This window comes from Malus sylvestris, chromosome 12 (genome assembly GCF_916048215.2).
Source record: "Malus sylvestris chromosome 12, drMalSylv7.2, whole genome shotgun sequence".
Classification (NCBI taxonomy): domain Eukaryota; kingdom Viridiplantae; phylum Streptophyta; class Magnoliopsida; order Rosales; family Rosaceae; genus Malus; species Malus sylvestris.
This window is the reverse complement of record NC_062271.1, coordinates 30,447,646-30,677,022: the sequence shown is the minus strand read 5'-3', so window position 1 is coordinate 30,677,022 and position 229,377 is coordinate 30,447,646. Positions and strand designations below refer to the sequence as shown.

At 37.6% G+C, this 229,377-nt stretch overlaps 26 protein-coding genes, 2 long non-coding RNA genes, 3 other non-coding genes and 2 pseudogenes across 47 annotated transcripts; 21 read left to right on the top strand and 12 right to left on the bottom strand.

The window, feature by feature from the left end:
* The first annotated feature begins 4,196 nt into the window (after positions 1-4,196).
* Positions 4,197-7,654, top strand: LOC126593691 (calcium-transporting ATPase 12, plasma membrane-type-like). Its single transcript, XM_050259798.1, has one exon. The coding sequence runs from the start codon at positions 4,402-4,404 to the stop codon at positions 7,501-7,503; it is 3,102 nt and encodes a 1,033-aa protein (XP_050115755.1). The 5' UTR covers positions 4,197-4,401; the 3' UTR covers positions 7,504-7,654.
* Positions 7,655-18,255: 10,601 nt separating this feature from the next.
* On the top strand, positions 18,256-21,838 carry LOC126593700 (perakine reductase-like). Its single transcript, XM_050259807.1, has 7 exons — positions 18,256-18,422; positions 19,734-19,901; positions 20,068-20,271; positions 20,369-20,541; positions 20,969-21,065; positions 21,147-21,300; positions 21,434-21,838. The coding sequence occupies exons 1-7, from the start codon at positions 18,366-18,368 to the stop codon at positions 21,625-21,627; spliced, it is 1,047 nt and encodes a 348-aa protein (XP_050115764.1). The 5' UTR covers positions 18,256-18,365; the 3' UTR covers positions 21,628-21,838.
* Positions 21,839-28,409: 6,571 nt separating this feature from the next.
* LOC126592365 (uncharacterized) lies at positions 28,410-29,929 on the top strand. Its single transcript, XM_050258053.1, has 3 exons — positions 28,410-28,569; positions 28,711-29,223; positions 29,307-29,929. Exons 1-3 carry the CDS (start codon positions 28,410-28,412, stop codon positions 29,927-29,929), a joined length of 1,296 nt encoding a protein of 431 aa, XP_050114010.1.
* A 13,649-nt stretch (positions 29,930-43,578) lies between these two features.
* Positions 43,579-45,768, top strand: LOC126593694 (probable aldo-keto reductase 1). The gene is made up of 7 exons (XM_050259801.1): positions 43,579-43,721; positions 43,856-44,047; positions 44,331-44,534; positions 44,627-44,799; positions 44,888-44,984; positions 45,065-45,224; positions 45,312-45,768. Exons 1-7 carry the CDS (start codon positions 43,662-43,664, stop codon positions 45,488-45,490), a joined length of 1,065 nt encoding a protein of 354 aa, XP_050115758.1. The 5' UTR covers positions 43,579-43,661; the 3' UTR covers positions 45,491-45,768.
* A 9,286-nt stretch (positions 45,769-55,054) lies between these two features.
* On the top strand, positions 55,055-56,350 carry LOC126592364 (perakine reductase-like). Its single transcript, XM_050258052.1, has 5 exons — positions 55,055-55,198; positions 55,387-55,408; positions 55,555-55,601; positions 55,664-55,817; positions 55,951-56,350. Exons 1-5 carry the CDS (start codon positions 55,055-55,057, stop codon positions 56,142-56,144), a joined length of 561 nt encoding a protein of 186 aa, XP_050114009.1. The 3' UTR covers positions 56,145-56,350.
* A 562-nt stretch (positions 56,351-56,912) lies between these two features.
* Positions 56,913-57,595, top strand: LOC126593702 (uncharacterized). The gene is made up of 2 exons (XR_007613016.1): positions 56,913-57,035; positions 57,124-57,595. It is a non-coding gene; the product is annotated as an uncharacterized LOC126593702 (long non-coding RNA).
* A 576-nt stretch (positions 57,596-58,171) lies between these two features.
* Positions 58,172-64,741, top strand: LOC126593701 (perakine reductase-like). Its single transcript, XM_050259808.1, has 7 exons — positions 58,172-58,286; positions 63,025-63,192; positions 63,378-63,581; positions 63,674-63,846; positions 63,935-64,031; positions 64,112-64,271; positions 64,360-64,741. The coding sequence occupies exons 1-7, from the start codon at positions 58,227-58,229 to the stop codon at positions 64,536-64,538; spliced, it is 1,041 nt and encodes a 346-aa protein (XP_050115765.1). The 5' UTR covers positions 58,172-58,226; the 3' UTR covers positions 64,539-64,741.
* A 1,908-nt stretch (positions 64,742-66,649) lies between these two features.
* TRNAG-GCC (transfer RNA glycine (anticodon GCC)) lies at positions 66,650-66,720 on the top strand. Its single transcript has one exon. It is a non-coding gene; the product is annotated as a tRNA-Gly (tRNA).
* A 531-nt stretch (positions 66,721-67,251) lies between these two features.
* On the top strand, positions 67,252-70,242 carry LOC126593696 (probable aldo-keto reductase 1). Its single transcript, XM_050259805.1, has 7 exons — positions 67,252-67,419; positions 68,268-68,435; positions 68,605-68,811; positions 68,896-69,068; positions 69,230-69,326; positions 69,438-69,591; positions 69,830-70,242. The coding sequence occupies exons 1-7, from the start codon at positions 67,360-67,362 to the stop codon at positions 70,018-70,020; spliced, it is 1,050 nt and encodes a 349-aa protein (XP_050115762.1). The 5' UTR covers positions 67,252-67,359; the 3' UTR covers positions 70,021-70,242.
* Positions 70,243-70,672: 430 nt separating this feature from the next.
* Positions 70,673-70,743, top strand: TRNAG-GCC (transfer RNA glycine (anticodon GCC)). The gene has a single exon. It is a non-coding gene; the product is annotated as a tRNA-Gly (tRNA).
* Positions 70,744-71,945: 1,202 nt separating this feature from the next.
* LOC126593699 (probable aldo-keto reductase 1) lies at positions 71,946-75,337 on the top strand. The gene is made up of 7 exons (XM_050259806.1): positions 71,946-72,136; positions 73,144-73,311; positions 73,510-73,716; positions 73,855-74,027; positions 74,223-74,319; positions 74,422-74,575; positions 74,929-75,337. The coding sequence occupies exons 1-7, from the start codon at positions 72,077-72,079 to the stop codon at positions 75,117-75,119; spliced, it is 1,050 nt and encodes a 349-aa protein (XP_050115763.1). The 5' UTR covers positions 71,946-72,076; the 3' UTR covers positions 75,120-75,337.
* Positions 75,338-76,600: 1,263 nt separating this feature from the next.
* On the bottom strand, positions 76,601-77,520 carry LOC126592362 (ascorbate transporter, chloroplastic-like). The gene is given in 2 exon segments (XM_050258051.1): positions 76,601-77,124; positions 77,127-77,520. Coding segments are annotated over 2 exon segments (903 nt in total). The 5' UTR covers positions 77,506-77,520.
* Positions 77,521-79,351: 1,831 nt separating this feature from the next.
* On the top strand, positions 79,352-102,521 carry LOC126593695 (perakine reductase-like). 3 transcript variants are annotated; one of them, XM_050259802.1, is made up of 8 exons: positions 79,352-79,518; positions 79,687-79,854; positions 79,963-80,178; positions 80,320-80,492; positions 80,596-80,692; positions 80,826-80,979; positions 81,146-81,238; positions 102,111-102,521. In XM_050259802.1, exons 1-8 carry the CDS (start codon positions 79,459-79,461, stop codon positions 102,200-102,202), a joined length of 1,053 nt encoding a protein of 350 aa, XP_050115759.1. In that variant the 5' UTR covers positions 79,352-79,458; the 3' UTR covers positions 102,203-102,521. The 3 variants fall into 3 exon arrangements, with proteins under 3 accessions (XP_050115759.1, XP_050115761.1, XP_050115760.1); XM_050259804.1 differs by lacking the exons at positions 79,687-79,854; positions 79,963-80,178; positions 80,320-80,492; ... (1 more) ...; positions 80,826-80,979; positions 81,146-81,238 and adding exons at positions 100,588-100,755; positions 100,862-101,065; positions 101,208-101,380; positions 101,467-101,563; positions 101,698-101,851 and having other exon boundaries at positions 79,358-79,518; positions 102,018-102,521; XM_050259803.1 differs by lacking the exons at positions 79,352-79,518; positions 79,687-79,854; positions 79,963-80,178; ... (2 more) ...; positions 80,826-80,979; positions 81,146-81,238 and adding exons at positions 100,265-100,428; positions 100,588-100,755; positions 100,862-101,065; ... (1 more) ...; positions 101,467-101,563; positions 101,698-101,851 and having other exon boundaries at positions 102,018-102,521.
* Positions 81,893-96,491, top strand: LOC126593555 (uncharacterized). The gene is made up of 15 exons (XM_050259650.1): positions 81,893-82,346; positions 83,400-83,567; positions 83,769-83,975; positions 84,093-84,265; positions 89,464-89,560; positions 89,663-89,816; positions 90,048-90,226; positions 90,268-90,348; positions 94,248-94,397; positions 94,565-94,756; positions 94,860-95,075; positions 95,218-95,390; positions 95,493-95,589; positions 95,723-95,876; positions 96,043-96,491. The coding sequence occupies exons 1-15, from the start codon at positions 82,287-82,289 to the stop codon at positions 96,225-96,227; spliced, it is 2,286 nt and encodes a 761-aa protein (XP_050115607.1). The 5' UTR covers positions 81,893-82,286; the 3' UTR covers positions 96,228-96,491.
* Positions 102,522-102,671: 150 nt separating the features above from the next.
* LOC126593692 (protein ECERIFERUM 26-like) lies at positions 102,672-105,665 on the bottom strand. Its single transcript, XM_050259799.1, has 2 exons — positions 105,118-105,665; positions 102,672-103,719 (listed from the first exon to the last, which is right to left on the bottom strand). The coding sequence occupies exons 1-2, from the start codon at positions 105,544-105,546 to the stop codon at positions 102,778-102,780; spliced, it is 1,371 nt and encodes a 456-aa protein (XP_050115756.1). The 5' UTR covers positions 105,547-105,665; the 3' UTR covers positions 102,672-102,777.
* Positions 105,666-107,746: 2,081 nt separating this feature from the next.
* LOC126592685 (peptide-N(4)-(N-acetyl-beta-glucosaminyl)asparagine amidase) lies at positions 107,747-112,906 on the top strand. The gene is made up of 17 exons (XM_050258442.1): positions 107,747-107,922; positions 107,992-108,045; positions 108,141-108,311; positions 108,401-108,499; positions 108,743-108,829; positions 108,943-109,025; positions 109,182-109,295; positions 109,823-109,877; positions 109,971-110,057; positions 110,304-110,359; positions 110,461-110,520; positions 110,614-110,701; positions 110,817-111,578; positions 111,661-111,721; positions 111,808-111,910; positions 112,184-112,318; positions 112,395-112,906. The coding sequence occupies exons 1-17, from the start codon at positions 107,845-107,847 to the stop codon at positions 112,477-112,479; spliced, it is 2,178 nt and encodes a 725-aa protein (XP_050114399.1). The 5' UTR covers positions 107,747-107,844; the 3' UTR covers positions 112,480-112,906.
* A 1,183-nt stretch (positions 112,907-114,089) lies between these two features.
* LOC126592689 (PITH domain-containing protein At3g04780-like) lies at positions 114,090-117,065 on the bottom strand. The gene is made up of 8 exons (XM_050258445.1): positions 116,898-117,065; positions 116,563-116,649; positions 116,021-116,144; positions 114,912-114,960; positions 114,767-114,824; positions 114,601-114,647; positions 114,432-114,509; positions 114,090-114,283 (listed from the first exon to the last, which is right to left on the bottom strand). Exons 1-8 carry the CDS (start codon positions 116,934-116,936, stop codon positions 114,232-114,234), a joined length of 534 nt encoding a protein of 177 aa, XP_050114402.1. The 5' UTR covers positions 116,937-117,065; the 3' UTR covers positions 114,090-114,231.
* A 907-nt stretch (positions 117,066-117,972) lies between these two features.
* Positions 117,973-119,150, top strand: LOC126592686 (probable ribose-5-phosphate isomerase 3, chloroplastic). The gene has a single exon (XM_050258443.1). It carries the CDS (start codon positions 118,118-118,120, stop codon positions 118,958-118,960), a length of 843 nt encoding a protein of 280 aa, XP_050114400.1. The 5' UTR covers positions 117,973-118,117; the 3' UTR covers positions 118,961-119,150.
* A 1,057-nt stretch (positions 119,151-120,207) lies between these two features.
* LOC126592688 (uncharacterized) lies at positions 120,208-121,988 on the bottom strand. Its single transcript, XM_050258444.1, has 6 exons — positions 121,818-121,988; positions 121,505-121,657; positions 121,320-121,400; positions 121,087-121,218; positions 120,750-120,836; positions 120,208-120,497 (listed from the first exon to the last, which is right to left on the bottom strand). Exons 1-6 carry the CDS (start codon positions 121,921-121,923, stop codon positions 120,421-120,423), a joined length of 636 nt encoding a protein of 211 aa, XP_050114401.1. The 5' UTR covers positions 121,924-121,988; the 3' UTR covers positions 120,208-120,420.
* A 1,128-nt stretch (positions 121,989-123,116) lies between these two features.
* On the top strand, positions 123,117-128,567 carry LOC126592361 (uncharacterized; annotated as a pseudogene).
* A 1,467-nt stretch (positions 128,568-130,034) lies between these two features.
* LOC126594379 (protein IQ-DOMAIN 19-like) lies at positions 130,035-131,974 on the top strand. The gene is made up of 4 exons (XM_050260681.1): positions 130,035-130,367; positions 130,607-130,837; positions 131,096-131,683; positions 131,782-131,974. The coding sequence occupies exons 1-4, from the start codon at positions 130,035-130,037 to the stop codon at positions 131,800-131,802; spliced, it is 1,173 nt and encodes a 390-aa protein (XP_050116638.1). The 3' UTR covers positions 131,803-131,974.
* Positions 131,975-132,095: 121 nt separating this feature from the next.
* Positions 132,096-137,378, bottom strand: LOC126594377 (serine/threonine-protein kinase Nek3-like). 2 transcript variants are annotated; one of them, XM_050260680.1, is made up of 16 exons: positions 137,089-137,374; positions 136,191-136,301; positions 135,985-136,051; positions 135,707-135,772; positions 135,495-135,541; positions 135,348-135,393; positions 135,136-135,216; positions 134,986-135,028; positions 134,855-134,904; positions 134,691-134,772; positions 134,551-134,600; positions 134,315-134,388; positions 134,010-134,061; positions 133,384-133,612; positions 133,157-133,311; positions 132,096-132,993 (listed from the first exon to the last, which is right to left on the bottom strand). In XM_050260680.1, the coding sequence occupies exons 2-16, from the start codon at positions 136,274-136,276 to the stop codon at positions 132,301-132,303; spliced, it is 1,821 nt and encodes a 606-aa protein (XP_050116637.1). In that variant the 5' UTR covers positions 136,277-136,301; positions 137,089-137,374; the 3' UTR covers positions 132,096-132,300. The 2 variants fall into 2 exon arrangements, with proteins under 2 accessions (XP_050116637.1, XP_050116636.1); XM_050260679.1 differs by having other exon boundaries at positions 133,157-133,612; positions 137,089-137,378.
* A 10,034-nt stretch (positions 137,379-147,412) lies between these two features.
* On the bottom strand, positions 147,413-150,183 carry LOC126593649 (trihelix transcription factor GTL2-like). Its single transcript, XM_050259740.1, has 2 exons — positions 149,495-150,183; positions 147,413-149,037 (listed from the first exon to the last, which is right to left on the bottom strand). Exons 1-2 carry the CDS (start codon positions 150,013-150,015, stop codon positions 147,588-147,590), a joined length of 1,971 nt encoding a protein of 656 aa, XP_050115697.1. The 5' UTR covers positions 150,016-150,183; the 3' UTR covers positions 147,413-147,587.
* Positions 150,184-155,081: 4,898 nt separating this feature from the next.
* TRNAF-GAA (transfer RNA phenylalanine (anticodon GAA)) lies at positions 155,082-155,154 on the top strand. The gene has a single exon. It is a non-coding gene; the product is annotated as a tRNA-Phe (tRNA).
* A 169-nt stretch (positions 155,155-155,323) lies between these two features.
* Positions 155,324-161,882, bottom strand: LOC126591955 (multisubstrate pseudouridine synthase 7-like). Of its 5 annotated transcripts, none has more exons than XM_050257686.1 (20): positions 161,655-161,878; positions 161,274-161,352; positions 160,974-161,171; positions 160,491-160,705; positions 160,043-160,115; positions 159,401-159,457; positions 158,952-159,031; positions 158,805-158,867; positions 158,604-158,691; positions 158,174-158,276; positions 157,930-158,033; positions 157,583-157,656; positions 157,268-157,383; positions 156,937-157,115; positions 156,700-156,767; positions 156,549-156,609; positions 156,316-156,392; positions 156,189-156,281; positions 155,779-156,097; positions 155,324-155,651 (listed from the first exon to the last, which is right to left on the bottom strand). In XM_050257686.1, the coding sequence occupies exons 1-20, from the start codon at positions 161,837-161,839 to the stop codon at positions 155,625-155,627; spliced, it is 2,259 nt and encodes a 752-aa protein (XP_050113643.1). In that variant the 5' UTR covers positions 161,840-161,878; the 3' UTR covers positions 155,324-155,624. The 5 variants fall into 5 exon arrangements, with proteins under 5 accessions (XP_050113643.1, XP_050113645.1, XP_050113644.1 ...); XM_050257688.1 differs by having other exon boundaries at positions 156,189-156,257; positions 156,355-156,392; positions 161,655-161,877; XM_050257687.1 differs by having other exon boundaries at positions 157,319-157,383; positions 161,655-161,877.
* Positions 161,883-163,607: 1,725 nt separating this feature from the next.
* LOC126594009 (uncharacterized) lies at positions 163,608-166,871 on the top strand. The gene is made up of 9 exons (XM_050260207.1): positions 163,608-163,919; positions 164,327-164,391; positions 164,595-164,643; positions 164,830-164,924; positions 165,076-165,161; positions 165,247-165,306; positions 165,400-165,481; positions 166,089-166,202; positions 166,442-166,871. Exons 1-9 carry the CDS (start codon positions 163,733-163,735, stop codon positions 166,610-166,612), a joined length of 909 nt encoding a protein of 302 aa, XP_050116164.1. The 5' UTR covers positions 163,608-163,732; the 3' UTR covers positions 166,613-166,871.
* Positions 166,872-171,776: 4,905 nt separating this feature from the next.
* Positions 171,777-175,816, bottom strand: LOC126592005 (protein tesmin/TSO1-like CXC 3). The gene is made up of 10 exons (XM_050257752.1): positions 175,623-175,816; positions 175,126-175,292; positions 174,345-175,035; positions 173,807-174,249; positions 173,647-173,721; positions 173,285-173,465; positions 173,103-173,198; positions 172,922-172,988; positions 172,702-172,822; positions 171,777-172,617 (listed from the first exon to the last, which is right to left on the bottom strand). The coding sequence occupies exons 1-10, from the start codon at positions 175,680-175,682 to the stop codon at positions 172,326-172,328; spliced, it is 2,193 nt and encodes a 730-aa protein (XP_050113709.1). The 5' UTR covers positions 175,683-175,816; the 3' UTR covers positions 171,777-172,325.
* Positions 175,817-178,423: 2,607 nt separating this feature from the next.
* LOC126594368 (uncharacterized) lies at positions 178,424-181,892 on the bottom strand. Of its 10 annotated transcripts, none has more exons than XM_050260667.1 (4): positions 181,324-181,892; positions 180,987-181,082; positions 179,870-180,885; positions 178,424-179,158 (listed from the first exon to the last, which is right to left on the bottom strand). In XM_050260667.1, the coding sequence occupies exon 3, from the start codon at positions 180,812-180,814 to the stop codon at positions 179,915-179,917; it is 900 nt and encodes a 299-aa protein (XP_050116624.1). In that variant the 5' UTR covers positions 180,815-180,885; positions 180,987-181,082; positions 181,324-181,892; the 3' UTR covers positions 178,424-179,158; positions 179,870-179,914. The 10 variants fall into 10 exon arrangements, with proteins under 10 accessions (XP_050116624.1, XP_050116625.1, XP_050116622.1 ...); XM_050260668.1 differs by having other exon boundaries at positions 178,424-179,110; XM_050260665.1 differs by lacking the exon at positions 178,424-179,158 and having other exon boundaries at positions 179,641-180,853; positions 180,986-181,082; positions 181,220-181,891.
* Positions 181,893-198,353: 16,461 nt separating this feature from the next.
* Positions 198,354-202,492, top strand: LOC126593685 (zeta-carotene desaturase, chloroplastic/chromoplastic). Its single transcript, XM_050259789.1, has 14 exons — positions 198,354-198,687; positions 199,058-199,182; positions 199,393-199,527; positions 199,618-199,690; positions 199,783-199,856; positions 200,094-200,198; positions 200,342-200,586; positions 200,713-200,800; positions 200,962-201,004; positions 201,105-201,261; positions 201,392-201,520; positions 201,673-201,745; positions 201,853-202,017; positions 202,107-202,492. The coding sequence occupies exons 1-14, from the start codon at positions 198,552-198,554 to the stop codon at positions 202,272-202,274; spliced, it is 1,716 nt and encodes a 571-aa protein (XP_050115746.1). The 5' UTR covers positions 198,354-198,551; the 3' UTR covers positions 202,275-202,492.
* A 1,215-nt stretch (positions 202,493-203,707) lies between these two features.
* Positions 203,708-205,001, bottom strand: LOC126593775 (DNA damage-repair/toleration protein DRT102). The gene has a single exon (XM_050259888.1). The coding sequence runs from the start codon at positions 204,809-204,811 to the stop codon at positions 203,879-203,881; it is 933 nt and encodes a 310-aa protein (XP_050115845.1). The 5' UTR covers positions 204,812-205,001; the 3' UTR covers positions 203,708-203,878.
* Positions 205,002-207,404: 2,403 nt separating this feature from the next.
* On the top strand, positions 207,405-208,671 carry LOC126593776 (uncharacterized). Its single transcript, XR_007613025.1, has 2 exons — positions 207,405-208,008; positions 208,104-208,671. It is a non-coding gene; the product is annotated as an uncharacterized LOC126593776 (long non-coding RNA).
* Positions 208,672-210,847: 2,176 nt separating this feature from the next.
* On the bottom strand, positions 210,848-212,205 carry LOC126592644 (uncharacterized). Its single transcript, XM_050258400.1, has one exon. The coding sequence runs from the start codon at positions 211,960-211,962 to the stop codon at positions 210,970-210,972; it is 993 nt and encodes a 330-aa protein (XP_050114357.1). The 5' UTR covers positions 211,963-212,205; the 3' UTR covers positions 210,848-210,969.
* A 2,118-nt stretch (positions 212,206-214,323) lies between these two features.
* LOC126591895 (uncharacterized) lies at positions 214,324-214,871 on the bottom strand (annotated as a pseudogene).
* Between the last annotated feature and the right edge of the window lie 14,506 nt (positions 214,872-229,377).

Below are 229,377 nucleotides of genomic sequence, written 5' to 3'. Positions count from 1 at the left end.
CTCCACATTCTCAGGTAGTGCACTATTGTTGTCATCTCCTTCTCTTGGACCAACCTAAAAAATGAAAATGAGGTTTCAAGAGTCGTGGTCACCAAGGTGGAACTGCAGAATACTGATGGCAATTCAACAGAACGTTCTCATTTAAGGTAAGACAAGTGGAATGCCTTTGAAAATAACAGAAATCAAATTTGAAGGCAACTTCATATTTGACATCTCTTTGTCTATGTTAGCTTAGCCTTCTTTTCCATGCCATATTTGACATCTTGGTTGGAGTAAATGGTACGTCATTTATTATTGTTATATGTCCATGTGGCAGTTTTAAAATTTCCTTTGGAGATGGTCTTAAAAACAAAATATATGTCCATGTGGCTTTTTGACAAGGATGTAGATGGTACGTTTGATCTTCTTAATTATTCTGTATCTACACATAGCAAATGATTATAGAAACTCTGAGAGATTATTCTGTATTATCCGACTCATGCTTAAGTTGTAATACATGATGTACACATAATTATGTCTCTAAGCTACTTACTAGAGTCAGATTTTGTACTTAAAACAAAATTAAGGCAGGCTGTTTAGCGGCCTTGATTACAAATTGTTTCTGTCAGTTTTTGGATACCCTGCAGCTCCGCCATGCGCGATCTTTGATACGCTTGAATGCTTGGATGCCATGGCAGCTACTGCAGCTAAGCTTGATTAATAGTAGAGGTGGCAAATCAACCTATTCGGTTGTTAGAGTAACTTTTAAGACCCATTTAGTTTGATTTCACCATTGTATGGCGGTGAGATTGGTACTAGTGATAATGTGTAATAGTGAACTCTTTCAGTACTATCACCATTATATGGTGGCTGCTTTACTATTGAAGAACTCGCCACAGCTGCCAAATCGTTGGATCCAAACCCTACGGAAGAAGAACTGCAGAACATGATAAGCGAAGTTGACGTTGATGGGAACAGAACAATAGATTTGGGGAAGTTCTTGAATCTCATGGCAAGAAAAATGAAGCCTAACAATAATCTTCACCATTTCTGCAAACACCCAACCTTTAGCCCGAGAGCCTTCGCTCTTACCAATTCCGTTTCCCCAGCTAATCGAACCTCAAATCCTTACTTTCGAGCTCTCTGGGACGCTAGGATTCCTCTGGTGGTCTTGCATGCATCATCGAGACACTTGGTAGTGCTCTACCATTAGCACCCGAGAACCTTGAGTTCTAACTCGGAATTAGGTGAGGTTCCCCGGTTTAATCCTCAAATATCTTTTTGTTTCTTGCATCTGTGATGAATTTGATGTTGAGTTTTAGACTATTTATTCATGCATGTCTGTGTTCTGCAAATTCCAGCATCCGGCGAGGAAACCCGACGAGTTTCGTGACGAATCCCGGCCAACTCCGACACGGTCGATCCTGTTCGTGTTCTAAAATTGGTATAACCTTGTTCCAGCATCATTTTTAATGTTTGAATTGTGATTTTTCAGCAAGTTTAACTCCAAATCGGAGCTGGGAGAATTTCCGGCCAAAAAGCCGGTGTTCTCTTTCGATGGATCAGGTGACGCAGGAGGAACTCGGGTCGACCCGACCCGCATGCCAACTCAGTCCAGATTTCCCTACCCCAGAGCCCAAATGATTTAGCCCACAACGGGCTTAACACAGCCCTTTTATTTTATAGCTTAAGCCCAAAACCCTAAACCCAAAACCATTAATCCTAATCCGGCCCAAAGACCCTCGGCCCAACCCAACCAAACCGGTCCAACCCATTTGACCCGTTGACTCGTGGACCGTTAACTTTCTGATCAACGTTGACCGTTGACTTTTATGGGTTTTTCGACAAGGACCTTTCTAGACTAATATTGAAATTCTGATTCCAAATCTACACTTCGTTTTCACAAATTCAATCGCTTTAGTAGCGTTTTATTAAATAGTTTCTACTTGTGTATAGGTGCACCGGTGGAAGGTGATCCAGTCCTACGTAGTTTGAGCGGCTCCCCGAGAGCGGAGTACTTGTGAGTGGACCATTTCTCAAATGCATATTTTATAATTAACCATCTAGCATGTAATTTCATATTACTTTGCTTACGGATTTCTATATTGTGATTTATTTAAATTACGTTTTATGAAATGTTATAACTATTGATTTCACACTTAGAAAAGGTCTCGACTATTGCTTTATGCACATTGAGATATTTCGGATTTATGAAGATTACGGATTTGTGGTTTATGAGAATGATTGAGTTAGAATGCTTTCTCGGTTTTATATGATTTATGGGGCGAGGTTTTGATGCTTTTAAGCTCTAATGTTTTGGCATGATTTCGGAGATATGTTTTCATTGATATCTAGTGGGTTATCTTACGGCACATGCACACAATGCGGGTATAGTCTATGACCATAGGATACAGTTGATGAGGAGTGAGATACTTATGTCATACCCCCAGTTTCACTGGCGAAACCAGTGTCGGACAGCTTCACTAACCACGGCTAGTGTCAGTGTGTTTGCCATATATATAGAGATATGTTATCTTCTTCGGCGTAACCCTGAGTCATACAGTTTCATCTTGGGGTGACGGGGCCTACCTTATTTCTTCACTGGCGTAACCTAGTGTCGTATAGCTTCGCCTTCGGGAGATGGACATGTACTGCCTTCGGGCTACTATGATACCCCTAGAGAAAACAATTTTGATGGGATTTATGATTTTGCCTTCGGTCACTTCGAGATGCATGTTTTAGAGATGATTTTTCGGTTACGAACTTTTCTAGCATGCTAGAGTTTTAGAAATACTTATACGTAGTATTATACATGTTTTCAAAGTAGGGGTTATTATGTTAAAAAAGAATTCGGGTTTGAATATTATTAGTATAAATATAACTATGGTCCACTCACCCTTTCTGTTTTGCGCCTCTCTTAGGATCTAGTGACGAGGAGTACGACCCGAGTGTTGAGGCATTTCCCTACCAGTGACTCTGAGCTCTTCCATTTACGTATGATTTTCTTGATGAATTGTAATCTGAATTCTTATTTTCACTTGTAGTTCTGTGTAGTAGTATGTTCTGGACATATTTACGTTTCTTTTGTTTCGGATCTGTGATCATTGAACTTTCTGATACCCTTATGTTTAATTCAGGATCTTGTTGTTGTTTATGATTTTTGATATTCAGGTGCTGATATTTCTTGTGTATGTATGAAATTATAACTTTCGTCACTTCCGAGTGTCGGCCAGCACATACCATCCATGTATCATTAGGATATCTAGGTTGGGGCATGTCACCTTATCCTTGACCTCTGCTTCACATTTGAATTCAAATATATTTTAATCAAGCAAAGTGTCCTTCAAATATGAATTAAGAGCAGAAATCGATATCCGAGTTCACCAACTCGGACTTTTAGTATATGAACTCAATGAACAGATCGAGTACTATTACGTTATCTATTAGATGGTTCAAATTTTTGAACTAGATTCACAAAAGGTTCACATTTCTTGAAAGAAAAATGGATACCACTCTCCTGAAGCTACTTGTATGTCATGTATACATGTGTGTGTATCTTTATTAACTTATCTTTGTCAACCAAAAGATGGTGGAAAGACAACTTAGTCTTCTATACAAATATAAAAAAAGAAAACTAATGAAAATAACTTGAAAACTTTGAGTTTTAATGATAAGGACAAAATAAAGGGTAAAGTGAATAGAATCAGGTTTGATTTTTTAATGTAAAAATGTGGTTTTTCGTTAAAGTGAACAGTAGGCTTTTCGTTAAAACTCCAAAAAAAAAATGATGGGCAATAATGTAATTTCACAGGTCCAAATTTTGCTTTTTTTATTGAAACAAGTGATATTAAAATATTTCTAATATTTAAAATTAAAAATTTAAAAAAAAAACCTCCCCACCCCCCCCCCCACCCCCGGCGGTTCTCCCTCTCTCCCTCCTTTTCATTTTCTAAAAAAATGTGTTCATACATACAAAGTGTAGCAAATGCTAGCGTATATTTATATATACATATAATGTGTTTTTTCCCATTCTATTTAGTTTATTGTGACGATGGTTAACATTAACATTTTCCTGCAGTTGCGGCATGTGACGTCAAAATAGGAAACGGTTTTTTTTCTTTCTTCTTTAAAGCCAAGATTAATGTGTGAGTTAATTTTGACCAAAACGAAAAGATTGTGAATCAGATCTAGAATCCTTCATTCTCTACGGAAAGCAAGCCAGGAAGCTACAGTGAACTTTCATCCCTCTTTCCATGCATTTTCCTTGGAAAGATTCAGATCATATCCTATATAAACACTACTGTTACATTTATCTCCTCACTCGTGAAATCCTACTTATGTTTTGATATCTTGTTCCTGCGTTTATTTCTTCTTAATTCTCTGTGTTGTTGATCAACTTAATTGTTGTTCTTTTCGATTCTCATGTCACTGAGGTCTCGAAAACCTGCTGGACAACCAGCCATCGTCGATCAAGAAGATGTTCCAATCCCGAAACCCTACAAGCGGAGGTGGCGGTTGGCACTCACAGCCATATACTTCACCAGGGCTCTTGCTTCACTTGCCAAGAAACTACTACACGGTAACAATTCCCAGTTGCTACGCTCCCGCTCGTATGTAGCCATAGACGTGCCCAGGAATCAAGACGATCACGACAATGCACGTGACAAAAAGCACCTTCCTTTTCTCAACATTGATCAGAAGACGCTTGCTGACATGGTGAAGGAAAAAAACCTTGAGCTTCTGAGTCAATTTGGAGGGGTTCGAGAATTGGCTGCAGTTCTTGAGACTGACGTGAAAAGCGGCGTTAGAGGCGCTGAACCTGATCTGATGCATAGAAAGAATGTTTTCGGCACCAATGCGTACCAGAAACCGCCTGCGAAAGGGTTGCTGAGTTTCGTGCTTGAAGCTATCAAGGACACCACAATTATAATACTTTTGGTATGTGCATTACTTTCTCTAGGGTTTGGTATTAAACAGCATGGCTTGAAAGATGGGTGGTATGACGGTGGCAGCATTATCTTTGCTATATTTTTGGTTGTTATTGTGTCTGCACTTTCCAACTTTAAGCAGTCAAGACAATTCGAAAAGCTTTCTTCAAAGAGTGATGACATTCGTGTGGAAGTTGTGAGGGATGGACAGCGCCGTCCTACATCAATCTTTGATGTTGTGGTTGGTGATCTTGTGTGTTTGAAGATCGGTGATCAGGTTCCGACGGATGGTTTGTTCTTAGAAGGGCATTCGTTGAAGGTGGATGAGTCTAGTATGACCGGAGAAAGTGATCACATTGAGATCAATGATGGAAGCAACCCTTTTCTTCTATCCGGTACAAAGGTGACAGATGGGTTTGGCTTGATGATTGTGACTTCTGTGGGCATGAACACGGCGTGGGGAGAGATGATGAGCTCGATCAGCCGCTCTTTGGATGAGCAAACACCTTTGCAAGTGCGCCTCAACAAGCTGACTTCGTACATTGGGAAGGTTGGTTTGACAGTGGCTCTCCTTGTTCTTGTGGTTTCTCTAATTCGTTATTTCACAGGAAACACCGTAGATGTCAATGGAAATAGGGAATTCGGAGGCAGAAAGATGAAGTTTGATGATGTGATGAATGGTGTTGTGGGGATTGTAGCTGCAGCAATTACCATTGTTGTGGTGGCGATTCCCGAAGGCCTGCCTCTGGCTGTTACTTTGACCTTGGCTTATTCAATGAAGAAAATGATGAATGACAATGCTTTGGTACGGAAGCTCTCTGCTTGCGAGACAATGGGATCGGCAACAACAATCTGCACAGACAAAACGGGTACTCTTACTTTGAATGAAATGAACGTTTCAGAGTTCTGGCTTGGTACACAACCGATGACAGAAGAGAACATCACCGTGATAGCGCCTAATGTCCTACGTTTACTCCGAGAGGCTGTTGGTCTAAACACAACTGGAAGTATTTGTAAACCAAATTCTTCATCCCCTGCTGAGATTTCGGGTAGCCCTACTGAAAAAGCAATACTTTCATGGGCCTTGTTTGATTTGGGTATGAACATTGATGAAGTGAAACAAGGCTGTGAGATAATTCATGTAGAAACCTTCAATTCGCAGAAAAAGAGAAGCGGTGTTTTGATTAGGAGGAACAACGAAAAGAGTACTCAAACGCATTGGAAAGGAGCTGCTGAGATGATACTTGCAATGTGCGCAAACTATTATGATAAAACTGGGGCGCTAAGAGCCATGAATGACGAAGAAAGAAAGCGTGTTGGATCAGCCATTCAGAACATGGCATCCAAAAGCCTCCGGTGCATTGCCTTCGCGCATAGAATGCTTGAAGACGAGAACGGTCAGGTTCCTGAGAAGCTTGAAGAGGGTGGAATGACACTTTTAGGTCTTGTGGGTATAAAGGATCCGTGTAGACCGGGAGTCAGAACAGCAGTAGACGGTTGCAGAGCTGCAGGAGTGAACATTAAGATGATAACTGGCGACAATCTGCATACTGCAAGAGCTATTGCGGTTGAGTGTGGGATACTCAAAACAGATGAAGATTTGGAGACTGAGGCTGTAGTCGAAGGGGTACAATTCAGAGGTTACTCACCTGAAGAGAGGATGGAAAGGATCGACAAGATACGCGTGATGGCAAGATCCTCACCATTTGACAAGCTTCTGATGGTGCAATGCTTGAAGCAGAAAGGCCATGTGGTTGCTGTCACAGGAGATGGTACGAATGATGCACCGGCGCTAAAAGAAGCAGACATTGGGCTTTCAATGGGGATCCAAGGCACCGAAGTTGCAAAGGAGAGCTCGGATATCGTCATCTTAGATGACAACTTCGCATCTGTTGTGACAGTTTTGAGGTGGGGAAGGTGTGTGTACAACAATATTCAAAAGTTCCTCCAGTTCCAACTCACTGTCAATGTCGCTGCGCTTGTTATCAACATTGTTGCTGCTGTTACTTCTGGTAAAGTTCCACTAACTGCAGTGCAGATGCTATGGGTGAATCTCATCATGGACACCTTGGGGGCTTTAGCTTTGGCCACGGAAGAACCGACAGATGAACTTATGGAAAAGAAGCCCGTGGGACGAACGGAACCACTCATTATTAGAATCATGTGGAGAAACCTCATTGCTCAGGCCTTGTATCAAATCACAATCTTGTTAACCCTACAGTTTAAGGGAAGATCCATCTTCGGCGTGGATGAAAAGGTCAAGAACACCCTTATCTTCAACACATTTGTTCTCTGCCAAATCTTCAACGAGTTCAATGCAAGAAAACTTGAAAAGAAGAACATATTCAAGGGGTTACTCAAGAGCAAGCTGTTTCTGGCAATAGTCGGTAGTACCATAGTTCTTCAACTGCTGATGGTGGAATTTCTGAAGAAGTTTGCCAGCACTGAGAGGCTGGACTGGGGACAATGGGGTGCTTGCGTCGGAATCGCAGCGTTCTCTTGGCCGATTGGCTGGCTTGTTAAGTGCATTCCAGTTTCAGGATGGCAGGTTCCAGGGCTAAGAGCTCCTGCATTCTCAAACACAGAGAAATATTAAGTGCTCATATATACAGTCTTTTTTAGGTATTTTACTATTCAAGTTTTATGCTTGTCAGTAGTTTTTCTTTAGAGATTTTCTCAATCTAGGGTTCGGAATATTTGATTACTATGGGGATTTTCTCAAGCAGTTTCAGATATATATATTTTTATTTCCTTGGGTTACTGAACTTTAATCACATGCACAAAAACTAGTGCCTTTTCTTCTGATTTAAATCGAGAATATATATATATATATATATAACTGTACAAAGGGCTTACAGCTCAAGTGTTTTTCAATCAAGCAATTTTTTTAATACATTCAATACTAACTTCATGAGTGATGGAGTAGACTAAACCTCAAAATAGATTAGCCATAATAATTTAGATAAAATTCGTCTTTGATGGAAATTAAATCTAAAACTTTTCATTCATATGTGAAAAAAAAAAAATTACTAAACTGTGATATTAAGTGACTCTGATCAAACAATTTATTCATATCATGTTAACTAAAACCCAAACCCTATAAATCACTCCGTTCAGATGGGCCCCTATTCCTAGGTGACATTGTTTTGCAACATTCAAGACAATAGTAACAAAGGATTATTTCAATGCCACTCGTTTCTCAAAATTTGCCAGTAGTTAACCAAACCAAACAGAATATAAAAATGAATATATAATAATTGGTAAAGTTTTGAATCACATTAAGCAGCCCACTGGTAAGGGTGCGGACTGTGACTACCTAATAAATAAAAAAGTGGGAGGTTCTGAGTTTGATTCTCCGAGCTGATGAGTCTACTTGATTGTGGTCACAGATATGTTGAAATTTCCTCATAGCCTCTCCAGACCTAAAAGAGGTGGATAACCGTAGTTTACCATCAGTTGTCCTCATTAAAAAAAATAAAATTGGTAAAGTTTGCACATGCGTCAAATGAATATAAACAATGAACCCTTCATTCACTGTGTTATGGACGATTAAACAATTAAAACTCTAATCAGTTGATTAATTAGCTTCTCTTGGCCATTTGAAATTAATTTATAATGGTTTTTCTGCTTCCCTAAGTATACATGCATAGTATATAAGATTAACAGTCACAAGAAATAATGCAAAATCGAAACTTTTATGAGAGAGAGCTTCTCTCGGCCAATTGAAATTAATTTATAATGGTTTTTCTGCTTCCCTAAAGATACATGCATAGTATATAAGATTAATAGTGACAAGAAAGAATGCAAAATCGAAACTTTTATGAGAGAGAGTGTTGACTTGTATATAATTTCCTACAATTTAGGATTCCCTGGTTAGAGTGATTCCTTGTAATATGGGATCGTAATTATTGTATTTATCCCTTCCCTTTTATGTCTGCCCTAGGATTGTATATTATACCTCAGATTTGGAATGAAACATACAATTTCAACGCATTCTCTTCTGAGAGAACCTCGATTGCTTTGCCAATATAAATAGTTGTCCTCCCCGGACCCCTGGGCCCTTTTCTCCATGTTTTTTCACTGTTTTCTGATGGAAATTGTTATACGTAGTTCAAATGTTTGTATTTTGTGTTTTAGGGTGGGAGAGCTGGTGCAAAGTTGTTTCCCTGGAACACTTGACTTTCTGTGTGCGTTACGTAGAGTAATGTAATTTACGGTAATGGGTTAGTGAGTTTCCAGTAAAGAGTATTTATTTTACATTCGATGTTTTGTGTTCAGTTATGTCACCTATATTTTTTTCTGCTATACAATGACATTTTACATTTAAGCCTGAAGGATTTGGGGTTGAACTCCACAATGAGAAAATCATAATAATTTGGTAAAAAGTAATTTATATTAATGAAATTGTACGCAAACTGAGGCCTCAGGTGAAACTGCAATGAGGCCTTTCTAAGTTAGCAATTTAATATGATTTTTTTTTTCACAACAATATGAATTTGAGGTATATCAGATTAAATTTATGAAAATAAGAGTTTTTTTTTTTTCTTCTTTCTAGTCAAGAATACGATGAACAATGAAAATTTTAAGATATATAATAAGACTATAGAGAAAATACGAGGCCTAATTTAAAGTGAGACCCAAGGTGCATGCCTTGTTCGACTTGTGATCAAGTATTTTCTAGTAAAACTTAATTATAGTTTTTTTTTTTTTTTGGTCAAATGATAGATTTGTTAGATTAGAAAATTGACGGGGTTCGAACCCACACCGTGGTGTAACGGCAACACTCTTCTCCAGTGATTATGAGTTTCCCATCACTATATATGTAATCTTGGATTTGTGGGTGTAGTTAACTTAGGTAGTAATCTTGAGTTTAAAGAGATATTAATAGATAAGATAAATATAATATAGTGCAGAGAATAATTTTGGTATAGAGAGAGAATATGAGTATAAATAAAATTTTCCTATCTTTTAGTTTTGAAATACATCAATGCTTCACATATTTGAAGGACTTTGCTGCGACATATTCATGTGCTTTTTACCTATCAAGTCAAATCAAGTCTATATATTGTTTAGCTGTTATGCGCAATTGGATCGTTGAGTACCAAGTCAATTGTCCACAAGTTCTTTATGGCGAGGTGTAATGGCGGTGGTGGCAGCCACGGCTTAGGATTATGGCCGGTTATTGGGTCACTCTGAGTTGTATGGTTAATTTGGTTTTGAGTCTCGCTAAAATGTTATGATGTGGGTAGGTTTTTTTGGGTTTATTTCTTTATTGTATTGATGTTTTTAGACGTCTTGTATGTTTATAGTTTTTCTAGTGCAATATTCTAAAAAAAAAAAACTATAACTGTCGGAATCTCTTGAAGTATTTTTATATAAAACTTAATTATATTATATTCAAAATATAAGATAAAAAAAAGTTACAGCCATTGGGGTGTCTTTGCTATTGTACTAGGTAATATTCTTCCAATCTGACCATTTTTGTAAAGATTAAAAGAGATTAATTTTTTTACAACTAATATATCTTTTATCATCAATTTGGATAAAATTTAAAAGTTGGTTCTTTCTTCTTTCAACACATGTTGAAACTTAGCGAGTCATCTAATCATGTACACCATAACCTCTTATCTCATGTACGTTTTGAGCTTAAGCAACAAAACTATACTCGTGTATGGGCGAGTGACATTCAAAGTAAGAGTATCCCTTTATCGCTTGATGAGTGCTATATAATTGTGATGGTGGATATCCTCTTAGAGAATGTCCCCAGCTCATGGTCATCCCTAATTATAGCAGTTAACAGACTCTAGCAAGCAACCCACGCCAACCAGTTGTTGAGGCAAGCCCGCAAAGGTTTGTAAGCAACAAATGGGTGACGTGACGGTGCACTTAATCTCCATAAAGCTTATTTGGAGCGAAGGCAAATGGGCTTGCAAACAAAACGAAGTGTTCAGTGAGCTAGCACACATCTATCCAACAACCAAATTAAAAGTTACATGCCCATCAATCAAACTTGGTTTCATATCATGCACAGTCGCTAACATTATGTAAGTTTACACTAAGACATATGTTTGGTGTCAATAATACAAAGATACTTATAAGTTTTTTTTTCTATATGACTTTGTATCATGAGCACTGATGCCACAATAACAGCTAATTATCCATGCTATGTAAGTTGCTCAAAAGAGAAAAATGTTATATTGATGAAGAATTAGGTAGCAGCTTCTTATCCTCAAATTAAGATGCATGTTGTACATTCAATTCGTGGCATAATGAGATTGATCACTATTGAAAATACTAATGTCACACATTATACTTGCCTCTTGCCTCGAAATAGTTATCTTCGTTGAGAGAGAGAGAGAGATGTGTTCTCTTTCATGCATGTAGCGTACTGTGTACCTTCACCTTGAGAATGTAAAGTTTGGTCCACAAAATAATGTATTTAAAATTATGAAATCCTCATCCAATGAAGAGATGTTTGCCCAATTTCGGTTACACATGATTTATGGAATAGAAGAATAGGCATATACAACCACATGCGTTTCGGGGCACTGCAGAAGTCTTACATATTTATTTCTCCATGGTACATAAATTTATGCACTATCTATCTACCTATATATCTTTCTCTCTCTCTCTCGATAAAGATCAAGATTCAAAACCAAAAGAAAAATATGGGTTCTCTTCTCCTCTTCAGATCTGAAACTATGTTTAATTCATATCATGAAGCTTTACTACGGCTGTTAATAAGGGTCTTTGTCCATAGGATCATATCTAGCTATCAAATCTGCAACTACATTACTGTTGTCATGTTACTTAATTACTATGTTTATATAAGCCAGGCTAATTAGTCTCACGAGTTAACATTACCTTTGATTGATATTGTGAGAGAGAGAGAGAGAGAGTTCAGTATTTTATATACATACATATATATATATATATATATATATTACATACATAGAGGGCATATTCTTGAGAAAAATAGTTAATTATGCATCCCAAAGATTCTTAATCATATCAATTTGGGAGGAACCACACATTTGATTTGCATTCAGCTTTAAGTAGGTAATTTAGTTAAATTGACTAGAACAATGCGTTTTTCTTTCAGCATTCAAATTCGAATCCAGCTTCTTTTAATTTAAATAGATTTAATTAGATTATAATACCATTACTTTGAAAACAAAAATTAATAATATTGTTTGTTAAAAGAACACATTCAGTACTATGTATTATATGAATCGATCAGAATAGAATCTCATTAAGATAATAAACTAATACAATTTATAAATTAAAGGAACCTATTGATATGAACAGGTCAGAACAGATGTACAAAGGATTGCATATAGAAACATGAATCAGTACACATATAACTGTACATGAATTGAAGGAATTTAGAAAGAAAAAAAAAACACTTTTCCCGGTGAATGAGGATGGATCTCAAAAGCACCAAACTGCATTTACACAGAGAAATTCTGTCACTCCAACCCCAACATGTCTCATTTGCTAATGAGATTCTCCACTAGCTAGGTTTTCACTTTATCAACAACATGCACAACGTCCGAAACATCATACAAGAATTGCTCACAAAATCCAAATTGTTGAAAAAAAAGAAGAGTAAATTGTGACGAGATACCCAGATAAGTAAAACAGACATAGATCTAGTAATTGAATTCTGATAAGTAATTACACCAAATCATATTCATATATGTAAACAGACCTTTTCTAGGGTTTATCCGGGAAAAAAAAACCTAATGGGTTCTTGAGGAGATCGACCGCTGTGAATCTAGGGTTTTTCTCGTGCTTCATTCAACAGGTGAAGCTACCACATGATCTATAGCCTTTCCTGTATACAAAGATAGCTTAGATCATGCTGGCAGCTTCAACTGTTGGAGGTGCACGATAAGATAGCAAGCACTCTAGCTAGGTCATTCTTCTTTTCCTTCTTTCTGTTCTTTCATCTTGGAGGCTTCAGAGAGATAAGAAGAGATGAGAGGATATAAATAGAGCCTGAGGTCTTTGATTACTATTCTTCCAGGCAATTAATTTTGCATCTTCCACTCTGTCTCTCTTGTCTCACGTGAATAGGATATAGCGGTCTTTTCAATTCTTTGCTTCTTCCAACCAAAGTTTTGCACCTTCCACTCCATCTTTTGTTGTCTCTCTTGTACATGTCTTTTTTGGTCTAACTTAATTAGTAAGCATTGACAACCAATAAAAAAAAACTTAATTAGTAAACTAATAAACATATTAAATATAGCATTTAGAATTAAATACATTTTGATTTGATTAAAAAAAGCCATGTATGTGTATTCATGAAAGAAATACGCCAAAATAATAGGGTTAGGCCATTTGATTAGAATATTATGTTCGTCTTTCTAGTACATTCAAATTTGAAATTTTGATCCTGTAAACTAGAGTAGGTTAGCACATCGAAATTTGTCAAAAAGTTAAGAAATATGCTCCGATATTCTATGTCTAATTAAAGGAATTCAAATTTCATTCCACCATACATGTTAGGAACTTAGGATACATTCAAAATCCTCCTACACATAGCAATTAAACGTAAACCGAAACAACATAGTTTTAGTAGGCTTGTAGCTAGAGTAACTGTTTGTGTTATTATAGTTTTTGTAAACATTAACCTAATTGATTATATAAAACGCATGTTAATTAAAGAGTGATTAGGGGCTGGAAAGTGAGAAAATTAAGCACTAAGTTAGATTAGCTAGTAGATGAAATGTAAAACAAGGGAAAAGATGAAAGATGCATGTGGCCCCAAAAGAAAAATTGAAATTGAATATTGTCACGCCCCCCACGCCACCACATGCAGACCGGCCCTTTTGTGTGAGTTTCTATATTTCTATGAAGGTCTTTAGTTAACTTTAGCAGGAGGACTTTTCATGTTGTCTCTCTGGGCATCTCTCTCTCTCTCTCTCTCTCTCTCTCTCTGTGTCTGTGCCGGCCTGTGCTGTAAGGTAACATCACGCATAAACCCAAAAAAAGTATAAAATCACAGAGCGAATGGGGGACCATTATTTTTGCATGGCTCAACGGGGCTGCATAAGGTTCACACAAAAGAGGAAATTAAGCAGCTGGCACCAAAAAACTGAACATCTTCTCTCTCTCTCTCTCTCTCTCTCTCTCTCTCTCTAATTAGCTAGGTACCTTTTGCATTTTGAAGTGTTTTTTCCTTTTGTCCCTTTTATCTATGTTGACATAGTAATGTGCTACTATATATAGTCCTATTCATGTCATTGCCTGTGTGATGAACCATTTGATCTGAAGAAAAATTAAACTTCATTAGATTTCCGATGTGACATGTGAACTTTGTGTTGGTTTTAGGGTTTTTGTGTTCTTCTCTCTCATTAGTTCTTTTTTTTTAAAAAAAAAATGATCATGTGCTGACTGAATAAATAATTAAAAAAAAGTTTAACTGCTTTTTGATACAAAATTAACTATGAACAAATTCATTGATTCATCCACCAAAGATTTTTAAATGGTCAAGATCGATCCATGGTAAATTTGATTAACAAGAAATTTAGTAAGAATATAGTTTTTAATTTCCTTGTGCACCATCTGATGAAAACCAGTCTGCAACTCTCCAAAAACATATACATTTATAATTTTCTGCAGTTTGGTCATCAATAATATCACAGAGACTGAATAAGGAGTAAAATTTGGTGGTCCATCTCTGTTGCATGCATGCCTGCTCACTCTAGGTACCACTAATCTCCGGCATGCCACTGTGACCCCGCACCGCCGTGGTTATATTGGTTATCTTTTTGTTTTTATTTTCTTTTACATTGAGTTAATTGGTGAAATACAATTTCAAGGCATAAAGTACTTATTGATATTGCTCTCTTTCTCCTACATTAACTTTTTTTTTTTTAAATTTGTTTTGCATATGCCTCTATTTTAAGGACAGTTTGGATGAGATGTGAAGAAAATAGACTGTATATAAAAATTGGATAAAAAACTTGTTTGTGTTCTTAATTTTCTAAAGAGAAACTTCATGAGGGAAATTGGAAGTCAATTACAAGTTCAAAAGGAATTTCAGCGGTTTACTTTTACCATTTCATTATGGTGTCAGATTACAATGATACGTATCACTTACTGATACAAATTTTATGCAGATCTAGCCGTTAAAAAATACATTAAATTTTTATTTGCAATAATTAACTATTAATTTTTCGAATTACTCAATGATATGTATTATGGAATTTTTTTTTTCATAATGTCATTATCATAGACTTATGTTGCGCGGTTGATCTAGCAAATTTAAAAATTAGATTTTAGCTGTTAAATGGCTACAAGAATCAAATTCTTACAACATTACTCGAAAAAGTTATTCATGATTTCCGCTTAGCTTTGACTTTTAACTAAATTGCCTTGTACGAATAGAACTTGAATGTATATATAATTGTTCAAAATTCAAACAACTATACTCAATTTCACATAAATTGTTTGTGCTTAAAATCATATCTCATGTGCGTGTGAGTAACTATCAACTATAAATGTATGAGTCTCGTAATGAAACCAAGTAGCTCGTAGTCTAATGGTACATCTATAGTAAGGAACTTGGAGTTGGTATTGTTCCGTACTCAAGTTCTCAACCTGTATATGGAACAAAATATAAATGTTTACCGAAATCAAGTTCGAGTTACGGCAACTTAACTCAAGTTCGTGTTTAAATTTGATCACAGCAATCATATCCAAAATCAAAAGGCAAAAATATTGGCAAGAACAAAGTTTTGTACATTGATCAGAATACAAAATTTGGCCAAGAAGCATGGATTCACCACTGCTCAAACAGCCCTAGCTAGCATGGGTTCTCAATCAAGGGGATGATGTGGTGCCTATTCAAGGTGAGTTCTTCATACAAACTTACCAAAACGAGCTAATTTGCAGTAAGGTTTCATGATCTTCTCTTTGATAGACCTTTGCAGGGACGACAAAGATGATAAAGTTGGTGGACAAGAAAATGCCTCTGCCCAGCGGGAGGAGAAATTTTCCAGGCACCAGCTGACATGGGGTCCCAACTAATACGTAATTGACACCTGTAAATCTTGTTCTTTCAAAAGAAGAAAATATCATCTGTGTTATTTAGGTTAAATATGGTTTATCTTCAACATTCTGCCGTTTGATTGATCCAATCAGCCCACCGTGCTCAATACGACGACAAGACGCCATCTAGGGCCATAACAAGATGCCCTCGTACTGTCTGCCGTTTGATCGAGGGAAGTTTAACTAAAAGCTCCCGGTATTGTTTATCTTAACAAAAAATCATATTTTTATACTAAAAATCAATTCTGTTACTATTTATTTTATTCTTATTATTAAAATTCAAAATTTTCAAGTTATTTCCATTAATTTACCTTTTGATTTGATTCAATCAGTCCACCGTGCTTAATACGAAGACAAGTTATTTCTATTAATTTTCCTTTTGAATTGATCCAATCAGTCCACCGTGCTTAATACGAAGACAAGACACCATCTAGGGCCATAACAAGATGCCCTGTACTGTACTGTCGAGGTTTTTCAAATAAATATATATATATATATATATATATATATATATGAGGATCAAACTTTAGGATTATTTTCTGTGTGATCTGGTACCAACAATACTTTTTGGGGTCACAAACTTCATTAAAAAATTTTGGACAAAAATGCTCCTAAAGCAAAAAAATTCAAAAGCAACTCAGAATAATGCACCAAATAATGCATGGGTTTTTTGGTCATTTTAACAATGTTTTTTTAATAATTAATTATTTTTGTACAATTTTTTTAATTAGTATATCACAATAAACTAGCAATAATATGATTCAATCGGTTATTCATATTTTTAAACACGTTCAAAACATCTTAAGAAGCGTGTAATGCCGGTTATAAAAAATGTCTTTTGTATACGCATAATAATGTGATTAAATTAGTTGTCAAATGATTGTTTTTTTTTTAACAAATGATATTATCTACACTAAGGGGGAGGAGGGGGTGGACTTAGCCTCATAATGGACTAACAAAAATGTGATTCAATCAGTTGTTTATTAAATATTATTTTCTTTATTCTTAATATAAGTTCAATAGAATGTAGATGAAAATTGAAATACCGATTTTATTATATGAATTCAGCTGCTTTGATTAGTTTATAAGGAATTTCTTACAATTAAAATGTGTAAGTCGCGCATTGCAAACTATGTAAGCTCGTATGCTGCTGGGTGACGTTCCATTCTCCAAATAAACTGAGGTTCTCCATTTCAGCCTAAGAAAAATTTGGGGAAGAGCCGGCTGGATCAACCTAACAGTAAGAAAGATAGGTACCGTTGGATCAATCTTACGGTTCAAGTTAAAAAACATAAAAAAATTCAGCATTTATTTAATTTAGACTTAACCATAGTTAAAACTTGAATAAAAAATACCACGTGATATCATTTGAAAAAGACATAGGACATGTGTTGATCTTTTATTCGTGGAGAGCAACGCCTGGTCAATCTGGAGTTTTGAAATGGGAGTAATTTTGCTTACCATTATTTAGTAAGATGTATGCTGACTACCATATTACGTTAGATGAGTTTAAATTTCGAAATTTGTTCTTTTTTTTTCTTGTAACAAGAAGGCCAACTGATGATAAATCACGATTATTAATCTCTTTCAGACCTGAATAAACTATGGAGAATTTCATCATGCCCGTAGTCATAATCAAGTAAATTATGAGATGCCATTTCTAGGTAAGAGTTTGACTATGAAATGCCATTTCTAAGCAAGTGATTAACCATTTCTAGGTAAGTGATTAATGATAAATGACAATGACAATTACGGATTAGGAAGCAACAATAATGCAATCAACGATGACACAAAATATAGACTAGAAAAAATTGTAGAAATAGTTTCTCAATTTTAACTTAATTGGAATAATGGTTCTCAATTAAAAATCATGATCATTGATCCTTGAATTCATCAAAACAAGCCGTGATGGTCATTTTCGTCTAATCTGTCCGAATTTAGTGAAGATGATTCATATTGGAAGGACAATTGCCTATAAGTAGATTAAAGTTGAGGGATCATTGCTGTAATTAGATTAAAATTGAGGAACCATTGCTACAATTTTTCTCATTCGATCTTTCATATTTCCTTTGATTCAACTTCACGTGCGTGTCATGAGACTCATTTTGATGGAAGTTTTTATTGAGTTGGTGAAAAATATCATAATTACATGTTTTGATGAATTAATACCCTTAATAGATTAATGATCTTGAATTTTTAGCTAAATAACGATTAATTCAATTGAGTTAGAGTTAAAGTTAAAGTTAAAGGAGGGTTGTTACAATTTCCTCTACAGAATATAACAACTAATTGTGTCTGTCGTCCTCACAGTCCGACTTCGGAACTCTTAAAAAGTCCTCACCTCCTGCATCGGAAGCAAATAGGGAAGGAAAAAGAATTGGAGAAAAAAGCAGAAGCAGAATGGCTGAGGAGGAAGTCCAAATTCCGAGAGTGAAACTAGGAAATCAGGGATTTGAGGTAAAACCCCATTCACTTCCTTTCTTTTGACTTTCAATCAACACGACGAAATGAAAAAAATCTCGCTTAGATTGTGTTTCTGTAAGCTTTTTTCTTAGTAAATCGATAGTGTTAATAGGTTTATAGTTAGTCGTTAGAGTATGAGAATCGGTGGATCAATCCCGCGCATAAATATGATTGCTTTCTACCACTGTAGTAAAGCGCCATCTCCAAAATTTTATATGTTGTCGAGTAAATAGAGATACTTTCATGAACCCTTCGTGTTCGAAACGATCGATCATCGAGTATAAAGAGATCAATTTTCAGCAAGAAGAACTTGTTCTTTCACAGTTAATGGTTATAATACCAGAAAATAAATTGAATTTCACATAACTAGGTGGGCTACCTCATCATCCGCAAACAAACCATCAGAATTTTCACTCAAAACACAAAACTAGACGTTCGGAAGGATTACCGATCATCACTGCTGCTGCTGATTCTGAGGATTGGGCGGAGAGGAGGCATGCCGGATCGGGGAGGACCATATATTGGAACTCCACCCGGCAGAGGAGGCAATCCCTGGCGGGGAGGCGGAGGTCCCCTCATCATCTGCGGTGGAGGCGCCATCGACCTCTGTCGACGATGGATCGCGAAAGGTCCCGAAAAATCCTTACTGAGTGTGTGTCTAGCACTATTTTAATGTTTTGATGTGCCGGGAACAGGGCGGATGTCTGTCTAGCACTATTTTAATTTTTTGGTCCTGGTCTTTGTTTTCTTAAGAAACTTGGGCCGGTTTCTTACTCGGAAGACATATTTACTTGGATGTTGAAATCATGTACTCGGAAGACATATTTATTTGAAGTCCCAACTTTCATGTGTTTACTAAGACGTATGGCGTAAAAAAAATGTGAATATCACATTAAGATTTGTAATGCGTGCTTGAAAAATAAAGAATTATATCGATAAGGTGCTAGACTCCTAGTTAATATGATTTCATACTTTCACTTCACGAATTCACGACTTCCTCCATTTTAAGTAAGTAAACATACCATTAATTATTGGGAGTATTATTATTAATTTTTTGGTATTACGATCACATTGTCGAAGGTGGACTAGTAATGTACACGATTGTGTGACGATCACGCCATAAAGGATAGATTGGTAATAAGTTTAGTTGTGTGGCGGTCACATTATCAAGTGTCAAGGGTGGTTAGTAATAAACGTGGTTGTGTGACAGTAACGCTGTCCAGGGTGACTAGTCATATTGAAAAATTCCTTGAATTGCTGTAAATAGTAGTTTCTGTGTATTTCATTTCATTTGTTGTTGTGCAGGTTTCCCAGTTGGGATTTGGGTGCATGGGGCTTACTGGAATCTACAATGATCCAGTCCCTGAAGAGGTTGGCATATCAATCATCAAGTACGCATTCGACAAGGGAATCACATTCTTTGATACAGCAGATGTTTATGGATCCCATACTAATGAGGTTTTGATTGGAAAGGTAGAGTCTTCTTCTTCAAAATCCTAAAATTATAAGGTGAAAAATCATCAGTTCTTAGGATTTTGCTTCAACGAAATCTCATTCAAAACGTTATTAGCTCATTTTTCCTGTCTTTGTTAACTTTCCTTTCAAGTTTGCATGCTATTTACGATTTAAAGTTTTTCAGGCATTGAAGCAATTGCCTCGAGACCAGATTCAGTTGGCTACGAAATTTGGTATTGTAGGATTTGATTCTAATGGCGTTGTAGTAAATGGCACTCCTGAGTATGTCCGTTCATGTTGCGATGCTAGCCTGAAGCGCCTTGGTGTGGACTACATCGATCTTTACTATCAGCACCGTGTGGATACATCCATCCCCATTGAGGATACTGTAAGCGTTAACCCTTTTTCACTCAACAAAATATATTTGAAGTTGAAGATTTCTTATTTTATAACTATTAGTACTTGCTATTGTGGTATAAGGGTAGATGGAGGAACTGAAGAAGCTGGTGGAAGAGGGGAAAATAAAGTACATTGGATTGTCTGAAGCTAGTCCAGACACAATAAGGAGGGCAAATGCAGTTCATCCCATTGCTGCTATACAAATGGAGTGGTCGCTTTGGACTCGTGGAATCGAGGAAGAAATTGTCCCACTTTGCAGGTAACCCTCCTCATCTTACTATCCGATTTGAAAATCCTGTGCAAAAATCATAATTATGCACTGATAGGTGTGCAAAAATCATAATTATGCACTGATAGGTGTTTTCGGAAACCCTAGTACAGCAACAGCATATAGCATTGGTTGTGTTTAATGAAACTAAAACGATCAAATTATCACTCAAAACAGAGAAGAGGGGGAGAGAGAGAAAAGAAAGAGGGGGGGGGGTTTGAATTCGATGTTATATATACAATATGTGCATAATGGCTAGCATATTAGCTTGTTGGTGCATTACATTTTTCTTTCTGCATTAACTCGCCCTAGAACTAAGATGTTAGCATCTATTTTTACCATCTTTTCACACGCTACATGTATTCACTTCCCGCCTTGTATGTATGACAAGAATTGTGCTGTCCTTGCTGAACATTAGGGAACTAGGAATTGGGATAGTGCCATACGGCCCTCTCGGTTCTGGATTCTTCGGTGGCAAGGCAGTTATGGAGAGTCTACCTGCAAATAGTCTTCTGGTAATCTATGTCACAGAATTTATGTAAGAAGCTCTTTCGTTCTAATTATTAAATGATTTGATGAATCAATCTTGCTCTCAGTATGGGCATCCTCGTTTCCAAGGAGATAACCTTGAGAAGAACAAGATTATATATAGTAGAATACAAAAGTTGGCTGAAAAGCATAGATGCAGCACTGCGCAACTTTCCCTTGCCTGGATTCGTGGTCAAGGTGATGATGTGGTACCTATCCCCGGTGCGTGCCCCTTACCTTCCTGATCTAGCCTCTAGGGTTTAGGGTAATTGATGAGTTTTACTAATGCAATGAAGTAGAAACATTGCTGGATTTTTTTTTCCAGTTGCTGACATTCCCTTGTGTTTTCTTGTAGGGACAACTAAGGTGAAAAATCTTGATGATAATATTGGATCCTTTAAAGTGAGGCTCACAAAAGAAGATGTAAAAGAGATTTCAGATATGATACCAGTGGATGCAGCGGCGGGGAATAATGTACCTGAAATTTTCATCCCCTGCTCTTGGAAGTTCGCAGATACACCGCAAAGAGATGGAGGAAGACCATCTTAAATGTTCGTGTATGTGATCGGGTCTGCGCCTTTCCTGTAAGAACTGCTGAAATGATGTAAGGTGTTTATGTTTGTTTGGTTCTGATTGTTGTTAGAAAGTGCAACTAAAGTTCCAATTGCTGCACAGTTTGAGAACCTTTGGTGAATGCTGCCCCGTTCTGTTGGATGCTTAAGCCTATTTTTTTGGTACTAATAACAACTGTTCTCAGTTAGTTGTGTGCTGATTTAAGCCTAATTTCATACACTTCTTAATCAAATTTCATATTTCACGTATCAAATGATTTTCTACATCTTTTACATCTTTTATGAACCCGAAAAATGAACAACTTCCTTTTCTTAGGAACACTTACAAGATAAACAAGAAGGGAAAAATAGAGAAAAAAATGTCTAAATAAAAAATAAAACGAAATAAAACTAAAACTTGTAACTTACTAATAACGAAAGATAAGTCCGTGGAGTTGCCCTACTAGGACAACCGTGTGAAGTTGAGAGAATCAATACAGACAATATGAGAAATGCGTTGCATATGACGTGATTAGCGTGTCCCAGCCTCAATTTTTCTTTGATAGTTGTGGCGAGCCCGTTGAGTTAGTGGGTTAAAAATGATTTTTTAAGTTCTTGTGGTATATGGAGTGGTGCGGGGAGAGGGAGCTTATGAATATTCGAGGATAGAGAAAGAATGGTGACTTCTTTGCCTATTTGAGGTGTCAGATTTACCTGCAAATAGTTTTCAGGTAACACGTGAAATATATTGCAAAAATATATCAATTATTTATATGATCAAATATAACAAATCAAATGTATAATCATCATTAGATTTAAGAAATTTAAATTAAAAAAAAAAGGAATAAGAATATATGGCCTGTGAACCAAAGAGAGGCGCGATGTCGCTGCCCTAAAGCCATAGACGCCTCCCTACATGCAGGTCATGGCGGTGTTTACAACTCCAAGATACAACCCAAAGCCTCACAGGATGTCTGATCCGATATGCACGCCAACGGAAGACAGGATTGCTAAGCAGTGATCAATTGCCCAAGAATTATGAAGTAGGAATGTAAATAGATTGAGAGAGATGTAAGAATTGAGGGAGACAGAAGGGTTTAGCGTATTATGTTTTCTGTCTAAAGTTTCTTATTTAAAGAACTTCTCATACCCTTTTAAAAGGAATATGACTCTTCAAATAAAACACAACTCGTAAATATTATAAATAAATAAAATAAAATAATAATACGTTTTGAATCTTTAAAATAAAATATTATTAAAATATTTAAAATAACCAACAATCCCCCACAAGATTCAAAACTCTATGAGGAATAAAAAAGACACAATTGAAGAAACGAAAGTTTGGGCAATTTGTATACCATGCAATGGGTGTAGGTGTCTTTTGGACTTGAACCTACACTTTGTATTCTAGTTTTCATCTGAATGAATCATAGTGAACTAAGACTTGAACTAGATTCCTCTAATTTAGATTACAACATATGACACACAAAGTATTGATCAAAAACTTGGTGCGGGTTAACACTATTTATGGCCATGCACTTAATCTTGATTCTCATGAATGTTTTTAGAGAACAACCCAATTCTCACAGTCGCGGCCTTACGACTACTCTCACTTAGGTGAGTCGTCCAAGAGTACATGTGACTTGTACTTTGCGAGAGATTGCCCGCCTTGGAACTCATTCAAGACAATGTCTTTCCTTAACACCACTTATCATCAGCATAAATGTCATAGGGATGAGGAGGAGATTTTATTTCAAATCTCCTATTTTAGAGTGCTGGAATATAAGTCACGCAATATGGATTGTTTCTACCCGTTGAACCTTCTTCATAGGATCTCCAATCACAAAGGTAGGGTTTCTTCCCTAGGTGACTTCCTTATGGGTTTAAGCCCATCCCCCTCGACAAATCTAGGACTCCATTCCTAGATAGACCTTTGGTCAATTGATCAGCAATGTTCTTTTCTGACTTCACATAGTCCAAAGAAACAACTTCTTTATTTAACAAGCTTCTCACGGATTTGTATCTAACATTAATGTGTCTATTTAATTTCTTATTTGTATGTGTTTGCCTCACTAAATCTATCACGGCCTTATTATCACAATGTATGGAGATGGCATGTATAGGCTTGCTCACCAATGGGATATCAAGCAAAAAATTCTTAATCCATTCAGCCTCTATACATTCAGTATCAAGAGCTATGAGTTCAGATTCCATTGTACTTCTAGAAATTATTGTTTGTTTCTTAGATCCCCAAGATATAGCTGCTCCTCCCAATAAAAATACATATCCTAAAGTAGATTTCACTTCGGAGCTATCAGTGATCCAATTTGCATCACTATACCCTACTACTACATAAGGAAATCCTTTATAGTGTATATAATAATCTATAGTTCCTCTTAGATAATTAAATACTCGCCTTAAAGCATTCTAGTGTTCTTTACTTGGATTATGAGTGTATCTACTTGGCCTTCCAACCGCATAAGCTATATTAGGTCTAGTTTTATTTGCTGTATACATCAAGGACCCAATCATTTGAGAATACTGGAGTTGACACACGGGTTCACCACTATTTTGGGGTTCACCACTATTTTGAAGTAAGCACACACTTGGTTCATATGGTGTCGAGATAGGATTGCAATTGAAAAAATTGAACTTCTTAAGCATTTTCTCAATTGAACTAGCTTGGTTTATAATAAAACCTGCTGTTGTTCTTTCTACTTTCATTCCCAAAATAATATTGGCTTATCCTAGATCTTTCATATCAAATCTCTTTGATAGATAAGACTTAACATCTTTCACAATTTCCAAACTTGTTCCAAATAATAATATGTCATCAACGTAAAGACATAAAATTACACACTGTCCATTGCATTCCTTATAATAGACACACTTTTCATGCTCATTAATTTCATAATCATATTCTAAAATGACTTTATCAAATTTCTCATGCCATTGCTTAGGAGCTTGCTTGAGTCCATATAACGATTTAACCAACTTACACACTTTATGTTCTTGGCCTTTCACTATAAATCCTTCGGGTTGTTCCATGTAAATTTATTCATCTAAGTCTCCATTCAAAAATGTTGTTTTCACATCCATTTGATGAACTACTAAATTGTGTATAGAAGATAACGCTATAAGGATCCTAATTGTGGTAATCCTAAACACAGGAGAGTAAGTGTCAAAGTAATCAATTCCTTTCTTTTGATTGAATCCCTTGGCTACTAGCCTAGCTTTGTAATTGTCTATACTTCCATCAGGCTTCAGTTTCTTCCTAAATACCCACTTACAACCAATTGGTGTAGTACTGGGTGGTAAATCCGTTAACTCCCAAGTGTTGTTTTGTAAAATAGTCTCAACTTCATTGTTTATAGCTTCTTTCCAAAATGGAGCATCGACATAAATCATGGCTTCCTCATATGTTGTTGGATCATCTTCAATTAAAAAAGTATAAAAATCATCACCAAAGTTCTTCTCCACTCAAGGTCTCTTACTCATTCTAAGTTATGCTAGAGGTTCTTCTTCATTAGTAACTTGATGGCTAATACTTGTGGAGGCTTTGTCAGTACTAGTGCATGATCTGTCTATCACTTGCTTTTGCATTATAGTCTTGAAAGGAAATATGTCTTCAAAATATGTTGCATCCCTAGACTCCAATATAGTGTTATTCTAAATTTCATTTATTTCAGAATTGATGACTAGAAATCTATTGGCACTACTATTATGAGCATAACCTAAGAAAATAATATCCACAGTTTTAGGTCCTATCTTCTTTCTCTTAGGTTATGGGATTTCAACTTTAGCCAAACACCCCCACACTTTCGACTTGGAGATTTGGTGTTCTCTTTTTCCACATTTCATATGGAGTAGTAGTGTTGTCTTTAATTATTACTCTATTTATTATAAAACATGCAGTCAAAATTGCTTCCCCCCCCACAAATTTTCCGGTAATCTAGAACTCAAAAGCATTGCATTCACCATGTCCAATAAGGTCCTATTCTTCCTTTCTGCAACTCCATTTGATTGTGGAGAATAGGGTGTTGTTACTTCATGTATAATACCATGATCTTCACAAAAAATACTAAAGATCGGTAAGAGTGTACTCACCACCTCTATCAGACCTAAGTCTCTTTATCCTTTTCTCTAATTGATTTTCCACTTCTGTCTTGTAAATCTTGAATTTACCAAATACTTCATCCTTGGTCTTTATCAAATAAATATAATAATATTTCGAACAATCATCTATAAATGTGACAAAATACTTATTACCAACTCTAGTAGGTAATCTATTTGAGTCACAAACATCACTATGTATAAACTCTAAAATTTGGGTATTCCTTTCCACGGACTTAAACGGTTTCTTGGTTTGTTTTGCTTGTACACAAATTTCACACTTACGCTTAAGATTCATGTTTGACTTTGGGACTAGGTCCAAATCCATCATTTTCTTAATTTTGAACAAGTTTACATGTCCCAACTGTCCATGCCAAACATTACTAGATTCAACCTTAAGAACTTTTAGAAGAGTATTGAACTCTGAAGAAACACTTAACTTAAATAATCCTTCACTAATAAAACCTTTTCCAATAAATACATTATTCTTGGTTATTACAACCTTATTTGATTCCATTACAACTTTATAACCTTGCTTTAATAAACATGATCCACTAGTTAAATTTCTTCTAATATAAGGTACATGTCGCACATCCTTCAAAATTAAGACATTTCCTAATGTCATCTTTAGTTCTATGTCTCCTGTGGAGCCAAAAATAATCACAAGGCGACATGTGGATTTTTGAACAAAAAGGACAAAAATACCCTTGCGGTACAATGAGGTTCTTACGTGCGAGCAGCGAGCAACCCTCTTTCAACCAAGTTAGAAGTGCCCAAAATAGATAACAATTTAAAGCCTATTTCATTAAATCCTTTCTATAAGGTAATTCCCAAAACCTAATTTATTCCATTTCATTATTTAGCTAAATAATATATTCCTTTCATATTTCCTAAAATCTTCCTTTAAAAACATAATAATTGACTAATTAAGGGATTAATTGCCTAATCAATCCCCTAATTGTCAATTAAATCACTCATTCAACCCCAAAAACAACTCAAAGGCCGGCCATCCCCATTCAAAAAGGAGTCTAGCATACTTTCTACCTTTTTTATTTTTTTATTTTTTATCATTTCTCCCTTTTTATTACATTAATTAGCTAGTCAATTAATTTCATAACCACCAAAACATTCCCCTTATGATTAATTAGCCAATTAATCATAATACTAATTAAACCAAAATTAAACCTAAAAAACCCTACCTAATGGCCGCCCACTCATTCTCCAAAGGGGACTGGCCTATCCCTATAAATAGGCTCTCATTTTCACCAAAAAATCATTCCAACACTCTTGCAAAATTCCACAAACTCTCTAAACACTTTTTTCTCTCTAAATTCTAACTTTGGCATTGGAGTTTCTTCGGCCAAAGCCCTCCATTCATCATGGGCACGTGAGGCTCTTGGCCTTGACTCTAAGGTGTTAATTGTTTTGTAGGTGCAATTTTGTCCAAGAAGAAGGATGAAGAAATTTGCATCCACAAATTGGTGCTTTCATTGAGAGTTGAAATCCATACTCATAGAATACTCTCGCATAAAAATGTTTTTTCTCTATTTTCTAGTCCATTTGAATATTTTCCATACTCGTACAAGTGAAAATTCCAATACTCAAGAAATGGGATCGCGGAGATCCACGAGGCAAAATACGGTTGTAAACAGAGTGGCACCACCACTACGGGGTTCCACCATGGCCCAAGCCATGCCATCCAAGCTTGCACGGGCCCGAGCCCAAGCCTCGCACTCGCATGCACCATGCACTGAGCAGCCTGCTCCCGCGATCCAACTTGCTCCCGTGATCCAGCCTGCTCCTGCTCTCATGGCTTCTCAAGCAGCCCAAGTCGGCTCGAGACTATCTCAACCATCCAGACCAATCATCGAGCCGGGGGCATTTTCACCACATTTCTTTGTAGATTTGACATTCCGCAACTCAAATCTCGCGCTCGAAGTCTACCACCCTTTTATTGTTCAGCGTGCATTCCATCCGAGCTCTTCCAATCCGAATAGTGAACAACATTTATCTGGACAAGTCATAGAGTTGACGAGCACCCTTGCACAACAGATGACCTTGGTGAATCAACTCTTACAACGCACCGAGATCCAACGTGCCCCAAACGAGAAGTCTCAAAGTAAGACAAGGGTAGATGAACCTTTCCAGCAGCGTCCCGGCAAACAGTTACTTAACCAATCATAAAATGAACACTTAGGTAGCATACATTCTCGATTGGGCCCCCGAGATAGCGTATACTCCCGTCTTAACGCGTGGAGGAACGTGCACTCTTGATTAGGCCTGTGGGTAAATATTCGTTCATGGTTGAGGCCACGCTTCGATAATCAACATGAGCAACCTTCTAGGCAAAGCGTTCATTCGCGGTTAGGCCCTCAAGGAGCATCATCTGCATCACATCAGAGCAGGCAGCCTGACGAACGAAATGAAGCAGTCATTCAATCCGGCTTAAGTTCAACCGGCAGCCTGGAAAGAAATCCCTTGCCTGCTAGGAACTTATCTCATACACCACAGCCACGACATAGATGAGCCGAGCGTGTAGAATAGTAACCTAGACCAGCGGGTCAAGACCAGGGGCATCCGATAACTCCACTCTTCTAACAATGGCAAATCCAAGAGGAGGTAGAAAGACTTTTCAATGAACAGATGCTTGATTTTCGACGCAACGAAATGGCTGATGAAACACTAAGGCGGGATATGACTAACATAAGCAAGTCATATTTCACGGATGAGATCGGGCAGACAAAGCCTCCACACAAGTTTAGCATGCTGCACTTCACATCTTTCAAAGGAGATGAGGATCCAGAAAGACACTTGAAGCACTACATAAGTGCGATGGTCCTTTATCGGAACAATGACGTCCTTATGTGCAAAATATTCACTTTACAAGGCGAGGCACAAGATTGGTTTCATACCTTGTCAGCACGATCCATCCAGAATTTTGATGATCTTTCTTTGGTTTTCACCAAAGAATACTCATCTTATCGTTCAATCAAGAAAAAGTCCGATCACTTGTTCAATGTAAAGAAAAACCCAAATGAGTCACTTTGCGATTATGTGAAGAGATTCAAAGCAGAGAAGGCAAAGATCATCGGATGCGATAACTCGATAGCAAGTGCAGCCTTCCAAAAAGGACTCTCAGCAGACCACCCATTGTTCGGAGAAATGATCATGAAAGAAGACCTAACTCTAGCAGATTCCTTTGCTCTGATAGAGAAGCATGCACTTTGGGACGAGGCTCGACAAGTAGAAAAGGTGCCCGAACAGCCTCGAAAAGAGTCGACAGCTGCTCAAAGGAAGAAGGATGGAAAACAGCCCAACAAGGGCATGCCTGAGGTTAAGCGCATGGACCGACCTATGACCAAAGAAGGCCCGATAACTAAGAGCTATTCTAAGTTCTCTATTCTAATTCATCAAATCCTTCATGACATCAAGAACGAACCATGGTTCAAGTTGCCGAACAATCAAAATGAGATACTTCCAAGTTAGACCACACTAAGTATTGCGTATTCCACCGAGGTCCTGGTCACACAACCAACGACTGCTACACTTGGAAGAACTACCTAGAGAAGGTCGTGAAAGAAGGCAAAGTCGATAGATACTTGGACAAGCCAGCTGCGCAGCCAAGAAGGAATACAGACGGTGATGAGGAGCCGCCAACCAAGATGATTCAAATCAATGGCATTTTCGTTGAATCTGAGCACTTGGGGGCCATTAATAACTCCAAAAAGAGGAAGACCCATGAGGCTTTACTAATATCACAAGTTCAAGCAGTCGATACCCAACCTGGACCCATTATTGGCTTCACTGAGCAGGAAGCAGAAGGTGTCGATTTCCCACACGACGATGCATTAGTAGTATATGTCCAACTAGCCCATACTATAGTTGACAGGATGATGGTTGACAATGGAAGTGCAGTCATCTTGCTTCAACTCTCAGTCATTCAGAAAATGGGCCTGGAAAACACAATCATACGCCGAGCAGAGGTATTTACCGGATTCAATGGACACACCTCAACTGCCATCAGCCACATTACACTTAACGTGAAAGCACCGCCAGTTGTCTCAAAGCAAACGTTCACGATCGTAAGTGATCCATCTCCCTACAATGGGATTGTTGGGAGACCTTGGTTGATCAAGCTGGATGCCGTCACTTCCGTCAAGTATCAAAAAATTCGATTCCGCATCTAGGGAGGAGGAGTCGGAAAGATTAAGTCTGACCAGGTTTCATCTCGACGATGCACTGTGCAAATGTTGAAAGAATCAAAGAAGAAGATCTTTACCCCCATAGAGGCTACCGAATTCCAAAAGGACAAAGAGGCTACCAAATAGAAATTACAGCAAGTGGATCAAGAAGATAGAGCCCAAGCAGACGAGATAGGATGGAATCCCGAAAAGGACGCCGAAGACATCATTCTTGATCCCCATCAGCTGAAAAAGATGGCTAAAATTGGCTCACGACTAAGCCCAGACGAAAAGGAAGAACTCACAACTTTCCTTAGAGAAAACCGAGACGTCTTCATATGGTCACCATCTGACATGCCCCGCATTGACCCCAATGTGGCCTGCCATAAGCTGCATGTCGACCCTACCGCCAAATCGGTAATCCAAAAGAGAAGACATTTCGCACCCGAACGAGTAGCGATCATTGAGGCAGAAATTGACAACCTATTGGAGGCCGGATTCATAAAAGAGGTAGCACACTCGGCATGGGTTGCTAATGTCGTACTAGTCATGAAGAAAAAGGAGGGCAAATGGAGAGTTTGCATAGACTACACCGACCTCAACAAAGCATGTCCAAAAGACCCTTATCCAGTCCTCCAGATCGATCTATTAGTAGATTCAACTTCTGGGAACCAGTTGCTCAGCTTCTTAGACGTATACTCTGGCTACAACCAAATAGCCATGCACGAGCCCGACAAGGAGAAAACCGCATCCTAGAGCGGGGCACCTACTATTACAAGGTCATGCCCTTTGGCCTCAAGAACGAGGGAGCCACTTACCAAAGACTAGTAAATATGATGTTCAAAAAGCAAATTTGGGTAACCATGGAGGTCTATGTCGACGATATCATGGTAAAGGGCAAGCAGCAATCATATCACATTTGCAATTTGGCAGAAACTTTCAATATCTTTAGGAAATACAAGATGAAAGTCAACCCTACCAAATGCACATTTGGAATATCTTCAAGCCAATTCCTAGGGTACTTAGTAACTTAACGAGGAATTGAAGCACATCCCAAGCAAATTCGAGCAATCCTAGAGATGAAATATCCAACTACCTTGAAAGAGATCCAAAGCTTGACCGGACGAGCAGTTGCCTTCAACTACTTCCTCTCACGATCCACATATCGATGTAAGCCTTTTTTCAAATCTATCAAGAGGGCACAAAGAGACAAATGGGATGAAGAGTGCGAAAAAGCTTTCCAAGACTTGAAGAAGTATCTCTCATCACCTTCCTTACTATCCAAGCCGGAAGCAGCGGAGGATTTATACATTTACTTGGCAGGCTCCGAAGTAGCAGTGAGCTCTGCCCTCATGTGAGAAGAGCTGGAGGCCTAATTACCGGTATTCTACACTTCTAAAGCTCTTCTCGATGCGGAAACAAGATATCCGAAGATCAAAAAATTAATTTTGGCGTTAGTTGTTGCGGCTCGGAAGCTCAGACCATACTTTCAAGCTCATACAGTCATCGTTATGACTCAGTATCCTTTACGATCAATCTTACATGGTCCAGACACATCTTAACGAGTGATGAAATGGGTATTGGAACTTGGCCAATATGATTTAGTTTTTCGACCTCGCACAGCGATAAAGGCCAAGCCTAAGCAGATTTCATAGCAGAATTCACACCTAGCCTAGGCAATGCAATAGAGCAGCCTAGTAATACTCTAGAAGCCGAACACACCTTAGCCATGCTTACACCCCCAACTGAAGATTTCTGGCATTTGCACGTTGACGACGCATCTAACAACAAAGGTTCAGGAGCAGGCGTGGTTCTTGTTACCCCAGACGGCTCAATGCTCGAGCATATGATCACTCTATGCTTCAAAGCATCCAATAATGAAGTAGAGTACGAGGCCTTACTAGCAGGCCTTCGAATGGCAAAAGACTTGGCGGTAAGGAAGCTCGCAATTCATTCTGATTCCCAACTAATCACTAGCCAGGCTATTGGGGAATACACGGCAAAACACCCAAGGATGGCACAATACCTAGAGAAAGTACGCCAACAGCTTGAGACATTTTAGATATACACTCTCACTCAAGTTCCGCGGGCAGACAATGCCCATGCAGATACGCTAGCCGATTTAGGCTCCGCCCTCGACCACCAATTTAAACGCTCTATTCCGGTGGAATATCTAGACAAGCCAAGCATAGAGATGGAGCCGACATCCGAAGTGTCACAGGTTAGTGTAACTCCCAACTGGCAAAGTTCTATTATAGACTACTTGGTCAGCGGCACACTCCCTACCGAAAGATTAGAGTCAAGAAAGCTCCAAATCAAGGCGGCACGCTACTATACGTGGAATGGCATTCTTGTTCGAAGATCTTAGACCGGACCGCATCTCCGTTGCCTAACACCTCTCGATGACTTGAAGGTTCTAAGTTTAATCCATGAAGGCGTTTGTGGGAATCACTTTGGAGGCCGATCTTTAGCACAGAAGGCTCTTAACGCAGGCTACTACTGGCCTACCTTGCACCAAGATGCTAAGGAGTTAGTATAAAAGTGCGACCGCTGCCAATGCTACAAACCGGTACCAGCACTGCCTGCCAGCGAACTACACCCATAGACGAGTCCTTGGCCATTCATGCAGTGAGCGATTGACCTGGTAGGGCCTATGCCGCCTGCTACTGGGGGCAGATGCATAATGATTGTGTCAACCGACTACTTCACCAAATGGGTAAAAGCAGAACCCATGAGGACCACAACTCAGATGGACATAGAGCGTTTCATATGGAGGAACATCATTTGCCGAGTTGGCATCCCTCAGTCAATCGTCACCGACAACGACCCGTAATTTGTGGGAAAAGATTTAGCGAAGTTCTTCCAAAAGTACGACATCAAACAACACATGTCCATGCTAAGATATCCTCAAGAAATGAGCAGGACGAAGCATCCAACAAGACAATCCTCGATTGCCTTAAGAAATCCCTCATCGACAAAAAGGGAAAATGGCCAGATGAACTCCCCAGATGTTTATGGGCATATCGCACCACCAAAAGACGAGCGACTGGTGAGACTCATTTCTTTTTGGCATTTGGTTCGAAAGCAATCATTCCTCCCAACATCATTGTGCCAAGCATCAACACTCTACTGCCAAGCATTGAGCAGAACAGTGAAGAGATGGCTACAAACTTAGATCTGGCAGAAGAGAGTCGCGAACAAACCATCACCACAATCGCAGTTTACCAGCAACAGCTCATTTCTAGCTATAATAAAAGGGCAAAGATCCGGCAGTTCCAACCCGGAGATCTAGTCTTAAGAAAGGCTTTCATCACTGTCCGCAGAGAAGGCTCGAAAAAGATAGATCCTATCTGGGAAGGTCCGTACAAGATCAGAAAAGTAGGCAGTAAGGGTAACTACACCCTTACCACCATGAATGACAAAGAGATCGAGAAGCAATGGAACGCCTACAATTTAAGGAAATACCATGTGTGACTTCCCACTATATAAAGACCCGAAGACTCAAGCAGCTCAACGGGCACCATCTCGCAAGTCGAGGAATATCCAGTCGTCATGCAGTCTTTTACAACTAAGTTTCGTTCATTTTGTTCATTTTTCAATAAAAAATTAAGAAGTAATTTGCAACTTGGCTCGACTACATGTCTACAACAACTTATCTTTCTTGCAGTTCAAAAGAAGATCGCACCCCTTTCTGGGACTCACCGTAAGAATTGCATCCCCCGAAGGGCCAACCATGCTCTCTAAAACAGGAGGATAAACTCAACACTCTGAATATCCAGACGTGGATGAGCCTGGATGCCCTAGTATAACTAGATGCACGATGGCTTGCACCGGGATTCCTAGAAGTAGCCACAACGGTCTTTTTCAAGGCTTAGCTAGTTGAAGGATTTTGGGTCTTTTGGCCTAAATTCGCAGGGAACCGGGCCCTAGAGACGGAGGGGCACATTACGCAGTACACCCAACAGGCGGCTGCCCTGAAAACCTAAAGCTGCTACCGAGTGCACTAAGGTAGCCTACGGATTTCTGGAAGACTACCTTCGGCTTGCCATTCGAGCAGTAAAACCATGCTAGACTTATGCAACCGCACATTCTTGTGAAAGGTTAAACAAGCTAGCGTGCATACACGAAGATTTTATCCACTACCGACATGCTACGTAGTCAATAAGCTTCACCTCTGCCAAACACAGAATAACCTACACCAAGTCCTAAAGTGTTGTGATACTTGCTACACAACCTACGGAATTGGAAAGATCCAAGGTTAACAACCTAGTGGTTACGCGAATTCGTCTGCTTCTGTAAGTAAGGCATTCGGCTGCCAACCCTATAGTTAAATAACTTTGCAAAAGTTCTACACCAATACCTGCTTATAGAAAAGTAGCACGCTTGCCACTGGTCTATAAGGTCTAAAGGTTAAGGCATGGACAAAAAGAAGCGAAGATGGAGAAAAGCAAAAAAAGCAAGTTTATTAAATTTTCTAGCAAAATTGATAAACAATTAGCAAATACCGAAGGAGTTCAAGCAAAAGTAACAAAGGAAAACAAAGAAAATCCTAAAGGCTACCTAGAAGACTATTCTTCAATAGCTTGGACATTTCACGACTACTCGGTCGTCACACCTTCAGCAGCTTTGATGTTCTCAGTAGCAGCATCCTCCGGCTCTTTACCCTCGGCTGCCCTAGCCTGGACACCAACTTCTCCAACTACTTCACCGATAGAAGACTCAAAAATAAAAGTGAGCAAGTCTTCGGGAGAAATAAAGAAGGTTTCAAAGTCTTTACCAGAAAAATCAAACTCAGACGGCCGCCCATAGAGATGATCTACATAGCCCAGCTTGTAGAAATCGGCTTAACTTTGAGTAAGTGAAGCTTCGAACCCAGCCTTCTCACCCTTCAACTGCTCATTCTCCTCAAGCAGGGAATCACGAACCTGCTGCAATTCTCAATTTCTTTTTTCAGATTGTCGTTGTTCTTCAAAGCACTCTGAAGTTCCAACACTTGTGGCTCAAGCCTATCAACGACCTTTTTGAAATGGATCACTTGGTTGTAAGCAGCGATTAATTCTTCATCCTTTGCATAAGCAACGGAGCGGAATTCAGAGATGAAACGCTTAAGATCTTGAATTTGAGGTATGTAACCTTCGATTTCTTTCTCTGCACTTTCGTACTTCACTTGGATTGCATCAAGCCTAGTCTTCAAAACCATAATCTCTTGGTGAGTGGCCTCAAGCTGCAGAGAAGTGGGGGCAGAAATATTAGATCCCTTAAAAGCAGCAAGCTCAGATTCTAATTTCCTGATTTTTTTCGACCGATGAGTAAGCTTTGGTAGCCATAGTTCTTGCCATCTATTTAGCAGCCTTGGTTTTCTCTTGGTCAAGGAACATGGACTTGGCTGCCAAAATTGTTGTTTTCTACATCATGGCTAGCAAAGCAATCTTCCTATACTCGGATGTGTGCTTCGTGAAAAGACTCGGACCAATAACCTCATTGACCCCATCAACAAACTTGGCACATAAATCCATGTCTTCAAGTAAATCTGGCTTTAAAAGCGTGCAAATCTTAGCAACTTCCCAAGAAACAGCCTTGGTGGATTCTTCAAGCCTGCATGAACAAGCAGTTTCCTTCTTATCAGCAGACGAGTTGCTTGCAGCAACGGATGAAGCAGGTTTTGGCACCACTTTAGTAGGCAGGGGCACCTTGTCACTCTTCATAATAGCAAGCCTCTCCAAAGGTGAGCCAGACTTAGCTCTAGACGAACGCTTTGGCACAAACTTCGGCATTGGATGCACGAAGGAACTTCTGCGCTGGGTAATCCTTTCAGCAATCGAGGTAGCAGCCTTCGGAGCAATAGGCGTTACCGGCATAAATATAGCAGTTCTTTCTTTCTCGCCCTTAGAGGAAGTCAAGTCAATCACAATATTAGGAACAGTTGATGAACCATCGCGAACAGCAGAAGCAATCTTCGGTTTCTTCTCAACAGGTATTTCTTGAGCAGCCGAAAAATCCCCGCGATCAGTCTTCGGTTTCTTTTCAGCAAGCATCTCTTGAGTAGGCGAGGAATGTTTCTTTTTCCCACCTTTATTGATTGCAGGCTCCATCACAGTGATAGGACGAGCCATCGCATCTGCTTTGATCCGTTTTATCTCCTCTTTTGGAGGTAGCCCACTTTTTTCCCTACGAAGAGGACTAAGCAGACAACGCCACTCATGATATTCGGAAGGGATACCCCAGAACGACATGTACTTTCTTTATGTTCGGAAAAACCTTAGGTGTTAAGCTGAATTCCGAATCTACAAAAAAAAACAACGAAAGACAATCAGAAAATTGAAGTGTAACTTGGCACTACAACAAAGTAGCCGAGAAGATTAAGCAGCCTGTTTACTAGATATGAAGACCGTTGGTACACGCAACTCGGGGGAAGAATCAGACTCCCATTCTCCACTTATCTCCAAAGTCTCTTTGGCCCGGTCATGATCTATCTTGCTCGAGTTATCAAAAAGCTTATGGCGAGACCACAGTTGCCCAACTTTGTCAATGTGACCTATGTCAAAGAAATACCAAAATTCGTTAATGGTTAGATCTAAGTCAAAGAATTGGCTTAGATTATGGAATCCCACCATCACATGGACTGTGTTCGGGGAACATTGGGCGGGGGCACATCTTATGGAGCAAAGCACTTCTTGGAAGAAACGCTGCATAGGGAAAGTAAACCCTAACACAAAATAGTAGGGGTGGAACTTGATGGCTCTCCGAGTTCCACTGCATGGTTCCCGGCTGCTACCATCCTTAACTTGCTTCACACGTACTCCCGACGGAATGACATACCAGTATGCCTCGAGGAAGTCCTTGAACAAGTCGTCGAAGCTAATCTTGAAGTGAGCAGCCTTGAAGTCGCCAACCTTGCTTAAAGACCCGCCTTGACTGTACAACGGCAGCACACCATCATCATTCTTGTGGCTTGAGGAAGACATGCTTGAAAATTCTACAAAAGTACAAGGAATATTTGTTAAAGAGTTGTTAAAAAAAAAAAAAAAGAAAGGAAAAAAGCAGCTCTCGGCAAAAAAAAAAAAAAAATGGGGGGGGGGGGGGAAAGGCACAACACAGAGGCCCCCAAATCCAAGAGGGCATTCAATCCTTCATTCCTCCCTAGGGCAAGGGCCCAATAATTAAAAAAAAAAGAAAAAGGCAAAGCAGGGAGCCCTGCCTGTGCTGGCTCCCCAATTTCTTTCTTCTCGACCCAAATGCCCCGAGGCCCATATTTGACTGACAGGGGGCAGGCGCCCCACATCCTTTTCTCCCCCACGGCCCGAGCCGAACCCAGCCACCCTACTGCACTCCACAACCCATGGCTTTTAAAAAAAAAATTCAAAGTCTCCTCGACCCCTGGAGAGCCAATTTCAAGTCCTAAGACTTCTAAGAAAATTATGAAGACAGAAAAATTAAATTTTTCTTACCTAGAAACAACGAGAAGACGAAGCATGCAACGAAAGACGATCCTTTGCATGGGCAAGATGTAGAAGATGGCTAGAGGAGGAGGAATAAATATCCTCTAAGCTTTCTCTCGCTTGTAGGGTGAAATAAGTTTCTCTCAAAAAATTGATTTAATAATCCACTTAAGGTGGACTTAAATAAACTTTGAGAGGGATTTATTTTCTTTTCCTAGAAGGATCTAATTTCCCATTAAAAGAGAGAATCATCACAAAAAAAGGGAAACAATTCAAAGTTTCCTAAGGCAAGAAAATCTCTACACCTGTTACCCTTTTCTGCAAGCAGCCCAACAGGTGTGGGGGCATTTATGGAGCTAAAAATAATCACAAGGCGACACGTGGATTTTTGGACAAAAATGACAAAAATACCCTAGCGGTACAACGAGGTTCCTACGGGCAACCCTCTTTCAACCAAGTTAAAAGTGCCCAAAATAGGTAACAATTTAAAGCCTATTTCATTAAATCATTTCTATAAGGTAATTCCCAAAACCTAATTTATTCCATTTCATTATTTAGCTAATCAATTAGCTAAATAATATATTCCTTTCATATTTCCTAAATCTTCCTTTAAAAACATAATAATTGACTAATTAAGGGATTAATTGCCTAATCAATCCCCTAATTGTCAATTAAATCTAGCTAAATAATATATTCCTTTCATATTTCCTAAAATCTTCCTTTAAAAACATAATAATTGACTAATTAAGGGATTAATTGCCTAATCAATCCCCTAATTGTCAATTAAATCATTCATTCAACTCCAAAAACAACTCAAAGGCCGGCCATCCCCATTCAAAAAGGAGTCCACCATACTTTCTACCATTTTTTTTTTATCATTTCTCCCTTTTTATTACACTAATTAGCTAGCCAATTAATTTCATAACCACCAAAACATTCCCCTTATGATTAATTAGCCAATTAATCATAATAAGTTGGCTAATTAAACCAAAATTAAACCTAAAAAACCCTACCTAATGGCTGGCCACTCCCTATCTGAAGGGGACCGGCCTATCCCTATAAATAGGTTCCCATATTCACCAAAAAATCATTCCAACACTCTTGCAAAATTCCACAAACTCTCTAAACATTTTTTCTCTCTAAATTCTAACTTTGGCATAAGAGTTTCTTCAGCCAAAGCCCCCCCATTCATCGTGGGCGTGTGAGGCTCTTGGCATTGACTCTAAGGTGTTAATTGTTTTGTAGGTGCAATTTTGTCCAATAAGAAGGAGGAAGAAATTTGCATCCACATCTCCAATTCCAAGCACTTGAGACATTGAGTCATTTCCTAAAGTTACACGTCCTCCACCTGATTTCTGATAGGTTTTAAAAAATTCACGATCAAAACAGAGATGTACGTTAGCTCTAGAATCTACCCACCAATCCTTATTTTCATAAGTAAAATTGACAAAGGAATCATACTTAAAATGTGATTGAGAAGATTGTTGCTCTATCAGCATATTCACTTGGGCTTTTGGACCATTATGATTTGACCTAGACTTGTTCTCCTCAGTCTTCTTGTAGAAGCAATCCTTAGCTTTATGATTGGTTCTTCCGCAAACGAATCAAACCCCTTTCTCTCTCCCTTGATCCTTAGTCTTGTGAAAGTTCTTATTTTGGTTGGGTGATTTGAATTTAAAATTTGTTCTTCTAGGTTTGAAATTCCTCTTATTATTCATGGTAAACTTGGTTTTGTTTTTTTTCATATTTGTTGGTGTCATTCTGTTAACCCTAAAAACTACCAAGCCTACGTGGCGCGCAGGCCGAGTAACTAGTAAGCTAACTACGTCATTCGGTTGTATGCGGGCGTGCCAACTCGTCGGTCGAGCTCGACCGAGGAGTAAAATATGTTGATGTTACGTTGGGTGCGCTGTTGACTTCTGAATCTCAAGACTGCGGCCGAGGAATGAACACTCTCGGCCTTTAGGTTCTAGAGCCTGAAGATAAGGCTGCTAGTTCTGCGAAGTTCAATATCAAATTCGGTTTTCAATGTGCCGAATGTAATAACTTGTAACACCTCACTTCGCCAAAAAGGCTAATGAGATGGCCTTTGCCAATAAGAATTCGAAAATCCTTCTCGACCGAGACTTAGATAGATAACCAGTTGGCCTCGACACAGTGCTGTTTATCCAAACTGAAGATGTTCGCCGGTTGCCTTCACAGTGCTGTTTATCCAAACTGAAGGTATATCAGCGGAAAAAGAAAACAAAAGTCTCAAGGTTGATGAGAGGTTTCGCGTAGAGCGAGGGTTTACGCATGGCAGTTTTTGTGTTGAATTGGAAATGGGCTTGAATGCTGCACAGTCTTCATGTATTTATAACGTTGGATATCTATCTGGCACAACCTGATGGTGCTTGTAGAGTTCAACTGCAATTCTTTTCCGTGGAACTGAAATTAATCCGCATCAGAAACCAAGGCATATCCTTCAAATAGATGTTCACGATTTTCTAAACCTCACAAAAACCTATCCAAATAAAAGTTTTATCATCATAACCTAACCTACCTAGGCTTGTCATCATCATCCAAGACTATTAAATCTTAGACTTATCACATCACCACCAAAAGCCAAGCCTATCTAGGCTTTTCCATAATCCATCCGTGCATGCACCATGACTTTTCAAATCTCATCTACCAAGTTTCTCCAATCTGATAGCAGTAATCCTAAGTTCACTAGAACTGTACTTGTTCCAAGATATAATGCCAAGATAATCCAAATTGAAAAATAATTACTATGACAAAAGCCATAATATTATTTTTTAACAATAACAAAATTATCTCCACTTTTCCATCTGACGATTGAGAGCTATGCTTACTCAACGACCTTGATTGCACGGGCCGATGGTGTAACTTTGGGTCCAAACACATTCTCAACTAAGTTCATAGTTGTTTGTTTTTCGGTTTCCTTCTTTTGGCTTGACCTATGTTTCTCTTCAATTCTAATTGAATTTATGACTTGAACCAAAGTAAATTCTCCTTGTTTATGCCTTAAGGTTCTAGCAAAGTCATTCCAAGATTGAGGCAGTTTATCAATAAGGCAAGAGACTTTAAAGTCCTCACTGAACTTCGTTCCTTTCTTTTCAACACCTCTTAATAGCTCTTGATACTCATGTATTTGTTCCCCAACAGACTTATTGTTAACCATCTTATAATCATTAAAGTTTGAGACCGTGAACCTATCCATCCCAACATCTACAATTCCATATTTCGCTTCTAAAGTTTCTCAAAGTTCTTTGGCGGTGGATGTAGTAGCATGATACACATCATAGAGATGATCAGAAATGGCACTTAAGATTCTATTGTGACAATGGTATTCTATGAGTTCAGGGGTTAGTTTAGAAGATGACTCTTTAGAAGAGGAATCTTTGTTTGATTGAGTTTCTTCAAGTGCGGATACAAGTCCTAAGACAGTTAACCAATATTTCACTTGTTTTTGCCACCTACAGAAATTATGCCCACTAAATTTTTCAGGCTTAACACTATTTGTTTCTTCTAGGCTTGCCATTTGTTATGTAATTCTGACTAATAACAAGTGAGAGAGATATAAGATTGCTATAATACTGTAGAGATTAAAACAAATTGTCACTCAAAAATTTTAACAAGTATAGGATAAACTATACTGCTATATAATAACCACAGATCAATTAATAATGATAGTCATGCACAGATTTAATTAAAGCATAAAACAATTAACATATATGAGTATGCAATTGTAGTCAAATTGTAATAATCAAGCACATATTTAATTTAATTAAAGCATAAAAGATGCAAGTGCTTGGTACTGAATAATCACACACAAATTGTAATAATCACGCACTGATGCAATTGTAGTCAAATCACTTGACAGATAAACAATATTAAATAATTGCAGTTTACAAGTAATATTTAATAATTAATTGCAGTTTACGTATAATATTAGATAATTGCAGTTTACATGTATCAGTATGCAATATACAAGTAATATTTAATTATTAATTGTAGTTTATGAAGATTATCAACCCCAGACAATAGTTGACAGATATGCAATATTAAAATGTTTTGGTACTAAAAAGAATAAAGAGAATGCAAAGAGTAAAAAAAACAATGAATTAAAGGCAAAGTTTGCCTTCTCAGACAATTGAATGACATGATGCAATGAATGAAGGGTAAGGTTTGCCTTCTCACAAAATTCAATGACAATGACTTGAATAAAACAAATGCACAGAGTCAAAAAACAACGATAGGACCTGAATAAAAAAAAATTCAATGAACGACAGAATCCTAAAAATTCCACTTTCAACATAGGAAAAACTACAATTCTTAGGGCTTTCAAGGTACTGTAAAAATAGATTGTAAAATTTGCAATTATATTATCACACGTATACAGCTTTAGATTGTGAAATATATTGCAAAAATATATCAATTATTTATATGATCAAATATATCAAATCAAATGTATAATCACTATCAGACTTATGAAATTTAAATTAAAAAAAATATCTGGCCTGTGAACCAAAGAGAGGCGCGGTGTTGCTGCCCTAAAGCCGTAAACGCCTCCCTATGTGCATGTTATAGCGGTGCCCTACAACTCCAAGATACAACCCAAAGTCTCACAAGATGTCTGATTCGATATGCACGCCAACGGCAGACATGATTGCTAAGTAGTGATCAATTGCCCAAGAATTATGAAGTAGGAATGTAAATAGACTGAGAGAGATGTGAGAATTGAGGGAGACAGAAAAGTTTAGCGTATTATGTTTTCTGTCTAAACTTGGCCGAAAATCATGGATGCACATCGGCACGGCTTGCGCTGTTGTGGATTCTTAATCAAGGCGATGGCATGGTACCAATTCCTGGTATGTGGGTATTAGCTTACTAACTGGACCGCGTCGATTTTGAACAAAAAAAGGTTAAGCGAACTGATCTCTCATTGTGTCTTTGCAGGGACAACTAAGAAAAAAAAACATTGACGATAATATTGGTTCCTTGAGAGTGAAACTCACTAAAGACGATATGAAAGAGATTTCGGATATGATACCCATCAACGCGGCAGCAGGGGAGAGATTAACAGATAGTCTTATGCGCTGCTCGTGGAAGTTTGCAAACACACCAGCAAAACAATGAAACAGACCAACTTAAATGTTTGTATGCACAATCGAATCTGCACAGTTTCTGCGAGAAAGTTGCAATACAGTCGAAGTCTTTGAAGCAGTTACGGATATTTCAACATCGTATTAAGTTCTTTTCTAAGCGTAATTTCCATTCCAAAATTGTAACGCTCATGAACAGAACAAAGATCCGGGGACTACTTATCCCGGAAACTGTTGTTCTGAAAATTTCCGTTTCTTATAAAATGATACTGGACTCGTACACGGCAGGCACATTAATGGGAAATTATATGTAATAAGAGAGATTATTTACGCAACAGACTGTTGAGAATTAAGCTGCCTCCTAGCTTTAGAGTTATCCTGCAGAAGGTAATCCTGCAGATGAAGTCAAAAGGAAGCAGAAAAGTGTGAAGAAATGAAGACCTTACTAAAATTAGAAGGAGCTTTTTTTTTTTTTTTTATTTTTTTTTAATTTCAACGGCTAGTTTCTTCCCCTAGTTTTAGAAAGATTACAGCTGGTGTTTTATCTTTTAATTGTACTGAGCATTCTCATCTTCTTCCAAGTGGATGGATGATATCCTCTGATAACCATTTATGATCGGAGAGGAGTACTAGGCCTCTAGATGTAGGTTCTGGTTTTAGACCGGCTGTGAAAAGATATAGTCTTTGTAATTTGTCTTTTGGGAGATTAAGAAAAATATATACAAAGAAACTTTTGCTCTTCCGTTTTCTCTCGAGCCAAAACAAACACAAAAATCTCTTCAAACGATTATTCAAGTTTGAATCTATATCAACCAAAAACAACATGCCTGATACCATTTCAAACACAGACCATCTTAAATATCCTACTCCTTTTAAACTAATACCGGGGTATTTTGTGATAAAATCTCACACTTGACAGACAATGCAAGTGGTAGTTAACAAAGTGTTGTTGGAAGTGGGCTTTTGGACACTAACAAACTTCCAAATAATATTGGTTCTCACGAGTTTAGTATTGGATTTAGTTCCTTAATGACTAATGACACACGCAGTGATCTAAAAGATATGCTGATGTAATCAATGACGACATGAAGTTTAGTGCGTAAAACGCCTTTAAATTCGCTCTCACTTCACCAAACAGGAGACAAAAAAGAGTTCCAAGAGTGCAACAAGATCGAAGAAGATCGAAGAAGAAGAATGGCGGAGGAGCAGAAAGTTCAAATTCCAAGAGTGCAACTCGGAACTCAGGGATTTGAGGTGAAACCATTTCAGATTCTTTACTCTAGCTTTACATTTCTGCAACTCGGTTATGTTTTTTGCTTCCCTCCAAATAAAAATTAGAATTATTTCACATTGATTTTATGCAAATTGTGAATTCATTTGTGGTGCAGGTTTCCAAGTTGGGATTTGGGTGTCTGGGGCTCACTGGAATCTACAACGATCCAGTCCCCGAAGAGCTTGGCATATCGATCATCAAGCACGCATTCGATAAGGGAATTACATTCTTTGATACATCAGATGTTTATGGACCTCATATTAATGAAGTTTTGGTACCTCATATTAATGAAGTTTTGGTTGGAAAGGTAATGTGCTCTGAATTAGTCTTTCCATAATTCAAAGTTGTGATTTTCCTTGTGCATATCGATACATCAAATGTAGGATACCCGTCTTTCTGATATAAAATACTCAGGAGTGTCGTATAATATCGCCGTATTCGTATCCGTATCCATATCCATGCCTCATAGGCTTAGGATCTCTTTGACTCGAAATTGGAGCAGGTTCTGAAAAGAGTCTAAGAGTGTCTAGGGCTGTCGGTATGCATTTAATGTTGGTCATTTATGCCGTCTTCGATCGGTTTAACTTCAGGCATTGAAGCAATTTCCACGAGACAAAGTTCAGTTGGCTACGAAGTTTGGTATCGTAAAAATTGAACCTAATCAGATGCTAGTAAACGGCAGTCCTGAATATGTCCGCTCCTGCTGCGAGGCTAGCCTGAAGCGCCTTGGCGTGGACTACATTGATCTTTACTATCAGCACCGGATCGATACAACAGTCCCCATAGAGGACACTGTAAGTGTTAGATATTTCCCCCTACTTTTGAAGTGCATTGTGAAGCCTTTGTCCTTTTTTCTGTTACTCAGTTACTATTTTTGTAAGGACAGATGGAGGAGCTAAAGAAGCTGGTGAATGAGGGAAAAATTAAGTACATCGGATTATCGGAAGCTAGCCCGGACACAATAAGAAGGGCTCATGCAGTTCATCCCATAACTGCTATACAAATGGAGTGGTCCCTTTGGACTCGAGATATCGAGGAAGAAATTGTCCCGCTTTGCAGGTAACTACTTTGTGGCTGGTCGATTGTTCCCGCATCATAGTCAATTGATCAATGTGAGAAAATATTGTCGCTTTTGTTGGAACCACAGGGAGCTTGGAATCGGAATAGTGCCATACAGCCCACTGGGTCGCGGATTTTTCGGTGGCAAGGGTGTTGTCGAAAGTCTACCTGCAAATAATTTTCTGGTAAGGGAGTTCGGGGGTTGCGATATGCTAAATTATGTGAACAAGAACGGTTATTTGATGGCTATTCATTTTGTTATCAGGTATCAGGTTTCTGTCCTCGATTCACAGGGGACAACTTGGAGAAGAACAAGGTCATCTTTGGCAACGTACGAAAGTTGTCCGAGAAGCACGGATGCACCACTGCACAATTTGCCCTAGCTTGGATTCTTAGCCAAGGTGATGACGTGGTACCAATCCCTGGTAAGTTCGTATTAACTTGCTAACTGGACGAACCATTGTAATAAACTTGAAAACGAAGCATACTTACATCTCATTGTGTTCTTTTAGGGACGACAAAGATAAAAAATCTCGATGATAATATCGGATCGTTGAGAGTGAAACTCACTGAAGAAGATGTGAAGGAGGTTTCTGATGCGATACCCGTCAACGGTGCGGCAGGGGAAAGATATAGTGAAGGTCCCAATAGCTGCTCATGGAAGTTTGCAAATACACCAGCAAAAGCATAGCAAAATACCAACTTGTATCTGAAGTGCCTATAGTACTAACTAGTTGGCCAATACTGCTCATTTCTGTTGATATGCCTAGGGTTTTTTATTGATATAATAAAGGCACGTTTGTTGTAAACAGTGGGTATGTTTGCCCACATGTATACAGTAAAGATTCATATGCTAAATAGTGAAGTTTTTGTAAGTTTTCAAGGTAGTTGCTCTATAAATATAGCACCACGAGTGTTCAAAACACATGGATGCAAAAAGCAATAAGAGAAGAATGATAAGTTAGAATATTTTTTGCGTTCTCCTATTTTTCTTTTACCTGCAATCATTCTGTTGTAGTTAATAAACAAAACATTGTGATATGTTACATCCACTTTGCTCTCGCTCTTAGCAAATGTTATTTCTCTAACTTTTGCCTATTTATAACAATGTTTGAATTTTGGTGACAATAATTTTGGAGCAAATCTTTACTCTTTAGTAAAAATGCAAGTGAATTTTTAAAAAATACATTGAAGTGTTTTCTACAAGAAATACTTAAAGTGCTTCCTACAAGAAACACATAACTAGTGCTTCCTACAAGAAGCACATAACTAATGTTTCTTGCAAGAAGTTCTTCAAGTGGTTTTGAAATATAAAAATCTTTTTCTCTAAATGTGATTTCAATCATTTTTAAAATACTTTCAAATGAGCCATAAGCTAGAGATTCCATCTCCGTGTTAATGCTCTATCCATGGCCTCGTAACTCTACTTGGAGGCTTGAAATCGGAAACGTGCATGTTTACATGCCATAAATTTACAAATACAATCACAATTGTTGAGTTTAATCCATAATCCAAAATCAAAAGAAAAAAAAAGAACACTCTAAGAATGTGCGTAAAATTACCCTAAAATATTTAATGTGTTGATAGTATCTATCTCACATCGAAGAAATGATGGACATCGCATGTGCTTATAAGTAATTGGACTACTTTCCATATTATCAATTGGTTTTATGGTGGAACCTCAACTTTCTTCATGGTAAGATTCTCCATTGTATGAATCACAACGGCCACATATGCTACACTTTACCCAACTGGTATTGTCCATGTGCTTATAATTGAGCTACTCTACGTCATTCGATTTGTATTGTCCATGTGATTATAAGTAATTGGGTTACTCTAACCCATGGTTTTAATGGATAGTCGAAAATGCCTTTTGCTTTTACATCTCATAGTAGGGTAGAAAAGACATTATGCATTTTGCAATATTCTTAAGGGATGTGCTGTCCACACTCCATTCTTTATTTCTCATACATTCTTTATTAATTTTTGTCATATTTTCTTCTTCAATTCATCCGATATGACTGTCGAAAATTTAAAAAAAAATGTATAAAGAGTAAAAAAAGGCATGTGGATCATGGATTTTGATCATCTCCTGAGCTCAACATCCTGAGCCTACTGAGCAAAACAAACGGGGCCGTTGGATTTTGATCCAACGGCTTATTATAACTTTTAAAGGAATCCTCTATTTGAAGTCGTTGGATTAAAATCCAACGATCCGTTTAATTTGCTCAGGAAGCTGAGCTCATAAGAGGATTCAAATCCTGTGGATCACACCTCTATTATTAATTTGCCCTGGAGTCGTTTGTCATATCCGACGGATTATAATCGCGAATGTGCCCACTTTTTTTCGTGACAATAATATTGTGGAAGCTGAAAATGACATGTGGGCACAAATTGTCTAGTGGTAGAATAGTACCCTCCCACGGTATGGACCCGGGTTCGATTCCCGGCTTGGTGCATTTCCTCTTTTTTCATTCCCCCCTTTTTATGTTTGTTTTGGGAGACAATGAGGTCCAGAGTTTCTAGTCAAATTGGGCAGCCAACAATATCCTTGAACACCCAAATTTTCAATCTATCTTTTTGAAATAGTATGTATATGTTTTATCATTAGCACTTCAAAAATCTCATTTAACATTCTAAACTTTCTATAATTAGAAAGAAAAACTACCACATATGAAGATCACTCTAAGAAAAAAAAAAAGTTTGACTTCTCTGCTGCAAACAGTCTAAAGTTCGTGATCCAATGAGGTAGGAGGGCGTGCCAACAATATATATTATATATCCTGGACTTATACGAAAATTCACTTGGCCAGTGTTGGCAGCCATAGACTTCGATTGTTATTTAGGCTAATAATGTTCAGCTGTTATTTAGGCTAATAATGTTCAGCCACAGACTTTGATTGTATGTATGTATTCTCTCATTTGGCATTTTTTGAAGAAATTCAGAGGAGGGGAATAGTATGGCTGAGGAGATGGGAATACAGTGTTGAAATGTAATCTTGTTCTTAGCCCAAGAAGATGATCCAACCCATAGAAAACTCATGAAATGTGCTAGAAAATGCTAGCAAAAGGTTGTCGGTGAAGTGATATGCTAGAAAACTCTAGCAAAGTGCAGCAATTGGTGGTATAGTCAAGTCCACCGCCTTATGCTTAAGAAAATATAAAATGTTTTTGTTTGTGGTAGAATCTAGAAACATATTGGCTGAAATTGGAAAAGTGTGCATGATCAATGCACTAGAAAATTCTAGTGAATGAATAAGTTGGCAAACATGCCCTATAAATATAGGTATGTGTGTGTGTTGCTAAGTAAGAGAGCAAGAAGTGAGAAAAGAGTGAAGAAGTGTAAGAGTGTTTGAGTGTTTCCTCTTGTACTAAGTTTGTGAGTGAATAAATTGAGTGTTCTTTCTTTCTCTTGCCTATCAATTCCGCTGCATTACATTCTTCTTTGTGAGATAAACATCTCCAAAGCAGTGAAGTCTTTTTAAGCCCCAACATACAGATTCTAAGAGTTCAACTTGGAAACTGTGGATTTTAGGTATAAATTAATTAATTAATCCATTTTTGGATTCTGAAGTTGTTTCAATTTATGTCTTTTGTTACTCGGATTAAGTTTTGAAGTGAATATATATATATATATATATATATATATATATATATATATATATATGCTTGGTTGTGTAGTACATTGCTTAGCACAATTTGCCCAAAGTCTACTAATTTCCAGTTTCTTTTTTTTTTTTGGTTAAAGAAAGAGATGTAAGGGCTCGTTTTGGTGTCAAGGACTGATGTGGATCAGATAACTCATTCGATTTAGTGTATGTTGAAGTAAGAATGGAAGATGAATTAGTTATGAAGAAATTTATCCCTCCCAATCCTATTGGAAGGAATAGGTTTCTCTTGTGATCCATCTCTTTTCTCTTGAGCTTAAACAAAATTTGGAACTTTGGCATTTATTTTCTATCAACTTCCATTCAACTATTGAGTTATCCAATCCGATTCAATCCTTGACACCAAATGAGGCCTAAGTGTTTTGCCTCTTTCAATGCTTTCTAGGCTCTGTTTCCATTAGGCCTCATTTGATAAAGAGGATTAACTTGGATATGACTATTCACTACACTGAAGGCATTTTGAAGGAAGAAATGGATGAGAACTTCCATATTTTCTCCATGCTACCACTCATGAAGAAAAGATATTCCTCTTAGTCCTCACAAAAATGGTAGGATGAAAAGGGACAACTTTTCTTTATAAATAATCGTCGTATCCAAGCTAATCATCTCTATCAAATGAGACCTTTGAGTTTTGAGGTCAACCTTTGTTGCAGAGGTTGACTTAGATGCTTACTTTCTGTGGTTGGAAGTGTACTCAACAACAACAACAACAACAACAAAGCCTTTTCCCACTAAGTGGGGTCGGCTATATGAATCCTAGAACGCCATTGCGCTCGGTTTTGTGTCATGTCCTCCGTTAGATCCAAGTACTCTAAGTCTTTTCTTAGGGTCTCTTCCAAAGTTTTCCTAGGTCTTCCTCTACCCCTTCGGCCCTGAACCTCTGTCCCGTGGTCACATCTTCGAACCGGAGCGTCAGTAGGCCTTCTTTGCATATGTCCAAACCACCGTAACCGATTTTCTCTCCTCTTTCTTTCAATTTCGGCTACTCCTACTTTACCTCGGATATCCTCATTCCTAATCTTATCCTTTCTCGTGTGCCCACACATCCAACGAAGCATCCTCATCTCCACTACACCTACGTGTTGATGCTTCACCGCCCAGCATTCTATGCCATACAGCATTACCGGCCTTATTGTCGTCCTATAAAATTTTCCCTTGAGCTTCAGTGGCCTACGACGGTCACACAACACGCCGGATGCACTCTTCCACTTCATCCATCCAGCTTGTATTCTATGGGTGAGATCTCCATCAAATTCTCCGTTGTTTTGCAAGATAGATCCTAGGTAGCGAAAACGGTCGCTCTTTGGTATTTCCTGATCTCCGATCCTCGCCCCTAACTCATTTTGGCATCCGTTTGCACTGAACTTGCACTCCATATATTCTGTCTTTGATCGGCTTAGGCGAGGACCTTTAGATTCCAACACTTCTCTCCAAAGGTTAAGCTTCGCGTTTACCCCTTCCTGCGTTTCATCTATCAACACTATATCGTTTGCGAAAAGCATACACCAAAGAATATCATCTTAAATATTAAGTTTGTGATCTTCGCTAGATTGCTCAGGTCATTAGTATGGATAAGTATGTAAATGGATAGAGACAGGAAGCAAACATAAGATGTACGTGGTTCACCCAGATTGGCTACGTCCACGGAGTAAAGGAGTTTTCATTAATTGTGAAGGGTTTACACAGTATATAGGTTCAAGCTCTCCTTTAGTGAGTACAAGTGAATGATTTAGTACAAATGACATTAGGAAATATTGTGGAAGAATGATCTCGTAATCACGAAACTTTTAAGTACCGAAGTGTGGTATCGTCTTCACTTGCCTTATTTGTCTCATAGGTAGATGTGGCATCTTCTTTGGAAGTACTCTTCCTCCCTCCAGGGGTGGTATCTTTAACTGGTGGAGATGCACAAGGTAATGTATCAATTTCACTTGACGCTTACTTGTAGTTTCAGGCTTGGTCAAGCGCGATACAAACCATGTTGTAGGAGTCCCCCAAGTCACCGAGCTAGGGGATCTGCTGAAAGAGGTGACAGACAAGGTAAGCAATCAGAGCTCCAAGCAATCAGTCCCAGATCAGAAGTTTGATTTCGAGTTCCGGCTAATTGTTATCCTTCTCCTTATCTTGCAGGTAGCATGAAGGATAAAGAGAAGAAAAGGAGAAAATGTGATATGAGATACTTTTGCTTTTGAAGAAGTAACTTTCCACATGCTTATTCTTGAACTGGGCTGGAGGGTTTTCTTGTTTCCGCCAGAGTATAAGGTCGACTGAAGAATTTGAGGGTCAAAACAAGTCCATCAAATCTAGAGTACATTCGACCCTGCTGATATGGGATACTTTTGTTGTTGACAAAGTAGTGGATGTATCGGCACGTGTTCTGTTGCGCTTGTCTCCACATGCTTCCTTGTATCCTTCTCACTTGCCCTATTTGTTCCTCAGGCAGATGTGGTATCTTCTCGGGAAGTATAAGATGTTGAAGATGAGTACTCGAGAGCAATGGGGTTCCAGGCAGTCAGTTCCGGACTGGAAGCTTGATTCCAAATGCTGACTGATTGCTCTCTTTCTCCTTGTCTTGCAGGTAAGAACAAGGCCAAAGGAAAAGACAGGGAAAAAGCATGATATGGGATACTCTTGCTTTTAACCCTGATGATATGAGATATTCTTGCTCTAGTGTAGCTTGTTTGCAGAGGTATTCTCAGGGGGAAAGAAAGCTGAGTATTTCGAGAGGCTTCGTTGGGAGTGCCCTCTCAGATATGAGGAAGGGTTGAGCATTTTTGCAGGTCTGCCTATCCGTTATGGATGGAGGTTGACATATATAGGAGTCTCCCTAACAAGGAGTAATACTATTCTTTTACCCTGCTTGGTCATAGCACAGTAGTGGGAGCTGCCAGCTTCACGTGTTTTAACTCTGTCAGAGCACTTTGAAAAAGTGGTCTGTGGTATCTGGAAAGTTGATGTTACGTGTGAAGATTACAGACAAGCTTTATCCAATGAGATATGTCTCTCGAAGTTGAGAAAGCGGTGTGAGGATTACAGACAAGCTTTATCTAAGGGGCTCTAGAAGTTGAGAAAGCGGTGCCTCTTCAGTTTTTGAACAAGCAATCCTGTCGGGGATCTGTCTCTCGAGATTCGGAGAACGGTGCCTCTTCGATTTTTGAGAAAGCAATCCTGCTAGGAGTCTGGCTCTCGAGATTCGGAGAGCAGTGTCTCGTCGTTTTTTGAGAAAGTAATCATGTTGGGAGTCTGGCTCTCGAGATTTGAAGGACGGTGCCTCTTCGATCTTGAAGCAAGCAATCTTATTGGGAGTGTTTTCTCGAATGTGAGTAAAGGTTAGGCCTGTTTGCTAGTCTACCTTGCCACGGAGCACAGAGGTTGACCCACAGGGACTTTCCAATTATCCAGCAATGGTCTTGTTCCTTTACCCTTGTGGGTAATAATATGGTAGCTAGACCTTCAAAATTTATGTGTCTAAACTTTGTTAGTGTTGTTTCTTTGCTATTCTTTTACCCTTCTTGGTCATAGCGATGTAATGGGAGCTGCAAGCTTCACATGTCTAAACTTTGTCAGAGATTTTTGGCAAAGTTATATGTGGTACCCGTGAGCTGATGTTGTGTGTGGAAAGTGAATGATTGAACAGTAACATTCACGTGCTTTCTACTTCACTAGAAATCTTCGACAGAATGCCCGTAATTTCCGCAAAGTTGAGTGTGCATGTGACAGGTGCTGACAAGGCTGAAAAAACAGGTGCCTCTTCAATTTCTGAGATCGGCCCTCGTGGTCTCTGAGCAGCCCAGCTTTTGAGAAAGCAAGCGCCTCTTCGATTTCTGCGATCGACCTTCGTAGTCTTTTAGCAGCCCAGCTTTTGAGAAAGCAAACGCCTCTTCGATTCCTGAGATCGGCCCTCGTGGTCTCTGAGCAGCCCAGCTTTTGAGAAAGCAAACGCCTTTTTGATTTCTGAGTAGGCGCCTCTTCGATTTCTGAAGCTCCATCGAGTGCGGATTTTTATAGAGGCTGGTATTAAGTTCCAAAGCACACTTGAATCTCCACCAGTAGAAGCTCACTTCTTGCATTTCTAAGATCTTGATTTGTCCGACCTCTTTTCTCTTCAACACCTTTGAAAATGTCTGGCCCCTCCGACCGTCGTTTTGACTTGAACCTTGTTGAAGAGGCAGCCACGCCTTCTCCAGACAACATATGGCGCCCATCCTTCTTATCCCCTACTGGTCCTCTTACCGTTGGGGATTCCGTGATGAAGAATGATATGACCGCTGCGGTGGTGGCCAGGAACCTTCTCACTCCCAAAGATAACAGACTACTTTCCAAACGGTCTGATGAGTTGGCTGTTAAGGATTCTCTGGCTCTCAGTGTTCAGTGTGCAGGTTCTGTGTCTAATATGGCCCAACGCCTATTTGCTCGAATCCGCCAAGTTGAATCATTGGCGACTGAAGTGATGAGTCTCAAACAGGAGATTAGAGGGCTCAAACATGAGAATAAACAGTTGCACCGGCTCACTCATGACTATGCTACAAACATGAAGAGGAAGTTTGACCAGATGAAGGAATCTGATGGTCAGATTTTACATGATCATCAGAGGTTTGTGGGTTTGTTCCAAAGGCATTTATTGCCTTCGTCTTCTGGGGCTGTACCATGTAATGAAGCTCCAAATGATCAACCTCTGATGCATCCTCCTTCTAGGGTGCTGTCCAGTACTGAGGCTCTGAATGATCCCCCTCCGGTGCCTTCTCTTTCTGGGGCTTTGCCGACTGCTGAGACTTCTCCTAAGCAACCTTTGTGAAGGCTCCCTCTTGTTTGTTTATTTTGACTCATGTATATGTACATATTTGTAACTTCTTAGAGATATCAATAAATAAGCTTTGTTTCATTTCAACGTATTGTGTTAAATACACCAAAGCCTTCTTCACTAAGTTCTTTGAATTTTTCTTTTGTTGAAGCTTGTATGTTGAAGCTTTGTGAGTGGAGCATGTAGGTTGAGGTAGTGTTCCCTTAATTTCCCGAGTGGGGAAAACTTCTCGATTGGAGACTTGAAAAATCCAAGTCACTGAGTCGGGTCGGCTATATGAATCTTAGAACACCATTGTGCTCGATCCTGTGTCATGTCCTCCGTTAGATCCAAGCACTCTAAGTTTTTTCTTAGAGTCTCTTCCAAAGTTTTCCTAGGTCTTCCTCTACCCCTTCGGCCCTGAACCTCTGTCCCGTAGTCGCATCTTCTAACCGGAGCGTCAGTAGGCCTTCTTTGCACATGTCCAAACCACCGTAACCGATTTTCTCTCAGTTTTCCTTCAATTTCGGCTACTCCTACTTTACCTCGGATATCCTCATTCCTAATCTTATCCTTTCTCGTGTGCCCACACATCTAACGAAGCATCCTCATCTCCGCTACACCCATTTTGTGTACGTGTTGGTGCTTCACTGCCCAACATTCTGTGCCATACAGCATCGCCGGCCTTATTGCCGTCCTATAAAATTTTCCCTTAAGCTTCAGTGGCATACGACGATCACACAACACGCCGGATGCACTCTTCCACTTCATCCATCCAGCTTGTATTCTATGGTTGAGATCTCCATCAAATTCTCCGTTCTTTTGCAAGATAGATCCTAGGTAGCGAAAACGGTCGCTCTTTGGTATTTCTTGATCTCTGATCCTCACCCCTAACTCATTTTGGCCTCCATTTGCACTGAACTTGCACTCCATATATTCTGTCTTTGATCGGCTTAGGCGAAGACCTTTAGATTCCAACACTTCTCTCCAAAGGTTAAGCTTCGCATTTACCCCTTCCTGAGTTTCATCTATCAACACTATATCGTCTGCGAAAAGCATACACCAAGGAATATCATCTTGAATATGTCTTGTTAACTCATCCATTACCAACGCAAAAAGGTAAGGACTTAAGGATGAGCTTGATGTAATCCTACAGTTATGGGGAAGCTTTCGGTTTGTCCTTCATGAGTTCTTACGGCAGTCTTTGCTCCTTCATACATATCCTTTATAGCTTGGATATATGCTACTCATACTCTTTTCTTCTCTAAAATCCTCCAAATAATGTCTCTTGGGACCCTATCATACGCTTTTTCCAAATCTATAAAGACCATGTGCAAATCCTTTTTCCCATCTCTTTATCTTTCCATCAATCTTCGTAAGAGATAGATTGCCTCCATGGTTGAGCGCCCTGGCATGAACCCGAATTGGTTGTCCGAAACCCGTGTCTCTTGCCTCAATCTATGTTTAATGACTCTCTCCCAGAGCTTCATTGTATGACTCATTAGCTTAATACCCCTATAGTTCATGCAATTTTGTACGTCGCCCTTATTCTTGTAAATAGGCACCAAGGTGCTTTTTCGCCACTCGTTTGGCATCTTCTTCGTTTTCAAAATCCTATTGAAAAGGTCAGTGAGCCATGCTATACATGTCTCTCCCAAGGCTTTCCACACTTCAATCGTTTTCAAAATCCTATTGGAAGTGTACTCATTTTAAAAAAAAAAAATATTTCTATCGATTTTTTCCTGATTTGTTGCAAAATTTCTAACTTCTTTGTTTTAATCAGGTTTCAAAACTGGGGTTTGGATGCATGGGGCTGAGTGGGATTTATAACTCTCCTGTTGCCAATGTGGATGGTATCACAACAATGAAGCATGCCTTCAGCAAAGGAATCACTTTCTTTAACACAGCTGATGTATACGGACCTCATACGAACGAAGATCTTCTTGGAAAGGTATGTGTGTTGCACTGCTGAATTTATCAAGTTACTTAAAGCATGTCTTCATGCTCTCCTGCTCAACTACCACTAGCATGGGTTCTCCACCAAGGAAATGATGTCGTACCTATCCCGGGTGAGTCCTCATTACATTTTTGTTCTCATCAAGTTCATTTGATTTGAAACCTGGTACGTTGCATCTGCAGCTTGTTGTTTCCGTGCCAATGAGTTTGTGTTTGTTCTTATAATGGTTGTCTTAGATAGAATAGAAAAGCGGCTTTCGGTTCATCTTACTTGAGCTCCAAGTATATGACATTGTGATTTAGAACTCGTCATCGACACATTGTTTATTTGTTTTTGAATTTCGACTGCAGGGACAACAAAGATTAAGAACCTGGATTCAAACATTGACTCCTTGAAGGTGAGCCTGAAGCTCTTTCATTCTAATTATTATATGATTTGACGAATCAATCATGCTCTCAGTACGGGCATCCTCGTTTCCAAGCAGACAACCTTGAGAAGAGCAAGATTACATATAGTAGAATACAAAAGTTGGCTGAAAAGCATAGATGCAGCACTGCGCAACTTTCCCTTGCCTGGATTCGTGGTCAAGGCGATGATGTGGTACCTATCCCCGGTGCGTGCCCCTTACCTTCCTGATCTAGCCTCTAGGGTTTAGGGTATTTGATGAGTTTAACTAATGCAATAAAGTGGAAACATTGCTAGATTTTTTTTTCCAGTTGCTGACTTTCCATTTTGTTTTCTTGTAGGGGCAACTAAGGTGAAAAATCTTGATGATAATATTGAATCCTTTAAAGTGAGGCTCACAAAAGAAGATGTAAAGGAGATTTCGGATATGGTACCAGTGGATGCGGCGGCGGGGAATAATGTACCTGAAATTTTCATCCCCTGCTCTTGGAAGTTCGCAGATACACCGCAAAGAGATGGAGGAAGACCATCTTAAATGTTCGTGTATGTGATCGGGTCTGTGCATTTCCTGTAAGAATTTTTACTATGCAGCTAATATCCGTAAGAACCGCCGAAATGCTTTAAGGTGATTATGTTTGTTTGGTTCTGATTGTTGTTAGAAAGTGCAACTAAAGTTCCAATTGCTGCACAGTTTGAGAACCTTTGGTGAATGCTGCCGAGTTCTGTTGGATGCTTAAGCCTTTTTTTTTTTTTTTTTGTACTAATAAAAGCTGTTCTCAGTTAATTGTGTGCTGATTTAAGCTTAATTTCGTACACTTTTTAATCAAATTTCATGTTTCACGTATCAAATGATTTTCTCCATCATTTATGAACTAGATACACAAGGAGGGAAAAACTAGAGAAAAAAATGTCAAAATAAAAAGCAAAACGAAATAAAACTAAAACCTGCAACTTACTAATAACGAAACATAAGTCGGTAGAGTTGCCCTACTAGGACAATTGCGTGAAGTTGAGAGAATCAATACAGATAATATGAGAAATGCGTTGCAGATGACGTGATTAGCATGTCCCAGCCTCAATTTTTCTTTGATAATTGTGGCAAGCCCTTTGAGTTAGTGGGGAAAAAAAATGATTTTTCAAGTTCTTGTGGTATATCAAGTGGTGTGGGGAGAGGGAGCTTATGAATATTCGAGGATAGAGAAAGAATGGTGACTTCTTTGCCTATTTGAGGTGTCATATTTACCTGCAAATAGTTTTCAGGTAACACATATATGATCTGAAGAACATCTCCTTAAATTCAAGACAGCTGCAATTTGTTATCCGAATAAGTACGGTACAAAACTTGGCCGAAAATCATGGATGACATCGGCACGGATGGCGCTCTCGTGGATTCTTAGTCAAGGCGATGGCATGGTACCAATTCCTGGTATGTGGGTATTAGCTTACTAACTGGACCGCGTCGATTTTGAACAAAAAAAGGTTAAGCGAACTGATCTCTCATTGTGTCTTTGCAGGGACAACTAAGAAAAAAAACATTGACGATAATATTGGTTCCTTGAGAGTGAAACTCACTAAAGACGATATGAAAGAGATTTCGGATATGATATCGATCAATGCCGCAGCAGGGGAGAGATTAACAGATAGTCTTATGCGCTGCTCGTGGAAGTTTGCAAGCACACCAGCAAAACAATGCAACAGACCAACTTAAATGTTTGTATGCACAATCGAATCTGCACAGTTTCTGCGAGAAAGTTGCAATACAGTCGAAGTCTTTGAAGCAGTTACGGATACTTCAACATCGTATTAAGTTCTTTTCTAAGCGTAATTTCCATTCCAAAATTGTAACGCTCATGAACGGAACAAAGATCCGGGGACTACTTATCCGAGAAACTGTTGTTCTGAAAATTATACTGGACTCATACACGTCAGGCACATTTTAATGGGATATTATATGTAATAAGAGAGATTATTTTAACGTTTCACGCAATTAGTGTATGGTTTTTGTTGAAATATCTCACATTGATTGTATTTATGAGAAAAGAAGAGTTTAAATATCGTACCCTTTTTAAACTAATACCAAAGCCTTTTGTAATAAAACGTCACACCTAACAGATGGTGGGGTGTAATATTCACATACCTCATTTTACTTTTCACACACCGTTTTAATTTTCGGCCATCGGATCGGTTGAATTGAAGAAGATCAACGGACATAAATTATCAAGGAGTGTGTGAGAAGTAAAATATGCCGTTTTAATTTTCGGTCGTCGGATCAGATAAATTGAAGAAGATCAACAGATAGAAATTATCAAGGGATGTGTGAGAAATAAAATAGGATGTGTGGATAGCACACCTTATTAACAAAATGTTGTTGGAAGTGGACTTTTGGGCACTAACAAACTTCCAAATAATATTGATATAGCACTCACGAGTTTAGTAATGGATTTAGTTCCTTAATGACCAATGACACACGCAGTGATCTAAAAGATATGCTGATGTAATCAATGACGACATGAAGTTTAGTGCGTAAAACGCCTTTAAATTCGCTCTCACTTCACCAAACAGGGGACAAAAAGAGTTCCAAGAGTGCACCATGATTGAAGAAGATTGAAGAAGAAGAATGGCGGAGGAGCATAAAGTTCAAATTCCAAGAGTGCAACTCGGAACTCAGGGATTTGAGGTGAAACCATTTCAGATTCTTTACTCTAGCTTTTCATTTCTGCAACTCGGTTATGTTTTTAGCTTCCCTCCAAATAAAAATTAGCATTACTTCACATTGATTTTATGCCGAAATTGAAGGAAAACTGAGAGAAAATCGGTTACGGTGGTTTGGACATGTGCAAAGAAGGCCTACTGACGCTCCGGTTAGAAGATGCGACTACGGGACAGAGGTTCAGGGCCGAAGGGGTAGAGGAAGACCTAGGAAAACTTTGGAAGAGACTCTAAGAAAAGACTTAGAGTACTTGGATCTAACGGAGGACATGACACAGGATCGAGCACAATGGCGTTTTAAGATTCATATAGCCGACCCGACTCAGTGACTTGGATTTTTCAAGTCTCCAATCGAGAAGTTTTCCCCACTCGGGAAATTAAGGGAACACTACCTCAACCTACATGCTCCACTCATAAAGCTTCAACATACAAGCTTCAACAAAAGAAAAATTCAAAGAACTTAGTGAAGAAGGCTTTGGTGTATTTAACACAATACGTTGAAATGAAACAAAGCTTATTTATTGATATCTCTAAGAAGTTACAAATATGTACATATACACGAGTCAAAATAAACAAACGAGGGAGCCTTCACAAAGGTTGCTTAGGAGAAGTCTCAGCAGTCGGCAGAGCCCCAGAAAGAGAAGGCACCGGAGGGGGATCATTCGGAGCCTCAGTACTGGACAGCAGCCTAGAAGGAAAAGGCATCGGAGGTTGATCATTTGGAGCTTCATTACGCGGTACAGCCCCAGAAGACGAACGCAATAAATGCCTTTGGAACAAACCCACAAACCTCTGATGATCATGTAAAATCTGACCATCAGATTCCTTCATCTGGTCAAGCTTCCTCTTCATGTTTGTAGCATAGTCATGTGCGAGCCGGTGCAACTGTATATTCTCATGCTTGAGCCCTCTAATCTCCTGTTTGAGACTAATCACTTCAGCCGCCAATGATTCAACTTGGCGGGTTTGAGCAAATAGGCGTTGGGCCATATTAGACACAGAACCTGCACACTGAACACTGAGAGCCAGAGAATCCTTAACAGCCAACTCATCAGACCGTTTGGAAAGTAGTCTGTTATCTTTGTGAGTGAGAAGGTTCCTGGCCACCACCGCAGCGGTCATATCATTCTTCATCACGGAATCCCCAACGGTAAGAGGACCAGTAGGGGATATGAAGGATGGGCGTCATATGTTGTCTGGAGAAGGCGTGGCTGCCTCTTCAACAAGGTTCAAGTCAAAACAACGGTCGGAGGGGCCAGACATTTTCAAAGATGTTGAAGAGAAAAGAGGTCGGACAAATCAAGATCTTAGAAATGCAAGAAGAGAGCTTCTACTGGTGGAGATTCAAGTGTGCTTTGGAACTTAATACCAGCCTCTATAAAAATCTGCACTCGATGGAGCTTCAGAAATCGAAGAGGCGCCTGCTCAGAAATTAAAAAGGCGTTTGCTTTCTCAAAAGTTGGGCTGCTCAGAGACCACGAGGGCCGATCTCAGGAATCGAAGAGGCGTTTGCTTTCTCAAAAGCTGGGCTGCTCAAAGACCACGAAGGTCGATCGCAGAAATCGAAAAGGCGCTTGCTTTCTCAAAAACTGGGCTGCTCAGAGACCACGAGGGCCGATCTCAGAAATCGAAGAGGCACCTGCTTTTTCAGCCTTGTCAGCACCTGTCACATGCACACTCAACTTTGCGGAAATTACGGGCATTCTGTCGAAGATTTCTGGTGAAGTAGAAAGCACGTGAATGTTACTGTTCAATCATCCACTTTCCACACGCAACATCAGCTCACGGGTACCACAGATAACTTAGCCAAAAATCTCTGACAAAGTTTAGACATGTGAAGCTTGCAGCTCCCATTACATCGCTATGACCAAGAAGGGTAAAAGAATAGCAAAGAAACAGCACTAACAAAGTTTAGACACATAAATTTTGAAGGTCTAGCTACCATATTATTACCCACAAGGGTAAAGGAACAGGACCACTGCTAAATAATTGGAAAGTCCCTGTGTGTCAACCTCTGTGCTCCGTGGCAAGGTAGACTAGCAAACAGGCCTAACCTTTACTTACATTTGAGAAAACACTCCCAACAAGATTGCTTGCTTCAAGATCGAAGAGGCACCGTCCTCCGAATCTCGAGAGCCAGACTCCCAACATGATTACTTTCTCAAAAAGCGACGAGACACCGCTATCCGAATCTCGAGAGCCAGACTCCTAGCAGGATTGCTTTCTCAAAAATCAAAGAGGCACCGTTATTCGAATCTCGAGAGACAGATCCCCGACAGGATTGCTTGTTCGAAAACCGAAGAGGCACCGCTTTCTCAACTTCGAGAGCCCCTTAGATAAAGCTTGTCTGTAATCCTCACACCGCTTTCTCAACTTCAAGAGCCAGATCTCCTTGGATAAAACTTGTCTGTAATCTTCACACGTAACATCAGCTTTCCAGATACCACAGACCACTTTTTCAAAGTGCTCTGACAGAGTTAAAACACGTGAAGCTGACAGCTCCCACTGCCGTGCTATGACCAAGCAGGGTAAAAGAATAGTATTACTCCTTCTTGTTAGGGAGACTCCTATATATGTCGACCTCCATCCTCAACGGACAGGCAGACCTACAAAAATGCTCAACCCTTCCTCATATCTGAGAGGGCACTCCCAACGAAGCCTCTCGAAATACTCAACTTTCTTTCCCCCCCCGAGAATACCTCTGTAAACAAGCTACACCAGAGCAAGAATATCTCATATCATCAGGGTTAAAAGCAAGAGTATCCCATATCATGCTTTTTCCCTGTCTTTTCCTTTGGCCTTGTTCTTACCTGCAAAACAAGGAGAAAGAGAGCAATCAGTCAGCACTTGGAATCAAGCTTCCAGTCCGGAACTGACTGCCTGGAACCCCATTGCTCTCGAGTACTCATCTTCAACATCTTATGCTTCCCGAGAAGATACCACATCTGCCTGAGGAACAAATAGGGCAAGTGAGAAGGATACAAGGAAGCATATGGAGACAAGCGCAACAGAACACGTGCCGATACATCCACTACTTAGTCAACAGCAAAAGTATCTCATATCAGCAGGGTCGAACGTACTCTAGATTTGATGGACTTGTTTTGACCCTCAAATTCTTCAGTCGGCCTTATACTCTGGCGGAAACAAGAAAACCCTCCAGCCTAGTTCAAGAATAAGCCTGTGGAAAGTTACTTCTTCAAAAGCAAAAGTATCTCATATCACATTTTCTCATTTTCTTCTCTTTATCCTTCATGCTACCTGCAAGATAAGGAGAAGGATAACAATCAGCCGAAACTCGAAATCAAACTTCTGATCTGGGACTGATTGTTAGAGCTCTGATTGCTTACCTTGTCTGTCACCTCTTTCAGCAGATCCCCTAGCTCGGCGACTTGGGGGACTCCTACTACATGGTTTGTATCGCGCTTGACCAAGCCTGAAACTACAAGTAAGCGTCAAGTGAAATTGATACATTACCTTGTGCATCTCCACCAGTTAAAGATACCACCCCTGGAGGGAGGAAGAGTACTTCCAAAGAAGATGCCACATCTACCTATGAGACAGATAAGGCAAGTGAAGACGATACCACACTTCGGTACTTAAAAGTTTCGTGATTACGAGATCATTCTTCCACAATATTTCCTAATGTCATTTGTACTAAATCATTCACTTGTACCCACTAAAGGAGAGCTTGAACCTATATACTGTGTAAACCCTTCACAATTAATGAGAACTCCTTTACTCCGTGGACGTAGCCAATCTGGGTGAACCACGTACATCTTGTGTTTGCTTCCTGTCTCTATCCATTTACATACTTATCCATACTAATGACCGGAGCAATCTAGCGAAGATCACAAACTTAATATTTAAGATGATATTCTTTGGTGTATGCTTTTCGCAAACGATATAGTGTTGATAGATGAAACGCAGGAAGGGGTAAACGCGAAGCTTAACCTTTGGAGAGAAGTGTTGGAATCTAAAGGTCTTCGCCTAAGTCGATCAAAGACAGAATATATGGAGTGCAAGTTCAGTGCAAACGGAGGCCAAAATGAGTTAGGGGTGAGGATCAGAGATCAGGAAATACCAAAGAGCGACCGTTTTCGCTACCTAGGATATATCTTGCAAAAGAACGGAGAATTTGATGGAGATCTCACCCATAGAATACAAGCTGGATGGATGAAGTGGAAGAGTGCATCCGGCGTGTTGTGTGACCGTCGTAGGCCACTGAAGCTCAAGGGAAAATTTTATAGGACGGCAATAAGGCCGGCAATGCTGTATGACATAGAATGTTGGGCGGTGAAGCATCAACACGTAGGTGTAGTGGAGATGAGGATGCTTCATTGGATGTGTGGGCACACGAGAAAGGATAAGATTAGGAATGAGGATATCCGAGGTAAAGTAGGAGTAGCCGAAATTGAAGGAAAGAGGAGAGAAAATCGGTTACGGTGGTTTGGACATGTGCAAAGAAGGCCTACTGACGCTCCGGTTCGAAGATGTGACCACGGGACAGAGGTTCAGCGCCGAAGGGGTAGAGGAAGACCTAGGAAAACTTTGGAAGAGACTCTAAGAAAAGACTTAGAGTACTTGGATCTAACGGAGGACATGACACAAAACCGAGCGCAATGGCGTTCTAGGATTCATATAGCCGACCCCACTTAGTGGGAAAAGTCTTTGTTGTTGTTGTTGTTGTGAATTCATTTGTTGTGCAGGTTTCCAAGTTGGGATTTGGGTGTATGGGCCTTTCTGGAATCTACAACGATCCAGTCCCCGAAGAGCTTGGCATATCGATCATCAAGCACGCATTCGATAAGGGAATTACTTTCTTCGATACATCAGATGTTTATGGACCTCATATTAATGAAGTTTTGGTTGGGAAGGTAATCTGCTCTGAATTAGTCTTTCCATAATTCAAAGTTTTGATTTCCTTGTGCAGCAAGCAAGGGTTTAGGATCTCTTGACTCGAAATTGGAGCAGGTTCTGAAAAGAGCCTAAGAGTGTCTAGGGTTGTCGGTATGAATTTAATGTTGGTCATTTATGCTGTCTTCGATCGGTTTAACTTCAGGCATTGAAGCAATTGCCACGAGACAAAGTTCAGTTGGCTACGAAGTTTGGTATCGTAAAAATCGAACCTCATCAGATGCTAGTAAATGGCAGTCCTGAATATGTCCGCTACTGCTGCGAGGCTAGCCTGAAGCGCCTTGGCGTGGACTACATTGATCTTTACTATCAGCACCGGATCGATACAACAGTCCCCATAGAGGACACTGTAAGTGTTAGATATTTTCCCCTACTTTTGAAGTGCAATATGAAGCCTTTGTCCTTTTTTCTGTTACTCAGTCACTATTTTTGTAAGGACAGATGGAGGAGCTAAAGAAACTGGTGAATGAGGGAAAAATTAAGTACATCGGATTATCGGAAGCTAGCCCGGACACAATAAGAAGGGCTCATGCAGTTCATCCCATAACTGCTATACAAATGGAGTGGTCCCTTTGGACTCGAGATATCGAGGAAGAAATTGTCCCGCTTTGCAGGTAACTACTTTGTGGCTGGTTGATTGTTCCCGCATCATAGTCGATTGATCAATGTGAGAAAATATTGTCGCTTTTGTTGGAACCACAGGGAGCTTGGAATCGGAATAGTGCCATACAGCCCACTTGGTCGCGGATTTTTCGGTGGCAAGGGTGTTGTCGAAAGTCTACCTGCAAATAATTTTCTGGTAAGGGAGTTCCGGGGTTGCGATATGCTTAATTATGTGAACAAGAACGGTTATTTGATGGCTATTCATTTTGTTATCAGGTATCAGGTTTCTGTCCTCGATTTACAGGAGACAACTTGGAGAAGAACAAGGTCATCTTTGGCAACGTACGAAAGTTGTCCGAGAAGCACGGATGCACCCCTGCACAAGTTGCCCTAGCTTGGATTCTTAGCCAAGGTGATGACGTGGTACCAATCCCTGGTATGTTCGTATTAACTTACTAACTGGACGAACCATTTTTAATAAACTTGAAAACGAAGTATACTTACATCTCATTGTATTCTTTTAGGGACGACAAAGATAAAAAATCTCGATGATAATATCGGATCGTTGAGAGTGAAACTCACTGAAGAAGATGTGAAGGAGGTTTCTGATGCGATACCCATCAACGGTGCCGCAGGGGAAAGATATGGTGACAGTTTCGTTAGCAGCTCATGGAAGTTTGCAAATACACCAGCAAAAGCATAGCAACATACCAACTTGTACTTAAAGTGCCTGTAGTACTATTTGGCCAATACTGCTCATTTCCGTTGACATGCCTAGCATTTTTTATTGATATAATAAGAGCTGAACTCGTTTAAAAGTGCTTTTAACATGATCGAAAGCACTTCTGGTGAAAATAATTTTGTAACCAATTTTTAGTAAAAATACAAGTGAATCTTAGAAAAGCATTTGAAGTAATTCCTACAAGAAGCACATAACAAGTTTTTTCTCTAAAAATGTTTTCAATCGTTTAAAATATATACTTTTAAACGAGCCCTAACTTAGAGACTCCATCTCCATGTTAAAGCTCTATCCATGGCCTCGTAACTCTACTTGCACTTGGAGGCTTGAAATCGAAAACATCCATGTAATGACATGCCATAAATTTACAAATACAATCACAATTGTCGAGTTTAATCCATAATCCAAAGTGAAAAGAAAAGAAAATACACTCAAAGATTGTGAGTAAAATTACCCTAAAACGTTTAATCTGTTGAGAGTATCAATCTCACATCAGAAAAAAAGGTACATTACATGTGCTTGTAAATAATTAGTTTACTTTCTATATTGCTAAATAATTTTATGACTAAACCTCAACTTTTTTAATGGTATCAAAGCAAGTTATTCCTTGTGTGAAGCCAAAGACTACACGTACTCTAAGTTACTCAATTTATCTTGTCCACATGTTAGGCTTAAAAAAAAAGAAACACAGCCCCTCTTCCTCAAGATTTTGTAATATTTTCTGCTTCAACATGGTTGTAACTAGGGGTGGGCACGGGCTGGGGATAACATTTTCTAAGATAGGAACCGGACCTTACCTGGCCCGGTTGAAACGGACCGGGTCCACGGGTTTTTTTGTTTTTGTTTTTTGTGTGGATACAATTCAATCAGTTTGATCCAAATACAATGTCCACATAAACAAAATAATGGACCTCACAGGTAACCTAAAAGCCCAAACAGACACCTAACCCTAAAGGTTTTCTTCCAGCACCTTCTTCGATATCGCCGCAGCTCCTTCGACGATCTCGACACACCACAACCATTTTTTTTTTTTTTTTGTGGCGAAACAGCCACCTTCCTCGACGTCTCCGCCTCCCTCCGCCAAGGCCACGTCGTCACCGTCCTCTCCTTCAACCCTGAATCCCTCAAGCCCATGGAGTCCCAATCCCAGGAATCCCAACCCCTCAACTCCTTCAGCACGTGCCCAGCCCTAAATCAACCCACTCACACTCTACTTCTACCCAGTCTTCTCTCTCTGACTGCCTCCCTCCCACGCACAGACGCTAAGTTGAAAATTCAGTTGCAGAAAATCAAGGACCAACCGCAGAGCAACGAAACCTGATTTCTCCGCTCACCCAGACCCGATCGTAGGGAGGTGAGAAAGTGAGGAGGAACAGTCCACAGATGGTGATGGTGCTCGCCGGAGTGTGCGCCATGATAGTGGAGGTCGTAGTGGTGTGTGGGTGTGGTGTGTCTGTGCTATGGGAAGGAGAGTTGCAGAGATAGGAGGAGAAGAAACAAGGAGAGGAATGAGGGAGAAGGGAGAAGGTTCGAGAGATTTGGGGATGAGGAAACACAAGTAGGGGGTGTGTGTGTGTGAGATGAAAATATGGAAATCAATGGTGGCGAGTGAGATTTGACAAACATTAAACCCCATCCAATTTTCTCAAGCTAGAAACGGGCGGGGCCGGTGGCCCACTCCTTCCTATTTTTGAACCTGCCTTGCCCCGCTAATTTTGGTTACCTGCCTCGCCCCGCCCCATTTTGTGTTTTAAAATTTTGTACCCACCTCGTACTACGGGTACCCACCCCGACCCGTGGGTACAAAACCCGTTTGCCCACCCCTAATCGTAACTAAGTTTGGATAGTCAAAAATGCCATTTTCTTTTACTTTTACATCTTGGAGTAGGGTAGAAAAGACATTATGTATTTTGCAATATTTTTATTTCGAACCCCCAGAATCGTTTGTCGTATCTTACTTACTGATTATAAATTTATAATTGCCAATGTGTCCTTTTGCCATTAAGGACGTCATTCGGTATAATTTCTTTTCCTGTCGAGCCAATAATAAAGCGGGAGCTGTAATCGACATGTTCGCACCAGTGGTCTAGTGGTAGAATAGTACCCTGCCACGGTACAGACCCGGGTTCGATTCCCGGCTGGTGCATTTCCATTTTTTTTCTTTTTCTCATATTTTTATGTTTGTTTTAGAGAGAGAGAGAGAGAGAGAGAAAGAGAGGTCCAAAGTTTCTAGAGTCAATTTGGGCAGCCAAGGACTTGAGAGGTAAAAAGTAAAATCTCACATTATGTCTTTGGACACCCAAATTTTCAATCCATTTTTTTCTTTATTGTATATGTTAAAATCAAATTTCTTTCCGTATGCATAAAGAAAATGAAAATGATTTATGCACACCTTTTTCACCTACTGTATGTATTTTTTTTCATCATTAAATTGAACAAATTAATGAAAAATCAATTGCTAAAGTTTAAAAAGATTGTGCGGAAGTTAAAAAAACGATGTACGGAAATCACTCTAAGAAATAAAAATTGACTTCTCTGCTGCAAACAGACCAAAGTCTGTGATCCAATGAGGTGGGAGGGAGTGCCAATAATATATCTTATCCTGGACTTTTCTGCAACGAAAAATCACTTGGTCAGTGTTGGCAGCTGTAGACTTTGATTGTTATTTAGGCTAATAATGTTCAGCAGTTTGTGATTTCAAATCATATAAATATATTCTCTCATTTGGTTTTTTTCTTTTTTGCTTTTCTTTTTTCGAAGAAATTCAGAGAGGGAGGGGAACAGTATGGCTGAGGAGATCGGAATACAGATTCCAAGAGTGCAACTTGGAAACTGTGGATTTGAGGTATGAATTAATTAATTAATCCATTTTTAGATTCTGAAAAGTGTTTCAATTTATGTCTTTTGTTTCTCAGATTATTTTTTGAAAGTGAGTAAATGGTTGGTTGTGTAGTATGTAACTCATCACAAGGTGCCTAAAGTTTACTAATCTCCAGTTTTTTGGTAAAAGAAAGAGATGTAAGGGCTTGTTTTGGTGTCGATGATTGGATTGGATTAGACTCGTTAGACTCATTGCATATTGAAGGAAGAATGGAAGATGGATTAGTCACAAAGAAAACTTATCCCTCCAAATCCTATTGGAAGGGATAAGTTTCCCTCGTGACCAATCTCTTAATCTCGGCTTGGACCAAATTTGGAACTTGACATTTATTTTCTATCAAAATCCATTAAATCTACTGAGTTACCCAATCTGATCCAATCCTTGACTCTAAACGAGACTTAAGCGTTTTGCATCTTTCAATGCTTTCTAGGCTCCATTTTCATTAGGCCTTGGTTGATAGGGAGGACTAATTTTGATAGGACTATTCGTTACATTTAAGGCATTTTAAAGGAAGAAATAGATGAGAAGATTTTGTCCATGTTGAAGATTACTCATGAAGAAAATATATCCCTCCTAGTCCCTACAAAATGGTAGGATTAAAAAGGACAACTTTTTTCTTCATGAATAATCGTAGTACCCAAGCCAATCCTCTCTATCAAACGAGGCCTTTGAGTTTTGAGGTTAACCTTTGTTGCAGAGTTTGACTTAGATGCTTACCTTCTGTGGTTGGAAGTAGCTCAATTTTTTTTAAATATATTTCTACCAATTTTTTCCTGATTTGTTACAAATTTTTTGTTTTCTTTGTTAATCAGGTTTCAAAATTGGGGTTTGGATGCATGGGCCTGAGTGGGGTTTATAACTCTCCTGTTGCCGATGAGGATGGTATCGCAATCATAAAACATGCCTTCAGCAAAGGAATCACTTTCTTTGACACAGCTGATATATACGGACCTCATACGAACGAAGTTCTTCTTGGGAAGGTATGTGTGTTGCACTGCTGAATTTATCAATTTACTTAATGCATGATAGATTTATATGTCTTCATGTTTTATACATGTGTTTTGAATGGTGGAGCAGAAAAATGCAGCTACCGTTACCTTTCGCGGTTGTTATGTTCTGTAATTCTAACTGCAACATTGCGTAATTTAGGCCTTGAAGCAGTTGCCAAGGGAGAAAATTCAAGTGGCTACAAAGTTTGGAATTGTTGGACAGGTGGATCCTCCTGTTATTTCAGCGAAGGGAACTCCCGAGTATGTCCGCTCATCCTGCGAGGGGAGCTTGAAACGTCTTGATGTGGACTACATTGATCTGTATTACTACCACCGGGTGGATTCTTCGGTGCCTATAGAGGAAACTGTACGTCATTCTCCTCCTCAATCAACTAAAGCACCAAACTTGTGTATAAACTGATTAGATACGTTTGTTTGTCGTGGAGTTTAGGTGGGTGAGCTGAAGAAACTTGTGGAAGAAGGAAAAGTAAAGTATATCGGGTTATCTGAAGCCAGCCCGGACACAATAAGGAGGGCACACGCAGTTCATCCGATCACAGCTATACAAATCGAGTGGTCCCTCTGGACTCGTGATATTGAGGAAGATATTGTTCCACTTTGCAGGTATGTTCAAAATCCAATCTGAGACTCTGAGTTGTGCAAAACTGCTACCATGAATTGTTTCCATCATTCCGTTAAAAAAGGGGATGCTTCTGAAGATGGCCTTGTATGTATAGTTCATCGTAGTTTTTGTGAATCATTTTGTTCAATGCTATCGTGTATAGGGAGCTTGGCATCGGAATAGTTCCATATAGTCCACTTGGTCGTGGTTTTTTCGGTGGCAAAGAAGTTGTTGAAAGTGTTTCTGCAAATAGTTATGTGGTAATTTCTTCTCCTCAGTCCATTGTAAAAGTAAATGGTGGTTCTGTAGAATAACGAAAAATGACAGCGTAGGGTTAGATTCTAATCATGTTGTTTTCTTCGTTTTGTAAGGCCTCACATCCCCGGTTCGTAGGAGAGAACTTAGACAAGAACAAGAACATGTACAACCGAATAGAAATCCTCGGTAAAAAGCACGAATGCTCTCCTGCTCAACTAGCCCTAGCATGGGTTCTCCACCAAGGAAATGATGTCGTACCTATCCCGGGTGAGTCCTCATTACATTTTTGTTCTCATCAAGTTCATTTGATGTGAAACCTGCTACGTTGCATCTGCAGCTCGTTGTTTCCATGCCAGTGAGTTTGTGCTTGTTCTTATAATGGTTGTCTTAGATAGAATAGAAAACCGGCTTCCGGTTCATCTTGCTTGAGCTCCAAGTATATGACATTGTGATTTAGAACTCGTCATCGACACATTGTTTATTTGTTTTTGAATTTCGACTGCAGGGACAACAAAGATTAAGAACCTGGATTCAAACATTGACTCCTTGAAGGTGTGCCTGAAGGAAGAGGACCTGAACGAAATTTGTGATGCTGTACCGATCGACCAAGTAGCTGGTGATAGAGATCATGCACTCCTGATGGGGCTGCAATGGAAGCTCGCCAACACTCCTCCTCCGAAAGACTCCAAGATCTGAGCTTTAGGACATGGAAACGTTTCCATCTGATGGTCGGAATTGAACGACATTGTATTTTGTGAACGGAAGCTGCTATTTACATTACCTAGAAAGTCATCGTGCACTCCTCTCTTGTGTGAAAAAAAAAGAGAGGAGAAAAGCGCAGGATGAAGTTTTTATCGTGTTAATAACAAATGAAAGTTGAAACTCGAGTTCTATACTTTATCTGTTCTCATTTCTTAACATCTCTTCGTTCAATTTCCTTAGACTTTGGAAAGATTTTTTATAGTAGTTGTAATTCATGCTTTGTGGGCTTGAGTTTAGCAAATTAAGCATTGAAGTACCATATTGTCCCGAATTCAATATGTGGGAATAAGACCGGTCTTGAGAGGAGTCGGACCCTTAAGGTCGGTCACCTCATATTCGTAAGTGTGCGTTGCAAATACAAGTTGTGAAAATTGAGTAATTTGAAACATAAAAAAAGTTTGGATAGAAAAAAATGTCCTTGAATTTTCCTCATGTAACAGAGTAAAAAAGACATTGTACAATTTACCATTTTCTTCAATTTGCATGTGATTATCTCATATTTGATCATTTGATTGTTATGGCCAATGTTGGACAAACGCTCTTATGTTTTATTAATATGTGGGTGGGAGCTGAAAATGACATGTTAGCACCAGTGGTCTAGTGGTAGAATAGTACCCTGCCACGGTACAGACCCGGGTTCGATTCCCGGCTGGTGCATTTCCTTTTTGCATTAAAAGATCATTTCCTTTTCAGTTTTAGTACATTCCATTCGGATTTGAAAGAATTTTTAATGGATAATGTAAAGAAGTTGGTAGAGAATCGATTCCTTTATAAAATTAAAGGCCATTTCTTTTTCAGTTTTAGCACATCCAATTTGGATTTGAAATGATTTTTAATGGATAATATAAAGAATTTGATAGAGAATTTATTTCTTTATAAAATTAATTGACAAACAAAATAATATTATTCCCTTATAAAATTAAATGACGAACCGAAAAAGAGAAAATGGATGAACAAAACAAGAAAAAAGATGGATGAACGAAATAAAATAGTGCATTTTTCACGTTATATCTCAACTTTATTGAATACACTTAGATTTTTGGACTCATTTCTAATTCGAGTAAATTGTAGTTATGGTCCCCTTAACTTTAACTCAATTTGAGCAATGGTCCCTCAACTAAAAATTCATTACCATTGGTTCCTCAACTCATCAAAACGTGTAGCTATGGTCCATCAACTAAAAATCTATTACCATTGGTCCCTCAACTTTAATTCAACTAGAGAAATGGTCCATTAACTTTAACCCAATTGTAGCAATGGTCATTCCAACATAACTCGTTTTGATAAAAGTTTTGACGTAGTTGACGAAAAGGACCATGATTACACACTTTGATGAGTTGATGGACCCTAATTATATAAACGGTAATTCCAACATAACTTATTTTGATAAAATTTTGACGAAATTGATGAAAATGACTATAGCTACACATTTTGATAAGTTGAGGGACCAAAATTTTGACGAAATTGATGAAAATGACTATAGCTACACATTTTGATAAGTTGAGGGACCAATGGTAATGAATTTTTAGTTGAGGGACCATTGCTCCAATTTGATTAAAGTTGAGAGGTCATTGCTACAATTTACTCTTTTAATTCAATTCAAGTTTTAAACGGTTTTAAAAAGGAAGATGGATTGTCTGCCATTCCCTTCCCATACCCTCCACATGCCCTCTTGTTTTGTGCAGTCACAGTTAAGCTACGTCAACATTTTATATTAATTTTTTTTATAAAAATAATAAAATAAAAAATAAATGTTGACATAACTTAATCGTGATCACGGACGGCAGACAATCATCTACTTTAAAAAGCCATGGATTCTCCGTCAAACTCGATGGATTCCTTATTAAAACCCTTTAAAAATATTAATCGAGTACAGACAGTCCACCTACCCTTCAGGCTCCAGCTGATCCAACAACTCTGAGAGTGGGAGGGACCTTTAAAATCTAGGGAGAGAGGGAGTCAGAGAGAGAGAGGCCAAAAGTTTGGAAGGATGGCAGAAGAGAAGCAAGTCCAAGTTCCAAGAGTTAAACTGGGAAGCCAAGGACTTGAGGTAAAATCTCACATTCAAGCTTTCAAATTTCAATACCCCAACTTTCAATCTCTCTTCTTGCTTTGGAGAACTGCAGATTTTTGTTTGTGTTCATATCAGAATTCCTAATAACCCCACTTGCATAAATCCAGAAAAAAGTCAACTTCTTTGCTGCAAACAGACCAAATTTGGTGGTAAAAATGCAAAATTTAGTGAAGTTGATGATGACCTTGTTGGTGCTGGGTCAAATCCTATAGTTTTTCCTGGTTTTGGGAAATGTTTATTAAGATGGTCAATGGTGTGAGTGGTAAATTAATCTTAGAGAAGAAGAAGATAGTATGGATGAGGAGGGGATGGGAATATTGAGTCCAAGAGTTAAACTTCGATACTGGGGATTTGAGGTAACAATGATTCCATTTTTAGTTTCCTAGACGTGCTCGTTCGGTGCCTTGGATTGAATTACATAACTCGTTGTCTTCGAGATTACTCGTTGTATTCGAGGTATGTTGAAGGAAGAAATGAAGAAATTCTTTTCGAAAAACTTTAAAGGTAGAAGATGGATTAGTTGTTAACGAAGCTTTTCCACTCCAATCCTTAGAAATTGGTAGGATTAGGAGGGATAAGATTCCTTCGTGTCTAATCCCTTCTAGTTCTCTCGGAATGAAAAATCATTCGCCTCCACCTTCAGCAGACCTTCAATTTTATAAGTAATCCAATCCAATCCTAATCACCAAACGCGGCCAGAGTCCATTCAAACTCTGTCTTTCTCTCTTCAGACAGAATTTTGTTCAGTGAATATGTTTGATCCTGCAATGGAACTGATCAGATTTGCTCTAACTTAGTAATCCATATTATTCTTTCAAGGCTTTTTGGGCTCACTTTCTCAAAGGACAGACAAAAAGAACATTAACTGAGCTTTAAATTCTTTTGGTTTTGAGGTTAACCTTTGTTCCAGAGGTTGATTTAGATGCTTACTTACAGTAGTTGTAAACGTACTCAACTTTTCCTGATTCTTTCAAATTTTGCAGGTCTCAAAATTGGGGTTCGGATGCATGGGCCTTACCGGGGGTTACAACTCTCCTGTCGCTGATGAGGATGGTATCGCTATAATAAAGCATGCCTTCAGCAAAGGAATCACTTTCTTTGACACAGCTGATGTGTACGGACCTCATACGAACGAAGTTCTTGTTGGGAAGGTATGTGTTTCCGCTTGTGAATTTATCGAGCTACTTCTTTAGACTAACTAGAAGTAAAATATTTGCATTGTTTGATGCATGATTGATAAAATTTGTGAAGTTGTAGACGACTAGCAGAATGTATCTATCCTTGCTTTTTATATGCGTGTCTTTTCATTGTTATTCTGTAACTTTAATTGAAAATTTTATGCCATTTAGGCCTTGAAGCAGTTGCCAAGGGAAAAAGTTCAGTTGGCATCAAAGTTTGGTCTTGTTGGACAAGGGAATCCTCTTATTATTTCAGCAAAGGGAACTCCTGAGTATGTCCGCTCATCCTGTGAGTCTAGCTTGAAACGTCTTGACGTGGACTACATTGATCTGTATTATTACCACCGGGTGGACACTTCGGTGCCTATAGAGGAAACTGTATGTCAGTCTCTTCCTTTAGAAACAGTGTAGAATATTGAACATGTTAAGTTCTACACTTTATATATCCACATCTAGAAATAGTGGGTACCTGGCTGGAAAAATTGAATAGGTATGCTTGTTTTTCGTGGAGTTTAGATGGGTGAGCTGAAGAAACTGGTGGAAGAAGGAAAAATAAAGTATATTGGGTTATCTGAAGCCAGCCCGGACACAGTAAGGAGGGCGCATGCAGTTCATCCGATCACGGCTCTGCAAATGGAGTGGTCCCTCTGGACTCGTGATATTGAGGAAGAGATTGTTCCTCTTTGCAGGTATGTTCCAATCTGAGCTAAGCACAAGTGTTACTATGAATTGCTTCCATAATTCTGTTTCTGTATGGGGAAAAAAGGGAGTGCTTTTGAAGATGGTCTCGTACGTATAAATCCATTGTAGTTGTAAAAGTTGATTGGGGTTACGATAATAACTCTAGTTGTGTGAATTATTTTGTCCAATGTTATCACATATAGGGAGCTTGGCATTGGAATAGTTCCATATAGTCCACTTGGACGTGGTTTTTTCGGTGGCAAAGCAGTTGTTGAAAGTTTGCCTGCAAATAGTTTTGTGGTAATTTCTTCTACTCCAGCTATTGTAGAAGTAATTGTTGATTCTAATCATGTTGTTCTTAAATATGTGCCTATTGAAACCTTGTTTTCCTCCGTTTTGAAGGCCTCACAGCCGCGGTTCACAGGAGAGAACTTAGACAAGAACAAGAACATTTACCATCGAATAGATACCATTGCTAAAAAGCACCAGTGCTCTACTCCTCAACTAGCACTAGCATGGGTTCTCCACCAAGGAATTGATGTCGTACCTATCCCGGGTGAGTCCTTGTAACATTTTTATTCTCTTCAAATTTAATTGATGCGAAATCTGGTATATCGCATCTGCAGCTCAATGTTTCCCTGCCAATGGGTTGTGCCTTGTGCGTGTTCTTATAATGGTTTATAGAAACAGAAAAGCAGCTTTCATTTCATTAATTCATTTTGCTTGAGCTCGAAGTACGCTACATTGTGATTTAGAACTCATAACTAAAAAGCCGTTAGCTCCAGGTTTGTTCATATATTTTGCAGTTACTAATGTTCCTGAGGAGATTCTACACGCACTTGAATTGGGCGGAGAGAAATACACACTCAATCAACTCATTGTTCATTTGTTTTTGAACTTCCACTGCAGGGACAACAAAGATTAAGAACCTGGATACAAACATTGGTTCCTTGGGGTTGAAGCTGACGGAAGAAGACGTGAAAGAGGTTTCTGATGCTGTACCACTCGACCAAGTAGCTGGGGAGAGAACTCTCGGAATATTCATGGCGTTGCAGTGGAAGTTTGCCAACACTCCTCCTGCAAAAGATTCCAAGATCTGAGCTTTTAAGACATGAACGTTTTTCCATCTGAGTGTTGGAATTTAATAATGCTAGGCAAATGAAACTTGCTTCTTGCTAATTCTTTTAGTTCTTTTTATTTTATTTTTATTTTCTTCAACCTATTTGTAATTAATCCGCGCAAAAGAACAGCTGCAACTAAACAAAAATAGTAATATGGCTGAAGGGCTCCAATACTTGGAACTCAAGGCCTTGAGATATATTTTTTGAGTATCTACATTACTCAGTGACAACACATATTTAATCGTGAGATTTGATTTAACGATTTAAATGAGTGATCGAAAATTCCTGGATCCAATTGAAAATCGAATATGTGTCAGCATAGTGCATGTAGTAGGTACTCAAGAGAAAATGCATTCCTAGAGCTTCATTGTCATGACTTTTGGTTTTTAGATAAACTTGTTGAATATATCACTCTAACTCAACAATAGTTAGTTAGACAGTTGAGAATGTGGCTGCGTTGTTATAGCTGTTATTGAATTAGTTAGTCATGATGGCTATATAAACTGTATTCTCATAGTTGTAAATATAAATTCAGTATCAATACCATCAATTGTTTCTCTCTCTAAACTCTCTCTCTGTCAAACTCTCTGTGTTCATCTATTTCTCTTCATCTTTCTTCTTGATTCTCTCTTCAATTCCCAAACACTACAATGTAGTTAACATGGTATCAGAGCCACCAGGCTCACGCCATGATTCTGGTGGTTCCGTTTTTATTAGATTGTCATTTTCATCGTTTTCATTTCATTAGATTTTCTTTTCAAATTTTCTTGAATTTTCCGTCAAGTTCTTCGGTGGGGTTCCAGAGAGATGAAGTTTTGATCATTCCCAACTGGGTTTTGGAAATTCGATCGGAATCCATCACATAGGCTCTCAACAGAACAGCAAATGCTCAGGTGCAAGTGTTATTTCATACGAAATTTTGTTCTTGCCGGGTTCCAAGAGCAAGATGGGTCTCGGTCCTAGGTGGTACTACATCCGCTGTGTTAGATTGAATGGTCGATGATTTCTGGTGTTTCTCTGGATGTAATGGTCGATGATTTCTGGTGTTTCTCTGGGCTTTTTGCTATCAAGAACTAAAGATTCAGGTTTCATCTTTCTTTATGCACTCCAACTGTTTGTTTGATTGTCTCAGTGAGGAATTATGTGTTAATTCTTGTATCAAGGCTGATAGCCATTTACTGATTTAGAAGAATATGAAGGCCGATTGCCATTTCTTCTAAGTGACAGATAGATTCTTTGATTGAATATTGTTTGCGATTTTGTGCACTCGATATTGTGTTGAATGCAATTTGTTTCCTCCATAAGGCCGATAGTCGGAGTGAAAAGTTCTGTCTCAGATATTGTGTGTTACTCCTTAAAGGCCGATAGCTGGAGTAACGTTCTTGAAAGTTTTTGTTTGTTGTTATTGTGTGCAGCTCCATTAAGGCCAATTGCCGGAGTGCAGTTCTTGTTCCCTTTCTTCATTGAAGGCCAATTGCCGAATAGGGGTGTGTTTCTTGATTTCTGTGGTTGTAAAGCAAATTCGAAAATGAGCAGTGATTTGACGAACCCACCTGGACTAGTCGTATCAACCGTTGTGATTGTTCTGCATTTCTCAAGTCAATAATTTTCTCCCCCGTTGAAAATAAGTTCCAGATTAATGTGCCCATGATGTATAATACAACATAGACCTTAAATACATCATCCCAAGAACCTCGTTGGAGTATGTAGCCGGTTGCAATTGTACCGAAGACACCAGCAAGAACTCCTGCTGTGTTTGAGAGTCCTAGCAATACCCCAGCATAGCGAGGTCCAATGTCTTGGTGGTTGGAGTAGAGACCCGATTGTGAAAATGCATCAGATCCTTGACTGCATGCCATGCATAGTACTACCATTGTGGGTGTCTTGACATGGTTCAGCAGTGTAAAGAAAAAGGCTGGTCCCAGAAACCCAATTGATTGCATGATCTTACGAACTGTCGTTACAGAGAAACCTTTGCTGACTCTGCAATCTAGCCTCCTATATTTGCAAAAATAGCCATTGTCAACCATGGCAAGACACAGAGGAGCCCGGATTCAGTGAGGTTGAATTTCAAAACCTGATTGTAGTATGTTGGCATCCATGTCAATAGAATAAATGTTCCCCAATTGTGGCAAAAGTGGCATACTATAAGAGCCCAAACAGGTGGTTTTGATAATATTAGCTTCCAAGGAATGACCTTAACAGGTTCCTTAGATATGTTTCCACCCATGATAAGCTCTTTTTCCTCTACGCTAAGCTCCAGATCTTCTTTTGGTGTCGCTATGCCTGCTATGAATAACATACTATCTAAATGGATTCCAGTGTCTGAGAGAAGCAGAGTACTTTCACTGGTATATACTGGCATGTACCTTGGTTCTGTCACTGGGTTGGCTGTCTCTCCGATTCTAATCCAGAAGTTTAAATGGCCATCTGTGTTTTACTCATTTGGCTTCAATCTCAAACTGGGCAACCCAGTTGAGATTGAGGGGGGATGTTGAATATATCACTCTAGCTCAACAATAGTTAGTTAGACAGTTGAGAATGTGGTTGTGTTGTTATAGCTGTTATTGAATGAGTTAGTCATGATGGCTATATAAATTGTATTCTCATAGTTGTAAATATTAATTCAGTATCAATACCATCAATTGTTTCTCTCTCTAAACTCTCTCTCTCTCAAACTCTCTGTGTTCATCTATTTCTCTTCATCTTTCTTCTTGATTCTCTCTTCAATTCCCAAACACTACAATGTAGTTAACAAAACTTCTGTTATTGCATAGCACATTGTTATACAAAATACTGTTACAGTAGTTCCGGGCGAAGGAGGGAGGATTTATATTCTCTAAGGCCATTTTCAACCCACCCGGTCAAATAGTCATAGGCCAAAATATAGCCTATTTTGACATGAAAACCATCTCTAACCAAGGGTTAGGCCAAATGGCTTGTGTGCCCTAAGTTATTTCTACACTATTTCTCACATCATTTTCTCCGTTATATACTATATTACCTCATTTTATTTCAATTTTTCACATCATTCTCATTATATAAAGATAAAAAATTCAGAGGTTTATTCATTTAACGACAAGTGGCACTCAAAAGATGTCTAAAAACTTTATTTTAATATGGTAATTTAATTCAATTAACCATATTAATTCAATTAAAATAATAAATTATTGAGATGGCTAAAAAATAATCCCCTTTAATTGGAGATGATATAAACTATAGTCTGACATTATTCATTAAAAAATATTTTTTTGCAGGAAATTAAAAATGGCCATTGATCCTTTTTCAGTTGTAGATGTCCTAAATGAAGAAGATAACATGATAAGGATAGAAACGTAATCAATGATGGAGGAAATAATAGACAAGAGAGTTGCAGTATGACATAGTCAATGATGTCAAGTAGTATAGATAGTGACATAATATATGGATGCTGGTTGTCAAATGTGCACTAGATATTCCCGATGACTACTGACATACTTAGTGATGTCACTATACATACACACACATGCATAAAGAGAAAATAAACGTGTGTTGTACGAAACTTTATCTTTACCTGTAAAGAGATTGTTTCTACTACTGAAACCAGTGATTTTTTTGTCTTAAACAAAGTTCTAAAAGATGCTAGGCACTAATCGGGTGGTTGGTTGGAGCCTAGTGTCTAGACGGCTATGCAGGGTCTAGGCAGGCACCTAGATGGATTTAATTACATTTATTATATTTTGTTTAAATAAGTGTCTATTTATACTTAATATATATATATATATATATATAATTTCATCGTAAACTACAAAATAGAATGACATAATATTATGAGCTATTGGAACATAATGAAAACATGAGAAACAAACATATAATGTGTGTTCATTTCAGTATTCAAAAAGGCTCTTACAATTTATTAAAAAAATGCAAAATGAAAGTTATTTATTTTTTGTCTAAATGAGTCGCAACCTTGGAGGGTCTTGGAGGGTCTTGGCGGGGTGCCTAGGCGATCTAGACGTCATTTCTTAATTTTCAAACGCTTAGGCATTAATCAAGACGGTGATCAACTACCTAACGCCTAGACGGCAGAGATTTTTAGAACAATGATCATAAATGAACAATGTTTCTATCGCGATGTTTCTATCGCGCTAAATGGTCCCCATGACACAATGACATACTTAGTGATGTCAGTAAATAAATATACAAAGATATATATGTTTATATATATATATAATATACTAGTGATGTGTGGCACTCAATCCTTCTTACATTTGAGATTTATCTTCTAAGAGAGGAAGCAATCAAAAGAAACTATAATTCAGAGGAAAAGAGGAATAATATGGCAGAGGGGCAAGAAATACAGATTCCAAGAGTTAAACTTGGAACCCAAGGACTTGAGGTAATTTCTTTCAATGCTGATTTGGATTCATCGCGTTTTAGTACCCTTTTATTGTTGGATTAGAGCCTCTTCAATAAATCTTTTGAATTTTGATTGAATATTTGTAAAACATTCCATTGATGCGTTATCTCCAAAAATTATTAATTAACTCACCTTGATCATCTTCAGGTGTCAAAATTAGGGTTTGGATGCATGGGACTTAGCTGGATAAACTCTCCGGATGCCGAAAAGGAAGGAATCTCAGTAATAAAACATGCCTTCAGCAGAGGAATCACCTTCTTCGACACATCTGATGTATATGGAACTGATCATTCCAATGAAATTCTTGTAGGCAAGGTATTCTTATCGATCGATTTAAGTTAATTAATTACACGAACTCCGCTAATTGGACTCTCGCTATTGCTAAACAAATATTGATGAACGTAACATTGTATGAATCTTTAGGCCTTGAAGGAAATGCCGAGAGAGACAGTTCAGTTAGCCACGAAATTCGGTGTTGTAAGTGTAAGCGTCGGACACCGACAGCCTCGTATGGAAGTAAGGGGCGATCCGGAGTATGTGAGGTCGTGCTGCGAGGCGAGCTTGAAGCGCCTTGGTGTCGACTACATTGATCTCTACTATCAACACCGGGTGGATCAATCTGTGCCTATTGAGGACACGGTATGGAATCCTGGTTACTTGCATTCTTCTCTTCCTCGGTCCTAAAACCGCGTAAATTTGCACTAAATGCGCAATCCGAAGCCAGTCCGGACTAAAATCTGATTAATTAGATTCTGCTTTTCTTGTTTTGTTGGAGTTCAGATGGGGGAGCTGAAGAAACTTGTGGAAGAAGGAAAGATAAAGTATATCGGACTATCAGAAGCGAGCCCGGACACGATTAGGAGGGCTCATGCGGTTCATCCCATCACAGCCATACAAATGGAGTGGTCACTTTGGACTCGTGATATCGAGGAAGAGATTGTTCCGCTTTGCAGGTAATCATGTTATCAAAAAACTGACAACGAAAATGGTTGCCATACGGACGCTTAAGTTTTCGTGCAAATGTTGGCAAATTGTAACACATTTATACGTATGCAGGGAACGTGGCATTGGAATCGTTCCGTATAGTCCTCTTGGCCGTGGTTTTTTCGCCGGAAAAGCGGTCTTGGAGAAATTGGATTCTAATGTTCATGCGGTAGATACTAATTTCTTCATTACAAATGCGCATTGTTTTATGCTCTGCTCACTTAAGTTATGAAAAACAGAGCTAATTAAGCTAATCTTAAACTTAACAAATAAATTTGATTTGTTTTCGGTGTGTAATTTAGGCTGCACATCCTCGGTTGACAGGAGAGAACTTGGAGAAAAACAAACAGATATATTATCGGATCGAAACCCTTGCTAGAAAACACGAATGCAGTGCTGTTCAACTAGCCCTCTCATGGGTTTTCCACAGGGGAAATGACGTTGTTCCGATCCCCGGTGAGTCAACTCACTGATTGCATTTGCATTCCAGGATGATCATCTGTGCTAAATTTGCATGATCTTGTTTGCATTGCATGATGCCAATGAGTTTGTCATGCCTTAAAATTTGATGAACATGAGTTACATTGTTCGTTTATACTTTATTTGCTTTGAATTTCCTCAGGGACGACGAAAATTAAGAACCTGGATGCGAACATTGGCGCTCTGGCGCTGAAACTCAAAGAAGAGGACCTGAAAGAAATTTCCGATGCCGTGCCTCTCGACGAAGTAGCCGGCGAGAAAACTTACGAAAATGTAAGTCCCTTTCAATGGAAATTCGCCAACACCCCCCGAAGGAATCTGAATTAAAGGCATAAATCATCATACAGATCAGGAAGGATACAAATTTAAGCCAAGCCATTGGATGATGCCTAAGAGTGCGGCAGTTGTGTTAGTAGAGTTGTAGGTTGTTTTTGTTACTACGATATTTGGGAGGGAGAGTCGAACTCGAGACAACGAATGTAAGGCTGAATGCTCTTAAACGACTATTGTAAAATTGAGCAATCCTCAATTCTTAGTCTATAAAGTCTTAAAATTATAATAAATATTTCGAAGCTATGGAAAATTTTATATAGTTTGTCTCCCACTTAGCAGCATTGTAGGGTTAAGGCTCGAAATAGCTTCTGCCTCACAAAGTTGGGCAAGCTCCTTCTCCGACAATGTCACCATAACCGGCAATCAGTTTTATCCTTTCAGAAAAAACTGAATCCAAAAATAAAAAACGTAACTTGTGTTTTCGTCCATCCGAGCTCAAGAGGACATAACTGTTCAATCAGTTTTATCCTTTTAGAAAAAACTGAATCCAAAAAATAAAAAACGTATCTTGTGTTTTCGTCCATCCGAGCCCAAGAGGACATAACTGTTCAATCATGCTTTCAATACCATAACCGTCCTTGCGAGCCCGCCTTCTGGCGCCCCCATCACCATCATCAAACCTTCCCCTTCCATATTTCCCACATGATTCGACATGTAAACCAGTTTCTTCTGCTTCTCAAACATAACTCCATCCATTAATGGCTGACAGTCGTTCATTACGTGCTCCGTGCTAACACTTGTCAATTCAAGTCCTCCTCCTTCTGACTCGAAACATGGGGGACCAAAAGTTCTACTCCATAGATTCCTTATTGAAACCCTTTAAAATATTAATCGAATAGAGACAGAACACCTAACCTTCAGGCTCCAGCTGATCCAACAACACTGAGAGTGGGAGGACTTTTAAAATCGAGGGAGAGAGAGTTAGCGAGAGAGGCCAAAATTTTGGAAGCATGGCAGAAGAGAACCAAGTCCAAGTTCAAAGAGTTAAACTCGGCAGCCAAGGACTTGAGGTAAAGTCTCACATTCATGCTTTCAATACCCAAATTTCAATCTTTCTTCTTTCTTTGAAGAAATGCAGATTTTTGTTTGTGTTCATATCAGATTTCCTGATAACCCCACTTGCATAAATCAATCCAGAAAAGTCAACTTTTTAGCTTGCTTTGTGTTCATATCAGATTTCCTGATTATCCCACTTGGATAAATCCAGAAAAGTCAAACTTTTTTGCTGCCAACAAACCAAATTATGTGGTAAAAATGCAAAATTTAGTAAAGTTGATGACCCTGTTGGTGTTGGGTCAAATCCTGTTTACATTTGGGATTAATATGAAAAAAGTTATGAAAAGAAATTAATTTTAGAGAAGAAGAGGATATTATGGCTGAGGAGGGGATGGGAATAGAGAATCCAAGAGTTAAACTTGGATACTGGGGATTTGAAGGTATAGTGATTCCATTTTTAGTTTCCTAAACGTGCTCGTTCTATGCCTTGGATTGGATTGGATTAAATAACTCGTTGTATTCGAGGTAGGTTGAAGGAAGGAATGAAGAGTTTTTTCGAACTTTAAAGGTAGAAGATGGATTAGTCGTTAAAGAAAATTTTCCCTTCCAATTCCTACAAAATGGTCGGATTAGAAGGGAGAAGATTCCTTTGTGTCTAATCCCTTCTAGTCCTCTCAGAATAAATATCATTCACCTCCACCTTCTACTTACCTTGAATTTTATGAGTAATCCAATCAAATCAAATCCAATTCTAGTCACCAAACGAGGCCAGAGTTCCCGTCACATTCTGTCTCTCTCTTCAGATAGAATTTTGTTCAGTGCATATGCTTGATTCTGCAATGGAATTGATCAGATTTGCTCAACTTAGTAATCCATATTATTCTTCAAGGCTTTTGAGGCTCACTTTTTCTTAGGACAGATTAAAAGAACATTAACCAATTCTTTTGGTTTTGAGGTTAAACTTTTTTCCAGAAGTTGATTTAGATGCCTTCTTTCTGTGGTTGTAAATATACTCAATTGTTTAGATACATTTCGGCCAAATTTTCCTCATTTTTCAAATTTTGCAGGTCTCAAAGTTGGGGTTCGGATGCATGGGCCTTACCGGGACTTACAACTCTCCTGTCGCTGATGAGGATGGTATCGCTATAATAAAACATGCCTTCAACAAAGCAATCACTTTCTTTGACACAGCTGATGCGTATGGACCTCATACAAATGAAGTTCTTGTTGGAAAGGTATGTATTTCCGGTTGTGAATTTATGGAGCTACTTCTTTAGATTAACTCAGAATCAAAGTATCTGCATTGCTTGATGCAGGATAGACATAATTTGTGAAGTAGTAGACGATTAGCAGCATGTATATGTCATTGCCTTTTATATATTTGTGTTTTGATTGTTATATTCTGTAATTCTAATCGAAAATTTTCTGCCATTTAGGCCTTGAAGCAGCTGCCAAGGGAAAAAGTTCAACTGGCCACAAAGTTTGGTATTGTTGGAGTAGTGCCGCCTGCTGGTGTGGTAGTGAAGGGAACTCCTGAGTATGTCCGCTCATGCTGTGAGGCTAGCTTGAAACGTCTTGACGTGGACTACATTGATCTGTATTATTACCACCGGGTGGACACTTCGGTGCCTATAGAGGAAACTGTATGCTGTTCTGTTCCTTTAGAACCACAATGTATAATATTAGACATCCCCATGTAGAAATTAGTGGGTACCTGGCTGGAAAATTTATTGGCTACGTTTGTTTTTCGTGGAGTTTAGATGGATGAGCTGAAGAAACTGGTGGAAGAAGGAAAAATAAAGTACATTGGGTTATCTGAAGCCAGCCCTGACACAATAAGGAGAGCGCATGCAGTTCATCCGATCACGGCTCTGCAAATGGAGTGGTCCCTCTGGACTCGTGATATTGAGGAAGAGATTGTTCCACTTTTGTTGTTGAGTGTCATTGTAATACCTTTCCCTTGATTTAAGGGAGTAGACTTGCATAAGTTAAGTTTAGATAGGTTGGCAGCTTTATTCCTTATTTTTTTATTTTCTTGTTGGCTGCTTGCAGCAGCTTTATTTTCCACTTTCTTCCTACTACTTTCTCCCCATTTCCTGATTTCTTGTCGGCTGCATATAGCAGCTTTCCCTCCCTCTTCTCATATATATCCGGACTCCCTCTTGTACCAATACACATGAAATACATATGAAAACTTTAAACCAGAAATTCTACATGGTATCAGAGCAGGTTTTGTAACCTGTCTCTGGCCATTCTTCCCGCTGCATCTTTCTTTCAATCGTAAGCCATGGCTGAAGAAGATTCAATAAACATTGAGGGTGACATCTCGCATGCCTCTCCTTCAAATTTCTCAGACGTCGAGGTTAACACTAATCAACGTTTGTGTTCAGTTCTCTTGAATGAGTTTAATTATCTCCCTTGGTCTCGAGCTGTGTCACTAGCTCTCGGAGGCAAAGGGAAATTAGGATTTGTAAATGGAAGTGTGGAAGCTCCAGACATCTCCTCCCCTTCATACGGTGCATGGCTTTGCAAGGATCAACTTGTCATGTCTTTGCTGCTCAACACCATGGAGAAACATGTTGCTGAGATTTTTAGCTACTACAATTCTTCATGTGAGCTTTGGAAAGCATTGCAAGATATGTATGGAAATCAAAACAACTATGCACGTGTCTTTCAACTTAAGAAGGACATAGCCAGTGCCCAACAAGAAGGGAAAGCATTTGTTCAACATCTTGGAAGCCTCAAAGCCATGTGGAATGAGTTGGATGTATACCTTCCACATACCACAGATCCTATCATTCTCCTTAAACGAGCCGAGGAAGACAAAATCTACCAACTGTTGGGGAGTTTGAACTCCGAGTACGAGGATCTAAGGAGTCACATCTTGATGAGTCAGGAGCTTCCCACGTTCAACAATGTCTGTGCAACTATCCAACGAGAAGAAGCAAGAAAGAAAGTGATGAATGCTGAGCACAACTCGAGATTGACTAAGACTCGTGCATATGCCTCAAACTACAAGACCTCAGAGGCAAAAGTGTACAAGGGTAAAAATACACACCTGAAATGCAAATATTGCAATGGCGTTGGTCATGTGGAAGACAAGTGTTGGGAACTTCATCCTGAACTCAAGCCTAAGTTCAGCAAAGATGGAAAAATGATACCAAGGTCCTCACAGCAATTTCAACCTTACTACAAGGCTCAACTTGCCAATGCTCATCCCTCTACTATCTCACAAGGATCCATGGAGTTCACTACCAACCCATTATCACTTATCAATGAGTTTGCAGCTTACCTTCAAAGAAAGGAACACGAAGGAGGTTCACAAGCTCGAGGCAACGAAAAGAGCAGTCATACAGCCATGTTGGGACAGTTTGCTGGCTTTCTTGCTGGAAATGAGAAAGTCCCAAAGGATGAAGCACCAGGTATACTCAAAGCTTTCACTATTGCCCTATTAACTAGTACTGAAAATGATTGTTGGGTAATTGATTCAGGAGCCACAGATCATATGACAAACAAAGTCACAAATTTGAATCATTTTAAACGTTTTTTAAGTCCCTCACATGTGTCTATTGCAAATGGAAAAAATGTCTTAGTTTTGGGAAAAGGAGAAATAAACTTACTCTCACACAAAACACCTTCCACTGCCTTATATGTACCAACCTTTCCTTTCCAACTTCTGTCAATTGGAAAGATCACAAACACCCTAAATTGCCGTGCCATTTTCTTACCAGATAATGTGATGTTTCAGGATGTTCTCACCATGAAGATGATTGGTGGAGGGGTCTTTATAAATGGACTTTACTACCTGTGCAAGAATACATGTTTTACTCAGGCCCTTCAAGCTCAATCAAAGTCCGTAGATGAAAACCAACTTTGGCATAAGAGATTAGCTCATCCCTCTGAAGTTATCTTGTCTAAATTATTTCCAAATTTTTGTAAAAATCATGTTACTTGTGATACTTGTCAACTTTCTAAGTTTACTAGACTACCTTTTGGTAATTCAATGTCTAGGACAAGTAAACTCTTTGAAATGGTGCACACCGATGTATGGGGACCAACAACTGAATCAATAGAAGGGTTCAAGTACTTTGTTCTATTTATCGATGACTTCTCTCGAATGAGTTTTGTGTACCTTATGAAATCAAAGAGTGAAGTTCAAACTATTTTCAAAGATTTTCATATGCATGTTAAGACACAATTTCAATCAGACATTAAGGTGTTAAGATCTGATAATGGCACTGAATTTCTATCCAACAACATGCTTCAATACATAAGTTCTCAGGGCATAATACATCAAACCAGCTGTGTAGGGACTCCCCAACAAAATGGAGTAGCCGAGAGAAAAAATAGAGATATCTTGGAGAAGACTCGTGCCCTCATGCTTCATATGTATGTTCCAAAGAAATTTTGGTCATTTGCTATCCTCACTGCCACCTACCTCATCAACCGACTCCCAAGTCGTGTGTTAGGGTTTAAATCTCCCTATGAAGTACTCAAGGGTAGGAAAATTAATTTGACACACCTCAAGGTATTTGGATGTGTTTGCTTTGTTCACATTCAAGCCTTGAACCGTGACAAATTAGATGCCAGGGCAACCAAGTGTGTGTTTGTGGGGTATTCTTCCACCCAAAAGGGATACAAGTGATACAATCCAACCACTAAGAAATGTGTTGTGTCAAGGGATGTGAAGTTTGAAGAATATTGTCCTTATTTTACTCACAAGGGAAATATTGCAAGTCAGGGGGATGAACTGTTTGAAATCTTTCCACTTCCTCAGAACATTAATAATCCAGTATTGGAAGAAAGTTCAGTTACTGTGATACCAGATATTGAAGAAATACAAACTGACTCAATCACTGATAGCAGTATCCCGGCCAATGAGAGAGACGAGGAGTCTCATTCTGATAATTCACAATCTCCTACAGAGCCTCAAGGGCTTAGAAGAAATCCTCCTCGAACCAGAAAACCTCCAACTAGGCTGCAGGACTATGTTACTTATGCCTCACGGTATCCTATCAGTGAAAACATCAGTCTTGGTAAGTTCTCAACATCTCATGCTACATTTCTCTGTGAAATTGATAAACACAATGAACCTAGAAGCTTTCAAGAGGCTTTTCTCCTCCCACAATGGAAACAAGCCATGGCAGATAAGCTTAGTGCTCTAGAAGAAAATAAAACTTGGAGCTTGGTTCAACTACCACCAGGAAAAAAAGTTGTTGGAAGTCGTTGGATTTACAAGATTAAATTCAAGGCTGATGGTTCTATCGAGAGACACAAGGCTAGGCTTGTTGCTCGAGGTTTCACCCAAACCTTTGGGGTAAATTACAAGGAAACATTTGCTACTGTGGCCAAGATGAATTCAGTGAGGGTTCTACTCTCAGTTGCAATCAATTGTGGGTAGACTCTTTATCAAATGGATGTGAAGAATGCTTTCCTTCAAGGAGAGTTACAAGAAGAAGTTTATATGCAGCCTCCTCCAGGTTTTGATGGTATTAAAGGCAACATGGTTTGTAAGCTACACAAGGCAATCTATGGATTGAAACAATCCCCAAGAGCTTGGTATGCCAAGCTCAGTTCAGTTCTAGAGAAGGCTGGATTCCTACGAAGTAATGCTGATTCCTCATTGTTTGTAAGAACTGGCACCAGTGGGAAATTGGTGGTGCTCATCTATGTAGACGATCTCATCATCACAGGAGATAGTGTTGCTGAAATTGAGGCACTAAAAGTCTCGCTATGCCAAACATTTGCTATCAAAGATCTGGGGAAACTAAAGTATTTTTTGGGCATAGAAATGGCAACCTCTTCAAAGGGGCTATTTCTACATCAACGGAAATATGTATTGGATCTTCTTCAGGAAGCAAAAATGCTTGATTGCAAACCTGCCATCACTCCCGTGGATTCTAAACTAAGGCTCAACACAGATGGAGAAGCCATGCATAATGTGAGTTACTATCAACGATTGGTGGGCAAACTTATATATCTCACCATCACACGTCCGGATATCACATATGCAGTGAGCCTAGTAAGCCAATTTATGCATTCTCCTACAGTTGATCATCTTAACATGGTTAAGAGAGTTCTGCGTTATCTCAAGGGTTCGATAGGGCAGGGAATCATCATGCGTAACAACAATTCCACTGCCATCAGTGGCTACACTGATGCAGATTGGGCAGGGAATGCTCTTGATAGGAAATCTACCACGGGTTATTGCACGTTTGTTGGTGGAAATCTTGTCACTTGGAAGAGCAAGAAACAACATGTCATTGCTCGCTCTAGTGCAGAGGCTGAATATCGAGCCATGGCAGCCACTGCATGTGAACTTATATGGCTTAAAGGGCTTCTTTCAGACTTAGGGTTTACTAGCACTACTCCTATGTCTCTTATGTGCGATAATCAAGCAGCCATGCACATCGCTGCTAACCCTGTGTTCCATGAAAGAACGAAACACATTGAAGTGGACTGTCATTTTGTTAGAGCTCAAGTGCAAACTCAAGTCATTCAGACCATCTTCACTTGAAGCCATGATCAACTGGCAGATCTCTTTACCAAGGCTCTGACATCTACTCCATTTCATCGTTTTTTGGGCAAGCTTGGCTCGATTAATCTACTCGATCTAGCTTGAGGGGGAGTGTTGTTGAGTGTCATTGTAATACCTTTCCCTTGATTTAAGGGAGTAGACTTGCATAAGTTAAGTTTAGATAGGTTGGCAGATAGGTTGGCAGCTTTATTCCTTATTTTTTTATTTGCTTGTTGGCTGCTTGCAGCAGCTTTATTTTCCACTTTCTTCCTACTACTTTCTCCCCATTTCCTGATTTCTTGTCGGCTGCATATAGCAGCTTTCCCTCCCTCTTCTCATATATATCCGGACTCCCTCTTGTACCAATACACATGAAATACATATGAAAACTTTAAACCAGAAATTCTACAACTTTGCAAGTATGCTCCAATCTGAGCTATGCACAAGTGTTACCATGAATTGCTTCCATAATTCCGTTTCTGTAAGGGGAAAAGAGGGAGTGCTTTTGAAGATGGTCTCGTTCGTATAAATCCATTGTAGTTGTGAAAGTTGATTGGGGTTACGATAATAACTCTTGTTTGTGTGAATTATTTTGTTGAAATTATCGCATACAGGGAGCTTGGCATCGGAATAGTTCCATATAGTCCACTTGGTCGTGGTTTTTTCGGTGGCAAAGCAGTTGTTGAAAGTTTGCCTGCAAATAGTTTTGCTGTAATTTCTTCTGCTCCATCTATTGTAGAAGTAAATGTTGATTCTAATCATGTTGTTCTTAAATGTGTGACTATTGAAACCTTGTTTTCCTCCGTTTTGAAGGCCTCACAGCCCCGGTTCATAGGAGAGAACTTAGACAAGAACAAGAGCATTTACTATCGAATAGAAAGCATTGCTAAGAAGCACCAGTGCTCTACTGCTCAGATAGCACTAGCATGGGTTCTCCACCAAGGACTTGATGTCGTACCTATCCCGGGTGAGTCCTTGCAACTTTTTTATTCTCTTCAACTTCAAATATTTTGTTCCAAGCACACGACAATGTGATTTAGAACTCAAGTAACTTAAAAAGGTGTTAGCTCCAAGTTTGTTCAAATAGTTTGCGGTTACTAATCTTCCTGAGGAGATTCCACACACCATGGAATTAGGCGAAGAAAATAACACACAACGATCGACACATTGTTCATTTGTTTTTCAATTTCCGCTGCAGGGACAACAAAGATCAAGAACCTGGATGCAAACATTGGGTCCTTGGGGGTGAAGCTGACGGAAGAAGACGCGAAAGAAGTTTCTGATGCTGTACCAATCGACCAAGTAGCTGGCGAGAGAGCTTTCGTGCTCCTCATGGCGTTGCAGTGGAAGTTCGCCAACACTCCTCCGAAAGATTCCAAGATCTGAGCTGTTAAGACATGAACATTATTCCATCTCAGTGTTGGATTTTAATGATATTGTATCTTGTGAAGTTTAGGCAAATGAAACTTGTTTCTTGTGCTCTTATGGGACGGTTACTGGTACTAATTAATTCTATTAATAAAGGGGTTTTTGAACATTAGTCATTGAAAAAAATTGATATTAAAAAAAAGAAAGAAAAAAAAAAGAAAACTGGTGTTAGATTACGTATTCATTTTAATCTTTTGAAATGTACCTTTATTAAAATTTATATTCTATTTTGTTATTTAATGTGTATTTTTATTTCATGTTTTCACATTAAAATTTTGGTTTTATTAATATGCACAATTTAGTTCTTCCAATTCTAAACAAACCTAAATGAGAAAACATTAAAAATATATATATTGACACGTAAATATGTAATTACACTAGTGTACATAAATCACTATACCGAAAAACATCAAGTTGACTTCTTTGTACCGATATGTCTATTGTAACATCTCACATTGTCCAAGGGTGAGGATCTTGTAAGCCTTATATATATATTCACATCTATACCTAGCACGAGGCCTTTTGGGAGCTCATTGGCTTCGGGTTCCATCGGAACTCCAAAGTTAAGCGAGAGCAATCCCATGATAGGTGACTCACTGGGAAGTTCCCATGTGAGTTTCCAAAAACAAAACCGTGAGGGTGTGGTCAGGGCCCAAAGCGGACAATATCATGCTACTGTAGAGTCAAGCCCCGGATGTGGTGGAGCCCGGGTCGGGATGTGACATCTGTTCCTAAATATTTGTACCGAAATGTATGTACTAAAATGTATTATATTGAACTAATGTAGTATGTACCTAAATGTCAATACCGAAATGTCTTATAAAGAATTAATGTGCATAAATGTCTATGCCGATGGATATAGCAGAATATATTAAATAAATTAATTTACCTAAATGAAGAGCACACAAATTTTATTGAAATATATTGGATAAAATATTAGTTTAACCTGCATGTCTATAACAACATATATTATGATAAATGAAATGAAAATTGGATTCAAATGTAATTAATACAATAAAAATAAGGAAGAACAAGAGAAATAAAATATCAAAATATAATCACTAAATGAGGTTATTAAATGAATCAGGGACGATAATTAGATTTTAATCTCACACAAGGTTATAGTCTAAAAATCATCTTTTTGAAGAATTAAAATGAAGTTTTAACACCAATTTCTTCTAATTCTTTTAATTCCTTTTACTTTATTTTTAGTTTCTTCAACCTATTTATTAATTAATCTGGATAAAAGAACAGCTGCAGCTAAATAAAATGAAGTTGTTGAGAATTGATAGACTGATTTAATACATATACCAAATCCTAGTTTGTTTTTGGGATTGATCTAAATTGCAGGAAGTAATAAAAAGAAATCGTTTGGAGAAAATTAAAGAAGAATAAATATGGCTGAAGCTGAAGGGCAGGGAGTAATGTGGCCTTGCGGTATACCCATTTAGCTGCGTTTCTAGCTATTTTTCTTGAGCATATACACGTATTCAATGACAAAAATATTTGATCGTTGAATTTGATTTGGTTTAAACTAAGTGATTAAAGATCCTTGAATTAAATTAAAAACTCAAATATGTGTCAAGCGCATTTAGCAGGTACTCAAGAAAAGTAGCATTCTTAGAGCTTCTCTTATTTACTTTGATTTTTGTTTTGTAGATTAACGTTGGATTTTTCTTGAGCATCTACACGCATTCAATGACAACAAATATTTGATCGTTCAAATTTTTTTTTAAAACAAAATTTGATCGTTGAATTTGATTTAACGGTTTAAGCTGAATGATTAAAGACCCTAAAAACTTGAATATGTGTTAGGCATAGTGCATGTAGTAGGTACTAAAAAAAATAGCATTCTTAGAGCTTCTCTTATTTACTTTGATTTTTGCTTTTTAGATTAACGTTTGACAGTGCATAGCACATTGTTATGTAAAATACCGTTACAGCAGTGTCCATATGAGAGAGGTGGTATCTTCATTTCATCCAATTCCATCTCGTCCCTTTTTAAACGCTACCTAAATTAATGAAATAATATGAGTAGTATAGAAACAAGATCAATGATGGAAGAAAGAATAGACATAGATGCACATGACGTAGTCAATGAGGTAAGATAGTAACATAATATATGGATGCCGGTAGTCAAAAGTTGCTCTAGTTATTCCCACGTGGCATGTGACATACTCAGGGCCAGTCCAGAGATTTTTGAGGTCCGGGGAGACGCCAAAAAAAGTGCCCAAATTTCATATAAGAAAATTATTTATTTTCACATGTAAGACATTGATAAAATTATACTTAAAAAAGCACTTCAAACTCAATAATTTAGAAACACAAAAAAACTAATTTATTTTGTATTGAGAGAAGAAAACCAAACAACTCTGGGCTTATAAGTAGATAGATAATGAGTTTTGTTTTCCATTTGAACTTTGAAAGTGTTTTTGTATAAATCATGAGGTGTTTTTTCTTATTTACTAACCTTGTCAATATGGGACTAAAAAAATAATGATGTTTTCGAGTCTTTAATTGATATGTATTAGTAATGAATGAGCATTAAATTAAATATTTTGATAACACGTCATATAATTTACAAATTTGCGCTACAAATTTGGTCTACTTATTACTCATTGTTGAAGATTAGACTTGAATTGAAACAAATATTTAAAAATAACAAGTTACATAGCTACTAGCTAGTAACTAAAAAAAATTAACAACCAAACAAAAATTTGTTAAAATTGAAAAAAATAAACATGCCCATAGCGTTTCGAATTTGTTAAAATTGAAAAAAATAAACATGCCCATAGCGTTTCGAACTTAGGACCTCTTGCTAATTTTAAACAACAAAAACCATTGCTTATAATTAAACTTCTTGATCCTTTAACCAAATTTTATAAATTTATACTCTTCTGAAAAGAAATTTGTAAAAATTATAAAGTAAATAAGCACATGTGGTGTTTTGAACTCAAGACCTCTCATTATTTTCAAATGACCAAACCACCTTTTCTACTTAAATTTCTGTGTCATTGAACCAAATTGTATAAATTTATACTCTTATGAAAACATATATAAATATACCACCCTAATAATTTTGGTGCCCCCAATATTTTTGGGCCCCGGACGGTTGCCCTGCTTGCACTGGGCCTGGGCCGGCCCTTACTTAGTGATGTCAGTATATAAATATATAAATATATATTAAACTATTTATTAATGAAATTATCTTTATCAATTAAAAAGGGTAAAAGATATTTTGTCTTTTACAATAAAAAAATTAAGGATAGTAACTTAATTTTATAAAATAACATTTTGATTTTTTTTGTTTAAACCTCATCTACAAATAATTTTATCATTTCTAATTAAAAAATAAATAAAAAACAAACCTCTCTCCCTATCTCCCAACTCCCACATTCTCTCACTCTCTTCCTCTCCTTAAATTTTAAATACAAAAGTAAAAAATTTCACACACTTTGTGGCTAGGCATATATTAGTATATATACATAAAAGCGCGATCTCATGCTAATAAAACTCTATGCTTTGCTAGAGTCGGGGAAGAAACATTTACCATATGCAGTTTTACCTTTGCTTTACAAATAAACTATTTTCACAACTTGAACCCGTGATCTTTTGGTCACAAAGGAGCAATCTTTTTGTTGCGTAAAATACTCTCCCATGACATAGTGACGTGACGTACTTAGTGGTGTTAGTATATAAATTTATAACCAACAAAGTTTTCCGTTTTACAAGTATTCAGGGATATGAAACATTGCCTTTATTTTACAAAGATGTTGTTTCTATGTTTTGAACCCGTGATTTTTTTGTCACAAAGAGAAACTTATTCGCTGTGCCAAATACTCCCCCATTACAAAGTGACATACTTAATGATGTCAGTATACAAATATATAAAGATATATATGTTGACAAACTTAGTGATACGTAAATATATAAAGATATATATTTTATATTACATATAATATACTAGTGATGTGTGGCACTCAATCCTACTTACGTTTGGGATTCATCTTCTAATAGTGGAAGCAATCAAAAGAAACTATCATTGGAAAAGAGGAATAATATGGCCGAGGGGCAAGAAATACAGATTCCAAGAGTTAAACTTGGAACCCAAGGATTTGAGGTAATTTCTTTCAATGCTGATTTGGATTCATCGCGTTTTAGTACCCTTTCATTGTTGGTTTAGAGCCTCTTGAATAAATCTTTTGAATTTTGATTGAATATTTGTAAAACATTCTATCGATGCGTATCTCCAAAAATTATTAATTATTTCACCTTGATCATCTTCAGGTGTCAAAATTAGGGCTTGGATGCATGGGACTTAGCTGGATAAACTCTCCAGATGCCGAAAAGGAAGGAATCTCAGTAATAAAACATGCCTTCAGCAAAGGAATCACCTTCTTCGACACATCTGATATATATGGAACTGTGAATTACAATGAAATTCTACCTGATCATTCCAATGAAATTCTTGTAGGCAAGGTATTATTATCGATCGATTTAAGTTAATTAATTACACGAACTCCGCTAATTGGACTCTCGCCATTGTTAAACAAATATTGATGAACATTGTATGAATCTTTAGGCGTTGAAGGAAATGCCGAGAGAAAAAGTTCAGTTAGCCACGAAATTCGGTATTGTAAGTATAAGCTTCGGACACGGACAGCCTCGTTGGGAAGTAAGGGGCGATCCGGAGTATGTTAGGTCGTGCTGCCAGGCGAGCTTGAAGCGCCTTGGTGTCGACTACATTGATCTCTACTACCAACACCGGGTGGATCAATCCGTACCTATTGAGGACACGGTGTGTACTCCATGTTCACTTGTATTCTTCTCTTCCTCAGTCCTAAAACCGCGTAAATTTGCACTAAATGCGCAATCCGAAGCCAGTCCGGACTAAAATCTGATTAATTAGATACTGCTTTTCTTGTTTTGTTGGAGTTCAGATGGGGGAGCTGAAGAAACTTGTGGAAGAAGGAAAGATAAAGTATATCGGATTATCAGAAGCGAGCCCGGACACGATTAGGAGGGCTCATGCAGTTCATCCCATCACAGCCATACAAATGGAGTGGTCACTTTGGACTCGTGATATCGAGGAAGAGATTATTCCACTTTGCAGGTAATCATGTTATCAAAAACTGAAAACGAAAATGGTTGCCATACGGACGCTTAAGTTTTTGTGCAAATGTTGGTAAATTGTAACACATTTATACGTATGCAGGGAACGTGGCATTGGAATCGTTCCATATAGTCCTCTTGGCCGTGGTTTTTTTGCCGGAAAAGCGGTTTTGGAGAAATTGGATTCTAAAGTTCATGCGGTAGATACTAATTTCTTCGTTACATATGCGCATTGTTTTATGCTTTGCTGACTTAAGTTTTGAAAAACAGAGCTAATTAAGCTAATCTTAAACTTAACAAAGAAATTTGATTTATTTTCGGTGTGTAATTTAGGCTGCACATCCTCGGTTGACAGGAGAGAACTTGGAAAAAAACAAACAGATATATTATCGGATCGAAAACCTTGCTAAAAAACACGAATGCTGTGCTGCTCAACTAGCCCTCTCATGGGTTCTCCACAGAGGAAATGACGTTGTTCCGATCCCCGGTGAGTCAACTAACTGATTGCATTTGCATTCTAAGATGATCATATGTGCTAAATTTGCAGGATCTTGTTTGCATTGCATGATGCCAATGAGTTTGTCATGCCTTAAAATTTGATGAAGATGAGTTACATTGTTCGTTTGTACTTCATTTGCTTTGAATTTCCTCAGGGACGACGAAAATTAAGAACCTGGATGTGAACATTGGCGCTATGGCGCTGAAACTCAAAGAAGAGGACCTGAAAGAAATTTCCGATGCTGTGCCTCTCGACGAAGTAGCCGGCGAGAAAATTTTCGAAAATGCAAGTCCCCTGCAATGGAAATTCGCCAACACTCCGCGAAGGAATCCGAATTAAGGATTTAAATTTGAGCCAGACCTTTGATGATATGCCTAATGTTGGAAAATACTAGTCCTTTTATGTTTATTTAATTATTTGGGTTCATGTAGATAATATCCATTGTTAGGAGAGTTAAAGTTTCTTAGATTTTGTTCTCTATAAATATAGTTTGTACTTTAGTATGATAAACGAGTGAGTCACAATGTAGTCAGTTTGGATTATGTAGCCGTCTCGACAAATTTGTAGTATTTCTTCATTTTCAATAATATTCCTAGTTTTGTAGACCATTTGTTCATCAGTTTGTTATGTGCGCTCTAATTTTCAACTCTTTAAGAGTCCGGCATTTGTGTTAGTTAACAGTCTCTCTTTCTAATTAGTTAGAGAGTTGTAAGGTGTTTTTGTTACGACGATATTGGGGGAGGGGGAGTCGAACTCGAGAAAAATGTAAGGTGGAATGCTCTTAACCAACTATTGTAAAATTGATAAATCTTCAATTCTTAAAGTCTATAAAGTCTTACAAATATAATGTATTTCAAAGCTATAGAAAATTTTATATAGTTTGTCTTCCCACTTAGTATCATTGTAGGGTTAAGGCTCGAAATAGCTTCTGCCTCGCATAATTGGGCAAGCTCCTCCTCCGGCAATGTCACCATAAACGTCCTTGCGAGCCCGCCTTCTGGCGCCGGCATCTTTATCATCAAACCTTCCCCTTCCACATTCCCCACATGATACGACATGTAAACCAGTTTCTTCTGCTTCTCAAACATAACTCCATCCATTAACGACTGACAATAGTTCATTATGTGCTCCATGAAATGAAAATTGGGTTTAAATAATATATCGTTTCTTAAAAAAAAAAAAAAATATATATATATATATATATATATATATTAGTTTAACCTAAATTTCTATAACAACATATATTGTGATAAATGAAATGAACATTGGGTTTAAATATAATTATTACAATAAAATTAGGAAGAAAAAGAGAAATAAAACATCAAAATATAATCAATAAATGAAGTTATTAAATGAATCAGGGACGAAAATTGAATTTTAATCTAACACAAAGTTATAGTTTAAAAGTCATATTTTTCAAGGATTAAAATGAAGCTTTAATACCCATTTTCTTCTATTCTTTTAATTGTTTTTATTTTATTTTTAGTTTCTTCAACCTATTTATGATTAATCTAGATAAAAGAACAGCTGCAGCTAAATAAAATGAAGCTGCTGAGAATTGATAGGCTGATTTAATACATATACCAAATCCTATTTTGGTTTTGGGATTGATCTAAATTGCAGGAAGCAATCAAAAGAAATCACTTGGAGAAAATTAAAGAAGAATAATATGGCTGAAGCTGAAGGGCAGGGAATAATACTATGGCCATGCGGTATAATCCATTTAGCTAGGCTTCTAGCGATTTTTCCTGAGCATCTGCACGCGTTCAATGACAAAAAATATTTGATTGTTGAATTTGATTTAATGGTTTAAACTAAGTAATTAAAGACTCTTGGATCAAAATGAAAACTCGAATATGTGTCGTGCATAGTGCATGTAGTACGTACTCAAGAAAAATAGCATTCCTAAAGCTTCTCTCATTTACGCTTTGTTAAAAGTACAACACCAGCCCAAATAATAAAGACTGGCCCATGATAAAGAAACAAAGAAAGCATGCATATGCTAGAATCTTCTAGCATGAGTGTGTCGGTGGGCATGCATAATAAGCTAGATAATTCTAGCAAGTTGTAATATTATATGGCTATTAGTAGCTAGAATGATCTAGCAATGTCCAATGTCGGCAAACCTCACCTATAAATAGGTGAGGTGCTAAGCAAGAACCAACCAAGCAAGCAACCAACCAACCAACCAAGTGAGAGTGAGAAGCAAGAATAGTTTTGTAGGAGTGTGAGTGATTTAGAGTTTGTCTCTAGAAGGTGAGTGAGTGTCATTGCTTTTAAAGTTGTGTCCTTGTGAGTGTTGTAATATTTTGTGTGTGTAATACAAGTAATTTGTTTACTTATGTTGTCTCTCCAACACTTATGTTAGAGTTATGTACTCTAAATTTTTTCCCAACACGCTTGACTTTTGTTTTTTAGATTAACGTTTGATATTGCATAGCACATTGTTATGTAAAATACCGTTACAGTAGTGTCTCGGTGAGAGAGGTGGTATCTCCGCTTCATCCCATTCATCTCGTCCCATTTTATTTCATTATGTCCCGTCTTTATACCAAACACTACCTAAATTAATAAAATAATATGATGAGTATAGAACCGTGATCAATGATGGTAGAAAGAATAGCAACATAGTTGCACAATGACATAGTCAATGATGTAAGATAGTAACATAATATATGGATGCTGGTAGTCAAAAGTTGCCCTAGTTATTCCCACGTGGCGTGTGACATACTTAGTGATGTCAGTTTATAAATAAGAACGATCTCATGCTAACAAGGCTCTATGCTTTGCTAGAGTCGGAGGAGGAACGTTTATCGTACGCAGTGTTATCCTTACTTTACAAATAAGTTGTTTACACGACTCGAACCCGTAACATTTTGGCTACAAAGAAGTAACATTTTCGTTGTGTCAAATATTCCCCCATGACTTAGTGAGATAATTAGTGATGTTAGTATATAAATATATATAAAAAAAAGCTACTCCGAACCAACAACATTTTCCGTTTTGAGATAATTAGAGCTTCTCTTATTTACTTTGATTTTTGTTTTTTAGATTAACGTTCGATTTTTCTTGAGCATCTACACGCATTCAATAACAACAAATATTTGATCGTTGAAATTTTTTTTTCAAACAAAATTTGATCGTTGAATTTGATTTAACGGTTTAAGCTGAATGATTAAAGACCATATAAACTCGAATATGTGTTAGGCATAGTGCATGCAGTAGGTACTTAAAAAAATAGCATTCTTAGAGCTTCTCTTATTTACTTTGATTTTTGCTTTTTAGATTAACGTCTGACAGTGCATAGCACATTGTTATGTAAAATACTGTTACAGCAGTGTCCATATGAGAGAGGTGGTATCTTCGTTTCATCCAATTCCATCTCGCCCCTTTTTAAACGCTACCTAAATTAATTAAATAACATGAGTAGTATAGAAACTGGATCAATGATGGAAGAAAGAATAGACATAGATGCACATGACGTAGTCAATGAGGTAAGATAGTAACATAATATATGGATGCCGGTAGTCAAAAGTTGCTCTAGATATTCCCACGTGGCATGTGACATACTTAGTGATGTCAGTATATAAATATATAAATATATATTAAACTATTTATTAATGAAATTATCTTTATCAATTAAAAAGGGTAAAAGATATTTTGTCTTTTACAATAAAAAAAATTAAGGATAGTAGCTTAAATTTATAAAATAACATTTTGATTTTTTTTTGTTTAAACCTCATATACAAACGATTTTATCATTTCTAATTAAAAAATAAATAAAAAACAAACCTCTCTCCCTATCTCCCAACTCCCACATTCTCTCACTCTCTTCCTCTCCTTCAATTTTAAAAACAAAAGTAAAAAATTTCACACACTTTGTGTCTAGGCATATATTAGTATATATACATAAAAGCGCGATCTCATGCTAATAAAACTCTATGCTTTGTTAGAGTCGGGGAAGAAACGTTTATCATACGCAGTTTTACATTTGCTTTACAAATAAGCTGTTTTCACGACTTGAACCCGTGATCTTTTGGTCACAAAGGAGCAATCTTTCTGTTGCGTAAAATACTCTCCCATGACATAGTGACGTGACATACTTAGTGGTGTTAGTATATAAATTTATAACCAATTTTCCGTTTTACAAGGGTTCAAGGATATGAAACATTGCCTTTATTTTACAAAGATGTTGTTTCTATGTTTTGAACCCGTGATTTTTTTGTTACAAAGAGAAACTTATTCGCTGTGCCAAATACTCCCCCATTACATAGTGACATACCTAATGATGTCAGCATACAAATATATAAAGATATATATGTTGACAAACTTAGTGATACGTAAATATATAAAGATATATATTTTTATATTATATATAATATACTAGTGATGTGTGGCACTCAATCCTACTTACATTTGGGATTCATCTTCTAATAGTGGAAGCAATCAAAAGAAACTATCATTGGAAAAGAGGAATAATATGGCAGAGGGGCAAGAAATACAGATTCCAAGAGTTAAACTTGGAACCCAAGGATTTGAGGTAATTTTTTTCAATGCTGATTTGGATTAGTACCCTTCTATTGTCCGTTTCGTGTCTTTTCGGTGAAAAAAATTCTAATTTTGTTTGAATATTTGTAAAAAATTCTGTTTAAGCGTTTTTCCGAAAATTATTAATTAATTCGCCTTGGTCTATCTTCAGGTGTCAAAATTAGGGTTTGGATGCATGGGACTGAGCTGGATAAACTCGCCGGATGCCGAAAACGAAGGAATCTCAGTAATAAAACATGCCTTTAGTAAAGGAATCACCTTCTTTGACACAGCTGATATGTATGGAACTGATCACTCCAATGAAATTCTTGTTGGCGAGGTATTATTATCGATCAATTAAGTTAGCTAATTAATTACGCGAACTCCGCTAATCAGATTATCGCTATTGCTTAACAAACACTGATGAACATTGTATGAATCTTTAGGCCTTGAAGGAAATGCCGAGAGAAAAAGTTCAGTTGGCCACGAAATTCGGTGTTGTAGGCATCGGACACGGTCGTATTGAAGTAAGGGGCGATCCGGAGTATGTGAGGTCGTGCTGCGAGGCGAGCTTGAAGCGCCTTGGTGTCGACTACATTGATCTCTACTACCAACACCGGGTGGATCAATCCGTGCCTATCGAGGACACGGTATGTAAATTATGTAATCCGTGTTTACTTGCATTCTTCTCTTCCTTGGTCCTAAAACCGCCCAAATTTGCACTAAATATGCAATCCGAAGACTAAAATCTGATTAATTAGATACTTATTTTCTTGTTTTCTTGGAGTTCAGATGGGGGAGCTGAAGAAACTTGTGGAAGAAGGAAAGATAAAATATATTGGATTATCAGAAGCGAGCCCGGACACGATTAGGAGGGCTCATGCAGTTCATCCCATCACAGCCATACAAATGGAGTGGTCGCTTTGGACTCGTGATATCGAGGAAGAGATTGTTCCACTTTGCAGGTATATGATCTCTCCTACCATCCGGATACGGACGCTTAAGTTTTGTGCAAATGTTGGCAAATTGTAACACATTCATACGTATGCAGGGAGCGTGGCATTGGAATCGTTCCATATAGTCCTCTTGGACATGGTTTTTTCGCCGGAAAAGCGGTTTTGGAGAAAGTGGATGCTACAGCTCATGGGGTGGATATTAATTTCTTCATTACATATGCGCATTGTTCTATGCTCTGCTCTGCTCACTCGGTTTTTCAAAACACAGAGCTAATTAAGCTAATTTTAAACTTAACGAAAGAAATTGATTTGTTTTCGGTGCGTAGGATGCACATCCTCGGTTGACAGGAGAGAACTTGGAGAAAAATAAACAGATATATCATCGAATCGAAAGCCTTGCTAAAAAACACGAATGCAGTGCTGCTCAACTAGCTCTCTCATGGGTTCTCCACAGAGGAAATGACATTGTTCCGATCCCCGGTGAGTCGACTCACTGATTTCATTTGCATTCTAAGATGATCATCTTCGCTAAATTTGCATGATCTTGTTTGCAATTGCATGATGCCAATGAGTTTGTCATGTTTTAAAATTTGATGAACATGAGCTACACTGTTCATTCATGCTTTATTTGCTTCAAATTCCACAGGGACGACGAAAATTAAGAACCTGGACACGAACATTGGCGCTATGGCTCTGAAACTCGAGGAAGAGGACTTGAAAGAAATTTCCGATGCCGTACCTCTGGACCAAGTGGCCGGTGAGAAAACTTTCGAGCATGCAATGCCCGTGCAATGGAAATTTGCCAACACTCCGCGAAGGAATCCGAATTAAAGGCATAAATCATCATGCAGATCAGGAAGGATATAAATTTGAGCCAGCCTTTTGATGATATGCCTGATTGATGATATGCCTGATGTTGGAAAATATTAGTCTTTTTATGTTTATTTAATTACTTGGGTTTTTCTCATTAGTTTCGGATTTGAGCTTAACCCATCCAAGTTAGAGTTTCTTAAGTTTTATTTTCTATAAATATAGTTTGTACTTTAGTATGATAAGCAAGTGAGTCACAATGTAGTCTATTTGGGTTATATAGCCGTCTCAGCAAATTTGTAGTAGTTATTCGTTTCAATAATATTCCTAGTTTTGTAAACTGTTTGTTATGTGTACTCTGATTTTCAACTCCTAATAGTTTGGCAGTTGTGTTAGTTAACAGTTTCTCTCTCTCATTAGTTAGAGTGTTGTAGGTTGTTTTTGTTACAACGATATTGGGGGAGGGGAGTCGAACTCGAGACAACGGATGTAAAGCTGAATGCTCTTAACCAACTATTGTAAATTTGAGAAATCTTCAATTCTTAAAGTCATAAAGTCTTACAATTATAATAAGTATTTCAAAGCTATAGAAAATTTTATATAGTTTGTCTCCCACTTAGTAGCATTGTAGGGTTAAGGCTCGAAATAGCTTCTGCCTCACATAATTGGGCAAGCTCTCCCTCCGGCAATGTCACCATAACCGTCCTTGCAAGCCCGCCTTCTGGCGCTGGCATCACCATGATCAAACCTTCCCCTTCCATATTCCCCACATGATACGACACGTGAACTGGTTTCTCCTCCTTCTCAAACATAACTCCATACATCAATGGCTGACAGTCGTCCAACATGTGCTCCATGCTAACACATGTCAACTCAGGGCCATACAGCTTAAATGGTTCCCCAAACTTATCTCCCTCTCCCTTTTGTGCTTCGAACCAATCCATTCCGGACCAAAAGTCCTCCTCCTTCTGACTCGATACATGGCGGTGCACCACCCTTACGACATGTGCCAGCCCGTCCTCGCGCTCCAATTCCTCCACATCCAGTACTGAAAGCAACGAAAAATGCATGGCATTGCCGTAGTACCCGAAGGACTTCTTCTTTCGAAAGTCTATGCAAACTGAGATGGAGTGTTTGATCTTGCTCTCCGAGGGCTTCAAGCGCGCAATTTGCGTCCAAAACATTGCAGCAAGCAGATCAAATGGAGTGGCACCAGGGCATGAGTTTAGTTCTTGCTTGATCGTGGAATTGGAAAACTTGAAAGTGGCTGTCCCCATTTTCCTCACAGGCAAGGAAGTAGTCTTTGATGCCACGAACTTGGCTTCATAATAGGCAGCTGATGATTTTTTGTTTATGACCTGATCAACGGGCCGTCCCCCGAGGACTGATGACCCGTCGACGAGAAGCGGGTGCGAAATCGCTTCTCGGCGGTGAGTCTCAGCCCACGACTTGATGAGTAGGGTGGCACAAGTTGGGTCAGCATGCATGTGAGTGCAACTTAGTCCAATGGCTACACCTCCTCCTTCAAATTCATTTATCTGCAAAATCAAACAAGAATCATGTGTTTTAGTAGTTTGCATTTTTTTGTAAAAACGATATTTATACTAAAAAAACAAAGAAAAAAATTTAGACTCGAAAAGCAATGATGACTTAAAGAGAAATGTCATCATCACCAGACAATCCACCGCTTTCAAATTTTTGAATTTTGTTTAAATGGTTGTTGTGTTGTGATGTAAATTGTGATCGATGTAATTGGTTGGTGCGCCATTATTTTGAAGTTGGACTCAATTGGGTAACATAGGTTGGGTTTATGGAGAAATTTTTCATTGTGACAGAAATACAAATGGTACATCACGTGTTTTAATAAAATTGATGGGAAATTTTATTTTTCAAGTTATTAACTTTTTAGCACATATATCTCACCATTTGTATAATGACACGTATTGTACCATCCCGTGTACCAGTCACATTAAAAAGTTTCTCCTATGGAGGGTGCTATCAATTTTTATACTAACTTTTGTATTTAAATTTTCTTATTTTATCAAATTTTAGGATATTTGATAAAGTGAGAATGTCCAAATACAAAAGTTAGTGCAAAGTTGTTTTTATTAAGTAGGGTTAGAGATCAAGTTAATTACACTAACACCCCCTCAGGTTTATCGTGTTTTCACAAAAACCCCTCACATTTGAAACATAACATTAATACCTCTTGAAGTTTTAATTACCTTCACATAACCCCTTTTGGGGCTGACATCACCTTAAAATATTTTCTTAAAGACCAATTTGCCCCCATTTTTAATTATTAAAAAAAAAACATTTTTGAAGATCAATATAGGGTTTAGGGCCTCCCCTCTGCATTCACCGCAACATAATATAAATTCTTAACATGCTTCACCTCCTCCCTAGCCGTCCACACAAGAAGCTACTCCTTCGTCTCGGTTTTTCGATCAATCAACTTCTCCACAAGAAGCTACCAGATTTATTTGAAATTGATTTATTGCCACCATTTCGTCTCGATCATGTCATGTACAAATTTTCTCCATGAAACATGATACTACTAAAACGTCACATAACAATAATTTGTTTCATGTTCTACTGTTACCTACTCAAGTGCACTAAAAACAGTTCATCCAAAACAAAAAACAAAGCAAATGGCCCTCTACCACAGTGGTAGAGAAGAGTGTTGCCTTTAAACCATAATGTGGGTTCAAATCTTGTCGGTTTCCTAATCTAACATTTAATATAATAAATCTATCGTTTGACCAAAAAAAAAAAAATTGTTGCACAAATATCTTGTAAGAGTTTGTAGCTCAAGTTTTTTTTTTTTTTTTTGAAAAACTTGTAGCTCAAGTATTTATTTTGTAATCAAAGTCCTAAAATCAAAATTTTAATATAAAAAAGTATATGAGTATATTGGGAAAAAATAAATAAATCACCTGGATCCTATACGGCGACCATGTACTGTGATCATCAGGCATATCATCCCACATCGTCAAAAGCCTCTCCTCGGACCTATCCCCAGATCTCAGCCACTCATCAAGCGTGGTCCCCACCCGGGCCATCAAGACCCGAACCCCCGCATCATTGCACTTCACCTCCCAATTCCCGTCCGGGTTCTTGTCCACCCGACCCGTAACCTGAGGGTAGAGAGACAGGGTCTCCGAGAGAGAGACCCGGAGCGGGTCCAAGTCAATAGACCCGAACAGCTGCTCCTTGTAGTAGAAAACAACGTGGAGGCTGTGCAGTCCCATTGCATGGTCCAGTGCCGTGAACGTGTGGGTCTTCCCCGGCACCACCGGCCTGCTCGACACTACCGTCAGCTTTGAGTGCACCACCACCCTGCTCCTCCCATCAGCCGCTGGCATTTTCAAAGATAGCTATATAGAGAGAGAAACAGAGAGGATAATAGTTTTAATCTTCTGTGGATTCTGTGGGGGTTTTTGTAGCAATATATACGACGTATCGAGTGCATATTATGTATGTGGTAATATCGGTTCTTTAGTTCCCTGCCTATCTTAAAAAGAGCCAACCGTCCACCAATAATGAACTCAACCAACACTTGGTTCCCTCTTAAATGTTCACCACCCCCACCACAACAATACCTCTTAAGATAAGGTACCAAGAGATGGAGAGACGTAAAAGGGTAAACATTTTTAACTGACTAATTCGTTAAGAGCGTTCGCCTTTACACTTGAGTTTTCGAGTTCAATCATCGTTCCCACCGTCGTTTGTGTAAATTTAAAAGTATCTTGTGTATGTATTTTACGAGTCATTCCCACTATTTTGCTGCCTGGGTTGCTTCAGGTAGCAAAATATCAAGCCTTATCTTAATTAGCAGACGTTAGTGTAGTCAAGTTGGCTAGAGCAGTATGTCTTATCGTTTACACATAAATTTGAATGATCTCATTCTAAACCTAATTAAATAACACTAGCCTTAGAACATCTCCACTGGAGCAGGCAAATGAGTAGCCAAATCCTTTTGATGAGCCACATAAGCAAAATCAAGCTCTCAATGAAGAAGTCAATTGAGGAGGCAACTTTGCCCATTATTCCAAAGTAGACAACATTGCCTACTTCTACACATGGAGGCAAAACTGAACTCTGATTCTCTATTCATAATAAAATATTCCATCCGAGGGGAAGAAGACAAAAATAAAAGATAAGTCAATTTCAAAGGTGAAAAAAAGCAATAAAATAAAATAAAATTTTGCCTACCTAGTCTGCCTTTTCTATTGAAGTGAAACATTTTTTTATAAAGCAATTGAGTAGAGAACTTACCACATCGGCCATTTTACATAAACCATTAGAGATGCTTTGGTAAAAAGTAAAAACTACAACCGCACACACAAATCCAAATGCGATTAACCAACAACTAAAGCGTCAGCAACAAAATTGTAGCTTTAAGAAACACAAGGTGATGATCTATCAATTTTTTTGCATTCACAATTTTTGGATAGAATGTCTTCCAAATTTCAAGCAATTACTTTCTTCTTTCCTTTCACGATCATCATCAGTCATGGACGTAATCGTGGACCAAAACCAAAACTTAATTCGTGACTACAACTGCTACCAGGCAACCATATAGACTTTGAATAATTAAGTGGGAACATCACATGGGCTGGATTCTCGACCAAAGAAAATGATGCAACTTTCTTTCCTAATTCTGGTTAAGCAATTCTTTTCAATTTCATTACTTTTGGTCCCATCTTAACGACTCCTACCCCCCCCCCCTCTTATCTGTATACTTGTTTCTTTGTTTCAAGTTTCAACGATATGAGGTCTATTAAAAACGAAACAATGACTAATCGTATTTAATTTTACAAATATTTGTGGATTTCTCCCTTGAACTTGTAAGGAGCTGTAAATTTCCCTGATGAACTTTAATTTTAGCCAATTACCACCTGAATTTTTATAATTGGTTAATTTCCTTCCTGAACTTTAAATTTAGCCGCTTATCCCCATAAACTTTTGTAATTGACAATTTTCCCCATAAACTTTAATTTTATGATTGCAAAAGAGAATTGCTATTGGCACTCCAAAAAAATTATTTTGCACTCCTCACAAGTATATATTTTTTTCCTTCTAACCGTAGAAAGTTTGGAGTGCCAATAACAATGCCCTTGCAAAATTAATTTATCTCTAATGTGGAAAACATATTGTTTTCTTCTTCTTCTTCTTCTCTTCCCTTAGTTCACTATGTACACTTTTTGTTTGAATTTTAGCGATAGAGGAAAATTAGGCAATTATAAAGTTCAGTGGGGTAAATGATTAAGTTTAAATTTCAAAGAGAAAATTGGCCAATTATAAAAAGTTCGGAGTGGGAAAGGAGGGGTTTAATCGCTACAATTAAAATCCAGAAAAAAATTGTCAACTTTTTACAACTTTAAAAGAAAAATCGGCCATTACCTCTTAATTTTATATGTTGGTGAAGATATTTTTTTTTCAGATAACTATCCTATGGATCGGCCCAACTATCTTATAGATCGGCCCAAGGTCGAACAAAGCCCATGAATAAGGACATGTGGACCCACTAACCGGAGAAAGGAGAGAAAGATGGAGGCTGACAAGTTTCGGACATCAAATAATTTCCACCTCGATTTTTGGCTTTCGCTTTTCCATTTGCACCGATCATTTCCGCCACTGTCACCGCCGCAAAAGACAAGATGGTGGCTCGGAGCTTCCAGGTTCACCACAAGGACTCCACTTTCTCCGTTGACTACGACACCGACGACGGTCTTGAAGTATCTCCATCTCTCTCTCTCTCTCTCTCTAAAACTCTCTTTCTCTCTCTAACATCCAATTCATTGCAGGTCTTCAAATTTCAACTGTTCTCCCTCACCTCCGTTCCCCCCGACGAACAAAAGGTTCGACAGTCTCTCTGTATCTGAAAATTGTGAAATTTCGAGCTTAATTTTAGCTCAAGTTTGATTGAAATTGAATTACTTTACTTTCTGTAAAGTTAATTGGATTCGATGGAGATTCCGTTGTTTCGGACGATTCGGACCTCGTTTCGATTATCGAGAAGCTCCGATTGGTTTCGATCAGCGAAGAACAACAACAGCAAGAAGAATCAACGGCTCAGAACGACGAATTGCTGAAATCGGACGAGGAATTGGCTAGAATGTTGCAGGTTTGTTTACAATTCTGTTGCTTTTCAAAATTTTCTTGAAATTTTGATCAATTTTAACTTTTAATTTATTATTGTTTTGTAAAAAAAAGGCTGAGGAGGAAGCACTTTTGTTTCAGCAGTACGCTGCCCATGAAGATGATGGAAAATTCGAGCAACAACTACGGCCTTATGTCAGTCAAGTTCTTATGGTAATGTTCTTTCTCATTGCTTAATGCGTTTGGTTTCCCGGAAACCGATCGAAAACAGTGGAAAATAAAGATTTGGAATTTAGAGGTTTATTTTGCTTCGGACACGAGAAAGCAATGAGCTTAGGGTGCTTAGATTTTGAATGATAGTTAACTTGTATTTTTGTATCTCTCAAATTTACGCATTGATTTAAACGCACTTGCTAAATGATGTTTCCGTTGGGTTTTGGCCTGTCGTTGGTTTAGTATGAGGACACGGTGCGCCAGGAGGCTGCTCGGAAAACAGTCCCTATAGAAGAGCTTGAGGAGAAGGCATTGGTCAGTTTGGCCAAGGTGAGAGCATTTTGTTGTTTTTTCTGTAGGACTTAACTGGTGTGTAGAAATATATCAATTTGCACTCTGCTAAGATGTTTTGGTGATAAGTAAATCTGATTAAAATGTTTTAGGAGGGGAACTTAACTCCGTCAAAAAATGAGCAAGATCATGCTTTCCTGCTGCAGCTACTTTTTTGGTTCAAACAGTCTTTCAGGTGTTCTTCTTTTGCTTCGTTGTCTTATACTATTGAGTTGTTTCTAATAAAAGTTTATTTTGTTTCATTTTAACCAAACTTCCCTTTCACTTTCATCATGCATAGCTACAAGTTGAATATTGCATAATTGTGTTCTGTCCTGTTTATTTATTGCAGTTGGGTTAACTCGCCTGCCTGTGATAGTTGTGGCAATAACACCGTAAATATTGGCATGGCTACTGCAATTCCTTCAGAAATCCGATATGGAGCTTCTCGAGTTGAGACCTATAGGTATGCTATAGAAATTAGAATATACTCATTTGTATCGATGCATAGTTTACATAGTAATTTTCTTTTTTTACTGTTCCACTATTATATGTCTAGACTTTCATTGGGCTAACTGTCGGACAATAATGGTTCTGGTAAAAGATATAATTTAGTAGTCTTTCTTTGGCTGATTTAAGATCAAAGATAGCTGAAATTAAAAAGACTTTTTCACCGTAAACTCGGATCCTTCCACTGTCACAGATGTGGAAGCATTCACATCTATATTGTTCAGTTTAAGCAATTTTTCTTTACCGATAACTTTTTGTGACTAGCATTTTTAGGTGAGAACCTCATGTCACATAACATTGACAAACTTCTATGTTCATCACAACATTTAACCGTAGACATTACTTTTACTTATTATATTTCCCTTTTCTTGTTTCTTAGCTTATATTTTTGTTGATGCATATTAAGTGAATTTTCACATACATCTCTAGATTCAAAATATTTAATTATAATGACATTTATTGTTTTTTTTTCCTTCTATCCAGATGCAATATTTGTCCTACGGTGACTCGTTTCCCACGCTACAATGATCCACTAAAGGTATTTACTATTTATGAATCTTGCCCTCGTTAAGAAGCCTATTGGATATTTTATGTCTCCGTCAATTTCTTTTTCCTGTTTTCCTCAATGCAGCTTGTGGAAACAAGAAGAGGGCGTTGTGGGGAATGGGCCAATTGCTTTACGCTTTATTGCCGGGCTTTTGGATATGAATCCCGTCTTGTTAGTCATTTTCTATTAGACTTTCTTAATATTCAAATATGGATATGCTTAAAGCAATATGAATATTTTTAATGCATCCTGTACAGTTGAACTTCAATGCTGGAATCTCATTATACGTTTTCGGCTGAAAACAGATAATTAAGTAGTTTCATTGTGTCCCTTTTTCCTTAAACTGAGGAGGCTTACTTGGACCCATACTTGCTGTTACCGGTGACAGATTTCTATTAATTATGTTTTCGTTTTCAGATCTTGGATTTCACAGATCATGTTTGGACAGAGTGCTTCTCACAATCTTTGGGAAGGTAACTTTCATTTACAAACTAGTGCTATTTATTTAACTTAGGAGATTTGGAAAGTCAATAATATATGCCTATAATCTTCTTTTGATGCCTTTGTTTTTCAGATGGATGCATCTTGATCCTTGTGAAGCAGTGTATGATAAACCCCTGTTATATGAAAGCGGGTACTTTTGTTAATTAGTCTGTTCATTCAGTAGATGACTTATTTTACCTTCACTTATCGGCATTAGAATATAACTTCAAGTATTTTTCGGAAGGTGGAACAAGAAATTGAATTACGTAATCGCCATCGCAAAAGATGGTGTTTGTGATGTAACCAAACGCTATACGAGGAAGTGGCATGAGGTAATCACACTAAGTGGTATTGGCTTTAATTAATTTGCCTAGATTTTCATTAAGAGAACTACCATGCGAACTTTATTTTTGCCGTGATGAGGAAGATTTCGTTTTGTTTTTGCAGGTTCTTTCTCGACGTAACATCATTACAGAGCCTGCATTGTCAGCTGTGCTTGCTAATATAACAAAAGACTGTCGAAGAGGGTTTACTTCTCAAGTACTTTCTGTACTTGAAGAGCGTGATGAGAAGGAAAGGCAAGAACTCGAAAGAGGTTTGCATTCTACAGACAATGACTCAAGCTCATTACCTGGGAGACGAAGTGGGGACAAGGAATGGCGCAAGTCAAGATTAGAATGTGGTTCTGATGAGAGTTGCTCCTTGAGTGGTTCTTCTTGTCCAGTTCGTTCATGCTTTGACGAGCACGTGACCAAAATTCATAATGCATTTCTCCCAATTCTTTCAAAGCTTGTTGAGGAAGAATTTCCAAAGTCAAGGGCCGTTGAAGTACTTGAGATTCTAAAAGGCATTCTCATGGATCTTAAGCAATCACCTTTTAAAACAAGGAGGGCCACAATCGATTCAACTTCTAATATCAACCAATCACTTGTTCATCAGTTGTTGCCCTCTTTCACTGAGTTACTTAATGCTCTTTCAATGAGTGTTATGGTAGATGGTGATGGGAAAGTCGACATTTCTCTGGCTGGAAGTGCTGTTAAAACTTCTTTGGCACTACCTGTTGCATTGGATGCTTTGGACAACACAATCAATAATCTTAACAATAGTGATAACTTTGTTGAAAAGTCTCTTTGCTTGCCTCTTCTGAAGCTAAACAGAATACATTCTGGTTCAGTCCTTGCAAGTGGTGAAGAAATTCCTTTTGGAATTGTGAGTTTTATTTGGTTTTGTGGTTCATCTTTGTACTATTTCATTCAAAAAGCTTCTCCTCAATCTCCCCAATAAATTTCAGGCCACTTCAGCGTTTGATGGGATACGCAAGTCTAAGTGGGAAGAACCAAATGGTGCACGAGGTAATTAAGAAAGGTTCTCTTTTGTTTATTGGTATGGCGTACTATTTAACAAGGTCACTATGTAACTTTGTCCTTATGGCTTTTAGGTTGCTGGATCATGTATAAAGTATCAGAGAACCAGATGCACGAACTTGTGGCGTATGAGTTAATGTCAGCCAACGATGTACCAGAAAGGGATCCCATGGATTGGTATGATCTGTATAGTAACTTTATGAGTAACCTCATATCTTTTTGTTTCATCTGCTAGCATTTTAGTGACCAAAAAGTGGCACGTGGTGTGCTTATGCATCGAGGACTTCCGCTCCTCTTCATTCAGGCATCTTCGTAACGACAATGAAAGTGACCTGAATGTAGAAATTAAGTTTTCCTTCTGCGTGTACTTACACCGTTTAGTCCTTGTATACTTGTATTCCCGCAATCCTGTGCAACAATGATTAGCGTTTTATAAGTTTAATTTTGCAGGGTTGTTGAAGGAAGCAATGATGAGGGATCAAGCTGGCATCTGTTGGATAAACAAACATCTCAAGTATTTGATAGTCGTTTTCAGCGTAAAACATTTCAGATTGCTTCTCAAGGTTTCCTCGCAAATGCTTTCAGGTAATGACACACTCAATCGTATTTCAAACCTGTGTGTATTCGGGCGCTTCTTTTAACTTAAAATTATGCACGGCAGGTTTAGATTTTTGGCCGTTAAAGACGTCCAATCAAATTCACGGCTGCAATTAGGTAGCATTGACCTCTATTCAAGAAGCAGTTGATTCTTACAGATCAGAATCTCTCCATTTGGATACCCGGTTCCAGTGCGTTGCGTTTATTTTGTTGCTGATGAAGCTTGACGCTGCCGTTTCATTTGTTTCGTCTGGCTGTAAGTCGCTCTCCTCCCTTCTTAAGGCCTAGGGGGACTGCCCATGGGATTTGGGATCTGTCCTAAAACTCCTTACCAAGATGTTTCATATTTCCATTGGGAATCTAGGAGAAACTGTTTTCAAAAGAGACTAATAAATATGTGGAGAATTTATGGAGGGAATTAACTTGGCTCCTCAATATTCGCTATGTGACCTACTTACGGAACTTCATATTTATGATCGGAATTTTTATATGTATGATTGCAATGTTCGTATTATAAAGCATTATTTAAAGACGATATCCAAAAAAATCACTAATATATGAAATCGTTTAATAAAAGCATTTAGATCCATCTATCTATTTGTTACAGTTAATTGGCTAAACTAAGATTTTTTTGTAGAAACAATATTTACATAGAGATTCAAAATATTAATGGTATCGGTTATAAATAAAGTAATATTGATCGGTCACTAAGTGAACTGAGGAAGTACCTCTCAATCCTTGAGGAGTCAAGCATTGGTGTTTATCGAGGTTTTAATGGGAAAACGGGGACAATGGTGGGAAAATACAGACTGCAATACAATTTTTGTATCACGGCTAATGTTATTGTAAACATTTGCAAACCAATGGATATGTGTGGTACATATGATTCAACACGATAATGGGTTTTAAATATCAGCCGTTGGATGTAACTTGTGCGCAAAGGAAACAGTGAATATAGTGGCCGGCCCTAATCTAATCCCTAACGGACATTTTTAGGTAAGAAAATTCGCTATCACACTCGAGGTCCTGTGTTCGAATTCACATTCACATAGATTAGTTATCCTATTATACGTCAATTCAATTGTTCTTAGGTAGATTGATTACTTATTGAAAGACCCAAGATGTTTGCTGCATGTGATTCCAGTACGGCTAGATACTTCTTGTTTAAAGTAACATGTGGCTTTATGAATTGCCCACTCGGCATGCCATTACGAGTCATATTATAGAGATTCGATGTGAAGAACAAAGTGCCGACTATCCACTACCTGACACATTCTCTCTCTTCCTCTGTCGGTTAAGATAGTCTGGACACGTAAACCAAAAACCTACAGATGTTATGAGACTAGGGCTCAAGGGAAGAGGAGTAGAGGAAGAACGGGGGAAACTAAAAAATAGACTATTAGAAAAGATATAGAGTACTTGGAGCTAACAAAAAACCAAACACAAAATCCACAATAACATTCTAGGATTCATATAGAAGACCCTACTTCGTGGGATAAAACTTGGTTGTTACACTTGGCATGCCATTGATTTTAAGGAAAACTAATAGAATAAGATTAGAAACTTTAAGTTTTAACGATAAGGACAAAATAAAAGATAAAATGAATAATACCATGATTGATTTTTTAGTGTAAAAATATAATTTTTCGTTAAAATAAATAGTACTAGAAGATTTTCGTTAAAATTCCCTTGATTTTAACAAAAATCCGCACATGCAACAATTGACGAGAGCGGGCGAGATGAGAGAATTCCGGAGAAAAATCCCAAAAGAAAATAGATTATAATCTTAAATTTAATATGCAACATTAACCAAATAGGGTTGCTAGATGATCACTATGGTTTGTGAATTTAAATGATCCAATCTGTTCATTCTCGTTCTTCTCCTACCTCTCTTACTTTCTTCAGTGTCCGTCCTCAATTTTCTTCAAGCCCTTCATGTCTGTCGTTTCCACCCTGCATAACACCACGAATAAATCATCAGATACATACGGCATGTAATATACGCGGATACTGTTATCGAAATGGAAATACCGTCACGTCAGATGCACAAATCAACAGATTGTAGACTGCGTGATGTGACAGACGAATAATAGAAACTTACGTTGTTCCACAAAGAACAATCTTTTGAACTTTTGTGACTTCCGAGCCGGATTGATTGTCCTCGATAAAAACAGTCAAGCTGAAACAAATATAATGACTTTCTATTGAATCGGATCGACTAAGAGCAAATGAACTAGTATATGAACAGAAAATAGGTTTAAGTAAGACACCTGCGAACATTTTGAAACTTGACATACTTCAAAACAACTGGTTTTCCCTGTAACGTATAAAAATGACATCAAATACAAAGCAGAACTCTTCCAAATATGCATCGGTGAATTGCATTCGCCAATCAAAAGAATCGTATAGCAGATGTCATAGTTACAGAGTCCTTACCTTTAGATTATCAGGGGATAAATCAATGGTGTCACTTGCTGGGTAGTCGTTGACATTGCTGCAATAATCAATAAGAAATGCATTTATCAGCTAAACTAAATGCATTTATCGACGATTGATGACTGTAATTGTCCCAAAATAATACCTGAATCCCATGTGCTCCTTGTTTGAAAAAAGTTTCACGGTCTTAGGACCTAAATATCATCGTAACGTTAGAACAATATCAAACATCATCTCATAAATCGTTTAAAAAGGTCGTACCTAGTGCACAAGGCTCCCGCTTTACGCAGGGTCTGGGAGAGGTGAATGTTGGCTAGCCTTACCCCCATTTATGGAGAGGCTGCTCCCAAGTCTCGAACCCGAGACCTACCGCTCATGGGCGAAGGCACTTGCCATCGCACCAAGTGCGACCTCTTAAATCGTTTAAGAAGAAAAAATTTAGGATAAAACATATTTATGAAAATCACAATTTGGTTAACTAACAGGCCCAAGTAAAGACTAAAAAGAAAAGAAAAATGAAAAAAACATAGACGAAGCAAAATGGTATAAAAGCAAAGACACCAGGAAAATCATCCTTCTCAGGGGAAAATTACTGTAAAATGAACTCATTTTTCCCTGTCCTGTAATATAACTTTGAACAATGAGAAAACATTCATCTGTTCAATGGTTTTCCAGTAAAGAAGATAACTTCGTGCGATAGCAATTACGATACATCCATTACCAACTTTCGTGTTCACTCAATAAGTAGTGGCTGCTAAGGCAGATGTTTTTTTAAAATACAATCACCCTTTGTATGGATTACAATGATCAAATGAGAAAAAGCATGATCCCTTTGGATTTGGTTTGAGACCGGTAGCTTCTTAAATCCCCATGGTTACAAAATGATCAAAAGTTTCATTGTCCTTAGTCGGCATGCCAACAATTTTGATCTGTTTGAAAACCTCTATTGGATCTATAAACCGTAAAAGAGTGAATATTACGAGATCAAATACATAGTTCCTGTGAACCCTAAATAGAATGTGTAGGGACGAATTCACTGTTATATGATTTTATAACAAAGGATAGAAGCAACTACCAAGAAAATCAAAGAAATGTACCATAGATAGCGAAAATAAATAACAACTTAAAGAACAATCGCCTATGCACTCGGATCAAAGCATATCAGTGTATTCAAGCGCAGCACTATGAATTTAGCAAGCACAGCCACATGCAGCTGAACTGTATCTATTAACAAACGTAAACATCCGATGTTACCTTCATCTTCAGGTCCTTTGACGACGACAGAGTGCAGTTTAACGACTTGAAGAAAAGGTATGTAAATCAAAAGCTGCTCATCCGCATCGCTCTCCAGATTCAAACCATCATCTTCTCTATAACCCTAATAGTTAGTCAACAAGAGCAAGTTCAATCCAAAACATGTTCAAGAACTGATCGAGCCTTACATCATAAAAACACAAAAAATCGAGATTTGAAACCCCACAACACCATCATAAATCTTTCCCAATATTTAAACAAAACCCCATCAAATTAACATCCAAGAAAAAACTACTACAATAACAAAATAACTAATCTGCAAGTAAAATAAAAGGAACTTTAACGAGAAGTTACTAATACTGTTTACTTTATTGAAAAACCATATTTTTCCAGTAAAAAATCAATTCTAGTACTATTCACTTCTCCTTTTATTTTGTCCTTATCACAACTCAAAGTTTTCAAACCATTTTCATTAGTTTTCTTAAAATTAAAAGTTTAAAACAGTAAAAACCCAGAAGCCGAATGCAAAATTATAAAAATACCTGCTTGAGAGCATTAGCAACAGAGTGAGAGGTGCTTTGGTTGAGGCATTCAACACCAGACCAATCTATGAAGTCCAATAAATCAACCTGCCACAAAAACAAAATTGAATGTCAGAAAGTCAGCAGCTTTAAACGCAGTGCCGTACTGCAGGCCGGAATTTGAAATTCTCTGCACCGGGAGAGGAATTGGGTGATCCAAAAACTGGGTTTTGATCTTGGGAGAAACCCAGATGCCAGATTCAAACTTTTTCCCACCAATTTCCGCGTGTTGTTTTGGTTTTAGTCAAGAAAACAGAAGAGGAAAAGGGAAATCGGGAAGTGGGTGTCTTGCTTACTTGGCTTTTTTGGATTGCACTGGCTGATTCCGCAGACATGGCTGACAAGATTAAGAATTTGAGTTGGAATTTGGAGGACGGAAACGAGAGAGATGGAGTTTGGAGGACGAAAGCTATAAATTGGTCTAGTTGAAGAATCCGAAGCCGAAGAGAGGAAGGAATGAATATGGTGGGTAGAAGCGTCGAAACGGCGCCGTATAAGAGGTTACTTTTCCATTTTTCTATAAAATAATTTTTTTAGTAGGTAGATTTGATCTAAATCACTTATTGGACTCGTAATTACATGTGATTTTTTTTAATACATACGATATTTTCTACATTATGAATGATTGACCTAACACCTCTCACTTACATAAGAATCTTCTTGTTTATATGTGTAGAGTAATAGCATCCGATTATATTATTAAGTAGCAGATAAATATGTCTTGCAATGGAGAAAGACACAAATGACCGCACCAAATAACTGTTCAATGGTCGATATAAAATACTTTGTTTTATATATTTTGATCTCTTTCATCCCGCTTCTTCCAATCTCACCTTCTTAGTTTGGTGCCCATCCTACTTTCTTGCGTTTGTTGTTCGTATAAAGATGTTTGGACTAAAGAATTTCTCGAGTCAGATATTTCCTTCTTTTCCAAAACGGTTTATGTTGAGATGAAACATGTTTTTAGCAATGCAAATCTTGTAGTTGACTTTGGTTTTCCCATATGCTTTTGTTAAAAAGGGTTCTATTTGATTTGTTACACAAATTTGATGCAAAATAAATAAATTTCCTTGTGACTATTTTTTCTTGATATCTAGTTGGTGAGTACAAATGGAAACTCTAATGAAAGTTAAAAGATTAATTTTTGTAAATAATCTAGAACTAGTGAGGGGTTCGAAAAATAATCAGTAAAAATTAACCATAAAATATTGAACGATGAAGATTTAAAAAAATAAAAAATTAAGCTGAACTATCGAAGACAAACCCGTAATTCTTCTCACCAAAAACCTCTTATCTCAACCAAACCAAATAGCAAACCGCCAACCACCCACCCATAAAGGTCACATCTTGCATATCCAAAGCTTATACCTTTGAAAATACAAAAAAACAGAGCTCACAAGAAAGCAGAGGAAACAAACAAACAAAAAACAGAGGAAGCAAAACCAACCTCTTATTTCCTCTCTCCAATTAATTCTACTTCTTCTATCTTCCTCCTCCTCCGCTCTCCACCTCTCCAATGGCTTCCTCCTCCCTATCCCTCCTCTCCCCCCACAATGCCTCCACCGCCACCCACCTTATCCTGCGCACCCCCAAATCCCCTAACATGCGCTCTTCCTACCGACCCATGTCCGTCAAAGCGCGCACAGTCCCCGCGCTCACTCAAGATGACCTCAAGAAGCTCGCCGCCGACAAGGCCGTCGAGTACGTCAAATCTGGAATGGTCCTCGGCCTTGGCACCGGCTCCACTGCCGCCTTCGTGGTCTCCAAGCTCGGTGAGCTCCTCAAATCCGGCGAATTGAAGGACATTATTGGAGTCCCGACTTCCAAGCGCACGGAGGACCAAGCTCGCCAGTTGGGTATTCCCCTTTCCGTGCTCGACGATCACCCGAAGATCGATTTGGCGATCGATGGCGCCGATGAGGTCGACCCAAATCTCGATTTGGTCAAAGGGCGCGGCGGAGCTCTGCTGAGGGAGAAGATGGTGGAGGCGGCATCGGAGAAGTTTGTGGTGGTGGCGGACGAAACGAAGCTGGTGACGGGGCTCGGCGGAAGCGGGCTGGCAATGCCGGTGGAGGTGGTGCAGTTCTGCTGGAAATACAACTTGGTTAGGCTTCAGGAGCTGTTTAAGGAAGAAGGGGTGGAGGCGAAATTGAGGGTCGACGGCGACGGGAAGCCGTATGTGACTGATAACTTCAACTACATTGTGGATTTGTACTTCCAGACTCCGATCAAAGACGGGCCGGCGGCAGGGAAGGAGATTTTGAAATTCGAAGGTGTTGTGGAACATGGGTTGTTCTTGGACATGGCGACGGCGGTGATCATTGCCGGCACGAATGGAGTGGAAGTGAAGACCAAGTGATTGGATTTTTGGATATTTCCGGTGGCGGTGAGTGTTGAACCTCCATTTGTACTCTGTTTTTTCATATTTTTTGGTGGGGTTTTGTTCTTGCTGCTTGTTCTTCAGTATTTCACTGTGAAATTTAGTTCCTTTGGTGTAACTTTTAAATTCACGATATGGGGAATTAGTCGAAAATCCTGCATTCCATGCACTTCTTGTTGGTTGAGCATGTCGGTTTTGATCAGTAGTATACTAACAATGCTAAAGAATGATGGAAGTGTAAATTGAGAAATAATGTGAATTGTTACCTTCGTGCTTCTGCCATTTTCGGTTACTAGATTCTTAGCTCACTATATCGCCTTATTGAGTTGTTGGCAGTCTTGTTTCTGGATATTTTTAGGAGAGTGAACTGAGAAGAGAACTGACAACTATAACCGTACTTTTCTTGAGGCTTTCGAGCGTCAAGTGATTCCTGCATTTCAACTCGGCATCCAGAATAGCTAAGATTTCGACAACGTTTTCTCTTGACTTTGAACTGACATTTAAGAGATCACTACCTTTTGAGATTAGAAGATCAAGCTCTGTAGCTTTTGTGATCACTGTGACTTGCAAATGAGCTGAGTATCGATCAGTGAACAACTGATGCTAGTTAATGGCTCTCTTGTATGCTGTATGATGCATGTGGCTGTCTCTTTGCAATGGCATGTTAAAGTTAGCAACTTTATGGAGTAAACCGCTCAACGGTGTACCCATGTTCAATGCTTGGATTACTATGTGATATCGGTTAATCTCTTGGTTCATCAGTTTGTAAACTTCTCCGTTTTATGGTGAGTAAACTTATGTCAATAGTCCTTAATGTCTGCAAATACGGCTGTGTTACAGATGAACAGATTCCTATTCAAGCCTAAATCATACAGAACGTGTAACATGGTTTCGGTTGCAACCTGAGTAGCGTATTTATAACTTGATCATGTTTTCGGTTGTCTTCTTTTTCTGTTGATGGCATCTGTTCTTCTTATTGTCTGGTGAGAGGAGGTTTGATCAACGTGTTAAAGTTTTTCCATTGAATTGCAAGTGTTCTAATGAAAATTTGATCTGCGTACGACTTAGTTGTCGTCGTTTCTTATGCCGATTGCATCAGTTCTATAAATTGTTTCACGAGGGTGGGTTTTATCGACATGTAAAATCTTTTCTGTTGTAGCGGAAGTATTTTCTGATGCTTGTAGAAAATCTGCTCTGTCAATGATAGATGATTCGTAAGAGGTATGTACACATAAAAATCTGTATACAAGTGCAATATATGACAGTCGTGGGGCTATGACTGCGTCGATTTATTTACACAAACTGACTTTATACACATTGATGAACTGGTGAAACATCGAGGCGATGTTTCAACAACAAAATGAACCTGAAGTTTGTGAAACCAAAGGATGATCAAAAGAACAAATGTAATCCACAATCGTGTAACCGGACTTCCGATCCTACTTCCTCAGAATCATACCCACGGACACCGTCACTATGGCCATCAACAGGAACTTTCCGGGCAAGAACGATGTAGCTGGAAATCGAGAGGAGAAGAGGAAGAAAAGAATGTCAGTATATTGTGTGGATTTTAGGCTATATTTTCACAACTATGTGATGCCTTTTTAAAGTCAATTGCGTAGAGATGTAAACTTTCAAAACCTCAAGCCCCTTGACCTAGTCTTAATCCTTATTTCCAAGCAATTTAATTAGAAAACTAATCTAAAAACGACATGGTTATCAAACGAGGTTTTACTTAGTTGGCCTTTAGATTGACAGACAATCTCACCTTGACTACTGTCATTCCCAGAGCCAGTGCGGGAATTTGAGTTTGCAACCTTAATTCCTAGACTTGCGCAGTCGGGTTGAAGTGTGCCTGAAAGATTACAAAAAAATTAAAGGAAAACTAACGAAAAGTCCAAAAAAACTTTAGTTTTAATGAAAAATGACAAATAAAGGTGTAGTGAATAGTGTCAGGGAAAGATAAAAATATGGTTTTTTGTTAAAAGTGACCAGTAATAAGAGTGTTTCGTTAAAACTCCCTCCCATTACTTTCTCCAGCTTGTTGAAAGTATGTTAATTATGTTGTAAACCAGAATTAAAACAAGTTTAGTTAGTGTTCTTACATTCATTGTAGCAGGGGAATGCTGTGACGTTGAGAAGATTAGAGGAGCCGGATTTGCATTCACAGATGGGTGCGTAATTGTACGTGCTGTTCCTTACGCAGTTACCTTCTCCGCAGTAAGACCAGTAACAAGCTGTTTAACCACCGAAAATTAGAGTTATTAGGAAAAGGAACCAAGTGATTAACTATGTTAATTTATGGATGAGATAATTGAGCTGGTTTAGTGGTAATTACGATCAAAGGCAGATAAATTGTGAGGGACTTCTTTCTTAGGAACTGAAGGTGGAGCTGGCTGGCAGTTGTAGTCCAGTGTACCTGCGAAAACACGAAAATTAGAACCGATCCTAAGTCATGACATCTTGCAGAACAGAATCTTGCTCCTCAAGGTTTTGTTCGAGAGGGGGAGAGTTAGAGCTTACAGTTGGGGATGACACAGGGGAGAAACTTCAGATCATCGTCCCCATCAAACGTTCGCTTCCAGTTCGGTTCGCACTCGCAGGTGAAAGTTAATGGTTCGTTCATGTCGAATTTGCATGCTCCCCTTCCACACTCAACTTGTTTACATATTTCAGCTGCAACAAGAAGAAGATGTGTAAGAAGAAAGAAACTAGTTGATATAAAAGAACAATAATATGTCACTCGTATACATCTTCTCTTTGTTTGTCGAGCCTATAGTGAGTTACAGACAGAGTTCGAAAGGATGTGTGTTTGGAGAGGAAATGAAGTGCTCACCGGCAATCATAGGAGCTAAGTTATCTGGCCAGTCCAAGACGAAAGCAGCCATGGGCACCGCTACCAGAAGTACATATAAAACGGCCATGGAGTTAGAGAAAGCCATTTGTATCTGGTTTTGAGAGAGAGGGAGGGAGGTATTCTGTGAAGGTTGTTTCTAATGAAGTTAGGCTCTCTCTCTTTATATATATATATATATATATATATATATTATATGAAGTCTTTAATGGAAGAGATTCTCATTTTTCTATAAAAATTAGGATTAGTTGTAGCGTCCACACGACATCGAATTTTAACAATTCGAACCGTTTATTTTTTAAGTTTTATTTCATAGATCATTCTTGCAAAATATTAGTCAAATTAGAAATATTTAAAACATCTAATTGGGTTCAAAGAAATTAACGAATATTTTGCTATATAAGAAACAATGAAATTCTATCTTGATAATTAAATAGACAGATGATTTCAGATTGAATTGAACTTTTGCAAAAATGATCTATGAATCGAGACCTACAAAATAGATGGTTCGTATCATTAAAGTTCGATGTGAAGTGGGTGTGGGGCTCATTTCACGTCGAACTATACAAGTCTTTTATGCAAAGAGATCCCCATTTTTTTTTTAAATGGAGATTGGGTGTGGAGACCACTCCATATCGAACTGAATATTTTCAATTTGGCTAATATTTAGCTAGGATGAGGTGCAATTTGAGAAATAGACGGTTCGGATCGTTAAAGTTCGATGTAGTGTATACTGAATTAATATGTGATTAAGACTGAAAACTAAGAAGGTATCAAAGTGGTGGAGACGCTTCTGGTGGCTGCCTAATTCTGTCCCCCGAAAGAAGGTTCCGTAATTTTAAAAAAAAAACGTGAAGAGGGTGGTTGTTAATTTGTTATTGTGCAATGTAATTGCCAATTATTTACGTTAAAATGTTCTTCATAAAATCGAATTTCTTTGGGTCCACTAGAGTTTGCCAAAGTCAACATATGCAACCAGAACAAAGAAATATTCAGGTTTTGACCTTCAAATCCTGCTATTTGACAACATCAAAACAAAACCATATATATTTGGTAATTATGACACGTTGATACGGTTAAACGTCCATCGGTTTTTTAAATCAGTAAGCTTTGTCGCTTAGTGCTACAGTTTAGTGGTATTTTTGTTCACTCGTAAATGAAAGGTCTTAGGTTCAATTCTCACAAAAAATGAATTTAAACCACATTATTACAACTAGCCCATTATAAGCTTAGCCAACTCTTTACCCTTTTAATATAAATACTATCGTTTGTTAAAAAAAAATGGGTAAGCTTTGATAGATGGTGGTGTTTTCTTAAAGTTGTTCTTTTTTCAGTCATTGACAACATTGTAGAGATTAGAGAGAGTACCTACCACTTAGTCCAAATAAGTGGAGTCCTTTCTACTTGACAATACCTATAGAGATAGGAGCCCTTGGCGTTCATCGATCTCTTAATTTAAAAAGCAATTTCTTTCGCGAAAATGCTAACCCAAAACCTACTGATTACAAAGCCAACAAGTTACAAAAAAAATCGACATTGAAATCAAGTGTATATTTTGCTAAAAGTAATATTAAGTAAACTTGGATTGGAAAGTTTCTTGCTTGGCATTTGCAAGTTCCACCATATTGGTAGGTAGTACAATTCAACGACGTGGTGCAAAATTCAAAACGGGAAGTTGTAATTCTAGAAGAGTGACACGCGGTGGGCAGAAGCTTTGAGCTTCCACAAAGTCAACATTTCTCCTTAATTAAGCTGTCCAATAAATTCTTAATCAAACAACGACAACAAAAGAGGAAGCATTTTTCAAAGGATAATCAATTCGGAAGGGGATTCTTTCCAGATCTATTCCACTAAATTTATCAATTCGGACTCTTGAAATATGATCCAACGACTAAAAATAAGGGTCTATTTTAAAAGTTATAATAACTTAAACCGTTTGATCAAATTTCAAAGATCCGAATTAGGGGATTTGGTGGAAGGGATCTGGAGAGAATCCCCTTACAATCAATTCACTCACCATCATACGTGGCCTACTAAAATTTTAACATCTGTCAAATAGAAATTTCTCCCGAACTTCTACTATCTTCGTAACCAAACACCATCCGTATTCCATCTTCACAACCAAACACTGTCATCTTATCTCCCTTCTTGCCTATTGCGCAGAAACTCCCCCTCCATCCTCCCTCTTCCCCGGTGAGACCATCCATCAATTCCTCACTTCTCCGGCGAGTCCACCCCCAACCTCTCTCTTCTCAGGCGAGCCCAACCCCATCCCTTCTCTTCTTTTGCGAGACCGCCCCCAATCTCTTACTTTTCCGGCAACCCCAACTCCACCTACCTCTTCTCCGACGACCTGGACTATCCCAACCCCTCTGTTCGCCGGAGAACCCACAGCTAACCCTCTCTTCGACGGCGGCCCCCCTTCATTCCTCTTTGCCGGTCAGATTCCGTTGGTTAGATATGGGTGTTACGAAGGAAGGTCCACGGCGGCGAGATATAGGGATGGGTTGGTTGGGTCGACGAGGAAGACGTCAGATTAGAGGAGTTACTGGCATTGGGTCGGTGGGGTTGACGTCGACAGATACGCCATGGCAGTTTGGAAGGGGAAGAAGAAGGATGATGTTTGGTACTAGGTTTAAAGGGAGTGGTGGATGTTTGGTTAGCAAGATAGGATGGTGATTGGTAATATTATCTTAGTACAGGTGTTAAAATGTTAGTGGGCCACATAAGATAGTCAGTAAATTGGGTACTCCCCTGTCAGTCTTCAAGTATTATCCTTTTTCCAAATGTCTAAGCCAAAACAAAAGGTCTAATCAGATAAATAATCTCTGTGGTTATAAAGTATTTGGAAGGTAGCCTCTGTGGCAAAAAAAATCGAATTTAAATCCTTGTGGTCTAAATCTGTTAGGATTTATACCTAAAATTGAAACTTCTGTCATTCCTCCGTTAGTATCATGCACGTGAGTGTCACATGTGAGGATAAGATGGTCATTTCATCCCCGTTTCATCCCTTCCATAGTCACTCTCCATTCATAAACAAAGATATCACGAACTAAAATCGCACCTGGGTGCGCAACTGAATTCTTTGATTGAACAACTAATTGGCTTTTTGCCTTCTAGTTTGCTCTGTTTGTTTCCTTTTTGTTGCCTTCTTCCCTTTCAAAACCCTACACATAAACCCCTATATATACCACTAAGAAGGAGACCGACTGGAAAAAAGAAAAAACTTTCAAGCATAAAACCGCACATGGTGGATACGATTACGAACAAACCATTTTCAAAATAGAACAATCACCTAAAGTTATCAAGATTGCAGCAATAGCTGAGTATGTTGGTGCGACGTCTCCCTCAATTCTTCGCTTAGCCATCGATGTGGCTTTTCAAACACGAACCAAACCTCTGATTTCAATAAAAGAATTTTGTTCGTGCTTTAGAATTGGGAAGGCCATAAGGGTTTTAGCTAAGCTATTGGCATGCTACTAACTATGAAATAACCATCTTATCCTCACATATGAGATTCACGTGCATATTACTAACAGAGGAATGACAGAAGTTTCAATTTTGGGTATAAATCCTAACAGACTTAGATCACAAAGGTTTAAATCCGAATTTTTTTACCACAAGGGTTATGTTCCGAATACCTTATGACCACGAGGATCATTTATCCGAATAGGCCAAAACAAAAAGAAGATGCCAAACATAGTGAGAATTTTTATTATTAAAAAGAACTAGAGAGTTCGAAACTATTATAATAATTTAGAAAATATAGGAGTTCAAACTCGAGACGTATGAGTGGAAACTCAACATCATATCCACAAAAATATTATACTAATATGTTGGCTTTCTCATGCATAATTGGAAAATTTTGCATTCACAAAAATAGAGCAGGATTCCCTGCCTTTCTACTCTCATCATATTCCCTCTTCTCCTTTTCCTTCCTCTCATCTTACACTTTGCTTTTTGTTTTATTATCTTTAAAAAAATCAATATAAAATCTTGACGTGATTTAATCATAATTATTTAAATATAAGAGGAAAAAAGATGAGAGAAATTAAGAAGGAAGAGAATCTTTCTTCCACAAAAACAAAAGTGTGCTGCAAGTTAAAAACATGTCAGAGGATTAGGTTTCGAATATTGTCGTCTTGGCGTCTCTGTTGGATATTCTTCCTTTCTCTTTTATTCTTTATATTTTATGATTGGTTCTTTTTTTTTATTGGGGTGGTTGAATATGAAATAACTAAATTAATATAATTGAGTTTATTAAAAACCATTGTCCATATATATTAAATCTTTTCGAAAAAAATAGTTCAATGATGTTTAACAAGAAGAGAAATGATGAGAACATTCTCACGATGAACTCTCTGATACTTCATATTTTTTGCACAATATTTTATAATATTTGCACAGAAATTGACGTTAAACTGTATTACACAATATTTTATAATATTTGCACAAGAATTGATATTAAACTATGAAATGACAGAAAGTCATACTTTAAACAGTCCATTTAGCATTTCTCTTAACAAGAATATAGAAGAAAACAATGAGAAGAAGATGAAATCGGAAGTCAAACACACAATAAATTATAAACCAAACCATATAGTTAATTTTATTTGCTCATTAGTGGAGTTTAGGTTTATGATTTCAATAAGCATGAGATTATGCTAATTAATTGAATCGCATGTTCTCAACAACTAAAGAGATTCTTGTGTGGAGCTGGTGATGTATCTTTTTATATCCACGATGAGAGATGAATATACAAAACGATATATCCAGTTATTCATACTCTCTCTCTCACATACGAAAGCTATTTTGTTAGTTTATTAATATGCATCTAATTAATTTAGACCAAATTAATGTTGGTTATTTCAGTCATTTTAAATACACTTCCTAACAAACCGTAACTTTCCTTCTTTCAATTCGAGAATATAAAGCTTAGTTAAGTTATACAACTAATTTGCTATACAACTAATTTGGATCAAATTAATGTAGCCCGTTCGAAAGTACTTTAGCTCATGAGAGCTTTTCGTAGAAGTGCTTTTATCATAAAGAAAAGTTGGAACTGTTATTGGTTTTACAAAAAACATTTATAAGACGAATAAGAATTTTTAAAATTTATCGTCAAACATATTCATAAGCGCTTTTAGCAATTTCAGAACCACTCGCAAGTATACCTATTAATTAAGGGATTAATCTTTAAGAAACTCAAACTTCGTTTTAAGTTTTGTGCTCAACCCACTTTTGGGCCCTTATGTGAGGCCTACTTGGAGAAGATCATCATACCTAAGCAGGCCAAGCCCAACTTTAACCCACCCACATTCTAACCCGCAATCCAACACCCGTCTATCATTTCTCATCGCTCGCTTAAACCTTCGATTGAGATGCTGAAGAAAGACAAGGGAAAATTGGGCATCCCAGAAAAACCAACAATTATTGGAACTCCTGGTTTGGATTTGGTATCACTAGGTTTGGTCGATGTGGAGAAGATACCAAAATATAACCTGACTGTTGAAGGTGGTCGAAAGCTTGCAAAGGAGAATGAGTATAGTAGGTGCTTGCTTCCTAAATTTTTTATGGGCCTTGCGGGCAAGTTGGGAATTTGCTCAAACATAAAATTGGTGGGGTGTAGGCGTGCCACTACTAGATGCTTCTAGTAGACGAGATCTGAATGATTGAGGTTACGCCTGAATTTGACTTCAAACTAAGAGATTGTGTCATTGAGTGGGAGTGGCTCAAATCAAGGTTCTTTGTTTGCCTTAAAGATAAAGACTTTACTTATATGGAGAGATGAAACAATATGTAAATGGCAGGGTTGCTGGAAATGTAAATGATAGAGGAGAGCGAATGACTAATATTGTAGATTGCTTGTAATTAAATGACTGAAAATGAGTTGTACATGAACTACAAATAAGATCGATACTACTAGTGAGCAGCAGAGCTAATAAACAAGGAAAACAATAGATGCTTGGCTAAAGCTAAATGTCTACAAGGAAGCTGATGAGCTAATTTGAGTATAATTGATTGATTGGTTGTTTGAGTGGCCATAATTCTTCTGCCTTTGCTTCTTTACATAAAGATCTTAAAGAACCCCATTATTGAGAACAATGAATTTGCTCGAAAGAAGTTTGGCCAGCTTGCATTGTGAAATGATATTAAAAAGAGCAACTTGTACTTCCACCACATGTTTTCACATGTCTCCACTACTTGCAATAAACTAATAATTAAAAGAAGCAAGCTGGCTTCTTTCACATGTTTTCTGCAGGAATGTCTGTGTGGTGTCTTCTCATCCACTTGCAATGAAAAAGCATGCATTTGTTTTATTTAAACAAATCTCTTGGCAAACCTCCACCACCCAAATAAATGGGAAAAATAATATTATAATGTCAAAAACTACCCCACTTACATCCAAATATCTTTCCAAGTTAGCTTTTCTCCCAGATAATCCTCCAAATGCCATATTTGCCATATTTAGCCCGAATGACACATTTTAGGTGCAAACAGTAGGGTAATGGTGAAGCGTCACCGTGCAAGGCAGGCAGCAGAGTCCACAATGTTGCGGTGGAGGCGATTGAGGCATTGCCTGGACATTTGAAAGCAGCAGCATTGGTGCCAGATCTTACTCCGTTCCCAGTAAAACGGTTCATGGCAACTCTGACTCCTCCAATTGAAGGTTATCTTGATCGAGTTAAGGAAGCTGCAAGAAAGAGCAGTGCGAAGGAGTTCGGCTCCTAGTATTTTACTTCCCACTTTGGGGATGATAATTTCTTAGGAAAACTAATGAAAAAAGTTTAAAAACTTTGAGTTTTAACGATAAAATTAAAATAAAAGGTAAAATGAATAGTACCAGATTGACTTTTTAGTGTAAAAATGTAGTTTTTTTTTGTTAAAGTGAACAGTATCCGAATCTTTTCGTTAAAATTTCGGGAGATTTGGTTGATAAGTTGTGAATCTAGCTTTGAAATGGTTAAGCTCTCACGTGCACCAAAACAACCTGCGTTTTTTAAATAATCTTGAGACTTGGCCTCTAGAAAGAAAGGCATGCATCATTCACTAGGTTCCATGCCTCTGCTCGCTTAACTTTGCCGGTTCTCAATATTTTTTCTTGTTTGATATGATTTCATGTTTCTTATGCAGACAGAGTTATGTTTGCGAGGTAGGATATTTTTTGTTATCGGACCACTAGCATTTACTGAATTCAGAAGAGAGCTAATATTTGTGTTCATGAAGTCAGCGTGTTAACGACGAAGCGATGAAAATTAGAACGTATTAGAATTCTGGACAAGTTCCAAGTCTTAAGATTTGTGGAAGGTGTTATGTCAGCAATCCCTGACCCCTAAAGAAATGCTGCATTGGCCGGTCCGGAAAGCAATCAATGACGGCCTAATGGGGTATAAGGCTCGTTTGAGATTGTTTTTGTAACACTTATGCTCATAAGCGTTTCTACACAAAGTGCTTTCATTAAAAACATGTAACTTGGAAGTCTTTGAAGAAGCATTTGACAAGTGCTTCTTTAAAAAGTGCTTTTATGACCTTAAAATACTTCTGACTTGTTTTGTACCTTCAGATTATCTAAAGAATCATGAAATAATAAAGGATCCATGAAATATTAAAGGGAAATGATTATCACGCACATTTTCTTCTCTTGCATACTAGCTCATATTTTTGGTAATCGAATTGAATAAAGTAGAAAACAAGAAACAAAATTATACACAAATTCGTCGGGAGAGAAAAAACCGTGTAGTTATCATTTTCTGAAGTTCCAAATTTGGAAGTTTATAAAAAGGTGATTAGTTAGGTCACTCATCACTGTGACCAGTAACACGAAGAGTTAAGAGGAAATTAGGGATTAATAAGTCCATTGATGCCTTGATTTGATGCAGCTTCCTCCTATAAAAACCAAAAATTCTAAGCAGTTGAAGTTTTTTTTTTCACTTTAAATACCATATGAGGGTGACAAATGGCTTTCTCAGAGAAACCTCTGCAGGCCAAAGTGATTAAATAATCAGCACAAAGATGACCATGCCAGAAAAGCACTTTGAGAAAAAGCCATGCAGATCATATTTTATTTACGCAAGTAAGATCATCGTACATATATGTATACATATGTGTGTGTGTGTATAACTATGTTTATACTCCTCTATATAAAGTGTAACTGCGTAGTCTTCCTGTGGTGCTATAAACTTTTAGTGACAGTTGAAGATGGGAAAGGCAAGCAGATGGATCATCAATTTCTTGGTCGGAAAGCAAGAGAAAAAGATTAACGATGTTCCGAAAACTAACGTTTCGAATGAGTTTGCGCTTACCTTTTCTGCCAGGGCGGCGGTGAAGCAGCTAGGTACGCCGAAAGTGAAGAGAAGGTGGAGCTTTGGGATGTTGGCAGGCAAAGAGGTATCCCGCATGGTTACAAAATCTGTTGATTCAATTGACATCACTAAGTTGTCACTCAAGGCTCAGAAGAATCGTGCTGTGACACCAGGAGATGTCGAAAACGCTGCAGCTACAAGGATTCAAGCTGCCTTCCGTTCGCATTTAGTACGAATTTCCATCCAAAACATTGTGTCATGTTTACTAATCTATAACTGGTTAGTTTCAGGGTCATTCCTAACCCGATTCCAAATAGTTTAGTAAACAACTTTTAATGGGAATTCTGGATTCTGACTCCTCGTGAATTCAATTCATCCTCGCCTAATTACAGATTAGTAAACATGTCATAAGATTCTGAACTCGAAATCTATCTATTTTTCGTAGTCATATCGCTTATGTTGTTGTAGGCAAGGAAGGCTTTACATGCCTTGAAGGGTTTGGTGAAGTTGCAAGCACTGATAAGAGGCCACATTGTGAGGAAACAAACAACTGCTACGTTAATTCAGATGCAGGCGTTGATGGCTATCCAGGTTAGAGCGCGGATTAAGCGAATTCAGATGGCGGAAGAAGCACAGCTAGCTAATAAAAAGCAGTTGATCATTCAAAGAGGCCACCCTCAGGACAATGGAGTTCATAGGGCAAGTCTCCTCCAATCTCAAATGTTTCCTGTTCGTGCTATATGTGCTAGTTTTTGCTTTGATTAATCTCAGCTTACGAAACCCGAGTGAAAATTGGATCATAAACCCAATTGAGCTTGATAAATCACTCGGGTTTCGAAGGCTGAGCTCCTCAAGAAAGCATTTTCTGATCAACCAAACATGGAATGATTAGTAACACACAATCCGGCTCAGGTCCCTAAAATGTACCAAGCTTACAATGTGGTCTTGTTTATGCAGAAGTCAATAGATTTGAACCCGAATGATGTTCAACGAGTTGCGAAAAGCACGAGTGGACACCTTAATCATTCACAAGGTGCAGGGAGGTTTGAACATGGCCATTCGACAATCTATTCTGATCGTCTTTCCATCTCAAACCGGCATCAGTACGAGGAATTCTCTTTTGCAACGGAAAATAGTCCCTGGAATTATCCTTCTGCATCCAAACCAAAACCAACAAGACACCCCTTCACTCATCAAGACCAAGATTACACAGATGATGAGAACTCTGCATTCAAGCCAAATTACATGACCAACACGAAATCTTCAAAGGCGAAAGCCAGGTCACAGAGTGAACCAAAGCAAAGGCCCGAAGGAAGCTTGAAGAATAGAAGCAAGCAAACAGAAGTGGATGCCACACTTGTTGCCATGGACTATCAAGTGCTGAAACGTTCATCCACACAGTTTAAACCCGACGGTCAGAAAAACCAGGATCCCTGGTTTGTTAAGCTCTACAGATCAAGAAGATTGTTCGAGGACAAGAAGCATGCCTCCGGTAGCCCGAGTACCGTCCATTCCGACTATCATGAATCTCTTGCTGCGTATGAGGTAAAACTTTAGCTTAACGAACTGAGTTCTGCAGGTTTTTATTGTTGATTTCTGCATTTTTCGTATCTGTCTAATTTCGTTGACTATTTGATTTGCAGTCCCATGTGAACTTGTACTAACAGAAAGGGATGCTGAAGAACTCGTCCAGACCTATATAGAGCATGCAGAGTCCTACACATCAATGTATATTAAAATGCAAACGCCAAACGTTTTAAGGGGCTCAAGTCCACCTGCTAAAAATGTGCTCTAGAATTTTCGTAGCATGCATTTGCATTACTCAGAAAGAACTTTCCTATGAAAGATACTAATAACTAATTGTACTTGTTCATGAAGTTCAGTGCCAATTTCAAATACCATCTTTTGAAATTTTTTGAACCATTTCTTGACAGAGAGAGAGAGAGAGAGAGAGAGAGAGAGAGAGAGAGAGATTCTATTAAGACATCGCAGTTATACAAACTAAGTTGAATTCATGGTGAGAATCAATTCCTTTTCTGAGATCATAACCTGCAAAATCAGGATCTACCTAGGAGCCTAATTCCTCTTGAGAAAAATGAAAACCGAAAACTCGTAACTACAAAAACTAATCGAGTTGGAAATATTATACATGTTGCAACCGCTCATTGTAATTGATCATCCTGGTCGACATTATTTTGCTTGATGCTCTTAGTCAACCAAATAGCAGTTTCCCTAGGAGAGACCTTCCCTGGCCCAAAAGGCTTCAGTAACACCCCAAGCTCGTCATATCGTTCGTTCTGGAGCAATCTTGCACTGAATTCGAGCAGCCCTTCTAAAGCTTCAGCCCTTTGCTGGAATGATGAGGTGTCAAAATGCTGGCGACGCGTGTTTGATGAGGTCCGGCTTGATGCTCCAGCAGTTGCGTTTTGATCCGAACATTCATCGCTTTGATTGTCTGGTGCAGCTTTGAACATGCCAGGTTCAATTCCCTTCCATGCACCTGTGAAACTAAGTTTGCGAGAGGCTCTGTCGCTTATCTGAACGGTGCATTTGTCCTTCATCATTGAACGGTCACCAGAGTGGGGGGAACCAGACGAACCTTGCACTGAGGGTGATGAGTTTCTATGGATAGGCAGAAACTGTTCTTCGTATAATTGTTCTTCATATGAGGCTAATGGGAATTCAGCTATCCTGTCAATTCGAGGGGAATTGACAGAAACGTCAGGAGATTTAATACAGTGAAGAACACCAACATTGGGCCAGAAAGGGGACTGTTGAGTTGCAGCTCTTGTTAATGGCAATGATGCTCTGCGAGTTGTACTCACTGTCTTTTGCGGTGTGCGTGAAACGGGAAGCTGGAAAGATGAATTTTATAAACTTAAACTATTAGATTAGCAAACACTAGCCGTTTAGAAGCTAAAATATTATGCAAAAGTACGGCTAGTGCTTTTATGCAGCTATAGTTTGTTCGAGAAAAACTTGCACCTTTGGTTTGAGAGAGAGTGAGAGAGATCTTACCGATGCACGATTCTTGGGCTCCATAAATCTCTTGGGAATGGCAGAAGCTTTTGCTGGAGTAACTCGACTGTTAACGATATTTGAAGTTTTGGAAGCAATTGGCTGCTTGCGTATGGCTGCTTTTCTATAGGCTCCAGTGCCACCAACAGAATGTCCTGCAAATTCTCGATTCAGATATTTTGACCTGCCATGCATTTCTTGGGTAGAGCTTACAGAATCTTGCTCACCTCCAGATATACTAGGATTTAAAGTCCTATCATTGCTGAATGTATGCAGCTTGTCCTGGTAACGGCGAGTGGAGAAAGGAACTGCTTCTGGCTCTGAAAACCTTGTCTTCTTCAAGTAACCAGTATCAGGCCAGTTGACCGCTAAAGTTCCATGTCTGGGGTTATTGAGTTTGAGATGAACTTTGTGAACATGAGGCTGAAGGACTGGGTGAGCAAGCAGCTCAGCAGCCTGCCACAACAGAAAACACTTCAAGTGAGATGAAACGTTTGAAAGATGTGAATTGTCACAATTCCGAGGAATCTAATTCTAAAGGAATATTGTGCTTTCATGAAGATAAAAAGAAACCAAAGTCATATCAGGCAACAATGAATTGACAATATGTATTCAGGTATTGGATACAATGCGTTTGAGTTCATAAGCGGAAATTACAAAATGATTGTCAATAAAATAAAACCAGACTGCACCAGCTTGTGGCACATCTTAACGAGATGCATTGGACATTGCACTGAAGAGAAAGATTTTGCACAATGAATCCATAAGTAACTTTGTAATTCTGTCATGTTTGACTATTGTCCTAGTATGTCTATCCGTAGACGCATTTACACTAGAGGAGAAGTATACGTACACTTGGCCTGAGTTCTGGGTTTTTCCGAAGCATGCTTTTAATAAGGCTTCGGCTGAAAAAAGAAATACAGAAAGTGATTAGAAACAATATTCACTATGAAAGGTAACTTAATCACATCCAACTAGAAACACGAGGTAACAGAAAATCAGGTTATTAAAGCATCTGTTTGTTTGGTTACAAACATCCTTACACAATTCCAAATGTTGCGGAAATTTATAATGATCGTACAAAGTAAGGAAGGGCGCTAAACATGCAATCCACGTTGAATAGCCACAAAGTATCAAACAAAATAAATAAGGACTCACAATGCACCAGTGTACTTTGTGGGAAGGGGAGCCACTATGGACCTGTTAATTTTGTTAATCAGTGCTTGTATATCCTGTTAAAGAAACAGCAAAAAAAATACGTAAAGAAAAAAATAACATGCGAAAGAAAAAGGAAACAATTTATAAATGCGGAGGAACATTAAACATTTTCTTAAACAAGAAACAGATTGAGGAAACACAAACAACAGAAACAGATTACGAGTTACAAAACTTACAAACGCTTTAAATGCAGCCCTATGAGAAGTCATTTCATACATACAGCATCCTGGACAAAATATGTTTAGTACAATACATATTGCAACTAGAGAAGAAAAATAATCAACAATGAAAAAATTCGCACATACTCGGTGCTTACCCAAAGACCAAATATCTGATTTTGAACCATAAGGTATATCAGCAAGAAGCTCAGGACACATATAGCTAGGAGTTCCGACAACCTGGGTCAGAGATAATGATTCTTACTATAGATCTTCAAGATGTTGTGAATATGAACTTCTGAAGAGAGCCACAGTTACTTACCGAAGAGGCAAGATCGTCTGAAGTCAACATTTTGGCAAGTCCAAAGTCACCTGCTCCAACGTTCATCAATTGTTGTCAGAAAAATTACACTCCGCTTATGGAGAACTATAGAAGATTATAGGATCACTTACCAAGGCGTATGTCTTGATCTTTTGTCAAGAATATATTAGAACACTGAAACAATCATGGACCACTATTAGTACAATTTAGCTTCGGGGAATTTGAAAGGACATAGCAACATACATCTTTTCAACGTGGACAGGAGGATAAATGTCACTAACCTTGACATCGCGATGAAGAATATGATTCCTGTGCAAGTAGTCTAGCGCCATCAGAAGTTGGACAAGCCACTTACAGAGCTTCTGAAAAAGTTAATTCCCATATTAGATGATAGGAGCCGAAAAAAGCGACTGTGCAAGGAATGTCTTTTAAGAAAAAAAAAATTCTGCATGGGGAAACAAAGTGCAGACGAAGAACTAAAACAAATTCATACCTCTTCAGGGAAAAGAAGACCATTGGCCTTTTTTATAGCTTCTGCCCTGTACCGCACAGAAACACAGAATGAGTGGCCTGGCCGACAATATGCAAGCCTTCAAATCAAAGCAAAAATATCAAAGTTTCAGCACGATACAAAACTTACATGTCCCCTCCTGCGCAATAACCGATGATAATGCACACATAGCAACCCTGAAAACAAGGGGTATGAACCAAGTTTAGGCCATTGCAACTAGCTAGGCTACCATAGTTCCAAAGTATCCAACCGGGAATTAATAAAATTACACTAGATACAGAGAAAAGGAAAAGTGCACCACTGAGCACAATTACACTAGATACAGTTGAGGGCAAATGTACCTTTTCCACCCAAGAATCTTTGTACTCCACAATAAATGGATTTTTGAACTTGGAAATGAGCTCCATCTACACAAACAAGGAAAGTTGTAAATCCGGAGGTATCCAATATATATAATAAAGCCTGCAGCATACTCCATCATTTCTTTTCTTTCTATGTTTTCTTTTAGTAAAATCGTGTAGAAAATGAATGAGAAATATTGTAAATGGAAGATTATCAATTGAGTCGAAAAGAAATGGAAGATTATCAGCACCCAAAAACATCAAAAAAGTATAGTAACCTCCTGGTGTGCAGATCTCCGCGATCTATCAGTCTGGCGAGCAAGACGAATCTTTTTCAACACGTACCTTTATATATCAAGGATTCAAAGTTAAGACCAACTCTCAAAATTTGCATGACAATATCATGTAGTTGAACAGCGCATGTTCCCATGAAAGTAACCATGGATACAGAGACAGAAAAAGGAAAAGTAAATTCCAGTCTTACTTCTTCTTTTCATGCTTATGCCTGACAAGAAGCGCAGAACCGAAAGCCCCTTTACCGATTTGCTCAAGAACTTCATATTGCTCCATGTTGTAGACTCAAAACTTATCTTCACTGAATGAAGAACAAAATGGTTTTAATCTCATACACATTCCCAATAGCGAAAACATTTCTTTTCAATTCTTGGAATGTACTTTAACACGAATTCAACGTAGCAACTCAGCATCAAGGGAAAGTTATGTGTAGTCACTCAAGACTTGCATAGCTCGGAAAAATCCCATTTCTTTTTTTCTTCTTGAGAAACAAACAAAGTAAATGCAAAAGCAAAACAACACTACATTTATCACTCAAGAAATTTGATAAACCCATGATAGCAAAATGTGATCAAACCATAGTTACCCTATTAACTACTTACAACACAAAATTCAAGTCAGACAATCCCACATTCCGTTTCTTTTTAGATGAAAGCCCGGTTCTTTATTGTAGAAAATCGAATGCGGTATAAAGCAGATGAAATTACATAAACATTTTAGCAAACAGAAGCACAAAAATTTGAACTTTGTGTCCAAATGATCAAATTAGCCCAGCCAAATGGTCAATTTTAGGCTCAAACCAGATCCCAATAGTAAGAAAAACAATGAATTGCAAAATTTATTTTCTCTTGCTTTCCCACACTTTCTCAGCAATCAAACAATGTAATATACACAGTAAAAACTAAGTACAGAGAGAGAGAGAAACTGAGTAAAAAGGAATGAAAAGTAATCAAATTGCTTCTAAGAAAATGGAAAATGCAACTCAAAACTAAAAACCCAAGTCAAAATTTGAACTTTGATGTCAAAGTAAAAGAAAAGTCAGAGAATTTAAGCTAGAGAGAGAAAGAGGAGAGAGAGATTCGGAAGACCTCAATGTAGAGTGAGTGAGTTGGATCGAAGAGATCACAATGCAGGTGAGGGAGGACACATTTTGGCTGGCGGCAGGGGAGAATGAGCTGAAAACGACGTCGTCACTGGACCAGTAGAGCAGGGAGCAAAAAAGGACGAAGAAGAAGAAGAAGAAGAAGAAGCTGCAGAGGAAGTTGCAGTAGTTCTTTCCCCCATTCCCATTTGGGTTTTTACCCTCGACTTCTTAATAGACAAACTGTCAAGTTCTTAAGAAAGAAGAGAGAGAAAGAAGAGAGAGAGAGAGAGAGACTACATGGCTAAATTGCTATCTAATAAAATAATAAGCAAATTAATCAGAGTTAAAGATACTCATATGGATGAAAAAAACTTCGTGTCGGATACACAACTCAATACGTTAGTATTATAATGCATTGTTTTATTATACTCAAAGTATTCGTGTTTTCGGCTCACCAAAAAATCTATTTCAAGAGAAAAACAAAGAGAGATCAATGAGATTAAGTGATAAACAAGACAATTAATATAATTAAATTGATAATAATTTTAAAGTGTGATTTGTTTAGTTTTGTGAAAAGGAGAGAAGTGGAGTAAACCCTGCAGGCTGCACCTTTACATGGCACGAGGAGGAGGAGACACTGACAAACAAAAGGGGACCGGGGGTGGGTCCGAGGGGAGGCTGGGAAGCTAGGAGGATGAACATGGCCCCCACCCATTTTGTCACGGCTTTATTGAATCTTTTCGGACTTTGGAGACCTTTCTTTACTTTTTTATTTTTTATTATTAAGAAACTATGAATAAACTTTGCAGACATGAGTAGAGTCAATTAATCTAAACATTATTATCTGTTCCTTTAAGATGTGAGTTGGGACACTCTTTCTTATAGGTTTTGTAGATGTGAGTTGAGTCTAGTCGAGAAAATGCTATCTGTTTGTTTGGGATGTGAGTTGGGATACTTCGTCTTATAGGTTTTGTAGGTGTGAGTGAGTCAATTAGGTGAGAGATTGTTATATGTTCTTTTGAGATGTAAGTTGGGACATTCTTTCTCGTAGGCCGGAGTAGTGTACAATATCGTTTTGTCAAAAATAAATTTAACTAATATTCAAAGAATAATGTTCAACTCCTTATCGTTTTATCACTCGCATATGTATGTATTACAGGTAGCGGTTACAAGAATGGCAGGAAAGTAAGGATACATTAGCTTTTGTGAGGGAAGTGAGGATACAAAAATAAATTTAACTAATATTCAAAGAATAATGTTCAACTCCTTATCTCGAATATGTGCCATCTCCCTCCCCCAAAGTAAAGCGCTGATTCCCCTAAACCCTTCTCTGTCGTCGGCCTTTTGCTTTGGCTTGAGGTCGGCGGCAACCCAGCCCTTCCCTCCTCGCCCTCTGCTCTTTTCCTCTCTCGTCCACCCACTGCTTCATCACTATCTCCCTTCTCTCCCTGTTTTTTCGCCCTTCTTTCTCTTCTCATTTTTTCCACCCTTGTTTCATACTTTCTCCCCTTCTCTCCCTTTCTTTCCTCCCGTTTTCCCCATCTATCCCTTTTCCTCTAACTCCACTACAGCTTTTCCCTCTCCAAGCCACCATGGTTGGAGATTTAGTTTATCTGTATTTGCATTTAGCTTTCGCTTGTTTTCTGTTTGAGCATTTTGTGTCTCAGGTTGCTCTGAGCTTGGTCTCAGTCTTTCTTAAGTTTATCTCAGATCTGTTTTCTTTGCCTTGTTCCTCTCCAAACATCGTTCCTCACCGTGAATCTTCTATTGGTTACCCTTTTAAAGTGCTTTTTGCACTATCTGGTAGGATTATGAGAGTGCTTCCAGCACGGGTAGCTTGCCTACCCCCATTTTCCGTTTATCCATTTGGTTCGTTGGCCCTTCTCCCTGGTGGTGGTGACAGATCTGTGATGGCAGTGCGGCTGTTTTTGTGGAGGTGGCTGTTTAGGTTTTTCAATTTGGTTGCTGCTATGGGTTGTTCACTTTGGGACCTTCTCATTGTAGTTTTCGTTTATGGAGTTGGGCTTTTTCTTGGCTATTTTAGACTCTCTTTTGGAGTTGTCCTTATCTTGTATTAACTTTCTTTTTAGTGAAATTTACTTTGTTTGTCCTCAAAAAAAAAAAAAAAAAAAACTCCTTATCTCGAATAAGACGTCTTTTGCCACTTCACAGTTTAACGTTAATTTCAACAACTTTATAAAATATTGCGCAAAAAAATTAAATAACAGAAAATTCATAAAGAGTCGCACTTTATTCTGCAATTTCTGATAAAACTATCACTTAGCAAATAAACTTATCCATAATCATTACCAATTATCCATACTCATAAATCAACATCAACTTATTTCTAGGCGTTGTTAACGCAATCACGAGCAAACTTTCATGTGAACCACTCATTGCAGGTTTCTTCCTGTTGGAAATTTTGCAAATTGGATAGCATTAGGACTTTACAAAACCATCTTATCAATCATCATACCATAACATAATTAGACGACTTTTTTGAAGAACAACTTATATGAAACAAGTACAAAATTACATGACGTAATGATTCATAATATAATGTTATGCACAATATTAGATTATTAAACCAAAATATAACGACGATTGTAAACTCGTTTTATATAAATCATTTTCCTTTTTAATCGAAAAAAATTATTAAGAGGAAAAATTATGCAAAAAGATAAAGTGAAAATAATCATTTTAGGGTTTTTAAGAGGTAATTAGAGCATTGGTTGCTCAACTTGCTCAATTGGAGTTTTAATCATGAACTAAAAATTCGGGAGCTTTAATCCCTCAACTTATTATATTGCGGAATAAGGATCTTTTGACTAACTTTATTATAACTTTCATTCAAAATAAAGGGTTTATAGGGATAAAAATGGATATAAATTCTAACAGAATTAACAAAATGATCATTGCTATACATTATAACAAGTTCAATTATCAATACTCATGAATTTTTAGTTCATGAACCAAAACTACAGTTAGAATTCAGAGACTGTTACTCCAATTTTCTCCTTTTTAATATTTATTATATGTTTTTGTGTGGGATGCAAGAACCAACAGGATTCTCTTCGGATCCTTTTGGTGAGGATCTTGGGAATTCGTAAATTGTATGTGTTCATTGTACATCGTGCAATCCGTTTTTGTCAGATATTATTTGTATTTAATTTTAAATAAAAATATTTAAAATAATTTCTAATTGCACGATATACGATGAACGGATATAATTCATGGATCTCCATAATCCTCACATAGAGGATCTAATGAGGATCTGGATTCATGCAAGAAGACTAACCAAGAGAATGAGAGATTTTTTAATGTGACCATCACACGATATGGTACACTATGTGTCTCTATATAAATAGTGAGTAATGTGTGTTAAAAGGTTAATAACTTAAAAATTAAAATTTCCCACCACTTACATAAAAACACGTGGTGTATCATCCGTATTTCCGTCACAACTAAAAATTTTTCAACCTCCGCACCAATCACGAAGCTTACCATTTGGCCGCTGGTATTCCCCAAATGACCAAACTACCCCTCAAAATTTTCAACCTCCGGTAGACGTGCTGCGATCACGTTCATGAATTGACTTGTATAATAAATAATTCCGGTAACTTTGGGATCCAACTTCGTCGTTAGATTTGATTGATCTTGAGTTCTTTGACTCATGTTCATCCACGCGCCAACTTCTCTTTCTTTCTTTTTTGTGTGTAGCTGGTTTTGACATATGTGATGACGCGCCAATACATGATTAGATACAAATTTACTGAATTAAGATATCATCACGATTATTTGTGTGATTTTGTTGAGAGTGGATTTCACCTCAAAGAAATGAAGGATCTTGTATGTGTTTGCCAATTGATTTTATAGTGGAATCCTAACTTTATTTATAAATATCATATCAGATTGTCCCATATGTGAAGCTCAATGGCTACATGTGCTCCACGTCACTCAATTTGTGTTGTCTACGTGCTTGAAAATTCGCCAAATATGGGTGGGCATATTGAGAGTGAATATCATATATCTCTTGTTACAATCCTCATCATGCTAAGCCTTCTTTCTTCATGTCAATCAATTTGTGTTGTCCACATGTTAAGCTTAAAAATTCGTCAAACATTAGAGCAATGGCGAAGCTATAAAAGGTCTGGGAAGGGCGGCAGCCCCTCCCCTCGCCGGAAATCAAGCCTAGGAGCGATCGTCCGCCCTTCTACTGTAGTCGGAAAGCCTGCAAGGTGGAGGCATGTATGCTGCAGCCTGCAGTGTAGCCAGCGCTGGGCGTTGTGGCGAAGCCAGCACCTCATTGCACTGGAAATCAACAATGAAATTGAAGAACTGCCATTCTAGTTCTAAGCTTGCCGACGGAGAATCTGAACTTTGGCAGCATGGGCGGCTGCTGTGCAATTTGATAATTGAAACGATCCGTTTTACTTAAAAAGAAATAACATGGGACGTCCCTCTAGTTCTGACGTGTTGACATATGCAATATATGTAATGTCATATATATGAATATAAATTCTAGTTGCAACTACAGTCACCTTGGGTAGATTAATGTCTACACGGAACTCTATTTCTTATTTATATGTGGATACTGGATCATTGTGATTGTTCATTTTGATCTTGTTCAAAGGAGTAATAAAATGAAGAATGTATGTATTAGAGCTTGAGATTTGATATGTGCTAACTTTAATTTAACGGATTTATAAACCCTTTTAAAATTCATTTCCGACTAGGATTTAACCAAAACCAAAGGGTGATTAGCATCAGAAATGGGTTTTTTAGACGACTGTTCTGTAAAAAAGTATTTTAATAGTAGGATTTTCGACAACCAGTAACGAACTTTTTCCGACGACAAAAATACCTATTCCAAAATCATTTGACCCTCGCTAATAAAGTTTCGTTTTGAATGAGCATATTATGTGACGTTTTCTTGACACGAAACTTCGACGACAACAATTGTAACTTGTTTGACACAAACCTCACTGGCAACAATTTTACCTTTTTAAATTTCGCCCCTCCCCTCAACATTTCCTGGCTTTCGCCACTGCGTGAAAGGGCAGTGAATCCCACACATCTCATGTCATTTTGCTAAGCCCTCATTTCTACTCACTTTACATAGACAAAATGTAAGACCAGTGTCAACAGTTCATCACATAAGAAAAGACTCGCTGAGCCGAGATCACTAACTAATACTAATATAATACAGGCCTCGTTTGGCAGCTCGGACTGTACTGACTATTTCTGTCGGATAGGATAAATAGCCACGGGATAGTACTGACTAAATTAGTCGGGCGTTTGGTGCAGTATCGGACTAATGACTGTATTATTTATACTGTGTTTGGTTTTATACCAGATAGGCTAAATCAAACTTAAAATTAAATTAAACTTATAAAAATAAAAATAAAATCTGAAACCATCCCTTCTTCTTCCCCGTTCTCTTCGCCGCACCCCTCAAACGCCCTCCCTCTCTCTCCCTTCTTCTTCCCCGCCTGCCTGCACATCTGGTGAGCAACCATGAGTCATCAGATCCACATCAACCCAAATCAAGATGCAACAAACGAAACAAACTAACGATTTGTTGACAAGGTTACCTCCTGCACTGCAGCATCGCAAGTGGAATGGACTGGCGGCGGTTTGACAAAGAGAAGGAGAGTAGTTTGTTGGCGTTTTGAGAAGAGAGGTTTCCCAGACACCATGCCGGCCAAGAGAGTGCATGCTTCTTTGCAAGACCCAGTTGCAGGGGAGGACGACGACGTCGACGGGGAGGACGACGATGGTGAGAGAAGGTGACGGGGGGGGGGGGGAGGACGACGACGCCTAGAGAGAGAGAGAGAGAGGGCCGAGAGAAGGCGAGAGAGAGAGGGCCGACTAATAATCCCGGCCTTTTGGTTGGTTTTATTAGTCCGGTGTATACTGTGCTAAATAAGCACACCGGTTAATTTAATCCGGCGCTTATTTAGTACGAGTGAACGCCAAACACCCGCATCCGTATAATTAGTCCTATCCGATCCTCTATCCGATCTGCCAAACAGGGTACAGCTTAAGCATCGGATTTTCATTGAAATTTATGTATTTGTTTTAAAAAGAAATTAACGAGGTGATATTTTGCGATCCCTAACTAATACTAATAGTACAATTTAAATAATAGTTACTCCAACATTTGTTAACTGCCTGCCTTCTTTCGATCTGCAATTCTGCATTCCAGGATTTTAATAAATCAGACGCGTTAGCTAGGGTTGTTCAGTTCTATTTCTCTCATACCAAAAACCTAGAAAAATATACAAAAAAATAGGTGTAATTCTTGTTACAATGGTCACATTTTTTCAAGTATATAGCATGCATGCATGTTGCCCAATCTCTTAGTCGATGAGTGTTAGATTTTCACCCATATGTCCTGAATTCAAAACTTCACTTTCTTAAATTATTGTAATAGTTTTATATGCTTCTACCCCTCATATTAATAGTAACATTTGAAAGAAAAAAAAAAGCAATGCCTTTTCTCAGGAAACTTCACTCTCTTAAATTATTGTTATCAACTGACCTTTGTTGGAGAGAGAGAGAGAGAGAGAGAGAGAGAGAGAGAGAGAGAGAGAGTACAGTGTGTGTGTTGAATTTTAGATTGACATATGTTGGGTGGACATGAGGACTTGTGAATTCCCTATGATGTTGAAAACGAGCTACCATAGTTGACAATTTGTTACTTGCATGCATGTTGGGTAGCAGTACAACTGGAGAAAATGAATCTACAAACTACTGTATCAGAACTCTAACCACATGGAGTCCCAATGTAAAAGATTCAAACGCGCCCATCGCCCAAGACTTCTTCAGTTTTTTCATCGAGAAATTTAGTTGAGTAATTGTTAGGGATTTTGTTATTTTTCTAGTTCTGTCGACAGCTTCCAATGCATGATGTCAAGTTTATCTACCAAGGTGTGCTGCCAAGGCTTGTCCCAATATGTCTGTTGAGCATCACTTGCCAAAGCATGTCGAATTCTTCTGCCTCCCATACCAGATGGTCACAGGGCCTCAGGCGACCTTCTCTCTATGTTTTCCAATTTTCACAGGGTCTCGGGACCAGGAGGACCCCCTGGATCGGCCCTTGCATAATGCTTTCGTATATTGTTTTGGTAGAGACTAGGGCAGTGTAAGGATGCAAAGAAGTGTCCTACGTCAGAAAGTTATTAAGAAAAAATGGCTTATAAGGAGTTCGATCACAATTCCCTCTCCCCTCCAAATAGTTTTGAAAGAGTTCTCGAATTCGAATTCCCTATAACTGAACAAAAGAACAAAACATTTCTGTCCATGCTTGTATCATGCAACGTGGGTGCAAGTTTGAGGCCCATTCCCATACATAAGGCCGATATACCTTTAACAAGATAAATTTTGGATTGATCACATGTTGGCATAAGGCTTAGCGCTCGATCCAAAATCCAAAATCCATCGATTTGAATTGTTGTAAAAAAGCACAACCCCACAAAGACTCACCATTTTTCCTTTTTTTTTTTTTTTTGAGAACTTTAACGAAAAGCTCCCGGTACTGTTTATTTTAACGAAAAATCACATTTTTAAACTAAAAAGTCATTTCTAGTACTATTCATTTTATCATTTATTTTGTCTTTATCGTTAAATCTCAAAGTTTTCAAGCCATTTTCATTAGTTTTCATTTTTTTTCCTAAAGAAAAAAAAAAGATTTATGCAGGTTCTTTTATTCTTCTTGCGAAATATTCTCGTTATTTTTCTCATTCAGCCTCTTCTGCATTATTTGAAATGAAAATACAGAAACAGAGATGTGTACGGAAAATAACTATGTGCCGAATTCATTTTTTTTTCTTTTTCTGAATCCTCACATTTGCAGTTAGCATGAAATCAAAACCAGCCATGCATAACGCATGGTAACATAATGTAAGAGTTTTTTTCGAGACGAACATTATATAAGAGTAACATAACCCAACCCGCTTGTTCAAAGAAAGCAAACTTTTATGAAACACATACGTTGTTGTCGTGCTACGAAAATCCTTCGACGATGAAAGGCAAACAATTTCGGTTTGGGTCAATCTCTTTCATCATGTTTGTAGTTACCCGTACGTAAAAAAGTAAAAGTCAAACATGGTGGAGGAGTGGGAGTCCGACAAAGTTATACCTTAAGTTGATTGTATTGACTTTTGACTTTAATTCTTTAAAGAACTGCATCTCAGGCTTCACTTTTGACAAAAAACAAATTCTGAACGCGTTACTGGCATCTGAGATTCTCAGCCGTTAGATGATGTGGCCCTCTGACCATGTCAGCAGGTTACTGGTGAGGCTGGGATAGGGTGCGGACAAACCCATCACGTGATGTTGACGCGTGGCAGGGATCATTTGTCTGCCGATCCTGTTCAATGAGAGATTTTTCAATGTGACCGTCATACGAGTTGGTACACCACATGTTCCTATATAAATGATGGATTATGTGTATTAAAAGGTTAATAATTTAAAAATTAAAATTTTTCACCACTTATATAAAAAGAAGTGATATACCATCCGTATATTTCCGTCGCAACTAAATATTTCTCCTGTCCAAGGTGCGGTGGAACCCCTCTCCGACTCTGAGAAGGACTTTTAATCAATAACAACACATAAAACGACAACTTCTTCCCCCTCTCCAAGGCTTTTGCTTACTGACCAGTGACCACCGGCAGTACTGGCCTCTCTCTCTCTGGAGCATTCCGACAGGTCCCATTCCCAAGCAGAAAACATTGTGTCTTGCAGACCTGCAGTTGTACTGTCAATTGCATGCATGTGTAGTTCAAAACCAAAACCCCAAACCCCAAATGAAAAAAGACAATTTAATCTGTCATTTGCTAATTTACATGTTATGGCAGGCACTTGTGCAGCAACCGGTGTATTGCATAGTGCTTATACCTAAAGCGGTGAACCAAATACCTACTAGAAGCCAAGCAGCTAGGAAGCTCACCTTCTTGTTATCCAAAAGTCGGTCAAATCGGGGCACGCTCCTCTCAAGTCCCACTAGTAAGTGGAGTATTCTATAATCCTTCCGTCTCTTAAGATTTAACCCATACACTTAAATTACTTAGGACCCCTGGAAAGAGCTGATTTAAGGCAGCCCAAGAATGAACACGTCGTCTAAGCATTCCCTGTTGCTCCAATCTCCCCTACTCCTATACTTGTAAATCTTTGTGAACTCTTTTTCCTTCTCTCTTCTTGTTCTCTGTCCCCATCCGGCCACCTGTCGGCCTGATCTAAAGAATTCATGGGAATTGTTTGATCTAAAGGGGATATTCTATAATTTCGCACTTTAATTTTGGTTCTTATTAGGAAGATATTGGAATTTTCTTTGTTTAGGGCTCACCATAAGCTAATAATGAATGCCGACATCTAGATTACGTCTTGGATCATTAGACAAGACTTCGAAAATAAAGAAAGAAACAAAAAATATCACTAGCGTATAAACATATAGAATTTTCGTGAATTGTAAACTGTGTATTCTTTGAAGTTCAAAAACTATATATAAACGCATAGAGTTCCTTAATTAGTTGTAAATTATAATCTGTATGTACGAACATATCTCGTTAAAAGAAAACTTTATGCAAATGGAAAATTTTAATTTGTTTTGCAAAAAGAAAATGTAAGTTACAACTTAAGAAAACCCAGCCAGCTTATAAAGGAGAAAATTTTATGAGGATCGAGAACATAATAAGTCATTGTTAAGCTCCTTATAAACCCTTGGCCAGAAGTTCAAAACATACCTAGCACACTTAAATAACTATTTTATGATTGTACATTTGTATGTATTATTAACCTTGGCCAAAACAAAACCTTAATTAGCTTTATTGATTTATGTTTTTTCCCATTGCTAGATGTAACAACTGGAATGCTCTTATAGGGATTATATACACATGATTATCCTTATTATCACACATGCATGCTCTTCATCATTTTGGTGAAATTATAATTAATTTTTTTAATTCTTTAAACTTTAATTAAGTCACCATCTAGTATTACGGTTTAGTGGTATTCCTCTTTACTTGTAAGTGAGAGGTCTTAGGTTCAATCATTGCCAAAGCGAATTTAAACCACATTAGTGCTAACCCATTGTGAGGATTAACTCTCTCCCGTGAATAATATCGTTTGTCAAAAAAAAGAAAAAAAAAAGAGTAGATTTAAGTAACAGCTAGCAACAAAGATACTTCTGCTGCTGCGCGTAGCAAATTGAGAGCAAATATGGCAAATACAAAATGACAGCAGACCTCATTTAAAATCTAGTTCCTGATTTGAATCTATCTGTCGGTGCTCACTACAAAACAAGTTTAAAACATACATATATATATCCGCCATAAATAAAATATATAATAAATATTGGAAATTAATTTATAAAATTCATGTCGACTGCCGAGAGTACTAGCTAGCTACCACATGTTTTACCAAGATCGACAAGAAAAAAAAGGTATCACATATTATTATCATTGAAAATGCACACACAAATATGCAAATTAAAATTAATTAGAATTCAGAATCAAAAGCTGGTGGCGGTGCTTGCTGTACCGTATTGTTGTTTTTCTCACCTTCACCATGCTTAGTTGAATCATCATCACCTAGAGAATGGTTTTCCGGCGAAGCGGGGCGGTCTTCTGGTGCTTGATCAGAAGGCGGTACAAGTATCCCTTGATTGTACAAAGAGCTTAGTTGATGAAAATAAGGACAAGTCCTAGAGTCAAGTGACCTCTTCTTGTTAACATCTTTTGTTTTTCTAAAGTACTTGTTAATGTTCTCCCATTTCTCTTTGCACCTCTTGGCACTCCTCGTGTAACCCATCTCTAACATCCCTTGTGAGATTCTCTCCCAAAGAGGAGCTTTCATCACGACTCCTCCGTCCTTGTCCTGATCGCCGCCACCGCCATTGTTGAAGAGGCTGCACCTTAAGTTTATCAGAGCCAGCACTTCATCTCTCGGCCACCTCTTTCCGAGGTCTTGTTTGTCATGACTAATGGAACTAGGGTTTTGAGAGTTGATGATGACATCATCAGAACTAGGGTTTTCAGGAGGTGCGACGACAACAGCAGCAGCAGCAGTAGCTCTAGATAAAATCGTCATGGTTGGAACGGCAATGGGAGTCGGGGCAAGAGTACTTGAGCTAGGACTTTGGGGTGCAAGAGTACTTTCAGTTAATGAACTAGGCGTTGTTGGGTTATTTTCTTTTTCTTGATGATGATCAAGTTCTTTTCGGCCACTAACATCGTGACACGTAGGACGATTAGGGTTTTGTGCTTGAATCGGAGAAGACGAAGTGGAAGTACTAGAATTGCTGGACGACGATGTGAACTTCTTCAAGAATTTGTTGATTGTAGCTTGTCGATCACCAGCAACGGCTTGTTCTCTCGCCATAATCTCGAGCTCCTTGTTCATCCTATCCGTCTCTTGCTTCTTCCATGCTTCTTCCCTCGCAAGCTTCTCCTCGTTTCTCTTCATCATTTCTTCAAGAAGCTTGTCGTGCATCTCTTCCTGCCGAGCCATCATCCTGTTCACAATGTCCTCACAGAAACCCTTGAGCATTTCAAATTCCCTTTGCCTTTTCCTCTTCTTAGTATTGTTCTTTGATCTAGTTTCCACTACTACCTCTTTCTCATTGTGCTCCTCAGGGTTCAGCGGCTCGGTGGTAATCACACCAATACTGTTCCCAACAATTGTTTCATTTCTCGTTGAGTCTTGATGATCTCCATCATCACTGGGCTTTTCAACCTTTTCTTTCTCATTATTTTTATCCCCGGGAGCTTCCTGATGATCATCAGCGTTTTGCTGATGAGCATCACCACCACCTTGACAGAGTTGTTCGAGGTCACTGAGAAAACTGTAGTTTTTGGTGAAGTTAATGTTGTTGAAGTATCTGCTTTCTTCTTCAAACTTCTCTTTGCATTTCTCTGCACTCCTTTTGAAACCAAGCTCAGCTAGATTCCTGCTTCCCCCCATAAATATATACCAAACCAGCAGCATCAATAAGCAAGAGCATTTATTTACTCTATTATTCAGTCCTAGCTATATATATATATATATATATATATATATATTGTAAACGAGGGGATATTTGTGTTTAGTGAATATATATGACTCTCTCCACATACACATGAGTAAACAGTGACTTAAATTCCATTAGTATTGATGAAGCATCAATCGTCACTTAATTATAATAAAATGTCATCGGTATAACCATTCAAATATATAGAATTGTGCGTAGCCAAGTTGGCTAAAGTTGTGTGTGCTCCCTTTCTGAACTCAAGTTCGAATCCCCATCTCCGTTGTCTAGATGAATTTACAATAACCCCAGCTAGCTAGTTCATCAATAAACTAATTAATTAAGATAATCATATGAATATATGAGATAAGTAATATGAACGAATTATAAATAAGCTTACCTTGAGATATGTTCCCAAGTGAACTCAGGGAACCAAATCTCCATGTTAGATCTGATCCTGAGAAGTGCAAGCAATTCATCATTACTCCAAGAATCACTAATGATTGATACATCTGATGATGCCGGTATCGATGAAGATCTCTCTCTTTCGATCTCCAAATTATTGTTTATGGAGATTGAAACAGTACTAGAGCGTTCCTCTTTCTCCTCGAGATTTTTGGGGATGGCGGCGGATTGGCGGTGCAGTTGCAGAAGCTGATTATTCTGATGAAGCTGATGGGGTTGAATTTGCAGAAGTTGATGATGATGAAGATGAGAAGGGTTGTTATTGTTGTAGGGGTCAAAGGGAGTAGCAGCAGGGACAGGGAAGGTATTAATACTATTGTTTGATGGTGGAGGAGGGAAGGAGGAGAGAGGGAGAGGGAGAGGGTGAGGAAGAGGGAGAGGGTGAGGAAGAGGGAGGGAAGTTCTTGAGGATGCTATGAATTGGTGCAACTGCTCAGCTGGGACTCCATCAAACATGTTTGTCTGTGATTTTTTGTGAGAGCGTGTTTCTCTTCTTTACCTCTCCTTTTGTTTGCTCACCGTAAAATAGCAAAATGTTAGAAACAAAGACTACAAAAACACCAAACTTCTCTCTCTCTCTCTCTCTCTCTCTCTCTCTCTCTCTCTCTCTCTCTCTCTCTCTCTCTCTCTCTCTCTCTCTCTCTCTCATCAAGGACTTATGTTGTCCTATGCATCCTATCATGGAAGAGAAAAGATAGCCCACCACACAGTTTTAGAAGAAGGTGAAGTCACCCTCAAACTGGGAGAAAATTATTGAGTACATGAAAATATGACTTGTTATATTTACACATTGACTCAATTATTACACTTATTTTTGTGAGGGTGCTCCACATCAATTATGCTTGATTATGTGACTGTTTATTGTGATTTCATAATTGGTTTTATTTATTTAACCATATCATTGTGTTCATCGTGAATGTCTATCATAATCTACCTAGTGTCTTACGCGAGAAATTGAGACGACTTGAATCGTGGTAATAGTTTGAGCTCCAAGGTGATTAACCACCGTGTTTATGATGAATGAATGTAAGATGTTAAGTAACCGTTAAGTCTGTTAAGAAAATTGTGAGTAGCTGTTATTACGCTTATTTTGTTACCAATTGTTTCAATATTTGGTGCTAAGCATGCGAGCGATTGAAACGACTTGAATCGTGGTATTAGTTCGAGCTCGGTGATTAAACCATGTTTAGAGTTGTATCACCTAGAGGATACAAAGAGGAAGAGCGGGAATTAAGTCTTGTATAGTACCCAAGCAGCAAGGGGGCGCAAGGATGAACTAGTGTGGGGGTCTAATAATTTGGGTTTGAGTTAAGTCCCTTTTAAATTTGTGTGACTAATAGTGGATTATTTTCAGATTGACTAAGTGTCTAAGGATCTCAAGTGGTGGGTTTAACCTCATTGAATCGTTATGCACTATATGTTTAACATACACGTACTATGATTGATATCTACTTTCAGTCCTACTATTTGAATTGGTGTTGACAAAACTTAAAATTCGTTAGGAACTAGCTATATATGTTAACCTTACCACTGCATTTTTCATATCTTACCTTGTCACCATTAAGGTATCCCTCGCGTTAGTTCTCGCTCCAAGTATTTCTATGTCAATGTCTCACTTCATATCTCTCAACTTTAATACACAAAAATAAAGTTTCAAAGTTAAAAGTAATGGAATAAGCACATTGTCTTAATCAGTTAACGCCAGCCACAAACTCTTTCCAATTACATGACCTAATCTACCCTTAGTAACCCAAAAGAGTCAAAACCATATAAGTAGTGATGGGATTGGGGAGTGTGATCCACGAGGGGTGAGTTGAGAATGGTGTTAGCAGGATTTATATTTGAGGAAAATAATACTTAATCTTTATACAAGATTTAATTTGTGTTTTGGTAGTATTTGGGGCGGCTACTGTCCTTTAGAATCCTATGCAGTTGCTGATGCTGATGATGGTGTAATTAACGGCAAGGATATGGCAGGACACGTGAAAACATGCAGACACTGGGACCAATTTATTTAAGGTGGGACTCTTTCGAAGGGTACAAGGGATCACAATAACTACTCTACACCTCATCAGTCAGAAATCATCGTCATTCTAAACCGTCTAATTTTTAGGTATTTTTTAATTCCAGTCTAGACCGTCTAATTTTAAGTTTTTTTTTAATTTTCATTAGTCGAAACCGACTAGCGTTTAGGTATTTTTATAAAGACTGTTCTTACAAAAAAATATTTGAATATGAACCCACATGGATTTATTAGTAGATCTTTAGAGAGAATAATAATATCGTAATTTTCTACTGTTCTTCACAATGTTTTATACTCTAGAGCATCATAATTTTCGGTAATATATAATTTCAAAGAAGAAATATCTGTGGGTCTTTTAGGGTTGGTAACTTAAACAAAGAGAATAATACTTTACATGGGGATCCATCCAACCATTCAAAAAGGAGAAAATATAAGACTGAAAATTCCCTTTTGAGTAGTTGGAACAATACTATGAAATTTGGTATGACCCATTTAGGGGTGGTTTAGGAGTGAGGTGCTTAAAAAAAAAACACCCATGAAAAAAAGCTGTGAGGGTTTTAGGTGTTTGGTAAACTGAAAAAAAAATGGCTTATTTTGGAAGCTGCTGTGAGAATAAGCTGAAATCAAAGGAAAAAGCTGAAGCTGCTATTTGCAGATTTGGAAAACTGGTTTTTTTTCAAAGCACACAGAGCTACAGTGCTCCTTTAATGAAAAGACCCACTATCAGACTGTTTTTTTTTTCTTTTCCAAAAGCACTTTTACAAAAAAGTTTACCAAACACTCTGCTGATTTATTTCACAGCCGCTTATTCTCACAGCAGCTTTTTTTTCAAAGCACAGCAATACCAAACCAGCCCTTAATTAGTTCGTTCTTGCATAAAGCAAATATTGGAAATTCATTGAGCTTTTGAAACAGTTTGAGTGTTAGATAAAGTAATAAAAGTTGGAATATTTTACAAAAGAAAGCATGAAATTAAATTTTTTTTTCTTCTACTCAAGTCGGCTTGGTGTAAAATCGAGCACGTTGACACTGTAGAATTTATACAGCCAACAACACTCAGCGAAATAATGCTTGGTTGTCGTTGTTGTTATACTAGTTAAGTCACTCGAGGCAAAAAATAATTATTGAGATTCTTGTTTTCTTGTGTGTGTTTGGTCCTTTTTATCACAGCTTTTTAATTTTAGCGAATTAATATCCCCTTGTGGGGCAAATGGGGTCTTTATGGTTGAGCACATTATTTCACCAACTTGTTATGAGTTTTATGGAAAGAGATGTATCGTAACATCTAGTTGTTACAAGGGTGCAATACATAAAGTGTCCTCCTCCATTGCAATATTTATTCAACATGAATGACTAAACATGCATCACCAGTCAATGTAGCAGGGTCGAGCTTTTGCGCATGCTTGTAACTGGGCGGTGCATGAAAGCGATGAGTGATGATAGACCTTAAATCATGTGAGTAAATGTGTTGTAATTTGTTTCACCTCTATAGTTGGCATGTGAAATCATATTAAGTATGCCTATTCTTGTGGGGTTAATATAGCCACTCGCTCACTACGAATGGTAGCAATCATATACAAAGAAATAGACTAGTAAGGTAGTAATATTGCTTGATGATCTAACGCTCGCTAGGCTTTTATTGCATGGCGTAAAATCTATTCCTCTTTCCAAAAGAGAAGGGTAAAATGTGATTGCTTATGGTCGGAAATTTTGAGTTGGATTCATAGCTCCAACTGACACATCCCGACCCGGAATGTCTACCTGGACATCCGAATTGCGATGTGCTGGCCGACACCTCGAATGTGACAAAACCATAAAGTGTAGTGATGTGGAAAATGTAAATAAATGAAAACTTAAAAGTGACTAATTTAGAGTGCGCATATGAGCGTGATTAAACCCATATCACACAAATGATGTCAGAGCATAGATAAATTGCAGTAAAAGAAGAGTAAGGACATTCATACCGAAAGGATAAGTCTCCTACGTAACAGCTTTAACCAGCAATCCTCATCGTCACGAAACCTCTGCTACTAAAATTCTGAAGGGGTCAAAAAATAAGGGTGAGTGGGCCCAAAACCCAAACCTAGAACCGGGTCAAGCCTATGACTTGGTAACCCTAACCCAGATCTGACCTGGATTCACAAGACTGATCCGATATAAAAAAAAACAAAAACAAGATAGGGGCTTATGCCCAAACCTTTGGGCCGTTACCCGACCCTGCTCAATTCCAAAATGGATCCTGGAACTTTCCTGAAATATTCTATGGCATATTCTTGGAATATTATTTGTGTCGACTTTATGAAATTTTCTCGGAAACCCTCCTAGGCTAATTTCGGCGCCTCGAGTTCGTTTTTGACATCCATTTAGTGAAATTCCAAAGTTTTAACGTAGTTGACCACTGAAGTGTCTTGGTTGACTTTTTAGGGTTGATTGTAGACTTTTTACAAAATTTGCCCAGGACCCTTTTTAGCGTATTTCGACGCGCTAATTCCGAATCCACCTTTCGTTTTTACCAATTAAATTGTTTTAGTTGAGTTTTATTGACGGGACCCAATATTATGCTTAGGTGCAATTACTATCTAAGACTTCAACCTTCCTAGCTCGAACGGTTACAACATGCATGTACATGTGAGTTGGTCTTTTCATTTTTATGTATATATATGTATATGTGATTTTTCCCAACAATTGCTTTTATAAATTATGATGCGATATGCTATGTTTAGCTTTACAATAGACATTTTGTACACTTTATGTTTTTAATATTATTTGTGAGCATAAACTTGTGGCATGACATCCTTACGTTTTACCTGCTCATTATTACATGTTTGCACGATGTCTCTTAGTTATTTGTACTATCATGGGCCAAGGACTAGCTTCATGTGTAGTTCACATGCACCGTTTACATTCACTTTGGATCTAGAGTTAGGTGTCAGCTTGTCATTTTGTGTGAAGTTTTGGACTCGTATGTGTTGCGACTAGCAGCTCACGTGATGTAGTACTAGAATGTGAAACCTAATATCTCTGCAGCGGACTTGTGTGCTTACATAAATTAATGAGCATTGATTTCTTATAATAACGGTTTGAGATTTAATGTTGAGATACTTTGTTGTTGTACCCTACATCTTAACTCACTTTTGCTGCAGGATACTTACTACATACTATTATTATAATATTTTTAAGAAACCATATACTTAATTTACAGCGAGGGATTACACTTTTTGACGCTATATTCAAACACACACGATGAGTTGAAGGATTTGTGTACAAAAGGAATAATCTAATCGTTGAGTGTAATATATGGAGTCTCATTATGAACGACGTAAAGATGTGCATATATTTCCGTTGCAACTTGTGATTTTGGTTCCAATGTGTTTCACACCATGTGTTTTGTTCTTATTGATACTATGGTAGAATTTGTGGTTCCTATGTTGCCGTTGAAGTTTGCTAGAAGCTGTAGGACTAACCTGATTAAAATTAACTTGTTAAGGAAAGAACATTAGCGGGGATAGCTCAGTTGGGAGAGCGTCAGACTGAAGATCTGAAGGTCAGGTGTTCGATCCACCTTCACCGCATGTTATTTTGTTTATATTCTAACATTATTATTATTTTTTACTTTCTATATCTATATATATTTTTATCAATATAAAATATCATTTCTTGCACGATCACCGGTTTGAGACATTGTTATTCCATACACTATGGCTGTGGCCGTCGGACCACGTGATGTTACCAATTCACATGTTGAATGAACGACATGATTGATTGTCATAAATTAGTAATATATTGTAACAATGTAACGGTTTACAATCTCATTGAAAAATTTCTCAAGCATGAAAATCAAAATTTTCCCAATCATGTCGCCGATTCTTTGTTCTGTAGTACTAAAACACAATTTCATCCGTGTGTCGATTAACAAAACCAGTAGGAAAGTTAAACATTGATCAGTTCCAAAAGGCGAGATCTTGATGTATGGAAGAGTGCCATCGTTGTTTTCTCCCGTGCCTTCAACTTATCCGTCCTTACAGAGATTCTGATGCGCGCTTTAGTTTAACGTTTTGTGAAACGCAACCTGCGAGAACCAAGATATAGACACATGAAACACCAAACCTGCTCATGAATTTTTCCCTTAGTAATGTGGTACGCATTCGAAAGAGGGATACTGACAGAATACGAAAGCATTTAAACGAGGCACATACCGATGTTGATGTCTTCAGTAGCTCTCTGATGGCCATTGTTGCATAACATGAAGCTGGGAGAGTAAAGCTCAACTTGAGAGCCATTTGAGTTTCCTGAGGATTAGTGTCACTGAGGGATCCAACTTCCGGCAACTTTTCTCTGTTGCCCCCGATATCATTGTCAACGCACTCTGTCTGTTTTGCGTTGTCATGCAAACTTCCGTCTCCATTTAGACTGGCTGGATCCTCTTTGTCTACGCTAGCGGGTTTGGTTTTGGCAATTTTGTCCAAGTCGGTGTCCACCAGAGGTATAGTACCATCACTGTATTTTAGTATCCCCCTGGAACAATAAAAATCAAACATATTATTGTACACGATTTATTTAATAACTGAAGTTATATGTAAAGATGAGAAAACGAGAGTAGCTATACCATTCAAAGTCCATTGGTTTTTGGAAGATGCGTCTATAATTTCCAGTCACGCTTGTTATTGAGAATTCCCTAAAAAGAGAAACAAGGTGAGTGCATTTTATTATAACAGAAGCACGTGACGTGAGAGAGGTAAGAGGCGAGCTGAGGGGTAAAAGAGGAACCGTACTTGACATCATGTACGCTCTCTGTCAAGCTGATTTCATCCTGATTGATATATATAAACAACAATCCAGGAGGAGAATAAGGCAGATTAAGAATTAGAGGGAAATAAATTTAGGAAATCAAATAAATAACATTGAGCGTTTTCAGAAAAATAAATAACATGGAGAAATCGAGAAATTGTTGCTGAGAATAAGAAACCTTCTTTGCCAAATCATGAAAGACATCAGCAATATCATTTTCTGGAAAAATGACCCTTGAACTGCAAAACAACAAAGTATTAAATAGCTTCAGCAACCTTGAGACGGCCCGGGAAGTATACAATGAGGGAAGACAGTCAACTTTTCCTTACCCGGGCATAGGAAGGACAACATCCTCAATTGTATAATTTCCACTCTGGATATCTTCTGCAGTTACAGCCTGCCAGATGGGAACCATCTTAATATTTCCAATCTTTTAAATTAAAAATTAAAATTAAAATCCACAAGGTGGGTTGCATTTGTAGATTAAGGTACTAAAGTAGCTGTAATCATAGCATACTACTTAGAACAGCAAGGGAAATACTCTCAACAACCTGGACACAACTAACCTTCACAAGACTAAGCTTTTCCTCAGGAAGATTTGTGTCAGCTATATCGCCTAAATCATTAGGATCAAGTGTATCATCACCATTTTCATCTACGCACTCAGAACTAACAACTTCTGTCACTTTTTCAGTCTCATTTCCTTTACAATATACCAAGTCTCCCAACACAACTTGGTCAGTTCCTGTCATCGTGGAACCAAATTCGTTTTACAAAAATATAGGATACAAAGATAGTTGCAATAAAGCTTTGCCAAAGGTAACAATAATGATGGTGACGCAACCAGTCCACAATATTTTGACCCAAAAAAAAAAAAAAATCAGTCCACGTCATGACCTCTCAAAATTAATGAATTGGTGTTGCTCCAATGAATGAATGGGGGTATACCATATTTCTTCACTCTCATACTCGCTGCATGGTTCCACAAATAGCTTTGGTAACTATGTACATACCTGAAAAAAGGGTGAAAATAATGCACAAGAAAGTGGTAATGCCATTGCACCCTTATATATATTGTATATATGTTCAACTGTGGCTAGATTAAGCTCGTATTGAGTGACTTGAGCACAAAAAACGCATAACATTAACTTAAGATTGCCTCCATTTACGAAATTAGAAAACAGAAACTAATTCTGCCGGAAAATCTCTTACATCATCCTCAAAGTTCTAGGAATAGCTCTCAACGCCTGCAAGTAGTTTCCAGGACATTTCTTCAGACACTGCAACTGTATGAGAACAAAAAAAAGTAAAAAATTAATGATCAGCCATGATGCACAAGATGAAGTAATCCAATTCAGTAAAATCATACAATATTATGATCACCATGCCAGATGCATGAAAATCATGTAAACGATGCACAAGCGAGGACGGGGAAGGATTACTCTAATAAACAAAAGGATTTAGATATAAATCTTAGTCTTTCGGGATAGTTTATAGAATCAAGAAAAAAACTAGCATGTCCCAACAAAGCAATCATAGTTGGTGACTTGGTTACTTACTATTGCTCTTTCAGAAACCAGATGTCGAGGTAATTTCCTCAGGGTCCCTTCAATATCATTAGTTTCCTTATAATATTCTCGTGCCTCTGTAATCACATTCCTTTGTAATCGAAGTTCAAGTTAAAGAAAACAAATACCAACGGAACACTATAGCAGCATGCACTAAACAGTTTAGCAAGAAGTAGTCAAGTATAGAGATGAAAAGCAAAGTATCCTCACAACACCCAGAAGCACAAAAGGATATCCCCTTCTCTTGGATCAAGGAACATGCTTACGGTAGATTTCCACTCTCCTCTGAGTAGTGACGCTCCAATAAGGTGAGTTGGCACAGAACCGCTTCCAAATCGCTGAATTCATTACCATGCATGCTATAAGTTATCTTACTAACCACCACAAAATGTAATCCACATGCCTTAAGAAATTAAAATTCTCATCGCTAACATATAAATAGTCTTAAAAACATTTTCTATTTAAGACAACTTATGAGAAACATACAGCACACGTAATGACTTGAAAGTGTTTTTACATAGCTTTAGATACAAAAGGCAAAACAACCACTTTTGCCAAAAATAATGAATAAGACACCTACACATCAATAACATTAGCTTTAATTGCATGTAAGGAGTCTAAACCAGGACAAGATATACTCACAGAGAGAGAGAGAGAGAGAGTACTTGTAAACCGAAGTAGTTAATAAATCCCTGCTTTCCCAAGGCACTTGCGGAGGCTTTGATGGTATCTTCCGAATCTGCAACAACTCCTCTGACAAGTAATGTGAGTGCACACAATGAGCAAATTAGATGGTGAATAATAGAATTAGCCATGAAATATGTATTATTCAAGCGTACGTAAATGATTACAGGGAACATGCTTACCTCAATGTAATTGTAAACCAATTTCCCAAGAGTTGGCCAAGGACAAGTCCTTCGGTCACATAACTGGATAAATGCAACTATCACATTAGTATGCATTAAAACCCAACTGACCGGGGATACCAATAATTCACAATTCATCAGCCTTACCAGAAGTCACCCACTTTGATACTGATCAACCTATCATTAAGAGCAGCTAATTTACTTGCAAGCTTCTTAAAAACCGTTACCTGGAAACACAACAAGAAAATGAAGTTCATTAACTCTTTGGTAACCACTACTCGGACTAGAAAAACTGGCAGTCAAGGATTCATGGCAGTAGACATACGTTGGAAGGGAGTTACTGTGAGCCTAATAACTAAAGGATATTCAACTTACGAAATATCGGTCATAATCCTCTTACCCACTGATTAGATAACAATCAAAAGTGAGCTCCTACGTGTTGCTTGAACAATATGTAGTTTTAAAGTGGATTATCATAAGTCTGATATATGAAGGTCAATGAGAAGCCATTCACTTGTGGAGCAAATGTTTCGTCTAGAGAAGAAAATATACAATATTTAAAGGCATAAGCAGAAAGATTAGCAAGTATCAATTACCCTCTGAGTTGTGACAGCACGCTTATCCTTTGTACCCGCAAACCCAAAGGACCTTGGTTATGGAAAAAAACAATATAAATACATCAAAAGAAAAGTAATATGATACCTATACATTAAGTCAAAGATGATAAACAAGTACTATAAATTTCTACATATCTAACCAATCTCAACTGTTTACATGGAAACCAATATTCCAAATTTTGCTGTCATGTGGTGAAAATTAAGTACAGAACTAACTAAAAAACAACTATATTTCATCACCTCTACTTCACAGGTACTTGCTAAATATTTAATGATGACCACAGAAAACTTTGACTTAATAACATCGGTATGGCCAAAGATGCTGCAAATGGACCTTAATGAAATCAAAGACAACAGATTACTGAAATGCACGCTTAATTATATTGAATGCGTTGACTACATCCATGCATGCAGAAAGGACACTTAAAGCAAAGAGTGACTCTATAATGAGTTTCTTAACCAAAATCCTCATATATTTTTCAAAAAAGGAGCAACAAAACCCCACTAATTACCATGTAAACAAATCCAGCAGTGGAGATGTTAACTTGCCAAGCATTGTCAAAACAGTAGTCATATGCCAAATGGTGTTCAAGTCAATTAGTTGTCGGCTGGAACCCATACCTGGACACCAAGCATCTTTCCTATAACTCCTAAGGCTTCCTGTGTATCCTTGTTCTCCTTGTAAAGATGAAACCTGTACATTCACGTCAAAAGAACCTTTCAGATAAGCTGACACAGAGCTTTAAGCCCCCAAAAGAAAAACAAATCTAGTTATTATTTGCATGCAAACCGACATGGGAAGAAGAAAATTAGTTAACAGCTACATATAGAAAACACTTGATTCGCCGCTAGCCAATTGCTCTCATCAGTCATTGTTAAGGAGGGCACTTCAGGGAGAACAGTTTCAAAAGAATAAAGGAGAATGGTGCAGATTAACTAATAAGTGTTCCATTGCATGCATTACACATGATTACATATATGAATAAATCAAACAGCTCTGCTGTCCAACTACAGCAAATCCCAATAAAGATATTTAAAAGAGAAGAATGACCTAAAAGTACCCTTTTACCTAAGGAATTTGCCAACATGCTCTGACCAATCCTCTGAACCCCTGCTATCAAAAGGTTTATCACCTCTTTCTTTTCGTTTTCTGGAATTTCTGCCTCTGCTGTTCTGTCCACCTGAATTTATCCTCACCCGGATGCATTTTGATGAAGCATCTGGTCCATCAACTGTGTCAGTGACAAGGAACTTGAAGTGCTGCTTAAAAAAATTATGCACTGCCTGGGAGAAAAATAATGTAAGCCACAAATGAAACCGAGAGAGTCAACTGGGTTTCATTTACTCATTTTGAATATGGTGGTAAAGGTGGTTTATGCAGATTAAGTTTGGAAGAATTATATGTACTTTTTCACATTAGCGGAAATCAAATACTCAGTTCCACCCTGACCTCTCTGATTGCACAAGTGTCATGTCTATGTCTCTATGCAAAACACTATCGAAATTATAAATAAAAGAAAAAAAGAAAAAAAGATAAGACTGAAAAACTAACCGTTCGATGAGATTTATCATAATCCGGGGAAAGAACAATAGGCATAACACCATCTTCGCCACCGGAATTAATTTGTTTGATAAAAGTTTCCAAGCGCTCAGCATCATTAGGACCAGCAAGAGCTCTAAATGATTCAATTTCGGTCGTATAATCTTTACTTGTACCATCACCTGTCGTTGTTCCACTTTCCTGAACTGCCTGAATACGCCCGAAGAATTATACTTCCCATAAATACTAAATTGTACATACACATACGTACTTCGGATGAAATCATGAGAACAAAAGTATGAACTTATTTACCTCCACCGGCGCATCCAAGTTGGTCAAATGAACAACATTTCCCTCCTTATCTACTTCGTTTACCATAAAATCCGAATACCTATACGATTTACCAAGAAAAAATAATAAGCTTTAAGATATCGACAAATAATTTATCTCTAAAAATAATAACTTATATGCAAATTACGAATCCAATGAGGAAAATAATAAAAAAAAAATGCTGAATTTCATATCCTGTGGTTAGTTTTCTTCAAGTTCCTAACTTTACAGCAAAATAATACTTTCATTAAATTTTCCTTCATTTTCTAGGCATCCAAGCACATCGTAACGACATTAAATAACTTGAAAAATCCCAAACAGAACAGAATGCTCAAATTTCTCATACAAATTTATAATCCAGACCTTTGCTTTAAAATGCCGCGAAATCCAGGGAGCTGAGAGATGTAGCAGAAGATTCCGACGTCGGATTCCTCCGTGGTTGTCGCCACTAGGGCTTTTAAGGCGGTGGTTAGCGGTGGTGGCGGAGGAGTAGCAGAGCAGTAGGGTTTTAGCATAGAGAAGCATGATGGTGCGGGCTCAAGCCACATTTTGATTTTGGGGATACCGCTTTTTCCCGGGAAACGCACTGTTTCGTTCCCATTCCAACTGTTCCGTTTGACAAATTTCTTTTGTTGATTGTAAATTGGCCCCTTAAACTTGGATATTGTTCCAATTTGGTCCTCAGATATTCTTTTTCCCATCTTAGGTTGACCTAAGCTTTTGAAACCTTGAGGGAAACAATGATGTTACGGCATGTATACCAACTAAGAATCAGAGTAAGCAGGAATCAGGTATTCATATTAAACTGTAATTGTTGAAAATCGAAACGAAAATAAAATTGATTCTCGTTATAACGATTTACAATTCTCCCTATTTAGAGTGAGATGAATTTTCAAAAGCTTACCGAATTCTTTTTGTCTAGTTCAAACTCTTTCTGATGACTATTCTAGAATCGCTAGCGCTTAACTGATGTTGAACAAAGTGAAAAATACTAAAAATTCAGGGGGTGAACATGAAATCTGATATTGTGTAGAATTACGATTGTGACCCTGAGCCAATGAGCGTGAGCCGATAGAGAAAGAAGATAGCCCTGTGGTTCCCGTGGTCATAAAGTATTCGGATGATAGCCCCTGTGGTAAAAAAATTTGGATTTAAATCCCTGTGGTCACAATCTGTTAGGATTTAAACCCCTGTGGTCTAAGTCTGTTAGGATTTATGCCCTTCTATCATTTCTCCATTAGGTTTAGGTTGGCAAAATCGGATAAATGGTCCCCGTGGTCATAAGATATTCGGAAGATAGTCCATGTGGTAAAAAAAAATTGGATTTAAACCCCTGTAGTCTAAGTTTGTTAGGATTTATGCCCAAAACTAAAGGTTCTGTCATTTCTCTGCTAAGCTTACAGGTGGAACAAAGTTTCTTTGAGAAGACGCGACAGAACAAGGTGGAACTAATAAATCACATAATTCATTAAAATTCAAGATCTAATAAATCAAATAATTCAAAATGCCTTTATAAAATTAACAAGTTTTTGACTCCCGAATATCCAACCGATTAATTAATTCCTTATAACATATTCTATTTTTCTTTGGCAAATAAGACAGTAATCGTTGGCGTTTTCCCAGAATTTTACGTAAACCTCTATGAGATAAATAGTTTTTTTTGTGTAATTGTAAATGTGAAGTAAGTCTTCGTATCCTATTGGTGAAACTAACTATTTGAAATTCAATAGATCCTCTGTTTTCGTCTTTTTCTTCTTGTGAAATAACTGAGATGAATGAATTTTTTTTACCATAAACTAAAATCTTCTCTCCCCCCTCTTTTTATTGTAAGATATTTTTTAATGATAGATACTCAGAGAAACTTTGCTCTACCTGTAAGTTTAACGAAGGAATGACAGAACCTCTAATTTCAGCCATAAATCCTAATGGACTTAGACCACAGGGGTTTAAATCCGAATTTTTTCTACCACAGGGGCTATCTTCCGAATTCCTTATGACCACGGGGACCATTTATCCGATTTGGTCAACCTAAACCTAATGGAGGAATGATAGAAGGGCATAAATCCTAACAGACTTAGACCACAGGGGTTTAAATCCTAACAGACTCTGACCACAGGGGTTTAAATCCGAATTTTTTTACTACAAGGGCTATCATCCGAATACCTTATAACCACATGGACTATTTATCCAATTAGGCCAAGTGAAAAATACTAAAAATTCAGGGGGTGACATGAAATCAGATATTGTGTAGAATTACGATTGTGACCCTGAGCCAGTGAGCGTGAGCCGATAGAGAAAGAAGACAAGTACAACTGTGAGAGTGCGTTCTGAGTCAATTCCCTCTCTCTTTCCTCCAATCGAAACAGATCGATCGAGAAGTCGGCTAGAGAGAGAAACATCTAGAGAGAGAGAGAGGAGCTTCGCTCGTTGGATTGGCGAAGATGGTGAGCAAAACGGAAGAAACCCAATTGAACAGGCTCGAGAACCAGGTCGATAATGGAGGAGGAGGGGCCTGGGAGTACCTCTGCTTGGTCCGAAAGCTCAAGGTCCGCCGCTCCGAGAAGGTCTTGAAGTACGGCCTCTCGATCTTGAACGACCTCAAGAAAAGATCCAGTCTGGGCACGGAAGGTGAGTTTTTGAGCTTCGGATTGTTGGTGATTCCATCTGGGATTTTTGTTAGTTCAATTGGGTTGTGGTTAATTTGCTTGTTTTTGTGATCGTGATTGCTTGATTTGAATTGGGCATGGATTAGAATTGCTTACTGATGAAAAACTATGGACTCTCTGCAATTTGGTGTTTTTGAATTTGTATAAGTTCAATTTGGTTTGTAGTTATTTTGCAGTTAATTTGTCATATAAGCTTAATTTGAACTTGTGTGTTCAAGAAATGGATTTGATTGTTCGAATTTGATGTTTTCGGTTAGTTTAACTTTGCCGTGAGTATTGTGCAACATGCATCCTCCGATATGGAGTTCTTCTTTATTGGGGGGAGATTTTGGGTTCTGACTAACAAGTAGTATGTATGTTTTGATCTAGAGTGGACTTTATATGAGCAAGTGGCAATTGCAGCCATGGACTGCCAGTCTCTTAATGTTGCAAAGGTGTGATATTTTTTTTGGCTTGCATTTCTAAAATTGCAAAGCTTTTATTTTCGAACTTCAAACTTTCCGCTTGCCCACTTAGGAGGAGGGAAGATACTGAAATTGTTTTATAACCTACCCTGGATTTGAGAATTGTAAGATTTGTGTAAGGCGAATGTGATACATTCTGCTATCTCATGCCTGCCTTACTTGAACTTTTGCAGGACTGCGTTAGGCTTTTACGTAAGGCATTTCCAGAAAGTAAAAGAGTTGGTAAGTTGATTAACTGATTTGAATCATGTGTGTAATTCTGATTTTAGATCTGATAGTGGTGTCAAAATAATTGGCTAAACATTTTTATAGGAAAAGTGTTTTGGCTAATCAGCGTGGAAATTAATACTTATAGTTTTAGCTCTGGCTATATTGTGGCTTAGCTATTTGTTTTGGCACAAATCACAGGTAGGCTAGAGGCTATGTTGCTAGAGGCAAAGGGATCTTGGGCAGAGGCAGAAAAGGCTTACTCAAGCTTTTTGGAGGAAAATCCACTCGATCAAGTAATTCATATAAAAACTCTTCATGGAAGGATCAATCCACATTTTTTAAGATGGATCATGTCGCTTTATATTTGTTAAATAGCATGTTCTTTTTTCAAGCAAAGATAAACGAAAAATGGTTATGTAAATTCAATTTATTTTTGTTATGCAGGTGATACATAAGAGAAGAGTAGCTATGGCAAAGGCACAAGGAGACACTTCAGGGGCCATTGAGTGGCTTAATAAATATCTGGAAATGTAAGGCATATATTAAATTCCTTAGAAGAAAAATATTTTTTATCGCCAAAAAGATTTTGCTGAGTTGTATTTTCCCCTTCGACAGATTTATGGCTGATCATGATGCATGGAGAGAGCTGGCTGAAATCTATGTTTCCTTGCAAATGTATGTTTCAGCTGACTTATGGAAACTTCTCATCTTCAAATTACATATGTTTCGTTGCTAATTGATAAGTTATGTTTTTTTTATGCAAACTAGGTACAAGCAAGCTGCGTTCTGCTACGAGGAGCTGATATTATCGCAACCTACTGTTCCTCTTCACCACTTAGCTTATGCTGATGTAAGTTTTTCTTTTCCCTTTTACTGGCCAGTAATTCCTGTTTGCTTGAAATGTTTATGCTGGTTTCATGGCTAAAAAATATTATTTTTCATTACAAAAAGCTCCATATGTACCCTTTCGTTGATGGCTGTAAAAACCAAAAAATAACCTAAAATCTTCTTTTTTTATCCCCCAAATTACTGCAATACTATACCAGACTTCGTAATTAGCAATGAATTATTGGCTTACAAATAAAGGAAATGTTTTGCATCAGCACTGGTTTCTCTTATGTAAAATTTAGTGATTTGAATGGAAAATTTACACACAGGACTTCAGATGGTGCAAAATGTCAAGCTAGAGTCGGCTAGGATATGATATCCTAAAATAGAAGGCTAATGATATTGATTTTGTGAAGCAACTCCTAATATAAACACCTCGTATCCAACTTGCAATCAACATCCTTGATATTTTGTTGCCCTGCTATTTGGAAAGGAGTCAAACGACCAAATGTGACTATTCTGAGTGAAGAAATGAAGCAATGCGTATTCAACATATAATCATGATTACATGTTTAACAGCACTAAAGACCCCAGCAAATTTCTGATATTTTGCTCTCTGTGGTCAACAGGTGCTTTACACTCTTGGTGGATTGGAAAACCTTCAGACCGCAAAAAAATACTATGCATCCGTTATAGACTTGACTGGGGGCAAGAATACCAGAGCACTTTTTGGTATTAACTTGGTGAGTTCTTTCTCTCCCTCTTGAGCTGCATTGATTCAGAGATACTATATACTGGGGCAATTCAAGTTTAGAACATTGCTGATCCTGCTGTGGCCGAGAGTCGTCTCTTTAATTTGATTGTTCAAGTTTTAGACGCCGTATATTTAATTTGATTATTCAGATTGTTTTCAGCCCTTTCTTTTCCTGCTCTTGTGACCAACTTGAATTACTGAAAGAACGTTTTAACTCCTGCCTTCTAGTGCACTTCTGCCATCGGACAGCTTGCAAAGGGAAGGAACAAGGAAGACAAAGAGAGCTTAGAGCTACAATCGCTGGCAGCAACAGCGTTGGAGAAAGACTACAAGCAGAGAGCTCCTGACAAACTTTCCCTGCTTACGACCGCTTTGAAAAGCTTGAAAGTTTCATCATAACTCCTTAGTCTTCGAAGAATCTTCGTATACCAAAACAGGCGAGTGGTGACTTGGTGCCGGATGGCTTTGAATTACAAGAATCTCATATCTAGTTATGTTAAATGATTTTTTTTCAGTGTTTCGACTTGTTTCTGTCTTTTTTTCCGAGTCCTTAATAAGAGGACGAGATGTATTCTTTAGGATGGCCACAGTGGCTAACTAGGAATGTATGAGTAAGACCCTTTCTTCTTTGTGGAATAAAATTTTATTTTTATCCAAATTCAAGTCTCTAGTTCAGTTCTTTGGCGATGTTTATGCATTTTTCGTGTTGAAGTCAATCATTACGAGCTTAATCTAGCCACAGTTGAACATATATGCGAAGGGCATGGAGCAAAACGACGTGGTGTCGTGTTTTCCCCAAACCACTTGAGAAAACAAGTCATGGATCAAAACACGTCGTGACATGTCCTGATCTTGATGTCCGTAAGAAATAAATAAGACTTTTAAATTTAAATATAATAAATGGCTTTCATCATTCTCATGTGTTAACCAGCACGTGACAATACATATCATTTTTCTCGACTCGATCCTTCTTATGTAAGATCTCAACTCATATACCTAAATAATGAAATAAGACCAAAAAATAACTATTTAGGAATGTGATTAGAAATAAGATGCTTGATTAACCCCCTTTTAATTATAGGAAAACTAATTAAAATTGTTTGAAAACTTGAGTTTTAATTAAAAGGACAAAAATATGTTGTAAGTGAATAATACTATGAGTGACTTTTTAGAGTAAAAATATCATTTTCATTAAAAATAAACTGTACCAGGAGTGTTTCGTTAAAACTCCCTTAATTATAAACCTAAAATCTATACATTTCCACACAATTCTCACAAAACCACTCACATTAAATTCGTAAAAACTATGCTCACATTATCTATTTTATAATTGAGGTCAAGTTTTTGTCCCTTGATTTTGCCTTATTTACACTACTGCCACCAAACATGTGGTTGTGTTGGGGTTTGGGCTACCCCCATTTTTTTCATGAACTTTGTTTGGTTTTCGGCAAAAGTCTGGCCCTCAGTCCGGCCCACAATCGTTTAATGACAGTTCTGCCCATCAAAGATTAAAATCAACGGTGGGGATGATGTTTTGGGAAGGAAAATTTTGTCCTCTACGTTTTGAGCAAATTGGGAGTAGGTTTGGCTTCGTTGTCGTTCCATGAGGGTTTTGGGGAGGCAGGCTATGTCGCCTCTGAGATAGAGAGGGAAAGAGGGGGAGACAAAGACAAACAAATCGCAATGGGGAGAGAGCGAGGGGAGGGTTATGTACGATAAACGGATACGATTACAAGATCTTTCGAATCCGATCCAGCGATGATCCTTTTTCGGAAAGAAGCATTCAAATGAAGTCTTTGTCGCTTTATCTTTAAGAGAAAAAAAAGAAGAGAAAATTCTAGTCCTTCTACCGAAAATTTATCAATATTACTACGAATCATCTTTTTGTGAGTTCAGTCCTGGCTCACAAACCAAGACCAATTGGTTCTTAAAGATATTTAATATACAACCACAAATGATAAGGTTCACTATGAACGTTAAATCAGATGGCCCCTTCAGTTAGTTCCTTAGAGTTAATAAATGTCTCATGTTAATGATAATCGATAAAAGAAAATGTGAACAAAACAAGATTCACCTCGATATTTTGTTCAAGAATATCAGTCAATTGTTACCCTTCATAGGATGAAAAATCAACCGGGTGGATCTGATGCTTCTTAAATGGAGAAACTAAACATAAGAGCTATTATAGCCGATAACCTAGATAGATAGATAAGTGGGTAATAACCGGCAAGAATTTATCTTGGAAGGAAAATGCTCAGTGAGGATTTATGTAACACGCCGGCCCCGAAATATTCATTTTATTTCAAAAAAAATATTTCGGGACCGGGGTGTTACAATTTATCTTGCCAATTATTACCTACGCATCTATCTAGGTTATCGGCTATAATAACTCTTATGTTTTCCTTAGTTTCTCCATCTAAGAAGCATTAGATCCACCCGGTTGCTTTTTCATCCTATGAAGGGTAATAATTGACTGATATTCTTGAACAAAATATCGAGGTGAATCTTGTTTTGTTCACATTTTGTTGAAAAATGATATTTAAGGAAATTACAATATCTCTTTTGTCCTCCATCATTCATCTATTTTACTGATTGTCTTCTCTTGAAAGAAAACCCTTTTTTTTTTTTATTTCAGGCCCTAAATAAAAATCAAGTTGAATTGGTTGAGACGACGAGTGCATTCAGAGAAATTGATTTTGTACTTAAAAATATCAGTCATGAAAGTAAACCAAATGTAAAAAGTCAATTTCTCCGAATGCACTCATCGTCCCAACCAACTCAACTTGATTTTTATTTAGGGCCTAAAATAAACCAAACAAAGAAAAAAAATGTTTTATTGTAAGAGAAGACAAACGCTAAGATAGATGAATAATGGAGGACAAAAGCGATATTGTAATTACCTTAGCTTTCTCAATGGATAAAAACCACATATTGGCTTCAAAGCCCTCAAATATCCATTGTTAAGCCAAAATATGTTAATGATAATTTCGATAAAAGAAAATGTGAACAAAACAAAATTTGCCTCGATATTTTGTTAAAAAATATCAGTCAAAATTGTTCCTTTCGTAGGATGAAAAAGTAACTAGTGGATCTGATGCTTCGTAGAAATCAGATCCACCCGTTTGCTTTTTCATCCTACGAAGGGGACCAATTGACTGATATTTTTTAACAAAATATCGAGGCAACTCTTGAACAAAATATTGGAGAAAAACTTTGTATTTGGTGTGTGAGCTTTAGGTTGGATGTAGGGTTTATATGGAGGAAAATAAAAGGATAAGGTTGCAGATAATGTCACGTGGCGCTACGTGATTGGTTGAAAATTATATCGAAAATCTATCTACAAATATTCTAAATGGATAGTGACATGTGGTGCGACATGATTGGTTAAAAATCCTATCAGAAATCTATTCACAAAATTCTTACAAGATCATAACACGTGACGCTACGAGATTGGTTAAAAATACAATCGAAAATCTATCCACACAAATTATAATTTCAAATAATGATACGTGCCTTGATGAGATTGATTAAAACTTTTATCCGAAATTAAAAATAAAATATCGTTTTGTTAATTTTTTTTAAAATAAATTTTTAATACAAAAATTACCTAGACAATTCATTTATGGATGGAGATGCACTCGAATAATTATTATTCACTAAAGCAATAATTTTTCAATACAAATTTGACGCAGGAAATGATCACACATTTAACTTGTTACCTTTCGCATCTCCTCCATCTATTTAGTTTTGCTTTGCTGCAGAATCTTTCCATCCCCAAAACCAGATTCCTAATTAGAAGGTTTGTTCATGTTGTCAGGCAGTGCTTCTCGGAGGCATCAAAACCGGAGGCCATCCAGAGTGGAAGGAAACCAAAGTAACAAACGTGATCGACTTCCAGTGCGAATTGCTGTTCAACAATCTTATATAGAGGTTGCTGTTGGAGAAAGCTTGGCTTGCAAACTATGAGTTTTGTGTGCATTAATTTGATACTGAATTACGACTTGAACCTCTCTGCAACTTGAGATTCTTTACAACAATAAGTAAACATAAGCTCGTTTGAATGTGCTTTTAAAATGACTGAAAACGTTTATGGTGAAAATGTTTTTAGAACCAATCCTTAGTAAAAATGCAAGTAAATCCGGGAAAAAACACTTAAATGTTTCCTGGAAGAAACACATAATTAGTGCTTCTTGCAGAAAGCACTTGTGCTTTGAAATCCAAAAACATTTTCTCTCAAAGCGGTTTTAGTCATTTTAAAAGCACATCCAAACAAATTTCTCAACGATAAGCATGCATATAATTTGACTCCTTTGTCTTGGAGGAAGGGAAGATAATGAAACTGAAACAACAGCGTATTCTAAACATGGCCTAATCGGATAAATGGTCTCCGTGGTCATAAGATATTCGGATGATAGCCCCTGTGGTAAAAAAATTCGGATTTAAACCCTTGTGGTCTAAGTCTGTTAGGATTTATGCCCTTCTGTTAAATAATGCTGACGTGGCTGCCACATATATGCCACGTGGCTGCCAAATGTCTGCCACGTGGCAAAAATATTAATTTTTAATTTTAAAAAAAAAAACATGAATTTTTACAAAAAAAAAAAAAAAAAACCCCACCCTCCCATGATATATATATATATATATATTTTTTTTTTGGTAAAAATTCAGGTTTTTAAAAAAATATATATATATATATATTATTTTTGCCACGTGGCAGACATTTGGCAGCCACGTGGCATATATGTGGTAGCCACGTCAGCATTATTTAACAGAAGGGCATAAATCGTAACAGACTTAGACCATAGGGGTTTAAATCCTAACAGACTTAGACCACAGGGATTTAAATCAGAATTTTTTTACTTATCATCCGAATACCTTATGACCACGGACCATTTATCTGATTAGGCCTTCTAAACATTGATGATAAATTCATGCGGCGTCTTCACAGCAATAAGCAGCATGCATATAATTTTCAAAAGAAAAACATTCAGCATACATAAATGCATGCAAGTTTTGCTTTTGTTTTGATAGAATCTCTGTTGAAGGTCCATGTATGCGTACATTCCCAGTGCCATCCAGAACTCGTCCGCTCGGTCCGTGTCCCTAAACCCCAAATCTCTTGAACTGCCCCCTTTCAAGATCATTAGTCAAGCTTCTAGCTTGACAGTAATGCGGGAAAGGAAGGTGCTCCGATCACAAACCTCGTTGTCAAAGCTACAAATCATTCGCTTTGAGGCATCAAATCTGGCCTCCTTCACACTTTGGCTGAACCTGTATACATTAAAACTTGGAAGGCGTCGAGCACGGACGTTCATATATTGCACTTTGGGGCATCCAGAGACATAAATTTTGCGGAGTCTGAAACAATGGTTACGGATTCAAGAGTTTTAGCGATAGCAGTAATTGCATGGCAATGCCAATCGATAACTTCCAAAGATCTGAGACCCACAGCAGTCATCCTCAGGACATAGAAATCGCCAGTATCAGCAGCAGCAGAACATGAAACTATTGACAAATTCTCCAGTGCGGGGGAAAGGCATCCGCCCGAAGGGAAAATCAAGGATAAGAAAGACGAATATCTGTTAATGCAGACGGATTTGAGGGGCAGAGTTCTCAAAGATGGAAGTGATACAGGACCGTGAGGTTCAATAGTTACCGACATCGTTTAAGAGAAACACAAACGTATTACAAAACTCGACATCGTTTTAGGAGTAACGGTTAACGCCATCAGTGATTCAGTATTGGTAACATAAAGATTGCACGAAGCCACATCTTTGTATCACAACAATGCAGCAAAGAACATGCGTTGAACTGGAGTGCGACTGAAGCTTGCGGCCTAAGTCCCTGCTTTCGTGTTGATTCGAGAGTTGGGAAAGCCAAATAAATGGGAGATCTTGATCCCTTGCTGCTGTCCGTAAACTACCAGTCATAATTCATGAAAAAAGTCCCATGTTTTTCTTGGTTGGACTTGGACCAGCCCAACCGGCGATTTCCATCTTCCTGAATTGGGAGAGCAAGAACAAGTCTCTCTTCTTTTTTTCTGCACCCTTTTTCCGATTTCCTGATTTTTCTCTTTCGACTTCAGTTTCTTAGACTTCTATTGTGGCGCAAGTCACTGCTTTCGTGGTGATTCCAGAGTCGGGAATGGTGGAATGGATGTCAGAACTAACTTCCTGCCGCCCCTCCAAGCTGACCCAAACTCGCTGCCGCTGTGAGGAGGCGATACCCTCTTTGAGTTTGGAGAGGATGACTTATGTGAGCCACTGCTAGCCAACGTCTCAAGAGTTCCGTCTTCAGGAATTGCCTGAAGATGCTTCTCGAGCTGAGGAGATGATACCACAGAATGAAGAGAAAATATTTTCTGTTTCCCGTTAGAAGAGGATGTCAATTGGTCTGGAGGAGGTCTGCAAAACAAAATAACCTTCAAACATTTTACAACATATCTCAAAGAAGTTACATACAGTCTAACAAATAAGTGAGTTGAAAACCTGCAAATCCCAGAACGCGCCATTGGGAGATCTTGATCCCTTACTGTCGGTAAACTGACATTCAGTGCATCCTTATTCGGAACTACTGATTCATCTCCTCCAACTTCAGCTTGTTTAGATTCTATTGAATAAAGAAAAGGAATAAATTAAAGGTACACAAATCGTGAATCCTATTAGAACATAAAATGATTTGTTAAATTTCGTATGACTATTTGCTCACCATCTTTCCGGCCAAAAGTGTTTTTACACCCTACACATCTGCAGAGGATGCCGCATCCAGCACCACCCTTGGTAAGAAAATCGAAGCGTCCATGGACCATATCAGTTGGTAGATATATACCAAAAACTTTAATAGACTTACAAGAGCGTTACATTCATACAAAGAGGCCAAAACTCGGTACCTGGAAGCATTCACAGTACTTTTTCAAGCAACTTGATTTTCTACAATTGCATCCCCTTTTATGCCTAGCTGAAGACGGAGTCGAGTTAGTTTCCTCCTGCATAGGCAACATTGTGAGTCTACATGATTATAATTTATGGGACAATGCAAATGCAACAGATGATCTCAGTTATAATTTCTAACCCCGTACTGTGGAATAGCAACGGCGCTTGCAGTTACTTTGGGAGCAAATGCAAGTGGGTTGCGAGATTCAATCAGTTTGCGATTCTCTAAAACAATATTCTCATAATTAGGCTTGTTGAAGCATTCTTGACATGAACAAGGCTCAATACAGTAGAGACCAGCAGCAAAACAGTCGCAATAACTGCATGGAGAACATGGGAGGTCAAAGTCAGAGATGAATGGAAAAAAACCAATCCATAGTGTACAAGGCAAACAGCGAAAATTGAAAATTATGATTGATTACCAAACGCTAAACTGCTAATCAGTCGATATAATGCATACATAAACTCATAGTTTGACAGATAAGGTATGCACAAACTCACAGTTTCAAACATTTTGATCTCTTACAATTACAGCGCTTGCAAGCCAAACTTTCTCCAACAGGCTGCAACTTAAGCCTGCAAGTTATCAAACGTTAAAACAACAGCATTCAGATGGATAGAAGTAAAGAATACAAATAGTCGTTAAAATTATGGCGCATGCCTTTTCTTCTCAGGACTATTACAGTCATGTTCTTGACCAACTGCTGCACATACTTGGGGAGGAGTTTCTGCAACCTGAGCTTTATTTTTACATGATTCATCACAAGAAACCTCACTGGGAGTCAAAGAAGTACTAGATATCTTGGAGTTTGGAAAATTTATCGCTCGAGTCTCAGAAATATCATGCTTGACAACCTTACTTAAGTTACTTTCACTAGAAGTTGCAAGAGCATTCAAGTGCAAACCAATGCCAGGTAACCTTGAAGATGAATAATCACAACCTTTTATAGTTTGAACCAACTGCTTTTCGACAGAGGCGACTTCACAACTGGACTGCGGTAAGGCTAAAGAACCGCCACTAGCATCTATTGATTTCCTTTTGTGAGCTGCTGGCCTTTCAAAATCCAAACAGCGCCTGCGTATTGCATATGACTGAGAACTAGGCTGCACAAGTTCAAACAAAATTGTTGCATTACTATCAAATCAAAAAAGTATGAAACTCAGTTCAACAAAAAATATTGTCCAAACAAGTATATTACCTTGCAGCTAGAATGTATACAATTCAGCGACTTTTCATCCACAATACCACTTGGATCATTAACATTTAACTTATCCAGTAAAGTTTCAGAAAGTATCGCCGGAGCTTGATCTGTTTCCTTAGTTCCCCGAACACCTTCTGGTTGATTACTGACCTTTCCCAATTCGCATTCTTCACAAGAATCAATAGGACCAGCAGATTCCTCTACTTCAATATCATTGTCTCGTAGGATGTTTGACATAAAAGAGATTTCTCCAGGACCTACTGGTTTAGGATCGTGCCCCGCACAATTCTCTTTAATGGTTGTCAAATCAAATTTTAACTGATCATCAGAAATCAACCTCACCAAATCGCATGCGGCTGCATCTTTCTTCTGCTCAACTCTTCGAATTCTGCGCAAATGTGTTTCCCTCTCGAAAAACGAGTGCCTTCCTTTCGAATGATGTACATCATTTCTATGTGGGCTACCAGAACTATACTTCAAGGTATTTAGAAACTCAACCGGTGGTTCCAAATTCTCAGTTGGTACTGCACTAGCCACCTCTACATCTGAAGAACTTCCGGATGCAAAGCATTCCGGTTGGTCAGTACCTAAATACGCTTGCTCAACGGAAACCGGAACTCCATCACTTTTACTGTTTCGGTTTCCACTCTGGAAGGACTCAGGTTTCGGTGAATCAGAGAAGTGATGCCTGACAACATGAACAAAACATCAAACACTAGTACAAATAAAAGTAGTAAAATCAGCAAAGCAGGAAGAAAAGAGATGGTTAAAACCTTACCTTCTAAGTAAGAACCGTGTTTCCGGGACGGAAAGATTCTGCGGCGAAGCGAAAATAGAAGGAAGAGATGCAAAAGCTAGGGAGTTGAAAGTGTGATGATCATTTCCTACGGACTTCACCGGCTCAATCGGGGAAAGATTGCTAATGTAGTTGAACACAGGGGAATCCTGCAGAAATCATCAAACAGGAATCATTTCGCACTCTACGGCCTAGAAAACGCAACCGATCTCCAGAGATTGAGAAGGAATCGAAGGGTTTTGCAGGAATCATAAAAAATTCTAAAAAATTACAGCAAACCCATTTCTGCAAAGTGGAAAATGAACAGTGGGAAGTGACAAAAATTATAACTTGAATCGAATCCAGATTTTAAAATTTTAAATTTGCAAATAAATTGAAGAACATGAAAAAACTAAACACAGCAGAACCCATTTGACCCAGAAAAAAAAATTAATTCATAAAAAAAAAAAGTTGAAAAATTGAAAGAAAAAAAAAAAGACCTCGTATTTAGCAGGAAGAGGAGTGGTGGGGGTGATCTGATTCTTCAGCGGAGTGTCCATGGTCGGAGATGAAGCTCCACCGCATCAAATCTCTCTCTCTCTCTCTCTAGAATTTTAGAGAGAGAAACAGAGTGAAAATAATAGAAGGGGGAGGACTGGGGGGCGGCGAGGCGGGAAAGGGAGGGGATTTTCGATTTTTTGTTTTTCCCTTTTGTCCCTGTGGGTGTGGGGACCGCCCTTAACCTTGTGTTGGTGAGGTTTCGGTTCAGATAAACGGCATGTCGTTAAACTCCCATTCGCGAATAAGAGTATAGGGCCCAAAAAAAATGCCCAATTACAATATGACCACGGCCCACAATAGTTTTTTGAGAGTTTTAACGAAAAGCCCGCGGTACTGTTTATTTTAACGAAAAATCACATTTTTACACTAAAAAGTCAAATCTGGTACTATTCACTTTACCTTTTATTTTGTCCTTATCGTTAAAACTCAAAGTTTTCAAGCATTTTTCATTAGTTTTCCTTAGTTTTTTTTTTTCAACAAAAGATAGCATTAATGGTTAAATAGTTAGTTGCTTAGGAGAGAGTGGAATTGATAAAAATAGAGTCAAGTCAAGGAGTTAAATTGTTAGACATTAAATCGCTAATAGTTGACGCTCTGTTTAGAAGATGCGACTATGAGAGGGAGACTCAGGGCAAAGAAGGTAGAGGAATACCTATGAAGAATTTGAAAGAGATTATAAGAGAAGATATAAAGTACTTAGAGCTAACGGAAGACTTGATGCAAAACCGAGCGTAATGACATTCTAAAATTCATACAGCCAACTCCACTTAATGTACGATGTTATTGTAGTTAATTGGTAGTGATTAGTGAAGTTTTGTATTATTACTCAATTGAATTGAAGTCAAGTTAAGCAATTCACACACCCATTTGTTATTTTTTTACGATTAATCTTCTTCAATTCATTTGTCAGTCCATGGAAATGCACATGCGTTTTTCGAGATTATATATATTTTCGAATTTTTTTAAGCTATATATTTGGGACATTATCAATAATTGAATGGGTGTGAAAATTGGGTGGCAAATATTCCGCAAGCTGTAGCTTTCATTTCATAATCCTGCAACAGAATACTCTGGCAGTTTGGCAGAAGAACAATCATCTCTTTCCCCTTTTGTTTTCTTATTTTGCATATCTTTTTCTATCTTAATTAAGGATTATGAGTTCAAGAAAATTCTATAGTGCTTCGAAATATTATGTTATTTTTTTAGTTTCATGTAAGTTGATTGTGTAAGAGATTTTCGACCGAAACCAAGTTCACGCTCACACTCGATTTTTCGGATTGGGGTAAGGAGCCCCAAATCGAACTAATCTTTAAGGTCGGCTTTGAGTTTGCTTTAATAAGAAGTATTTTATAAGAATTTTTGTTAGAAGCAGGAACGATTTTATGAGAAGAATTTAGAAGTGCTTTTAAAATTCAGAAAAAGCTTAGAGCTGACAAGCCCAAATTGAACCAGCCTTAAAGTCGGTTTCGCGCCCTACCTTTACAAAAGCATTTAAGCTCATAAGTACTTTTATTAGAAAGATAAAAAAAAACTTAATACCGGTAAACACATTTACAATCACATCAAAATCTACAAAGAAAACAATCCACTTGATCAAGATGCACAACGAAGATTGCATCCATACAACTTTAACACTTTAAGTTATTTCTATCAAACAAACAGTTTTTTTTTTTTTTTTTTTTTTAACAAACAACATTATCCACACTAATGTAGTGGGAGAGTTGTCCAAGCCTCACAATGGATTTGCCATAATAATGTGGTTAAAATTTACCTTTGACGAGAATCAAACCTAAGACCTTTTACTTACAAGTGAAGAAAAATACCACAAGACCGTAGTATTAAGTAACAAGATTGATAGAAACACTTGAAGTTATATAGATGTGCCGCGTAGCCAAATTGGGTCCAAAAGGTGCCCTTAAAGTTCAAATCTCTGTCTCCGTAGTTTAAAATAAAATATGGGTTGATATAAACATTCAAGTATTCAAATTCAATGCACAACGCTTAATTGCAATAGCAAGTATAAGTGGACCAACGCATTACCAACAAACTCTAATTTCTTTGTACCTAGTTAGGTACATATACCAAATATTTAAACTTCACCTAATGCACACAAAAGCTCCTATAGAAATCAGTACAAGGAAACCCTCAGGCTAGTTTGGGGTTGTTGTGCTGTGAAAAAATAAAAAATGTTGTTTTCAAAAGCAGAGGTATAACTGGTTCTGCTTTCTACTGTTTTGGATCCATGATTTTGACAAAAAACACTTCTTTTTTTCATCTACCGAACACAATTTTGAATCAAGCTTTAAAAAAAAAAAAAAAAAAAAAAAACTGCTTTTAAAATAATTTCAAGACAAACAATCAATTAGGGCTATTGCATCCATTTAAATCTGTAACCAACACATGTTTTGAATATTTTGACCAAGTAGGGGTTGTCACAAGGTAATGTCTGAAGGAACTGAACCTGGCCTGGCTCGGATGCGCTAAAGAACTCACCGGATATTTGAAAATTTCTCCCGTAAATAGCTTAACCCTAGCCTAATTCCGGCGCTAACCCTACCACCGCGAAGGCTCAGCCTACGCCAAATTTGTGGCCGGGTTTGTGCCTGTTACAACAAAATCGTAGCTGCAACATTCAACCAGTGACATGCATCCATAAATCAACAGAGAAAATATGAAGTCTAAGGTTCAATAAGCATGAAGTTTGGCAGCTTTCTTCAGCAAAAATAACTCACTCTTTGAATGCTATGCAAATCTCAACCAACCATCTTTAAATTTCCAGTTAACAGCAAACTACAACTAAGACAGGCTTGAACTTCTGCAAGAATTACTCACAGTGGAAACACGTAGTGGAAGGTATCGAAGTAGCTCGGCTGAGGGGAGAGGGTAAAGAAGGCGGAAGATGTGATTATTCCGGGTTTCAGCTAGAGCATATACACTTGAATTTTGAGCCCTGATGCAAAGGAAGCACAATGTGTTGCAAGATGATCAGACTCCATAGGGTAAACAGGTGCATCTACAGAGAAATCAAGCACAAAATAATCGTTGAACTCTCTTCATCACAATGCTCCTTGATACAAGATAATGTGCTGTATCCGGCCTCGGGCTATAGAAGATGCTTTTCGAGGCTTCAAGAAAAAGAGCAGTTGCGAATTGTCCCTTTTTTATCCACAAATTCATGCCTAGCACATACTTTATCATTTGACCCTTCATCCGAAACAGGCAAAGCCAGGAAGTTGTGCAGGGTGCTTAATCCTACCCTTTCACATTCCTTCAGTTATGTACAATTTAACCTTCTATATCCTTTCTTCCACTTGATTGCTAGCAACTGTAAAATTTTCCAGACCAAAGATTCCCATTACTTCTATGTTGACTTGTATAGTGAATGTGAGATCTCGGCTCCTTGAACCGTCCCAAGAGAAAAGCATTCCTAGCACAAGCACCCAAAAGCTATAATCTGGACTTCAACAAGCAAAAGCTGTAGACCTCCGTCAATTGCTTAATCTCACTCAAAAGCTCAGTAGCATCAGTTACCTAGTTATACAAACATCATTCAAGTACCATAGCACTTCATGCTTTCAATCTCTTGTAGTCTAGCTATATTTCCGTGATGGTCAAACATCTAAATGCAAGAATACATTAAATGTAGGGTCTGAACCGTTTCATACTTGTCAAAGTATTCACGCAGCAATACCCACAACACAATCAGCAGTATAAACTGATCCCAAATACAAGTGGAGTTAGGCCAATTCAAAGAAATGTTACAAAAATAAAATCAGATCTATCGCTACTTAACAAGAATAGGATGTCGCCAAGTCCATTAGCATTCATTCCGACTTTGGAAAGAACATCACTATAGCTAGCGCAAACATGATCAAATAAGAAATTCAATGATTTGCTGAGAAAAAGTGCATTAATTTCAATATTTGCACATCGATGATTTTAACATAGAATTCTCAGTAGGCAAAAGAAAAAAAATTAAGAGTGAAATTAACGGTGTATGGAGGATATACAACCAGTAAAAACAAAACTGTCTCTGATCTATTTTGATTGCTCAAGCTACTCATGAAGAGAAACCAAAAGGAGAAAAATAGGTTGAGAAAAAACAAATGATTATATAACAAATGATCATATATAATCATCTTTTTTGCAGTAATTCAATCACATAGCTGAGAAAAACATCACTCACTAGAGGTTTTTCTGTTAGCAATCAATGGAGAACATCTGACTTCCTCTATTCATTCTTCCAAGCATACAGAATCAGCGAGAATCCTAGACCTTGTGACTTACTATCCGAGAATCTCTGCGAAAATGACCACTGCAATGCGCTCGGATCAGAGGCTGGTTGACTAGCCCACAACTTCTCTGCTGAGAGGCATGTCTTGAACATAAAAACAGCATTTCCAGGTGATGTACCAAACAGCCAATTGTGAACATCCCAGAAAACTTCAACTGCAAGCCCATCAACCAAGATGGTATGGTTCCCTCGGAACTTCCACCGAAGTCTCTTCACCTGCATCACAGGCTTGCTGTCAACGCGCACCAGGAGGCATGGATCATTGACCCCGACAGTGTCACATTCAATTACAAGGTCATGAACTTGACCATTATTGCAAAACTGAGCCTTTGTGGTGAATCCCCTCTTACCAAAAATATGCTCTCTCTTAGCAACGCAAACAGCACTCGAAGGCACAGGGCTGGCACTAGTCTTTTTGAAAGCTTCTTTCCTCATGTCTCCAAGAAGGAGAAGCATTTGCCTGTCCACCACAACCCCCACATAATATCCCTCCAAAGGTTCAGGCCCGGATCCGAATTTTGCCAATGAAAGGTCCCAATATATATCTATTTTACTCGAATAAGCTTCTAAACTCTTGGACCCTCTTCTCTTGGAGAACAACCAGGGTTTAATATCAACCTTACAAAGACACTGGTTTGATGAATCATCTATCCCAACACTAAGGCCTTGACCCATCAAATTCCTACTCCAAGTCACAGTAATCAAGCAAGACCGGCCTCGTAACCGGCATTGATACATACAAGTAACCAAATTCTGGGCACCCCTACTACTATTTGATGATGAAGAATCAGCAACCTGAACCCCATTTTCACCAAAACAAGATGGGAAATCTCTCATTTTTCAAACCAAGTACCTCAATTCACTTTTCCAAACTTTCTTTGGGGAATTTTAACAAACGATTGGTGACCATACACAAAAAACAACAAAAAAACCACAGAACCACTCAGAAATGACCAAAAACAAGAGCAAAAAGATAAGCAAAACAACAAGAAGAAGCAGAGAAGTTACCTCAAATTGACCAGGGGCAAAAACCCAACTCAGAAATGCTTCAAAATCTGATAATCCAGCCTTGATTTGATCTGCGTTGCTGGCTCCTGATGCATTACTGCACAAAAGCCATTAATCTAAATTTAAAGAAACCAGCTTTAAAAATGTGGGGCTGTAAAAATAAATCACAGAGAGAGAGAGAGAGAGAAGCAGAAGACAAAAAACAGTATTTATAAATAAAAATTAAATCTTTACCTCAAAGAAACAGAGAGAATATGAAGAAAAAACAGTAAAGCTGCTGCACTCAGAGAGAGGAGGAGAGGGAGAGAGAGAGAGAGAAATGTCACAAATATATATACCTCAAAGACGTTGACAGCTGCTTGCTTGTGTAGTCTAATGAAGGTGAAGCAAAAAGAGGGATATATAGCAACTGGGTTTTGCTGGAAAGGCCAGTTTTTGAAAAGATTACAGAACAGAAAGGGAAAAAAAAAAAAAGCATCTCTCTCTCTACTCTCTCTCCTCACTCATGCTTTCTCTCTCTATAACTTTGCTTTAGCTGACATGCTCACATGAGATACAGAGAGAGAAGCCCCAAAAACTGAAACCCAATTGGGAATTTTCCTCAGAGTTTATGGGAAGAGGCAAATTTGCAAATTTTCTTTCGGTGATATGTGTTCGGAAAGCTTTCGGAGCTGGGATTTTAAAACCTCCACTTTCATGGAAATTAAGGCATAAAAACGGAAAAATAAAAGAAGGAAAAGAATAAAGCTTTATTTTTGCTCCCTAATTTTTGCATGTTATTTTAAAGAAGAGTTTTTGGGGGAAGAGCCCCTCCACCGGCTTTTGTGAAGTGCAAGCACGATTATGTCTCACGTTAATTGGTTTTTAAGAAACAATAATTACATGCATCGCACACAGTATTTCAAAAAATAATGCTTCCAGGTTCGTTTTGTTGGATGCATTTCTGTTCATAAGTGTTTTGTTGAAATTACTTTTCAAGAAACGCGTTGAAATTATTATCAAATTTTAAGAGGTTTTATAGGAAAAGCGCCTCAAGCAGTTGGCATGCGCTTTTTCAAAAAATACTTTTGTGATTTGAGTTTTAATATTTTTTTGTTCAAATGTTGTTAGAAGAATATCTGAACATTGAAAATATTTAGTCATTTTAAAAGCAATCTCATACAGACAAGCTCATTCAAGATGTGTCGTGGTCGAAAGAGTATATTTTTCAAAGATTACTTTCGCAAAATGTGGGATTTAATTAAAAATCATTTAATCATTTATGGACAGGATATGAATTGACGTTTTTTAACTTTTCTTGTCTTGAAGTTTTTCTAAAACATAAATTATTACAACGTTCAAATATGTACGTTCTTTTTTTTTAAGAAACAATATTATTTATGTTAACGGAAAGAATAGTAAGTTTAACCTTATAATGAACTAACAATAATATGATTTAAATTCACTTTTAGTTAGAATCGAATATAAAGTTTTTTAATTATAAATAAAAATAAATACTATTAAATACTAAATGACGACAAATATGTACACTTATACAGCGCAGTCGCAGTACAAGAATGACCTTTGACCGCAGCCAAGACGGAATACCTTTTGTCCTGATCACTGAATCACTGATTAGTGTTGCCAATTCATTACTCTCTCTCTCTCTAGAAATCTTCAGGCTTTCTCTCTCTAGAAATCTTCTGGCTTTCTCTCTCTGTTTAGAATTTGAAGGATCAGATCCTCTCTTGAGCTTAGGAGTCTGAGCTTCCTTAGCAAATCTATTAGACCGTTAAAATTTGATTCAACAACTACAAATAGAGGATTTTTCTAAAAATTATAATAATTGTAACCGTTGGATCAAATTTCAACGATCCAATGGGTTTACTCAGTAGACTCAGCTTCCTAAGCTCAGGAGAAGAGATTGGATCCTCCCCGAGACAACTGGTCGGGATCCTCTAACCAGTGTTCGTAGATCGTTGAATTTTTATCCAATGGCTACAAACAGGCTACAAACAGAAGGTCATTTATAAATTATAATAATTGTAATCGTTGAATAAAAATCTAACAATTTACGAACACTGATTAGAAGAATCCCGACTAGTTGCCTAAGAGAGAATCCAAATTCTAGGAGAAGATCCTGATAAGAATTTGAAAATCTGTACGAGTTGGTACTGTGGAAGCACTGGTAGGGGTTTGATTCTGCAAAGAGTGGTTAGACAAAGTGTTTTAGGCAAACTTCTTGAGCAAATCTCAGCGCGCGAGTTACACGCGCTAGTTTTGAGGACTTTTAATTTCTTTTTCTTTTTTGTTTCTTGTTTCGAAAAGCTATTTGAGTGGAAATAGAATTATGTTCCCTCTTATTCACATTTCTTTCTCTCCTCTTCTGTCACACTTTATTTTTTTGTTTTATTATTTATATTAAATAATTAATATAAGATGTTGACGTGTTTTAATTGTAACCGTTCAAGTAGTAGATGATGGAATGAGAGAGAGATTAGGAGGGCAAAGAATCCTCCTTATTTTAAGTGTACCCTGAACACAAAGGGTACACCATATGTTATTATACAAGTGAAGGAAAGTTTTTTTTTTTTCAAATGTCCCTCCAATTGTATAATGATATGTGGTGTACCATCTCGTATTCCGAACACATTGAAAAATCTCTCATTGTTTTGAAGCAATGTCTTGAAATGTGTTGTAGAGATGTTGTACACTCTTTTTCGGTGAATATATGAACAGTCTTTGTCATGTGATGTTTTAAGAACTATCATCAATGTGTAATAAAATATGTGATTAGTTGTCTCTCTCAATAAGTTATTGGTTGGGTAATGAGAGCGAAACAAGCAAAACAAATGAGTAAATACGGACGGAACCAAAAACACAAATTAATGGACATCGACATAAACAAAAATGGCTGAAATGTATAGTTAACCAACCACAGGGGCCCCAAATTCTTAGTTGATTCCAAGTTTTTTGGTTAATTCTGCTACTAAATCAAATGAACATTGAAAAAATTAGTAACGCTACGTAAGATTTTGACACAGAAGAATATTATATACGTCAATTTGATAAAGAGATTATTAAATAGTAGTAATCAAACATGTGCAATGCCACAAAGAAACGTAAAAATGTTACAATTTGAGAAATTTATTATTTTTATTATTACTAACCTCAAGAGTCGCGAGAGTGCATCCCACGTGCTTGGCTGTGCGTGTGGGATTATGGATAGCTAAAGTTATGAGTAAGATTTGTCAATTCTTACTTTATAGCGACATGCAAGGACGTGGTCTTCACGTGTACTTGTTCGCAATTGTCCTCTTGTTTGTTGCTCTTGTACTTATTGGGCCTTACCAGGCCCAATTCAGATTTTAAATATGTTTTCAATATTTTTGGTTTATATTAAATTACAGAGAGATAATCTTGTGAGAGTGTGAAGGTTAAAGAGTCTCATATAGGTGAAAGAAAAACCTTGCAAGGGTTTATAAGAGGTTGGAGTGCTCCTCATATTACTGATTAGTTTTATAGTGGAACCTTAACTTTCTTCATGGTATCGGAGCAAGTTACTCTACGTGTGAAGCTAAAAGGTCACACGTACTCCACGTCACCCAAATCGTGTTGTTCATGTATTTGGCTTGAAAATTGACAACATGTGAGAGGACGTGTGAGGATGTGAACGTTAAAGAGTCTACATCGATGAAAAGACAAACTATGCATAGACTTATAAGAAGTTGGGCTACTTCTCATAATGTCAGTTGATTTTATGGTGAAACCTCAACTTTGTTCAGATTCGAACATGAGTGTACATATAGGAACAAACTACTCTAGCCAACTCTAATTTGTTTTATTTTCCTAACATTTTTATAATGGAGGGTTTAGGTGGAGGCAATTTATGAAGGATGGAAAGGTAAGTTGTTAATTAGGGCAAAATAGTAAAGTGCATGTGTTGGGAGTAGGAGTTGATTGAGGAGGGTGCATGGATATGTGGGGTTTACGAGATATTATACTTCAAATAAAGAAGGATAAGAGACAAGCAAGCCATAAAAGTATTGGAGAAAAAGCAACCTATGTAAGATTATAACCATCCTTTTTTGTTGTTGGGATTAGCCTTTTGGTCTCCCTCTTTAATCCTATATGGAAATTATACCAAGAGTATTTATCTTTTTGATATACAAGATATCGGGGTGAGCGTTTCGACTAAACCACACAATGATTATTGGTAAACAATAATTTAGTATTGAAATTGGTATTCGTGGGCACACCAAAGTGGAGACTGCAGAATAATATATTTCGATTGTAATGTTAGCGGCACACCAAGAGTTAGGTGCTTCATAAAAAATTTAAAAAAAAAATCTACTTATTTTACGGGATAAAAAATAACATAGATATTTAATAACGGTTTTGAGTTATATTTTATCTGCTCTTGTCTCACATGTAATTTAAGTCATGTAAATAAATATTTGAATATCAAAAAATTCAAAAGAACTTTTCTTTTTCTATAACGGAAAATTTTGAATGTAGATAATGAAAACAAGAAGTAATAAAACTTATAGTTCGAATAATATAGATTAAGAAATGTGTCGACATACCAACTAATTATTAGTTTAGTCATTCTTTCTTTCTCAATATTGAAAAATAATAATTTTAAGTTCGAATCTGGTAGATAGTATACCCAAAGCAAAAACTAGGCCTACTTGATACCCTAAACAACAAAAAGCCAAGGAGTAGTAGTACCAAACAAGAAGAGACACTTACTTTAAGCCGTAGTCAAATGAGGCCCAACCAGCAACTGCTTCTTCCATCATCTTCATGGGCCATCATTTTTTTATTGGCCACCACTTTGAATTACATAACTATGTGACAAACAATATTCCTAGCTTCGACAACACTTTATCAAACAATAAAATTGCACATCATGAATTATTTTGGTGGTTAAGGTCATTCTCTTTAATTACTGCATCCTAGAATTCTCGAGTTCAATCTTTCTTCTAGGGTCGGATCCACTAAGTAACAAGATGTGTCAGCTGACACCCCCCCCTCCAAGCTCAGAAATCCTCCATGTAGAGTTGGGTGTTGTCCTTTAAAATTCTTAGATATCCTTGAATGTTCCCCTCCAATTGCTCGACAAAGTGCGTATATGACACTGGATAGAGCAACTACTTGTCTCATACATTTCCATGCATTGTTGTGGGCATCTATCGGTAGTATCGCTCAACATATGCCAGCAACTATGGACATGTTTGCTCAAAAGTTATGTACATCATTCGACATGATTGCTCAGAAGAAGTCCTTGGCATCTATCGACATAAGTGCAATATGGCTCGGCAAATGACTTTAGGCCTACCAAGTACTTGAAGAAATGCCTCACAAAAAAAAATAAAAAATAAAAAATAAATTGCATGCTATTTCATCCAAAAAATTTTGCGCATAACGCACTTTTCTTACTGATCCCTCCAATAATTTTTTTTTCTGAATCAATTTCTGCTCTCTCTCCTTGCTGTATCATAAATCAATTAGAATATCGTTTTTATTAAAACATAATAATAATTCCTAGCTCATACAGCGTGCATTGAACTATAATTGGATCGGCATGGGAGTACTCACAAGAAGGTCAATAATAATATTAATTCTTCATGGTTGGTCTTAACATTATTAAAATTGATATTATGTGATTTTTATACTATGATTAAATGATATGTGTAAACTCCTCCTTGGTCCTATTTTATAATAGATCACCCCTTGAATATCTAACCAATTCTAGGGACCACTTCAAACGTATCAAAATATGGCTTTGCATAATCTTGGATCATGGATCATTAACTTTAATATAAAAAATGGCTAAGTGGTTAAGTGAGTTGAAAAACTTTAGAAAATGTGCTGTCATAATTCACGGAGATAAGAATTCAAACTAGGGTTAAATAGGCGGATGCACTATCTAGGAAAAGGATTCTCGCCGGATCATTTTGTTGAGAATCTTAGAGATTCAGTAATCGTGATCGTTCATCGTACATTGTGCGGTTAGTTTTCATTATGTACTATTTATATTTAATTTTAAATTATAAATTTTAAAATAAATTATGATCATACGATAAACGGTCACGATCACAAGATCCCTAAAATCCAGTTGAAAAGTATCCGACAACGATATTTTTCCCACTATCTAATTAACAGACTTTATCCGTTTATTAAAAATATTGTTGTTGACGTGTCTTGTTGACGTGACATGAGATCTTCACATGCAAAGGAAGAAAAAGTACCCAATAACTTGGGTTAAGTGTAGACAGAGAAAGTGAGAAATTCATGCGATGGAAAAAAAGGTAAAAAGCTCAAAGCTGTAAAATAAAATGTAATGAGGTGAGTGGGTCTTTCTGTAGTGAACTTTTGTTTTTGGAGAAGTGTTTGTATCAATCATTTCATTGGTCCTTTTCACCCATTCCTTCTGAAGTTGCAATCATGTATTGTATGGATGGGGTATGCTTACATTTTGATGGTGTTTTCAGCCGAACCTAGTAGCATGAGCTTGTAACTAAGCAAAGCATTAAAATGATTAATTGTATAAAAAAGTAAATTAAAAATATGATAAATACATTATCACCTCAATGCTGAGGTCACATTAAAGCTAAAACATTACCTCGAGCCCTCCATCCACCTCTGATAGGTATAGACAACCACAATTGCTGCTCATATTCAAAAAAATAAAAATAAAAATAAAAAGAAGAAGAAACAAAGTGGGGGCAAAACAAAGTCAAAAGGGTTAAATTCCAACATAAGATTGTAAAACTTTTTTGTGTTATTTTCTTTCCATATAAATCGTCAACAATAAGAAAGGTTTTTCTCGAGTCTTGAGTTCCTCATAGTCCATGTAACAAGAAAAGAATCCATTTTCCACCAATTTGGGCTTTACTTGGAAATTTGAAATGGTTTTCTAAACCAAACTGTAGCTCAAAGCCCAGAATGACGTTCTCACTTTGTATATAATTTATGCAGGGGACACGTGAATTAGGTTAATTGATTAGGGCGATATGCACCGGTTGTTTTTTTTATGTTTATGGGATTTCACCCTCAAGAATCTCAACGGAAAGTCTTGCCTTAATTTTAAAAAATTTCACGGTGAAGCGAAGGTGAAAACAAATAGATCGAACAATGATTTATGTGCGAATTTGTAAAACCGACTAACAATCGTGAGTGTTAACCCACTTTTTTTGGTCAAAAATGCAAATTTTTATTTTTGCAAAATATTTTCCGCGAGCATTAAGGAAAACTTTATAAGGTGTTTGGAAGCAGCTTTATGATTTATTGAGCAACAAATGTATACTTAGTAGAATATTTAAGTCGAAAACTGAAAGCATAAGTGAAAAATACAATAGTGAGGACCAAAACATTGTCAAACGGGGTTCTACCCTCAAGAATCTGAATGGGACCTTAACTTTCAAAACTTCACAATGAGGCGAAGGTGAAAATAAATAGATTGAACGGTAATTTATGTGCGAATTTGCAAAACTGACTAAAAACCGTGAGTAACACCCACATTTTTGGGGGCAAAAATGAAATTTTTTAATTTTGCGAAATATTTTCTACAAGCATTAATGAAAACTTTATAAAGTATTTGGAAGCAAATTTACAATTTATTGAGCAAAAAAATTATATTTAGCAGTATATTTAAGCCTAAAACTAAAAAAATAAATGAAAGATAGTCTTAAAATCATCTGTAGGTGAAGCTTATACAAAAATAGCAAAATTTTGTTTTGTTCAATTGTTTTTCATCATCTTTTGGTTGACAAAGATGGTACTATTAATATGTAGTTTAGATTTAGATAAAAGAAAAATTAACAAAAAAAAAGGTTCAAACATCTTTAAATTTAGGTTTTAAATCGTTGATTGCAAATGCTTAAATATGAATTATGATAGATTTTTGCACGGGAAAATAAATTTTGAAGACATGAATATAATAGCTTATTGTAGTGATAAGAGAAATAAAGAAAAAGTAACAAAAATAATTCAAATTCTTGCGGGTGGCAAAAGTCACGGGTGACTTTGTGGCTCTCAAAAAGTCAACATGACTTTCTGCCACACTCAAGAATTTGAATTTTTTTTTTTTACATTTTTGTTCATTTTTCTTTTATTTCTCTTATCCCTATAACAAACTATCATATTCATGTTCTTCAAAATATATTTTTCTGTGCGTGGAGCCCAACTCATTTTTTAGACACCTGGGGGTTCACCTCGTTATGCGTATATGGAGCCTGCCTCATCTTGTGTGCATGAGTTTGCCTCGTTCTGCATGTGAGGTGTTTGCATTGTTGCATGTCAGAGCCCCTCCTCTTTTTGCGTCAACGGAGCCCGCATCATTTTGGTGTGCACGGTGCCAGCCTTGTTTTCCATGGGTAGGGCTGGCCTCAATTTGTGCGACGTATCCAGTCTTGTTTTCGTGCACAGAGCTCGCCTCATTTTGCATCTAGAACTTTGCCCTGTTTTCTGTGAGTGGGGCTTGCCTTGTTTTGCATGTCATGGTTTGCCTCGCTCTACATGAGCTGAGTTCGTCTCATTTTACATGCATCAAGCCCGCTAACACCCATGTTTTTTTTGACAAAAATGCATACATTTTATTTTCTCAAAAAAAAAAAATCCTAAGCGTTAAGTTAAACTTTTCAAGGAATTTGGAAGCAATTTTTCAGTTGATTGAGCAAGAAATGTATACTTAGTAGAATATTTAAGCCCAAAACTAAAAAAAATAAGTGAAAAATATAGTAGTGAGGTCGAGAATATTTTCAAATGGGGTTCTACACTCAAGAATCACAACGGAAAGTCTCAACTTAATTTTCGAAACTTCATAGTGAGGCGAAGGTGAAAATAAATAGATTTATGTAGAAATTTGCAAAACCGATTGAAAACCAGAATGTTAACCCATGTTTTTTTGGGGAAAAATGAAAATTTTATATTTTTCCCGAAATATTTTCCGTGAGCATTAAGGAGAACTTTATAAGGTGTTTGGAAGCGATTTTATGATTTATTCAGCAATAAATGTATACTTAGTAGAATATTTAAGCCGAAAATTGAAAAAAAAAAAGAAGTGAAAAATGCAATAGTGAGGACCAAAACATTGTCAAATGGGGTTCCATCCTCAAGAATCTCAATGGAAAGTTTTACCTTAATTTTTCAAAATTTCACAGTAAGGTGAAGGTGAAAATAAATAGATTGAATGATGATTTATGTATGAATTTGCAAAACCGACTAAAAACCGTAAGTGTTAACCCACAATTTTTTTGTCAAAAATACAATTTTTTTATTTTTGTGAAATATTTTCCACGAGCATTAAGGAAAACTTTATAATGTATTTTAGAAGCAAATTTACAAATTATTAAACAAAAAATGTATATTTAGTAGAATATTTTAGCCGAAAACTAAAAAAATAAATGAAAAATATAGTAGTGAGGCCCAGAACATTGTCAAATGGGGTTCCATCCTCAAGAATCTCAACAGAAAGTCTCATCTTACATTTCAAAACTTCAGAATGAGGTGAAGGTAAAAACAAATAGATTAAACGGTAATTTATGTACGAATTTGCAAAACTGACTAAAAACCGTGAGTGTTAACCCACGTTTTTTTTTTGTGAAAAATGCAATTGTTTTTTTATTTTCATGAAATATCTTCTGTGTGCATTAAGGAGAACTTTATAAGGTGTTTGGAAGCAGTTTTTTGATTTATTGAGCAACAAATGTATACGTAGTAGAATATTTAAGCTGGAAACTAAAAAAATAAGTGAAAAATACAATAGTGAGGACCAAAACATTGTCAAATGGGTTTCCACCCTTAAGAATCTCAACGGAAAGTCTTACCTTAGTTTTCAAAATTTCATAGTGAGGTGAAGGTTAAAATAAATAGATCGAACGATAATTTATGTACGAATTTGGAAAACCGACTAAAAATCGTGTGTACCCACATTTTTTTGGTCAAAAACTGCAAATTTTTATTTATGCGAATTATTTTCCGTGAGAATTAAGGAAAACTTTATAAAGTATTTGGAAGCAGATTTACGATTTATTGAGCAAAAAATGTATATTTAGTAGAAAATTTAAGCCGAAAACTAAAAAAATAAGTGAAAAATATAGTAGTGAGACCCATAACACTGTCAGATGGGGTTCTACACTCAAGAATATCAATGGAATGTCTCACCTTAATTTTCAATACTTCCTAGCGAGGTGAAGTTGAAAATAAGTAGATTGAACGGTGATTTATGTACAAAATTGCAAAACCGAATAAAAATCGTGAGTGTTAACCCATGATTTTTTTGTGAAAATGCAAATTTTTTATTTTTGCAAAATATCTTCCGTGAGCATTAAAGAGAACTTTATAAGGTATTTGGAAGCATTTTTATGATTTATTGAGCAACAAATGTATACTTAGTATAATATTTAAGCCCAAAACTAAAAAATTAAGAAACAAAATACAATTGTGAGGACTACAACATTGTCAAATGGGGCTTCACCCTCAAGAATCTCAACGGAAAGTCTTACCTTAATTTCCAAAATTTCACGGTGAGGCGAAGGTGAAAACAAATAGATTGAACGATGATTTATGTGCGAATTTGTAAAATCGACTAAAAATCGTGAATGTTAATCCACATTTTTGTTGGAAATATGTCCTGAAAGTCAATCTTTGGAAGAAACTTTTCAGGACAAATGAATCGATGTATAGATGACTCTTATACATCAAATGGCAAATATACTAATTATGACTATCTCAATAAACGATATATGTCCTAAATAGTGAATCCATGGACAATGGATTGATTGAAGAAGTAATCTAATGATGTTAGACTACAGAGACCTTCTTCACATAACCATTATGTCCAAAAGGTTCCTGGTCATTGGATTGTCGGAGGGATACGACAATGCTTAGACCGGTACATACTGTGTCTGCTTCAATTGGAAGGATGGAAAGTCTCATCCCATTCGTGTGGTGACACTAAGACAAGTATGTAGGTGCTCATTAAGGGAATGAGTTCACTGAACACAATCAAACGAGAGTACTTGCATGGAGGTCTACTCACATGTCAAGCAAGTAACTCTAATGGTTGGAATAATGTAAGTAGTCCTTTGACCTGAGGCATCGTCATTGTCTTGTGGTTAAGTACTTGATCTTTGATTATGTCAAAAGTCACTCTATCAGAATGTCAACGGCATAGTTGGGGTTAAGCCACTTAGTCATGAAGGCAAGTGTATGCGCAACAAGGAATCTCTAATCCTCGATAAGAGAGGAAGAATACTTTAAGATATGATTCGGGAATCTTCGGCCGAAGTATCGAGCGTAATAAAGGAAAGCGTTCCTATACGACTCAATTGAATCATATAAGAAGGAATAATCACATTAGAGGTTTGACATAATATATCCATACCCTATTAATGTGATTGAGAGTATTGTTTTAGAGAATGATCGAATTACATTGTAATTCCAAATGAATAGGTTATCCGAACAACTTCTACATTAGCTTGGGTAGCTATGACATATGGTTAGATGTCACTCATAGCTTGTGAGTTTTTTCTAGATGATTAAATGTAGTCATCAAAGAAGAAAGGTGAATTAAAATGAAGTTTTAATTCACTAAGTGATTGAATTAAATATAATCAATTGGATTGATGTCAATCACCTCACTGCCTTGCTAATTGGAACCTAAAATGATTGTACACTGATACACTCTTGTAGTGAGTAATTAATGGATGATGGAAATAATTAATTGGATTAATTAAGTGTTGTGATTAATTTAGAAAGTCTAAAGAAATCATAAAAGCGATAAAGATCGTTTTGGGCTTAAAGAAACGTTCGGGTTTAATTGTGCCCATTGGGCCTAAACCCATTGGGCTTTTATTCAAGCATTGGATGACTTGAAATAAATGAAAGCACAAAGCCCAAACAACACAAAGAGGGCCGGCCACTTTAAGGTGAAGAGGGTGAGATATTTAGTCAAGTTGTTGACTAGGTTTCTTTTGTCTATATAAGGAACTTTATAAGATATTGTTCGTTAGGGTTTTTGTGTGGTTAAAAAAAAAAACAACAAAGAGGCAAAAGAATATCTCTCTAAAAACTTCACAAAGGCCGGCCACCTTGGGGTGATTTTACTAACATATCTTTCACCCTTTGGTTATTCCTTCATCCTTCTCACTACACTAGTGGGTGGGGATCTTTAGAGGTTTCCTACTTTGGAAACTTGAAGAGAACCTAGGAGCACACATTCTATCAAAGTGGAGAAGGCAAGGAGGGAAGCTAGGCTCAAGGAGTTCAAGGAACAAAGGGATTGGAGGTGGTCCATCCTTGGTCTCAAGTCTAGATCAAGAGGTATAAGACTAAACCTTCACTTTGTTCTTTTTCTCTAAATTTTATTTGATGCATTATATATAAACCTATGAACCTTGAAGGGGATTTGCATGACTATAGCTTTGATAATTTGTTATAAATGCTTCCGCTGCTTTCGTATATTAAATTTGATTTGTATATGCATGATAGTCATTTAGAAATCCCATATGAAAACTCATAATTTTCCCTTCAATTTTTTTGGTCAAAAATGCAAATTTTTATTTTTGCGAAATATTTTCCGCGAGCATTAAGAAAACTTTATAAGGTGTTTGGAAGCGATTTTATGATTTATTCAGCAACAAATGTATACTTAGTAGAATATTTAAGTTGAAAACTGAAAAACTAAATGAAAAATACAATAGTGAGGACCAAAACATTGTCAAATGGGGTTCCACCCTCAAGAATCTCAATGAAAGTCTTACCTTAATTTTCAAAATTTCACAGTGAGGTGAAGTTGGAAATAAATAGATTTATGTACGAATTTACAAAACCGATTGAAAACCGTGAACCCACGTTTTTTTTGGGAAAAATGCAAAATTCTTATTTTCGGGAAATATTTTATGTGAGCATTAAGGAGAACTTTATAAGGTGTTTGGAAGCGATTTTATGATTTATTGAGCAACAAATGTATACTTAGTAGAATTTTAAAGTCGGAAACTGAAAAAATAAATGAAAAATACAATAGTGAGGACCAAAACATTGTCAAATGGGGTTTCACCCTCAAGAATCTCAACGAAAAGTCGGGGCAAAGGTGAAAATAAATAGATTGAATGATGATTTATATACGAATTTGCAAAACTGACTAAAAATCGTGAGTGTTAACCCACATTTTTTTTGACAAAAATATAAATTTTTATTTTTGCAAAATATTTTCCGAGAGCATTAAGGAAAACTTTATAAAGTATTTGGAAGCAGATTTACGAATTATTGAGCAATAAATGTATATTTAGTAGAATATTTAAGCCAAAAACAAAAAAAAAAACTGAAAAATATAGTAGTGAGGCCCATAAATTTGTCAAATGGAGTTCTACAGTCAAGAATCTCAACGGAAAGTCTCACCTTAAAAAATGGGGTGTGATATCCACACACCCCTTTTTACTTCTCCCACACCTTTTTAATTTTCGACCGTCGGATTAGATGAATTGAAGAAGATCAACGGACATAAATTAACAAGGGGTGTGTGAGAAGTAAAAATGAGTGTGTGGATATCACACCCCTAAAAAATTGAACAATGAACTTATTCTAAACCTAACTCGTTACATCATCCTTTTTTAACCACATAGAGCTCACTCGAATGGTTTTTCACCAAGCTATTTTGATTTTTTTTTTCCGAGCTCTTGATTACATCACATTTTAAAGAAAAACACTTGAAAACTCAATATCACAAGTAATACAGAAAAACCCAACTTACTTTGTAACACCAAATAGATTTTACAACTAAGGATCAGTTAGAGCATGACAAGTGAATAGATAAAAAAAGTTTTTTTCTCCAAATGAACTCTTAATTAAAGTGTTTTTATATTGTAAGAGTGTCTTGTCTAATCTACCATTAGTGTTCTGAATTATGAGTCTAGCCACATGAACACCAAATTTAACTCCACGTGGTTTGGTTGTGAGGTCGTTCACTCTCATCCCATGTTGTATATTTTCTTCACAAAACAAACTAGATAAGGAACTTATAACTTTCTAATCTCTACAGTCCAATGTCACTGTTTGTTTATTGGACTAGGATTTTCTCCTTTTTTTTTTTTTTTTTTTTTTTTCCATCTCCTTCCATCCCTCATCTCATATAAAAATTCCAATTCGTGTTTCCTTTTAAGGATAAATAATTCATTCGTACAACCATTTTTTTTAACAAATAATATTATTTACACCAAGAGGGAGGGGTGGGCTTAGCCTCATAATGAGCTAATAATAATATGGTTCAAATTTTCTTTTGACGAGAATCGAACATAAAACTTCTTACTTACAACTGAAGAGGAATACCACTAGACCATAATATTAAGTGGCTTGTACAACTGATTTTTCTTAACAAAAAAAACAAAAGGAGAATTCTAATTAAGAGAAATATGTCAAAGCAAAGGGGAAATAGACTAAAATGAAAGTTTATAAAGAAATTGACAGCTTCTTATAAATCCGAAGAGAAATTGACAAATACCTGTATCTATAATTATTGTTTTGAATTATGAGCTTAGCCACATGTGACTCCATGAGGTTTGGTTACGAGGTTGTCTCATGTTGTATGTTTCCGTCACAAACTAGAAAGGAGCTTAATAGTAATTCATTTATTAATTAATATAAAATACCAAGACGTCATAAAAAATTTCAACAAACAAATTCCGACTTTAACGTATATTTCCTTCAGAGAAATACAAGGAATTTTCATGCTATCTCACTACAATACGCGGGTAAATGGAAATAGTATGCAGTTATGCAGCAGCACCAAGACGATCATCTTCCTACTGTATGTGGTTTTATGGAGTTTTTTTTCCTTCGTAAGAGAAAGAAAATAGAAGCAAATTATCAGACCCTAATCAGTCTAATTATGTACTAAATTTATGGGATTTTTTTTCATGAATTAAAGATCTTATTTGTGCTTTAGATTTACAATATCGTTCTCAAGGACAAGATTAAACAGAAGATGAAATCCCAGAAGTTGCTTTTGTTTTTCGTCGCCGCCATGGCCATATTTGCAGTTTTAGTAACCTCAAGTCCCTTCCTATTTCTCCAGTAACCACTACTAGTAATTCTATGAATGATGCTACAAAATCCAACCTCTTTCTTTCTCAACCTTTTCGCACGAACGCCAGTTCGATTTTTCTGCAAAATATAATGTGACAGATTGGGAAAAAGAGTTGCATATTGTGAAGCAATTTCATTTTTTTCATATGTATCAGAATGAACAAACTAGCAGATGATGAAGTAGGTTATATAACGTTCAGTTTTTTAATTATCATTTGTAGATCATCTCTACATAAAATCACTCGACTCAGATACAGTTTAGTCATCTCAAATGTAAATTAATGTTGTCAATAACAATTTCGTCTTTGAAGAGATCATGTGAGAGTGAAAAGCCAACAAATCTCGGGGATGTTAATGAAAATAAACCCCTACTTTTTTGTGCATTCTTTATTCTCTTTGTAGCTACAAATCCAACAATTGTTCGTGATGCTTTTTTTCTTCCGTATAATTTACATTAGGCTTATTCTATTAACATACTACATATTGTTAATTAAACCCTATATACTTAATACACCCCATATTTTCTTTTTTCAATTAAAAATTATCTTAATACACCCCATATAATTTCTTATAATACCCTTACACCCCACATTCTCATACATCTAATATTTTCCACATACCCCCCACATTTTCTATATAGCTCACATTCTTCAAATCTTATAATACTCGTTTTCAATTTTTATAAATTAAATTGATTCAGGATTAAAACCCTAACATTCTCTAAAAAGAGAAGTCTACAGTCCGGTCTATTGAGCTTGAGTTTCATTGGGTCATCACAGCCAATCTCATTTTCTGTCTCTTAAGCCTTTTGCTAACAAAAAAGGATTTCTGCTAAAAAATAGCAACTGGGAGGAACCTAACAAAGCAAAATTAAACCCCAGATGACGAATAAGAACGGAAAAGGCGTTGTTGGGTTGGCCTCCTATGAAATTGGGTAGTATGGAAAGTAAAAGTAGGCTTAAATAATTAATGATGTCGTTCAATAATTAAAACAATGACAAATATGAAATTTTACCTCATGTGAAGCTTCCGAAATATTGATATCATGTTCCATTTGTTAAATTTTTTTCTCAATCAACGTGTTTATATTTTCAATAGTTATAATTTTATTCAACAATTAATGGAGTAGAGGGTGAGAGAGTTTTGATAGTTGAAGGAGATAAATAATATGTTAAAAGTAATTTGGGGTGTATTTAGAATTTTCTTATTTTCTTTAAACCTCATAAGGTTGAAATTGTCATTGCATAGTAGGTTACATAAGCCACTTAATATTAAATTTTAATATAGGATGCATTCAACATTATGTGGAATGCTAATAAAAAGAGCCTTTACAGTAAACCATTTCTGCGTTGCAGTTTAATAATATATTTCAAAATGTTTCACATTTTTTACAATATAGTGTTAAACTACGGATCATGATCTTCTCTTGAGCTAAGGATGAGGATCCTCCTGACCAAGGAGTGTAAGCCGTTGGATGAAAATCCAACAGCTACAAACAGGGGGGTTCTTTTAAAAGTTATAATAATTATAACCGTTGGATTTTCATCTGATGACCCACATTCCTTAGTCAAAAGGATCATCATCCTTAGCTCAAGAAAGGATCCTAATACGTTAAACTACTCTATTTTGTAAGAAAAATAATCAAACACGTATAAAAAAAAACACGAAAAATCTGTTCTGAATAATTAATCTAACCCACGTCTGTCATATCAACTCTTACTCATGAAACCATGACACATTCTTCCACCTTGAATATTATCTAAAAGTCTTAGTGGCGCATTTAGCGTTGCAAAGCAAAAGGAAGCAGCGCACTTCCCACGTTACATTTTGCTCGCTTAATTTCTGCTGCTTCACCAAATTTAAACATACAAGACAACAAACTTCTCCAACAATTTCCTAACCAACCATAAACAATCACTACCACCTCCCATTAACAATTTTATTTTATTTTATTTTTTTTTGAACAAACGATATTATCTATACTAAGAAAGAGTCTTAAGCTTCACACTAGGTTAGCCATGATGATGTGATTAAAATTCACTTTTGTCGAGAATCGAACTTAAAATCTCTCGCTTATAAGTTAAGAGAAATACGTTAGATTGTAGTACTAAGTGACAATTTTTATTAATAATTGGAGCCCCTTTACAAGTTATAACAACTTTAATCGTTTGATCAAATTTTAAGAGTTCAGATTGATGAATTTGATGGAAGGGATCCGGAGAGGATTCTTTTGTTTTGATAGGACGGTGTTCTGAAACTCATCTGGCGGGTCCCATATACCAGAATTTGCCCATGAAACTTTGGTTCGTCCAAACTCAATCACTCCTCCGTTACGTGACAAATTCTCACCCTCAGCATCTCCTCTACTTCCGATACCCTCTCTCTCTGATGCTTCAGAGCTAGTTTTATTTCTCTCTCTTTCTTTACACAGACCAGTTATCTGCTTAGAAAGAGAGAGAGTGAGATTGAAGTTGTGGGTTTATAGAAGCTTGAATCCATGGCTTCTTGGGCTCTTTTGCCGGCAGCTCCAGTAACCGGTCGCTGTATAGTGACTCCTGCCAGGACAAAGCGGTCCTCCTCCTTCTGGGTTCGTTCTTCTCTGGACACAAATGTTTCTGACATGGGGGTTAACGGTAAAGTTCCCTTTTTTCTTAAGCTCCATTTTGTCAATTTTCAATATTTCTAATGCTTTTTGGTTAATTTTAATTTCTGGGTGTCTTTCTTTTGGTGAATTATGATGAATTTGAGGAAACTTGTGATGGGATTACATTTACTTAAACTGATTTATGATAAGTTATGGGCTTTTGATCAAAAGTTCAAACTTTTCAAGTTCCAAATTCCTTTAATTCACAAAAGTAGCAAGCTTTGTGCTGCAATTTGAGGTTAATACTTAATATTCCCATGAAAAGTTAGAATGATATGATGTTTAGTGATGAAATGAATGATTATTTACTGTTTGACCTACTATTTAGTGTATACTGAGATGAATGCTTAATCTTCCAGCTCCAAAAGGGTTGTTTCCACCTGAACCGGAGCGCTACCGAGGTCCAAAGCTGAAAGTGGCCATTATCGGAGCTGGACTCGCGGGCATGTCAACCGCGGTTGAGCTTTTGGATCAAGGCCATGAGGTTTGGCCAATTTTGTTTACTTGTCTGAATTGTATGTTTCTTTCAGTTTAGAGCTACACTGCTTCAATGGATGAATTGAATTTTTAAAGTTGGAAACTTAGACTAAAACTTCTCAGTAAGCTAACTTCATAATTTTCTGTAAGGTTGTTTGATGATTGAATGTCTTTTCCAGGACAACTTGTTAACATGTATTCTTTGTAAATTCTGCAGGTGGATATTTATGAGTCGAGGCCCTTCATTGGTGGCAAAGTGGGCTCTTTTGTTGATAAAAAAGGGAACCACATTGAAATGGGACTCCATGTTTTCTTTGGTTGCTACAGTAATCTTTTCCGATTAATGAAAAAGGTGGACAACTTTTGCTTGCTTGAACTTCTGTTACACTTGGCAATTTTACGTATAATCGCTAACAAGTTTTCTTGGACCACCACTAAACAGGTGGGTGCAGACGAAAATCTTCTTGTCAAGGATCATACTCACACTTTTGTAAACAAAGGGGGTAGCATTGGTGGTATGTCTTGGTGCCTGATCTTGTATTTCAGGGTTCATATATGAATCGCTGATCTCCAATGTACATTATCTGTTACTTGATTTTCATCGCAGAACTTGATTTTCGGTTCCCAATTGGAGCACCAATACATGGGATTCTTGCATTTTTGTCTACTAATCAGATTAAGGCAGGTTTTCCCTTCGCCACTACGACTGACTTTACTGCAAATCATCATCATTGTCACATCTCATTATTTTGGATACCAGTATAGAGAATGAAGCATTGTTCGCCTTGTGTCGGGAAAAACAGTACAATAAAAAAAACTGATATGCTTTTTCCTTATTATCATTTAGTTGATTAATCCTAGTGAATCAAATTGTAATGGAGCTTTTTCTGTTATTGATTTTCCTTTATAACTGTTCAGACTTACGATAAAGCAAGAAATGCAGTGGCTCTTGCCTTAAGTCCGGTTGTAAAGGCTCTTGTTAATCCAGATGGAGCGTTGCAGGATGTCCGGAATTTGGATAGTGTAAGAATGAAAGCTATTTCTATCTTTTATTTTGGTCTTCATTCATATTGTGTTGTTAGTTGAAACTGGAAATGTTTGGAAGTCTTTTACAATTTTTTTTTTTCACACAGTTGTATTATAAAAACTGGACTTGGTTTTTGCAGATAAGTTTCTCTGATTGGTTCTTGTCAAAAGGTGGCACGCGAATGAGTATCCAGCGGATGTGGGATCCTGTTGCATATGCACTTGGATTTATTGACTGTGATAATATTAGTGCTCGTTGTATGCTCACTATATTCACATTGTTTGCCACTAAGACCGAGGCTTCCCTTCTACGCATGCTCAAGGGTTCGCCAGATGTCTACTTAAGTGGCCCCATCAGAGATTATATCATTGCAAAGGGGGGCAGGTATATCTTTGTAAAAGATACAAGAGCTTTGCATGGAAATGAAGAGATAACGATTGTTTTCTTTTTCTGTTTCTCCTATATCAGTTGATTTCTTATCAGTTGGAATGTCGTTTTCTGCTGTAACAGGTTTCATCTTAGGTGGGGGTGTAGAGAAATACTGTATGATAAATCTTCTGATGGAGAAACATATGTTGCCGGATTTTCGATGTCTAAGGTAACTTACTTATCATATTGCTTCTTTTAATACAAATGAAATTTAATAAAGATCGATTTCTTTGACGACTGGAATCTTTTATTGTGTTACCTTAGATGCTTGTAGTGGAACTTGTGCTTCTTTAAATGTAAATACCTAATGTGTTCTTTTTATGGTTGCAGGCTACAAATAAGAAAGTTGTGAAAGCTGACGCTTATGTTGCAGGTTTCTGGTTTACTCTCGCTTCTTTGTTCCCTTCCTTTTTCGAAAATCTATTTCCAAGTTCAGTTGAATAAGTTTTTCCCTCGTATATGTATGTTAACAGCGTGTGATGTGCCTGGAATCAAGAGATTGCTTCCTTCTCAGTGGAGAGAATTGGATTTTTTCAATAATATTTATGAGCTAGTTGGAGTTCCTGTTGTCACTGTGCAACTTAGATACGACGGTTGGGTCACAGAGTTACAAGATCTAGAACGGTCAAGGTGATTCTCCCTTGCACACTTAATTACTTGGATGTGAATAGGGTTTTCTTTTGTGTTAAGGACCTTGTAGAAACCTTAATTTTTTTCCCCCTCTTCAAGACTAATGGACAGGGATATTTTTGTTTGATAGGAAATCGAAGCAAGCTTTGGGATTAGATAATCTCTTATATACTCCCGATGCAGATTTCTCTTGCTTTGCCGACCTAGCGCTTACTTCTCCTGAAGATTACTACATTGAGGGACAAGGTTCACTCCTCCAGTAAGGAAAACATACCATTTGTATAATTCAGATATATATATATATGTATATATATATATATGTATATATTCTGATTAGGTATCAAGTCATTGCATTTCCTATTCACACTTACGTAATTTTGAACTTGACACTGGTGCTTCTTCATCTTGCAGATGCGTTTTGACACCAGGTGATCCTTACATGCCTTTACCAAACGAAGAAATTATAGCAAGAGTGACGAAACAGGTAATTAGCTTATAAAGAACACGTTGCATACGTTAAGCAAGTTAAACTGCAGTTAGAAGAAACCAATAGAAACATCAAATTCTGAACCTTAAAATTTTCAATTCAAGGTTTTGGCTTTATTCCCATCATCCCAAGGTTTGGAAGTCACTTGGTCATCAGTTGTCAAAATTGGGCAATCTCTCTATCGGGAGGGACCTGGCAAAGATCCGTTTAGACCTGATCAGAAGACACCCGTGAAGAATTTCTTCCTTGCTGGCTCATACACAAAACAGGTATGTTTGCGCAAGTGATTTTCCTATACAAGAGTGAAGAAAGAAAAATGTTGTAAATTCTGAATTCTAAATGGCTGCACCTTTTACAGGACTATATCGACAGCATGGAAGGGGCAACTTTGTCCGGCAGGCAAGCTTCTGCGTATATATGTGATGCCGGGGAAGAGTTGGTGGGATTGCGAAAGAAGTTTGCAGCCCAAGATTCTGGGGAATACACGAAAGCTGTTACTACTACCGATGAGCTGAGTCTTGTCTAACAAATTGCCCGCGTTAGCACAGAGAAAAACCTCTTCAAATCAAAATGTGGAGTCAGCCGGCGAGTTTTACATGAGCTGGCTTCGTTCTTTACAAATGTTTTACAATGCTCTATATCGGTATAAAAGTATAGAAAGGTTAGTGCCATTTGCGAATCCTGCGGTGAATGTAAAACTGGTGAGCATGAAATATAATCGTCACATGTTTTTCCCTTGCACAATTTCTGTCAATAAGTACAAGCCATAGGTCACATGAACTTTTCAGTTGTATTAGCATTTCTCTGGTACAAACGACATCTTCAAACTTTTAACATCGAACAAGAAGCGATGATTTGTCTGCTGAAATGCCCCTAACAGACTTGGCCCTGCATCACAAGTAGGCATTATACCGATGCAGACGGAAGTATCAATACGCTCGAAAATCGCATCAGAATCCAGAACAAGGTCAGCTCCTCTCCGAGTTGCATATGCAGTTCGAGCGAGGAAACTGTACAGGATAACCCCTCCCCTCTTGTCACTCATCATCCTGAACAGTGCAGGATCTGAGGCGCTTTCCGGCAACCCTAATCTCCAACACGTTAAGATGGTATCTGGGAATTCCTGCAGGCACAAGCTTCTATTGAAAACTTCCTCTTATCTTCGCATCATTACCAAATTGCAGAAGCTTATACGTTCCCCATTTTGCAGTCCACGACGGTAAGCAGTAAGAGAAGCGCATGTTAGTTTCGTTAACTAAGGTACCGTTTGGTACGTGGGACGGGACGGGACGGAACGGAGTGGGACGAGGTGTTCCGTCCCATGTTTGGTACGCCTAAAATGGGTGGAACACGCTGTTCCACGGGACAAATTTTGGGTGAATTTTAGTTCCGCCTCATCCCCTGGAACGACTCGTTCCAAATCCGTGGAACACAAAATTATAATCTCTCCGTCTCCTCCTTCTTCTTCCTTGTTTCCATCTGAGGACATCTTGGCTCCCTCTCCGTTCCATCCCGTCTTGTCCCGTCCCGTCCATACCAAACGATACCTAAGTGCATTACGATGGACCTCTGCCCTCCTCCTAAGCCAAAAAATGCCGGCCATCACATTGTTAGGACCATCGAAAGTCGTCTGCCGGTTATCAAAGCCACAACCAAATGCTACCAGAAACCTGAGAACGGTATTGTTAGAGCTTGGGAAACCGAAGGTATGAGTTGAAAACCAACCCATGGTGCTGCTTCCGGCAAGGCCATAAATAGTGCGATTGGTGCATCAGTCAAATTGAACCCAAGTTTCATCATCGCCGGAATCCACAATTAAGTAAGGCGGATATGGTTTTGAGTCTATGGACATTCATGCAACCACGAAGCAATTGTAACGTTATCTCAAATTAATGACCGTCTTTCATACATTTCAATTTTTTCATAAATACGTGATTGACTTGATATACCAAGGAGGAATCACACCAAGCACACGACTTTATTGTTCAAACAGACTTGCTACATTTTAAAGTACATAATCTCCAAAACATGCATTTACATAAACACATTCATCATCTTCAACACTTGAACACAACCAGCAAACACTGAACTTTCCACCGCAAACGCCGCCGCTGCCGCCTTTGACGATTTTCACTCGGACCCCTTCTCCAAATCCTGCTGAACAGCCTTCTTAGCAGCCTCAAGATCCTCATCAAAAAACATGTCCCAATGGCCATCCCAGGTGATCAAAAACTCAGTATCTTCATAGTACTTGACTCTGTGCACATCCCCCGCCGGAGTAAACAAGTAATCCCCGCCGGTTAGGTCGAACCTTTTCTCTTTAGTCAAATTCCACACGCTCTTTTTCCCCCACAGCACCACCAGATCGTGCCCGAACGTGTGGTGGTGCGCCGGCTCCACGCTCCCGGCCTTAAACCTAACAATCGCCGACGTCGGCGTCTCCCTCAGAATCTTCATCGACCCGCCGGGGATAATGTCGATCGGGTTCAATTCCCTGTTCTTCACCAAACAGCAGATTGCGCAAGAAGCCTCCTCGGAATCCACAATTTTATTAGCCCCTCCAATTTTGGGCATTTCTTGGATTGAATTGTCGAGGAAGGACTCGATTTCGGCCGGCCAGGGTTTGGAGTCGGAAGCGGGGCAGGGGGATTTGAAGGGGGTGTTGAGCCAGGTGTCGAGGATCTCGATGGCGGAGTCCGGTGACGTGGACATGCCGGAGACGGCGAGGACGTTGGAGTTGTTGATGGATCGGGCGTTCTGGGCGTCGGAGGGAGTGAGGCACGTGGCGGCGAATACGCCGGGGAACTTGTTGGCGAAGATTGAGACTCCGACGCCGGTACCACAGGCGACGAGGCCGCGGATCTCCTCGGAATCGGAGGTGGAGGAGGAGACGCGGCAGCGGACGTCAGCGGCGACGGAGTAGTAGGAGGAGGTGCCAAGGTCTTCGACGTCGATGTTGAGGGAGCGGAGGTGGGACACCAAGGCGTCCTTAAGAGAGCAGCCGAAGGAGTCGGCGCCGGCTATGATTTTCAGTGGGCGTTTGCTGGGAGCTTCCTCGGCCATTGACGAACTCTGAAGCTTTGTGAGTGGAAACGGTGGCGTTTCAGAGAGAGTGAGAGACTGAGATCAGTGGGGAGGAAGATGTCTGGACCCCGAGGAATCGAAGTCTTTATCAACGTCACTGTAAACTGTTGTCTTACTTACACGTGTTATGCAATCATTGCACTGGTTTAATCGTATTGCTTATCCCTTTTCTTTTTTTTAGAGCACTTCCAGGAAGCGTCCCAGGTCGCAGGCAATTGGCAATTGAATCTCCATTATTGAATAAAAATTGTTTTTTTCGTAAACATCCTTAAATTGAATAGAAGCAGATTCTCTGCCCTTTTTCTCATTTCTCGTGTTTTTCTGTTTTGTGTGGTTATAGTTAAATCACGTTAATATTTTATATAAAAATAATAAGATAAAAAAAAATTTAATATAAAATATTAATGTTATGACCATACAAACAGAAAAGCACTCTGCATAGCCATAGCAACAGCAATAGATAATAAAATATTAATATTTTTTATTTTATAAAATAATAAAATCTCTTCTTCCCCCATCCGGAAGTTGCAGAAGAGAGCTTTTCCCTTCCCCCCCCCAATCCGAAAGTTGCAAAAGAGAGCTTCCCCCTTCCAAAAAAACTGAAGGTGGACTCTGCGTCCTTTGCAATCAAGAGAGAGATGAAGAACTGCGAGCTCCGCCGGCTTCCGACGAGAATCTTCTGCGCATTGGACCAGGCGATGCTATGATGAGACTGCGATGCGAAGGTCCACGACGCCAATTTTCTGGTGGCACGCCACTCCCGGAGTCTCCTCTGCCACGGGTGCCAGTCTTCGACGCCGTGGAATGCCTTCGGTGAAAAGCTCGGCTACACTTTTTCGGTTTGCGAGAGCTGCGTTTTTTGAGATGCCCCCCACCCCACTTGGCTGACGTTAGCTTGCATCAACCCCCCTCAGGCGCTTGGGCGATGGGCTCATGCCTGAGCTCTCTCACGGGCTCCCCCTCAGCTCAATAGCCTGAATGGGCTGGGGCCACTTTGACAGGCAATTGGATTGCAATTACAGCCAGTCGACAGGGCAAATGCCGCACGCTAGAGGCTAGAGACAACAAATCACAATTATCTATTATTATTGGAATCAGAAAGATTCATAGAGGCATTTCAGCTTTTTCTTGACCATAATTTTGGTTTCCACGCAAGCAACGGGTTTCAAATCCAAGACTTCTAGTTTTTAGTTTTAAGGAAGTCTCGTAATCCGTCATTTTACCACATGATCACCGACTCATGAGTAATGCTTATCCCTTATTGATTACCGTTAAATTAATTTAATTGTATTAAATAAAAAACCAATTTCAAAAATTAAACTAATTTAACAGCAATTAGTGGTACTTCTTTACGGTTGGAAAAAGCCTCAAGTTAGAATTTGTCCTTCCCGCTAATAAAAGGTGAGAATCATAATGTAAATTGCCCAGATGATTTCAAATTTGAATGATAATTGACAAAAGATAATCATTAAATAAGGACTGGAAATATTATCATGGGACTAAACTCTGGAGTGAACCCAAACGAGTGGCTAACATTGTTTAAACCGGGTTTTTTAGAGGTTAGAAACCCCACCCGCCATATCCTTTGGGTTGAATGGGCTCTCTAATCCAACAGGCCCAATTCCTCCAACCAAATATAACCCGACCCGACCTTTGCAGTTCACCAACTGTAATAACGGACTCGGTGAAATATGAACCCGCCAAAACAATGGCTTCCTCCGCTCCCGCAGTCGATGGTAACGGAGCATTCAAATTTCGATTTTCAATTTTACTTCAATTCCTGATCGTTGGTTGCTTTCTGATCCATTTATGACCGTTCATTATCCGGGCAATCCACGGCATCCGGTGCTCCTCCCCCCTCACCGGATAACAACGGAAGCAACAATCACAGGAGAGAAACCCCGCAGGTTTTGAAAATCGCCGTGGAATCACTGAGCTTCTCAGGCCCCTCTCCTCCTTCAACAAAACAACCAGGTACTTTTTTTTCTTCCGAATTTACCCTTCCCCTCACCTTCCACTTGTTTCCCCATGAAATGAACAAGGATAAAGATGGAGAACTAATAAAAAGTTCTTCACAAAACTTTTTTTTTTAATCCAAAAACACTTAGACAACTTTTCTTATTGTTAAGGATAATTTTTGTGCTATTAGGGTAAAAAAATAAAAAAGGAGTCACGCTTCACGGTTTTGAATTAAAAAAATATCCTTAATAATAAAACTTTTGTCTTTAATGATAAGGAAAGTTGTCTAAAAGTTTCTGAATAAAAAAGTATTTCGATGAGCTTTTATCCTCTAAAGATTCAATCTTTGGGATTTTCATGCAAATTAATCTATTCAAGCATTTGATTGTATGTGTAAATTTGAGAATTTGGATTATTTCTATGTGAAATTGTTGAATATGATGTTTTAAATCATCCTTAATTGTACAATCTTCTTGACAAAGGTTGTTCCTTTTTAACTTCTTCTAGTGGTTATGAGCATACTATATGAAGTTATGAACCTTCAATATTGGTCACAATGAATTGTCTGATAAATTTGGTGGTGAAGCGAGCTCTTCGGATTTTGCCTTTTTAATTTTTATGAGACGAATGAAGTGAGTGACAATGAAAGCGATGAGTTTTCAGTTTTCGGCATTGATGATGTCGTAACGATTCTCAAATTTGATTTCGAGAATGCGTATTTCGTAACAGTTACCTACCTATACTGTTTGAATGAGACATTCCTTGTGTATGACTATGTGCATATATATATATGAATGTATCGTTAACCGATTGGTTTCCTTTCTTTTTTGGTTATTTCACACTTCTACTTTGTGTTTGGTAAGAGGGATTTTCACTTCTGCAATTTATACTGAAGATTGTATCTTCGAAGATCCAACAGTTATATTTCGAGGCAAGAAAATTCTGCGGTTCTCTTTTGTTTCACTTGTACTTGATATAAACTGCAACATGCAGACACGTAAAAAGATGTGTCTGCTTGTCAGACACTTCGAATTCGATTGCATGCTCAGTGTTTCCCCTACTTACTTGTTTCTCTTCCCTGGTCATAAAGTTTTTGGTCAATCCGCTAATTTTCATGGTCTTTGGCTGGAGTGACATACCTACAAGGTGTCAAGTTTTATCGGTCTGCAGGACATACCTAAAACTTCCACGGAGGCCTCTCATTTGCATCGATGGAGGTACGTTCTATGACTAAAACTATAAGTTTAAAATGAGAACAAAAGCGCTTTCATATGCTGGATTATTGATCCTTAACATATGGGAGTTTTTCCAGAAATCGATTTCTGTTTTCCGCGATCGGTTTAACAGATTATAAGGCACGCCGGGACCGAGAGCTGGAATGTCTCTGGCCACCTGTTCACACCTGCTTATGGAAGATCCAATGACTGAACAATGTAAGTCTTCGAACTCCGAACGAGGGTCACAATCATTTTACATTAAGATCAATAGGAGTTGCTAATCAGGACCGCCACGGAAAGACCAACATTATGTTCACTGGTACTGGTCGAACTTTCAGTTGTCGACATTCGATTCCGTAGTTCCAACATTTGAAGTCCTGTATCTCGGCGAAACTTGATAGTCTGGTTAGATTTTGCTTCTTTTGATAGTACTAGACCTTACTTTTACTTGGTACGTTTTGTTTTAGGTATTTCTTTGACTTGTGCCAATGTAACGACGTAGGGGAATCCAAATGTAAACATAGTACCTATTTCTGTACTTGGGCTTTTGTAGATGCAGAAGTTTATAGTTGCATATTATTTACGTCAACCGAAATTCTGTCTAGTTTTGTAAAGACATTTCTAATGCTAAAATATACTAGAATACACGTGATTTAGTTGTTATTTTGTTTCATTTCGGGCGCTTTCTACCCATTAGCATCTGGGCAAACAATGTGCTGTGAAAAACCACGGCGAAATTTTCCCGGCAACTTTGTGCTTGTAACTATTGCAGACAACTGCAGAGTCAATAAATCATATTACAATATTTACCAAGTAAAGATGCTAAATTTTTCAATTTTATTTGCTTTCTGCAGCAGAGGAAATGAGGGATGAATTTTTTTTAGTGCTTATGATGATTACAAAGAGAAGCGATCCTCTCCGGATCTCTTCCATCAAGGCTACCAGATCAAATGATTCGGACTTCTGAAATTTCATCCAACGGCCCACCTGTTTTGATCCCTTAAAAGCTATAATAATTTTTTACCGTTGGATAAAATTTTAAAAGTCCGGATCACTTGATCCGATGACCTTGGTAAAAGAGATTTGACTAGATTACAAAGGAGCAGAAGTGTATGTTTGCAATGATGAGGTCCTCATGTTCTTGAGCAGAACTAAACTGTAGGGACAGTAAAGTTGCAATGAGAGCTCCTCATGTTCTTGCGCATAAAGTCGCGGCCTTTCTGTTAAAGGGCATTAAAAAAGGCTACTAGAGAATCCAAAGATGAATAGACTTCAAAATTTGAAAATTATAGTGATTAGACTGTATTTATGTTCTATGTGCAGGCGTAGTTACATTGGTTAGAAATGATGTTTTTTCTCTAGACACTTGAGCGGGTGTGTTTATAATAGAATATCACTTGTATAGAAACAAAAATGCATATATACTTATACAAAAAGGAAGAGAAGCGATTTCAATACGCTTTTGGAAGTTCCTTTTGTTTTGCAGAGCTTATCTTGTAGGTTCTTACTTTTTAGGCTTTTTAGCGAAAATAATCCCTGAGATTTGCATAACACATCACTTTGGTCATGAGATTGAAAATCAATAGAAATGGTCCTTGAGATTGTCCACCATCCATTATTTTGGTTCTTCCATTAAAAACTCCGCTAAGTGTCCTGGAGCACCTGGCCGAAAGTTTGGACAATTTTCAAAACTTCGTAACTCAATCGTTTCTTAATCAAATTTGACCCATAATATATCAAAATGAAGATAGGAAAGTGTAGAAAAAGATTAAACCTATTTGGAAACCCAATGGTTACCGGAGATGGCTGGAAAATAGCCTGAAAGGTGACTGGTCCGCGGGAAAACTGGAAAACTTGCCGGAAACTGGGTAAACTTTAAACGTTCATAACTTCTTCAATACACAACGAAATCGAGTGATTCAAAAACAAAAATCATACTTCTTGACGAGACAAAGAGAATGGTACCTTTCTTGACAGATAAATAGCCCTTTTTGGCTGGAAAAGGTCTCGAAATTGGCTATTTTAGTCTCGAGTTAGCCACTTTCGAGCCATTTTCCGGTCAATACACAGATAATTAACCATCTAGAAAGGTACCATTCTATTCCTCTCGTTGAGAAGTATGATTTTCGTTTTTGAATCACTCGATTTTGTTGAGTATTGAAGAAGTTATTAACGTTTAACGTTTACCCAGTTTTCGGCGAGTTTTCCAGTTTTCCTAAGGACCAATCACCTTTCAAGCTATTTTCCGGCCATCTCCGGCAATCATTGGGCTTCCAAATAGGTATAATCTTGTTCTACACTTTTCTATCTTCATTTTGATATATTATGGGTCGAATTTGGTTAATAAACGATTGAGTTACGAAGTTTTGAAAATTACCTAAACTTCCGGTCAAGAGTTTCGGAACACTTAAAAGAGTTTTTAATGAAAGGACCAAAATAATTGATGGTGGACAATCTCAAGGACAATTTCTATTGATTTTCAATCTCAAAGACCAAAGTGATGTGTTATGCAAATCTCAGAAGCCATTTTGGGTAAAAAGTCTATTTTTTAAGTTTTATTTAGAGGGGTTTGGTCCTATGTCTTGCCCCTCTTTTTCCTGTATTTTTTTTCCAAGAGGGATCAGTTTATCTCTCCCTCTCCCTCTTTGTATTTTCTTTTTCAAGAAGGATAAGGTTTATGTCACCTCTCTTTTTTGTGTGTTTTGTTTTTTTTGCTCTATGAAAAGTAGGACTTATATCCGCATGACTAGATGTAACTTTTTTTTCATATCGATAAATTTCCTCAAGATTCTCAAAAAAACAAAAAAGAAAAAGAACAAAAATAAGGAGAGGTGTGTGGTGAAAGTAGAAAAAGAGTGTTCGGATGTCATTTCCAAAAGGAAAAACACCAGAAATTTACAACATGAAGGAGTAATTATTTCCAATTTCAAACCATCACATTGGAATTTAATAGATAAAGTGTCAATCCCTCTTCCAAGCATACAACAACAGAGAAAACCCCCCATTACTACCACATGACCTAGTTGATGAAGAACATGAACTCCTCCCCCCATCACTACTTTCCTCTGCCCATTGCAGCACGCTCGAGCACGATGGTGATGGAGACAGCGAGGCAATTGACGGCACTGTTGTCGAAGCAGTCGACATTGACAAGCTCTTCCTCATCAACTTCTTTTCAGGACCTACCATTTCCGGCCACACTCCACCATCGCCGACTTGAAATACAAACACACCATGACCGTTCCCATTACTACCACCTTCATTATTAACCCAATTGAAGACATCCCAATAAAATTCAAATTCTACTCCGCCAACAAAAATCTTCTCATTGCCTCTGAATTTCCAAGCCAACCTTTTGACAACTAGGCTTGTTATTCCGTCTACTTTTAGTCGAAGTGTACCTTCACTACACTCTATTCCAATTTCGTGTTTGGATCCCAAGAACTGAGCTCTGGATATGTAATTCCTGTGTCCAAACACATGTTCCCGCCTTGACAGTAGTGCTGGTTTGCCGAGCTTGTGAGTCGGAACTAACCCTGATCGCCCCATCAAATCGTCCAGAAGATCCCCAAGAAAGAATTCAAGCCTTGCATTGCAAGAAATGGCGATGTAGAAGCATGACTCGGCCTCGGCGGAGTTGTGAGTGAAGTCAGCCCGGGTGAAGTCCCAGTAGAGCTTGATTCTTTTGTGTTTGCTGTGGGTTAGAGAGATGGATTTGGAGCCCGGTCTGGTTCGAAAGAACGAGAAGGTTGATGGGTTGAAGGAGACGGTGAAGGAGAACGAGTCAGAGGCATGGATGGTGAGGGAGTGAGAGAAGAAGGTTTTGGACCAGGTGAGAGTGAGATATGTGGGAGAGTTGCAAAGCTGAGTTTGGTATATGCAGGTTATGAGGTTTTGGGGCACTTGAGAGCTGCTTGTGGGTGTGTTGGGCTGGCCGAAACATGCTGGGATCATGATGTTCCAATTTTGATGCTTGTTGCTCAAGCCATAAGCAGTTGGAGAATTGTGTGGGAAGTTTTAAGGTGGAGAGAGAGAGAGAGAGAAAGATTGTGTGTTTAGAGGTCTAAAGGGTTAGTCTCAGGCTTGGTACTGATGGGAAGTTTGGGATATTGAGGCTTTGCTACCTGCTATTTAGACTAAATAATAAGAGCTTTTAGCTGTTGGCTTTTGGCTTTTGGTTTAGAATGTGGTTCGTGGCTTTGAATCTTGAATGATAAAAGTTACAAGAGGATCCCATCATCACAATCATCAGCACCAGTAGCTAAGCCTTACATTCATGTTATATCCTCCTTAATTTGCGCCTTTGACAGGCTTTTGAACTCTCTCTCAGGAATGGGAGTGAGCTGGGCTGCACTAGGGTTTCAGTTGGGTCACAGTTGCAGGTGACTTTTGGATTTTTTTTTTCAGTTTACTTTAAAGGGTAAGTAGGCTCTTTTCTCTCTCTCCCTATATATAATTTGTTTTTCTCTTGTTTTGCCATCTCAAAAGGAGATTTTAGAAGATGGGGCCTTGGGGAAAGGAGAGAGTTCCCCAACCACTTTTGTATGGTAGCTTCAGTTTCAGTCAATCAAGTGGAAATGCATGATATTTGATATCAGGATGACGACACACCAACGAAACACGGCAAGTAGATTGTAGGCTGCAACTTCTTGTATTATTACAAAACAAAAGTATTGAGATGAAATACTTGTAAATAGAATCGATTACAAATTTATAATTCAAAATTAAACGAGATGACATTGAATGTGAACAAACAATTAGTCACATGCAAATAATAGTTTAATGTCCTTAACATTGTAATGTCCCTTGAATTATGTTTAACATGAAAAGTTTGTAATCAGTTTCATTCGGTTTGTGTAATGTTCCCAGGTTGATCAAGATGGCAAGACACCAATATGGGTGTCACTGATGAAACGTGGCAAGTAGATTGTAGACTGCAACTTCTCGAACACAAAAAAAGCATGATATTTTGCTTGGATTTTCAACAACTAATCGTTTTGAATGCCGATAAGCATGCTTAATATTTAGCCAAATGAGGACAAATTAAGTGTCTCTACCCTAGTGATTTAGTGTGGCGCCTAACCTAGTAGGGTGGTGCAGTTTTTGAGGCAGATTTTAGAAGCAACGGGTCTCTTGGGTTGCACGCTGTTTGGCAAATTCCCTGCGTAATCCCGATCTCCCAGCCGAGGATCGTTCTTCTTTTTAGGCTGCATGGATTTGATCCATGTTTTCCAAGATCTGGTTTAGCTACAACTAACCAGAAGGGGCGTTGAGGGGGAGCGAAATGTGCAGTTGCACAGGATCCCAAATTTGAAGGCCCCCTAAATTTTTATCATCTAACATCATGTAATAATGTTATATATTCAAAAATTGATTTTATTAGTATTTTAAAACCGCATTGTGCATTCTTTATAAGAGTTTTTTTTTTTTTCTAAAAAGAAAAACTTGAAGTACAATGAGATACTTTGAGTGTCAATAATAACATCCTAAAAAATGACAGTTTCTTAATTTTATTATAAAAGTGGTTTTGTTTTGATTTAAGTGAATGTTTTATAGTATCAGTACATTGTTATACTTTTTTTTTAAACTTAAAACTATCTTAAGGAGGGCCTTTTTATAAATTTTGCACAGGGCCTCCAAAATCTCAAGGGCGGCCCTGCAACTAACCTACCTAGTTTACCATCCAAACGAGGAGAAACTAGAAAATCTTGGATGCGGGGAGCCATGCTATGTCATATATATGTTCATCCAAGACACAAACCGGCCTATTTTGATGAATTTGAATGCAGGAGTCTCTTATATGTGTTATGGACAGACAGTTGACAGAACGACACCCGCACTTATAAAATACCCCAAAGAATTATTAAGATAATTGATGTGCAATATGTACTTTTGTGCCTATACTTCTATAAACCTAGAACGAAGGTTATAGTTCTGCCAATTATTTCTTTGAGAAAGACAACAATGTTAGAAAACCAGTATTTTATAATCTTAGATTGTTTTGCCAAAATTAGTTTCCCTCCGTATAGGAAACGAACCTCTTATTATGGGGATAATATCATGTCTTGATATTTCTTATTACAGATAATTATGACATTTCTCATCACGTACGGGTGATATATAATAATCTTCCTAAATCTTTCATTACGTGACTTATAGATCTTTTAAAGAAGAGGTTATTTTATCTTGTAAATTTGGCGATTTTTATACTATGTAGTATTGAAATAAAACCATGTATTGTTGTTAAAAGGATCGGCGAACGCCAAAGTAATAAAAATTTATATACCACCTGAAAAATAAACAAGTATTCCAAAATTTTCAGTTTCACATCTTTTTGCAAATATCTTATTCCAAGCATCATTCATTACAATCTTTGGTAGCTATATGTATAGAAAATACCATAAAAATACAAAGATCATGAAAATTAATTGATCTTAGCTATTTGCATTTTCTTTGCCTTTTCATGTTCAGCAGCCCTCACGAGGAGGCTGCCATGTTCAAGCGCCACCAGCACCGGGGAACTCCCGATTCCCCACGCCACCGCGAGCATTGTCTCGGCCAACAGAGTCTTACACTCTTGACCATCGATCACACCATTTTTATCCGCATCGAATCTCTCAAATATTTCATCATGCAGGACGTTGATTTCATCCTTCGGCTGCGACAAGTACCCTATGCCCGGCAAAAGTTTGCCAAAACCTCCATGTCAAGTTTCCCGAAGCATTCCTTGCTGCATTTCTCAAACGTCGCCGTGTCTTCCACAAATCCGGTGACGGTCAAGTTGTTCAGGGCATGAACAACAACGGCACTAGCGCTACTCGTTTTCATTGATCAATCATAGAATTTCAGCTCTTTTGACAGTGTTTTTTTTTTTTTTTTGGTGTAATTTGTGATATGAAGTTATGTTGCCTAGTTTTGTTGACGTTGCTCTAAATATATATAGAAGATGTGGTTAGCTCCTAATTTTAGTGGGTTTTCGTTTAATGATTAGCTATTATTTTAGAAGTTTTGTGTTAGTGGAGCTATGGTGGCTTGTAAATAAAATTCCTTAATTTTCAACCCAATAATGCGCTCTAGCAAGAATAAGCATATTCCCTAATTACGTGGTTAATGCTGTAAAGTATAATTAAGCAGATGGCAAAACAAGCAACTCTCGTGATTCTTACTATTTTTAAGGCATGTTTGGGCAAGAAAAGTTGTAAATCTAAGTTAAAAGAGATTTTTTTTAGATAGCACTCTATATGTGCTTCTATCTAGAAAGCACTCTAAATATTTAACTTAGAATTTTGTCGAAATATTTAATACCTATGTAAACCAATATATATATTCATTCATACAAATTTCACAGAAGGTTGTGTATATTCATCTTTTCAAGCAAATCACATACGTTATAACTTTAACAACTCTATATTTCTTATCTACCATCGTTTTACCCCTCAAACCTTAAGAATTAGAGTCCTTATACAAGCGATAATGAAGAAAGATTTTAACTACTTAAACTACAAATTCTTTGTTAAATTGAACCCATAGTGTTGAATAATATTGGTTCCTCGAATTACCCAAATTATGTCAATGGGTTTCTAATTTATTATCTTAATAAAGAACATACAAGCTCTCTATTTATTTTATTTTTTCGACATTTGACATACATTAATTGATGGAGTTGCAGATATAGATCTTTGTCCAACTCTTAGTTTGGGCCAAGAAAATATGACTATGTTTGTTCCGACTTTTCACAAATATTTTACCCATGGTGTTAAAACCCCTAGTTTTGAGCCTTGTTCAAGAATGAGATTGTCTGCGTTCTTCACTTTTTCGAAAGAGTATTGCTATACTCAATCATCTGCTCTATTTTTCACCCACCTTATGAGCATAATAGGGCACACTCAAGATGAGTAATGCTAGGGACCCCAAAATTTTAAACTAAATCTTGTCAATTAGATAACATGGTTGTTGATGATTGAATTAAAGTATTGATTAACTGCATATTTTCTATTGGTGACACATCATATAATTACAAATTTGGTCTAAAAAATTAGTATAACTAACATTACTCTACTACCATTACAGCTAATAGACTGGTTTCGTAACAAACACAAAAAAAGCTAAAATACTAATAATTAGAAAAATTGCTTAAAACTACTAGTTTTGATACACTAAATAGACGAAATGCATATAAAAACTAGAACTTTAGAACAGCAACAAAGAAAATTGCATATAGCTTATACTTTGCAGGTCGTGTACGCAACATTTATTTCCAATTTGACATTGAGAATGATACAACATTGACTGTGGCAACTGATCATGGTTGCAGAGTTGAATATCACCGATCAGGATGAAACCAGAATAGCAGATATGATTGATGGGGAAATTTCCTTGTTGATATCCGATTGGTAGTCAGGACCAAGGCTAGTGGAAACACCCCGGTTTGCTAATCAAAGGTTTTGTCACAATTGCGTTTCTGATCACACCTCTAATGGTCCCGTGATGGAAGCCAAGGACTCGCAAGCTATTCAATGCTGTAAACACATTGTCCTTCAATGCACGGTGTTTGAGGAGATTACATACCAAGCGGAGTATCATGTGACAGAGGGTGCATCAAATGAATCAATCCAGTCAGACTGCTATCAATACTAAGAAATTTGGGGATAGCAACAACATGAAAATCGCAAACTTAGTTCAATGGGCTCAGGACAGAGTCCTGACAAATAATATGAGAAAATGGATCGCTTAGTCATAGTTGAAGATGATTAAGATCCTAAGTTGAAAAACACTACAACATCGGTTTTTGGAAGCTCGTGATGAGTCAATATTTTACCATTTATTTTATCCTAATCTTAGTATTAATTTATTGGTTATTTTGTGTGAATTTTGATACTTTAAATTATATTTCTACTATAGGTCACTCGACTTCTTCTTGAGCATAAAGTGATCAAACGGACGAATTTTGGAGCGATTCTAATTGGAACATGTTCGTGAGTCCTTCAAAATGATTGTGTCAAAGTTTCATATTTTTCTATTAAGTCGTTTGACTGTGGCAAAGAAAAGAAGGCCCAGCCCGGAGCTTTTCTAGATTGACATTTTTGGACATTTTGGGTATTTTGGAGGTCAAGATTGTATATTTTGAGGGACATTCCTTCTAAGGATTTATAGGGGACGTCTTCAGCTTTCAAAAGAGATCTTTTGGACCAAATTGGAGTTGATTTGGTCGGTCAAATGTCTGATTTTCTGATAAATCCGAATTTCAGTTTAAATAAGAAGCATTTTATTTTCTGTTTTATTAATATATTATATTTCCTAGTTTTATTCTAAGACCTTTTAGAGTTTTATTTTGTAGTAGTATAAATAAAGATATTTAACCATTAGGGTGCGTTTGTTGCACCGGACTGTCTTGGACTGGACTAGCTGCAGGGACTAAGATAGACTGGCTTAGACTAGACTAAGCTGGACTGATTTAGTGAAGTGTTTGGTGCAGCGTCGGACTAAGAAGCAGGACTGCAATATTATATTATTTTATATTAAATTAATATATATATATATATATAATTAAAATTTTATTATATATTACTATTACTTTATCTTTTTCCAATTTTTTTTTAGAATTCTCTTCTTCTTACTTCTACAATGTCTGTAACCATTTTTCACCCCACTTCTCCATCCCGTCAAACCTCTCTTCCTTCTCCATCCCGTCAAACCTCTCTTCCTTCTCCATCTACCTCTTTTCCCGTCAAACCCCACCTCTGCTTCTCATGAATCACAAAACATAAGGCCCAAATTTTACAAGTTTCTCACAGATCACAAAATTCAAATACCAAATTTCACAAATTTCTACTAAATTTCACAAGTTTCTCAGCTTCTTCCCCACCATAAACGAAAACCCCAACTGGTACTTGGGCATTTGGTACGCTTTCAGTCCCGACTTGCATCTGGGTCGCGCACGAACACAGAGATCGACGGCGAGGTTCTGGTGATGGTCGTCTGGTGGTTGCAACCATGATGATTTTGCTGAGAAAGAGAGTGAATTGAACGAAGAAGAAATGAAGGGAATCAGTGGATTGTTTTTCTGGGTGTAGGCGTTTGGGTGGGATAGTAAAGGCCCAATGGAGTGGGCGAAGGTGCGAATCAGAAGGGAGAGGGGCGAAGGCGAAGGGAGACGATGAGGGATCAGCGGCGGGGGAGAGAACGGGACTACCAGTCCACTTGAAATCGAGGGGTCTCCTTAAGAACGTTTAGCGAACCGTTCAGTCGGGGCGAGTCCCCTTTAGTCCCATTAAACTTAATCCTTGTCCAGACCAAACAAGGGACTATAGTCTAGTCTAGTCCTGTCCCCCTTAATCCGGTCAAACAAACGTCCCCTTAGGGTATTAAAGAGAAGGAAGGGGAAGGAAACGCACGCACTACTTCGGAGGATTTGTACACTTCTTTCAAGGTGTTTTCTTTCCATGTTTTTAATAATATTTTGTTTTATGATTGTTTGTAACTAATTTCCTTTGCTAGGAATATGTAGTTTCTTTCCAATTTACTTATGATATTATGCATGCATGTTTTGAATTATTAATCATCATTTTAAACTATCTATGTGTCATAGTGATTCGAGACCATTATGATATTTAGAAAAATAATTTGATGCAATTTTGGTCGGAAGGTTCCTGAAATTTACTTTGGCTTCTTGTGGTTTATAATTGTAATTTCATTTAGGATGAACATCACGTCTTAAGGGTTCCATGGTTTTTCGAAGGGTTTTCATAAAACTTAATGAGTCTTTCATGTTCATATTTGATCCGAACATCTGGACGGGTTGCATGTTAGATATACGTTCTATGTTGGAGGTTTCAAGTAGGATATATATTAGGAAAACATAACCTTCAAAATATGCATGGGTAGTTCATAAGTAATTGGAAGAACTACATAGGATTGTTAAGGTGACGGCGGAACCCTAGTGTTTCTTTAAATTGGTTTCTAGTTGATTTATTTAATTGTTTTTAATTTAAATTCGGTTTTATTATTTTAAATCTCAAAATCAACATTTTCCAAACTTTGTTTTAAATAATTAATTAAGAGTTGGTTTTAAATCCAAAATTTTCATTCAATCCCTGTGGAAATGACTTTGCTTGAGCCGTGTACTCTTGCAAGTATTTTTAAGTGATTTTGTGCTTTTTATCCCTACTTTTGCAGGTGCGAAAAATCCTATCAGCTTGTGTTGGAGTCGACTGGCTGTGATCAGTCGGCCTCGAACGCTTGCCATTTGATCACACTTGTTCGAGTCGCTTCAGCGAGCCCCTCCCAATTGCATACACGTGCAAGGCATTTTGCAGCGAGATTACTAATCTCTGAGGCTTTTGCACTAGGAGAGACAATAGAATCAACGATCATTGCACCGACGGTGTTTGTATGCTCCACTGCAAAAAGATGTCAGACCCGTTTGTTACGGCAAAGTATTGCTTCACGGAGCAGTTCATGGTGAGAAATCTTCAACTTCTGGAGTGAAAATTCAAGTGGTTTTTCTTAGTTATAGTTTTCACTTTCCCAAACTCCCTAGACAACAGTCCACCATTTTAATGTAGTTCCGGCATTGCTTACTACCATAGCTTCATTAGGTAAAGGCTGTTGAAAGAAAACCCATGCATTCAAAGTCAAATACCATAAAAAAATAAATAAAATATAAAATATAAAAAAAAAAAAAAAAAAAACTCAAAGTATGTACTAAAAAGAACTTGAAGAAGTTTTTTTTATTGGTAGACAATGCTTAAAAATGTAACCAATGAACTTACCTGCTAATTTTCCCAAAACCGCTCATTCCAAAAATGCTTGACATGCCATTTCTCTTTTTCTTTTTTTGTTTCATTGTCTTTTGACTGTCTTAATGTGGTACTTTGAATCTTCTGAGTCAAAAAACAACTTTCGTATTCCATTTTTTTGGTTGATAAGAAGCTTAGGGAAGGTGAGGTGAGGCTACCATCTCAGTACTAGGACATTTTACAAACCTCTTTGACAATTTATGAAGTGTTTTAGCCCATTTTTTGGTTTTTACTGATCACCCATAAAGAGGGAATGGCTACAGGCTTTGGTCTAGCAAGGGAACAATCTTTACCAACTCAACTAATTCTCGTTGGCAACTTTCGTATTTTTCTCTAATGCACATGAAATAGGCTTATTAGAGAAGCACTTTTGTATGACTCACTCCACATTAAAATAGAATGATCATGACAATTTCCGTGCACTTTTGTATGGCTCATTACAAGCCTTTCTGCATGAGATGGAGACTTTGATTTTCATATCATTTTTGGGCTCAAAATCCAATCTAGTTTGTAGAAAACAATTTTGGATGCAAAGTTATTACAAGCCCATCCCAATTTTTATAAAAAATGTTTTGGGCTGAATAATTTGAGCATCATCTTTAGCTTCACAGCTTCTAAACAAGGTTTAGGCCCAATAATTAATTACATCAATTAAAACCGTCTTTGGTTGCTACATTTATATAAGTGTAATGTTGGTTAAACTAATTTTTTAAAACGAACTTACAAATTATGTGATGTGTTAGCGATGCGAAATAAACACGTTAATTAATACTTAAATAAAAATCAAATCATCAACAATCACGTTATATAATTTATAAAATTTAATCTAAATAATTGATCTCTCTAATATTACCAAATAGATAATAATCAAGAGCATAGGATCCCCACTATGTACCCTAACCCCCAAACATCACACATGTCCAATTGGCAACACAAAATTGAGTTTATCCCTATGCCAAATTTCTAACATCTTTGTTTTTGGTTAATATAGATTCCACGTGCACCCCAGCCATTGGTACTATACTGCCCTACCCATGCATACCTCCATTTTTGTAACTTGCAATTAACGAATCTAACGGCTGGTAATAGTCTAGCAAATCTGCGAGCGGTTGATAATTGTTTTCGGTTCTCACCAAAATCAAGTTAAATTTTGAAAAATTATAAAAGTAGCTTTCAGATTTTTATTTTAGAATTTGAAAACTTACAAAATCAAGCTGAATATTAAAATCAAATCAAATCAAATAAAATCAAATTTTAAACAACAACTGAAAAGAAAATAGCAATCAAATCGTTTCCAAATAAGATTAAAATAAAATTATGATTGATTTTTAGTGAGAATGTGGTTTTATTTTGGTGGTCAACCATGTTATCACCATATAATGTCTTACCGCAGTGACAGAAAGTAATTATGCTTATAAACAATGTGTGTGTTTAATTCTCACCAATGTCAAGAAAAATATAAACATAATAGAGAGTAACGACTAAAGAGTGAAGTGATTGGTAATTCTTGGTGAGTATACAAGCAGTCCACTATTGCATGTTAAAATTCGTGCGTGTGCTATACATCTTGGTGAATTTGACTACAAAAAAAGGTTCTAGGTATTGAAAGAGATAGGAGAGTGTGCACGAATATAAGTTTAAAGTCCAAGTCTTAAGTCTTTACACAAGAACATTGTCTAAAATATAATACTTTTTCTTGTGGGGGTTGGTATTGAATTTATAAACAAAATGATCTTCTAGAATTAGAGTTTAGCTTCTGGATAAATACAATTTTTAATCATTTGGAAAATACTCTAATTTCTACCTAGCTAGCGACTAAGAATTCGACTATTTCATGAATTAAAAAATTGTATTCATCCAAAAGATACTCTAATTCTAGAAGATCATTTTGTTAATAAATTCAATTCCAACCACTACAAGAAAGAGTATTATATTTTTTAATCCTTTGGAAAATACTCTAATTTCTACCTAGCGACTAAGAATTCGATTATTTCATGAATTAATATGGGCATGCAACTACAAAATTTCAAGGTAAATGGAGCAACGGTACTTGAATTTTAGTTCCATTCGATTTTTGGTCCCTGAACTAAAAATTGTGAATATTAGCCCATGAATTTGTTATGATGTGAAGCAATGGTCATTTTGGCTAACTCATTGAGAACTTTCATCCAAAATAAAGGGTTTAAAGGGACAAACAATGGATGAAAACTTTAACGAAGTTGGCTAAAAAGACCACTGCTTGTACATTATAACAAGTTCTGGTACCAATACTCATGAATTTTTAGTTCAAGTACCAAAGCTCTCTAATTTAGCCAAAATTAAGGGATTCTTGCTCCAACTTTCTCTAAAACCTCTCATTTCTTTACTACAAATCGAACATTATTTACTTTTGTACTTGAAGTTTTACGTCTGATCTCCTCGTCCAATTTTGCTCGTATATAAAAAAAATCGTATAAATTTTGCTAGATTAAATAGTTTTTAGTCGTGATTCATGTGAATTAAAATTTTAATATATCAAAGTTGTGTTAACCAATGCACGTGTTTGGTAGTTTGGCTTAATATGTGCTCTACGTTATTTTAATCCTCCCAAATATTAATTCAACCAATGTATAATGGACTGATTGTACATTCTAATCCCCTAAATTTTGTTTTTGTTTGGTGTACCAACCCCCTTTGATTTTCAAATCTCTCCGTTCTACAGAAAATAAAAATAAAAGTAAAAATAAAAATCTAGTTGCGGCTTCTTATTTTAGCTAAAGGTTGAGATGAAAATTTAAAAATTTCCTGAGATTGATGTACATTCATTTTTTTTTTAATTTACAACCACTTGTATTACAGTGTAATGTTTTTCTTCTTCACTTGTAAGTGTGAGGTCTTCTGTTCGATTATCGTTAAAGGCAAATTTGAACCACATTATTAATAATTCATTGTCAGACTTAGCTCATCCCTTTAGCGTAGATAATATTTTTTGTTAAAAAAAACTACAAAATTATAATATGGGGCCGAACCCGTCGCACTATTTTTTGCACAACTTTTTGACACACATTTATATAGGACTCACTTCGTAATGTACTTCAACTATTCGAACCGTCTATCATTTAGGTTTTTCTTCAAATATCATGTCTATAAAAAATCATCGATTTTTAAAACCACATGACCATTGGATTAAGGGTTTGGAGTTTATTTATATAATCATATTCGTATATTTTCTTCACTACAAATGAATGTCTTAAGAGTTTTGAGTTTGTCCAATTTTTTATAAGAATGATCAATAAATAATATTTTAAAAGATAGACCGCTCAGATCATTAAAATATATTGCAAAATAAACCTTATATAAACGTGGGTCGAAAATGTATATAAAAAAAATAGTGCTGCAAATCCGCTCATTTATAAAACTTATCTATCTGAAAGTACTTTGTTGAATTTTGGAGTCGCCCTTTCGTATATCGTTGACTTGTTACATGTACGGCATTCCTGGATTCAACATCAACTAGTCAAACTTGGTAATTTATGATTCAATATAAATAATATATATATATATATATATAAAATTATATATTACCTTTCCATAATGTATGTTAATCATAAATTACAAATTTCTAATCTCTTTTTTGATTGCGAATAAAAGTATAAGCAGAAAAGTCGTCCATAAGGCATTACGTAGTTAAAAAGAAGAAGATCTAAATATAGAATATATGCACTAATTTGAACTCAAACCTCTTTGGTCTCCAACATAGAAGAAATTAGGTTTAAATCCTTCTTTTTGCTCCTCCATTGATTAAAATCATATTCATTTTCAATTTTTTATCAAGGTCCTTGGGTATTAATAACATCATTAATTATTTGAATAAAAAAATATTTTTATTTTTAAATATATTCTTTTAGTGTTAAAAATGTTACAATTAATATATTTATATTTATGGCTAAATTTTTTATCATATATTTTTATTTTTAGTTTGTACCTATTTTTAATTTGTACCATTTTTTTTTCATTTTTAATCTGTACCCATATATTAGTTTCTTTTTGTGCCCATATATTTTAAAGTTTTATTTGTGTTTGTACCCATGTGTACACCGTCACGTGACATTGTATATTTAATCAATGATAGAAAAATTACATATGGTATATTTATGTTTTATGCCTAAACTTTGTATCATATATTTATATTTTTAGTTTGTACCCACTTTTAATTTGCAACATTTTTTAAAATTTGTAGTATTTTCTTTTTAGTTTTATTTTGTACCCATGTATTAATTTCTTTTAGCGCTTATATTTTTAAAAAATTCATTTGTACTTATAATTTTTTAATTTTTTATCTGTACCCTAATTTATTACCCATTCTTCTTTATTAATGTACCACTTTGTTATATGTGAAATGTACCAATTTTTTTGTAAAATGTTCCAATTTTTTTAACACTATGGATACATTCTTTTGCCATTTATTATTTCTTATTTTTACATAAATTTTATCCATTTACATAGTTTTTATTGTAACCGTTTCTAATAGTATTATAATGAGGGATTTTAAATTTATAGGATTATAAATTTCATAAAATATCAAACAATTAATGTCAAAACTATAAAAATATAAATATTAATTGTAATATAATGAGGTGTACAAAGTCAATCAACTTTGATCAAACTTTGAATACCATTAAGGTTTTAGTTAAAGAATGTTTAAGGTTAGAGATCGCATCCAAAGTATCCCTAAATTAAAAAACTAAATATGAAAAATGGTGTGTGACTTGGCTCTAGATCCTTTTTCTAGGAATCATAGGGATCCCGTGATCGTGATCGTTTATCGTAAATTGTGCCGTCAGTTTTCGTTATGTACAATTTATATTAATTTTAAATTTTAAATTTTGAAATAATTTCTGACCGTTCGATGTATGATAAATGGTCACAATCATATGATCATTCGGAAAAGGATCCTTTTCCGTAATCAAGTGTACTTTTCCGTACGAAAGCTGCATAGTGCATTGTTATTTTTTTATTTGAAAATATGAAAGCTGCATGACACTAGCTGTATAAATTATAGTGTATGGACGATCTCTTGCCAAACACTATCGGCAAATACTACATATTATATATGTGTATGTATTTGCTGGAATAAAATTAATTAAAATAATTATAGGAGACAGATAAGCCTATAAGTAGAGATCCATTCTGGAACTCAGTATACGGAATCCAACTATCTTCATTAGTTCGTTCTGCTTGTCCATCTCACATTAATCAAAGGAGGGCTATGATTTCACACAAGCCAATGACCCATAGTTCTTGATCCTTAAGCGTTGAACATTAAGATCCAAAGAGAATCCAAATTCGATTCTCATTTTCCATGCATGCATGGCTTTACTTCTGATTTGATCTTACCTCTTGGGGACCTAATTAAAGACACAACATTTACCTAAAAATGCCTAAATAAAGAAGCACTGAATTATGTAGACGTGAACGATCGAAAAATAAAGTTTCTGCATGCAATGATACACACCCAGTACGTGGTTGTACAAAGAGATTGCAGCCTCACTCCTTAGCTAAACCACGTGGCCAATCTTTTCCCTGGTTGAAAATGTTGCCTCTTTAGGAACACAAGATGACATGATCGTAATGTACACAAATCTTAAATGAAAGTATTATGTCGGTTATAGAGTAAATATGTATCAATATTGCTCAAGCGATGTGTTGGGTCAGTCGGTTAAGCACGAGTGTGAGAGTCTCCTGTCATTGATGTGAGTCGGTCCTGCCAAACCATTGAGCTTAACATTTATCAGATGTTTGATCATTGTGTTTTGTTCATGAATAGATGTAGCGATAACAAAACACAAATAGCTATCACAAGTCACTTCCATGTCCTCTATTATTTTCTAAAAGATAGACATGCATAGACCCTAATGGTTTGATGGATTTAAAACTTTAAAACAAATATTCACGACCTTTGATTTTTACATGATGCATTATTTATCGAACTTGAGTTGGATTCTCCTCCCTTCCATTTCTCCTTTCCTCCTTTGTTAGTTTTCTCTTCTTTTTCCTCTCTCTACAAAGAAAGTAAAACAAGATGATAATGTGGCTTAATTTTGAGCATTCAAATAAGAGGGGAGAGAAGAGAGGGGGGAATGGGTGGGGAGAGGATACAAATCCGATTTATGGATCATTTCATTCAGATTTCCCTTAAATTAAGAATTTAATAAACAACATTGCATTACTCATGTGATTTCCTTAAGCATGTTTTTTCTTTCTTTTTATACATTAATATTTTGCATCGAAAGAGTGGAAGATTTGAGTTAAAATACATAATGAACTAACATAATAAATTGATACTGTACTTGTCATTCACGCAAGTCGAACTTACACCCTAAAACCGAAAATGTAAATGATTGAAGTATCTTTTGAAGTTAAAATCGTTTCAGTAGCCTGCTGGTAGTTAATTATTCACTCTCATTAATAATTCATTTTAATTTTAACTAATCTAATATATATATCCTCCAAGTCTCAAGGAAGCAAGCCAACCATGTGGCCAATAGCCAAAAAAATAAAACAAGTGGCACTTTGAAAAGGATATCACAACACAATAGCATATGCGTTGTAACTGTTTAGGTCTGAGAAAGTCACATGAAAATATATGCGAGTCCAAAACCCTAGCCATGCACACTGCCTTTTCTTAATTGTTATTTTGTTTTTCTGCAAATTTACCAGATTCGTGATTTCTTAATTCTCTTGTGTATATACGGACGTATTTTTGTAAAGTGCAAAATAATATTTACGGTAAAGATAATATTAGACCATCTCCAACCTTGGGCTAAATGACAAATTCCTCCCCCCCCCCAAACCCAATCCAACCCAAGCCAAATCTTTGGGCTAAAAGCCAAATGCCAATTGAGGGCCAAATTTCCCCCAAGAAATAGCCCAAAAACGTGTGGACTCTCTCTTTCCCAGCCCACTCTCAGGCCGGTCACTTGCGCCACTCGCCCCACGCGGGCGTTAGCCTTCAGCGCCCGACAGGGTGGGACCCACTGTCAGGGCTGCTGTCGGAAGCAATTATGAGCCCAACGGCTTTTTTGTTCATCGGACGGTTGGCATTATTGGACCGTTGGTTGATCCAACGGTCTATATTCAAATTTAATTTTTTTAAATGTTATTTTAAAATACATTGAATCCAACGACTGAGATCAAATATAATCAAATCTAATGGTAAAAAAAAAGATTTAATGGCCCAAATTTAAATTCAACGGCTAAAATAATTTAAAAAAAAAATGAAGGCTTGCTTTGTGGAAAAATTTAGTGATTTTTCAATATTTATGGGAATTAAAATATTTTTTAGATTAAAATGTTCATAAAATTAATTTACGATAGTCTACATAATTTTTTTTTTAAAGTTAATTTAAGAAAAAAATTAGCCTAAGTTCATTCTTTAATAATTTCGGGCTAAAATTTTAGGCCAGAAGGGTTGGAGCAAAAAAGTTGTTTCTGGGCTAAAAGCTAAATTTTCCAGGCTAAAAAAATTTGGCTTTTAGCCCAAGGGTTGGAGATGGTCTTAGGGAGACCATCTATTTAAATTATATTTTGTAAACTATGTTGATGAGAGATTATTCCTTAAGTATTGATTAATGTACTTATTTCTTATTGGTGACATATCACATGATTTATGTCACATCCCGGCCCAGGGTGGATCACTTCCCGGGCCCGCTCCACCACTGTAGCACGATATTGTCCGCTTTGGGCCCCGACCACGCCCTCACGGTTTTGTTTATGGGAACTCGCGAGCAACCACCACCACTTCCTTTCAATGATCTCATAAGGTCCTATGTACTTATTTCACCTGTTATAATGTTGCATCCTTATTCTGTTATTGACGCTTATAACATGACATACTTTCTGGTTTTTGATAAAGATTGTGATTTGAGATATCTGAAGAATTATATGCATATTATGTTATTTTCTGAGAAAGTATACAGGTTTTACAGCGAGGGGTTAGAAATGTTATTAAATGAAGTGTTTTCAAAAAGCTTTGTTTTACTAACCCACTCAATTTTGTTTTGCACCCCTCCAGGCTCTAGTTAACGGTGTGGTGGCTCACGAGGATTCCCACGGCATTCTGACAGACTACATAAATGTAGGACTCACCTTCGGGTGTTGTAATTTAGTAATGTTCCTACTTGACTGCTCCTAGTACTTATGCTCTGAATATGTGTGTTTCACACTTAAACTTACTCTAGCATGCTAGTTGGATATTATTGCTAGTAGTTGGTTTTTATTCCTTCTTATTTCTCTTATCTTTTGCTTCCGCATCGCACTTTTGGTTACGTCACGCTCACGTGACGGCCAGCACGCCTTGATTCTAGGATCGGGGTGTGTCAATTTACAAATGTGTTTAAATAGATGATCTCTCTATTATTATCCTGTGTGCAGATAAAGGTTGGAGTGATAATAGATCGGAGATTATGAGATATAAAAGTCCATTAACAACATTGATTATCTTATTAAATAAAGAATTGAAAAAAAAATCTACTCCATTAACAAATGAAGAAACTTTGATGTCTATCCAGCATCTACAGATCTTGACAAATGCTTCTCAACTCAAGAGATGGATTCTTCTACCATATTATTTATGGCCTGAAAAATGCACTAACAAAATTATGAGACATTCACATAAAAATAACTGTTATGAATTCAACTACAGTAAAAGAACAACTCCTGAGGAAGAAATTTCGTCAACCCTCATCCTCATGTGACGCTCGTGTGATATACAAAACTCGAAACACACGGTGTGCGTATTTTTTTTTGCTCTGAAATCAATTAGTAATGTTTTCTTTTCAAAATAGATTCATAATCACTTATCTTTTGTTATGGTAAAAGAAAGATTTATAGTCATTTCAATTTCGTTCAACAAACATGTGTGTTGAGTGTTTGAATTTTTTAGATTTACCCTAGTACTAGGTCTCTAGCTACTCACACAAATTCAAAATTAAACAAAATGAATTTATTCAGAAATATAGGATAACGTCGATAGAAAAATAGTATGTATGACTATAAACATGGTTCAAGTTTCAAGTGGACACTTTGTTACCAGTTGCTTTTTAGCCACACAAATCTGCATGTTCACCACATAATTTACAATAAGATCATTATTGAAATGATGTTACATTGTCATGTAAAAAAATGTTTACACATATCAATACATTATTAATCAAAATGACACGTGACGCTAAACTCATATCATGTCAATGTTATTGACTCGACTCAGGCAAAGTATTGGTATATTTATTAACCATGTGGATGTGGAGCTATACTCATCCACATGTGGTGTGGGTTCAATTTCCACTGGTGTCAAGAAAAATAAACAGGAGGTCAAGGGTAACTACCAAAGAGTGAAGCGATTGGTAAATTCCTGGTGAGTATACAAGCCGTCCACTATTGCATTTGCATGTTAAAATTCGTGCGTGTGCTATGCATCTTGGTGAATTTGACTACAAAAAAGGTTCTAGGTATTGAAAGAGAAAGGAGAGTGTGCACGAATATAAGTTTAAAGTCCAAGTCTTAAGTCTTTTCACAAGAACATTGTATAAAA

What these genes read in the sequence shown, in the direction of transcription:
- LOC126593691 (XM_050259798.1), top strand. Translation starts at nt 4,402, where the DNA reads ATGTCACTGAGGTCTCGAAAACCTGCTGGACAACCAGCCATCGTCGAT.
- LOC126593700 (XM_050259807.1), top strand. Translation starts at nt 18,366, where the DNA reads ATGGCTGAGGAGGAAGTCCAAATTCCGAGAGTGAAACTAGGAAATCAG. An exon ending in TAGGAAATCAGGGATTTGAG is followed by an intron (nt 18,423 to 19,733) that starts GTAAAACCCCAT and finishes GTTGTTGTGCAG; the next exon opens with GTTTCCCAGTTGGGATTTGG. An exon ending in TACCTGCAAATAGTCTTCTG is followed by an intron (nt 21,066 to 21,146) that starts GTAATCTATGTC and finishes TCTTGCTCTCAG; the next exon opens with TATGGGCATCCTCGTTTCCA.
- LOC126592365 (XM_050258053.1), top strand. Translation starts at nt 28,410, where the DNA reads ATGGCTGATGAAACACTAAGGCGGGATATGACTAACATAAGCAAGTCA. An exon ending in ACACTTGAAGCACTACATAA is followed by an intron (nt 28,570 to 28,710) that starts GTGCGATGGTCC and finishes TTTTCACCAAAG; the next exon opens with AATACTCATCTTATCGTTCA. An exon ending in TCAAAATGAGATACTTCCAA is followed by an intron (nt 29,224 to 29,306) that starts GTTAGACCACAC and finishes AGAACTACCTAG; the next exon opens with AGAAGGTCGTGAAAGAAGGC.
- LOC126593694 (XM_050259801.1), top strand. Translation starts at nt 43,662, where the DNA reads ATGGCGGAGGAGCAGAAAGTTCAAATTCCAAGAGTGCAACTCGGAACT. An exon ending in CAGTCCCCATAGAGGACACT is followed by an intron (nt 44,535 to 44,626) that starts GTAAGTGTTAGA and finishes TTGTAAGGACAG; the next exon opens with ATGGAGGAGCTAAAGAAGCT. An exon ending in GAAATTGTCCCGCTTTGCAG is followed by an intron (nt 44,800 to 44,887) that starts GTAACTACTTTG and finishes TTGGAACCACAG; the next exon opens with GGAGCTTGGAATCGGAATAG.
- LOC126592364 (XM_050258052.1), top strand. Translation starts at nt 55,055, where the DNA reads ATGGGGCTGAGTGGGATTTATAACTCTCCTGTTGCCAATGTGGATGGT. An exon ending in ACGAAGATCTTCTTGGAAAG is followed by an intron (nt 55,199 to 55,386) that starts GTATGTGTGTTG and finishes TTGCATCTGCAG; the next exon opens with CTTGTTGTTTCCGTGCCAAT. An exon ending in CAAACATTGACTCCTTGAAG is followed by an intron (nt 55,602 to 55,663) that starts GTGAGCCTGAAG and finishes TCATGCTCTCAG; the next exon opens with TACGGGCATCCTCGTTTCCA.
- LOC126593701 (XM_050259808.1), top strand. Translation starts at nt 58,227, where the DNA reads ATGGCGGAGGAGCATAAAGTTCAAATTCCAAGAGTGCAACTCGGAACT. An exon ending in TCGGAACTCAGGGATTTGAG is followed by an intron (nt 58,287 to 63,024) that starts GTGAAACCATTT and finishes TTTGTTGTGCAG; the next exon opens with GTTTCCAAGTTGGGATTTGG. An exon ending in CAGTCCCCATAGAGGACACT is followed by an intron (nt 63,582 to 63,673) that starts GTAAGTGTTAGA and finishes TTGTAAGGACAG; the next exon opens with ATGGAGGAGCTAAAGAAACT.
- LOC126593696 (XM_050259805.1), top strand. Translation starts at nt 67,360, where the DNA reads ATGGCTGAGGAGATCGGAATACAGATTCCAAGAGTGCAACTTGGAAAC. An exon ending in GATATTGTTCCACTTTGCAG is followed by an intron (nt 69,069 to 69,229) that starts GTATGTTCAAAA and finishes TATCGTGTATAG; the next exon opens with GGAGCTTGGCATCGGAATAG. An exon ending in TGATGTCGTACCTATCCCGG is followed by an intron (nt 69,592 to 69,829) that starts GTGAGTCCTCAT and finishes TTTCGACTGCAG; the next exon opens with GGACAACAAAGATTAAGAAC.
- LOC126593699 (XM_050259806.1), top strand. Translation starts at nt 72,077, where the DNA reads ATGGCAGAAGAGAAGCAAGTCCAAGTTCCAAGAGTTAAACTGGGAAGC. An exon ending in TGGGAAGCCAAGGACTTGAG is followed by an intron (nt 72,137 to 73,143) that starts GTAAAATCTCAC and finishes CAAATTTTGCAG; the next exon opens with GTCTCAAAATTGGGGTTCGG. An exon ending in TGCCTGCAAATAGTTTTGTG is followed by an intron (nt 74,320 to 74,421) that starts GTAATTTCTTCT and finishes TCCGTTTTGAAG; the next exon opens with GCCTCACAGCCGCGGTTCAC.
- LOC126593695 (XM_050259802.1), top strand. Translation starts at nt 79,459, where the DNA reads ATGGCAGAGGGGCAAGAAATACAGATTCCAAGAGTTAAACTTGGAACC. An exon ending in TTGGAACCCAAGGACTTGAG is followed by an intron (nt 79,519 to 79,686) that starts GTAATTTCTTTC and finishes GATCATCTTCAG; the next exon opens with GTGTCAAAATTAGGGTTTGG. An exon ending in TGGATTCTAATGTTCATGCG is followed by an intron (nt 80,693 to 80,825) that starts GTAGATACTAAT and finishes TGTGTAATTTAG; the next exon opens with GCTGCACATCCTCGGTTGAC.
- LOC126593555 (XM_050259650.1), top strand. Translation starts at nt 82,287, where the DNA reads ATGGCAGAAGAGAACCAAGTCCAAGTTCAAAGAGTTAAACTCGGCAGC. An exon ending in TGATGTCGTACCTATCCCGG is followed by an intron (nt 89,817 to 90,047) that starts GTGAGTCCTTGC and finishes TTTCCGCTGCAG; the next exon opens with GGACAACAAAGATCAAGAAC. An exon ending in GAGATTATTCCACTTTGCAG is followed by an intron (nt 95,391 to 95,492) that starts GTAATCATGTTA and finishes ATACGTATGCAG; the next exon opens with GGAACGTGGCATTGGAATCG.
- LOC126593692 (XM_050259799.1), bottom strand. Translation starts at nt 105,546, where the DNA reads ATGCCAGCGGCTGATGGGAGGAGCAGGGTGGTGGTGCACTCAAAGCTG. An exon ending in GGTCGCCGTATAGGATCCAG is followed by an intron (nt 103,720 to 105,117) that starts GTGATTTATTTA and finishes TTGATTTTGCAG; the next exon opens with ATAAATGAATTTGAAGGAGG.
- LOC126592685 (XM_050258442.1), top strand. Translation starts at nt 107,845, where the DNA reads ATGGTGGCTCGGAGCTTCCAGGTTCACCACAAGGACTCCACTTTCTCC. An exon ending in AATTGGCTAGAATGTTGCAG is followed by an intron (nt 108,312 to 108,400) that starts GTTTGTTTACAA and finishes TGTAAAAAAAAG; the next exon opens with GCTGAGGAGGAAGCACTTTT. An exon ending in GAAAGGGATCCCATGGATTG is followed by an intron (nt 111,911 to 112,183) that starts GTATGATCTGTA and finishes TTAATTTTGCAG; the next exon opens with GGTTGTTGAAGGAAGCAATG.
- LOC126592689 (XM_050258445.1), bottom strand. Translation starts at nt 116,936, where the DNA reads ATGTCTGCGGAATCAGCCAGTGCAATCCAAAAAAGCCAA. An exon ending in TTGCTAATGCTCTCAAGCAG is followed by an intron (nt 116,145 to 116,562) that starts GTATTTTTATAA and finishes ACTAACTATTAG; the next exon opens with GGTTATAGAGAAGATGATGG. An exon ending in AAGTTTCAAAATGTTCGCAG is followed by an intron (nt 114,510 to 114,600) that starts GTGTCTTACTTA and finishes TATTTGTTTCAG; the next exon opens with CTTGACTGTTTTTATCGAGG.
- LOC126592686 (XM_050258443.1), top strand. Translation starts at nt 118,118, where the DNA reads ATGGCTTCCTCCTCCCTATCCCTCCTCTCCCCCCACAATGCCTCCACC.
- LOC126592688 (XM_050258444.1), bottom strand. Translation starts at nt 121,923, where the DNA reads ATGGCTTTCTCTAACTCCATGGCCGTTTTATATGTACTTCTGGTAGCG. An exon ending in CTTAGCTCCTATGATTGCCG is followed by an intron (nt 121,658 to 121,817) that starts GTGAGCACTTCA and finishes TTCTTGTTGCAG; the next exon opens with CTGAAATATGTAAACAAGTT. An exon ending in CAATTTATCTGCCTTTGATC is followed by an intron (nt 121,219 to 121,319) that starts GTAATTACCACT and finishes GTGGTTAAACAG; the next exon opens with CTTGTTACTGGTCTTACTGC.
- LOC126594379 (XM_050260681.1), top strand. Translation starts at nt 130,035, where the DNA reads ATGGGAAAGGCAAGCAGATGGATCATCAATTTCTTGGTCGGAAAGCAA. An exon ending in AGGACAATGGAGTTCATAGG is followed by an intron (nt 130,838 to 131,095) that starts GCAAGTCTCCTC and finishes TTGTTTATGCAG; the next exon opens with AAGTCAATAGATTTGAACCC. An exon ending in AATCTCTTGCTGCGTATGAG is followed by an intron (nt 131,684 to 131,781) that starts GTAAAACTTTAG and finishes TTTGATTTGCAG; the next exon opens with TCCCATGTGAACTTGTACTA.
- LOC126594377 (XM_050260679.1), bottom strand. Translation starts at nt 136,276, where the DNA reads ATGGAGCAATATGAAGTTCTTGAGCAAATCGGTAAAGGGGCTTTCGGT. An exon ending in CATAAGCATGAAAAGAAGAA is followed by an intron (nt 136,052 to 136,190) that starts GTAAGACTGGAA and finishes TGATATATAAAG; the next exon opens with GTACGTGTTGAAAAAGATTC. An exon ending in TTCTTCATCGCGATGTCAAG is followed by an intron (nt 135,029 to 135,135) that starts GTTAGTGACATT and finishes TGATTGTTTCAG; the next exon opens with TGTTCTAATATATTCTTGAC.
- LOC126593649 (XM_050259740.1), bottom strand. Translation starts at nt 150,015, where the DNA reads ATGTTTGATGGAGTCCCAGCTGAGCAGTTGCACCAATTCATAGCATCC. An exon ending in ACTTGGGAACATATCTCAAG is followed by an intron (nt 149,038 to 149,494) that starts GTAAGCTTATTT and finishes GGGGGGAAGCAG; the next exon opens with GAATCTAGCTGAGCTTGGTT.
- LOC126591955 (XM_050257686.1), bottom strand. Translation starts at nt 161,839, where the DNA reads ATGTGGCTTGAGCCCGCACCATCATGCTTCTCTATGCTAAAACCCTAC. An exon ending in CATGTTGGCAAATTCCTTAG is followed by an intron (nt 160,116 to 160,490) that starts GTAAAAGGGTAC and finishes GTGAATGTACAG; the next exon opens with GTTTCATCTTTACAAGGAGA. An exon ending in TTCATGATTTGGCAAAGAAG is followed by an intron (nt 156,393 to 156,548) that starts GTTTCTTATTCT and finishes TATATCAATCAG; the next exon opens with GATGAAATCAGCTTGACAGA.
- LOC126594009 (XM_050260207.1), top strand. Translation starts at nt 163,733, where the DNA reads ATGGTGAGCAAAACGGAAGAAACCCAATTGAACAGGCTCGAGAACCAG. An exon ending in AGTCTCTTAATGTTGCAAAG is followed by an intron (nt 164,392 to 164,594) that starts GTGTGATATTTT and finishes GAACTTTTGCAG; the next exon opens with GACTGCGTTAGGCTTTTACG. An exon ending in AGGAAAATCCACTCGATCAA is followed by an intron (nt 164,925 to 165,075) that starts GTAATTCATATA and finishes TTTGTTATGCAG; the next exon opens with GTGATACATAAGAGAAGAGT.
- LOC126592005 (XM_050257752.1), bottom strand. Translation starts at nt 175,682, where the DNA reads ATGGACACTCCGCTGAAGAATCAGATCACCCCCACCACTCCTCTTCCT. An exon ending in GTATACATTCTAGCTGCAAG is followed by an intron (nt 174,250 to 174,344) that starts GTAATATACTTG and finishes GAACTTGTGCAG; the next exon opens with CCTAGTTCTCAGTCATATGC. An exon ending in AATAGTCCTGAGAAGAAAAG is followed by an intron (nt 173,722 to 173,806) that starts GCATGCGCCATA and finishes GATAACTTGCAG; the next exon opens with GCTTAAGTTGCAGCCTGTTG.
- LOC126594368 (XM_050260667.1), bottom strand. Translation starts at nt 180,814, where the DNA reads ATGAGAGATTTCCCATCTTGTTTTGGTGAAAATGGGGTTCAGGTTGCT.
- LOC126593685 (XM_050259789.1), top strand. Translation starts at nt 198,552, where the DNA reads ATGGCTTCTTGGGCTCTTTTGCCGGCAGCTCCAGTAACCGGTCGCTGT. An exon ending in CAAAGGGGGTAGCATTGGTG is followed by an intron (nt 199,691 to 199,782) that starts GTATGTCTTGGT and finishes TTTTCATCGCAG; the next exon opens with AACTTGATTTTCGGTTCCCA. An exon ending in GGACAAGGTTCACTCCTCCA is followed by an intron (nt 201,521 to 201,672) that starts GTAAGGAAAACA and finishes TTCATCTTGCAG; the next exon opens with ATGCGTTTTGACACCAGGTG.
- LOC126593775 (XM_050259888.1), bottom strand. Translation starts at nt 204,811, where the DNA reads ATGGCCGAGGAAGCTCCCAGCAAACGCCCACTGAAAATCATAGCCGGC.
- LOC126592644 (XM_050258400.1), bottom strand. Translation starts at nt 211,962, where the DNA reads ATGATCCCAGCATGTTTCGGCCAGCCCAACACACCCACAAGCAGCTCT.